The sequence below is a fragment of the Tetrao urogallus genome (assembly GCF_951394365.1).
Source record: "Tetrao urogallus genome assembly, chromosome: 2".
Taxonomy (NCBI): domain Eukaryota; kingdom Metazoa; phylum Chordata; class Aves; order Galliformes; family Phasianidae; genus Tetrao; species Tetrao urogallus.
This window is the reverse complement of record NC_136814.1, coordinates 107,457,706-107,746,063: the sequence shown is the minus strand read 5'-3', so window position 1 is coordinate 107,746,063 and position 288,358 is coordinate 107,457,706. Positions and strand designations below refer to the sequence as shown.

The 288,358-nt window shown below is 42.8% G+C and overlaps 12 protein-coding genes across 12 annotated transcripts; 2 read left to right on the top strand and 10 right to left on the bottom strand.

Annotated features, from left to right (window-relative positions):
* Positions 1-13,896: 13,896 nt before the first annotated feature.
* CDC5L (cell division cycle 5 like) lies at positions 13,897-44,501 on the bottom strand (the record flags this gene model as incomplete). Its single annotated transcript, XM_079550013.1, has 16 exons — positions 13,897-14,001; positions 15,185-15,397; positions 26,714-26,911; positions 27,957-28,202; positions 28,513-28,593; positions 29,891-30,055; positions 31,413-31,575; positions 33,998-34,146; positions 35,294-35,482; positions 36,790-36,934; positions 38,358-38,576; positions 38,820-38,919; positions 39,737-39,864; positions 40,593-40,754; positions 41,479-41,582; positions 44,457-44,501. 16 exons carry the CDS (start codon positions 44,499-44,501, stop codon positions 13,897-13,899), a joined length of 2,412 nt encoding a protein of 803 aa, XP_079406139.1.
* A 2,490-nt stretch (positions 44,502-46,991) lies between these two features.
* LOC306958825 (uncharacterized protein) lies at positions 46,992-51,369 on the bottom strand (the record flags this gene model as incomplete). Its single annotated transcript, XM_079550411.1, is given in 4 exon segments — positions 46,992-47,057; positions 47,060-49,395; positions 50,488-51,096; positions 51,324-51,369. Coding segments are annotated over 4 exon segments (3,057 nt in total).
* A 16,192-nt stretch (positions 51,370-67,561) lies between these two features.
* Positions 67,562-71,760, top strand: LOC306944268 (opsin-5-like; the record flags this gene model as incomplete). Its single annotated transcript, XM_079532751.1, has 4 exons — positions 67,562-67,634; positions 69,455-69,748; positions 70,260-70,591; positions 71,413-71,760. The coding sequence occupies 4 exons, from the start codon at positions 67,562-67,564 to the stop codon at positions 71,758-71,760; spliced, it is 1,047 nt and encodes a 348-aa protein (XP_079388877.1).
* Positions 71,761-74,807: 3,047 nt separating this feature from the next.
* On the bottom strand, positions 74,808-92,766 carry MMUT (methylmalonyl-CoA mutase; the record flags this gene model as incomplete). Its single annotated transcript, XM_079550727.1, is given in 14 exon segments — positions 74,808-74,936; positions 76,176-76,343; positions 76,431-76,578; positions 78,700-78,831; positions 82,775-82,890; positions 83,259-83,374; positions 84,409-84,520; positions 86,243-86,491; positions 87,274-87,445; positions 88,181-88,338; positions 89,034-89,401; positions 90,931-91,342; positions 92,612-92,638; positions 92,641-92,766. Coding segments are annotated over 14 exon segments (2,433 nt in total).
* Positions 92,767-93,428: 662 nt separating this feature from the next.
* Positions 93,429-99,390, top strand: CENPQ (centromere protein Q; the record flags this gene model as incomplete). The annotated part of the gene is made up of 8 exons (XM_079550150.1): positions 93,429-93,581; positions 95,745-95,805; positions 96,177-96,291; positions 97,128-97,196; positions 97,587-97,716; positions 98,411-98,530; positions 98,789-98,866; positions 99,262-99,390. The coding sequence occupies 8 exons, from the start codon at positions 93,429-93,431 to the stop codon at positions 99,388-99,390; spliced, it is 855 nt and encodes a 284-aa protein (XP_079406276.1).
* A 4,566-nt stretch (positions 99,391-103,956) lies between these two features.
* Positions 103,957-111,423, bottom strand: LOC306959024 (cytochrome P450 2K1-like; the record flags this gene model as incomplete). Its single annotated transcript, XM_079550704.1, has 9 exons — positions 103,957-104,144; positions 105,840-105,981; positions 106,189-106,373; positions 107,183-107,324; positions 107,908-108,081; positions 109,112-109,272; positions 109,659-109,808; positions 110,140-110,302; positions 111,238-111,423. The coding sequence occupies 9 exons, from the start codon at positions 111,421-111,423 to the stop codon at positions 103,957-103,959; spliced, it is 1,491 nt and encodes a 496-aa protein (XP_079406830.1).
* A 2,763-nt stretch (positions 111,424-114,186) lies between these two features.
* On the bottom strand, positions 114,187-119,264 carry LOC306959026 (cytochrome P450 2K1-like; the record flags this gene model as incomplete). The annotated part of the gene is made up of 9 exons (XM_079550706.1): positions 114,187-114,374; positions 114,656-114,797; positions 115,046-115,230; positions 115,392-115,533; positions 115,790-115,963; positions 116,617-116,777; positions 117,684-117,833; positions 118,006-118,168; positions 119,085-119,264. 9 exons carry the CDS (start codon positions 119,262-119,264, stop codon positions 114,187-114,189), a joined length of 1,485 nt encoding a protein of 494 aa, XP_079406832.1.
* Positions 119,265-131,069: 11,805 nt separating this feature from the next.
* On the bottom strand, positions 131,070-135,485 carry LOC306959025 (cytochrome P450 2K4-like; the record flags this gene model as incomplete). The annotated part of the gene is made up of 9 exons (XM_079550705.1): positions 131,070-131,257; positions 131,539-131,680; positions 131,932-132,116; positions 132,278-132,419; positions 132,832-133,005; positions 133,660-133,820; positions 133,905-134,054; positions 134,227-134,389; positions 135,306-135,485. The coding sequence occupies 9 exons, from the start codon at positions 135,483-135,485 to the stop codon at positions 131,070-131,072; spliced, it is 1,485 nt and encodes a 494-aa protein (XP_079406831.1).
* A 13,185-nt stretch (positions 135,486-148,670) lies between these two features.
* LOC306959027 (cytochrome P450 2K4-like) lies at positions 148,671-154,226 on the bottom strand (the record flags this gene model as incomplete). The annotated part of the gene is made up of 9 exons (XM_079550707.1): positions 148,671-148,858; positions 149,140-149,281; positions 149,533-149,717; positions 149,879-150,020; positions 150,752-150,925; positions 151,579-151,739; positions 152,646-152,795; positions 152,968-153,130; positions 154,047-154,226. The coding sequence occupies 9 exons, from the start codon at positions 154,224-154,226 to the stop codon at positions 148,671-148,673; spliced, it is 1,485 nt and encodes a 494-aa protein (XP_079406833.1).
* Positions 154,227-158,605: 4,379 nt separating this feature from the next.
* Positions 158,606-171,741, bottom strand: RHAG (Rh associated glycoprotein; the record flags this gene model as incomplete). Its single annotated transcript, XM_079549874.1, has 10 exons — positions 158,606-158,683; positions 162,369-162,442; positions 163,269-163,354; positions 164,321-164,442; positions 164,753-164,890; positions 165,418-165,581; positions 166,119-166,266; positions 166,418-166,568; positions 167,474-167,660; positions 171,636-171,741. 10 exons carry the CDS (start codon positions 171,739-171,741, stop codon positions 158,606-158,608), a joined length of 1,254 nt encoding a protein of 417 aa, XP_079406000.1.
* A 15,050-nt stretch (positions 171,742-186,791) lies between these two features.
* On the bottom strand, positions 186,792-210,626 carry LOC306958824 (serotriflin-like; the record flags this gene model as incomplete). The annotated part of the gene is made up of 7 exons (XM_079550410.1): positions 186,792-186,919; positions 187,723-187,811; positions 188,465-188,559; positions 189,177-189,322; positions 189,818-189,908; positions 190,718-190,942; positions 210,555-210,626. 7 exons carry the CDS (start codon positions 210,624-210,626, stop codon positions 186,792-186,794), a joined length of 846 nt encoding a protein of 281 aa, XP_079406536.1.
* Positions 210,627-229,025: 18,399 nt separating this feature from the next.
* On the bottom strand, positions 229,026-236,952 carry LOC306958455 (cysteine-rich venom protein-like; the record flags this gene model as incomplete). Its single annotated transcript, XM_079549980.1, has 8 exons — positions 229,026-229,153; positions 230,591-230,679; positions 231,486-231,580; positions 232,071-232,216; positions 234,042-234,129; positions 234,605-234,724; positions 236,485-236,535; positions 236,893-236,952. The coding sequence occupies 8 exons, from the start codon at positions 236,950-236,952 to the stop codon at positions 229,026-229,028; spliced, it is 777 nt and encodes a 258-aa protein (XP_079406106.1).
* Between the last annotated feature and the right edge of the window lie 51,406 nt (positions 236,953-288,358).

The window sequence follows — 288,358 nt, the reverse complement described above, 5'->3', positions numbered from 1 at the left end:
TTTTTTGGTAGTAGTAGGAAGCATCCTTCGAGCGAACATAAGATCATTTGATGTTACAATAAACCATTCTGCTGGCTCAAATCAAAGATGAGGCACGGAGGTGTTGTAAAAATCTTTGAGTCAACGAAAGACAGCTGGTTGAATCATTTCCCAGATTTTCATATGACTCATAAATTTGTTACATAGTGAGGAAATTCCCTGAAAGCTTTTTGGCAGGCACCATCAGTCTGACCAGTAGCTAAAGCACACATAACCTTCCAGTTATCGGGGGGCAGTGGTGGGGGAAACAAAGAAGACTGCCTTTGGATTTAAGTGTGGGGTCAATTTAATATGCATTCTTGCCAGCAAAGCCAAAATCCTTCTGCACGAGATGAGAGAAGACTTAAGGGATAGTTTCCCAGTTGCAATGCACGTGTCCAGGAGAGTCTGCCTCCTCCATATCCTATGCACATGTGTATACCCATGCATAGAAACATGCATGATTAAATTCCCAGGGATCCAGGCATTCCTTTCTAGTATAGGAAGGCATCAGGAGAACCAAGACATTAAACATCTACAGTCTTGGCATAGACTGGAGTCCCAGTGGTGTGGAGTTCAGCTCCTTTATGTAGTCCCCCAGGTCAAAATATGAATGCCCTATCCCAGGAGGTGTTTAAGGCCAGGCTGGATGGGTGGCATGATCTGGTGCCTGATTTAATGGCCAGCATCCCTGCCTGTGGCAGGGGATTGGAAATGAATGATCTGTGAGATCCCTTCCAACCCAGGCCATTCTACGACTATAAGCCACAGTAACTTCTACTTCAATGCAAATATTGGGCCAACATCTTCCTTAACATCTCATTTTGAGACTGCAGTTGTCTCTGCTACCCCAGAAAAACAGCATTTCTCACAAAACTTCCCCATCTTCAGATATCTCTGGTGCAGACATCTGCATCCAAGCTACTCATTTATAAGAGCCAGAGGAAAGGAACGGCTTGTTCCTCTCATCCCAAATAAGGGAAGATGAAGCTTCACATAAAATGGCTTTCAATCTATCTGGAATTGTACAGATAGGTTCACAACAAATTTTTTTTTTAAGTCATTACAGAATCATAGAATCCCAGCATGGCCTGGGTTGAAAAGAACCGCAGCGCTCCTCCAGCTCCAACCCCCTGCTGTGTGCAGGTCGCCAACCAGCAGCCCAGGCTGCCCAGAGCCACATCCAGCCTGGCCTTGAATGCCTGCAGGGATGGGGCATCCACAGCCTCCTTGGGCAACCTGTGCCAGTGCCTCACCACCCTCTGGCTCAAAAACTTCCTCCTCATATCCAACCCAAACCTCCCCTGTCTCACTTTAAAACCATTCCCCCTTCTCCTATCACTATCCACCCTTGCGAAGAGCCACTATCCCTGTGAAAGATATAGAATAAAACACAGCAAGGGACACGTTGAAAACTTTGTCATAGCATCATCAAGACCTCTATAGAAAGACTCCATCACGCAGCTTTTGGTTGCTCCATTGGGTCTCCAAACTGTGGCTAGTCCACTGTGGGACTTAGAGAGACTTGGGACCACTGGAGAAATGTAGGCTCCCCTCTGGGAACCATGGACTTCAGATAACTTTACCTACTTAAATTTGTAATTCCGAGGCTGTGTGAGCTGGCAAACTGCCCCCATGTTGTTTGCACACGGTTAATGGACTAATGAGGTAATTCAGCAGCCACGGATGGTCACACACAGGGCTTGCACTGCTGTGCACAACGGCGGGCACACGGGCTTTTCATGCAGTGTTGCTCCTGGCTCCCCAAATCCTGCTCTGTTTAAAAAGGCCAAAGGAAGCACAAATGACATTTTGTTTCTTCTCTGCAAAAAAACACTTGCAAACTTTGACCGGCAAGAATGGATTGCATTTCAGGGACTTGTTTATTCATCCCAAGCTCAAAAGATTTAAGAGTTTAAATAAAATGTCTGAATGAGGCTCCTTGAATGGGAGCCTCTGAAATGCTCTTTTTAAGAGACAGACGTCTGACGCCTCGGAGCAGCTTGTCAGTGGCACAGAAGGCTCTGGCTGCTTCAGTCGTGTGCAATTAAAGCAGATCAGGGCTTCGGACTGGTTGACAACACAGCAAATCATGCCCAGCACAGCCCTCCAAAGTGCTTCTCCACTCCATGGATTTGTAACTGCTTCAGCTTCAAATTGCAGTGTGAAATATTGGGCCAATCACCAGGTTTATGAATAAAAATGTTCCTAGGAATTCACAAACGTTACCAAACTGTTATTCTGACCGCTTCACAGATTCTCCTTTTTTTTTTCCCCTGCAAATACATGTATTTTTATTCTCTCTCTTTCTTTTGGTTGCTTTAATTTTCTGGAGGAAGCGAAGGCAAATAGTTTAATCATAACCATCCCCAAGGGCAATTTAGAATCATTTTCTCATTAGTGCACATAACATGCAGTATAAATAATCTTCAATCAGATGGCTGCTACAAAGGGCCATGCAGACACTGAAACGAAATGCACTGCAGTGCTATGAATATAGCTGGATGGGAATTATCTTGTCTTTTTGCATCTCACTTCTTTGCTGGTGGGTGAATGAGATTTTTCCTGTTTTTTCCTTCTCCCTCTCCCCATCTTTTTTGGGGGGGGACTGAAGACAAACTTTCTTCTGAATGTAAGCAAAATCGAATTATAAAAGTGGAAGGACTGCCAGACTATTTAAAGTCCTTGGAATTCAACCATGAGCAACTGGATACAGGGAGCATTTGAAGGGGGACAAGAAAATAAAAGCACAGGGAATACATGCCCCATAAAGATGGGTAGACTGGGAGACATCCCACATCCACACATTGAACCCACAGAAAGGGTTCAATGGGAGAACTTAAGGATGTTTTTGGAGAGTTAAGAGCTTCATAAGCTCCTCCTGTCCCGAAGTTTTTCAACCCTAGATGCAGCCCCTCCCCACTTTCATCATCCCACCTCCTTCTATGGGCCAGACTTTAAGCTGGATCATGGACAGGCGGAGGGAGAAGAGCAAGGATGGCTGGGCAGGAAATTCTTGCAGCTCGTCTCCTACCAAAGCTAACACAGCTCAGAACTACAGCCTGGGTTTTAGGTGGGTAGGTAAGCAACAATAAAATGCTCATTGGTTGGATGGCTAGGCAGGTCCACGCTCACCCCATGGCATCCATCAGCTGGGCTGGGTTGCTCAGGGACAGCTGTATCCCATAATCGAGGTCTCATGGACCATGTTGAAGACTCAAGAGCACTGCCTGTTATTTCAGCTGAGGAAAGTAAATGTTTTCCTCTTTTCAGAGGAAGGCAGTAGGATTCCCAGCTTTCTGCCTCTCCCATTTAGCTCTCTTGGTGCTCAGGGTGGAACCTGCTGTCTTTGGTGGACCCTTCCTGGCAGAACGGTGGACTCTGGGTTTTCCTACTTTCCAGCTGACCCCAGGGTAGTGGCTGGGATTGGATGGTGTTTCTGGGACATGATAGCCTTTGCATAAAAATGTATGGCTTCGTTGTGGCTTTACTGGCCTGGTTTTTTGTTTGTTTGTTTGTTTTTTGTAGGTTGGAAGAGACATGAGAGCTGCTCCCAGCATCTGCCAAGATCAAAGGCACGAAACAGGACTCCAGAGCAATGGGTTTTGCAGATCGTTTTTCAGGATCATTCAATGACGGTTTGAACCTCCCAAGTTTCACTTAATTCTTCATAAAAGAATAAAACCAAAAATTCAAACTGAAACTCAACCCAGAAATCCACGTTCAGTTCGGTTTTGGATAAAAACCAAAGGAAATCATTTAATCCCAACATGGTTTCCACCAGAAGCTCTGTATTGGTCTGGGGTGGGTTGAAATTCAGCTTTTGCTTCCCTTTGCTGAGCAGTTCTTGTAAACTATTGGATAAGAAGCAAATACAGGAAATATTTGTGTATTTTCCCTTACTGGTTTTTAAAAGTTTTTTCTATCAGTTCCATGGAACTCTAGGAAACACATCAGTCCAAACCCTCTGTAAATTGAAAGTAAGAGAAACTTGTCACTGTTTATCTTCAACACAGATACAGATATCCCAGCACTGAAAGAATGAAGGAGTATATAGCCTGCAAATTTCTCCTGTAGGTGGAGAGAAAAAGGCAACTCCAAAATATATTCTTTGTTTGGATAAAAAAAAAAAAAAAAATGTCAGATGGTGCAGAAAACTAGTTTTTTTTTCTCACTTTTCGTGGAGAAAGAAAAAGAATTGCTCTTATTGCTACAACAGGCCTGGAGGATGTCCTGTTGTGTCTTAAGGTCACTGCAAGAAAAGCTATTACATGGGATAGTTTGGATAGTGTGCTAATACTGACGAGCGGGTACCAAAAATAGATGTTTCTTATTTTAGGATGTGCAAATCCTATGAGGGACTGTCATTTTATGGTGAGTTTGCTAGACAGGCTTGTCTAGCTCATATCCTCTAGACCATGAGAACATGATGTTTCATAGGAAGGGACAAGAAACCATAATTTGTACTTACAGGATGAGCAGTACTGTGCAGAAGCATTTTGTTAGGCCAACAATCAGGGGTTGCTTAAACTCTCAAGTGTTTACACGTTGGAGCTTGTGGAAGAGTTTTTATCAGCAGGTCCGCACTGCTGTCCATCATTATTTCCCTTTGTGCACGTTGGGTGACAAACACACGAGTTGCCAGATGGTTGTTGGGGATGGTTGTTACCCCATAGGGAGCAATGGACAAGCTCACAACCTTGGAGAGATTTCATGGCAATGTCATGCTCACCGACTTCCTGGTTGTTCCTCCTTGAATTTGTCGTTAACATATTCTGCACTAATAAATCTTTTCATTGCTCAACCAGCCCAGTAGAGGCTGCCGGGGGAGTGTTTGATTGCAACAAACATTTTTTCTGTAAAAAAATGATTATTAGCCAATAAAGTTGGCAGAGTTAAACACGGGGAGTGGGTGCTCCCTCATTGGATCCTCTTGAAAAGATTTGATTTAGTTTTGCTTTTGCCATCATTTGATTAGCTCTTGTTTCAAAACCTAGACAGGCTGAGCAGTGGGCCCAGGTGAACCTCATGAGATTCAACAAATCCAAATCTTGCACCAGGGTCAAGGCAACCCCTGCTACCAATAGAAGCTGGGGGATAAAAGGACTGAGCCAAAAAAGCCCTGGGGGTGCTGGTGGATGGCAAGCTGGGTGTGAATCAGAAATGTGCCCTTGCAGCCCAGAAAGCCAGCCATGTCCTGTGCTGCACCAAAAGCAACGTGGCCAGCAGAATAACGGAGGTGATCCTGCCCCTCTGCTCTGCAATGGCGAGACCTCACCTGGAGCACTGTGCCCAGATGTGGAGTCCTCAGCACAGGAGAGGCGTGGAGCTGTTGGAGTGTGTCCAGAGAAGGGCCACAAAAATGACCCAAGGGAAGGAACACCTCTCCTGTGAGGACAGACTGAGGGAGCTGGGGCTGTGCAGATGGAGAAGGGAAGGGAAGGCTGCGAGGTGACCTGAGAGCAGCCTGTCAGCATCTAAAGGGGAGCTACAGGAAAGAAGGCAGCCTGCAGTAGGACACCCTCCCCGCACAACACGTCTGCATCTTCTGACTCTTGATCAGGGTCTGTGGTGAGAGAACAAGGGGAAATGGCTTCAAGGTCAAAGAGGGCAGATTTAGTTTGGAGATGAGGAAAAAGTCTGTTACAGTGCAGGTGATGAGGCACTGGCACAGGTTGCCCAGAGATGCAGTGGATGCCCCATCCCTGGAGACCTTCAAGGTCAGGCTGGATCAGGCCCTGGGCAACCTGATGTAGCTGTGGTGTCCCTGTGCATTGCAGGGAGTTGGACTGGACGGCCCTCAGAGCTCCCTTCCAACTCTAATGTTTTAAGTACAGTGTATAAATACATAAGCATATCTTAAAGACATGTAAAATGGGAAACATTTTAAACAAATGTTAAAAACACAGCCATGCACACATGACGTTGTTGCACTTCTCTCCTTACTTTGACTGTCTGCAAGAACATGATGTGTTTTGGCCAGGCCATTGTCAAAGCAGACAGAGATTAATTACTGTGGCCATTTGTTCTCTTACGAAAAAGACAAAAATAACTCGTGAGTCACGACAGCAGTGAATACAGTGGAGCCAAATCCTTTGTCCTGTTTGCCATTTTCTAGCCTCAGTGTAGAAGAAAAGATGTAACTTCGGGAAATCATATGATGCTATCTTCAGTACCTCTGCAGTGTTTACACAGCAAGGGCAGCCAGCGTCTGGCATTGCCTCTAATGACATGCAGACGTGTTGTGCGGGGAGGGTGTCCTACTGCAGGCTGTGGAAATGGGGTGATGCTGGATGGGGCCGAGAAGGGTTTGTGTGTATCAGTAGATATGAGTGCAGGGCAGAGATGTAACTTTAAAACACATCAGGACTCAGAAATGAAGGGAACACCATAGCTTTGCTCAAGCAGAGTCCTTTGCCAAGCACTTGGCCTTTATTAGCAGGCAGCTACTGGGTACTGACAATGTTCTTAGGTGCTACGTGTAGAGGACACCACCTTACCTGCGTGCTCAGTGCCAGGTTCTACTGAGATGGACAAAGATTGGCCATGCTGTCCCTTTGGCAAATGCATAATGCCATGGGAGCCTCCTACCCTCTTCCAGAGGTGCTACCCTAGTCCGGCGATGAGGGATGAGGATGAGCTGAGCACCTTGTTGCTGTGGTGTAAATTGGGCAGGTCCAGGTGCAGGCATTGCTGGCCAGCAGAGAGCTGTCAGGATGAGCCTATTTGAACTGAGTGTCCCTCCTCTTGGACTCTACAGATCAGGTGCTCCGCTGGTGAACTTGAGCCAGAGACGACCACAGACTGATACATCACCCAAGCGCCATCAGCTCTGGCAGCGTGGTGATGCCAGACAGAAGGCATTTGAGGTCAGCCCTGCTCATGTGACACGAGTAGAAAAGCATCAGGATGCACTTTTAAAAGCGTTGCTGGCACATGTCTCACGTGTCAGGTCATTCCTTCACACATACACATGTGTGCACTTCATTACAGCCGCGTACCTCCCTCCCTTCCCCTGCCTTGCCTGGCTCCCCTGCAGTATCCTGGGGTGGAACCCCAGGGCTTGGGGGCTGCATTTGGTCTCTGTAAGCAAACTGCTTCCAGCTGTGGGCAGTGGCAGCCGCTGCACAGCTGTTCTCAGCCTTCTGATCCCCAAATGAATGGGATGGGTGGGGAGAGGCTGATCCTTAACTCTCCCTGGTTTTGCTCACAATGGCCGTGGATATTCTGGCCACAGCAGATCAAAGGTCTCTCTCTGAAAGGTTAAAATCCTGCAAACTCAGATTCCTAAAGCAAATTTACTTTTGTGTCAAGGGCAGTTCTCAGCAGGGTCTGGGCTGCCCGCTGCTCCTAAATGCCAGCGGGACAGTGGCGCTGGACTGGTGTTCCTGAAGAAAATAGAAGCATCTCAGTACAGTTGGTGGATGCAACAGGAATACCTCAGTGTTCACAAATGGGACTTGCAGACATTGCTCACAGAGGCAATTGTGCCCCATCTCTGCAGACATCCAAGGTCAGGGGATGGGGCTCTGAGCACCTGATGGGGCTGTGGTTGTCTCTGCGCACTGCAGGGAGTTGGACTAGATAACATTCAAGGGTCTCTTCCAACTCAAATGACTCTATGAATTCAGTTACTTGGGTCCGAAAAGCTTTCTTCAGTCACAGAATCGTAGAACCATAGAATCACAAAATCAGAGGATCATAGAAGGACTTGGGTTAGAAGGGACCTTGACGATCATCTAGTTCCACCCCTTGCCACCCATCAGCTCAGGTTGCCCAAGGACCCCTAATTTCTGTACCACAGACACACCCAGAACTGGAGGCTTACTTCCCAACCACCACGACTGGCACAAGCCACAGCGTCCCCAGGAGCCCCAGGCATCTGTCTGGAGTCAAGCTCAGTGTAAATGGCCACAACCACATTCGTTCTTATGCTTGGAGACTTCCACAGGGCATGGTCCCTTTCTTGGCATCCAAGGCAGGGAGCTCCTTTGGAAAAATCCAACCCTACCCTGCTGGTAGATTGAAGGATGCTTTTTGCCTGGACTCCCGTAGCATTGCTGTTTATCATAGAAAGACAGACTAAAATCTTTGAGTTGTAGCCAGGATGAGCTAAGGACATGAAAGAAGCATGGCTTGGAGGGAGGGTATCTTTGAATGAAACAGCTGGAAAAGGGAGGTGGGGTTCCAGTTTCAGAGTTCACAGCTTCATAAATATCTGTGCTTTCCACGTATACAGTCCAATGGAAGAGCCTACCAGCCCCCGAAGCCTTGAAAATCTTTGGAAGAAGATCAGGCCAAGGAGAAGCAAATCTGTTCTGCACTAAAGATGGATTTGGTTGAGTTTGAATCAAGAACAGAAAGAGGGGGGAATAATCTAAGGAATAATTTTTCTTCTATTTATAGCCACCTCATGGTCTGCCGTGCAGATCAATTAACACAGTCAGTCAACTTGTGCTTTAAGATCCAGCTACAGTGCTGGTCCTGCCCAGGCCCTAAGATAATTCATGAACGCAAATAGATAAGAGAGAGACAGCTTTGAAATCAGTGCTTTACACAACGGCTAGATATGATCAAGATTAACAATTAGTTAAAAAAAACCCATAAGCTGAATGACTGCGGGGTGCCTTTCTGTCTGAGGTTCAGCCGGTGGATTCAGTCCCTTCAGTCATAATTAGCCCTGGAAAAGCTTTTCTTGGCTATGGAGTAGAGATGTAATCCCAGCTGGCTGGTTCAGCTTCACTCTGCCTCTGTGACTATTTGTCAGAAGAGGATCTTTTTCTTCTCCCGACAGAAAGGCTTATCCAGTGCAGATGGGAGGAGAGCGGAGGAAATCTCAGCATCACTGAAGCCAAATCTTCCCTTGACCTCACTGGGGCCAAGATCTCACCCGAGGTGCACAACGTGCCTTAAAACGCTGCTGGAATGGTAATTACACAAAATAGACCCTGCGTTTCTTTTGAGGAGGATAGAAAGGAGGGAGAGAAATAGGAGAGGAAGAAGAGAGGAGTGCGGTGTGCTCTCTGGTCTGATGCTGAGGCATTGACCTGCAGCATGTCTTTGGCAAGGGATCTGATGTACGAGCTGCACAAATAAGAAGACAGTCTGTGTCTCCTCACGTCACAATTCATAAACGCTTTCAGTGTACATCAGTGATCTTAAAAGAAGTACTTCCATCTCCTTTGAGGAGGCCAAATGCATCAGGACCACTGTTGTAACATGGAAACCTGAAAGTGACCTGATGAGGCTGACCTGATGAGGCAGACCTGTCTAATCCAATATGCAAAAGATTTTTGATTTGGGAGATTTTTCTAACCTTGAAACTAAGGCATCTCATAATAAATTGCAGAGAAGACCAAGAAAATATATATCTCATTTCCTATCGCCTGGGGAATAATCGAGAGGAGAGGGAGAGGGGCAGAGGAGATCCAGGCTGACTTCAGGTGGGGCACCATCCCTAGAGGTGTTCCAGAACCATACTGAGAGACATGGTTTAGTGGGGAAATGGTGGTGGTAGCTGGATGCTTGGACTGGGTGACCTTGGAGGTCTTTTCCAACCTTGGTGATTCTATGATCCTGCACTTCAACTCTGAGGCCCCTCTTTTTAACCCCTGCTACTCTCCATTGCCTCAAAGTCATGAAGGGCCTTATTCAACACGGGCCACGTTGAGACCAGATACAATTTTTAACGTGATCAGACAATTGCATGCACTTTAGGGGGTTACAGCAATGGGTTGGCTTACATCCACTTTAAGCACATGCTTTATGTCTTTTCCTGAGTCAGGGGCTGCTCTTGCTCCCATGGGAGTCAATGGGAGCACAAGACTTCCAGACAAGCAGAACCACGTCTTCCGTTGTTGGTAAGCAAAAAGACAAGCTGCAGCCCCAGCAAGGCAGAAAACACAAGTCTGGAACCAGTTACGGGGACACTTTGCTTTCAGATAAGTATCTGGCGATTTTTCAAAGTGCATTTCGCTGAACTAAGAGAGTGGGGAAAATGCTATTTAATACTTTGCTTTTAAAACCTGCTCGGGAGACAGGTGTTGCTTTGAACCCGCACTGTGGAAGACAACTGTACGTCGGATTCCTGAGATGGATGCGAGGCAGATGAAGTCCAGACCGCAGTAATGTCATCTTCCCCAGCAGTATCGCTGTCCCGGGACACCAAAGGCAAGCCAAAGTTCACACACGGCTTGAAGGCACCACTAGCTAGTTTGCAGCCAAAGCAAAAAGATCCATCATGGGTTTTGACACCTTCTATTTAGAAATCTGCGTTCAGGCCATGTTTGCAAAAAGCATCACGTCTCCAGTATTTACCATCAGGGGCTCAGACACTCTCATGTGCTAGAAGTGCCTAATTGTGGGTAAGTTCCTCATATCAGCTTCTTATCTCGGGGCACTGCAGCCCTCACTTCAGTCTTTTCAGCCACAGAACCAAGTGGCACAGCCTCTGGAAGAGGCAATTCTGCCCCATTTTCACAGCTGTTTGCACTTTCAATCTCAAAAGCTAGCCCAGCCTCTGGCTCTACAACAGATTACACATCCAACTTGGATCTAAGGGCTGCTCCAACACTCACATCAAGCAAACGAGGGCACAAAAGCAGCAGCAAGGGGCAAAGAGAAGATGCTACCTGGTGGCACACAAACTCTCTGCTCCATTAAGTGGGGAATTAGTGCATCTGACTGTTACTGGCTGCAGTAACTCATAATTTGGATGTCTGCCACGTTTTGGGAGCTGGCTCCAGCACTGTGGGATTTCTCACAGAGAACCTCCTGCATGTTAGAAGCCTCCCCCTTTCTCCCAGCACATCTTTTGGTTGTTATCAGCCATGCTAATTTATGCCGTCCTGTTACCTTCCTCAGGTACCCGAGTCTGATTTCATTGGAAGCCCATCACAGTCTTATCAACTCCACCAACTTCAAAGAGCTCCAGCTGCAGGACTGATCCAATATATAAACGCCAAGTCCTGTTCCAGGAAGGGAATCGTTGGCTGAAATTCAGTAGAATTCAATAGAAAATGGGCCTAAGCCCAAGACCTTATTGCTCTCTACAACACCCCATAAGGAGGTGGTGGTGAGGTGGGGGTTGGCCTCTTCTCCCACATTACTAGAGGGAATGGCCCACAGTTGTGCCAAGGGAGGTTCAGCTCGGATTTTAGGAATAATTTCTTTTCTGAAAGAGAGGTCAGTTGCTGGAATGGACTGCACAGGGAGGTGGTGGAGTCATTGCCCCTGGAGATGTTCAAGGAACATTTACATGCTGTACTGAGGGACACGGTTTTGTGGGGAAATATTGGTGGTAAGATGATGGTTTGACTGGATTACCTCGGAGGTCTTCTTCAACCTTGATGATTCTATGATTGCCTGCCGTTGGGACCATCAGTGCCTGCCAGCACCCAGCTTTGGTAGAACAAATCTCCTAAGTGCTTCAACTTCAGCTGTCACACCAGCAATCCTTGATCTCAGGTGTCCCAGCCTGGCCCTGCTCCTGCTTGCGCACCTCTATGGGTCCAACATGCACGTACACAGAACATCCCATGTGAATTTTGGCACTTCTTTCATCTGAGCTCAGCAACAGCAGCAAAGCAGTGCCAGGCACTCAGGGCTAACAGCCTCAGACATCATCCCAAGCATCTGCCTGCATTATCTTCCCATAGCACTGAAATACTTCTGGAAAAACAGGCAGATGCAGTGCCATAGTCACACCTCAGCTTGAAGTCACCTCAGCACCCCATCCTTCTCAATTTACCATTAAGAACTATCTGCTCAGGCAGAACACCAAAATACTTCTCTAGCTCTGAAGCTTTCAAAAACATTAAAAAACATCAGAGGCTCTGTTGCAGCTTTAAAAAGAAAGAAATAATTGTAGCTGTGGTATTGGTAAACCTACAAGGGTTTTCTCTTAATACTTCTAGCTACCACACAACCATGAGAACTGTCATGATACGCACTTTTCCTTTTGGGTACAACCCATACAAGCTATCCCATATGCTAAGAGATTGATGCTTAATACCTTTTTCCAGATGTGCCCTGGGTTAGCTACATATTTAACACATATGCAGTCTATAATTGCATTAAGATTTCAGACCCATGTCCAGGTGAGCAAGGCTGCCTCCATCACCTGTGCCCATCAGTGATCAACAGAGATCTGACAGGTTGCCTCTACAAACCTCTCAATCCACCTCTCAATCCTCCCTGACTGCTTGCTGATTGCTCTGGAGAGCATTTAAGCAGCTACACATCCCCAATCCTGCTGATATGTGCAGCTTGATGTTTGAATTCAGTGCTGTTAATATATAGTTTTACCTCTTTTTCCCCATGCATTTCCACGAACAATTGCTCCTAACACCCATCCTGTAAGAGTTGAATGGAAGATCAATCACTGAAGAGGTGGTGAACACCTCCAAAAACAAACAAACAAACAATAAAACAGAACATGAAAGCAACCCTCTCATAAGATGACTGGCAAATGCTAACATTAAAAGCATTGAGAATAGCTGATAAAATTATATAAATACTGACATCTAACTTCATAGATCTAACTTAATGTTCTCACTAAGCTGTACTTGGAGAAATTCTGGATATGAAAAGACTGTCGCCACAAATAGAAAGATGCATTCACTCTTTTCAACAATCCCATCCTTACTATTCAGAAGAAAAAGCAGTAAGAAAATGAAATCCTGTTGTGAGATGTGCTCAGAGGAGCCCGTTGGGTTACTCAAACCCACGCCAGGGCTGCTCTGGGCAACACAGCACGCCAACTCACCTCCTCTCCAGAAGGAACACAAAGTACCACCATGGAGCTCAAAGCACTGTGGGCTCCATACATACATACTGTGTAACTCCATACAGCCCTGCATGATAGTGTGCAAGGCTGAAGGTGAGCTACGGCACAGTAGGGGCATACCCATGCAATTCAGCCTGCTCAAGTTCTCATCTCATTCTGTACCTTTCACCAGCTCACGTTAACTCACACAACATGCCTAGGAAATGCTTGAAGATGAAGGCTGACCATGGCTTGAAAGCAAAGGCCAGTTCTAAAAGCTGGACAGAATAAATAACTGATGGTGATCAGAGAGACAAGCAACAGGATGAAGTTAGACTGACTCACATCACGAGCATTTGAATGTTCTGATGTAGAGGGGAATTTTCAGCTATATGCAGGACAGAATCAAAGAATGGCTTTGGCTGGAAGGGACCTTAAAGATTATCAAGCTCCAAACCCCCAGCTCAGGCTGCCCAAAGCCCATTCATGGCTCTGGGAACCTGCAGGGATGGGGCAACATAGCTCTGGGCAGCAGTGCCAGAACCTCACCACCCTGATAACACTGTTTTATATAGACCAAAGTCACCTTGCATGAGTCCTACCTGTTATAAGACAGTTTTTTTGAGGGGAACTAAAAAGTGGGGAAGAATAATTAACAATAATTTATTCAGTATCATGACAGAGATCTGGGCTGGGGTGGATTTTTCTTAGTCAAAAGACAGACATTTCATTTCATGATTATTTTTGACATTCCAGGTTTATTCAAAAGGCATTACTCTGCAGGCACCTACCTTACAGATCTTAAGACTGATAAAACACCAGGAATAATGTGATGATCCTAGTAAATGAAGACATGGCTAAAATCATACCACAGTGATGGTTTTCTTTTAATGAAGTGTTGGAGATTTCAATCTTTTTTTTTTTTTTTTTTTTTAAATCCTTGACAAAGCCATTCATACCTACAGCATCAGAAATAGTCCAGTAATGGAAAAAGAGTGGGTGAGATACAAACAGCAGACTACGTTTGCTTTCTGCAACTGATGGCAAAAGCTGCTGGAGAAGTATCTGCATACTTGAAAAACCTTACATCAGTGATGAAGGAACTTTGTGCTTTAATACTTCGACTGAAAAGTCTCTTTATCCAACATGAAATCAGCAAATCTCTGCTGGAGCTCCTTTTCTCTCTCCTGCTGTCGCTGCACATCTTCCTTCAGACACTGAAAGGAAAACAATCTGTCAGTCACATGTCTGCAGATCTTTAGCAAAGGTTAGATTTCAGTTCCTTCTGAGGAAGCTGAGATACAAGAATACAAAATTATTTGAAAAACTACAGCATTGAACATTCTGGTCATCTTATTTCAGCATCCTGTTTTTAACAGCAGCTGATAAGAAATGCTTCAGAAAGGGAGGTTTCACATAAGCATTTCCCTGTAAAAAACAGTTATCTACTATTCTCCTCTTCCACGAAGTTTTCAGAAACCTTTTTAGTCAACCCTCAGTACAGCCTGCAGTACTTCCAACCTTCCTGCAGTAATGCCTTCCACAGACCCCGTTCTGCTAATGCTGCAGTGTGTGAATGAGAGCTACTGCTGGTTCTGAAACTGCCAGCTACTAGCTCATTTTATATCCTTTCACTCTTGTATTTCTCTTTGAAGCTCCTCTTTCCTCCTCAAAGTCATCCTGATCACTCAGAACCAGCAAGGCAGGCTGGTATTACTCAGGGGCAATGGTCAAGATCACAAATGACAGACAGCCAGCAACTCAAGCCTGCTGAGTTGAGGAGAGCTCAAGCAAGAGCCTGAACACCGAGGACAGCTCAAAACTGAAATGGCACTACAGCTACTTAGCTGCTGAAACTGTGGGCCATGTTAACATTCAGTTCCAAGATGATGTTATGGTATCAGTTTATAGAAGTCCATTTATCTGACAACAACAACACAGTTTAAGAGAGGAATACAATCAAGCTTTAAAAAAAAAAGGATTTCACTATAAATTTGGGTACACTGACCTTTAAGGTAATAGAAAGCTTTACACAACTTGCAGATCTACTCTTAAGTTCCAGCAATAATTAAAAACAAAAAGAGCCAAATTAAGACCGACACAGAACCTCTGCTGACATGCATAGCAGAAGATTAATAAAATAAACCACACGAGGAAATAAAATAAAAGCAAAGTTAAAGAACATGCTAGTAGATTAGTACCAGCTTGTAATATGTCACAGAACCTTTGATAGTGAAATGTGCAGCAGAGGAGCCTGGTAATAGGCAAAAGTATAATTTAAGAAGACCATTAAAAACTTGGTACAAACTCAGGCTGTGAACTTCAGAGTTTGCTTTGTAAAAACATCCTTTCCACAAAATGTCTGCGTTTGATCTAAGGCATCACACTGAGGAAACTCACCTCTAGTCTCCGTGGAATAGCAGCATCCTCATGTTTCTTCAGTTCCTCAAAGGTACGCAGCTCCAGGTGTGCCTGCTCTATTTGGTCCCACAAATCATTCAGCTGTTTGATGAGGCCCATTGCTCGAGACTGATAACCACCAAGCAAAATCTTCAGCTTCTTTTCCATCTTGGCAGCCCTCTTTGCTTCAGTTGTCATATGACCTCTGTTTATCTGTCAGAATGAAATCAGGAATTGCTTTAATTACCCAGAAGTTGAAAAAAAAAAGTCAAAATCTGCTGCACAGCATGGAGTTGGAGTTCTTTGATTTCTATTAACACATCATCCACTGCACATTTTACAACAACCTAGAAGAGATTGCTAGATTAAGATCTGAGCAGTGCAAGTAGGCTTTGAAGGAGTGATTACACGTTAGGAGTATAGCCTTACAGATAGGAATTGCTGCTGTTGTCAAATAGGCAGTCAAGACATGTATATGACAGCTTGCTGTGCCACCCCTCAGTCGCACTGATGTTCTGTGCCTCAGCAAAGGAAAATCAGATGAAGAAATGTGTTTTTTTTTTTTTAAGATTATATTATTTATCTACAAAAACAGCCACATGTTTCAATCTGTGAGCGTGTGGGTATGAGACTGCAGAGGTGAAGTTGGCTTTGGCTTAAAATAAAGTGACCTCACCTATCTATCAGATCTCCCATTCAGATTTACTGCAGCACTCCAGTGTTGCAGTATTATTCCTTTCTGTGCCATATTATAAGCTTGCTAACTCCTCAGTGGCCTCTCAAGTAACACTGCTTTTTACACAGGGCTTTTCCCTCATGGATCTCAAAGTGAGAACGTAAGATTATCTTCAGCTAGCAGGCACTAAGATAGCACAATGAATCAGCTGTCTCAGGTGAGTGGCAAAAGCCAGAAGCAAAACCCCACAATTTACAGTCCAATAGCATACACAACAGATATGACAACGTGATGAGATTAAAATGCAGTATCAAAACCAGAAAGCAAATGGTATGGTGAAAGTGAAACTCTCCTTCCTGTACTGTCTGCTAACTGCAAGCTGGTGCATCCTGATTCAGAAGTCTTGGTTTCCCCAGACGAGTTCAAGCTCTCTAAAGCCACAACCCAGTGATAATTCTGAAATTCTGCCACCTGGGACACAATGCAAACATAAACAAGCATAATCATGTTAACATGTTATAAATGTTTCATTCTACGTTGTACAAAAAAGAACCTCTGCGTATTTTTCTATGTATATTCAGCTGGGCAAAACCAAAAGGGAGGCAAAGCACGAAATGGCCACCAGCAGTTTCTAAGTCTGGTAGAGAGCACCAAAGAAATCCTTAACGGATCTGCAAGTAACACAGGAATATAAACCAAACAAAGTTTGGGAGAAGTGCAGCATTTCACACCTCTGAACACAGACATAAGGTTACTTGGCTACTTTCTTCCATGCTATCTCATTTAAGGGAAAAAAAGAAAAAAAAAGCACACTTCATAAAATCAAATTATTAGGAGGACATTTTTCCCCCAGAGGGTGGTGAGGCACTGGCACAGGTTGCCCAAGGAGGCTGTGGATGCCCCATCCCTGCAGGCATTCAAGGCCAGGCTGGATGTGGCTCTGGGCAGCCTGGGCTGCTGGTTGGCGACCTGCACACAGCAGGGGTTGGGACTGGAGGAGCGCTGTGGGCCTTTGCAACCCAGGCCATGCTATGAAACCTTGTGTAAGAGACTAACTCAACAAGAGGGCTTTGGCCTCTCAAACTGTGATCAGTTAAGAGAATTTCACCAACCTGTCCACAGCCCCACATTACTGAAGCACTTACATCAGAGCCTGGGGATGGGGTAAGTCTTCATCCAGCTGCATGTTTCTTTCAAACGTCCTACTCCTTAACAATTTACTCAGTTCTTTAAAACAGTTTTAATACATGGTACAGTGATATTAAAAAAAAAAAAGAAAAAAAAAAAAGTGAATGACAATGGGAGAAAACTGTTAATGAGAGAGAGAAGGAGAAATGTGAGCTTTTGAGCTGCCTAGTTTGCTCCTGGGGAGACAGATGCAGACTGCTACACTTTTCAGATTGTTTGCAATGCAGTCTTACCGTATGCCCAAGGTGCTTTAAATATACAGAAAGGCGCCTCTTTTTCAATATTTACATAAATCTAGAGAAAATTAAATAAATAGATTAGGGATTTGTGAGGATACTCTCTGATGGAAAAGTATGAAAGCTTTAAATGTCTTCACTGGTAAATAATATGCCATTACAGCAACAACAAATACAGCTGTGTGGTAAATGAACTATTTGCCAATTACTGCTTCTTGGATGAGAAATGTGTGCTGAGAGCTCCTGACATTTAGAGATCGTGGAATAGATGGATGCACAGGCAAACAGGATTTTATTTATAACAGAGGTCTGATGTAACACAGTCCAACTGTCCCATGTTGTTCCACAGCGTTACAGATGACAGTGTGTGCTCAGTGTGACATGAAACTGCAATCAGAGTGCCACTATCACAGAATGGCCTGGGTTGCAAAGGAACACAATGCTCATCCAGCTCCAACCCCCTGCTGTGTGCAGGTCGCCAACCAGCAGCCCAGGCTGCCCAGAGCCACATCCAGCCTGGCCTTGAATGCCTGCAGGGATGGGGCATCCACAGCCTCCTTGGGCAACCTGTGCCAGTGCCTCACCACCCTCTGAGTGAAAATGCCATTATTCTCAAACAGGTAAAAAAAGACCACGTAGAAAACTTCCTCTTTTTCTTTCTCCATTAAAAAAACAAATACTAGTTCAAATCTAATGCTTGTTAAAATAACAGACCTCAACTACTTAAGAATTCTGAAGTTTTCAGGCACTGACTTAACATGGACTTAATATATCCAAGTTTATACTGGAGACAGATTCTTGCTTTTACCTACTGCACCTCCTACTGCTGTTCAGCCCTCGTTATTCTGCTCAGCTCCCTGTCTATCTCAGACTACCACAGGCCTCACTGCTGCGTTAAAAAAAAAAAATCAAGTTTTTTAAACCAGAAATAACAGCCCTTTCTTCCTTCCCTGCTTATAGAGAGCCATGTGAACACTCACCACCTCTCCTTCCCTCTCCCATCTACAAGATTTTAGGACCTACTACCAGAAGGTCAAAAGGAGGTCTCTGCTTTTGTAACAAATGCTATTTATGAAAAATTGCTGACTGCTGCATTAATGCCAATAACTGCATATAATTTTAGTTCAAGCTTCGTAAAATTTTAAGGCTCAGATACCAAGCAGAGAATTCCGAGCAGTTATGAAGAGGTGTGTTTAAACAGTAGCCTACATTATTTGCTTAAAGCTAAGAAATGGATTTCAGTAAAATCTGACGACCATTTCCCCCATGAGCCTAGCAGAAAATGTAAAGACACTGCAAAGATTTCTCCACTTAGTTATTTATTTTGTACTGCTTCTTGGCCAGCTTCAGTTCCGTTGTCTATTGTGCCAGTTTCAGCAAAATGGGAATAGCACACACAGACATGGGTAAAACAATCCACCAGCCCAGGGGAAGTGCTGGGACTTACCCCATCCCAAACCTTCCTCCATGCCTACCTACCTAGAGAATGGTGACCAGTTTCTGACACTGGACTACACAGAAGAGCACTCAGAGCAACAGCAGTAATCACAGGCTTCTAAGAGCATCATCTAGAGAAGAGAGATTGACTGAAAAGCAATGTTTTTTCATCTAACAGGAAGAATTTCACACCATCCCAGGGCCAATGATGACTGAACACCAGTGAACTCTTTATATTCATTTAGGTGATCTGCCTGAACAAGCTGGCTGGTGCCCTGAGAGCATGCTTTTATACAAGAACTCATTAACTGCTCTATGTCAAAACACTCTATCATTTAATGACCATTTATCAAAATGATTTACTACTGCTATCAGCAGGCTGTTGTCTATCCACAGACAAAACCAATAACCCATGAGTAATGCCCATGTGAACTATGTTTTCAGAAATTATGCCTTGTCTTCAAGCATAGTACCATGAGTTGGCAGGACCATGGAGTAAGACAGCATAGGCTAGATATAAAGAACAAGCAGAAACAGCTACAAGAGCACAGCTTAAAAAGAAAATCAGGGTATGTCTTCTTACTAAGCTTTTCTGAAACCTTTCACCTCTGCCTAGAAGAAGAAATTGCAGTCAGATGACAGCCAGCAATTACCACAGGCTAACAGCATTGATTATCTGTAAGCACTGAGTGGTTGCTGCTGTGTAATAAGATAACACAACAAGCACAGCATTATTAACCTCAAGAAGGATCAGTGCAGACCCCAGCTTCTCAGGCTGCTTCCTAACAGTCCTGTGAGTTCGTAGACCAAGTTTACCCAAACAACACGTAGGAAACCAATTGTTACAGACACAGGAAAGATTCCCCCATACTATGAGCAACTGGCAATAAAAATGCAATACACTTTAAAGAACTCTTTTTTTTTCTGTCCATTTCAGGTGTTTTGGCTCAACCTGGACTGAAGAGGTGAAGTAAGCAAATGGAGAAAGGCTTTCTTCTACACAAAAGAGTTAACCCAGCCCCCATGAAACATTATGACCTGAGAAGACCAGGCTGGATGTGGCTCTGGGCAGCCTGGGCTGCTGGTTGGTGACCCTGCACGCAGCAGGGGGTTGGAACTGGGTGAGCACTGTGGTCTTTTGCAACCCAGGCCTTTCTAGGACTCTAAGCTGACAGTATACTGAGCCCTTGGTTTCCCCCACCAGTTACACTTATGGCCAGCAGCTCACCATGTACCCCACTGATAGTGTCACTGCCATGAGCAGGGAGGAGGAAAGCAGATGGAGTTTTACTCAAATCCAGCTGTTCCCTGGGACTTCAGTGCTTACAGTAATGGCGTTGCTCAGGCTCTCAGCCTCGGGTAACAGTACTGTCCTTTTGCTCTTAAACTTTTTTTCCAGAGAGCAATGCAAACAGTTGATTTTATAGCAATTTTCTCATTATTGGCTTCTTACTTCTTGTGATCTTGACTAAATGTCTTCAATTTTACTTCACATTGGACTGATACATTTTCATTTCAGAATTGTCAACTTAGAATCACAGCATGGCCTGGGTTGCAAAGGCCCACAGCGCTCCTCCAGTCCCAACCCCCTGCTGTGTGCAGGTCGCCAACCAGCAGCCCAGGCTGCCCAGAGCCACATCCAGCCTGGCCTTGAATGCCTGCAGGGATGGGGCATCCACAGCCTCCTTGGGCAACCTGTGCCAGTGCCTCACCACCCTCGGGGGGAAAAACTTCCTCCTCAGATCCAACCTAAATCTCCCCTGTCTCACTTTAAAACCATTCCCCTTGTCCCATCACCATCCACCCTCACAAACAGCCATTCTTACTTCTGTTTATATGCTCCCTTACCTAAAGGATTTACCTGGTTTTTATTCCAAACTTTTAAAAAGCAAAGATGCAAAGCTCCACAGAACAAGTAGTGAACTGAAAAGATTACTTTCCAGCTATTACAAGCACACTTAAGATTTAGCAGTTTTAGGAAGTGATTTTCAGACACAAGTCTTGCCTTGCAAACAACTTCACAGAATTCCATAAAGCAGACATTAAATCCTGTTCCAGAGACAGAGGAACTGAAGGAGACATTAAGACCTAGTTTTGTTTCCCTTATCTGAGATGCTGTAGGTGCCTCTGTAATCAAAAGAGAAAAGTAGAAGCCTCCAGAGGGAAATACAACTCCTAGGCAGTCAGAGCTGCTCTCAGGAGGTGCCTTGTCTCTCCACCAAAAACAAGGGAAGCCTAAGGCAACTGCAGTTTTGTTTTAGTTAGGAGGCTACAATGAAGTGTATTGAAGCTGAACTCATGGGATTTGCTTAAAAATAGGCAGCGAATACACACACGCTAGAGAGAAAATGTGTTTCTGGCTACATCAGTTATCTTCTCAGGCAGGGTGTCTTTTCTTACTCCAGACATAAGTTATCCTTGGCTACAGAAGAACTTTTATTTATTGCAGCACAAGTTATGGACAGCAGCCTCATTACAGATCTCACAAATAATCCCAAATCCTGCAAGTGAAGATGCGATGTATCACAGGCTAAGCTGACCTAACAGCCAGCTGCTACAGAAAGGGGTCTGGTTCTTCACCTAAAAATAATTTATCTGCTGCCAGATCAAGGAACAAAACCAGATTAATGTGGAGTTGCAGAAGCATTACTACAAGGTGAGAAATCATTTACAGGGAGCTGCTGGAGACAATGCAGAGATGCTGCTGCTTTTCAGCATCAGCAGAAGCATGAGAGCCTCCTATCCACCACACAGACTGGTAAGGAGTTAGAAGTGGTTTTAGTTAACAGTGTTTTCACACAGAGGTAAAGACAATTCTTAATGCATCTGCTATCCATTTGTGTTAACCAGGAGAAAGAAGTATAAACCCTACAAAACTACAATGCTGCATGGAATTGTAATCTGATGTAATCAAGTGCAACGAGGACAAAACTACCACGATATTAATAAAAGTACCTGAAAGCAGCAAAGCCAACATTATGAACTCTTCAAATAGAAAGTAACACTGGCAAACACATCTCATGTTCTGAATTACAAAGGGAAGCAATTAGCTTCAACAGATGCCTCTACTACTTCCTTTCTCTTGATAAGGTTCCTGGCTTAACACATAACCTGGGGTAGGAACAGTTTGCTTTGTAAGTGCACTGCTTGGAAGAGAAGCAAATGCAAGGTGTTGCAGAGAACTGATAGTGACTCAGTGCCACTGTGCTTGAGAACACTCCCATCTGTGAAAGGACTAACCTGCAGGATAGCCACCCCGGAACAAATACACCACATCTGTAGAAGTAAATGCAAAGATCAGGAAATCCCACCTGGATTCAAGCAAAAGCAAACTGTACCATCGACTCACAGTGAAATCAGGGGGATTAACCTGCATGGACACAAAACACCGTGACTTCTAAATGTTCAAGTCGTACCCTCCTCCCATTTACAGTGTCTAAAATATTCAAAGGAGACACAAAAAGAATTAGTAATATGTGGAAATATGTTCCAGTATTCCAAGCTAAATCTATCATTGTATTGTGTATTACTATAGATGATGCCTGGGCAAGATATCCAAGCAAACAGAAGCTCTTCATGGTTGCTCTGCTTTGCCTCCTCGAGTCCATCAGTAACAGCACTGACCTGCTGTGTCCACATACACAAAGCTGCCACCACTAAATCACACAGGTAGCAAAACGAAGCCAATTAGAGAAAAGACACCACTTGTCCACACCATCGATCCAACCACTGAGCCATAAAGGCAGTGCTGGAGATGGCTGCCATTTTCACACAGGGTGTTAGCAGTCCCATAGGGAAGCAGCACACAGCGACTGCACAACGTGCAGCTGGCCCCAGCACCTACCACTGAGCAGTGGTGGCTTTCTCCTACTCATCTTAGTGCAACAGGAAAGGCAAGAGGCAGCCCGAGAGCTGACCAGTATCAGTTGTTGCTGGCAGATCCTATTTCAGTTTTCGTTCTCTCCTAAGAAGACAGAGAACAAGCAAATACCTTGGTGTACTGCATTTTTCTGATACTTCCCATTACAATAATTACTTCAACTGATACTGCTTTCAGATAACATTCCTTGGGAAAACCTTAAAATGAAGGCAAGTTTTATCATTTCTGAGGAAAAGGAAAGGAAAAAAAAAGCTGTGTTGATTTTCCATTTCTTTTTATTTCCATTCTATACTCGTTTGTTCATTGAACTACTATGCTTTCAATTTATTATTAACTAAAACAGGCCAGCTGGTAATCTATACTTTGAGAACTATACCTCTATATATCTCTTTTAAGACATTTCTACATAGGGCAGGCAACAGAGCTGCAATGAACCACAGTCTGCATACACGTGTGGAGCTCTTCAGCTCCAATTTAACTCTGCAAAGTTCACCTGCACTCAACAAACACCAGTGAAAGGCAACCCAGTCCTATCCCTGCACCTGCAGCCACCCTGATTAGGGTGTGGTGAAGGCATGAACAAGCTTGCTCTCACCTCACTCTGAGTGCACCAAGCAATTATATCCTTGTCTAGCAGAGCTCAAAGCTTCTGGCTAATCTGAAGATGTTAGCAAGACGTGGAGCTTGATGATCACAGCGACTGATCACAGCCAAAGCTGGCTGTGCTTTTGTTACCTGTCTCTTTCATGGAGTCCCACACCATGCTGATAAGCAAATGAAAGCTTTCCTCTTGACAGGGCCTTCAGTCTGCTAGCTGACCAGAGAACAAGTACTGACAGAATGAACAAACGCAGAAGGAGCTGAATAAATGATTTTTTTTGATCTCACCCTGCTTCACTATCCTTAATACCACTGGCAACCATTTATTCAAATACTGGGAGGATATAAACAGAGATGAACAGCATAAAGAAGCCCACACAGAAGTAATCAATGCAGACCTCAGAAATAATCTGCAGCATAAAGGCAGAGGGCCACACACTGAACAATGATGAGAAAACAAAATATTCAATAGCTACTCATTAAGCAAATACCATCCATCCTCGCAGTAAATGAGTCTGTGGAAAAAAACTAGGCTGTAATCACAAAATTAAAGACTGCCTCATAATGTATATGCATAAGGAAATTAAAGCTGCCAGAGTAAGGCTGCTTGTGCATTCCCTAACTTTGGCTGTTTGACTTCGCAGCTTTAATAATCTACTTCTAAAGCAGTTTTGGGTGTAGAATATCTAAATTTCCAAAGTATTTGTACACAAATTTGTTACAGCCCTCTGATTGCTAGTGGGATGCCAGCACAGCCCCTCCTGCCATGCAAGCTGGGTGCTGCTGTGCTTGCAAAGCTGTCAGGAAAACTCTTGCAAGACGAGAGCAGCGTTATGTGGGACGGTGGTGCTCTCTGCTGGGCAAGCAGCAGCATGGCAGGCACTCAGCACTAAGGCCAAGCTGCTCGAATCCCAGCTCCACGGAGATGACCTGCTCATGGCCCAAACGGTGGCCCAACACTCAGGGAGTCTACGTGTAGACTAAATCCTCGGTCAGCAGACATTACAAAACACACCCATTCTGCATTACACGTGAATCAGGCGGAGATTCAGCCCGACTATCCCCTAAGAGGTCATTTCCATGGTAGGAGGTGTTTGCAGCTGTTTACTTGTAGATACACTGACGTTAAACACAGGGAAACTTAAGAAAATGAACTTTCCTTTTACCATTGGAAAAAAGTAGTCTCATGCTTGCATAATTTAAAGAATCTTGTAGGTTAAAACTGTGCTCTGGAAAACAGATAATGACATACTGCAAGTCTGAGCACATGTTCTGTGCAATTTAAAACTAGCTTAAATTTTATCATAGAATCTTATCATAGAATGGCCTGGGTTGGAAGGGACCTCAAGGATCGTGAAGCTCCAAACCCCCGTCACAGGCAGGGCCACCAACCTCCCCATTTCATAGCAGCCCAGGCTGCCCAGGGCCCCATCCAACCTGGCCTTGAACACCTCCAGGGATGGACGGGGCATCACAGCCTCTCTGGGCAGCCTCTCTGTTCCAGCACCTCACTGCTCTCATAGCAAAGAACTTCCCCCTGACATTCAACTTAAATCACCCCTCCCTCAACTTCAAACCATTTCCCCTTGTCCTGCTGTTATCTGCCCTTTCAAAGAGTTGAGTTTTACCAAGCAAGCTATCTATGTTTGCATTTCACAGAATCCCAGCATGGCCTGGGTTGCAAAGGCCCACAGCGCTCCTCCAGTCCCAACCCCCTGCTGTGTGCAGGTCACCAACCAGCAGCCCAGGCTGCCCAGAGCCACATCCAGCCTGGCCTTGAATGCCTGCAGGGATGGGGCATCCACAGCCTCCTTGGGCATTTCTTATAGCTTGGGTAGGGGGCAAAGGAAATCACTGTGAAAAGGACCAAACCACTCTTCTTTAATGAGCCCAATATATCTCAGATGATTTCTTCCCCACACAGCCCTAACTGATTAAGCACGAGAGAGTGAGGGATTCTGATAATTGCTGCTGAAACAAACAAAAAAAATCCAGTATCAGAAAACGCACTGTTAGCACAGGACTGCACAAAGTCAGGGCACACACCAAATCAACACACTGCTCCAAGTGTAAGTTGCCTGTAAGCTTTTCTTTTTCTCATGCAGATCAGAGCTCTGATATGACTGGATAGCAGAGTGAAAGTGTGACTGAGTCATCCTTGCAGCTGATTTTCCAAAGCTGCTGTGTGAACCAGATAACTGCACTCACATTGCATTTTACCTATGAGCAACACATGACAGAGGCTGACAGAGCTCAGAACAGAGGATCTGAACAGGGCTGGAATGAAGATAAGAAAGTCAGATTGGCAAATGATCACAAGAAGCAGTCTATGGAGCAACTCAAACACAGAGCAGCAATCTAGGAAGGATAGAATTTGGCTCAATTCTAGGATATTTCATCAAATCTTAATGCTTATGACTGCTGTGTTTTGAATAAGTAAGTGCAAGCAAGCTGTCACTGGAGAATGCTGCACTGTACAACTCAGAAAGCAGAAGAGTGGTCTCATTTCAACTCTTGGTCCCAGTACACTCCCATGGTACTAAAACTACATGCAGACACACTGGTGAGATGCTGCTATCTGACCTGTCAATTTGTACAAGCAGAAAAGACTTGTTAAGGAACCAGAACTCAAAATTTGAGTTTAAAATACACATATGAAGAGCCTAGTTCTTCCTGATAAAAGGGAATAGAATCACAACCACTATTCTCCTTTTGGGACACTACTGGAACTAGCTGAACCTTCACCCATGTAACAGGCAATGGTAAAATATTTGACAAAGTCAAGTCAATCAGAAAACAAAACTTGAGTTGAAATGAGAACATGAGAGAGGTTTTAGGACAGAGAGAGAGCTGTAAAACATGTTTCCCTGAAATACCTCATACTGTCCACTACCACAGACAAAGCACAAAACCAGAGAGACCTGGCATCTGATCTGCTAATTGCAGAGACTCAGTAAACTGCAAAGATGCCACCCTGAAATAAAGAAGAGCTGAGACTGACTTGCTCTCCACTTGAGAATAAAGCGGGTGACATCACACAGTCACAGGGAATGGAAGGGACCTCTGGAGATCACCAAGTCCAACCTCCCTCTAAAGCAGTTCCTTACAGCAGGTTGCACAGGGAAGCATCCAGGCAGGGTTCTGACTGTCACCAGAGACTCCACAGAATCACAGAATGGCCCAGGTAGGAAGGGACCTCAAGGATTACGAATCTCCAACCCCCCTCCCACAGGCAGGGCCACCAGCCTCCCCATTTATACTAGACCAGGTTCTTCTCATGTTCAGAGAACACTGTGCCAGGGAATACTGCAGAAATACTTTTAAAGAAAAGGAAAGAAAGCAATGGAAACGCCTCAAAAACATCTCTGTAGTCACGAAGGGAATTCCCAACAACTTTTTTTAAAGGAATGCCACTGACAGACCTGAATGACGTGCAAATAAATAACACATCATGAGAATTACAATAGAAAAGCAGGTGCAGAAGTGTGCAAACAGAACAAAGTGACACTGACCTCAAGCCTCTTTTCAAGTGACTCTATCCTGTCTTTTTTGCTGGCCAAGTTAGCTCTTGTGTAGCGACTCTGTCCAGGCAGATACAACACTTGGCTGTAACATTCTTCCCACACCTGGTTATAAGCCTCACTTGAGAGCTCACCATGCCCCATTCCTTGCTTCACCACTTCCATTTCTTGTGCCAGTAGATCCTGTGCCTGTTGGAAATGATGAGAAATAAACTAATTACAAAACATAGGTAGGAGAAAAAAATTCTAGGGATTCTGAAGTTCCCAGACAAAAATTTCTTGACTACACAGCAGTCTTCAAAGGAAGTAACAGACAACTGAATTCCTCTTGCATTCAAAACAAACCAGAGAAAGCACTCAGAGAATGTTCCCAGTGGAACAATCTGACATAGGCAGGACAGTGAGATTCTTGATCTAGCTGCATTTTCCACCTTTTATTTCTCCTGCTAAGAAATTTTTGAGTATAAGTTTTCATTTAACAGCAATTTGAAGTACATGCTGTTCAGTGTTTCTCATTTTAGGCTGTTGATTCATTAGTCAGATACAGTCAAGGAGATGGGTTTGAAATCTGCACATTTATCCATATACTCACTTTGAAGTAATGAGATTTAGGTGAAGATATAACAGCTGTTGTCAGAATGCAAGTTGCAGATAGCAGGAATCAGCTTAAAACAGATGATTTGGTGGCACGTGATTTTACCTTTATTTTTATCATCACCCCTCTAAGCATCTGGTAAAAGGTTACTGGCACGAGTATACAGGTGAAGTTCTTTGAAAGAGCTAACCATAGCACTGTGTGTCTGAACACTTTGTCACTTGGCAGCAAATGCAACATCTGTAGCTGCTTCCATAAAAGAGCCAAACTGGAACCCCTGGCTCAGGACTATTTAGCTTGGAATTACAATGCAAAAGACAACAGAACACCCAGACAGCCTCCTCGTTTCACCCAGTGGCAGCCTGCTCTGCTTATTCAGCACTCTAAGCAGGTATGCTTTGAAGATCACTTGCCACAGCAGGCTCTGCTCCAGCACAGCATTGTTGGATCAAGCATGAGAAGCATAACTGGATAATTCTACTGCTCCATGTGGTAAGCAGGCTATCAATGTCATATTCAGTCTGTACTAAGAGATCACCCAACTCAGCACAGGCTTGACTCCACCTTTTACTACGAGATTACAGAACTGTGACATAAAATGACCACAGGTCAGTGGTAATTAGGCTGTGTAATTCTCACCTTCTTGAGATCCTCTTTGGAGAACTTCTCATAAGGGTTTTGTTCCAAGTAAGCCATATGTTCTGCACTGTTGGTTCCAAATCCTGGGCCTTTCCCCTTCTTACCAGCAGGCTGTTCTCCAAACGGGTGGTGTAAAAGGTCAAAATGAAGCATTGTAATCATCTCTTTCTTTATTAGCTCTTCACTTCTCTGCAAATCTGTTAGAGGTGGCTCTACATTCACGGGTCTCAATACTGTTTCATTAACCTGCATAAGAATAAACAGGTTCACAAACATTGTACGTTACATTCTATCTGAACAAGATTTCTTTTCATCAGTTAAATCAAATAGACTTGGTGCCAAAAACCCTTGCTGTACGACACAGATCGAGCAACCAGAATCCAGTCACATTTTCAGCCGTGCATATGAAAAACCTCTTGATATTTTCACTGTGAAAAGCTGAATTCAGCACACTAAAGAAAGGATTTTATTCTTTCACTGTATACTTAAATGCATTTCCTCCTTTAACAATTAAAACCTTCTTTTTTCCTTGAAAATGAATGTTATTTTCACTTACTTCTGAGGGTCTTGGTAGATTTTTCTGAACAGCTTTGTGCATTCTCTTCAGCTCCTTGGCTCTCTCTGCATCTCGGAGAGCCTACACAGACATGCTAAAGGTTACTTCAGCTACTGCAATAAAATCAAATGCTTCCTACAGATACATGTGATAGAAACACCAATTGATTACTGCAGCAAAGATTCCATAAAGAACAAAGACCTCATGTTACGAACCCAGAGCCAAGTAAGAGCTCACACTTTATGTGATGACATCATAATTAATATCCACTCATGTTAATGAGTAAGAAATTAAGAGGACAGCAATCCTAACATGCCTTTTCAAGCCATCACGTTTTCCTTCATCCCAAAAAGAGTTCTTTACCAATTTCTCAACATTCAGTTTTAATTCTACTGTAACTCTCCAGACAGGAAATCACAGAATCATAGAATCCTTAGAGTTGGAAGGGACTTTTAAAGGTCTTCCAGCCCAAATGCCCTGCAATGCACAGGGACACCACAGCTACATCAGTTTGCCCAGGGCCTGATCCAGCCTTGCCCTGAAAGTCTCCAGGGATGAGGCATCCACCACACCTCTGGGCAACCTGTGCCAGTGCCTCACCACCCACACTGCAAAAGACTTCTTCCTTATATCCAGTCTAAATTTACCCTCCTTAAGCTTGAAATCTGCCACTAAGAGAGATTTTTAAATCTGTAGCCAACACTCTCTGTCCCCCTCTATGACATACACAGTATTTTTCCCTACGTTCCACTTTCTACATATAAAGGATACACATAAAATGAAAATACTGGCTACTACAGCTATCTAATTAGCAGAACGGAGGTTTAAAGCTACTATTTCCTACAGGCTTCTATAACTCTGAAACAACAACAAGGATCTAGTCACAATTTCTCTGTCTGGATAATCCTGTAGTAATCTCCTATAAACTGACCAACTCACTGCACAGTTACCTCTTTATCTTCTACCAGTCTGCCTGAATTTGAATGCACCTCTTAGGTCTTCCAAAGAATAACTTTTAACCTTGAGTGTAACCTGACACTGAAAAAAGCACTATAATCACATGCTTAATTTTAAGCATGTACCTCTGCTGAAAAATGTTTTTAATGATATGTTTTACCCTGAGGGAACAAAAGAAGACTATCATAAAAGAAAAGGAGCACCACACAGCATTAACTGGGTAGGAAAATGATTCAGAGTGAAAACTGACTATGCCTGCATGTGTGTGTTCACTCTGATGGCAGGTAGAAAGCAAGCACGTTTTAGTCTCTTATTCCACAGAAGCTGTACAACTAAACGTGTATGAAACTATGAGAAACATACAAGGACCACACTGTATTCTAAAGAAAAGACACTCTCTGCATTACATATATATATCTACCTGCTTGCGGGCTTCTATATCAGCAGTATCTTCTACAAAGGCTTCATCTACTTCAGGTTCCTCAAGTTCTTTCTCTGCATTTTCAGGTAGAACGATCTCAAAGTCATTCTTTGGAGCAGGAAGGGCCATGAGCCCCAGGCGAAGGTGTTCACGAGACTCCCTCTCCTGTTGGAAGAGTGGTAAGATATGTTTCTGAATTCAGGCACTGATGAAGAGTATGATAGAATTCCATTCATCTGCATCAAAGGACATGAACAACACACAAGTACTACAGAAATTCAGGTTTTTTTGGCTTTGCGAGGTCTGACAGAAGAAATGTTACCAAACCAAGCTAGCCTACAAAACACTACCCAGAATGTATCCACATAAATGCTCTCTGATGCTAAAAGCAACATAGAGGGTTCTTAAAGACAGCTAACAGTCTCCAAACAAGCTGAAATATACTGAAATATACAGCATGGCATCTTCACCTTCCAGCAGTGTCAGAACAAGTGTAGAGATTCACAAAAATGCCTTTTAAGAAACTGAAAATAATGTGAAAATGCATTCCCTCTCACTCATTTGTAAGCCTAACTTTATTTTTCTTTCATTGCTGTTGATCCCAGCTTTGGGGATTGTTGTACTGAAAGAAAATGGAAACAAACACCATCAGATCTGGAAGTTCATCAAGAACCCAAAGTCCCAGCATTCCTTCTAACAGCAAAAGGCTTTACTTCAAACAGACTAAAACACAACCAAAATACGTACAAGGATATCAAATAAGCCTTGTTTTCAAGCAATGACGAAACTCCGATGTCTAGAAATTATTTTATGAGATGAACATACCAAATACTTGAGATGGATATTCTAAGCTACCCCAAAAAGAACAATCATCAATAGCTCTTGTAGGAGACATCCAAAGTTATGGTTAAGGCTGCACAATCAGCCACATAAAAAGAGTTCCCAAGGTGCCACCTGTTAATTAAAAGCTCTTTTTATACCAAGACTAATTGGCAGGGCACCTCTGGCACAGTCTGCAGGAATGGAAACATCTGTTGCCCAAGACAAGAGTCTGGATGGCATTCAGATCACTGGACATGTCCACAGTGCTACTAATGGCAAAAACTCCTCTAGCTCAATGCTGCTAATGGGACAGATCAAAAGGTCCTGTAGGTGAACTGGCAAGTGAGGATGATGAAGGATTTGAGGGCTGAGCATAACTGCAAGAAAACTGAATGCTTCTTTAAGGTACATTTCCTGCTCAGCTTCAAAGATTCAAGTAGTACTGAAACTTAACTATGTCTTCTTTGATGAATAATTCTGGAGTGCTTTCACTAGGTGCAAGCAAAGCTGCTTTAATCAGAAAAAAATCTGTTTTTTTAAATGAATTACTGATGTTATGACAGTGCAAAGATTTGAGTTTACCAGGTGATGACCACCGACAAGCAACAGAAATAACAGTTTACATAAAATAAAGTTCTGTTTAGAAGGCAACAAATTAAAAACCCTGATAGTTAACAGAGCATTTAACTTCAATTCTTACCATCTGTTTTGCATAAGATGGGTCACTGTAATCTGCCATGCCCTCTTCTGGGTTGATGTTCAATTTATCACGCAGCGGAGTTCTACCAGGAGTTGTACCAGCCACAGGTTTAGGAGTCAGCCCTCCACGAGGAGTTAAGCCTTCTTGTCCTTGGGAAGGTGTTCTGGAGGAAGTGCAAATACAATTCTGTTTTGTTTTCCCCAAAGAACACAACTTGCTGACGTCTGAGCACCGCAAGAAGTTACACGACTCAACTGATCAATTCAATCTATGCTCTGTGTGTACGGCCACGAGGCAGTGAAAACCTCAGATGCAATCAGAAGAAAAATCTATCAAGGTGTAACCAAAGGCCTGTTAAGCTGAAACCCAAACACATCATCACATTAAGAGAAGTTTCAGGAACTACATCAACCCCCTGTTGCAGCCATTGGGAAGAGATCATTCCTGTCAAATATCCTGTTGTAATTAGGATTTAAACGCTGCCTCTCATTTCCCTGCCACCTGGGGCAAGTCATTCACTCTGAGCTCCTACAGTGTAACAGCTGTCCCATCTTATAACATAACGGATTACTCTGAAAGTGCTGCTTCCCTTTCACTGCTAATTCAAGGATAACTGTATCACATAAATTAATTTTAAGCATACAAGGTTAGGAAAAATGAATTATGTCTTAAATTCCATGGGCCTTACTTGCTTCTCCTCTAGATTATTCCAATAACCTCCTACCTGAAAAATTACAGGATATACAGACGTGGCCTTGGATAGGCACAAGTTTTCTCTTGCCTACTTAGGATGAGATTTCATGTGGTGATGGTAACAGTTTAAAAACAAAAATAAAATGTGATAAGGAGCTGTTAAAGAAGCAGAAAAAACCATCTTCATGTTTTCAAATGGTGATAGGAGGATGGCTGGCTAGATGATCTTGACCATCCTTTGCAACCAAATCACAATTCTATGAAATGAATGTTTCATATTACATATATATGCTTACTTGATTATGCTAGCAGAAAAAGCTTTATGCTAACTTTCCAGAAAAAAATATTTCTAGGTAAGTGGATTCTTTTTTAGCTGTCTCAGTTCCACCCACATTATAAGATTCAATGTTATAACATAACTCTTAGAACTAGGACCTGACAAAATAAAATCTAATGGAGGGCACAACCTCTCAAGGTATTGGATTTTTACACTAACACTGAACTTTTATCAAGAAGCCAAGCTGATACAAAGCTTATTAAAGCAAAGTCATATTTACCTGGGTAAACCTGAACTTCAGAAGCTGAAAAAACAAAGCAATACCTCCATACCTCAGAAAATACAAATATTTTTAATATACAATGACCCAAACGAACATCCAGATCCCCCCAGGACATTTCTAGTCATTCTACACCTCACTTACTCCAACAGATCATTCGTGTAGATTCATTAAAAGCACAGGGCTTTTGCATACAGCTTTTAACAAAACAGAACTGCTTTTGAAAAGCTGCCATAAAGGTCCCTTTTACTTCATTCTCTACTTCTACTGGCACGACACAAGTCAAAATAGAACTTAGGTTGAAAAATTTGACAGACAAAATGTACCAAGCATATTATTTTTTAGCTCTATGGTATTTGGCTCTTGTGGGATATATATTTATTCAGGACCCACTCTCAGAGTTAAACCAACAAGCCCACACTATTTAGATTGGCAATATAAGGAATATTTAATTTTAGATTTATATGGCTTATAAAATATTTACCCCAGCTTTTCAAAAATTCCAAATGGATTTGGCTAAAGGACCTCCCACCTTCAGCTCAGAGCTAATGCTTTGGAAAAGCTAGAATCCACATATGGAATGACATGCCACCTTACTACTAATGCTCTGCTATTGCTTTTTGTATTGCTATTGTATTGTATTACAGTACAATTTATATTGCTGTAGAGTACAGAACACCTCATCCTGGACCAAACATGACTGAATTTGGAGCAGCTCTCCTATGAGGAACGGTTGAGGGAAGTGGGCTTGTTCAGCTTGGAGAAGAGAAGGCTGTGGGGTGACCTCATGGTGGCCTTCCAGTGCTTGAAGGGAGTGGATAAACAGGAGGGGGAGCGGCTGTTTGTGAGGGTAGGTGGTGATGGGACAAGGGGAATGGTTTTAAAGTGAGACAGGGGAGGTTTGGGTTGGATCTGAGGAGGAAGTTTTTCCCCCAGAGGGTGGTGAGGCACTGGCACAGGTTGCCCAAGGAGGCTGTGGATGCCCCATCCCTGCAGGCATTCAAGGCCAGGCTGGATGTGGCTCTGGGCAGCCTGGGCTGCTGGTTGGCGACCTGCACACAGCAGGGGTTGGGACTGGAGGAGCGCTGCGGGCCTTTGCAACCCAGGCCATGCTGGGATTCTATGTGTTGCACACAGTAGAAATAGCAATGAAGATAACGTGGCTGAGTTTGTCAAAAACAGAAAATGAAAAAGTTGTTCAATATATGCTTGAAACAAAAGAGAGCTGAAACACATTTCGAAGTGCTGATCTGTCTCTTCACACAGACACCCACTTCCCCACCCCATCACATAGGTGCTCAGCCAAGCACCCACTGGAAGAAGAGTTTGCTTTACCTGAATGGTGTGGAAAGCACAGTATTTGGAGTCTGAACAACCTGCCTCTGCGGGGTTACCCCTGAGAAGTCACTTTCATGCAGGGGGGTGTTAAGACCTCCTTTCAACGGCGTATCCACATTTGTGAGAGCCATAAGATTCTGTGCTTCCTGTAAACCACACAACACACAGTATGTTACTGAGACTTGGGGGGTCACACTCTACTATGTACGTTTAACAGGTTCACTAGCAGTAAGAATAACTGAAGTTATTTGAATATCCAATCAAACTGTGTAAAATGTTTAGCACTTCTATTACACCAGTACACTGGATATTAACAAACCATTACATTCTGCAGAAAGGCATTTTAATTTTGGCTTGCTACACTCCATAAATTTAAAAGATTCATCAGTCATCTTAAAGATCCTAAAGATTCCACAAGAAATATCACACTGATACCCTGAAAATTCACATCAATGAAGGCCTAAGGCCATCCAAACTGCACTTCGAAGATATTTCCCCACCACACTTCTAACTTTGCCTGTCACCATAAAGAATTAAGGCACACAAAAAATAAGCTGAGGTAAAGAAACTACTGCATATAGCAGAAAATAGTTTGATAATCCTTATCTTAAGTGTTTTTAAGCAAATAAAGTACTAGGAAAATATTCTTGAATTGTTTCCATTAATTCTGGTTTACTCAAGGGGAAAAAAAGGGAATACCAAAACTAAGTTGTAAAAAACATAAAGGAAATGGTTTAAAGGATGTGAACATCATGCCTATTTTTGATACTTGCTTACACAGAGAGAAATTACATGAGACACCAGGAAAATGGTTAATGGTTAACGGCTGTTTGTGAGGGTGGGTGGTGATGGGACAAGGGGGAATGGTTTTAAAGTGAGACAGGGGAGGTTTGGGTTGGATCTGAGGAGGAAGTTTTTCCCCCCGAGGGTGGTGAGGCACTGGCACAGGTTGCCCAAGGAGGCTGTGGATGCCCCATCCCTGCAGGCATTCAAGGCCAGGCTGGATGTGGCTCTGGGCAGCCTGGGCTGCTGGTTGGCGACCTGCACACAGCAGGGGTTGGGATTGGAGGAGCGCTGTGGGCCTTTGCAGCTCAGGCCATTCTAGGATTAATGCTAAACATGGTAACAGCTGATCAGACAGGGGAAGATCTGCATCCATGCCTTTCATTGCATCCTGCAGAGTGTGCACCAGCTCAAACCCCAATATCACATGTCTAAGGAATGCTTTGATGCCACTTGCCCTTTTATTTAGCTGACCACTGCAAAAGTGTAATCCGTGCATTTAAACTGTACCTGCAGGATCCTGTCTTGTGCTGCCGGAGTTTTGGGAGTCCTCAGAGCTATGCTGTTGTTGGTCACACTATATTCAGACAGAAGAGTGCTGGAGGCTGAGTTTGTAATTCCAGATTCCTCAGCAGTCTGGCGTGCAATCTCACTTGCCTGGCCTACTTTAACAACTTCTTCAAGCTCTATATCAGATATCTTTGAAAGGAAAACAACAAAACAAAGCATTATCTTTAGAAAAACAAAATCCGTATTGCATGTCAGGAGGTATTCCCCATTTGTTTTAATAACACCCTCACACCATTACTCCCTTCCCAGATATGCATTGCATTAGTGCTACATGCATGCTGAAACCAATTAAGAAAAAGTCATGTTTCTAAAATAGCACTGTCACAAGGTACATCCCATCCCCCTGATGCAAAAGGCTCAAATACACACCGATGAAATTTATCTCCTTCAGACATTTTCCACCAAGTCTACTTTAAAAATCAGTCCAAGTACAGTGTCCTTAGGTAAACCTATTGCTTCTGGTCTACGTATGCCTTCCAGTAAAGAGAGAATCTCAAGGCATAGTAAGATAAATATGACTGCTAGACTAATTTGACAGAAGTGGAATTGTTGATTGGCTTTGGCCTTTTAAGTGGTTTACTGAGCAATGTACTGTGTCCAGGTCTGGGGCCCCCAATAAAAAAAGGCAGGGAGCTGTTGGAGAGGGTCCAGAGGAGGGCCACAAAGATGATCAGAGGGCTGCAGCACCTCCACTACGAAGACAGGCTGAGGGAGCTGGGCTTGTTCAGCCTGGAGGAGAGAAGCTGCAGGGTGAACTCATTGCAGCCTGCAGTACCTAAAGGGAGCCTACAAACAGCAGGGGAATCAACTCTTTGGAAGAAATCATCTGAGATATATTGGGCTTATTAGAAAAGGGTGGTTTGGTCCTCTTGACAGTGATTTCCTTTGCCCCCTACCCAAGCTATAAGAAATGCCCAAGGAGGCTGTGGATGCCCCATCCCTGCAGGCATTCAAGGCCAGGCTGGATGTGGCTCTGAGCAGCCTGGGCTGCTGGTTGGTAACCCTGCACATAGCAGGGGGTTGGGACTGGAGGAGCATTGTGGGCCTTTGCAACCCAGGCCATGCTGGGATTCTATGAAATGAAAAACATATAGCTTGCTTGGTAAAACTCAACTCTTTGAAAGGGCAGATAACAGCAGGACAAGGGGAAATGGTTTGAAGTTGAGGGAGGGAAGATTTAGGTTGGATGTCAGGGGGAAGTTCTTTGCTATGAGAGCAGTGAGGTGCTGGAACAGCTGCCCAGAGAGGCTGTGATGCCCCGTCCATCCCTGGAGGTGTTGGAGGCCAGGTTGGATGGGGCCCTGGGCAGCCTGGGCTGCTGTGAAATGGGAAGGTTGGTGGCCCTGCATGGCACAGGGGGGTTGGAGCTTCGTGATCCTTGAGGTCCCTTCCAACCAGGGCCATTCCACGATTCTATGATTCAATGCACTGTTTACCTGAGGTGCAGGAAGCACTAGTTTACTTCTTTTTTTTGTAAACTCTGACACCCCGCTGGTCTGCAGAATAGCTGAAGGCAAGTCTGATTCTTTCTTTCGTTTCATGTGTTGTTTGTCCTTTTTGCGCTCTCTCCCCTCCCTTTCGCTGTTATTACAGACAAAAGAATCGTTTTAGAGCAGCTACAAAATAACACCAAAAACAAAGCTCTACTCTAACAAAATAGGCTGAAATGAAGCATGAGTCAGGAGGAATTAAATGATTTGTGTAGAAGTGATTAGATACGGTCTACAGACCCTGCAGCAGAACCTCCAAGAAAGCAGCATAATGCTTCTACATTACAAAATTAGGCAGCAGGTGGTTGGTTGTTTCAGCTACCATCACTGAAGCAAGACAAAATGTCAGTGCAAGAACTGAGCTAGCTACAAAGTGGATGGGAACAGTCCCTGTTCCTCCAGCAGCAGCCGAAGGAAGAACATTTCCTGTGGGACATGGGAACTATGTTTCCTTTAGTGCTTAATAAATATGGTATATTTTTCCAAACATCAATAGATTCAGGCTGTGAAAGTGTAATTCAGTAATCTGTGGCAGTTGGAACCTCCTAACAGATCCACTGAACTAAGAACCATACAGAAAGGATTAATTACATCACAAGCTAAGAAGCTGAACTGTATGTAGTACTAAACCTATTCTCTCAGCACAAAGCTCTTGGTAAAAGTGACAAGGAATGTAACTGAACAATTACATACATGTCATATGGCTTCTGCTGAAGACGTGCATTTAATCACTTATTTCAGTGTGTTGGGGCTTGTGTTAGGAAGGCAGGGGATGAAACAAAGCTTTCAAGGAAATTCTACTTAAGATTATTACATCAAAATACTCAGATTGCATCAAAAGTAATATTGCAACAAATAGAAGTTAGTTCTGTCAGCAGCACTAACGTTTGGACTTTGAGAAAGGACTCCAAAAACTAGGAGACAAAATAAAAAGAGCTTTAACAGAATCAAGGATTTCCATTTAAAGAGCACAGATGTGTGTAAGAACTTTGATTTTCATGGCAAAAAGGTCAACCAGATATTTTAGAAAGGCAGATGCAACCTGCACTATGTCTGTCCCGTGGAAAACACAACACCTACACACAGTATTTCAGACATTTCCTGAAACTAGCAAATTCAGTTATTTATCATTACTATTATTAAATTATTGTTTATATTTTATTCCTATTTATTTATTAATTATATTATTATATGACTTCTATTTATATGTTTATATACACACCCGTGTCGATTACATCTGTATTCATGTGCTTTTACAGATAAGCAGATAAATGCTGTTTAAGTACTTGCTTACACACTTATTTTTTATATTTTGTTTGTATCTGATAAATATATGCTCACATATAGTAAATATTATGGTAGAAATGAATTATTTTTAAGTATAAAAAATACATATATACAAGCATATAGAAATATATAGAAAAATAAACACAGGAATGTATACACACGTGGTTTTTGTTTAACTGTTTGTGTTCCAACACACTGCTCCCTCCCAAAGCACAGCACATACTTACGATCTCAATTCTCCATCCAGGTCCTGCTGACGTAGCTTTCTGAAATCTGCATCCAGAATCTGGTAGTTTTCCTCTGATGTATCATAAAAACCAGGCGCAGGCTTCTTTTCAAACGGGATTTCTGCATTGTAATCCACACCTCTTTTCTTTTTCCTTTTTTTCTGTATCTCAATCCCAGCAGCTCGAAGTTCTCGTCTTTTCTGGAGGGCAGCAAGCCGTCTAAACAGACAGTAATACTGTGTGATTTGCAGTGCCCATCTATAGGTGGCTCCTGGATCCCAAGATCTGGGACTATTTAATCAATTGCTGCATATATTTAGACAACAGGAATTAACTTGTCCTAACTAACTATCAAAATGTCCAATTCTGCAAAGCCTTAAGCCTGTGCCTGAATTTATGCATTCCATATGCTCCAGAGTCCATGAAATGAGTCCCAGTATCTGAAACTAAGCGTATACTTACCTAGCTTCTTCCAGCTGCTTCTCTCTTGCTTTTCTTTTAGCCTTTTTTCCCTGTGTATTAGCCAGACGAGCTCTAGCTTCAGACAGCATTTCAAGTTCATCTGCAATAGCACAAATACAGCTATTAATTTTGCTCTTAAACACGGCAGTAACGAGAGAGAAAAAGCGACATAAAGATTAGCAATCTTTAAAAGCTGAAGGAATCAATGCTGTCACATCATTTCTCATCGCTGAACTTTACTTTTCTCCAAGCTGCTCCAATCTGTTTTCTAAACAGTCAGATGAAACAAAGGTTTCAAGTAAAAATGCCTACCGCTAAGAAGAAACCAATGCAGAAAATCAAAATGCATTTAGAAAGATGCAAGCTGAATGCATGAATGAAATGAAGTAACTTCATTTGCAGCTAGATTCAGTAGCACTGTGTTGGTTAACTTGTTCTGTTTGCATTCAGATCCAAGAGCACCCTACTACTGAACCTCTGACTGTTCTGCATTGGTGCATTCATGGCATTCTACCAATGGGCAATTCTTAGCTCCTAACACTGTAAAGTGCCAGGAAAATAAAAGTTGTGTTGTGCTGTGTTTCAGTGCGAGTGTAACTAGGATGTAAGGAAAAAGATGAATATACAGAAGAATGATGTCCCCCAACAGAGCATTTGTCAAAGAAATAAAATGCCAGTCAAGGTGACTAAAAGAAATGAGAAAGTCAGAAAACTACAAAGAAAGAGAAAATGAAAAAAGTTTAACCAACTGATCAGGCACATAATTCAGATAAAACCAAAAAGAGAGAAAAAATTGATTCCTCTGAAGGAATTAAAAATAAGACAGAAAAACAGTTCCAGAGTATGGAATTTCTGTAAAAAGGAAAAGCAAAGAAACCAGACAGCTGTCCGAAACAGCAAACAAATTCCTATCTTACCTTCATCCATATCAATAGGATCTGGCCTGGCTGGTTTGGTTTCTGGATTTGGATCAATTTCACCAGGTTTAAGTTTCCGAGGATCATCAGCAGTTTCTTCCTCGTTGTCTCTCTGAGCAGCTTTGTCCCTAAAAATACATTGCATGCATGTTACAATGGGCTCTGTACTCCTGCAGGTGCATAACCAGCCCTTTCTCAAAACTCTCCACAAATGGATCAAACTAGAAAGCTTGTATCATACATTACACTTCTCATATAATTCATAACTGCAGAAAAGATTTATGAACACGGTAAATTCAGATAACATTAAATTAGATGAGAAGGAAAAAAACAACATATTGTAATACAAGAATGAAATATTATATAAAATATAACACTGACAAAGCTGACAGCAGAGAACTCAATCATCAGAATTAAAAAAGCTCACAAGGGAAAACAATTTTTCCTTCTCATGGTCCAAAGAAACCCTCTGTAGCACATAGAAGTGATGGCTGCACATTCAGCCATTACAACAGCATGGGTTTTCTGCTGTTTGTTTTCCTTCTCTCTCTTACATACTCACTCATGCTTATCAGAAGGACAAACAACACCCACGTAAACCTGAAACTGAAGCTCAGAAAGTGGGTCAGCCTTGACAATACTGTATTCAAGCCCATTCTCCTGAATTCCACGTGCTTCCTCCTTTGTGTTAAGCACATCAACAATAAAGAAATGATTCTTAGAGACTTGCTAGTGGAAGGACTCAGTCTACTAGCAACCACCATTCTTTAGCATAAATGGAGAAGAGAATGATGCATCAATACAACAAATTGTGCAGATTTTCCTGCTGCGCATCTCTAGTAAAGCAGGAACTCACAGAAGAAACTCATAGTGCTCCAAACACTGTGCGGCTGTTCTCCCAATGATCGGGGCGATGGTTCTCCACTGGGTTGGCATTAGCTTGGCCAGGTGCAACAGCTTCTCTTCTTCTTCTCGTGACCACTCTGTCTTTTTGATGCTTGGATCTAACCATTCGTACCTGTTGGAAAGTGAAAAACCATTCAGTGGGACAGTCCCGAGTTATCCATCAATTTGTCTTGAACTAATTCACTGCAGTGTTTCCTCAAATCATCACAATGAGATTTCATAGAATCATAGAATGGCCTGGGTTGAAAACCTTGCTATGTGCAGGGTCAGGAACCAGCAGCCCAGGCTGCCCAGAGCCACATCCAGCCTGGCCTTGAATGCCTGCAGGGATGGGGCATCCACAGCCTCCTTGGGCAACCTGTGCCAAAGCCTCACCACCCTCGGGGGGAAAAACTTCCTCCTCAGATCCAACCTAAACCTCCCCTGTCTCACTTTAAAACCATTCCCCCTTGTCCCATCACCACCCACCCTCACAAACAGCCGTTCCCCCTCCTGTTTATCCGCTCCCTTCAAGTACTGGAAGGCCACAATGAGATCACCCCACAGCCTTCTCTTCTCCAAGCTGAACAAACCCAGTTTCCTCAACCCTTCCTCATAGGAGAGCTGCTCCAGCTCTCTAATCATCTTAGTGGCCCTCCTCTGTACCCACTCCAGGAGTTTCACGTCTTCCTTGTGCTATTACTTTCAATCAATAGGAACGTGTGTTACTCACAAGAGAAGTAATCAAACAATCTCCAAACTACAGTTTCTCTGCAGACAGAAATTCATCTGCAGTTACTTCTAAATTGCCACTAATTACGAATCCAATTTTCCCAGTTGTGGAGTACCCCACTTACCATCTGGCTTTGCACTGCTTTGCTGATTTCCGATGCAGTAAGGAAGCAATACGAGACCACTGGTTTTTGCCATATTTCATCACAGCTGCTTTCAGAATTTCATCCTTAGAACGAAAAGAACGCATGTTATTATGAAGAATGACAACTGGCAAAATGGCAAGTTTGAGCTCAAGAAGACAACGCAATGGGTTTGATCTAATGGGCTGCCCAATTGGAACAGCATAGCATCACTCCTTCTGCACATTTTACTTTCCAGGTACATGAGGATTTGCATTCCAGAGACCACTAAAATCAATAAGAAGACAAGGTATGAAAAAGGTGAGGGATGGTTACCGTGGTCTACTTCATAAGCCTTCTGGAATGACTGGTTTCAATGCTCTCTTATGCAGTTTTTAAAGGCTCTGTACATCTTCCTTGAGTAACAGAGGTGAAGAGGTAGAGAGGTGCTTTTGGCAGTTTGGTAATGATAAAATAAAATTACACGCCTCTGGGTGGCTTCTTTTAAATAATACCACAACAACACCTTTTTTTGGCATGGGTTAATTTAATTGAACATGGTGTTACAAAAACAAGGAACTTTGTCTACCTTAAAATATATCACCTCAGTGTTTAGAATGCTATATGCTGAAGAGCAGATCCCAAAGCCCACAGACTTAGAGGGGAAAAAAACAGAATAGGAGCCAGGCTGCCCACATGCAACAAATTGTGCACTGATATCTGAAAGCTGCATGTCTTATCTTATCTTATTAACTGTCTTTCAATCCACCCATCAGCCCCTCTCTCTCCTTTTCCCTCAAATAAGCAGGTTCACAATTTCTGATAACCTCACAGGTCAGAAAGCGATACTTAAGTGCACCAAAGCTATTTGCACAGCCTTCTACATCACAGATGTTCCTCTTCTAAATCCTAATAAGCGCTTGTAGCTGTGCTCAGAATCTGTTCAGCTGCACGGTGCAGATGCTACTCGTCAGGGACAGATCCTCTGTCTAGCACAAACAGCTCTCAGAGCACAGAAGCACACAGCAGCTTTAAGCCCAGATGATGATGAGCTCTGGTTTGAGCTCCTGCAGGAAATAATTCATAAATTATTTCTATTTATAGAACAGCATTACCAAACATCTCTAAATCCTGCCTTGGCTTCTGAATTTTTCCCTTGTGTTACATGGCAATGCAAAAGCCATACTGATTACAATAGTGGTGGGTGCTTTTGCAAACAACCAGCCATCTTCCTAAGGACCTGATACCACCCTGTTCCACTTGGAGCATTTTTAATGCTGCACATAGAACCACAATGTTAATTAAATAGCACTAAAAATGCTATTTCATCTCTGGAGTGAAACAAAGACCTATATGACCTACTGCTGTTTCTTCTAACATTTCTAGATGACCACAAAAAGAGAGTAAGCACCCTCTGCAGACCTCCTATTTAGAAACAATTAACAAGCTGCCAAGTGCTTAAAAGCCCATAAAGTACATAATATATTTATATTTCACTGATTCTTCTCGTTGCTTTCTGGAATCACATACAGATTTGATCTTTGCAGTGTATGTTGTAGAATTCTGGATTATACAGTGTCAAGTACCTCCTTTTCCTCTGAACATCTAATAACAAATTTTCACATCCTTGAAATGTGCTATTGCTCTCTTTCTCACAACCACGTGCAGTTCTGAAAGCATGTGGTGGCAAAAACGAGAGCAAGGGAGTTGTGTTTTGTTTGTTTTATTTTTCTGAAAGATGTAGATACTTACAGATAAAATACTCTGGGCTGCAGGTGATGAGCTCACCTCATAGCCATCCTCATTGTGTTACAGAATCATAACATGACTGAAGTTGGAAAAGATCTCAAAGATCATGAGGAAGTTTTTCCCCCAGAGGGTGGTGAGGCACTGGCACAGGTTGCCCAAGGAGGCTGTGGGTGCCCCATCCCTGCAGGCATTCAAGGCCAGGCTGGATGTGGCTCTGGGCAGCCTGGGCTGCTGGTTGGCGACCTGCACACAGCAGGGGGTTGGGACTGGAGGAGCGCTGGGGGCCTTTGCAACCCAGGCCATTCTGTGAGTCTGTGATCATCTAATACAACAGTCAGCCCACCTCCACCGTACCCAGTAACTACGTCCCTCAGTGCCACATAGAATCGTATCACCTATCATATCACGTCTACACATTTTTTTAAAACTTCCAGGCAGAGTGACCCCACCACCTCCTGGGCAGCCCATTCCAATGCCTCACCACTCCTTCAGAGAAGAAATTTATCTTAATATCAAGCCTGAACTTCGTCTGGCACTACTTAGAGCTATTACCCCTGATCCTCTCACTGTCTCCTAGAAGAAGAGGCCAGGCCTCACCCTGCTACACAGCCTTTCAAACAGCTGTAGAGAGTGACAAGGTCACAGAATCAGAGAATGGCCTGGGTTGAAAAGGACCACAATGTTCATCTAGTTCCAACCCACTGCTATGTACAGTGCAACCAACCACCAGACCAGGCTGCCCAGAGTCCCATCCAGCCTGGCTTTTGAATGTCTCCCCTGAGCCCTCATTTACACACCAGTAAGGGCTTTTAGGTCACATTTCCACTCCCTCCAGCCACCTTCGGGGGGCAACAACTCTGCCTACACACTATTAGGCCCGCTCCAGCCTGAGAAAAGGACATCTGCGGATGCAATACAACCCATACACGTCCCCCAGCCGCTGCTGAAGAGAAGGGTCTGGAGAACAAGATACGTGAGGAGTGGCTGAGGCAACCGGGTATGTTCCATAGCAAAGAAGGAGCTGAAGAGCAGCACTGAGCTCTACTGACAGCGACAGAGTTGGGCCAGGTACGCTAGCAGCAGTCTGTGCCCCGAGCTGCCTACTGCGCATGCGCACCACCACCCCTCCGCCCACGCCTGCGCACCGCTGCAAAGCAGCCACCCCCCCCCCCCTACACACACACACACCACACACAAACCGCCGGGGCCCAACCGAACGAACCGAGTCCTACCTCGGTGTTCCGCCACACACCGCCTTTAATCATAATCCGCGGCATCTTGGCGGCGAAGGGGATCGATTTCCTGCGGAGAAAAAGCGGCGATGGGAAAGGAACGCCGCTCGCTACGGCGGGGCCGGCCCACCCTCGCGCAAGCGCCGCTGACGCTGTGCGCAGGCGCACAGGCGTGAGGGCGCGAGGGGGAGGGAGCGCGGTGCGTGCGCATGCGTACTGCGCGATGGAACAGAAGTGGGGCGCTCTGCGCATGCGCCGCAGCCTCCTGAGGAGACGTGCCTGAAGGGGCGGGTTGAGCGCGGGCTGATCATCGCCCCGTCAGCTATTTATGCTATTTATGTGCGTCTTCAGTGCTGACTGCTGGCTCCGTGGGTCGAACGTGCCGCCGTAGCACCCTAGCTTCCTGGGGAAACGAGCCCGAGATTGGGCGCTATCACGATCAACCTTCTGTTTTTTCCAGTGTACGATTGCCTATTCACAGCAAAATAATAAATGCTTTGATTACAAAATCCATCGTGATTTTGGACAGGCTCCGGACCCTGAGCATACAGCCATTGCAGCCGTTCCCCCCCTAAATCAAACGCAGGCACAGAACAAAGCAAACTACGTTTTTATTTTAAAAATGAGCACACTTTCGCCTCCAAACGTCTCTGAGGTGGAAGACAGAATCATTTCTGCCCCAAACGTTAATTATTAGCAGCAACCACCTGCAATAACGATGCTTGACAACCTTAAGTTCCACCTGCAAATATCTTCTTGCCCCCATCTGCAACTAAACAGAACTTCTGCTCTTTACAAACTCTTTAAAAATTTGGATCCTCCATGTATGTACAACATACTTACAAAATGCTGCTTTCCTCCAGATTTAGCTTTCCTAGCCTTACACATGTGTGGGCTTCCAATTCTCTCCAGTGCTTCTGTTTCTTCTTCACATCTGTTCTTGCGATGCTTTCTTCACCTGAGCAGAATCAAGATTAAAAAACCTCCAAATCTGCACAACAGTGTCCTTATTGCTTCCCAGGAACACCTCCATTTATCCCTATTAGGATATTGTTTCTCACAACAGTGTCGGCTGGTTGGCTCAGTCACATTAAGATCTTCATTGTCCTCCCATTTCCAAAGAGTGCCCTCCAGCTTATCGTCAGAACATCAATCCATGCGATTCCATCCACCTCTGAAAAACTCTTTTCCTGCACTACCAGAAAGACACTGCAAAATATTATCTGTGCTTATAAAGAAAATCTTAAGTTTGAGAACAATAATAAAAGCAATGGCAATTTCACATTTAAATTCTCTAAATTAAGCTACAGGCTTATTCTGCTGTTTCGTGGGATGAACTGTAACATTAGGAAAAATGACCACCACTCCTTTGCAGTTGTCTTTTCGCACACAAGAGGGTAATAGTGCTTTCATAAATACCACTGAACATACATTCACTGCTGTCCAGAGTTTCAAGCACAACATCACTGTTAAACATGCAAATATTTGAAGTTTGAATCTTTATCATGCAATACAACTGCAGTTTGACACAAGTGGTCCCTTAGATGTATTCTAGATGCACAGCAAACCTTTTTAACAACCTAAGTTTTACCGTTCAAAGACTGGACCAGACAATCTTACAGGTCTCATCCAACCTTAAGGATTCTATGATGGTGTTTTGAATTTACATTGTCAGCAAATACTTACATCAGCAGAAAGGATCTTCAAACAGAATGACATAGTGTATTTTAAGAAACAAAGAGTACAGTAATTACTAGTCTGAGAAAAGACAAGGCATTTCATACTAGAGTAACATTAGACATCTCCTCGAAGTTTGTGAAGGATAACTTAAGGATTTTCAGTATCATAAAATATTTCATTAAGAGAAACATTACTATTCCTGAGAAACTACTGAAAGAATTATCAGGAGCAACTACAGACATGATGAACTACCTAAAAAACATTTTACATTTATACACATACAGAAAATACTTCCGTAGCACACTTAACCAGTAATGACATTACTATTTTGTGAGATACAAACTTGTTCTCTTGTTAAGTATTACAGGAGAGCCTGGCAGCAAGGAACACAACTTGGAGCAGGTGGGAGTAAGCTTCAAATCATTCTAATAATTCTTAACTGAAAAACGATTACTATATGATACAGTGTGAACTTTTATCCCTCCTTTTAAGCATTCCTGCAGTTAGATTTGTTTTTAAACATGAAAGGAAGTGGCATAAAACTGTTTATGCTGATGAACACAGGCCAATTCCTAACTCTGACCTTACAGAATAACTTTTCAGCTATGCAGGTATGAAGAGGCGTTCGAACGTCTTGAGCTCAGTCTTCACTAGAAATAAGTTCACAGCAGAACCTGGAGCAAAGCAGAATTCTGAATTGCACTCCTGACCACAACACTGGCTTTGTCCACTAACAGCCACATTTCTAGGTACAGCAAGGAAATGTACAGAAATAAATAAACCTGGGACATGCAAAGCTCTCTAGAACTGAGCATTAGCTTGCAAACCCCAAGCTTACACTCTAAAATTATATTGTTACTTATGATTTTCTAAAAGCTTCTTACTGCACATCACATTACACTTGCTGCACTTTTGGTTTTTTTCTTTTTATGCATTTTTACGTGCTTTTGGAAAGCACATTTATCTACTGTAGAAAAATCACACTTTCTGCAGTGAAACTTCACATGAACCAGCAAGTGGCGCTTCAGGTGGCTGGACGTGCGGAAAGCAACACCACACTGCCCACACTTGAATGGCTTCTCCCCCGTGTGAATTCTCAGGTGCTGCTTGAAGTTTCCATTGTGAACTGTGATATAGCCACACTCTTCACACGTGTACGTTTTGACAGGTAGTGGCTTTTGTTCACTGAGAGAGCCAGTAAACGAGCTTTCATTCGCAGCGTGCGAAGCCAGATGCTGTTTTAAGGACAGCCATTTGTTTGTTGAATAGTCACACTTCCTGCACTTGAGATGCTCCGTATTGCAATGCAGGACTTGGTGCCGTTTCAAGTGACTGGAGGTACGAAACTCCTTCTGGCAAACGCTGCAGCTGTAAGGTTTCTCACCTGTGTGAGTCCTTATGTGTAGTTTGAGGTTGCTTAAGATGTAAGTAGAGTACTCACACTCTGCACACTGATAGAATCGCGGCTCACTCTGCGCTAGCAAATCATCTTTGTCTGCCTTGGTATCTGTCTGTTCTCCATACATTTCTGAAGCAAGCATCGAACAGACTCCACCGAAACTCTGTGAGGAGCCAAAATCACTTTCTGGACACGTGCCTACCTGCATTTCATGATGCAATCCAAGATTCTCCAGATGGCTGTCTGCATAGAAGTAATGGCTGAATTCATATTGATCACTGACATGAAGCAGCCTGTGTCTCTGCAAACGGTTTGAAGTTTTAAAAGTCTTGTTGCATTCCTGACACACAAACTGTCCTTTATCAGCATGTATTTTAAGGTGCTGCTTAAAGTTGCTATGAAGAGCAGTAGCATAATCACAGTGTTTACACTTGTACAGTTTGAACACAGACAAACTGGAAGGCCACACATCCTTGGACTTACAATATGCAGCATTGTTTTTACTGTCTTCAATTTGCGAATGAGAGGTTTCAGGACTGAAGAGAGGGTCTTCTTTGTAAACTACAGTGTTCACTTTGTACGAATCCTGAACTTCTGATCTACTCCCAAAAATAGGTGAAATGTTCTTGAAGTGGCTGTTTTTGGTAAATGCCCTTGCAGGGCACATTTTCTTATTGTCCTGCACATCACCTGCCTGCACAAAGTCTATTTTTGAAGCCAGAGTTTTACACACTCCCCCAGTGAGACTATCATCTTCATTAGAAAGAGGTCCAGGAACACAGCCCTTGGAATCACTCTCAATTCTGCATCCTTTGCTTTTAAGATACTCATTGCTCTGATTCATATAACCATTAGCACTCACCTTGAGCTGTTCATGGCATTTCTTATGAAAATTGAGATGACCTCTAGTATAAAAAAGTACGTCACATTCATCACAAGTGTAATTCTTGGAAGGTCTCCGAGTTCTCTTTTTTCCACTTCCAAAGCTGACTTTGCACGGTTCCTCACTCACATGCAATCTTCTGTGTCTCTTTAACCCACGGATGCTTGTAAATGCTGACTGGCAGAACTCACAGGAATATGGTTTTGGCCCTGTGTGCATGTAGCTGTGCCTAACCATGCTGGCAAAATACAGTGAAAAAAAGGTGCAGAACCTGCACTTGTACAGCTTATACCCAGCATGCCAGTACATGTGATTTAACATGTAAGATAAGGTAGGACAAGAGTAATCACACTGAGGACACTGGTAAGGTGGTCTCTCTTTATGTGCCTTCATGTGATGAATAAAAATCCTAGGATTTGATGAATCAAAAAAGCAGAGTTTGCAGGAAAAAATAACTGGAACGCCCAGAGATGTAAAATCTCTTTCAATTTTGATGAAGTATTTCTCATATTTACTTTCTTTTTTCTTTCTTTCCAACTTCCTTTCTTCAGTTCTTTGCCTAACTCTTCTAGCACTCATTTTATTTTTTCTTTCCTTTTGCAACTTATTCATCTTATGAAGCTTAAGGTGGTTCTTCAGGTTGACAGAAAAGAAGAAGGTTTTTTTACAGAAGCTGCATTTATGTGTTTTTCTATTTTTATGAGCTGAATAAATGTGCCTCTTCAGAAGCGCAGAGCTTTTATATGCAGAACTACAAAATTTGCAATTAAAATTGATTTTATCACGCTTATTTGTAGAACAAGAAGCTTTAGGAAGAGGTTTGATGCTCATGCTATTACTTAGCCATGCTAAATCTTCCTGCTGGCCTTGAATTTCATTTGGCCTTTCACAAGGAGAAATGATACGTTGCTGCCGACATCTTTTCTTAAAAACAGGCGTTAATGACTTATAAATATGTTCTTCAGGAGTAGCTGATACTGCAGAAACAGAAGCGTTTATCTCCAGTTGCCCTGCAACTTCTTGCAATTCTTCTTTAGTAGAGCATCTATGAATAAACTGATCGAAACTCAGTTCTGGTTCTTCTTTCAAACCATGCTGCAAAACACAACTCAGAGTTTCATCCTCAGATTTGCTTCCCTTCTTTGTTTTGCTGTTAGCTTCATTATTTCCATTCCTCAAAGAATCAGCATCTACAGAGATAAAAGAAGAAAAAAGATTTTTTTTTTGCATGACATTTCCTAGAACAACCAAAGTTCACAATTAATTGGTACTAATAATGTGAAACAGCCTAATACACACTTCCTTGCTCTTTATTCCCCTAAGAAAATGTTGTCTAATCTCCACTTCTTTCCTAACGTCTCTCTCCACACTTCTCCCTCAATAACATTTACCACTGTTTTAAGAGAAGTTCTACTTGGAGCCTCTTTCTTTCCACTGTGCTTTTTCTCTCAAAGCTCTGAATTGAACAGAACAACAGCATGTTTTCATGGAATAGGTTTACACCAGAATTCCTATCAAAGCATTGAAGCGTGCTGCAGTGCCATTCCTGAGGAGACATTCTGCTACCTGCTTTGTCTAAAGGGCAAGTACTCTTCCCTGTGCTTGCTGTAGTATCTAAGAAAAAAAAGAAAAAAGAAAAGCAAAAACCCCATCTGTTCCCCAAGTTTTTGTTTACAAATCTTCTCCCCTCTTTCACAAGTTGCAGAAAAATGAAGTGGTGCCAACTCCTTTAGGTTTCAAGAATTACCACATCAGTCTGTGAAAGCATTATGCATACTCCAGAAAATATCTGCTTGAATGCCTGCAGACATTCAAGGCCAGGCTGGATGTGGCTCTGGGCAGCCTGGGCTGCTGGTTGGTGACCCTGCACACAACAGGAGGTTGAAATCAGATGAGCATTGTGCTCCTTTGCAACCCAGGCCATTCTGTGATTCGGGTGCACAGGAATTAATCTACGTTGGAATGATTAATCTATCATAAACTATTTTGTATTCTTCCTACGCATTTTCCCACCTATTTCAAACTTGAAATTTACTTCAACTCTTGGACAACTCTTATTAACAAGTTACCTTCCACTTCAAGGGCTGTCCCCATCTCCTCGTGTACTTGAGGTTGCTTCTCTTGGCTTTCATCACAAAGAACGCCCAGAACACAGGCAAGTTCTTCATCTCTGCATGCTTCTGGTAACACCAGCTGGCCATAGCTGTCGGTGGTCTCATCTCTACCTTCACTGTCAGCAGCAGAGAGGAGAGGAATCTTTGGAATGGCATCATTATCATTACACACTTTCCTGCCATTCACTTCACTTATCTTTGCTGGCTCAGTTTGACATGGCGACGTCAGCAAAGCAGCGCTGTGACTTTCTGCATCCTTGCTTATCCCAGTGCTCATAGATAACTCTGAACTGTTACACACGCTCTCAGGGATTCGTTTTTCTTCAGAGCACTCCACAATGCCGTTCTGATTTATGGTCCCATTCAGTTCCTCCCAAATATTTAAACCCTTACTACCACCTGATGGCCTCAGGCAGCCTTCCGACACGCAGCAACTCCCAGCAGCCTCCTGCTGCTCCTCCCTCAGCTCTGGAACCATCGCCACCTGCTCCTGGGCCTGCAGGAACTCCTCATCGCTCAACACAAACACGGTGACCGGGAGAAGGATTTCGAAGAGCTCCGGCTCTGAAGACAGAAAAGAACGCCGCGTTGACGTTACTCCCCAAACTCTCTCAGTAACCCAATCCCTTCAAACGAAAGAACACGTAGTGCAGCCCCCAGGCACGGCGCTCCCTCAGCCCAAGACGCGGCCACTCCTCCTCCTCCCTCCCCCCCCCATCCCGCAACGGCGCCCACAGAACGGCCGCCGCAGCGCGACTCGAGCCCTGCCGGCTCCTCAGTGGAGCACCTACCGCTAAACTCCTCCTCCAGCTTCGCCTGCTCCACCGACACCGCCATCCTCGGCCCGAGCGCAGCTAACCCCGCAACGCCAGCCAGCAACGGCCGCCTCTCCTCCGCACCGCCACCGCGCCTGCGCGCGGAACAACTTCCGGGGGGAAAGGTCACGACTGCCGCCTTTTGATTGGACGAAGCGGAGGGCGTTTGGATCCCGACGTTGCGCCGCGCCGCTGTGAGGCGCTGAGGCCGGCTGGGTGTGCGCCCAGCAGCGGGGCGGCGGTTGGAGCCCCGCCTTCAGGCCTGGCGGCCATCTTTTTGTTGTCGTCGGTAACGTACCCGTCCGCTGAGACTGGGTCTAAAAGCTTCTTCATAATAATAATAATATCGTAATAATAAGCATACTCGTCCCTGGAGGGGACGGAATTAGCGACGGGATGAGGGGAAATGGTTTTGGATTGGAGAGGGGCAGGTTGAGACTGGGTGTTGGAAAGAGGTTCTGTGCTGTGAGACACTGCAACGGCATGCCCTGTGAGGCTGTGGATGCCCCATCCCTGGCAGCACTCAAGGCCGGGCTGCATGGGACTGCGAGCAGCCCGGTCTAGAGGGAGGTGTCCCTGCTTACGGCAAGGGGTTGGAACTGGGTGATCTTAAAGGTCCGTTCCAACACAGACCACTCTTATTCTATGATTGAAGGTAACTGCGTCCCAGCCCAAGGCAGTGCAGGTGTTAGCAGTTGTTGTACAGAGTGACAGGAGATTTTCTTCCTGCTTTGTTTGGCTGCTGGGAGAAAAGGCAGCAAGGGAAAGTAAATTGAGCTAAAAAGTGGATTGGTGATACCACTAAGATGACCAGAGGGCTGGAGCAGCTCTGCTATGAGGAAAGGTTGAAGGAACTGAGCTTGTTTAGCTTGGAGAAGAGAAGGCTGTGGGGAGGCCTCATTGTGGCCTTCCAGTGCTTGAAGGGAGCGGATAAACAGGAAGGGGTACAACTGTTTAGGAGAGTGGACAGTGATAGGACAAGGGGGAGACAGGGAGAGGTTTAGGTCGGATATTAGGAGGAGGTTTTTCCCCCAGAGGGTGGTGAGGCACTGGCACAGGTTGCCCAAGGAGGCTGTGGATGCCCCATCCCTGCAGGCATTCAAGGCCAGGCTGGATGTGGCTTTGGGCAGCCTGGGCTGCTGGTTGCTGACCTGCACACAGCAGGGGGTTGGAGCTGGAGGAGCGCTGTGGGCCTTTGCAACCCAGGCCATTCTGTGATTCTGTTATTCTGTATTTGCTCTGAAGTGATTGCTGTCAGTTGTTCTGATGAGCCTTCAGGTGCTGCCAATCAACTCTCAGTACCTTATAATAAGGTAATTAAGTAACAAATTTCTTATGTAAGGCTGGAGAGAAGAGTGTAACAGGAATGTTCCTCATGCCAAAACCATCTGAGCATCCACAAGAGGGCTCTATAGCCCTCTCTGTGGGGCCATATGCTCTCTGTGGCTGCACTCAGGCTCAGATAAAGGCTCTGCAGTGAAAGAATCAGAAATACATGAGAACTCGCAAACAGCCCTGTCCCTGTTCAGCTAGTTCAGAGCATCCCTTGTGGAAAAGGAGGCAGATAAGATCTGCTTTTTAGATAGAAATTTAGGAAGCATACTTCACATCAGTTGTAATGATCACTGCTATTGATATCCTGCACATTTGTTGTTCCCTTTCAAAGGTATCTTTCAAAATATACAAAACTCAGATTTGAAAGAGAGACTAAAATGCAGGAAATCCATTGTAACCACTCTGTCTTTTTGATGCTTGCATCTAACCATTTGTACCTGTTGAATAGTGAGAAACCACTAAGAGGGACAGTTCCAAGTTATCCACTGATTTGTCTTGAACTAATTCACTGCAGTGTTTCCTCAGATCATCGCAATGAGATTTCATAGAATCATGGAACCATAGCATGGCCTGGGTTGCAGAGGCCCACAGCGCTCCTCCAGCTCCAACCCCCTGCTGTGTGCAGGTCACCAACCAGCAGCCCAGGCTGCCCAGAGCCACATCCAGCCTGGCCTTGAATGCCTGCAGGGATGGGGCATCCATAACCTCCAAAAGTATGCTACATATGGTTTATTTATGGAAAAAAGATTGTTTACAGACATTAGAATTGAAAACTGAGTTGAAGATATGATAATCAGAGCTTGACTTTTAAGCCACCTCACCCAAAAGGGAAAATGTTTTTGCTTCTGACTGGGTGTTAATTGTTCAGCTGGTTCTTGACATGTTTTTTTGCATGTTGCAATTAAAGCTCTTCCAAACAGTTCCAGGGCACAGCTCAGGAGTCACCTCGCTCTGGAATTGTTCTCAGTGGGCACTTTATACTTAGTCACCTCTTTTTTCAAGGTGAAAAAGGTTAGTTTAAGTGGTATAGACTAAATCCATTCCATTGTTACATTACTGCATGGCCAAAGCAGGCTCCCAGGTCTGTTTTATTGGTAACATCAACCTACCCTTCCCATAGGTTTATTCACAGAGCCATAGAATTACAGAATCACCAAGATTGGAGAAGACCTCCAAGGTCATCCAGTCCAACCATCCACCTTACCACCAATATTTCCCCTCTAAACCATGTCCTTTGCCACCACATCTACATAGCTCTTGAACACCTCCAGGGATGATGACTCCACCACCTCCCCAGGCAGCCTGATCTTCTGCTCTCTGATTGAAGCTGGGCTCTTCCAGGTGCTATTTTATCCTACAGTTATGCTTATCCAGTAACTCTGTTAGTAAATTAAATGGTGCCAGGGCTTTTTTTGCTAACTGGAGGCCTTTTGGCATGATCTGAGCTGGTCGTGTCCATATGGTGAAGTTCTCTTACCTTCCAAAATGGAGTGACCAGTCCTCAGCTGTCCATCCAGCCATCCTTCTCTGCCAGGCCACGCCAACACATTTAGCTGTACCAGACACCAGCCCAGGCAGCAGAACTCAGTCCATTTATCATGTGAATAGCAAGGTGCTGGCCAGGCTTGGATCCAAGCAAAGTAAAAACCTCCTAAGCAATTCCTTGGTATCCACCAGGAGTGATTTCCTAGTACAGAGAGTAGAACGGGGATACAAAAAGAGTGATCAGAGAAGAGTCATTTCCTTAGTGAATCAGATGAATATCTCAACCACCAGTGAAGTCATCCAGAATCACAACTGCTACAGAATAAATTAAAACCAGGCCAGTCAGAACAGCATCCACCTTCTTTTCTCCTCTTTTGCCCATGGTTAGAATAATGTATTAATTACCTCACCTATCTACCCTTCTGTAAGTCTTCATATAAACCTCGGGCTTATGGATAAAAAATAAATATTCACCCTTGGTGTGTGATACAGCTGACCTTTACATGTCTGCATTAAAAGACAGCCAAACTTACCTCCATAATTTCCCAAGGAGCTCCTATCTGCAAACGTAACCCACTTGTCATTAAAAGCCAAAGCCTTCTGAGTTTGCAGCCTTTCCCCAGCTAAACATGTCAGGTCCCTCACAGCCTATTCTTTCTTCCTGTTTTTCTTCTGGTTTAGGTTATACTTACAATAATGGAAAAGTGCAGGAAGGACTTTCGATGTGATTCATAAATTCTCTCCAGTATTGCTCTCCCTCCGGATGTCGCAGAGTACCATGTCTGTCTTCAAGCAAACCTCATAAATGGAAGGACAAAATATCTCTTTGCTTTGTGTGAGTGACAGTCACACAGCATGTCAGAAGTTACTGAGGCTTTCACCAACTGGTGTGGACTTCTTAATTGAGTAGAATGATTGCTGGAATGACTTGTCAGTCAAAAGACATTATGTTTGCAAAGGATATGTTGTAATTATGCACAGAACCCACAAGTACTGCTTTAAAAAATGCATTTCATGTAGTGCTGAACTGAAGGAGCTTCTCAAGGGAAGGTGCTAAGAAGAAACTTCTTTGGCTCTGAATTATCCCAAGGCACCACCTTGTGTCGCATCCCCTGAGACCATGGCAGAATGCCATAGGAAGACTTGATTCTTCCCCAGGCAGACAAAAACCACTTGTTTTTGTTTTTGTTTTTTTTCCACGGGGTCATTTGCTGTGCCTGCATTTTAGCACGTCTTCCAGCAGCAGCACAGTTCACGCTGACACGCTTCTCCTGCAATCACTGTTGTTCAGTCAGAAGCAAAACAAAATGCCCATCCATTAAGCAGGCTTCTCATCAGAGGTGTTACAAAGGAGAGATCTCATTTCAGAGACAGAGAAATGAAAGCACCAAGGACTTTCCTACCTAAACAGAGAAACTGGAATACAGTCCTAAGCTCAGTGGGAGTACAAAAGGGAGTTCATGCTGTGTACTGACCCAGATGATCCTGCAGCCCATGCTATCTCCTTCCAACACTTCTCTTGCCTGATACTGCAGTACTGCTCTTCAGAACCAATGCCATTTTGTAGTGCAAAAGAGCAAAATTCTGCTTACTGCCTCTCATTCAAATAGAAATGACTCCTTCAAAGTTTAAGTATAGTTTTTAGGCAACACTGAGAGAAAAATTCATTTTCAGCCTACCTGAAAATCGAAACTGGGCTCACTTTTCAGCTGCTTACCTTCATGCCTTAGCTGTAGTTCTTTAGAGAATCGCTGAGCACAAAAGTCCTGTTCCTAGCCCAGAAAGAGCTGCATTTCTCTAATGGATGGTGCAAGTCTGTACATCTCAGAGGAGTCTGTTCAGTTCACAAAGTGCTTTGAGGTTTACAGCTGTTATTGAAATGGCCATTGTTATTCTTGTTTTCATTAGCTGCTGACCATCAGGAGGATTTTGAAGACAAGTCCCAAGTAAGAAGCTGGATTCCTGAGCAGAACTTTACACGAGGACTCCATTATATGTGTTGGGTGATTTTTTAGAATCTTTATGTTAATGTGTCTGGATTCATCCACCAAACTTCTGATGGAATGGAATCAGACTGATGCAACAAAGACTGGCACTTGTGGGACCAGCTTACAGCATTCACAGAATCACAGAATGGTTGGTGTTGGAAGAGACCTCTGGAGACCATCTTATCCAATCTCCTGGTTAAGTTAAAGATAACGTTTGCTTCATCTTTGCAGGGAAAGCTTGAGTTTACTTGAGCCTGAAACTGAGCATTTCTGTTTCATGGCAAATGCAAAGTTTCACACTATATTTTTGTTCTCAATATGAAAAAGTCCTCACATGAATAAAAACCTTCCTACCCACATAGAAAATGTTGCTTTTAAAATGTCTACAATATATGTGTTCACATGGATGAGAAAATTCACTACAAAATGAAAACGTTACTTCGAAGTTCATTTTTCTCCTTTTTCTCTTTGTATTAATTCACTATCTTCTGACATACCAGTTCTGTTGGCCCAGGATGTTGTTTATCTTACCATACAGAGGTGATACCCTGCCAAGATATGCTCAAGGATGATCAATGGAATGGATAGTTTCCAATAGTGTGGGTGGAATTCAGCTGCAGTTTCAGGGTATCCTCTTTAAATAGTATCTGCATGGGAGCTGCTCATTAAATTGCTGTTCTGGAGAGGGATTTTCTGCACCTAAAAGAGCCTTACATGTAGTCCAAGTTACACAAAGCAGATACTTACACTTAGCTGAATTGTTTCCCACTTTCTTATGACTACTTCTCCAGTAACTATAGGGGAGCCCAGACTATTTGTGTATATTTAGGTTTGAAGTGGATACCAAATTTCACTCCACTATTTGCCCGTGGGATGAGAACCTTCTGAGAGCAAGATAGTGGCAAGAACTTAAAGCCTCTTGGCCATTTAATATTATTACCTTTTGAGTACACCCGAGGCCATTTTGGGCTCATCATCCAGAACCTGAAACCCTGAGCAAGGTACATCGAATGCTATTTTGTCAATGAGGAAACCTGACGTACTTTTTTAAGCCATTACGGAAAGCAAAGCCCTGTAGTTCATTCAAGGCAACCCACAATCAACTGAGATTAATCAAGGATGAGAACTACTTGGGCCTGTCTCCACTAAGATCTTATGTTGACTTAGCCATCTGATTTAGAGATGAAAACACATTTTGGAAGCTCATCACTGAGGATGTTTGGAGTGAAATCCTTCAGACCACATGCGAGTGTCTAAATCTGAGAAAATTAACCCAGGCTCCCTTTATTGTCAATTGGAAGAAAAAGACATTTAGAGTGTGAGTCATCTGACCTATTTTAGATGTCCATTTTGGAGTGATGAGTTGCAGATGAAATGCCGATTCTCTTCGTTAAGTACCAAATGAGCTGAGGGCAATTAGCTTAGATATGGATGTCCAATGGGATGAGATGTACTCCTCCCACCCCCAGTTCAGAGGTTTTGCTTTGCCTTATCAGCAGAAAATAGCTTTATCACCTGGTCCAAGACTAATCTGCATGGAGATTAGAACAGCCACTGGAACTGGCGATCCATCTCCACTTGGGAGTGATTCACAGCTTCCTGAGGTCATTGGGAATCTTTCCATTGGCTTCAGTGAGCTTTGTAAACCCACTTTTGTTTAGGCATACATTAATTTAGCAGATGAGTGCCACGATTTAAGATAACGTCATTCTTCTGGTTTTTATTGTTCATGTTTTGCCACTCTCAAAGCAGAGCTGGCAAAGCAAAGTGGGTTACAGGCTAATACAGGGGCTCAGTCAACCATAAAGGCTGGGTAAATGTAGCCTGTTAATATATGGTAGCAAGATAATGCCTTCCTTTAGTGCACAAGTCTTCTCTTATTTGGTGGATCTAGTTCACAGTCTTCGTTATCATAGCCATCAATATTTAATCCCTTTGTCCATCTAGTCCAAAGATACCACTGGGCTGTGGTTTACAAAGAGCAGCTTCCCCATCCAATCTGAGCGTTATCCACTTTGTCAGAGAGCCAACAGATTGTTCAGTTGCCTCCTCAGAGAGGAGTAAATTAGGGTGCCTAATTTAAACTGATTAGTTGGGATCTTGTGATCTGAAAAGGTCAGGTCACCTCCAGCTGAATGGAGATGGGGCAATGTTTCACTTGGATGGTGCCTGACTTTGTTTTACTGGGATGGAGTCATGGAATCATGGAATCACAGACTGGCCTGGGTTGCAAAGGCCCACAGCGCTCCTCCAGTCCCAACCCCTGCTGTGTGCAGGTCGCCAACCAGCAGCCCAGGCTGCCCAGAGCCACATCCAGCCTGGCCTTGAATGCCTGCAGGGATGGGGCATCCACAGCCTCCTTGGGCAACCTGTGCCACTGCCTCACCACCCTCGGGGGGAAAAACTTCCTCCTCAGATCCAACCCAAACCTCCCCTGTCTCACTTTAAAACCATTCCCCCTTATCCGATCACTATCCACCCTCATAAACAAAGTCAAATTCCTCCTGATTTCTCCCCATCTCATTTTGTCTCCCCACCTTGTCTGCATGTTCTTCTCTGCCAGACAGGCAGAGGTATTGCTTAGATAAAGAACTGATAAGAAGAACCATATGCTTGAACTGAGCTGAAACATCATTAACCAACAGTAAGTAACATAAAAGAACGTTGTAGATTTTGGGGCAAGTGAAAACTGTGGAGAGTAAATGTGAGGGTTTAAGTATTAGTTTTATTTTTGTGGCATTGTGGGTTCTTTTGCAATACTTTTACTCACCCCACTGCTCCAATCTTCCTTTTCAGTTTCTGGGAACAATTGCTCTCTTGTGCTTGGAGAAGGCCTGGGAGAACATGCTGTTGCCCACTGGCAGAGCCTTGCAGGTACACACAATTTTCTGTGGCAACAAAGCAGCAACTTTTTTTCCTCCCGTTGTTCAGGTCACTGCAATGACTTTCTCACTCATACTGGGATCATTCATGTACGGATGACATCATCAGTCCTGATCATGTTTCTATAGGAAGAAATGGGTCATTGAACACCTTTGGGAAAATAATGACAAGGTCACACAGCGAAAATATTTGTCATTTTAAATAGCTAGCAGGATTCAGGGCTGCTGTGCATCGTGAGGAGTTTCAGATTCTGGAAGTAGGGGAAACAAAGAGAATATACTCAAGTTTAAAAGCGTAACTCAGTATATGAGATGCTTACATTTCAGTTCGTTTTTTGTTACAGCTTTTTTCTTTTGCATAGAATAAGTACCTCAGGACAGGATCCAGTTCGAACATGGTTTGAATAAGACAAGTATCTGTACCTAAAGGGAGCCTATTAACAGGAAGGGGGTCAACCCTTTGAAAGGGGAGATGACAGCAGGACAAGGGGAAATGGTTTGGAGTTGAGGGAGGGCAGATGGAGGTTGGATGTCAGGGGGAAGTTCTTTACTATGAGAAGTGCTGGAACAGCTGCCCAGAGAGGCTGTGATGCTCCGTCCATCCCTGGAGGTGTTCAAGGCCAGGTTGGATGGGGCCCTGGGCAGCCTGGGCTGCTGTGAAATGGGGAGGTTGGTGGCCCTGCATGGCACAGGGGGGTTGGAGCTTCGTGATCCTTGAGGTCCCTTCCAACCCAGGCCATTCTATGATTCTGTGACTCACTGTCACATCAGCACTTGCAAACAGCATCTGACCTTATTCAGATTAGATGCATTCTCCATCCAGAGCTCCTCTCTTTCAGCACTGAGTCTAGTCAAGGTCTGGGAGATGAGTTTGGACACAATCTAAAACTAAGTGGTTATATTTAGCTGAAATAAATTCTGCTTCTGATGTTATCAAATCCAATTAAGGACACATGATGGACAGAGATTCTAATGTGTTTAGTAGGAGGCCAATAAATAAACCTTGTTTCTAATGTTAGGGGTTACAAGTACGTGTGATAGACAGATGGATATTTAAATGTATTCCATTACAAATTAAAAAACAAAGGCAAAAACAAATTAATATTACCCTGTCAACCCCACACACTAAAGTAACCACAGGTCAGGATCACAGAAACAATGAGTAAAGAAAGCATCTTAATCATGGCTCGTTACTTACCTCATGGATTGTGTGTTATATTGTTATGGTCAGGGTTTTTTAAATAAATGATGGCCTAGAATTTTCCCTTCTGAAAGAATACAGAAATGCTCTCCTAATAAGGGAACAGGGTCTACAAACAAACAAACCAACAAGTTTGCAATGCAGACTGAATAGAAAATGCTTCTGGGGAGGGACGTTCCATGTATGTGCTAGTGACTTGATGGGTGCAGACAAGAACAAGGCTTTGTTGACATCCATAGCCTAATTTGGGGCATGAGGAACAGAAGAATTTAATCAGTTGCCAAACAGCCAAGAGGAAGGCTGTGGCAAGGCAAGGAACTGAACCCAGTGCTCCCCAGGGCCCTCACCACAGGGCTGGTTTGGTTCTTTTTCCCAGGCTAGGTTCATCTCTGATTTTTCAGTGTAATTGAGTGCAGAAAGTACTCACAGTTGGTGCTGTTGTTTTTAAGCATGGTCTACTACAGAATAATCTGAACCAGCCTCTGAAGAGTGAGGTAATATTTTTTCCAGCATATAGAACATGACTTAAAAAGCAGAGAAATATGGATCGTGCCCATCTAGAAGTGCAGCAGCAATGCCTAGCTTTGCTGAGACCTTTCCTGTCCTGTTTTTCACTACAAAGTGGTCCTTGAAACATAATCAGATGGGCAACTCTGTTAGCAAAGCATAACTGAGCTGTGGCTTCTTTCCCCCACAGAAATGTAGTCTGAAGGCTGAAAAAGAGACCCGAAGATGAGTTTGTACATTTGATAAGGAGACCCAAAGAAACGGAGGGTCTAGAGGTGAAGTTTGGGTGCTGTCCCTTGAACTCTCTCAGCCAAGCGATGTGTTTCACAAGAAGACAAGAGCTTGGGAAGTCCCCTTAGCAGTGGGATGCATCAGCAGGCAACTGCGCTGGTGGCTGCCCTTAACAGGGTCATTTTGAACGATGCTCTTGGTGCCGCCACAGCTTGTTGTAGAAGTTTTGTCTTCCCCATTCCACCTAATCAGAATTTGTTATCATCATTTGTCTCTGTTGTGCCTTTGTTTCTCAATCTTTCTGTCCTCTTTCTCTGTTAAACATGTTTCAGACTGAACAAGGATCCTGTTCTTTTCCATCCAAAGAAGCATCTCCACGATTTTCCACTTACAGTTTTCACTACAGCTTTTACGGGACTCAGTCTCAGCTATCTTCCTCTCTCAATAATAACTAGTAATCACAGCATTTCTGAATTCCCAGTGTGAGTCCATTTAGAAATTAGGAGCAGTAAAATTAGCCAAACCCTAATATGAAAAAAAAAATTGGCCTCCTCCTTATAACCATTGTTGTTGCATTACAATGGTGCTGAGAGGCACAAGCCAATAGTGGCACTGCACTGCTTCCGCACCCTGAGCAGAAATAGTAGGAAGTCAGTGAGACCTTGACTAATGCACAGTCCCAGGGGGTAAATCAGAAGCAGAGAGAAGAAGGAAATAACTTGATGAGTGCCACACCATAGGCAATGGCAGGGCTGGAGCAGGACCTTCAAACTCGTCTGTAGTGCCATGTAGTTGAGTTCCTGATTGCACCCTTGAACCCTGGGTACACAGCCATCTGTCACATCCCAGCGTCACAACCCTGGGCTGCTGCATTCCTGTCTTTGTGAAGAAACAAGCAGGTGACACAGAGGCAGGTATGCCTTGGAACTTGAGTCCTGCAGACAGCATTTGTAAAAATTTTGGGGGTACGACTGTTTGTGAGGGTGGATGGTGATGGGACAAGGGGAATGGTTTTAAACTGAAACAGAGGAGGTTTAGGTTGGATATGAGGAGGAAGTTTTTCCCCCCGAGGGTGGTGAGGCACTGGCACAGGTTGCCCAAGGAGGCTGTGGATGCCCCATCCCTGCAGGCATTCAAGGCCAGGCTGGATGTGGCTCTGGGCAGCCTGGGCTGCTGGTTGGTGACCTGCACACAGCAGGGGGTTGGGACTGGAGGAGCGCTGTGGGCCTTTGCAACCCAGGTTAGTCTGTGATTCTATGGTTCTATGAACCAAGCAGTGCCCAGAGGCAGCACAGGGTCAACATTAGTTTGCACTGTTTGGGTAAATTTTATCAGTATGCACTTAAGCTCATTTTTTGAAGGTAGTCAAAATTACTTTGATCTCTTATTGCCCAATATGGCAACCTTTCCTTTGACTGCCTTTACATAAATACAACTGGCTCCCCTCAAAACAAATCCCTCTTTTCTCTCCTTCAGTGCAGCACGCAGCGCAAGAGCAGAATGCAATAAATGGACTCTACAAGGGGAAGCACTGGGTGGATTTTGTTCTCCTCATACCTATGTTGATAAGCGTCCTCTAGTGTTTGCCCTTCCATGTGATGCTCTGACCTCTCCATTTGTGGACATCAGCACCAGAGCCTGTTCTGTCCTGTGTCAGTTCTCCAGATGCTGTTCCTGCTATCACAAATAGGGAAGAAAGAAAAGAAGGACCAGTTTCAGCTGTTCTTTTGGAGGGATGCATGGTTCAGAACTTCCCCACAAAGTGGAGAGAAATTAGTTCTGTCGTTAAAAGGAAGAAAGAATGCACCAAAATTGTGCTTGACCGTATGATAAGGAGGCAAAGACTGGAATATTCCTGTCTTCAGGTGTTCTCAGAAGTCTGTTCTGAAAAATGTATAACTTCTTTCCAGGGTCTGATGGCACAAAGCAACTGAGAATAAATGAAGAACAGGACCAAAATGCAAAGGAAAATTGATGGAACCACCTCAGCGGAGCTCACTGCTGAAAGCTGTTCTCAACGAACTGTTGAAAGACTTCTGAGGCTGAAAGCAAGAGTCCCCTCATGACTATTTGTGCAATACCCAGCATAACAGGACATGAACACGAATTTGAAACTGAAAATTAGAGGCTTAGGGGTGTTCACACCACTATTAAACTGAGGTCTGAAGATAGCCAGCACATTAAATCCAAGCAGGTTTGCATTACATCGAATTCCACGCTACAGGCAGCGCTATTCAGGCTTCTCTTTTCCTGACAGTTTTCATTTTATGTGAGCACCTTTGGCGCCATTTCCTTCCCACTTGCAGTGTATTAGTGTCTGTCTTATCACACCTTGCACAGAAACAACTGCAATAAGCTTCACCCTGGCATGTTGAATTAACCTTTTCATCTCTCATTGCCATCTTTCCCTTCTCACCTCCTGTGGTGTTTCTGCCTTGCCTTGTTTTTACAGTGCCTCTGAAATTCGTGCCTTTCGTTTCAGATCTGGGAATTGTTCAGACTTTATTCTTATATCTGTCTAATTTAAAGTCTGCTTTCTTAAATTGAAAGGAAGTTTCACTGAATAATTCTAAAATGTGAGCCTCCAGAATTGGGCCTGTCAAGATGGTAACGTTTGACTGTGCTTCAGCTGTAAACAGATAATTCAGATGGATGTGAAGTGCAGGAAGATCATACACTGTGTACAGCTTGCCATTGTTGGACGACACGTGAATAATGCTCTGGGTTTGGGATCAGTCAACTCTTCTGTTTTTAATCATTGATTTTCTTTCACCCATTTCATAACTGAATTGTTGATGTAATCCTACCCCATGTGATGCAAGGCTCAGGGTTTCACAATAAATGAAATGCCATCTAAACCAGCATGAAATATCCACACAGTGTAATCTAAGGTGTCCACAGAAGTTGGAAGAGGATGCAGCCAGTGGGGCCTCAGGGGAGTAATTAATTCTCAGCAAAAAGTTCTAATTCTGCCTCTGCTTTCTTTTTGCTTGCCTGTAGAAAATTTGTATTTCATTTCAGCAGCGAGGATGGATCATGCAATGAGTGGGAAAGCAGGTCTGGCTTGGTTCAGGGATCCCTGAGCTGAGCCCTCCCCTCTGTTTTCATCAGGAAGAGCCAGAACGGAACGCTAGGTGAGCTGGCCCTGTAATACAGGCAAGGAAACATTCCCAAGCATTTTCTTTATCAGAATTATAAGCAGCATTTGAGCAGCGACCGTCCTTAAAACAAACAGTAACGTCTCGTCTGACGGCTGTACCTGGAGATTCCACCGTTTCTCAGTTAAATGCTTCGCCCAGGATGAGAGCAGAACCCAAACACAACCAGGGGCACAATCTGCCCGCGTTCCCAGAATCAAATTCATGCTGTCTTCGGAACTGGTGTTCTTACTGCTTATTGGGAATGATCCTGGGCCTGTTTGAGCTGCTTTGTTCCTTGCAAAGGCTTTGGGCCTTGCTAGTTCAGCCAGCCTAAAACCTCAAACTGTGAATTTAACAGACAAATCCCAGCACCTCCATAGTGGTCTGGCATTGTTTAATTTACAGATGTTATGATTTTGTGTGCACTACACTGAGTTAATTGACTGCTCACGCTGCAAGGCATATCAGACATCATATCTGTCTCTTTTTAGCTTTTCTGATAAAAGAACTTCATTTTATATCACTTTCTTAGCCTTAGTCTTAACCAATACTTTCTTACACTCTCGAGGCTCAAGAAGCATTGCAGCAAACAGCCACATTCAGCTGCTGACCTGTGGCTGGTAGGCACTGCAATGGCTGCACAGGGAGGTGGTGCAGTCTCCATCCCTGGCAGTGTTCTAGAGTCTGGATGAGGAGCTGCGAGGTCTGGTTTAGTGCTTGTGGTAGCAGTGGTGATGGGAGGACAGTTGGACTAGATGATCTTGCAGGTCGTTTCCATCCTTGTGATTCTGTGAGTCTGTGTTTGATGGAGAACACCAACACTGAGCCCCACGGACAGGTGCTTGATGTCTTGAGTTAGGTGCTGTCATTCATTGTAAGACCCTATGAAACTTTGAAGGAGACCACAGGAAAAGTTGCCTAGAGAGGAGTTCCACCCAGATAGGAACCCACGTTCCTCCTGTGTTTTCCTTTCCTCTGCCCATACGTTTTGCCTTTCCATCTTTACTGCCACTCAGTTTCAACAGGAAGCTCACAAATGTTATGTCTTCTGTGATGAGATCTTTCAGACCAGCAATTTTGATCACTGCATTTGTTTCAGGAGCTCTGGAGAAGAGCTGGTGGACTGTCCCATCTCTTTGCATTTATGTATGCCATGAATGCTTTCAGATTCCATTGTGCTTCTGCTCACTATGGACCAAGGTGGGATGTGGTGGGGGGGTTTTTCAGAAGCACTTGAGCTGCCTTCATAAAAGCCAGCCCTAGAGGAGAAGTGGTTTATCATGGAAGAATGGTGGAGGATGGGAACCGTTGGGCTGCAGCATTTGATGGAAAAACATTCCCTCTCCTCTCTCCTCCACTACAACTCACCTACATCTATGTACCAGCAGCAGAACTGTTGAGGTAGAACATTGCTATGGGTCAACGAAACTACCTAAATCTTAGTAGTGCTCAGTTCCCTTTAAAAATAAGATTTCCTTCTGTTGCAGTGGAATTAGTGCTGAATTTTGTACCTAAATTCTCTAGTCAGTGCTGGGGAGACAGTCAGTAATTCTGTTCACTGCAAAATACAGTCAAAGGTTTTGGAGTAAGGGCTCCCTTCAGAGCCATAGCAGTCAGATAAGGTTTGTTTCCTCTCCCTTCAAACTTGCAGTTTAGATGCAGAGCAATCCAGCTTCAAATGGAGAGGAAAGCACCTCCGGTAGATGAAACACTCTCGTATTTGAGTCTCTAAATCTGAAGGTGTGAATTGCTTCCTCCATTGGATCATAGAATCCTAGAATGCCATGTGTTGCAAAGGCCCACAGCGCTCCTCCAGTCCCAACCCCTGCTGTGTGCAGGTCGCCAACCAGCAGCCCAGGCTGCCCAGAGCCACATCCAGCCTGGCCTTGAATGCCTGCAGGGATGGGGCATCCACAGCCTCCTTGGGCAACCTGTGCCAGTGCCTCACCGCCCTCTGGGGGAAAAACTTCCTCCTCGTATCCAACCTAAACCTCCCGTCTCAGTTGAGAGGGCAGTGGCTCAGCATTGAGGACTCAGAAGGCTGTGAGAGCTACAAAGTCCCGTGCTGGATGTGTTGGGTGCACCTGCTTGCTGAATTAAAGTCCCCAAAGCTTTCAGGGCAGGGGTCCCTTGTGTGTGAATCCCAGACAGCTTCAGGAGGGGACGAGCACAGACACGTGCAGCAAACCTGTGCAACAGCATTTCTGTGCATGGCCAGTTTTGCTTTCTGGTGAAACTTGGGACTTTTGGAGTCCCTGAGAATCCCAAGGATTTTGGAAGTTTCAGGTTGCTTGGGGATCCAGACAACACCTGGTGTCTGGACAGAGTGAAATAGGCCAAGCAGAGCACGATGCTAATGCAGCTTAGCACATCCATGAATGGAATTAAATAATTGAGAATAGATCAGTTCTTTACTGCAGTGGCTGTGTGCTGCCCAGGCTGAAAGTCATGTTAATGACATTGCAACTACAGATCTGTATAGTGAACACACCAAAATCCAGGCCTGCATTGTACACTGATAGACATGCCTTATTTGGAGCCTGGAGCAAAACTCAGCAGCGTTTATAAAGACGGTGAGAGTATTACAATAACTTTGGGCTCAGGTATTATAAGAGGAATGTAGATTTGGATGGGAGGTTTTGCTCTGGCTGCTTCCCCACTAACAACAGAAGAGTGTCACTGGGATGATGCAGCTCTCAGTTCCGCTGCTCTGCAGCTGTGCTTACTGCACAGAGCATCCTGCAGGTTTGCCCACTGCAGTATCACAGAATGGCCTGGGTTGGAAGGGACCTCAAGGATCATGAACCTCCAACCCCCCCACCGCAGGCAGAGCCACCAACCTCCACATTTAATACCAGACCAGCCCTGTAAGCACTCTGCACATCCTGCCTTTAGTGGTGCGGCTATGAGCCTTCAGAACCCCACAGCAAACAGCTTTCCTCTCATCGTTCCAGAGGCCCCCCATCCCAGCTTCATGTTTCCCCTACACATCCGTAAGACTGGAAAGCAAAACCCCTCATCTGCCTTTCTCTGCTCCATCCTTCAGCCTGGATTTATTTCCCACGGCTGCTGATGGATGAATGACAATTGTTTTTGCTCAGCAATTGCACTTGGAAGGGATGTGCATTGTGAAGCTGCTTGACAAGCCAAGCGGTGGGAGAGGAGGGGTGGGAGGGGAGATGTCTGCCAGGCGGGAGGGCGTGCAGTGCCAGTGGCTGCACTGAGCTTTCGCTGTGTCCACAGGGGGTGAGCCTTCCTCTCACCCCAGCCTTCTCCTCTGCCACACGAGAGGAGGAAAGAGGAGAAAGCAGAGGGTCCCCTGGCCCCGGCAGCACCCAGCTGCCTGGCTCGCATCTGCGGCAGGCGAGCCACGAGGAAGAGCCCCTTTGTCACCACGACCACTTCACTTTTAATTTAAAACCTTCACCTGCTTCCATAAGGGATGATGGAGGAGCAGTACATTTCCAAACTGCACCCGGTAGTGGACTATGGAGCTGGGGTCTTTCTTCTGATCGTAGGTGAGTTCTTGCACAGCCTGTTTGCTCGAAGCCTGAGCGGAACGCGGCTGCCCCATCCTTTGCTTTCATGACTTGCCAGCACAGGTTTGCCTCTGTGGCATCACAAGTATTGAAAGTAAGCTGTCTGCCTTTTACTGTGGGATCCCAGCCCTGCACACTGAGGGAGGGGGCAGCCTGTCCTGCAGGGCTGAGCAGGGAGGGCAGCGTGGTGTGACCCTGGGAGGGTTTCCTTGTGGGTGAAGAGCAGCTGCGTTGCACGGACCAGATGTTTTGTTTGTGTACAGCTGTTTATTTGCAGAGGAGCTGGACTGGGTTAGGCACGCAGTCCCAGAAAGACCAGCATATATTCTTTTTGTGTCAAAAGGAAGGATTTTGGCAGCAGCACTGACATTAGGATTTCATATCTCATACCTCTCCATGCACTGCTGTGCACCTGTCCCCTCAGTCATGCTGACAGCAAAGAGTAGAATTCATCATGAGAAAAATCAATATCTGCACAACACTGAAAAGAACCCAAGCCGAGATATCAGCTGCTTTCTCACAGAGAAGCAAATACAGAGCTCAAGTAATGGGATGGGGTAGCAAGAAGGGAACTCCTTTGGCTCCTGCTGCTGCCGTTGTGATACTGCTCTTGTGCCACTCTGCTATCATCTCACAGCACTCCTATAGGGATCCATAGGCATCGCTTCCAGCACGGTATCAGAGTCCTCTGTGCAGCTCAGGAACATCCCATGTACTGAGCAGTGAGCTACCAGAGCCTGACATGGCACTGCATTGTCCAGAGCTTCACCAACACATGTCCTGTTGAAATCTTTCCCTTGACGTCTGTGCCCATGTGTGCATTTATGCCAGTGCATGTAGTTCGGTTTTGTTGTGTGTCCCCTGATTTGTTTGCCTGTGAGCACTTGATGAATGGGTTGTGTGTGAGCAAATGCAGCCTTCCTGTTTCCACTGCTGTGAGAGAACATGACAGAATGTTTTCATCATGGGATCATAGAATGGTTTGTGTTGGAAGGGACCTTTGAGATCACCCAGTTCCAACCCCTGCTGTAGGCAGAGACACCTCCCATGGCCCAGGCTGCTCACAGCCCCATCCAGCCTGGCCTTGAGTGCTTCCAGACAGGGGGCATCCACAGCCTCACTGGGCAACCTGTGCCAGTGTCTCACCACCCTCACTTTTCCTGTACCCTTTTTTCACTTCTGACTTCAGAGGACACCTTCTCAGAAAAGCCTTTGATCAAAACATTGCTCCAGTGCAGTGTTCACATGTAAGAGAAGAGAAAATGAGTTGTTTAGCTGCATGTCCTTTTGACACTGTTGTCAAAAGCCCTATGGCATCGCTGAATAATGTATGTCCAACAGGTCCTTTTGCAAAGCAGGCTCTGCTCTCCAGTTTGCCTCTGGCAAAACAATTTCTTCTCATAGAAAGTAAACAGGGATATTACCAGAGAACAGTGGAGGTGGATAGGCCCATTCTACTTGATGTTATGTTTTGCAAGATAATCTACGAGAACAAGTGTGGGCTACTTACACGAGATTGGATCCAGGGGCGAATAAGTGGAATGTAGTGCATGGAACAGGGAGAGGAGTAGTGTGGATGTCTGGTGATGGGAAAGGGCAAAGTACAGCCTGTGATTCATATGACAGAATTTCTCCTCTTCACTCTAGCAAGTCCTTAGCAGAACCACGGCCTGACTGACATCTGTCTTCTTCTACCCTTCAGCCCCAGGCTAACAACAGGCATCACATCCTCTGTGCAGTTGCATTCATAGGTGTGCTAAGTCTGTGTATTATTGTCTGTGCTGATTCCTCTCTTTCAGCCATCCTGACAATCCTTGGAAATTCTGCTGTCCTTGCTACAGCAGTGAAACGCTCTTCCCTCCTGAAGTCACCGGAGCTGCTTACAGTCAACCTGGCAGTAGCAGATATTGGGATGGCAGTCAGCATGTACCCGCTGGCCATTGCATCTGCCTGGAACCACGCCTGGCTGGGAGGAGATGCGTCCTGCGTATACTATGCCCTGATGGGTTTCCTTTTTGGTGTCTGCAGCATGATGACGCTGTGTGCCATGGCTGTGATTCGTTTCCTTGTTACCAATTCATCCAAATCTAACAGTAAGTCATTGCGTCTGCCTCGTAACGATGCATTCGGGCCATTATGTTCAGAGAGGGACTCTGCTGAACACGGGCTGCAGTATCAGATCAGTAACTGTCTCAACTTTAACTGCAGTACCAAACCTCCACCATTCCTACCACACCTCACCTAGAGGGATCTGGCTGAATTCCTTATTAAGCAGTGTGGCTTTTCATTTCTCAGTAATACTGATGAAACAACTTTGTTGTTGGGAATGGAGATCCCAAATATTTGTTGCACCACATTGTCTTATCTTATTTCTCTGCAAGCAGAGGTACTGAAACGAGTTATGTGCTGGTGTTACTGGTCTGGGATTGCAGTTCACTTGATCCAGCATCACTTCACAAGCTTTAGGTTGGCACTGAGGGTTGCACTCATGGCTCACCCAACCCATGCATATTTGCAGCCACCATCCGTATGTTGAAGAACTTGTTGCAAAAACTGTGTGGTTGAGGTGAGATCCACATAGATTTGCTGTCCTCTTTCTTGCAGGTAACAAAATCTCTAAGAATACTGTTCACATCCTGATTACTTTCATCTGGCTCTACTCCTTGCTCTGGGCCATTCTGCCCTTGGTAGGCTGGGGCTACTACGGCCCCGAGCCATTTGGCATCTCTTGTACAATAGCCTGGAGCAAGTTCCACAGCTCCTCCAATGGCTTTTCATTCATCCTGAGCATGTTCCTCCTGTGCACTGTCCTGCCTGCTCTGACCATCATCGCCTGTTACTTGGGAATTGCCTGGAAGGTTCATAAAGCATACCAAGAAATCCAGAATATCAACAGGATTCCTCAAGCAGCTAAACTGGAGAAGAAGCTGACGTTGGTGAGTCATCCCAGTGAGGGGGAGGGTCTGCAGCAGCCAGGAGCTTGCAGGGAACTGCTCCTGCTCATGTGTGGTGTGCTTATGACCCTTTGTTGCGTTTGTCTAGCGTTGGTGAAAGGTGGAGATGTGGTTACAGTGCCACCCATACTCTGACCCCATCAGGGGACTCCTGGAAACTGTCATTTCAGGAGCGTGGTCAGGATTATACGCCACAGGTACCGTGCGAGCTGTTTGTAGTCAGATACACCTGTGATTTTTTTTGGATGTAGAGATTTCCAGTCGTGCTGGAGTAACTGATGAATACATTCACAGGGTAGTTGGAGTGGAAGTCCTGCCTGCCTAAGCGTTTTAAATGGACTGAGTGGCTGTTCCAGGTGAGAGCTATAGACAGTCCCTATAGAAACAGGTGTTTTTTTAAAGATAATGTTATTTTTCACATAAGCACCATGCCACATTTCCTGCAGAAGAGCTTAGACTCAAGCTTTCTGGAGGCCACTCTGTTGATAAGCCGAGCTTTCTGGCTGGGCTGTTTCTCCCATGGTGTATTGCAGTCAGAGTCAGGAGGGGGATGAGAACAGGATGATCACAGGATCACAGGATTGTAGGTAGCTGGAAGGGACCTCCAGAGATCATCGAGTCCAACCCCTGACAGCCCCTTCATAGGAATCACAGTGCGTATGTGCTCGGTGGGAGCAGCAACGTGTGCACTGCCCAGATCACTTATTGCACAAGTAGCAAGCTCACTGCTTCAGGTATTTCACCTGAGCCCATGCCCACGTGCCCTGTGCAGGAAGAGGACTGAAGCCGTGTTTCCCTTTCAGATGGCCGTGCTGATCTCAGTTGGTTTCCTGAGCGCGTGGACGCCGTACGCAGCAGCCAGCTTCTGGTCCATGTTGAACTCCGGCGACTCCCTGCAGCCCATCGTCACGCTGCTGCCGTGTCTGTTTGCCAAGTCTTCAACCGCCTACAACCCTTTTATTTACTACGTCTTCAGCAAAACTTTCCGTCATGAAATCAAACAGCTGCAGTGCTGCTGGGGTTGGCGGGTCCATTTCTTCAGCGCTGATAACTCTGCGGACAATTCCGTCTCGATGATGTGGAGTGGGAGAGATAACGTACGTCTCTCCTCCAATGCAAAGGTGGAGAGGCAGGGAGCTGCAATGCACTGACGTGCAGCAATGCTTGCAGCACATGCGTCAAGATTCTGACTCACTCGTGGGTCCAAACAAGCAGGAGTGCAGCATGCGGAGTTGTCACTGAATATCTTATGTCGAATACTAAAATTGTAAGTATATATTTTTCAAACTGCTCCCAATTACTGTTTTTAAAATGCACAACAACAGCAACGCTATTTTTTTCACGAATTTCCACCTTAGAGGAAATAGATTTATGTACTAAACAAGACCATCATCACCTTTGGTCGCACGAACATTCAGGGAAACAGCTATAATTATTATTATTTTTTTTTTCTTGCTTGTAACTTTTTAATGCAACCCATCTGGGGACCCTTGGCTCTGTCAGTAACAGCCATCAGAGTGAAGAGAAGCCTGAACACAAAGCACTGCCAAATAAGTACATCTGAGAAAGCAGCTTTCCTGAATCACAGAATGGTTTGGGTTGGAAGGGACCTTGGAGCCTATCCAGTTTCAACCCCATGGGCAGGGATACGTCCCACAGACCAGGCTGCCCAAAGCCCCATCCAGCCTGGCTTTACAGACAGAAAAACATACAGGCAGCAAGAAATACCCACTGCCAGGAAAAGGTGATGAAGTGGTTGTTATCTACACATCTGAAAGAGACCAACAAATACACCCTTAGAGGTGCTGTTCCTGAAATCACAAAGCACAAAAAGGAGTCAAGCAGCCTTGATCTGAGGAGGTTAGGTAGCAGCCTTCTGTATGTCACAGACAGCAGGATGAGATCTGAAGGACCATCTTGGCAAAGGGAATTGTGCTCTTAGGTTGTTGCTGGCTGATGTCTCTTCTACCATTTGTTTCCTGGAGGAGATATGTTATGGATGGGAATGGCATGGCAAAAGATGTTGCCAGGATTACCTGCCTGGCAGGAACTGATCCCTAGCTTGAAGGAGTCAGTTCACCTGAATATTTTGTCTCCTTAAAGGGCCTAAAAGTACAAATAGTGCATGCTGGGCAAGAGAACCATTCCTTCCCTAGACTCATGATTTCATTTTTCAACCTTAATACGACAGGAGAGAACTGATATATGTTAGCAAGTCCCAATCCAGAGCTTTAAAGAGCCCTCCTTCAAGCACATAAAGATTCCAGTTGAAGGTGGGAATTTAATTTGCTGAACTCGAAAGGAACAAGAAGCAGATTTTGAAGATGATTTGAGTTTTAAAAAGCAAGGAGTCAATACTGCAAACATAGGTAATGGTTGATATTACCTATGTGATAGGTTGATATCACCCGACCTGTGAGCAGAGAAATAGGAAGAAAAGAATAAAAATAGTGTCATCATAACAAAGGATTTCTTTCAGTTCCTTCTAGAGGGGAGGCAAAAAAGGTGAGTTGAGGACGAATTTACCTAAGGAAAGCCTAGCTGTTAAATAAACAGCTATAGCAAGAACAGTACTGGACAAAGGTACAGCATTAAGTGAGAATGACCACTGAGAGGAACTTCACAACTGGTGTCCCTCAGGGGTCGGTCTTGGGGCCAGTGGTCTTCAACATCTTCACCAATAACAGACAATGTCACTGAGTGCACCCTCAGCAAGTTTGCAGATGACACCAAGCTGAGACACTGGAGGGAAGGGAAGCCATCCAGAGGGACAGGCTGGAGGAGGGGGCCATGTGAACCTGATGAGGTTCAATAAGGCCAAGTGCAGGGGGCTGCACTTGGTTTGAGGCAATCCCAGGTGTTTATACAGACTGGGAGAAGAACCCTCTGAGAGCAGCCCTGGAGAGGACTGAGGGTCCTGGTGGATGAGGAGCTGGCCGTGAGGCAGCAGTGTGTGCCTGCAGCCCAAAGGCCAGCTGTGTTCTGGGCTGCATTAAAAAGGGGCGGCCAGCAGGGACAGGGAGGTGATCGTCCCCCTCTGCTCAGCTCTTGTGAGGCCCCATCTGCAGCACTGCATCCAGGCCTGGGGCTCCCAGCACAGGAAGGACGTGGAGCTCTGGGAGCGGGTCCAGAGGAGGCACTGAGATGTCAGAGGGCTGGAGCAGCTCTGCTGTGAGGAAAGGTTGAGGGAACTGGGCTTGTTTAGCCTGGAGTAGAGAAGGCTGCAGGGAGACCTCATTGTGGCCTTCCAGTGCTTGAAGGGAGGGGGACACTTGAAACAGGAGGGGAATGGCTGTTTGTGAGGGTGGGTGGTGATGGGACAAGGGGAATGGTTTTAAACTGAAACAGAGGAGGTTTAGGTTGGATATGAGGAGGAAGTTTTTCCCCCAGAGGGTGGTGAGGCACTGGCACAGGTTGCCCAAGGAGGCTGTGGATGCCCCATCCCTGCAGGCATTCAAGGCCAGGCTGGATGTGGCTCTGGGCAGCCTGGGCTGCTGGTTGCTGACCTGCACACAGCAGGGGTTGGAATGAGACAATCATTGTGGTCCTTTTCAACCCAGTCTGTTCTTTGATTCTATGATTTATTTGAGAAAAAGTGAAGCATAGGAGCAATGATGTAGGCAAAAGGTGCACAGCTGCTCCTACATTGATTACTGCCAGACACAACATTACTGTCTTATTAAAAAAACCATGAACTTAGAAAAACTATGTTTATCTACTTACTTATTTCTAAAGTGAGCTGAGTCTGATTAACATTAACACCAAAGTGCTGCTTAAGTCAATCACATCTCTGCTGAACTTTAGTAATTTTGCCTGAAGACTCCCATGCCTGCCAAATGCATGATTCCAAAATTCAAATGGTTATCTGGATGCAAAAGAGGTCAACCAAAGAGCTTGAGCTGATATTTTATTTATCAGTGTATCTAAAAAAGGAAAAAAAAAAAAACACCAAACCAACAGCAAACCCACCTCCTTCCCTTGATTCCTTGAATTAATAGTTTCAGAGATAAATTTTTTTTTGTGGGTAAATACATAAATAATCCTCAAGCAGAACAAGCAGAGAATTTACAACTTTCTTAGAAAGCACAAAGCACCAGGTCGTGGGGAACCAAAGGAACGTGGCTGGCCGTCCTTCGCTGATGATTACATTCCCAAAGTGATTAACGTAAGGCTGGGTGAATAGTGCTGCATTTCAGCATTACATGGACTGCTGCCTCTTCTCCAGGCATTTCTCAATATCATCCAATACCTGGACAGCTGCTTTAGGAATACGAGTCCCTGGGCCAAACACTTTGGTAACACCAACTTTAAGCAGGAAATCATAATCCTGTCCAGAAAGAAATGTGAGATCTTTAGTTAACAGTGCAACAGAAAATCGACCTTCACAGTGACTGTATGTGCCGGGCCTGAGAAAATATGCATCAACTCCCCAAGAGGCAACAGAGCATCAAGGGAAATGACAAAAATATACAGTAACTGGAGGAATAAAGAAATACTAAAAAGCATCTACAACAAGGGTCTTATTTGTTTATCATCAGGCTAATATCAGAAGTCAAATGGATGCGACCCTGAATAACCTAAATTTGATCTACCTTCGAATTTTGAAAATGCTGCTTTGAACAAAGGCTTGGAATAGGTGACTGGCTGCTCATGGTCCCTGCAATCTAAGTAACTCTGATGTTATAGTCAGCCTGAAATTCTGAAGTGATTGGAGAAGCAGTTATCTAGCCTCTCTCACTTCTACACAGTATATTCTACATGTCTTTCAGCTACAGGCTAGTGATATCCTAATGGACAGAACATAATTTGTCTCTTAGAAAAATCCTAGGAGATTGGTACATTTTAAAAGTCTGTCCATCCTGAACTATGTACCTGACTGGTTAGAGAAGGAAAATGTCAGGGAAAAGGAAGTTAAAATAAATTTGTATGCAAAATCAGTCTGAATCTAGATTCTCTCTCTAGAATCTGTCTCTCTCTAGACAGAAGACAAACCTAGGGATGTTACTGCCGGGCAAATTCTAGATGAGCTAAAGAAAACTGTAGGAAAAAGACACAGATCTGACTGCGAGGGAATCCAGCAAGCTTAGGAGGAATAGTTAATGAGAGGGACTAAGCCTGATGACAGAGAACAACAGGAGAAGCTAACTAGAGAATGAGATGTGCAGCCTGCAGCAGCACTATCAGCCATAACTCTTAGTCACTGTGCCTCTTCAGAACCATTACTGAAAGTAATAAGTTCCTTTCAGATGGGAGCTAACCTTTACCAGCATTATGCAAGGTACTGGTAATTGAAACTAACAGAACATGAAAAACACTTCCCCGAGGCTAGTCTCCTCACAGCAGAACTTAATATTCCATCCAACAAACAACGTAAGTTAAACCAGGACATGATGCACAGAAAGCTCTATCAACAAGACGTGACAGCACCGTGTGACCTTCCTGCAGATCTGTGCTGAACCTGGTGATGGCACCCAGCAGCCTTCAGTGCTGCATGTCACCTCTGACATTCAGAGCACCTAAGAAACAGCTCAAACTAGCACAGGTGGAGATGATGCTGGTGCATTACCTGGGGTGGGATGACACCTCCGCATATGACAAGAATGTCTGGGCGGTCGAGGGCATCGAGTTCTTTGATGAGTTCAGGCACGAGAGTTTTATGACCTGCTGCCAGTGTGCTCACACCAACACAGTGCACATCTGCATCAACAGCCTGCTGGGCCACCTCGCGAGGAGTCTGTATGGAAAGAGGATTACACACAGCTAACTGCCCCGGCCTGGCTGCTGAAGGACGTGGGATTGAACACTGCTCAGTCAGTCATACCTGGAAGAGGGGACCTATGTCCACATCAAAGCCAATGTCTGCAAATCCTGTAGCAATAACTTTAGCTCCTCTGTCGTGGCCATCTTGGCCCATCTTTGCAACCAGTATCCGGGGCCTGCGCCCCTCGCGATCCATGAACTTGGTAACTCTGATGGAAAGCATGAATGACATCACTGTCAGTCACTGAGATTCACCAGAAGCATTTCCACAAATCTGAAATAAAAGCACTAGCTGCAATTGCAGCATAATTTCTGTACTTCAAATAAAAGGATCTTCCAAGTCATCATTCGCTTATGTAGTTGGCACAGCTATTGTTATGTGATTACTAATCCATTCCTTGTATTTACTATTCGGAACAATAAAATATTCTTTTTTGAAGAAAACCACTACTTTTCTGCTTTGCAATGGTAAAAATACTGCTTTCTATGAGGGTTTAATGAGCTGAATAACCATCAACTTAAACACAACTCTTAGATTTTAAGAATAATTATGAGCATTTAGTTCAAAAGGTTGAAGCATGGCACAAGAAGTGCTGTGCAGTAGTACATCACTATGCAGGAGCACAGAAAAAGATTAGTACAGCTTCCATTCTGTGTGTGTCCAGTGCCTCCCTTCTGCTTAGTGACAGTTCAGATGTCTGTTGAATTACAAGTGACTGTGTAACCACAGCCTCCGAGATTCATCTGTCACCTTACCTCTCATTATCCATGTACTGCCAGTATCTATCCTGGAGCAGGAAGCAAAGACAACTGTTTCTCAGAAACATTGCTAAAAGGAGTTTTTTAATATTGCTTATAGTGTTCTCAGTACTCTTTTAAATGATGGAGCTGTATGGACTTGGTGCATCTCGAAACCAAATGCTGACTTGACTGGGTTAGTCACTGTAGGAATCCATGGGTTTAGTTTGGGGGAAAAGAATGACTCGAGACAAAGCATTTATCAGCACAGAATTAAACAGCCTCAGTAGATTGTGCTAGGAGCAGAAAATGCATCATGTGAGAGCAGTAAATAAAGCACTCGCACAGTTTAGAAGTGAATTCTATCACAGGAGCTGAGAGAAGAAGAAGACTAACCAATCTTCTACTTGAGGATCTGGAGGAGTTGGGCCTGCCTTCTGTGTTCCTAAGTTCCAACCAGTAAGTATCTGCATTAATTTGTGAAGTCTTACAATTTTTCTCTCTGTTCTGTTTTCTATTCCATATTTTTATTTTCTTATTACCCACAAGCTCAATCCTAACAGAAACAGTTTTTTGGTGCTCCAAGACTACCTAAGGCAGTACACCCCAAGACTTGAGTTAAGAGAGGGGCAGGTGTGAAATTTCACTTTTGAAGGCCTGTGCAAAAGTGGCTTGTAGCAAAGTTACTTTCAATACCATGTACACTAGCTGGTTCACATGAACTTTGACATAATGGCAGATGCAAAAAAGAAACTACTTCTTGATTCTCAAGGAATAGGTTCAGCTTCATGTAAAGGCTTAATGATAAATACTTACATTCAAAAGAAACATTTGAAATAAGAGAAGACTGTGTGATCTGCCAGCACAATGACCTTTCAATTAGGCTAAACATCAGCACTGTGAAGCCATCCAAAAATTCCCTTTCAAGAGATCCCATAACTCTTTAATGTATAATACCCAACAGAGCAGGGACACATCAGCCCATATTACATCACTGCCCACTGTAACAATTCAGCCTCTTCACTCAGGAGAACAGCAGCAAAGGCAGAAGCTGCCAAAAGGCACAAATACTCACTGCTTTCACACATATTGCCATCTTCTGATGTTTTCTCCCTAGTGACATGACAAAGTAACAACCATAGACAGGAAGTTTTAGGTTGATATCCAGGCAGATTTTAGCCTTACAATTTTAGGAACAGTAAAGAACGAAGCTGCAGGGACAATTTTTGGGCAGCTCAAAACCAGGTTTTACTAATAGGAATAATTGGAAATATTTGTAGACATTACTGTCACACAGTCTTCAGACAAAGCAAACCAGTGTGTGGGGATTTCAGACAGTGTTTCTCAGCTTTTTAACCCTACGACTACCACATCTGTTTCAACAAAATCCTCAGAGCAGAAAACCATGTCAGTGTTAGTTCAATTAACTGATGACTTCTGTCCTATGGCAGTTATTTTTTCTTACCCTGCTTACTGGCTTACAGGTATGGGAATGCCCACGCAGGTGGTTTGTTATGGGGCTTTTTTAAGGCACAGTAGCACGGAAACCTAATGTGAGCCCTGTGCTTGGCTTCCTGCAAAGCCCTTCTCACCTGTTGATAGCATGAAGGATTTCATCGCTCTCCCCAAACTCCTGTCGGTAAGCTCCGCTCACCATTCGGTCACTGGCTTTGTGCTCCCCAAACACCTTCTTCATTGCATCTGTTATTTCTCCAACGGTGCACCTAAGATGCAGAAACAAAGTATTGATGCTATCAGGAGGCTTACATGGAAACAGAATACAGAAATAACTGGCAGCAGCCCAACTGTTTGCCTTGCTGCAGGAGCAAAAAAATCAATTACACTCGCTTCCCCTGTGGCCCTGCAACTCTGGATGTCTGACTTGCATCTCACTACTGGAACATGCAAGAGTATTTTTAAGAAAATACTGTTCTGCTGATGTGAGAAGTGACTTTACATATGACAAGGCAGCTGGGACTGTTACATGGCAAAATACTGAGGAAATTAAATCAAGTTTTCTCACCTGGGAATTTTTTAATGCTCAGCTTGCAGGATTCTGCATTTGGACTCATATACTAAAAGTCAAAATATATATATCAAGAAAATAAAAAAAAGAAATAGTACACACACAAAAGCAGACTGCAACCTAACTCGTTTACTGGAATTTGTTTCTCTTGACTTTGCTGTTTATATTTTAGTACTTCTTATCTGCTTCTAGCATAGCTATTTTATTGACCGAGATTTCCATGCGAGTAACAAGCTTTGTTTGCTACTTGAGACACTGTGTGTGCTAGAAATAATACACGTTTTACTGCTATAGCACAATTGCCAGAAGCAAACCAGGCTGTGCTGCCTTCTCATACAAACAAATGAAACAACAGCTTGTATTACAAAGCATTTAAAATCTTGTGCTTAATGGATTCCACCCTTCCGTGTAAAATCTCACATGCAGAACTGTCCCAGAAAGACAACGCTGTGTTCTAATAACAATTGAGCCTACAACCAAATGCTGAGGAAAGGAGTCTACTTAGAAGGGGAAAACAGCTGTGGAGGAACAGCAGTTCACTTAGCTGCATCACAACAAACTGCTTCCTTGTGGTATGAAATGAACTGGGAGCTGGCACCATATGCCAGCATGCCACCGAGCTCCTGATGAAATATATCATCAGTAATGATCAGTCAGACAAAATATGTTATCACCTATAAGCTGCTCTTAGGTGAGATGAGGTACTCGAAAGGTTTTAATACAAATGACTCAAAGGACATTTGGTGCAACTTCTTGTCCATATACCTTCACAAGAGGATGACCAATGAACTGCAGGCAGGTTTCCTTTTGCTGTTTGCATTTCAGATCGGTTCTGTGTGATGCCCACCTTACACAGTCTGCCACACAGCCAGTAGAACAGATGGATTTTCGCTGTATTAACTGGATCCCCTGTACATCTCAGAGAGGTATTTTACTTCCCGTGGCTGCCCAGCTATTTTGCTACTCTGTCACTGGCTCACATGCAGCATACTCAGCAAACTTAACAGTAGTTATAATCTAAAGCTACATTAATGTGAAATGGCAGAAACAGCAAAAATCCTATCTTGAGCATGTAAGCAAGATCTCTAATGCATATCCCTGAAGGTGGTCTCTTATTTTGAGGTATCTGTCTTCAGGTTCCCCGCTTTGCCTCGAAAATAGCAGCAAGCTGGACATGCAGATTTTTACTCATGTTACAGACAAAGGCTTCATCTTTTTGTCATTTCCCCTCCCCCTTTACCTTCTGGAGTTATATTTTGAAAGTTCTCTGCTCTTACCCACAGAATCACAGAATCACAAGGTTGGAAACGACCTGCAAGATCATCTAGTCCAACCACCCTCCCATTCCTATCAGTGCCACAAGCTACTAAACCATCTCTCGTAGCTCATTTTCTTCTTTAGCATAAGAAGGAGTCAAGTCTGGACTCCAGAAGATTATACACAAAAAAAGCAACCAATGTCAAGTAATAGATGATTTATATTATCTATAAGTTTATGGATGAACTGGACTTAGCCTGGAACTCTCTTTGAATTTATTTTATTAGTAATGCCACAGAGAGCATTAGTTACAAAGCAACCTGTCCATGACTGCATCAGAACCTGCTGACATCTCTGTGTAAATCTTCATTTCACAGCATCTGTGGGGTCTCAGAAAGCTTAGCAAGTACTACCTGTGTTACACTGGCTTTTGTTTTTCAGAATATCAAAATAATCTTGTTAATGTTACTGTTGTCTGATATTAATAAAAGAAGTAGAAAAACAGACTGCATAAGCATTAGATTAAGAGACTTCTTCAAGGCTGAACAGCAAGTCTGCAGCAGACTGATAAATAGGATCTGGAAATAGTGACTCCCTCTCACAATGCCAGACATCACAGCCTGCATCACAGCCTTGACATGGATACAGATCCTCCATAAACACTGGCAACTTACTCCTGTGAAAACTGCCTAAAGGCTTACTGTGGCAGAACACACTGCTTTCTCTAGAAAATAACAAATCTTTTTCCTTCTCTTCTTTTGCAAAAGAAACATGTATGTATAGTTTATTTGGTTTTAAACCGAAGAGCAGCGCGTGCAAGCATACCTGTGTTGTGCTCTTCTGTTCCTTCTATGCAGAAAAACAAATGAAAGTTTCAAGAGATGAAGAAACAGACTACACTGAGTGTGTTCTCTTGAAAATCTCTTTGCATGTTGCCCTATATAGAAGAACTCCTTGCTCACAGTACATACAGTGCTCTTTCAGATACTCTTTATAGAGTCACAGAATGGTTTAGGTTGGAAGGGACCTTTAAGATCACCAAGTTCCAACCACTCTGCTACAGGCAGGGACACCTCTCTCTAGCCCAGGTTGCTCAAAACTCCACGATCAGATGCCATAACGAAGTCATTCTGTGGTCACATCCCATACTTAGCCTACGTGGCTTCAGGGCAGAGATAAATTTTGTTTCACATCTGCAGCTTACAAAGCATTAATGCTTTGACAGATAATAAAAACAAGGTCACTAAGGAAAGAAACTAGCGGGTAATTTGTCAATTTTGGTACAGAAGACATGAATTCCTGGTAAATCCAACATTATCCTCCAGTGACCTCCACAGTTCAAAGTCAGGTATAGGTAGACATGCTGCTGTACAGAAATGTATTCAAAGAGTGGCTGTTAGTGTTCAAAAAAAAGAGAATGAAGAAACTTGAGAACAAGCAAGAAGGCATTCCAAACATGAGTGATTTTGGCTTGTTCATTTCTGAGGCATTTAGTTAATTAAGGAACAGACAGATATGTTGTATTCTACAGACTGATGTTTACTTTGAAGCAGAAAATAGTCTTAACAGCACCTTAGGTGAAAAAAAAAAAACCAAAGAAACCCACCCATCTTCCATTGGGTTCTAAAGGAAGCCTCACTGCTCCATTCAAGAGGATCTTTTACAGCGCTGTCTGCCTAAGGAAACATCCTCCTTCAACGATAAAAACATTTTCACACCAAGCTCTGGTGCAGGAAAAGATGAAGCAACAGACCGTGTTAGGATTGTGCACATCCCTTTTCACATCTCAGTCGCTTCTCAAGCTCCCTGACCTATGAAATGGCAGGGTGGCAGAAAAAGGCAGTTCTATCTCAAAACTGCTAAGATTCTGAGCCTGAAACAACACAACTCTTGTGTACAACATCATTTCAGATGAGATACTTCATATTCCCCTTGTTCTTCAGTAGAAATTCAAGCATAGCTTCAAGAGACTGTAAAATGCAACAGTCTTACAATATCATATGCACAAGTCTGTGTTTGCTGCCATCTCCAAAATAAAATCCGAAAGACCTCAAGACCAACCTCACTGACACCATACCCCAAAATAGTTGAAAGATGAATTACAGAATCACAGAGTGGTTTGGGTTGGAAAGGACCTCAAGGATCACGAAGCTCCAACCCCCCCGTGCCATGCAGGGCCACCAACCTCCACCTTTCAGAGCAGCCCAGGCTGCCCAGGGCCCCATCCAACCTGGCCTTGAACACCTCCAGGGATGGATGGGGCATCACAGCCTCTCTGGGCAGCTGTTCCAGCACCTCACCACTCTCATAGCAAAAAACTTCCCCCTGAAAATGAACAACCAGTTTTTAAATAGCAGCTGGATTTTCACCCTTATCTCTAATACCTTGAACGTGCTGCTTCCACTGCAAGAGCCAGGATATTGCCTTCACCTGTGGCTGCACACTGTGTTAGAGCATCAAGGCATCGCTGAGCTGCTGCGGGGTCTCTGCTGGCCTTCACCTGAAGTGCAGAAGAAAAATATTCAGCCTTAGTAAGAAATGTTATGTGCTTTGAGTGCAAAACATGGCATAGCTGTTGTCTGTCTCAGTTTTGAAATCCATATCCTCATGAGACTGTCTGAAAGGCAATGATCAACACCAAATGAACAAAAGTTAAACAAAAATGGTTTTGTTGCTACTTCGTTTCCTGGGGGGTTTCCATCACTCTACTGAAATTAATGAACAGAAATCCAACTTCTCCACTGACAACTAGAGTGGATCCAAACAGATTTAAGGGTCATGCTTTAGGGAAGCCACATTTTCTGTAATGTTTACCTAAGTTCTATTTGCAATTGTAACAGCCTTCATTTTTAAGAAGGTATTTCCCACCTTATTAATCTTCTCAATCTGCTTGTTACGGACTGAAGAATTATCAATAGCCAGAACTTCAACTGCCTCCTCTTTTTCTAGCTGATATTTGTTTACTCCAACAATTACTTCAGAACCTATTTCCAGTGGAAACACAAAAAAATTTAGGATATATGTGCAAATTAGTGTGAAAAGACACAATGTTTATACAACAAGAACATTTTAAGCAATAAAACACAGTGCTTTCCTTTATAACATTTCAAATACTTTAAGAAATACAGGAAGGATTTAAGTCTATTTCCCACACTTTACTGTAAGAGATGATTATATGCATGAACATTCAGCACACTTAACACTGGGCAGAAAACAATTTGAAACAGAATATTTGTCTTTCAGGCTCATTTAGTAGTGACTCACTAAGACACGTTTGCTATTTTCTCTTTTTGAGTTTCCATAACTGATTCTTAAAGGACTCAACAAAAGTGTTTGTCCTCTACACTGCTTTTCTGATTTTAGCAAACAAATAAGTGAAAGCCAGCTTTGTGTATTAAAATTATTGTGTTCAAAACCTGCATTTTAGTTTTCAGCCAGTATGGACTTAGCAAGCATTTTATCTGCAGTGCTTCACAGCGTTACTCCTCTTTTCAAAGTAGGATGAAGTAATCCATCTTGGGAGAAGAAACAGGATTGTACTGATCACTCTTGACTGGTCAAGAACCTGCTTCAAATTTATACTCAAAAAAAGGTTCATCGAACTTCTTTCCTGTTCAAGTTATCCCTGCAGACCAGAAAAACTGAACAGAGGTAATAAACATACATGTACACACTCACACACATTTCCTGCACACATACATATGTGTATAAGTGTACACAGTTGCACATACACACACCTCCACAGACACTCACTGTCTGTGTTTATGTATCTATACACAAATAAAGAACTGCATCATCTCCTAATATGAAGTGACTGTTAAAATGAAATGATTTTTCTGGTCTTCAGGACAAATAAACGGCTCTCAAGGAAACGGAGCCTCTTGGCCAGATGCATTCAACACTGCCACCTGCTGGCTGTCACAGTTTTACACTCAGGAGCAGCAGTTTAAACGTACTACCTCAAAAAGAAAGCAGGAAAAAAACAAAAGTTCCCTTCTTTTGCCTTCTTGCTCCCTACCAGAGTCAATCCTGGCTTGCCTTCGGGCTGCACACTCTTCAATACGAAGTTTGGGAATTCCCTCAGCGACAGCTTTGGCCATTCCACCCATTTCTTCAATCTCCTCAATGAGCTGGGAAATGCAGAAGATGGAAAAAAAGAGGATTAGTAAGGTTCACAAAACAAGCTTTGCAGTTGCACAACCAAAACTCCATGAATTCAGTAACAGTGCAAGGCACATTCAACCACAAACAGTTGTTGTTTCCCCTTCACGAAGGACTAAAATTGGAGACCTTGATTCTGCACTGACTTTTGCCTGTCAGGTTAATGAACTAAAAAAAGCCAGGGCCATTTGCCAGATCCTGAAGACAAGTGCTGCGACATGGTCCAACTCTCATACAAAAGCCCATTCAACTCTAAACTACTGTGTTCAAACTACCTACAAAGAGTGGTCATCAGACCGTGCTTGGTACTGTCTGGAAGCATCTTAATTAACACAGTCCTAAAAGACACCTGCCAGTGCACCCCACTACAGACAGCAATCTGCTTGGTGCCAGCCCAGTGTTTGATCCTGTATTAGTTCATTAATTGATGTTAGGATTTGGCACTTTTGCTTAAAGGCAGAATCACTGTTTACCTGTAGGCTAAACACAGAATGGCTTGGGTTGGGAGGAACCTTAAAGCCCATCTAGTCCAAACCTCTCTGCTGTGGAAACCCAGGGTCCCACCCAACCTGGCCTTGAATGCTTCCAGGGTTGGAGCACCCACACTTCCCTGGGCAACCTCTGCCACTGCCTCGTTGGCTTCTGAGCAAAAAATTACCTCCTGACATCTCATCTAAATCTCCCCTCTTTTAGTTTAAACCCATTCCACCTTGTCCTATCGCTATCTGCCCATGTAAGCTGCCAATGTAAGCCCAATAAGCTGCTCTCTCTCCTGCTTATGAGCTCCCTACAAGTACTGAATGAGGTTTCCCCCAGTCTTCTCCAGGCTGAACACACCAAGCTTTCCCAACCTTTCTTCATAAGGATGCTCTAGCCCTCTGAGCATCTTTGTGGCCCTTCTCTGGATCCAATCCAACAGCTCCACATAAAGGTGGACAGTTTTATTCAGGACTGCCACCAGTCAGGCTACTCTTGGGCTATGCCTTTGACATGCAACTAATAACTGACAAATGAAATATATTATTTGAAAAAAATAAAAAAGATTCTGAATCAATAGAACAACAACAGCAAAAATTCTGCATTGGCCAAACAATTTTCTGCCTCCTTACACGGCTATAAAATTTGGCTTCCAATAACCTCTAGTTTCTAAATATGAAGCAGAGTAACACACACACAAGTAGACATCAATCAAAAAACATAGTGAGTTCTAAAAAGATCAAGTCCAACTCCTGGTTCCACATAGGATCATCCAAAAAATCAGCCCACGTCTGAGAGTGTTGTCCAAACACTTCTGGAACTCCAGCAGGCTTGGTTCCCTGGAGATCCTGTTCTGCATGTACCTAAGTAGGATGGTTTGATCATTTCTTCTTCAGACTCCCCATTTTTTTTCTTTAAACATACACAGAAAACACAGATTCTCTAAAATTAGGAGACTTCAGAGTGCAAAATATTTTCATTATCTGTCCTACAATGAAATATTTCCTTTCTGAAGGTAGTCTGCTGAAATGCTGATGCATCTCTCTCAACACTGTATATACACTTTTATAAAGTTCATCTACAAAAGAAAAACCACTGAAGATTAAGGGTTAAATAATTCCTCCCTAAGAAATTACCAAGATATGAACAGTCATCTCTCAAAAATTCTATAGCTGCAATTTTCCTACAAAACATAAAACGGCGTGCAAACCAACCTTCAAAGCAGCCTCATAGACATCATTGGTGAGGCACTCCATCAGGTAGGATCCCCCCCAGGGGTCTGCCACTTTTGGAATCCCTGACTCCTCCTGTATTATGATCTGTGTATTGCGAGCAATGCGAGCACTCTTCACTGTAGGCAAACCCAAAGCTTCATCAAATGAATTTGTATGCAGTGACTGGGTGCCTCCAAACACTGCAGCCATTGCTTCAATTGTAGTGCGAATAACATTGTTAAAGGGATCCTGGAAAGAAAAGGAAGGTTCTAAAGGTCAAAGCTTCTGGCACAGGGCTGAGGTATATTGATTTCACAAACACTGCTGCACATAAATGATTGCAAAATTCCCAACAGAAGAACTGTAATCGTACCAAAAGCTGAAAAAATGGGAGACATCCAATGAAATGGATGTATCGCTCAACACTATTTCAGGCAAAGAGATTAATCAATAAAGCAAGCCAGAATTATTGATGTACAATGAAATCGGTCACAATAATAAAGCAAAGCTCAATGGATATCGAGTTGTGTTACAAATAATTAATTCAAAGTAGAGACGGTGGAATCCCTCCACCCCAGAATACCAAAGTCTCAGAGCACATTTGGAGAACAGGTCACGAGTCAAGATCCATTTTGGAGCCACATATGTTCAGTAATTTCTCTAATGATAGTATTACACAAAGGTTGGAGCCACTGTTGAAATTTGCTTGTAGCAAATTCACAGATACATCAGTGGATGCAACAGATAATCTGGAGTAGTATGCACAAAAAGCAAGTCAATACCACAAAATGCAATTTTAGCATTTAGGTTAAGATTTTTCTCGGCTTTCTTCAGACATTTCAACAGCTGCATTGAGTGCAGAAACCTTCAGAGTAAAAGAAGAACTATCATGATCCTCACAGAGGGGTAACTGGGTAACCTGTGCCCTAAGCCAGTGAAGAATCACTCAATGCAGATGCCTGTAACAGCCCTCTTTAAGATATACACCACGAGAACATATTTTAATTAGGAAATAGAGTACAATTCCTAACCTGCTCAGTGAGTGACCAGCCTGAAGTCTGACAGTGAGCTCTAAGCAGCAGAGATTTGGGATTCTTGGAATTGAACTTTTTCTCTATCAAGTGAGCCCATAGCTTCCTCCCTGCTCGAAGCTTAGCTATTTCCATATAGAAGTTCATGCCAATTCCCCAGAAGAAGGAGAGCCTGTAATAAGAGTACAAAAACAGGATAAAACATTAAACCAATCTAAAAACTCAATTTCAGTAAAGGACAAGACCTACAGCAAGGCCCCCGATTAATTTAATTTTACAGATTCACGTGAAGTGATAGGAATATTCCTGGACACTGCTGCCATTTGCTACAGAAGACACACATCTATGCCAATAAGCAGTCTTTGAAACAAGGTAACTGCAGGCAAACTGCCAGTGGTTATGGCTTCTGGAACTGCTAAGATGTGCCCTGGGTCTGATGAGGGGGAGCCCTGGGGGAAGAAGAGCTCCAGCACATCACTAACACAGACACTGGCACTGCAATGCTGGGGAAAGATGCTGGACACACTGTATGTGTGTGGTTATTGCTCACAAACTACTTAGGAGCAGAAGTCACTCTGCAGTCCTAAAGCTATAACTCCATTAGAACCTCTTTCAACAACTGCTTAGAGACCCTCTCACTGATTCACAAACCAACTATTACAACAAGCCTGGGCAATGCTTGGGCTTGTAAATTAGTTTTATTCGGTCCATTAAAACAGATGTAGTCTGGACCAGCTAAATATTCTTTTTGTTTTGGTTTGGTTTTTTTGTTACAAAGTTTCAAAGGTAGTAAAATATATTTGCAGCAAGAGCCTTGCAAATATTACTTGCACGTGTAGAAATCCTGAAAAAGGTTAAAATTCAACTGTAGGAACTTTACCCAAAATGAGTTTTGTATTTAGCTCACCTTGGTGCAAACTCATCAATGGTAAGGCCGGCTTTCAGTCCAGTTCTGCAGTATTCCAAGCCATCTGCTATAGTATAAGCCAATTCCAGAATGGTATCAGCTCCTGCCTCTTGCATATGGTATCCACTGATTGAGATGGAATTAAATTTTGGCATATACTGCAAAAATAAAAAAACGTGTATTACAGCAGAAGGGAGGAGAAAACCTGAGAGTTGTGCTGACAACACTCACAAATAATCCACTATTTGTAGATTGCAAATACAACATGCTAACTGTTCTTTTCAGATGTTTATTTCGCATACATTCCCATGCTTTTACTACTTCTCAATATTTGTTGTGCTTTATTTATTATTTCTCATCGTCACTCTCTTCCTCAAAGTGTCCCAACTCTCCTATGAAAATGCAACTCAAAAAACAACTGGTAGCACTGAACTTCCAGGCATAAATCAAGGATTCACCCTTTTCCTTATCTGCTTTCTATGCTTTATTTCACTGAAGAAGGCCTTTAGGTTTTCTACCTCCTTGCTCCTGCTAACAGCTGAATAATGCTTCTTAACTATGTGGCTTCTCCCCCTGCACAACAAAAAGCCTCTCTACTCCTTGTATCCAAGTTTCCTGCTGTCTTTTCAGGCTTGTCTGATTTGGATTTGAATTTACTTAATCCTAACATTTATAAATGTTTGCAAATGATTTGAGACCTTAATTTGTCTTGATCTGTCTTCCCATCTTCTTCCACAACCTCATCTTTGTTCACTATGACAGGTCTTTCTGTTCTCTGCTTCGTTCTGCAAAGCCCCTCATAAATAGTCAACCAAGTACAAAAATGAAGTAAACACACTTAAACAATGAATACCTTTGAGGTGTACTGGAAGATGTCAGCAATAATCCTCATTGATGGCTCTGGAGGGAAGATGTACGTGTTTCGGACCATGAACTCCTTCAGTATGTCGTTCTGGATTGTCCCTGTCAGCTTGGCCTGAGGCACTCCCTGTTCTTCCCCAGTTACAATGAACGTTGCCAGCACAGGGATGACTGCCCCATTCATTGTCATAGAAACTGACATTTTCTCTAAAGGAATTCCATCAAAAAGGATTTTGGTGTCTTCTACCGTATCGATGGCAACTCCAGCCATTCCAACATCACCTCGAACTCGTGGGTTATCTGAATCATAGCCACGATGGGTGGCTAAATCAAAAGCAACAGACAATCCCTGTTGGCCAGCTAAGTGAAGAAAAGAAAAAAAAAAAAAGGAAAAAAAAAGATTCAGAAGTGTTAAACAGCTGCATTAGAACTGGATCTCAACTCTTTGAAAGGATAGGTAACAGCAGGAGAAGCGGAAATGGTTTGAAGTTGAAGGAGGGCAGACTGAGGTTGGATGTCAGGGGAAGTTGTGTGCTGTGAGAGTGGTGAGGTGCTGGAACAGCTGCCCAGAGAGGCTGTGATGCCCCGTCCATCCCTGGAGGTGTTCAAGGCCAGGTTGGATGGGGCCCTGAGCAGCCTGGTCTGGTATTAAATGTGAAGGCTGGTGGCCCTGCATGGCACAGGGGGGTTGGAGCTTCGTGATCCTTGAGGTCTCTTCCAACCCGGGCCATTCTCTGATTGATCTAATTTTATTCAGTTTATTTTCCACCACTCAGGTTTGTACAGTAAACCCATTTTTTGTTGCTTCCTGCTCAGATTTCTCCCAAGTCATCTAATAAATGGTGATTTTCAACTTGAAAAGCTTAGCTGACCAAATGTATTACTGAGCCACAAATTATAAATGTGTATACACAGGTAGTATCAGGGTTTGCAAACAGAAATACTGCTTAGCTGGAAACACAGTGTGATAAATCACACCACATTAACTTCTCTTTACTACAAATAAAACATATGAATACAGACCATTGCCGTGGCTCAAATGACATATGCAGTGAGAGAAAATTGTCCATACAGAGCAGGGAACCAGACAGTTAGAGCTCCTTGTTGCTGAGATGTGGAACCAGTACCTGAAACTCTACAAATCCCAGACATCCATCAGCACTGCAGCTCCTGAAGAAACTACACTTCATTCCTTTGCCAATCAGCTTCTTTATCATCAGCAGAACTCTTAGCTGTCAGATATCAGCCTCTATTGCTCACTTAAAAACTAGTGTTAGCCCTGAAGTACAGTGACAACTTTCAGCTGTAAGAGAGAGCAGACTCAGAGACTTTTACAAGTGAAAATACCTAATAGTGCTGCAAAGCAAAACCCTCTGCAGAAATACTGGGGAAACTGCTCTCAAGTAATGAAAACACCAATCTTTTATGAAGCTGGCCTTACTAGTGCAGCACAAATGCCACAACACGTATGTATTTATGTGAGTTTAAAACTGACAATACGAGATGGGAACCCAAGATGCCAGAACGAACTGATCTCAGAAACCTAACTGACCAAGCTCAGATTTTTTTTGTCTCTACAAGCTACTACATGCTCACAAAATAAGAGTGAACGTTCCATGAACTCTCTACTCTTTGGACCCTGGGATGCTGCCAAATTTTGTCAGCGTCAAGTCAAAGTAGCAACAGATAGCATTTAACTTGTTCATCTTTCCATCTCAATAGTAAAATGAAGTAAAGAGAGTTTCAGAAACGATCCAGTACCATTGGGAAGAACCCGTCAGAAATGAAAACTCACAGGGCTTCATAATCACATTTGCCATACAATTCTTCATGTGAATGTTTCCTATTGTTTAGCTCGGTGATGTCTCCTCCCAGCACAGCTGTCTTACCTTTAATGTTGTCCTTGTAGAACCTGTTGCTCTCCTCCACAGTGCTGAAGCCAGCATACTGGCGGATGGTCCACGGCCTGTATGTGTACATGGTTGGGTAGGGTCCGCGAGTGAAAGGTTTCACCCCTGGCAGCTCCTCAGGAAAGTCTTCTGTGTCCCTTTTAGAGTACAAGGGCTTGATGTCGATCCCCTCTGGGGTATGCCAAATTAAATCCTTTGGATTCTTGCCTTTCAGCTGCTTTTCAGCAAGGGCAGCCCATTCAGGGTGCAGTGGCTGACGGTGCAGTGAGCGCCATGTGAGCCTGCAGGCTGGAAGCTGTGTTGGGCAGAAGCAACGGCAGGACTGCAGGCACAGAAGAGCATCCTTGGCTCTCAGCATGTTTGACCCAATGGGTGGCCAGTATGGTGTGAGCTGAAGGGATTAAAACCACATATTTCACCTTATCATATAAATCTGACATGGGAGAAGTGTGCATGACAGCTCAAGCAATTTGCTAAAGCCAAAACAATTACTCAGGAATAAACAAAAGCATATTATTTACTTCTTGATTTGACAGACATCCTTTTCCCTTCCCATTCAATCAGACAGCGCAAAATAGAGTTGAGGAAAAATCCTACATTTTCTTCTAGCAAGGGAAGACATTCCTGCAACTCATCTACAGCCACACATGAAATACGTAATTTATTTTGGCCCCTAAACAACACCATCATTAACCAGCCAGTGAAAGTCATAGCATCACAGAATCATTAAGGTTGGAAAATCCTCACTAATTATCGAGTCCAACCCATCACTACCACGCCCATGAAACCATGTCCCTATCTGACACATCTACACGGTTCCTGAACACCTCAAGGGACAGTAACTCCACCACTTCCCTGTGCAGCCTCTTTCAATGTATTACCACTCTTCTGGAGAATAAATATTTCCTAATATCCAACCTGAATCTCCCCTAGTGCAACTTGAGGCCATTAGCTCTTGTTCTTATAGCTGCCACCTGGGAGCAGAGGCTGACACCCACCTCACCACAACCTCCCCTCAGTGAGTTGTAGAAAGCAATAAGGTCTCCCTTGAATCTCCCCTTCTCCAGACTGAACAATCCCAGATCCCTCAGCCACTCCCCATAACACCTATGCTCCACATCCCTCACAGATCTGTTGCCCTACTTTGAACACGCTCCAGGGCCTCCATGTTTTTCTTGCAATGCGTGGCCCACAACTGAACACAGTACTAGAGCTTTCAGCATTCATTTGACCAAATAGGAATCAACTCTTTCAAAGGGTTGATAACTGCAGGACAAGGGGAAATGGTTTGAAGTTGAGGGAGGGAAGATTGAGGTTGAATGTCAGGGGGAAGTTCTGTGCTATGAGAGTGGTGAGGTGTTGGAACAGCTGCCCAGAGAGGCTGTGATGCCCCGTCCATCCCTGGAGGTGTTCAAGGCCAGGTTGGATGGGGCCCTGGGCAGCCTGGGCTGCTATGAAATGTGAAGGCTGGTGGCCCTGCATGGCACAGGGGGTTTGGGGCTTCGTGATCCTTGAGGTCCCTTCCAACCCAAACCATTCTGTGAAACCCCATTTCCTCACATACACCTACCCAGGCAGCAGACACCACAAAGTTCCGTTTGGTCCCACAGCCCGCCCTATACACACCCCTTCAGCGGCCAATAGGAGTGAGGACGCCGATTTGAGGCGTCCCTGAGGGCTCCCAGCCCTATTCGGCGGGGAGAATGGGAGAACTGGAAGGATCGGGACAGACCCCAAAGCCACCCCGGCCCCTACAGCCCCGCTACCTGCTGTCAGCCCCCTCACGGCACCCGCACCTCTCGCAGCACTGCGCATGCGCGTCGAGAGGCAGTGTGCATGCGCGTATTCCCGCCCTGTGCCCGCCCTTCTACGCGGGGGGCGGTGCCTGCCAATGCGCATGCGCCGGTTTGCGCGCGGGGTACGGTTTGCTAACGGCTCTATGGGCTGACGCGAATCGGTGGCGGTGGGAACGCTCAGCAGGCGGCGGGGTGGTGAGTCTTTGGGCAGGGTGGTGAGTCTTTGGGCAGGGTGAGGCGCTGGAGGGGTTGGTGGATGTTTGTGCTGTATTATCCGGCATGGGCTCGGGAAAGCGGGGAGGGGGTCTTTGCAGTTACAGGCTATAGTTCCCATCATGCTTTGCTCTCGGCGAGTGTATGCAGCCGCTCCCGCGGGCCCCGGTGCATGTTGGGAGTTGTAGTCTGCGTGCCGGTTCAGACGTGGCCATTCGCTGCTGTGTGGAAGCGGGAGGGCTGGTCTGCTTTCAGGGACAGAGGGGCAGCGGGCGCAGGCTGGAGCAGAGGAAGCTCCATGTGAGCGTGGGGGAAAACCTCCGTACTGTGAGGGTGACAGACACTGGGACATGCTCTGCCTGTTGGTTTTTACAGCCCTGTGCTCGTTGATGCATGGTTTGAGCTACGTGGAATTGAATTAGTGGGTATTTCGTGTTGTTTCCTCCTGTTCTGTATGGCTTGCAGACCATGAAACGGCGCCGTGCATCTTCTGGTAAAAGGGGAGAGGCTGCTGATGGGGGAACAGCAAAAAGACCCACTAAGTCGCACAACCTGCAAGGACCTACTAGCCAGAAAAAGGGAACAGGGGGCAGAGGAAATAAACATCATCAGAAAAAAAAGGTGAGTCATTATTTTTGAGTAAAGCAAGCTAGAAAAGTAACGAAAGAAAGAAAGAAAGAAGAGTTCTGTCTGCTTTTCTGGTGTAATTGATAATGAATCCCTCATTAAAGTTACTCCTTGTGAGAAAATGCCCTTACAGACATTGACCAAGGCCATGGGGTCCAACCTTTTGGCTAGACAGCTAGGAATTGTCTTTGGCTACATATAAAATACATAGGTTGCTCACAAAGCAATGTCTCATTTTTATTTCCATGGAAACTATAATAGATACAATGAGCACAGTGCCACCATTTGATAGAGCAAATTCTTAGCTACAAAATGCTGTTTTTGAACATAGCCACCACCATTAGCTATGCATTTTCACTAGTCGTGAGCAGGAGCCTTCATGCTACCCTCCTGAAATTCTGCACCAGAGGAGGTGACCACTTTCGTTCTCTCCACTGCTGATATGCACCACCAACCCCTCACTATGCTCACATCCACTGGTTGGTCTCCATAAATCACAGAATCACAGAATGGCCAGGGTTGGAAGAGACCTCAAGGATCACGAAGCTCCAACCCCCCACCACGTGCAGGGCCACCAACGTCCCCATTTCATAGCAGCCCAGGCTGCCCAGGGCCCCATCCAACCTGGCCTTGAACACCTCCAGGGATGGACGGGGCATCACAGCCTCTCTGGGCAGCTGTTCCAGCACCTCACCACTCTCATAGCACAGAACTTCCTCCTGACATTCAACCTCAATCTTCCCTCCCTCAACTTCAAACCATTTCCCCTTGTCCTGCTGTTATCTTCCCTTTGAAAGAGTTGATTCCCCTCCCTTCGGACTCCTTAGGTACTGAAGATGCTGCAGTGAGGTCTTTTTTTTTCTCCACAGCCTTTTCTTCTCCAGGCTGAACGAGCCCAGCTCCCTCAGCCTGTCTTCATAGGGAAGATGCTCCAGTCCCCTGATCATCTTTGTGGACCCTCTCTAACAGCTCTCTGTCTTTCTTGTTTTGTGGGCTCCAGACCTGGACACAGTACTGCAGATAAATGTTCAGCAAGTGTTGATGAGTGTCCATGGTGGCCGTTTTTTCTGCATGGAGGAGTTCAGTGACACACCGTTGCTTCATCTCCACTTCCATGTCAGATGCCATTCTGTCAGACTGTCTATAATGCCTGTATGTGATGGGATATTGATGGGAAGGTTCAATCTCTACTGCCATCCCAGCAACGTCTGCCTCTGATATTATGGGCCAACATAATAAAACAGAGGCATTACTTTCAGAGCAGCCCTTCTATGTTCCATAGTTGATGTGTTTAAGCAACAATTATTTTATTTCCTTTTTTTATATATATTTGTATTTTTTTATTCAAGCCTAAAACGAAAGAGAGCAACAAAATCATAAAACCAGAGGGATGTGTGACCTGTTTTTGTGACATTAACACATCAGGCAGGTTTGATGACAATGGCTGCCATTCCTAGTGAGCTCTCAAGATGTTTGTTAAAGGTTTTCAGTGAAATTTTATTCTTCCTGTGCTTCATCCTTGAGAACAGTTGTTGACAAATGTACGTACTGCTAAAAAGTGATGACATGAATAAGGCATGACTATCTGTTGGGGGATATCTCTTCCTGGAACGACAGGGCTTAAAAAAAGTCTGACAAAGAGACATAATCTGTTTTTTGAGTTGAGTGTCTGATTGCAATCCCATACAACCCATTATATTATCTGCAGATTTTCAATCTATGTTAATTAAAGTGTAGTTGCAAATACACAAAAAAAAATTGATGATCTTTTTCATCAATCTTGAAACCTGTTCTCAAGTTCCTGTTTCAGAACGGGAAGCACGGCTACGTATCTTTCTCTGTTCACAGGACTGAGTTTAGCCAATGTATGAAAATGCATAAAATTGTTTGCCATCACTTGAGTTAGTGCAGCCCTAATTAGACAAAAATATTGTGTGTTTCATGAGCCATCCTTCAAACAGGAGCAACTGGGAAGAGCGAGTTGCTTTCCTTAACCTGCCTGAGATGAATTAAAGTGTTATGGTTCAGAAAGCTTTTTTTGTAGTCAGGCACTGATGTGCTTTCACATGGTATAGCAGGTTTCTGATAGAAAATAAGTGATTGCACATTAAAGGATGTTTCAAAATGACAGCGTTTGTGGTAAATATTTCTTTTCAGCATGTCACTCAGGCAGTCGGAAGGAAAGATGAGGAACATGAGGATTCTTCTTCCTCTGCAGGTCAGATTGTGTTCTTTCCTTATTTTTTGTCTCATATGGTGCTGATAGTAACTACTCTGTTCAAGTCATAGATGTTTAAGGTATGTCAGTAAAATAAGTTGGAGGTTGTTTTTTTCTGAACAGTAACTGAATATTTGCAGTACAGTCTTAGTCTAGGAAGTAACCTGTTTCTATTTTGTGCTTGTTAAAGAACTTGTCACTTGCAACAAGTAAGCACTGCATAATGTGGATGGATTTGATGTAATATTTTTGTGGCATGGAAAAATATGAACCATTACATCTTTGTCTGCTAGGTGATTGAGGTGAGTCGTGAGGCTGTTGACCAAGATTTGGGAAACCATTTCTCTTCCTTTTTACCTTTGTGTTGTCAGGAGAAAAAGGTCGTTCAAAAAAGGTGAAGCTATCCAGTGCTAAGCTAGGATCGTGGCAACCGCTCTCAGAGAGCAGCAGGAAGTTTCTGGAAGGTGTGGTGGACTCAGGAATACTGTAAGTGCTGCATATCCTGGTGATTCTTTTCTGCTTCACAAGGAATAGACTGAAAAATCATAATACTGCCTAGGTCAGGAAAGCTTTGGAGCTCTTCTGGTGATGTAGTCGGCTGGATACATTTTACCTGGTATAGAATCATTTAATTTTGAAAAGACCTATTATGATCAAGGTCAGCCAAAGGTCACCTAATTCTATCACTTAAGCCACTAAGCCATGTCCCTAAACACCCCATCCACACATCTCTTAAATACCTCCAAGGCTGGGTGTTCAACCACCTCCCTGGGCAGCATGTTCCAAGGTCTAGCTGCCCTATCCATCGTGCTCCATCCTCCTCCCAGAAAGTTGAAGAAAGCAATGAGGTCTCCCTTCAGCCTTCTCTTTTCTGAGCTGAACAACTCTTTTTCCCTCAGTCTCTCTTTATATGTCTTACTTCCCCATTCCTTCACCTGCCTCACTGCTATTCTCTTCACATGCTCAATCAAGGCAACTCAGTATTTTGCTTGTAGAAAGGGGTCCAAAACTAGATGTGGTACTTCAGATATGGTCTCACCTGTGCTGAGTACAGAGGGGCAGTCCTTAGTACAGTTGGACACTGTTTCTGGTGAGAACTAGGGACACCATTGGCCTTTTTGACCATCTGGGCTCACTGTTTGTATTCATGTGGCTGTTGACCAAAACCCCTCTTGTGTCCTTTTCTGTCAGAAAGTGTATGATGTAATACTTTGCCTGAAGCTGGGAATTTTCATCTAGAGAAGTTCTGACTGTTTTCACTTGTCTTGATGCATTCTTCATGTTTTCAGGCTTTCTGATAAAATTTTTGCCTTTCTTTCCAGATCTATTTTGTGCCAACAAAGTAAGGGAAAAGATGATGTTCAGAAACACCTCAATTTGCTGAAAGAAAGGTAAGAAATTATAATTTTGGGTCTGGTCATCTGATTTCCTACTGTACATGCAGTATGATGGCAGTCAAGATGATCTGCTCCATGACTTTCCCTGGCCCTGAGATCAGACTGACAGGCCTGTAGTTCTCCAGATCCTCTTTTGTGCCCTTCCTGTAGGCAAGCATCATGTTTGCTAATCCACAGTTAATGAATTTTAGAATTCCACTTTGGAAAATAATTTAAGACAGCTTTTCCTCCCATCTTGATCCTTCTGCTTCACTGGCAGCAATTGTGCTAAACTGTTTTATTTCTCCACAGGGAAGTTAATAGTTAGTTTTCTTTTTATTTTGAAAAGAAAAAAGACAAAACTCCTAACAAGTCATTCTTTTTTTCTTCTTCTTATAAATGAAGGGTGCTGAGAGTCTTCAAGACCTTAAAGGTACCCTCAGGGAAGCTGAGCAACCTGAGCAATGTCCTGAGGTTTCAAGTGGCACAGAAACAAATGCTTGAGATGAATGAAACAGCTTTGGTACAATTGCAGGTATGAAATGTGCAGAAGGGAACGAAACAAGTTTTAAGCTCTTGCTATTCATAGAATGGCCTGGGTTGCAAAGGCCCACAGCGCTCCTCCAGTCCCAACCCCTGCTGTGTGCAGGTCGCCAACCAGCAGCCCAGGCTGCCCAGAGCCACATCCAGCCTGGCCTTGAATGCCTGCAGGGATGGGGCATCCACAGCCTCCTTGGGCAACCTGTGCCAGTGCCTCACCACCCTCTGGGGGAAAAACTTCCTCCTCAGATCCAACCCAAACCTCCCTTGTCTCACTTTAAAACCATTCCCCTTGTCCTATCACTATTCCTTAGTGTGCTGCAACGTTATGGTAGGACTGCTGGCTGTGCCTGTGCTGCTCTGAAGGTGCAGTCTGCTGTTTGTCATTGTCACCCACCTTTGCTGCAGAACAGAGTGTCTTTTAGTTCGTGGGTTTTTTTCAGTATCTTGACTGATGTTTTGGAGAAGAGACAGGAAACCCTCAGTGACTTGCAAAGTACTAATGAAGATATTAAAGAATCTTTAAGTGCAGTTGCTGTTCTGGTTTTCTTTTTTTTTGGTGTTGTTTTTTTTTTTTTCCTGTTCTTTAGAACAGCATGTGTAGGGATTTTTATACTTTTTCTTAAATACAGAAGTCTTACCATCTCTAAAGTCGATGTTGTTCTGGTTTTGCTTATATTTCATCTTAGGAAGAAATAAATGAAGCTGAGAAATCAGCAGAACACACAGAAGAAACTATACTGAGACTGCAGCACAACATCCAGGTGCTCAAGGGCCAGTTGGAGGAAGAGGAAAGAAAGGCCAGGAAGGTACTGACAGTAGGTCTTGCTGCATTACAGGAGAAGCTGTTTTAAGAGCCAGCAGAGCCAAGCTGTTTTGCAGAGAAGGTTGTGTATGAAGGCCTCATCTGCCTTTAGAAATGTACCTTTTCAGTTTTTCAACTTCAGTTACAAAATTAAACAAACAAACAAACAAACAAAACAACTTGGGTAATGACAGTTTATTTTTCTACTTGTGTGTTTGATATTTGTTTGTTCTTATTTGTCTTGTTTATTTTTCCCTTCTAGCTGTTCCGGGAAGGTGACAATAAAGAACTTCACCTTCCAGAACTCCCCAAATGCAGTTTACAGGCATCCACTTTGCAGGTGAGCATGGAGTATATTTTCAGAGGCAATTTGATTATTTGTTTATCACTTAACCAGTGCCAGAAAGGCCAGTCTAGCAGAAAGATTTTTCTTTTTCTTTCTTTTTTATTCAGAACATAGAGCTGTGTTTTAAAAACAGAATAAAGCCCTTGAAAACATGCCACTTAAAGGAACACCTGTCATGTCTTTGGAACCCTACGGTCCTAGGGAGCCTGTAATCATTTCTGGTGCATATCTATGGATGGAAGGAAGCCTATCTCATTCTGTGCCTTTGAATCTCTATTATTTTTAGCTGTATCTAAATACAGCTAGGCTGCATGAAAGTGTGATGGATTGAAATTCCTTTTGGACTCAACGTAATCAGTTTTTTATTGCCTGCTATTCTTTCTTTTCAGGAAGAGATTTTGATGGTAGAAAATCAGAAGGGTCTTTTAGAGGATATGAACACCATTCAGCAGTCAGCTGACATGAGGAATATGTTGACCTTCATTGAAAAGATCTATGAGAAGGTGGACTTTGTTTGAGAAACTTAAACACTTGGACTCTTCTCTGAAACAAGATTTATGCCAGCGCACTCTGTGGTACAGTGGGACATCGTACTGGGTCATGGAAATGGCACTTCTGTTCTTAATGGCTTTACTGTTGTGCTGCTGAATATAATCCAAGCTGTAAGTTTGTATCTGCATTTTATTTCCTTGGACCTGTTATGGCTTCTTCTCATGCTGAAATCTGTTGTCCCATGTGAAGGGTCGGAGGAAGGTGGCACCTGTGTATCCTTAAGTAATTTCATACACTAAAGTTACCTGTTGTATTTGGACTTTTTGTGCTTTGTGAATTGTTGAAAGCAGTGCCTCTTAAACTAACACTTATTTTGGGATTAAGTCCATCTTTAAACCTGAAATGTAGTACAGATATGTTTATCTCATACTCTGTTACAAGTCTCCTTATCCACTTTTTATTTAAAAGTAACCTAAAATCGTCTCCATGGCAGGAGATTAAAATTCCTGTTGAATTGGTAGAAATTACTCGTTTATATTTACATTTTCATATTCAGTGCTTCTAAAAACACACTTCTATGTTGTTTATGCTCATGATTGGAGAAAGTGGGTGAGAAAACTATAGAGCAAATTTTTTAAGTTGCAAGTTGTGCTCACCTCATTTCATTCATTGCCAGTTATTGTCCAGCTTTATAGAAAGAAAATGAAGTCAAACATCCATTTTCACGTGTCCTTTCATCTCCTGTATTTTTTTTCCAGGGTAGAGTTTCTATTGTAAGTGGTTGAGTTATTAAATAGTGCTTTCTCTAGCCAAACTGTCAGCTGGAACACAGTGCTCTTTACATTGACTTACCACACAGATGCTTGTTCTGTTGCTTACTAGCTACTGAAACTCTTAATAAAACATGAGACAATCGTCTCATAATTTCTTCTCCTACATTTAGAAGGAAAACTAGATTATAAATGTTTCTAAATACTTTGGATAACTCTGCTTACTGACATAACTGTACAGTGTTTATAAGATGCTGCAAATTTTAATGAGGGAAGTCTCTCCTTTATTTCCCTGATGCAGGAGAGGGGTCTCACAGTAATAATAAAACTTGTAAAAGCTTTGCAAATCTATCCTTTCCTGTCCTGTTTCCTGCAACCAAGCAGAATATCCCAAGTTGCTTCTGTAGCACCTGGAAGTAACTGAAACTTCAGTTTCACAAATATTAGCTTCAGGTGGGTGAGCTACAAGCCTCAGATTTGTTGAGATACTGCAACAATATAAATCCATATTCCGTATCAGCTCTACCTTGTGCTCATCCAACCTGGCCTTGAACACCTCCAGGGATGGACGGTGCATCACAGCCTCTCTGGGCAGCTGTTCCAGCACCTCACCACTCTCACAGCACACAACTTCCCCCTGACATCCAACCTCCATCTGCCCTCCCTCAACTCCAAACCATTTCCTCTTGTCCTGCAGTTATCAACCCTTTGAAAGAGTTGATTCCTATTTGGTCAAATGAATGCTGAAAGGTATTTTCTTAACTAAACACCAAGGTGTAGAGTTGAGCAGTCTGAGCTTCAGCAATTTGCTTTGTTAACGTACCTCTTCTCTGACATGGGGGGCAGGTTGCCTCTGTGTCTCGGTCAGTGCCATTGTTTTTCCATCCCTCAGTCTGCTGGCGACAGCTGTGTGAGTTGACTAGTGATGGCTGTTGGGATATACCAGTCTTCCCATCTGCCATGGGTTTCTGCATCTAGCAGGTTTCTGCTAGTATATGCTTTTGTTTGGGGGAAAATTCTCTTTGCAGTATCAATTCCGTAAACTTTTTGTTTTGCTTTGTCAACAGATGAGTCAGGAAAAGCAAAAAGCACGCAGAGATATCTTTCTCTTATTCTTGGTAAGGGGAAAATTCCCCTATGCACTTCTTGGTGATGGCTCAGCAAGCAGCAATGTTCTTTGCAATAGCACGAGGCCAAAGGGTCCTGATGTGTCTGGGTGGCCATGAGTACTGCTCAGCTCCCACTCTGCTGGGGGAGAGCAAAGTGTGAAGTGGGATTGACCAGGGTTTACGTTTTGCTCTCAGCCTACTCCCACTTCCTCTTACCATCACTAGGAGGTGGGAGGCCTCTGTCAGCTGGAATTTGTAGTCGGTGTACATGCAATATTTGAGTGAGAAAGTGCATTGCAAAAGCAGCAGATATTTGCTAGGGTTGTGTGCTGCGTTTACCAAGGTTTTATAGCTACAGAAAAGTCAGGAATGATCTTGGATTTCTGGACTAAGGTCAACTTGGATTAAGATTTTTCCTGAGCAGTAATGTTGTACCCCAAGTAAACAACTTAATTTCTTCTCTATCTGTGGTAGACATGCAGGATGCATCTATATTAATGAAAAAAATGTACAGGGCTGTAGTGTTGCAAATCTTCCATCACTGCAGAAGATGAGTAGCTGCTCTACAGATGCAAATGTCATCATGTGGTGGAAGAAGATTTTGTGTTTCTTCTCAAGGTGAGATTTTTCTCAGACAGCTGTACCCAAAGTGTCCAATAGATGAAGTACTGTCATAATTACAACTGTGGCCCTTTTGATGGCTAGCAGTCACTGATTTATGTTATGTGAAAGTGTGCTCTCAGGAAAAACACAGTGTAATTGTATAATCTCCTCCTTCAAGCACTGAGATCGCGCCTTCAGTTATCTCATTATGCCTTCAGACGCTTCATTTGTAAGATATTCAAGATTGGGGTATGGATAGGCTGTAAGATTTGTAAGATATTTGTAAGATTGGGGTATGGATAGGCTGGATAGCTGGGCTGAGGCTAGTGGGATGGAGATCAACAAGACCAAGGGCCAGGTCCTGAACTTTGGTCACATCCACCTTAGGCAACTCTACAGGTTTGGGGCAGAGTGGCTGGAAGACTGTGTGGAAGAAACTGACCTGGGTTGTTAACTGATACTCAGCTGAACGTGAGCCAGCAGTGTGCCCAGGTGGCCAAGAAGGCCAACTGGCATCCTGGCTTGTATCAGAAATAGTGCAATCAGCAAGAGCAGGAGGTGATTGTCCTTCTGTACTCAGTCTGGTGAGGATGCACCTCAAGTGCTGTGTTCAGTTTTTAGCTCTTCACTAGAAGAAAACATGGAGGCCCTGGACTGTGTTCAGAGAAGGCCAACAAAGCTGCGAGGGATCTGGAGAACAAGTCTTATGAGGAGTCACTGAGAGCTACAGAGAAGTCATCTGAGCAGCCAGGGATTAAGTTAGGAAAGCTACAACCCAGGCAGAATTAAACTTAGCCAGGGTCATGAAGGTAAACAAGAAGTAGTGCCAACCTCATGAAGTTTCACAGGGCTAAGTGCAAGGTCCTGCATCAGGGCAATCCCAAGCAAAGACTGAGGTTGGGCAGAGAATGGCTGGAAAGCAGCCTTGAGGAGAAGGATTTGGGAGTGTCAGTTAATGCAAGATTCACATGAGCTAGCAATGTGCACTCACAGCCTGGAAGGCCAAACGTAGCCCTGGAAGCACTCAAGGCCAGGCTAGATGGGACTGTAAGCAACCTGGTCTAGAGGGAGGTGTCCCTGCCTACAGCAGGGGGTTGGAAGTGGGTGATCTCAAAGGTCCTGTCCAACTCAAACCATTCTATGATTGTTTAATCTATAGAAGCGGAGGCTCGGGGGAGATCTTATCACAGTCCCTAGAACCTTGAAAGGAGGTTGTGGCAACATGGGGTTTGGCCTCTGTTTCCATACAATCAGTGGTAGGATGAGAAGGAATAGCCTCAAGTTGCTCCAGGGGAGATTCAGGTTTGACGTTAGGAAAAACCTTCAGAAGAGTGGTCTGGTGCTGGAATCGGCTGCCCAGGTGTGTGGTGAGGTCACTGTCCCTGGAGGTGTTCAAGAAACGTTTGGATGTTGCACTAAGAGACATGGTTTAGCGGGGAAATGGTGACCTGTAGATGGTTGGACTGGATGATGTTGGAGGCCTTTTCTGACACTGATGGTTCTGTGATTTCTTGTTACACTGAATTTCTTATATTACAGAGGTGTTTTATTTAAAGGCGAATATGTGGTAGAAAGGCACACATCTAATTTGCTTGGACTACGCTGAGGAAACAAGATAATATCTTTCATTTTCTAAAGCTGTTCTCACTGGCTTTTGATACCTGTTCTATTGTCAAATCCTTTTTCAAACTTTGCCTTCTGTGGAACCTGCCCTGTATTTTCATACATGTCAGTTAATGTTTACAATTCAGAGGCAGAAGAAGAAATAAAGTTTCTGTATTATTTAGCCCAGATTAGGCAATCAGTTAGGTTGATCCTTGAGTCACTGATAATTCTGGTCCACAACAAGTGCCCTTTCACAGTGAGTGGACTTTTTTTATTGTTCAGTAGCTTGTGGTAGTAAAGGTAACAAGAGAACAATTGGACTAGGTGATCTCGTAGATGCTTTCCAACCTTGTGATTCTATGATTCTAAATAAAAAATAAAATAACATTTTGGTTTAGATGTGCTGAAGACTTTCATTACGATGCAGTGTTGCGAATATTTTTTGCCAAAGGAAGCCATGAAAAAGTCAAGACATTTTCACACCGAATTGATGCTGATTTGAGCCCTAAGAGCGTGCTACAGCACAGATTTTATAGGGTTTGGGGACAACGTTAAATGAAACAGCAGGGCTGAGGTCCAGGTCTGAGGAGGAAACTCCAGGAGGAGGCTGGAAGGTGAACCTCTGCAGGAGGCTGGTGAAGAAGAGGAAGAGCTCCATTTTGGCAAGAGTCTCACCGGCACAGATCCTCCGTCCTGCAAAGACATGCAGAATGTGTGGGAACAGAATCAGCTGGAGCTGATATTCAGTGGTTGGAAGATATCAAACATCTCTCAGCACCTTTTATTCTGAGGAAGAACAGTGACTTGAAATGCCGTGTCCCAAATATGAACAAAAGACAAAGCAACACTCAGAAGTACATGGGAGCATGAGAGAGATGCTTGGATATTTGGTCTTAAAGGAGTAATTATAAAGCCACTCAGTCATTATTTTCTTTTCCTAAAGAGGGTTGGTTGTATGCTTGTATTTGGGGATACCTGGAAATACAATCTAAATTTCTGAACTCCAGTTTTCAACAAAATATGTGTTCTTCTTCTCCAGTAAGGATTTATTTTTGGTTCCTGAACCACCTGTGACTGGTTTTGTCCAGATTTTGGCAAGCTTAGCCTAATCACAGGCAATTTTTTATGTTATATTTTGACAGGAAAGACCTCAGAAAACTCAGAAATGTTGGCTATGCCAGGACAGAGCTGCGAGAGGGTGGAGATAGTCTGTGGAACACTTAACATAAGCCCCCTTTTAGAACTGTTGTGAATGTAATTTTTTTTCAATCCTGGTCAAATTCAGCAGCTTCTGAACTTCTTAATAATAGTTCAAGGCCAGAACTAACAACGGCCTGAACTAAGATTTGATTTTAACTCCCCTGTTTGACAAGGAAGAAAATGAGACACTATGGCATGGCTGTGCTATGAACCAAGCCTTCCAGGGAATGCCCAGATCTCACGTTTCCTGGATGTGATTTCAGTGGGGATGTTTAGACTTGAATCTGATAAGGAAGGTTACTGAATTGAGAACATCAGACATTCTTTCACAAAAAAAAAATGGGTTTTACCTTATGTTGGGTGTTGAGTATGATGAGAAAAAGCATATTCAAATGTGACACAAAATATATACAAGGCCTATAAAAAGTGCAGAGTGTTGTGGAAATGCTGGCCAGAAATCGATTATAGGAACTTAACTGAACAATGACAGAGCCTGAAAAACAGTAGAAATGTCAGTAAAGGAGCATCACTGTGAGAGTAGGAATATCCTGTGCTCTGGAAAAGGATGCGGGTATGTAAAATGAGGAGATCATCACTCTTTGTAGGAGACTCAATGGCAGCCACTTTACATCCTTTGTTATTAAAAGGAGTTTAGGTATTAACATAACGTGACCCTTGTTTGTTGTCACAGGTTAAGGAGACCTGATCAGCTGGGACTAATGAGGACTCTTGAAAAGGGACATTAAAAAGTTAAACTTGGTGCCCCAGGATCCACATTTCCTTCATGCTTTGTATATATAGGATATATATGACCAGAAATGCAGCTGTATATGGGAAGAGCTAGAGCCAAAGATTCACATGTTGTAGAGCAGATTGTGTTTGTAATGCAGAAATGTGTTATCTAAACATTCAGGAAATTTGCTGAAAACCTCCTTCACATTTAAGAATGCACTACCAGTTCTGTTTTATAACGATTAAATACTGTGAAACTAAGAACCAGAGGCTGAAAAAATTAGCAGACGTTTGTGAGCACTACCCATTATCAGAAATACATCCTGAGAAAGTTGTGAAATATAAGTTGGGCAATGATCCCATGAAAAGGGCAGTATGGGGGCTTTGATAATGAAGAACCACTGGTATGAGCTGCCTAAGACTGGTACAACAGCAGTAAATAAAATGAGAAGGTACCTGCTGAAAATGGCATGAAAGCATCTTTCTTCACTAATTTTCCCTTGGAATCAAGAAAGTGTTCAGGATAGAACATGTCTGGTTTCTCCCACTGGGATTTGTCTCGCAGGACAGAGGTCAGCAAAGGGATGATGTAGGTTCCCTGCAAAATGAGACAGTGGAGGTATTCTGCAGTCAAATATTTCAGTGGAGGTAATGGCAATAAGATTTTACCATCAAGAAATCAGCCTGGACAACGAAATTATTCTGACTGCCATTGTGTGGCTTCACAAAAGCATTCATGTACGTCACATTACTCAAGGTTGAGATTGGAGAAACGCTAAAAGAAACAATCCCATAAGCATCTCACCTTGGGAATGAAATAGTCTCTGAGAGTGACATCTTCAGCAGTCTCATGAGGCAAATCCAATGGCAGGATATTAGCAAACCGCTGAACTTCGTGGATAACAGCATCTGTATATGGCATTTGAGTTCGATGCTCAATGCGAGGGGGGTTTGACCCGATCACTTGATCTATCTCTTCTTGGACCTTTCCTAAAGAGAGAAATCAATGCAAGAAAGAGATAATGGTTCACCCCTCAGACATACTGGATTGCACTGATGCAAAACTATGGAAGATCTGGAGTGAAAACCACACACTCTGCCAAAATCTTTTAATAATGGGTGGTGAGCAGAACTACAGTGTCTGATAATTTCTTTGCCAATAAGGATAATTGAAGAAGACTCTTCATAGTTAATATTTTCCTTGTCAACTAAATATATGTGTAAAAGTGCGTATAAGTTCTGTTTTCTTATATATCCTTGCATTAAAATATTAACAACGGAACTAGTAAAATTACTTCTTTTGTAATTTCATATTCTCTGCTGGGTTCTGTGTTGTTTTCTGGAAGGTGGGAGGCAGCAGCTTCAGATCAGCTTGGCAGAGGTAGCAAAATGTCCCTCTCTGCAGATGTTGGGCAAAGAGCAGTTCCCTGAATGCTTGCAGGCATTTAAAGTGCAAGTCTCCTCCACTGATTATCCACGGGGTGTTTCTGAAAGAAATCTGGAACAGCTTCATTGCCCAACACAGGATAGCTCTGTGTGTTGTTTTTTTCTTTTTTCTTTTTTTCTAATCATCAAGATTTTACTGAGAAAAGAACTTAGTCCATACGAAAATTGTCAGTAATCTATAGTGTAGACTGGCTAATGTGTCCTTCACTGGGTCTGAACCACAGGCTGTAGTCATACCTAGATAATAATTAACTGAAAAGTTCATCTTTTTTTAACAGATTCATTAACCATCAAAGGTCCTATTCAGTTCTTAAAGTGCTGAATTCAAGAGCATCTGTCATAAAGCCACTTACTCTGAATTTCAGGGTACTTTAGCATCAGCAGAAAGCTCCAGTTTAGTGTGGTGGAAATGGTCTCAACACCAGCAGTGAACAAGTTGCTCACCAAGCTTAGCAGGTTGCCATTATGGAAATACCCATTGGTTGTGGATTTCTCCTGAAAGAAGTGAATGAGGTAGAAGGGTGAAAACTTAAAGCTTTCCATGGAAAATGCGATACAGACAGCTAAATACTCTATTTAATATAAAGGACAAAGAGCTTTGGGCTTATACCCAGGTAACAGTGTTGACAGAGGTTTTGTTTTGTGTAACCGCTGCCATTAATGAGGCCAGCTTCAAAGAGAGTTGGTTTATCTCTGTAGAAGGTAACTAAGATGCATCGCAGCCATCAAATAAGGATCCCAGTAGAGCCCTTTTGCTCTGTAATGCATTACGTTTTTGGAAGAGTCAAAAGGACTAGAACAGGGCATGTGGAAAGGTGTAGCCTTGGCAAATGTACCCAACTAGTCTGGAGAAAAGCTTAAAGAAAGAAATTTTTGCTGATTGAAAGGGGTCAGAACTGCAACAGAATGAAATATTCATTCATTCAGAATGAAATACCCATTCATACCCACTGATTCTTCAACCGTGTTGGCTGAAGCTAAATTGCCAAAGAAAGCAAGCTATGGTTATTAGCACTCAAAGGAAATTGTGAAGGACTTCACAAAGGCATGAAAGTTTGAAGAAAAAAGATTCAGTTACCTCCTGCTGTTTAACAAGGAATGCATCAATGAAACTTCTTTGATCATTTTTGTCCAGAGTTTTGAGATTTTCTAGAAAAGTAACTTTTACATAAGCATGGAATTCGTCTCTGTTTTTGAGAAGAGTCTTGTTGGCCCTCAGGAGGAATCCAAGGTATGGGAAGATGTTGTACATCTACAAGAGTGAAAGATGTTAGCATTTAGCTGCCAAAAGTCTAAGTACATTTTACAGGAACAAATGAATAATATCATGTCCCCTTTTCAGATACAAAGAACGGAGACTTTACGTTAATATTTTGTTGTTTAGATCACAACAGGACAAATTCATGGTAGAAAATCCCCCAAGGACTGATAAATACAGGAAACAGTAAAAATTCGAGGAGTACTACAGTTATTTCCCATGCATCTCAATCTGTGTCACACACAAACATACATGGAGCATAATCACAAAATGAAAGGAAGAAATTGGTGTGAAAAACTGTATCTTGCCACTGTTGCAATGGTATAAACGGTGGTATGTTAAACCCTTTCCCTCTGCAGAATGGAAGTTGAATTGTGCAGATGTGTATGGTGATATCTGTACCACTGGCTGCAAATGGTTTATCACTCATTGAGACATTTCCACATACAAGTAGCATGGAACAATATGTTCTGTATCAGGGCTTCTTATACAGGTAGCCCATACCCTCCATAACTTCTCCCTTTCCCATGTTCTGAGAGTGTACTGCATGGGCAGCTCACTGTACATGTGTGAGCCATATTTTGGGGAAAGTTATCTCACAGAAAATTAAACTGACTACCATATATTCCTTTATAATTGTATTTTATGTTTTGCTTTATTTTATGTTTTATTTTATTTTATTTCATTTTATTTTTTATTTTATTTTATTTCTCCCATTCACTTCACGTCAATGCTCTGCAAACAGGAAATATCACAAGGGAAAAAGGAAGGAAGAAGGGAGAAAGCAATCTGATTTTTTCAGTCCAGATTTAACACTCATCCAACTACAATTTAAGTTGTTACGAGACTGAGGGTTTGGCTGATGGATGCATGATGACCTGATCACCTTGTAAGCTTTGTTTTGTCCCCAAATGACTGTAAATTCATTCTCTCTCAATATCTCAGTCTTTTTTGTTTAATACCCTCAATGGACCACCAGTATAATTTCACTATAGAATAGCAACATGAAAATGTTTAATATTACCGTAACCAAAGGTTTCCCTGCAAGCCTCATGCTTTCATTGGTCAGATGTTGAAGCCTTATAAATCTGGAGTCCTTGTAGTCAAATCGTTTTCCAAGTAATATTGATACGATAATGTTAGCAACTGCTGCGTTGATTATTTTACTAGCATCAAAGGGTTTTCCTACACAATGAACAAAAGAACACATTACATTGTGGGAAGACACTATGTAAGTTAAACACTGATTATTACTATTTATTTATTTTTATTATTAGTGACGAGCACTTATTGTCAGATAACCATACCAAATGAACAGAGGAGCCAAATTAATCAAATTGATTTAGCTCAAAGTAAACAGCTGAAGAACTTGAGAAGGTTATTGTCAAACCACAGGGTACCTGGGCTGGATGGGGCTGTGAGCAACCTGGTCTGATGGGAGGTGTCCCCTCCTACAGCAGGGAGGTTGGAACTAGATGAGCTTAAAAGTCCCTTCCAACCGAAACCATTCTATGATTCTATGATAATTTGAACAAAACCATAGAGATCTGACGAACGTCTCATCTACCCACCTTCTTGTGACCCGATGATGTCTATCAGATAGCCATACTCCTCCACAATGCGGTCCTCAATGGCTCTTTTTCCCATCCCGAAGTCTCGTAAGGTTGTGAGAGTAAATCTTCGCATCACTTTCCAGTTTTCACCGTGAGCAAAAACAATCCCTGACGCACAGAGGAGATTCCAAGGCAGTGGCAGATTTAGAGTAAATAGTTTGCAGAGAAATGACATAGGCAGCAATAACAGTGAGTTTGGAAACAGGTTAAATTCTGTCTGACTGAGGTAATAAAAGTTTCCCTGAATTTGTTCAGACTTCAACAAAAGACAGAAAAACAAAATTTGATTCAATATTCGAATAGATCCACTGAAGTCAATGAGGTTATGACTCCCTATTTCCCACGCCTTATATTTTCTCTCATTCTAAGTGATGTGACATCCTCTGCTTTTTAAGTAGGAAACAGAGTTTTTTGATTAGGAAAAAGAAAGCCAACTTACCATTTCCTCTGGTCAGATCTTCAAAGATGGGGATTTTAGGTCGCTCTGCAAACGCATCTGCCTGGTTTATGAGAGCTTCCTTCACTGTCTCATACCCAGAGATCACTACTATTTTCCTTTGCCCCATCTGAACGCTGAAGACAGGACCATATTTTTTTGACAGCTGACAGAAGAAGATAACAGTGACTTACAACTTTTGCAACCTACAGACAAATTCACCATTTTTTCAGTGCTGCTTATTGACCTGCCTTGTCCATAAGTTATGAAAATGTTTTCCTAAGCCATTTTGCCTAAGCTGGTACCTTTTTAGCTTGGTTTATTTTTACTTAACACAATGTTCTTGGTTCTCCTGACAATATGAGGTGGTCTGCATGACTGATCTTCCTTTCTAGAGTGTTTGTACAGGGAATCTGAAGGTAAGCATTTAGCACTGGCAGTCAAAGCCATCAGCAGCCAATAAGCAAGTGCCAGCACCTATACAGAATGACATAGCAGCAGTGACATGTGTGTGAATTAAGGGCAGTGCCTTGGGTGGGGGTACTGTCATACCAGACTCTTGTAGCTGCAGCAGAATTTGATCTTTGCAGAGGGTTTTTCTCACTAACAGCCTTCTGCCATTTGCAATGTTGACACTGAGGGTGAACATATGGTTCCCAGTTGTGTTTATGCACAGAATATGTGTGAATTCTAAGCCTTGAGCTGAGCTCAAGTTGGGGGATGAGCTGTCTGATAGAATAGACACAGCAATTACAGCAAAGATATAGTGGTTCCATTGACCTGAAAGGAGATGGAGCCTGCTTTTGCCAAGCCAGTTAAATTGCATGGGATATCTGCAAATTATTTTCCAAAACTGCATCTCAGTGTTCTTTCAAATCTGTGGTTGTGACATTCATGCAGACATGTAGGTACAAATATTTCATTTAAAATCATCACTGAGGAGAAGAGAAATTCTCTGGCATCTCTGACTATGCACTTATGTGTGATTATGTGAACGATAGGATCATAGAATATCCTGAAGAATAGAATAGGATATCCTGGGAGCGATCCACAGGGATCGTTTGATCCAGCATTGAGTCCAGCGTAAAAGATAATGGCTACCTGTAGATAAGTCCTGTAGGGTCTCTTCAAATCAAACAAATGAAGGTTTCCAATGATGGGTAAGGCCCTTGGTCCTGGGGGAAACTTCTTTCTCTGGTGGTTACTCCAGACACCTCCAATTTTCATAATGAACAAAAAAGTCAGGATGAACACTAAAGCCATGGTCGTGCAGTTGCTCCAGTCCATCTCTATTCAGCAGAGTGTTACTACAAAAGAGACAAGAGAAAATGCAAAGTCTGGATTTCTGTCTTCTTGGAAAAAAAGAAAGAAAAAAAAAAGAAACACTAGTCCATAAACCTCTATTCCAGTTAGGGGTATTGCACTTTGTGACTAGCTTGTTCTCTTTCCCTGTGCCTGTTAATGAGTACCAGTATGGTACAGATTCAGTTAAATATTTACCAAGCCTGTGTGATCGGGTGACCATCCATCATTGCCCAATAATGATAGCCCAGATGTCATGAATCTGCTGTTTGATATCAAAGTCATGAATTCTGCATGTCATTCAGCTTACTGATAGTTAGATTTTCACCCTTGTTACTGGCACAGCGTTGTTACCCTAAGTGCTGAAATCAGAATGCCAACACCCAAGTGATTAATACACAGAGATATTTTTGCTAAGTGCTTAGGCACTTTTGTAACTTTGCTCTCATTGGCTTGATTGGAAATTTCAAATCACACAATCATGGAATCATTGACAGTGACAGGGACCACTGGAAGTCATCTGATCCAATCCCCTCCCTCATGCAGGAGCACCTGGAACTACTTGCCCAGTGATCTACAGAAGGCTCTTGAACATCTCCAAAGAGGAGAGTCCACAGGCTTTTTGGGAAACCTGTGCAGTTAACAACATTTTATTTATGCGTATTGTATTTAAAATATAGAGCTTTATCTTTGAGGTAGGCAATTAAACATCCATGGTTACCAGTGTGGAATAAGCAGACTCTTTAAATCTTAATTAGCATAACTCTAGTAGAGACCTGGAATGTTTGAAATGAGCTGCACTCTAGAGCTATCATTTTGTTGAGTGTAAGGGAGCCTAGCAAGGAAACTTCAGATATTCTTGCTTCTAAGCCTCATTGTCTGTGTCTTCATACATAAATCAATAATGATAGGAGCCAGAGCTTCTAAGCCATACCTTTGATGGTAAGATCATTCAAACAAGAAGCACTAAGCACTATGATTCTATGATGCACTGAAGTGCTCTAAATCTCACTTAGCAATAAATTCTAGTTGATGATAGAAAAGCAGCACTGTTGAGCTAGGAATGCCTATACTATGTTTAAACTACAAGAGTGAGAACTCTCAGGACAAGAGGAGAAAGGGAAATGGTTTCAAACTGAAAGAGGGTAGATTTAGACTAGATATTAGGACAAAATTCTTTACTGTGGGGGTGGTGAGACACTGGAACAGGTTGCCCAAGGAGGCTGTGGATGTCCCCTCCCTTGATGTCCTCAAAGCCAGGCAGGATGGGGCTCTGGGCAGCCTGGTCTGCTGGTTGGCGACCTGCACACAGCAGGGGTTGGAACTGGATGATCTTTGAAGTCCTTTTCAACCCAGGCCATTCTATGATTCTATGATGTGATTCTATAACAGCACATAGCTGGCTCATGTGGAGCTTGGTGCCCATCAGGACCCTCAGGACCTTTTCTACCAAGATGCTTTTCAGCATAGAGGGAGTGATTCATGGTCTTGTTCTTCCCCAGGTGCAGGACTTTGCCCTTTTCTTTGCTGACCTTCTTGAGATACTTGTCAGCCTGTTTCTCCAGCCATTTGATATCCCCCTGGATGACAGCCAGATCCTCGGGTGTATCAGTCACTCCTCTTAATTTTGTGCCATCAGCAATTTTTCTGAGGTTACATTCTGCTCCTTCATCTATATCATGAATGAAGTTGTTCAAGAAGCCTGGACACAGTGTTGATCCTCTATGTCCTACTGGCCCCAAACGAGACTTGGCACCACTGCCCACCACCCTACACGGCTGTTTTTTCAGCCATTTGAAACCTACCTCATTATCTCCCCAACCAGCCCATTCTTTATCAGCTTCACGATGGACAACTTATGGCAAATGATGTTGAAAGCTTTGCTTAAGTTCAAGAAGACAAGATAGTTCTCAAATACCCTTTTGACTCAAAAGCTACAGCAGGGCTCTTTAATAAACAAGTTGGAAGGGACAAATTGGTGCCATGGAAGCACTGGCTTGCCCAGTTCCTACTGGAAGTACTGCCCTGATTTGTTCTCAACACAGAGTTTCCATTTCAGGTGCAAAACTGCTCAGTTTTGAAGAGAACATTGGCGACAGTCTGATTTGACATGGAGAATTTATTGTTTTCCTGTGTTTTTCTAATTTGTATTAGCACATATATTATTCCATAGAAAATTAAAATAATTTCAATTTCTGGATGGCATGCAATCCTCTATGAGTCCTCTGTGTGACTGCACCAAAGTTCTGCAGTAGTGAACATCTTGCACTCATCTCACGCTGAACTGTTCAGTGACATTTCTATGTGTGTCTTTGCATTCACTCAGGGCAGTGGTGTGGGGACAAAATGTGCAATGGGCCATTTTCACTGGGCAGCTGAGTGCAGCTGTGCTGGAGGAGGAAGGTGAAAGTCCCCGTGTGCGTACGTGACATGTGTGCAACACCCATGAGCTCTGGCCACAGAGTCAGCACAGTCTGGTCCCAGGCTCTTTTCTTGAGGGGAACATGCAGAATGGACTCATTTGTCCTCACAGGGACCATCAATGTGCTCATTCAATGAGTGGCAGAAGGTCAGGACTGCGAACTTTTGGAACGGTGGGTGACACACCTCTTGCTACGAGTCAAGGTGTGCCTGGGCAAGAAATCACCTACTAGCTTCAGAAGTACCAGACTTGCCTGGTGGGAATAGAGGTGAACTGAGATATTTCATCTGAGTGTCCCAGGAAAAGAAGGCAGCTGATAAAAGTGCCTAGGAACGTGACACTGCACAGACCTCATGAGTGACTGGGGCAACGACAAACCTAGTGGTGGCAGAGAGATCCAGGTCTGAGGGGGAAACTCCAGGAGGTGGCTGGAAGGTGAACCTCTGCAGAAGGCTGGTGAAGAAAAGGAAGAGCTCCATTTTGGCAAGAGTCTCACCAGCACAGGTCCTTCGCCCTGCAAAGAAATGCAGAATGGTCTGTAAGAGTCAGTGGGAGCTGTGCTCCTTTCCTTTCCTTTCCTTTTGTTTTGTTTTCCAGTTGTGAGGGGCTTTATGTCATAGGGGAGTGAATTCAGAGTCTGAGTCCATGGGTAAAGCTGGGCTATTCAAGTTAGCAGATGTAGGTGGAGAGAGAAGGAGAGGTAACACCTGGGAAAAGTGTGGAATATCAGCTTCTGTGAGAAAGAGAGAATTGCAGATGCCCAGTTCAGAGCCCAAAGAGCAGAATAGAACATACCTGCTGAAAAAGGCATGAAAGCATCCCTCTTTACAAACTTCCCCTCCGAGTTGAGGAAATGCTCAGGGTAGAAGGAGCACGGTTTCTCCCACTGGGTTTTGTCTTGCAGGACAGAGTTGAGCAAGGGGATGACATAGGTTCCCTGCAAACCAAGGTAGAGCAGTTATTGCGCTAACAGTGGTGTTGCTGGGAGCGGTGGTGAATGCTGGAGCTGAAGAAATATAACATATTAACATATTATCATGTTATCACATGAACAGGGCAGCTGCTGCTGAAGTAGCTGTGAGCACCTCGCAGTGAGTGAGCATCCCTGGATGCAAGGCAGTCTGGAAAGAAAGAGGTGTCCCATTGGGGAGAGAGGGAAGGAAAGAAGTGCTGCTGGTGTCTTACCTTGGGAATGAAATGGCCTTTGATAGTGACATCCATGGTAGTCTCATGAGGCAAGTTCAATGGCAGGATATTAGCAAACCTCTGAATTTCATGCACAACAGCATCTGTGTATGGCATTTTAGTTCGGTGCTCGGTTCTTGGGAGGTTTGATCCGATCACTTGATCTATCTCTTCCTGGACTTTTTCTGAAAAGAGCACATGGATCATACATGCGTTGTTCAACTCTCTCTTTCCTCTGCTGGGAATACTGGGATAAGGAGAACTGGCTTTTTATTCAGCCCTGCTTTGGTTCAGGGCAAGGTGACCTGATGAGAAGAAAGCCACTGAGCGCCCAGTTTCCACTTACTCTGAATTTCAGGATATTTCATCATGAGCAGAAGGCCCCAGCGCAAAGTGGTGGCTGTGGTATCCATGCCAGCTACAAACAGATTTCTCACGACCTCAGTTAAGTTTACATCATCAAAAAATTTATTGTCCTTTCCATTCTCCTGGAAAAATAACACAATAATTCAATCAGCCGGTTAAATAGTCAAGAAGCACTGTTTTAATTTTGGAAAAGACAGTAAGGTTGATTTCAGTGTTAACAAGAATACTTTGAAGTACAGGGAACACTCGCTGGGTTTATCCAAGTGAGGAAGACAAGCTTTCTCTCCCCTGGGCCATGGAGCAGAGCATATCAAAGAATGTATGCATCCATTGAAAGAGAAGCAAGGTGATGTGAGGAGGCTGCTGGCATTCCGTTACCTCTTGTTGTCTGACAAGAAAAGCATCGATGAAGCTCCTCTGGTCATTTCTGTCCAGGACTTTGAGATACTTTGTGAAAGTGTCCTTGATAAATTGGTTGACTTCTTTTACATTCTCAAGTAAATTTTTTTTGCCCTTCAGGAAGAATCCAAGGATGGGGAAGGTATTGTACAGCTGTAAGATGCACAGAGGCAGAGGAAGAAAAAGCAGGTACTAAGTAGATGTACCACTATTCAACAGTGCTTCTCAACCAAACCCCATACAGAAAATATTATATAGCCTTATAATCTTGTCACAAAGCACTCTTTACGCATCTCTTCCCCACCCAACTAAGTAAAATTGATAAAATTTACTGTCTCTAATATATAAATCACACTAGCTGATGGCCCAGAAATCCCATGTTTATGTGTATGTCTTGGACATAATTTCCTACCACTCCACTCTTAGATTTCTCATCCCTCCCTCTGCAGCTTGCTTGGAGTTGGGTGTCTCAAGAGATGTTTACAATTGAAGAGACAGTTGCAGACATTTCCACAGTTTTGACACTGTTCTTTGTCTGGGAGATAGGAAATGAAGGGCAACTTCTATCACCTGGGGACACTTTCCTTTTTTGTGTAGCATGCTCTTCAGTTGTTTTTGATGAAGTGAAGCTACACTAGCCCAGACTAAGAGAAACCCGTATGTAGTACCAAAGGTCTGTTTCCTGCCACTTCAGGATGCGTTTGTCACATACAGAGAGATGAATGTCAGTGATCGGGGGTACGTGCACTGTTCTCACTCTGTGTTGTGCACGATTTTGAAGAGAAACATTCAACCAGATCAATTACCGACACTGATGGACTTCCAAAAAGCTTCGTACTTTCATTCATCAGTGACATAAGTCTTTTGAATGTGGGGTCTTCGTAGTCAAACCGCTTTCCAAGCAAAATGGACACAATGACATTAGCAACAGCAGAATTCATCAGCTCAGTCGTCTCAAGGGGCTTCCCTAGCAAAGGAAAAGATGATGCAAACAACACAATCAATGGTTATTGCCATCAATTAAAATGCAACAACAGCAGGTAGAGCCTCAGTGAAGTCAGGGAAATGATAGGCACAGAGTTGGCTTGTAAGAAAGATGGAGGGAGATTTTGTAAAAGGGAATGTAGTGATAGGACAAGAAGTAGTGTTTTAGCATGGAAACAGGGTAGTGGACATAAAGAAGGGATTCTTCACAATGAGGATGATGAGGCAGTGGAGCAGGACGCCTGGAGAAGTAGTGGGTGCCATCACTGGAGGAACTCGAGACCAGGCTGGATGGAGGTTCTGAGCAACCTGATCTAGTGGAAGGTTTTCCTACATTTCCCAGGCAATCTGGACTAGATCGTCTGTAGAGGTTCCTTCCAACCCAGGCCACTCTGTCAGTCTGTGATTCCATTCTAAGTGCTGCTGCTGGTAACTAACCTAGTGACAAATAGTCCTGGATGATGCTGGAGAAATGTATAAAGGAATCTTCTGTCTTCTACTGGAAGGCGCTTTCCAGACATAAGCCTCGACGGGCAATCAATTTTCCAGTCTAGATATGCGCAACCCTGCAATTGCCTTCTACTTTGCTCCTGAGTCCAAGTCTGTCCTTTATGGAGGAGCTGCACATGGCATAATAAGGCCTTTTCCTCAACTGGACTGTTTTGAATTGAACTCTGTGTTTGCCTTCCAGTGCTTCAATAAAAGTTTTCATTTACACACCAGGCAATTGCCAGGTAGAGGTACAAGGAGACAGACACAACTCATGTGTACTCATCACAGCATTGATATTGGAGAATGATGTACCTCTTCTTCCTTCTTCCTTTGGTATTCCTGAAAACGCTTTCAGAGAAAAGTCAGGTACATGCTATCAAATTAAGAATCTCCCTACCTTTCTGTGACTCAATTACGTCTGCCAGGTATCCGTACTCTTCTACAATATGATCTTCTATGGCCTTCTTTCCCATCCCAAAGTCTCGTAAGGTTGTAAGAGTAAATCTGCGCATCACTTTCCAGTTTTCTCCACGAGCAAATACAACTCCTGAAATGGAAAATTAAAACACATACACAGCAATTCAAGCAAAGGGTCTTCATGCACTCTGTGATGGTTTCACACTGATGGACTGCTGAGGTTCATCAGGTTCATCATCTTCTCTTTCACCTGCGCCTCTTGAAAAGGACGGGGACAGAAAATGTGAGAACGGCCCACTCACCTTTTCCTTTTGCTGTTTCTTCTATGATTGGTATTTTAGGCCTGCCAGCAAATGCATCTGCATGATTCACCAAAGCTTCCTTCACTGTGTCATATCCTGACAGCACCACCACTTTCCTCAGTCCCATCTGAACTGTGAAGACTGGGCCATACGTTTCAGAAAACTAGTAGAATGAAAAGAAAGAGGAAGAGGATGATGTTCGGCAAAGCAAAAAGCACTTGTTATTCAGCAGGTTCAATGTTCTTCTTCCCACATGGCACTGGCTTTGCATTTGCTGTCCCAAATGTTGGGAATTCATGCTGCAAGTGTTGGAGCTTCTGTGATTTAAAAGATTCACAATAGGGTCTGTAATCCTTAATTGAGTATTTGAATAAAAGATTTTCAGTGGGCCTAATAATGTCCACTACACTGATTCTGTCACTCATTGGAAATGCATAGCTAACCAAAATGAGATTGATTTCCAAGCTGGTAATACATCAAGGCACGGGAACTGCCAGAAACCCTTATGTTTGCTGTTCTTGGCTTTGAGGAATAGCTCAGCGAGGGATGCCCAGATCCTAAAATATCTGACTGCTATACACTATTATTCCAAGAGCCCTGAGTTTCCTGCTACGAGGTACAAAAGAATAAGCAGGGAGGTTTTTTTCCTAGTTTGCTCTGGGAAACCAGAAAGTTTTCCCATCAAGAGAGAGCATCAAAAATTTGTTTGCCAGTTTCCCGATGACTGAGTCCAGCAAACAGCTTTCAAAAAGCTCTGGTCCCTTCCCTAACTGTTTCAGCAGTCCCTGGTGAAGTTTCTGTAATTATGAGAGACCCAGGACCCCTCTCTTGTTGTTACCCTTGCCTGAAGAGTGCTAACATTTCCTCTGTTCCACAGAATTAGCTCAGTTCCCTCGATAATGTGGTTGCAAGCCAATTGCGCTGCACTACACAGTACCACATAGTAGGGAGAGAAGCCACTGCAAAGAATAATACAGTTGTGTTTGCAATTTCCATACCTTGAGATCTCTGTATGCCTTTCAAGAAGTCAGTGACGGACTTGGAGTGAGAGCTCTAAGGAAAGGAACAACAGAAGTTACCTGTAGCATTGTCTGGCCAAGTTTCTTTAGGTCCATCATGTGCAGATTTCCAATGATGGGTAAAGGCTGCGGTCCTGGGGGGAATTTTGCTTGGCTCCTCCAGAAATGTTGTGTTTTCAAACTCAGCAGGAGAATTAGGATGAACAGTAAGCCCACAGGAACAAGGCTGGCCCAATCCATTGCCTTTCAGCAAAAGCTGAACTGAAGAGATGATAATTCAAGCAAGCTCCTACCTGAAGCTCTTTCAAGCAATAATGGCACTTCTGCACCAAGAGGTGTAGAAGTTGAGGGATGAGCTCCACTTCTCAGAAATGTTGGAAGTGACAACTCTCCTCAATTTTACCCTCATAAAATACCTACTGGGCAGTACCAAAACACACTAATTTTATGCTCTCCTAGTTATTGTTTAGCGAGTTATCTGTCAATTAGTGTTTTACACTGGTAGAGATATCTGGTGGCATAAATGTAGCAAGGACAACTCAAATTCTGTCTTGAACTTTGAAATTGAAATCAGTAGAACATACTGGAGACAGTAAAGAAGTGTGTGTGCCAAAGAGATGCAAGGGTCATTTGTTTCATTTAAATGCTCTGTTCTTTAAAACAATCTTCTTTATTACTCCCAAACTTTCCTCAGGCAACTTAACCCAAGGATCTCTACTTCTTACCATCATAAAATTATATTCACAACTTTTGATACATCCACTGGTTCTTGTTCTCCCTCCAATTTTCCTTCTTTGTCTCCACTCTGCCTTTGTCCAGTTTGATGTCGATAGCCAAGGAAGAGATAAGACTGCCAAGTGAGGGACAAAACCTGCAGGACCTAGAATAGACAGAAATCTCTTAGTCTCAACATCCAGTTTTGGTGTGTGTTCTGTAGCTCAGTGAGTGGTGCATCCACTGCAGAAAAGCAAAGGTACTTGGGTTTCTAAGCTCAAGAGAGCCACAGCAAACTTTCTTTTAGAGATAGGAGGAGGAAGAAATTCAGACTTGAGCTGTGTTACTTACTTTTGTCATCTGGCAGTTTCAAGAAGAATAACAGAGAGAAGAGCCTGTAGGATTATCTCTGGGTTGAAAGCCATGCGTGGGGGATATTGTTACTGAAGAAAGATGGCTGAAGCACAGTCAGTGGCTCACTGTCCTGTTGTAGATCAGAGGCATGTGTTGTCCTTCAGGGTTCAGTACTGGGACTGTTGTTCCTCCATATCTTCATCAATGACGTCAACAGTGAGATAGAGCGTACTTTCAGCAGTTTGTGGATGATACCAAGCTGTGTGGTGCAGTCAGCACCCACAGAGGATGGGGTGCCATCCAGAGAGATCTAGATAGGCTGAGCAGTGGGCTCAGGTGAACCTCATGAGGTTCAACTGTACCAGGTGCAAGGATTACACCTGGGCCCCATCAACCTCCAGTACTGTACAAGCTTTGGGATCATAGAATCATAGAATCATAGAATCACCAAGGTTGGAAAAGACCTAAGAGATCATCCAGTCCAACCGTTCACCTATGCCCAATAGCTCCCACTAAACCATGTCCCTCAACACAACATCCAGCCTTTCCTTGAACACCCCCAGGCTCGGAGACTCCACCACCTGCCTGGGCATCCATTCCAGTGCCTGACCACCCTTTCTGAAAAGTAATACTTCCTAATGTCCAGCCTGAATCTCCCCTGCCGTAGCTTGAAGCCATTCCCTCTGGTCCTATCACTAATGACACAAGAGAAGAGGCCGACCCCCAGCTCACTACAACCTCCCTTCAGGAAGTTATAGAGAGCAATGAGGTCTCCCCTGAGCCTCCTTTTCTCCAGGCTGAACATTCCCAGCTCCTTCAGCCACTCCTCGGGCCTCAATATCTTTCTTGCAATGAGGGGCCCAAAACTGAACACAGTACTCGAGGTGGGATGAATAGATAGAGAACAGCCCTGCTGAAAGTGACCGGTGGGCGTTGGCAGTTAGAAGCTGGATATGAGCCAGCAATGTGCCCTTGCAGCCCAGAAAGCCAGCTGCATCCTGGGCTGCATCCAAACGAGCATGGCCAGCAGGGCAAGGAGCTGATCTGCAGTGAAACACTTGTACGTGTTGCCCAGCGGTGTCGTGCATTCCCTGTACTTGGAGACACCCCAGGTCAGGCTGCACGGCACTCTGAGCACCTGAAGGAGCTGTGTGTGTCCTTGTTGACGGCAGGGGAGTGGGACCAGATGGCCTTTCAGAATCCCCTCCCATTCCAATGTTGCTGTGATTACTTATACCTGGCTGGGAGCATGGAAGAGGATCTAGAGCAAGATCTAGGTTCATCTCTCACTGTTTGGCCCCGAGTCTGCTGCTGGCATTTGGAGTAAAGGCCAGGTCATTTTGTTTTCTTGGATGACGCCCCAGAAAATGTTTAAAGCCTATGTCCAACTGTGTGCTAATTGGTGTGTTTCTTCTGTACCTCCGCAAAGCAGGTAAAAAGGTACTGTGAGCCTCATTCCATCCACACACAGATAAGATTTAATTATTAACAATTGATAATACTGACTCCTAGGCTATGAAAAGAAATGGTGATGCGGAGTTTTTTTTACTTACAGATGGTCAAGGGTTACGTCTGTGCAGAATTTCAGAACACGTACTGATCTGTTGATTTCACAACTTCCCATTGTATCCCAAGCATTCTATGACTAAAAGACAGATTGCTTGGTTTGTACTGGAGATTAATTCATTATAGAAACACCAAGGTTGGAAAAGACCTTCAAGATCATCCAGTCCAACCACCAAAAAAAAAAAAAAAAGAAAAAAACCAAAAACTTCCTTGGCAGTTAACAACATTTTATTTACATGTACTGTGTCTAAGATCTAGAGCTTTATCTTTGAGGTAGGCAATTAAACATCCTTGGTTACCCGTGTGGAATAAGCAGACTCTTTCGATTTTAATGAGCATAATTCTAATATAGGCTGTACAATCCAAAAACACACAATTAGCAAAGCGGCATGGTTAGGCTGGTATTGTACAGGTTGTATAACTGGAAAGATTATCGCAGTGGAACGAGACAACCGAAAATAACAGCAATGCTCACCCTTGCCCTAAGCATGCAGTAAAAACTCCAAAGGGAGCAACCTCCAGAAAAAGATCCTTCCCCTCTGGCAGTCAGTCCTTAAATGGGGTCTAGGAGAGGTGTAGCCAGGCTCCACCCCTTCCAGTCACCCAGGTGAATTGCCTGGTGTTACTGGAGGCATGTAGTCATGCAGTGCAGGTCCATCCTGTGCTCCACCAGTCCCATCACCGGGTGTTGTGCGCGATCTCACAGCAACACTGGAATGCTTCGATTGCATTTGGATCCTTCCAGCCATCCTAGAGGCTCAAAGACTCACAGAGAGTAATACAGATGTTTCAGAGGCACCAGGATGGGAAAGTACCTCCAGGGCAAGACACAGGCTGTATTTCTATCCTGGGTCAGCGCTTTGGCTTGTACTGGGGCCATCTGTACCACGCCTTCTGGCCAGATGTCTGCAGCTGCGCAACTATGTCAGGCACCAAAAGGGGTGTCCTGATCTGCCGTGGGGACATGATGGGGGTCCCTTTAGCAATGAAGAATGGAGTGTTGACAACAATATCAGCAGGCCACGTACCAATTACTAGAGAGACTACCGAGCCTCCCACCGCCAGCAATCTCCCCCAAGTTGCAAGCAGGCCGCACCACTTGGGTCCTACCTGCAGCTTCCAAGGCCGTTTTATTCTATGCGTACCTGGTTCTAAATTCTCAGGGTCAGGGAGCAGAAGATTATTTTCACTGCCAATCTGGGGTGTTGCCTGATTATCAGTGCCCGTAATTTGGATCCTAAGTGGGGAGGCCCACCTTGTCTGCAGCATTTTCAGGGTACTGGGTCTGCCGTCTCTAGGTCTTTCATTCAGGTCCCACAGGGTTTCATACAGTCTTTTGGTCCATGCCTGCAGGGCCTGGGAGTCTCTCTTCAGGTCAGCCTTTAGAATACCACTTAACATTCAATAAGGCCTGCCCCCGTTGGGTTATATGGCCGGTGGAATCACCATTCAATCTTGTTTTCTTCTGCCCAGCGCTGTATCGTTGCACCGATAAAATGAGTCCCTTGGTCGCTCTCGATGACTTGAGGTGTCCCGTAGGCAGACATCAGTTTAATGAGTGCCTTGATGGTACATGCCTGGTTTGCTCTCAGTGCTGGATAGGCCTGCAGTAGCCCACTTGTGGTCAGGGCATATCTCACTCCCTCAGACTGAGAGAGGGGCCCAGTGTAACCAACCTGCTATTGCTGGGAAGGATTCTGTCTTCACCAGGTTCACCAGGGGGAGGTCATGCTTCACCAATCTGGTAGCCTTCTATGATGTTGTCTCTGGCCGGATGGATAGGGGGAGAGCAGTGGATGTAGTCTACCTTGATTTCAGCAAGGCATTTGATACTGTCCCCCACGACATCCTTATAACAAAGCTGAGGAATTGTGGGATAGACGAGTGGACAGTGAGGTGGGTTGAGAACTGGCTGACTGGCAGAGTGCAGAGGGTCGTCGTTGGCGGTGCGGAGTCTGGTTGGAGGCCAGTTGGATACAAAGTTGGGAGGATTGGCTGACACGCCTGAAGGCCGTGCTGCCATTCAGCGAGACCTGGACAGGCTGGAGAGCTGGGCAGAAAAAAACCGGATGAGGTTTAACAAAAGCAAGTGTAGAGTCTTGCATCTGGGGAGGAATAATGGCATGCACCGGTACAGGTTGGGGGATGAGCTGCTGGAGGGGAGCTCTGCGGAGAGGGACCTGGGTGTCCTGGTGGATGACAGGTTGCCATGAGCCAGCAGTGTGCCCTTGTGGCCAAGAGGGCCAATGGCATCCTGGGGTGCATTAAAAAGAGCGTGTCCAGCAGGTCGAGGGAGGTGATCCTCCCCCTCTGCTCTGCCCTGGTAAGGCCTCATCTGGAGTACTGCGTCCAGTTCTGGGCTCCCCAGTACAAAAAAGAAAAGGATCTCTTGGAAAGAATCCAGCGGAGGGCCACAAAGATGGTGAAGGGCCTGGAGCATCTCTTCTATGGAGAAAGGCTGAGTGATCTGGGTCTGTTCAGCCTTGACAAAAGAAGACTGAGAGGGGACCTGATCCAGGTCTGTAAGTATCTACGGTGTGGGGGGCAGAATGGCGAGGCTGGACTCTTTTCAGTGGTGAGTGGAGACAGGACAAGGGGAAACGGCCGGAAACTGCAGCATAGGAAGTTCCGCACCAATGTGCGCAAGAACTTCTTTACAGTGAGGTGACGGAGCACTGGAACAGGCTGCCCAGGGAGGTGGTGGAGTCTCCTTCTCTGGAGATGTTCAAGACCTGCCTGGATGCCGACCTGTGTGACCTGGTGTAGGGAACCTGCTTTGGCAGGGCGTTGGACTCAATGATCTCTGGAGGTCCCTTCCAACCCCTACAATTCTGTGATGCTGTGATTCTGTGAAAAAAAGAAGGGCTGTTGTCATAGGGGACTTCCTTCTGAGGGCCCAATATGCTGCTGAGATCTGTCCCACAGGGAGGTAGGTGTGTTGCCTGCCTGGTGCCTGGACGAGAGATGTTGCCAGCAACATCCCTCACCTGGTTAAGCCCTCTGATTATTATCCATTACTGGTTTTCCACATTGGAAATGAAGAGGTAGGCAAAAGAAGTTCTCGGTGATCAAAAGGGACTTCAGGGCTCTGGGAAGTCTTCTGAAGTCTTCCAGGTAGCAGATGGACCAACCCGAGGTGAAGCCTGACTGGACCTGGTGCTCACTAATGCAGAGGAGAGCATTAGAGAGGTTAAGATTGGAGACAGCCTGGGCTGTAGTGACCCAGTGTAGTGAGTTGGTGATCCTGAAGAATGCGGGCCTGGCAAAAAGCAGAGCTAGGACCCTGTGCTTTAGGAGAGCAAACTTCCAGCTGCTCGAGGAACTGCTGAGTGGGATCCCCTGGGAAACTGTCCTCAAGGGCATGGGCACAGAACAAAGCTGTCAGCTCTTTAAGGACACCCTTCTGAGGCTGCAACGGCTCTCCATCCCCCAGCAGAAGAAGTCGAGCAGGGGAGGCAGGCGTTCGTCATGGCTGTGCAAGGATCTGCAGCTTAAACTGAGAGAAAAGAGGGAATTGTAGAGAAAGTGGAAGCAGGGTTGTGTATCCTGGGAGGAATACAGGGCTGTTGTCTGTGTGTGTAGAGATAGGATTAGGAAAGCCAAGGTGCAGTGGAGCTGAACTTGGCGAGGGATGTGAAAGATAACAAGAAGGGGTTCTACAGGTACATAGACAGGAGGAGACAGGCCAAGGAGAGCGTTCCCCCTCTGATGAAAGGTAACGTGAAGCTGGCTTCCTCAGACATAGACGAAGTTGAGGTACTCTATGAGGCACGTACGAGGTAAAGCAGAGATTCGGGAGCATGGCTTCACCTAGGGCAGATCGTGCCTGACCAGTCTGGTGGCTTTCTACGATGGATTGATGGCTTCGGTGGATGGGGGAAAGGCGGTGATGTCATCTAGCTGGACTTCTGCAAGGCCTTTGACACGGTCCCTCACCACATCCTTCTCTCTAGATTGGAGAGGTGTGGATTTGAAGGATGGACTGTGTGATGGGTTAGGAATTGGCTGGCTGGACGCAGCCAAAGGGTTGTGACTAATGGTTCTGTATCAGGGTGGAGGCCGGAGACAGGCAGTCCCTCTGGGGTCAGTGTTGGGACCGGTGCCCTTCAGCATCTTCATCAGTGACAGACAATGGCATCGAGTGCAACCTCAGCAAATTTGCAGATGACACCAAGCTGAGCGGTGCAGTCGATACACTGGAAGAAAGGGAAGCCATCCAGAGGGACCTGGACACGTGCTTCCCATGCAAAGACTGTGGCAACCCAGACAGAGGGTCTGCTTAATAATGTGGCGGTTCAGGTCTCTGGCTGCCGGGAGTGCCTCAGCCTGCTGCTCCGGGGGAGGATGTGAAGGATGCCACTTGTGCGCGGTGTGAGCAGCTGGACGAGCTGCTCAACCTGGTGGTGGAGCTTAGGGAGGAGGTAGGTAGACTGCGGACCACCAGAGAGTGAGAGCGAGAGATCGACTGGTGGAGTGACTCTCTGCGAGAAAGGCGCTGAGATTTCACTACCCAGACTGAAGGAACAATGGACCCTCTCTCTCATTGTAGTCAAACAGGGAGAGACAGCTTGAGAGAAGATGAGGAACGGCAGCTGGTCTCATCCCGGAGTTGCAGGCAACCCCCAATTTCCCGACCTACCTCGGTTCCCCTGGTGCTTCTCTGTAATAGGTATGAAGCCCTGAAACCAGAGGGAGTGGTGACTGATGATAACGTGGGAGCACTGCCGCCAAGCTTGCCTAAGGTGAGGCGGTCAGCTCCACGTTTAAAGACTGCCTCCTCCAAGAAAGAAAGGAGAGTGGTAGTTGTAGGTGACTCTCTTCTGAGAGGAACAGAGGGTCCAATATGTTGGTCTGACCCTACCCGTAGGGAGGTGTGCTGCCTTCCTGCGGCCCGGGTCAGGGATGTATCTAGAAAACTCCCCAGCCTTATCCGCCCCTCTGATTATTACCCTCTATTGATAGTTCAGGCCGGCAGTGATGAGATCCCTGTTAGAAGCCTGAGTATTGTAAAAAATGATTTTAGGAGACTGGGGAAGTTAGTTGATGGAGCGGGCATACAAGTAGTGTTTGCCAGTATTCCCTTGGTGGCAGGGACGAGCGCTGAGATGACCAGGAAAAGCCATCTTATAAATGCATGGCTGAGAGGCTGGTGCAAGCGCAAAAATTTTGGATTCTTTGATCATGGGGCGGTCTACTGGGCACCTGGCCCGAGGTCTGCTGATGGAATTGCCTGTCTCCAAAAGGGAGACGGATACTTGCCCAGGAGCTGGCGGGACTTGTAGAGAGAACTTTAAACTAGATAGGAAGGGGGAAGGGGATAAAGCCAGGCCTGCTAGAGAGCAGCCTGGGGAAGAGGTATTGGGATTAGGTGAGAGGCGAGGGGCTCAGCTGAGGTGCGTCTACACTAATGCACGCAGCATGGGCAACAAACAAGAAGAGTTGGAAGCCATTGTGCAGCAGGCAAACTATGACCTAGTTGCCATAACGGAAACGTGGTGGGATTGCTCCCACGATTGGAGCGCTGCAATGGATGGCTAACAAACTCTTCAGGAAAGATAGGCAAGGAAGGCGGGGTGGCGGTGTGGCTCTCTACGTTAGGGAATGCTTTTACGCTACTGAGATTCTGACTGGGGACGATAACATTGAATCCCTATGGGTAAAGATCAGAGGAAGGGCTGACAAGACAGGCACCCTAGTGGGCGTCTGTTATAGACCTCCAGATCAGGATGAAGAGACAGACGAGGTATTCTATAAGCAGCTGGCACAAGCTGCACAGTCGCCTGCCCTTGTCCTCATGGGGGACTTTAACTTCCCTGACATATGCTGGGAGTACAGCACAGCACAGAGGAAGCAGTCTGGGAGGTTTCTGGAATGCGTAGAGGACAACTTCCTGCTACAGCTGGTCAGAGAGCCCACGAGAGGAACCGCCCCACTAGACCTGCTGTTCACAAACAGGGAAGGTTTGGTGGGAGATGTGGAGGTTGGAGGCTGTCTTGGACAGAGTGACCATGAAATGATAGACTTTTCTATTCATGGTGGAGCCTGGAAGGGGAATAGTAAAATTGCTACCTTGGACTTCAGGAGGGCGGACTTTGAATTGTTCAAGGGTCTAATAGGGGGAGTCCCCTGGCATTCAGTCTTAGCGAGTAAAGGGGTCCAAGAGAGCTGGTTGCTCTTCAAGAAGGAAGTCTTAAGGGCGCAGGAGCAGGCAGTCCCCCTGAGCTGCAAAATGAGCCGGCGGGGAAGAAGACCGGCGTGGATGAATAGGGAGCTATTCTTGAGGCTCCAGGAGAAAAAGAGAATCTACCGCCTGTGGAAAGAGGGACAGGCCACTCAGAACGAATACAAGGGAGTCGTTAGGATGTGTAGAGGTGAAATCAGAAAGGCAAAAGCCCAGCTTGAATTTAACCTAGCCGCTGGGGTGAAAAGGAATAAGAAACTCTTTTATAAATACATTAACAGTAAGAGGAGGACAAAGGAGAATATCCACTCTTTGCTGGATGAGGCTGGGAATGTGACCACTGAGGATAAGGAAAAGGCAGAGGTTCTGAATGCCTTCTTTACGTCTGTCTTTAAAAGTCAGACCAGTTATCCTCAGGATACTCCTCTCTCTGACCTGGTAATCTCGGCCGGGGAGCACACTAACCCCCCTGTGATTCTGAAAGAAACAGTCAGAGACCTACTGCTCCAACTGGACTGTCACAAGTCGATGGGGCCAGATGAGATCCACCCGAGAGTGCTGAGGGAACTGGCGGAGGTGATAGCTGAGCCGCTTTCCATCATCTGTCAGCGCTCCTTGTTGACTGGTGAGGTCCCAGAAGACTGGAGGCTTGCCAATGTGACTCCCATTTACAAGAAAGGTCGTAAGGAGGATCCAGGGAACTGCAGGCCTGTTAGTTTGACCTCGGTGCCAGGGAAGGTTATGGAGCAGATTGTCTTGAGGGAGATCATGCAGCATGTGCGGGGTGACCGGAGGATCAGGCCTAGCCAGCATGGGTTCATGAAGGGCAGGTCCTGCTTGACCAACCTGATCTCCTTCTATGATCTAGTGACCCATCTGGTGGATGAGGGAAAGGCTGTTGATGTGCTCTACCTAGACTTCAGCAAAGCCTTTGACACTGTCTCCCACAGTATTCTCCTGCAGAAGCTGGCAGCCCGAGGCTTGGATGGGTGCACTCTCGGCTGGGTGAGGAGCTGGCTGGAGGGCCGGGCTCAGAGAGTGGTGGTGAATGGAGTCAAATCCAGCTGGCAACCGGTCGTGAGTGGTGTTCCGCAGGGGTCGGTGCTGGGGCTTGTCCTCTTCAATATCTTGATTGATGACCTCGATGAGGGCATCGAGTGCACCCTCAGTAAATTCGCAGATGACACCAAATTGGCTGGAAGTGTGGATCTGCCTGGGGGTAGCGAGGCCCTACAGAGGGACCTGGACAGGCTAGAGAGCTGGGCTGAAGCCAATGGGATGAGTTTCAACAAGGCCAAATGCCCGGTCCTGCACTTCGGCTACAACAACCCCAGGCGACGCTACAGGCTTGGGGCGGTGTGGCTGCAGGACTGCGTAGAGGAAACGGACCTGGGGGTATTGATTGATGCTCGGCTGAACATGAGCTGACAGTGTGCCCAGGTGGCCAAGAAGGCCAATGGCATCCTGGCTTGCATCAAAAACAGCATTGCAAGCAGGAGCAGAGAGGTGATTGTTCCCCTATATTCAGCACTAGTGAGGCCGCACCTCGAGTACTGTGTCCAGTTTTGGGCCCCTCACTGCAAGAAAGATATTGAGGCCCTGGAACGTATTCAAAGGAGGGCAACAAAGCTGGTGAGCGGTCTGGAACACAGGCCATATGAGGAGAGGCTGAAGGAGCTGGGAATGTTCAGCCTGGAGAAAAGGAGGCTCAGGGGAGACCTCATTGCTCTCTATAACTTCCTGAAGGGAGGTTGTAGTGAGCTGGGGGTCGGCCTCTTCTCTCGTGTCATTAGTGATAGGACCAGAGGGAATGGCTTCAAGCTACGGCAGGGGAGATTCAGGCTGGACATGAGGAAGTATTACTTTTCAGAAAGGGTGGTCAGGCACTGGAATGGATGCACAGGGAGGTGGTGGAGTCACCGAGCCTGGGGGTGTTCAAGGAAAGGCTGGATGTTGTGTTGAGGGACATGGTTTAGTGGGAGCTATTGGGAATAGGTGAACGGTTGGACTGGATGATCTCTTAGGTCTTTTCCAACCTTGGTGATTCTATGATTCTATGATTCTATGACACACTGGAGAAGAGCGCCCATGAAAACCTAATGAGGTTTCACTAAGGCCAAGTGCAGGGTGCTGCACTGGAGTCGGGGCAACCCCAGGTATATAAAAACTGGGGGAAGAACTCCTTGAGAGCAGCCCTGCGGAGCAGGACTTGGGGGTCCTGATGGACGAGGAGCTGGACATGAGCCAGCTGTGATTCTGTAGGAGCCAGATGTGATTCTATAACAGCACTTCACTGGCTCATGTGGAGTTTGGTGTCCACCAGGACCCTCAGGACCTTTTCTGTCAAGCTGCTTTTCAGCTGGATGATTCCCAGCATTGAGGGAGCAATGAGAACCATAGAATCAGAATCACAGAACCGAAAGGTTGGAAATGACCTGCAAGATCTCCTGGTCCAACTGGTGCCATGGAAGCACTGGCTTGCCCAGTTCCTACTGGAAGTACTGCCCTGATTTGTTCTCAACACAGAGTTTCCATTTCAGGTGCAAAACTGCTCAGTTTTGAAGAGAACATTGGCGACAGTCTGATTTGACATGGAGAATTTATTGTTTTCCTGTGTTTTTCTAATTTGTATTAGCACATATATTATTCCATAGAAAATTAAAATAATTTCAATTTCTGGATGGCATGCAATCCTCTATGAGTCCTCTGTGTGACTGCACCAAAGTTCTGCAGTAGTGAACATCTTACACTCATCTCACGCTGAACTGTTCAGTGACATTTCTATGTGTGTCTTTGCATTCACTCAGGGCAGTGGTGTGGGGACAAAATGTGCAACGGGCCATTTTCACTGGGCAGCTGAGTGCAGCTGTGCTGGAGGAGGAAGGTGAAAGTCCCCGTGTGCGTACGTGACATGTGTGCAACACCCCATGAGCTCTGGCCACAGAGTCAGCACAGTCTGGTCCCAGGCTCTTTTCTTGAGGGGAACATGCAGAATGGACTCATTTGTCCTCACAGGGACCATCAATGTGCTCATTCAATGAGTGGCAGAAGGTCAGGACTGCGAACTTTTGGAACGGTGGGTGACACACCTCTTGCTACGAGTCAAGGTGTGCCTGGGCAAGAAATCACCTACTAGCTTCAGAAGTACCAGACTTGCCTGGTGGGAATAGAGGTGAACTGAGATATTTCATCTGAGTGTCCCAGGAAAAGAAGGCAGCTGATAAAAGTGCCTAGGAACGTGACACTGCACAGACCTCATGAGTGACTGGGGCAACGACAAACCTAGTGGTGGCAGAGAGATCCAGGTCTGAGGGGGAAACTCCAGGAGGTGGCTGGAAGGTGAACCTCTGCAGAAGGCTGGTGAAGAAAAGGAAGAGCTCCATTTTGGCAAGAGTCTCACCAGCACAGGTCCTTCGCCCTGCAAAGAAATGCAGAATGGTCTGTAAGAGTCAGTGGGAGCTGTGCTCCTTTCCTTTCCTTTCCTTTTGTTTTGTTTTCCAGTTGTGAGGGGCTTTATGTCATAGGGGAGTGAATTCAGAGTCTGAGTCCATGGGTAAAGCTGGGCTATTCAAGTTAGCAGATGTAGGTGGAGAGAGAAGGAGAGGTAACACCTGGGAAAAGTGTGGAATATCAGCTTCTGTGAGAAAGAGAGAATTGCAGATGCCCAGTTCAGAGCCCAAAGAGCAGAATAGAACATACCTGCTGAAAAAGGCATGAAAGCATCCTTCTTTACAAACTTCCCCTCCGAGTTGAGGAAATGCTCAGGGTAGAAGGAGCACGGTTTCTCCCACTGGGTTTTGTCTTGCAGGACAGAGTTGAGCAAGGGGATGACATAGGTTCCCTGCAAACCAAGGTAGAGCAGTTATTGCGCTAACAGTGGTGTTGCTGGGAGCGGTGGTGAATGCTGGAGCTGAAGAAATATAACATATTAACATATTATCATGTTATCACATGAACAGGGCAGCTGCTGCTGCTGAAGTAGCTGTGAGCACCTCGCAGTGAGTGAGCATCCCTGGATGCAAGGCAGTCTGGAAAGAAAGAGGTGTCCCATTGGGGAGAGAGGGAAGGAAAGAAGTGCTGCTGGTGTCTTACCTTGGGAATGAAATGGCCTTTGATAGTGACATCCATGGTAGTCTCATGAGGCAAGTTCAATGGCAGGATATTAGCAAACCTCTGAATTTCATGCACAACAGCATCTGTGTATGGCATTTTAGTTCGGTGCTCGGTTCTTGGGAGGTTTGATCCGATCACTTGATCTATCTCTTCCTGGACTTTTTCTGAAAAGAGCACATGGATCATACATGCGTTGTTCAACTCTCTCTTTCCTCTGCTGGGAATACTGGGATAAGGAGAACTGGCTTTTTATTCAGCCCTGCTTTGGTTCAGGGCAAGGTGACCTGATGAGAAGAAAGCCACTGAGCGCCCAGTTTCCACTTACTCTGAATTTCAGGATATTTCATCATGAGCAGAAGGCCCCAGCGCAAAGTGGTGGCTGTGGTATCCATGCCAGCTGTAAACAGATTTCTCACGACCTCAGTTAAGTTTACATCATCAAAAAATTTATTGTCTTTTCCATTCTCCTGGAAAAATAACACAATAATTCAATCAGCCGGTTAAATATTCAAGAAGCACTGTTTTAATTTTGGGAAACAGGGGAAAAAGTTCATAGACAAATGTCAGGGAGGAATTAAAAGTGTGAAGGAAGAGGAAGTTTTGAGGCAATGCCTTCAGTAGTCTGTATTAAACTGAGTCTTGAAATATTGAGTGCTTGGAGTCACTCTGCTGCCCAGAGGAACACACAGTCAAGTCAGCAAGGTTGATTTCAGCGTTAACAAGAATACTTTGAAGTACAGGGAACACTCGCTGGGTTTATCCAAGTGAGGAAGTCAAGCTTTCTCTCCCCTGGGCCATGGAGCAGAGCATATCAAAGAATTTATGCATTCATTGGAAGAGAAGCAAGGTGATGTGAGGAGGCTGCTGGCATTCCGTTACCTCTTGTTGTCTCACAAGAAAAGCATCGATGAAGCTCCTCTGGTCATTTCTGTCCAGGACTTTGAGATACTTTGTGAAAGTGTCCTTGATAAAATTGTTGACTTCTTTTACATTCTCAGTAAATTTCTTTTGGGCCTTCAGGAAGAATCCAAGGATGGGGAAGGTATTGTACAGCTGTAAGATGCACAGGGGCAGAGGAAGAAAAAGCAGGTACTAAGTAGATGTACCACTATTCAACAGTGCTTCTCAACCAAACCCCATACAGAAAATATTATATAGCCTTATAATCTTGTCACAACGCACTCTTCACCCATCTCTTCCCCACCCAACTAAGTAAAATTGATAAAATTTACTCTCTCTAATGTATAAATCACACTAGCTGATGGCCTAGAAATCCCATCTTTATGTGTATGTCTTGGACATAATTTCCTACCTCTCCACTCTTAGATTTCTCATCCCTCCCTCTCCAGCTTGCTTGGAGTTGGGTGTCTCCAGAGCTGTTTACAATTGAAGAGACAGTTGCAGACATTTCCACAGTTTTGACACTGTTCTTTGTCTGGGAGATAGGAAATGAAGGGCAACTTCTATCACCTGGGGACACTTTCCTTTTTTTGTGTAGCATGCTCTTCAGTTGTTTTTGATGAAGTGAAGCTACACTAGCCCAGACTAAGAGAAACCCGTATGTAGTACCAAAGGTCTGTTTCCTGCCACTTCAGGATGCGTTTGTCACATACAGAGAGATGAATGTCAGTGATTGGGGGTAGATGCACTATTATCACTCTGCATTGTACATGATTTTGAAGAGAAACATTCAAGCAGATCAATTACCGACACTGATGGACTTCCAAAAAGCTTCATATTTTCATTCATCAGTGACACAAGTCTTTTGAATGTGGGGTCTTCGTAGTCAAACCGCTTTCCAAGCAATACGGACACAATGACATTAGCAACAGCAGAATTCATCAGCTCAGTCATCTCAAGGGGCTTCCCTAGCAAAGGAAATGATGATGCAAACAACACAATGCTTTCAGAGAAAAGTCAGGTACATGTTATCAAATTAAGAATCTTCCTACCTTTCTGTGACTCAATTACGTCTGCCAGGTATCCGTACTCTTCTACAACATGATCTTCTATGGCCTTCTTTCCCATCCCAAAGTCTCGTAAGGTTGTAAGAGTAAATCTGCGCATCACTTTCCAGTTTTCTCCACGAGAAAATACAACTCCTGAAATGGAAAATTAAAACACATACACAACAGTTTCAGCAAAGAGTCTTCATGCACTCTGTGATGGTTTCACACTGATGGACTGCTGAGGTTCATCAGGTTCATCATCTTCTCTTTCACCTGCGCCTCTTGAAAAGGACGGGGACAGAAAATGTGAGAACGGCCCACTCACCTTTTCCTTTTCCTGTTTCTTCTATGACTGGTATTTTAGGCCTGCCAGCAAATGCATCTGCATGATTCACCAAAGCTTCCTTCACTGTGTCATATCCTGACAGCACCACCACTTTCCTCAGTCCCATCTGAACTGTGAAGACTAGGCCATACGTTTCAGAAAACTAGTAGAATGAAAAGAAAGAGGAAGAGGATGATGTTTGGCAAAGCAAAAAGCACTTGTTATTCAGCAGGTTCAATGTTCTTCTTCCCACATGGCACTGACTCTGCATTTGCTGTCCCAAATGTTGGGAATTCATGCTGCAAGTGTTGGAGCTTCTGTGATTTAAAAGATTCACAATAGGCTCTGTAATCCTTAATTGAGTATTTGAATAAAAGATTTTCAGTGGGCCTAATAATGTCCACTACACTGATTCTGTCACTCATTGGAAATGCATAGCTAACCAAAATGAGATTGATTTCCAAGCTGGTAATACATCAAGGCACGGGAACTGCCAGAAACCCTTATGTTTGCTGTTCATGGCTTTGAGGGATAGCTCAGTGAGGGATGCCCAGATCCTAAAATATCTGACTGCTATACACTATTATTCCAAGAGCCCTGAGTTTCCTGCTACGAGGTACAAAAGAATAAGCAGGGAGGTTTTTTTCCTAGTTTGCTCTGGGAAACCAGAAAGTTTTCCCATCAAGAGAGAGCATCAAAAATTTGTTTGCCAGTTTCCCGATGACTGAGTCCAGCAAACAGCTTTCAAAAAGCTCTGGTCCCTTCCCTAACTGTTTCAGCAGTCCCTGGTGAAGTTTCTGTAATTATGAGAGATCCAGGACCCCTCTCTTGTTGTTATTCTTGCCTGAAGAGTGCTAACATTTCCTCTGTTCCACAGAATTAGCTCAGTTCCCTCAATAACGTGGTTGCAAGCCAATTGCTCTGCACTACACAGTATCACACAGTAGGGAGAGAAGCCACTGCAAAGAATAATACAGTTGTGTTTGCAATTTGCATGCCTTGAGATCTCTGTATGCCTTTCAAGAAGTCAGTGACGGACTTGGAGTGAGAGCTCTAAGGAAAGGAACAACAGAAGTTACCTGTAGCATTGTCTGGCCAAGTTTCTTTAGGTCCATCATGTGCAGATTTCCAATGATGGGTAAAGGCTGCGGTCCTGGGGGGAATTTTGCTTGGCTCCTCCAGAAATGTTGTGTTTTCAAACTCAGCAGGAGAATTAGGATGAACAGTAAGCCCACAGGAACAAGGCTGGCCCAATCCATTGCCTTTCAGCAAAAGCTGAACTGAAGAGATGATAATTCAAGCAAGCTCCTACCTGAAGCTCTTTCAAGCAATAATGGCACTTCTGCACCAAGAGGTGTAGAAGTTGAGGGATGAGCTCCACTTCTCAGAAATGTTGGAAGTGACAACTCTCCTCAATTTTACCCTCATAAAATACCTACCAGGCAGTACCAAAATACACTAATTTTATGCTCTCCTAGTTACTGTTTAATGACTTATGTGTCAGTATTTCACACTGGTAGAGATGTCTGGGGGCATAAATGTAGCAAGGACAACTCAAATTCTGTCTTGAACTTTGAGACTGAAACCAGTAGACCATACAGGAGGCACTGGAAACTATAGAAGCGTGTCTGCAAAAGAGATGCAAGGGTCATTTGTTTCATTTAAATGCTCTGTTCTTAGGCATTGCTGTCTCATCATCTTATTTATAAGTTCCAAACTTTCCTCAGGCAACTTAACCCAAGAATCTCTACTTCTTACCATCATAAAATTATATTCACAACTTTTGATACATCCACTGGTTCTTGTTCTCACTCCAATTTTGCCTCTTTGTTCCCAGTCTCATTCCACTTCCTTCACCCCTCTTCTTACCTATTTCTGTCCTTCCTCAGGTAGGTTAGACACCAAAATCCTTCTTGTCATGCTGAAGTCAGTGAGCTCAGTTCTTGGAGGCCTTTACTCTGACACTATCTGATCTGCCTTTGTCCAGTTTGATGTCGATAGCCAAGGAAGAGATAAGACTGCCAAGTGAGGGACAAAACCTGCAGGACCTTGAATAGACAGAAATCTCTTAGTCTCAAGATCCAGTTTTGGTGTGTGTTCTGTAGCTCAGTGAGTGGTGCATCCACTGCAGAAAAGCAAAGGTACTTGGGTTTCTAAGCTCAAGAGAGCCACAGCAAACTTTCTTTTAGAGATAGGAGGAGGAAGAAATTCAGACTTGAGCTGTGTTACTTACTTTTGTCATCTGGCAGTTTCAAGAAGAATAACAGAGAGAAGAGCCTGTAGGATTATCTCTGGGTTGAAAGCCATGCGTGGGGGATATGGTTATTACTGAAGAAAGATGGCTGAAGCACAGTCAGTGGCTCACTGTCCTGTTGTAGATCAGAGGCATGTGTTGTCCTTCAGGGTTCAGTACTGGGACTGTTGTTCCTCCATATCTTCATCAATGACGTCAACAGTGAGATAGAGCGTACTTTCAGCAGTTTGTGGATGATACCAAGCTGTGTGGTGCAGTCAGCACCCACAGAGGATGGGGTGCCATCCAGAGAGATCTAGATAGGCTGAGCAGTGGGCCCAGGTGAACCTCGTGAGGTTCAACTGTACCAGGTGCAAGGATTACACCTGGGCCCCATCAACCTCCAGTACCGTACAAGCTTTGGGATGAATAGATAGAGAACAGCCCTGCTGAAAGTGACCGGTGGGCGTTGGCAGTTAGAAGCTGGATATGAGCCAGCAATGTGCCCTTGCAGCCCAGAAAGCCAGCTGCATCCTGGGCTGCACCCAAACGAGCATAGCCAGCAGGGCAAGGAGCTGATCTGCAGTGAAACACTTGTACGTGTTGCCCAGCGGTGTCGTGCATTCCCTGTACTTGGAGACACCCCAGGTCAGGCTGCACGGCACTCTGAGCACCTGAAGGAGCTGTGTGTGTCCTTGTTGACGGCAGGGGAGTGGGACCAGATGGCCTTTCAGAATCCCCTCCCATTCCAATGTTGCTGTGATTACTTATACCTGGCTGGGAGCATGGAAGAGGATCTAGAGCAAGATCTAGGTTCATCTCTCACTGTTTGGCCCCGAGTCTGCTGCTGGCATTTGGAGTAAAGGCCAGGTCATTTTGTTTTCTTGGATGACGCCCCAGAAAATGTTTAAAGCCTATGTCCAACTGTGTGCTAATTGGTGTGTTTCTTCTGTACCTCCGCAAAGCAGGTAAAAAGGTACTGTGAGCCTCATTCCATCCACACACAGATAAGATTTAATTATTAACAATTGATAATACTGACTCCTAGGCTATGAAAAGAAATGGTGATGCGGAGTTTTTTTTACTTACAGATGGTCAAGGGTTACGTCTGTGCAGAATTTCAGAACACGTACTGATCTGTTGATTTCACAACTTCCCATTGTATCCCAAGCATTCTATGACTAAAAGACAGATTGCTTGGTTTGTACTGGAGTTTAATTCATTATAGAAACACCAAGGTTGGAAAAGACCTTCAAGATCATCCAGTCCAACCACCAAAAAAAAAAAAAAAGAAAAAAACCAAAAACTTCCTTGGCAGTTAACAACATTTTATTTACATGTACTGTGTCTAAGATCTAGAGCTTTATCTTTGAGGTAGGCAATTAAACATCCTTGGTTACCCGTGTGGAATAAGCAGACTCTTTCGATTTTAATGAGCATAATTCTAATATAGGCTGTACAATCCAAAAACACACAATTAGCAAAGCGGCATGGTTAGGCTGGTATTGTACAGGTTGTATAACTGGAAAGATTATCGCAGTGGAACGAGACAACCGAAAATAACAGCAATGCTCACCCTTGCCCTAAGCATGCAGTAAAAACTCCAAAGGGAGCAACCTCCAGAAAAAGATCCTTCCCCTCTGGCAGTCAGTCCTTAAATGGGGTCTAGGAGAGGTGTAGCCAGGCTCCACCCCTTCCAGTCACCCAGGTGAATTGCCTGGTGTTACTGGAGGCATGTAGTCATGCAGTGCAGGTCCATCCTGTGCTCCACCAGTCCCATCACCGGGTGTTGTGCGCGATCTCACAGCAACACTGGAATGCTTCGATTGCATTTGGATCCTTCCAGCCATCCTAGAGGCTCAAAGACTGACAGAGAGTAATACAGATGTTTCAGAGGCACCAGGATGGGAAAGTACCTCCAGGGCAAGACACAGGCTGTATTTCTATCCTGGGTCAGCGCTTTGGCTTGTACTGGGGCCATCTGTACCACGCCTTCTGGCCAGATGTCTGCAGCTGCGCAACTATGTCAGGCACCAAAGGGGGTGTCCTGATCTGCCGTGGGGACATGATGGGGGTCCCTTTAGCAATGAAGAATGGAGTGTTGACAACAATATCAGCAGGCCACGTACCAATTACTAGAGAGACTACCGAGCCTCCCACCGCCAGCAATCTCCCCCAAGTTGCAAGCAGGCCGCACCACTTGGGTCCTACCTGCAGCTTCCAAGGCCGTTTTATTCTATGCGTACCTGGTTCTAAATTCTCAGGGTCAGGGAGCAGAAGATTATTTTCACTGCCAATCTGGGGTGTTGCCTGATTATCAGTGCCCGTAATTTGGATCCTAAGTGGGGAGGCCCACCTTGTCTGCAGCATTTTCAGGGTACTGGGTCTGCTGTCTCTAGGTCTTTCATTCAGGTCCCACAGGGTTTCATACAGTCTTTTGGTCCATGCCTGCAGGGCCTGGGAGTCTCTCTTCAGGTCAGCCTTTAGAATACCACTTAACGTTCAATAAGGCCTGCTCCCGTTGGGTTATATGGCCGGTGGAATCACCATTCAATCTTGTTTTCTTCTGCCCAGCGCTGTATCGTTGCACCGATAAAATGAGTCCCTTGGTCGCTCTCGATGACTTGAGGTGTCCCGTAGGCAGACATCAGTTTAATGAGTGCCTTGATGGTACATGCCTGGTTTGCTCTCAATGCTGGATAGGCCTGCAGTAGCCCACCTGTGGTCAGGGCATAACTCACTCCCTCAGACTGAGAGAGGGGCCCAGTGTAACCAACCTGCTATTGCTGGGAAGGATTCTGTCTTCTAGCAAGATGGGCTGTTGTTTCAGGCAACGAGCTCGGTCTCATCTTGGAGCAAGTGTCACAGTCTCGACATGCTTGGATGATGTCAGACAGTTGTATGGGCAGTCCCCATGCTTTAGCAGCTGCCCACATTGGAAACTGCAGCATAGGAAGTCCCATACAAATGTGCGCAAGAACTTTACAGTGAGGTGACGGAGCACTGGAACCGGCTGCCCAGGGAGGTGGTGGAGTCTCCTTCTCTGGAGATGTTCAAGACCTGCCTGGATGCCGACCTGTGTGATTTGGTGTAGGGAACCTGCTTTGGCAGGGGGGTTGGACTCGATGAGCTCTGGAGGTCCCTTCCAACCCCTACAATTCTGTGATTCTGTGATTCTGTCTTCTAGCAAGATGGGCTGTTGTTTCAGGCAACGATCTTGGTCTCATTTTGGAGCAAGTGTCGCAGTCTTGACATGCTTGGATGATGTCAGACAGTTGTATGGGCAGTCCCCATGCTTTAGCAGCTGCCCACATTGTCTTTCGTCCCGCATGCCGTAGCTTCGGATGTAACCAACGGGTGATGTTCTCAGATGGTGAATTCTCAATCCATCAAACTTGGGCCAGTGTGTCCACTTTGTCATTTCCCAGTTATTGTAGGGGTTGGTGACCAGAAACATGGTAGACATGTACAGTCCTGTGTTTAACTGCATTCCATATGTCTAACCACATGTCTTTACCCCAGATCGGTTGGGCGTGGATAGTCCATTCCTGGGTGGCCCACTGTGCAATCCAAAGAGTGAGCCCCCGGTACACAGCCCAACTATCTGTGCAGATATTCAGGATTCCATCATCGGGCTCCTTGGTTATAACCATCCACATGGCTCGCAGTCCTGCCCATTGGCTGCTCTGGCCATCTCCCTCGTCAAACCAGAGTGTTTCAGTGGAGGGATGGTACACTATTGCTCTCCACTGGCTCGGGTTGCCCTTGCTGGACCCATCTGTGTACCAGGCATCTTCAGGGACAGGATATTTCCCCTCCTGAACGGGACTCTTCTCTGGTGGAGCAACCAGTATTTCTTTTGCTGCATCACTGTGATACGTCACTGGGCCTAGGATTTTCTGAACTTCTTTTAGTGGTGATGAAGACAGACTACTCCTCTGGCTGAGATAGGCGACCCATCGTGCCACTGTTGGCTCCTCAGCTACCCCTGTCTTAGGAATGTGGGTCTGATGTTTTACCAACCCTGAATCGGCAAGGAGGTCATAACTATGATTTCAGCTGTTTGGGTTATCGGCTCTACCCTCTGTAATGCGGAGTAGGAAACCAATAACTGATTTTTCAGTCATACTGTATCTTTCTTCTGCTAAATGCCAGACCTGAGACCAGAATCCAATTCTGGCGTCTAAACAGAACTCTGAGATTGCTCCAGGCCACAGCCAAAGCCATCCTGAGTGACATGAATGTCCAACTCGGCTGGGAGGGTAGGATCAAATATACCCAATGCCTGGGCTTGTTTAACTGCCAGTTTTGCATGTTGAAAAGCAAAGTCCAGTTCCTTTCTCCCCAGTCCCACAGTTGCCCCTTTTGTGTAAGTCTGTATAGCAGCTGCCTAAATGAGGTATAAAGGTGTGCCAATATCCCAATATACCTGAAAGCTCCTGCAGCTGCTTTGGTGTTGTAGGGACTGGGAAAGCCGGAACCTTATCTATTAGAGCACTGGGTAGTACTTTGGTCCTTCCTGACCAAACTACCCTCAGGACCTTGCAGGCCTGGACCTTGCACCTTCTGAGGATTTGTAGCCCATCCTTTCTTACAGATAGGTAGTTAATGAATCTGCTGTCTGTCCTACCGCCTCCAGTGAGTCGGATGTCAACAGGAGATCTTCAGTATAACGATACAAGTTAACATTACTGGGTTTTCTCCAATTGCCAGGTCACGGGCCACTAGAATATGGCGAATGCATGTACTTCTGTGGCAGAACCTGAAAGGTCCACTGCCTGCCTCCCCGTGTAAACGCAAACTGATCTTGCGATTCTTCAGCAACTGGAATACTGAAGAACACATTTGCTAACTCTGGGACACAATGGTAGGATTTTATCTCCCTGCATAGGGAGGGTTTGGTTCCTCTATCCAGGGAACTAGAAGATAACAGAGCAGCCCGGCAGCTCTTGTGAGAGTGGCTGACGTGAAGTGAGCATTGCCAGGGCAATGGCTCTGCATCCATGCCCCCTGCCTTGAAAAAGCCTATGGGAGATGGAAAGGAGGAGTCGGGCTGTGAGCATCACGTGGGCTGTTTTAACCAAGAGAAACCGTAAGCCACCTATTTGCACGACTACACAGGGAGGTGGGGTGTTATCTCGCTGTGAAGAAAGTGAGTGGAGACTCAGACAGAAAGCATGAATGTCCATGCCACAGTTCAAGTCTCAGGCTGCAGAGGATGCCTGGCCCTGTCACTGCTACAGGAGGGCAACCTGTGTGAGGTGTGAGCAGGTGGGTGATCTGCTCAGCATGGTGGAAGAGCTAAAAGAGGCAGTAGAAAAGCTGAGGAGCATCTGGGACTGTGGGAAGGGGATCGATTGGTGGAGTCACACTCTGCCCTCCCTACAGGAAGGGTGTGGAGGAGATGCTCTTCAAGCAGTGGTGGAAGAAACAACCTCAAAGAGAGCGAGGGATGCAAACAAGTCCCTGTTCGAGGCATCAAGCCGACTGCCCCTCAACCTGTCCCACCTTCCCAGGTGCCCCTACATAACAGCTATGAGGCTCTGCAGCTGGAGGGGCTGGGGGATGTGGATGTCAGTGAAAGTCTATCCGTGCAGGAGAGGTTGCCCAAGGCTAGTCAGTCTGCTCCCCATTTTGCTACAGCATCAGTCAGGAAAAAAAGAAGGGCTGTTGTCATAGGAGACTTCCTTCTGAGGGCCCAATATGCTGCTGAGATCTGTCCCACAGGGAGGTAGGTGTGTTGCCTGCCTGGTGCCTGGACGAGAGATGTTGCCAGCAACATCCCTCGCCTGGTTAAGCCCTCTGATTATTATCCATTACTGGTTTTCCACATTGGAAATGAAGAGGTAGGCAAAAGAAGTTCTCGGTGATCAAAAGGGACTTCAGGGCTCTGGGAAGTCTTCTGAAGTCTTCCAGGTATCAGATGGACCAACCCGAGGTGAAGCCTGACTGGACCTGGTGCTCACTAATGCAGAGGAGAGCATTAGAGAGGTTAAGACTGGAGGCAGCCTGGGCTGTAGTGACCCAGTGTAGTGAGTTGGTGATCCTGAAGAATGCGGACCTGGCAAAAAGCAGAGCTAGGACCCTGTGCTTTAGGAGAGCAAACTTCCAGCTGCTCGAGGAACTGCTGAGTGGGATCCCCTGGGAAACTGTCCTCAAGGGCATGGGCACAGAACAAAGCTGTCAGCTCTTTAAGGACACCCTTCTGAGGCTGCAACGGCTCTCCATCCCCCAGCAGAAGAAGTCGAGCAGGGGAGGCAGGCGTTCGTCATGGCTGTGCAAGGATCTGCAGCTTAAACTGAGAGAAAAGAGGGAATTGTAGAGAAAGTGGAAGCAGGGTTGTGTATCCTGGGAGGAATACAGGGCTGTTGTCTGTGTGTGTAGAGATAGGATTAGGAAAGCCAAGGTGCAGTGGAGCTGAACTTGGCGAGGGATGTGAAAGATAACAAGAAGGGGTTCTACAGGTACATAGACAGGAGGAGACAGGCCAAGGAGAGCGTTCCCCCTCTGATGAAAGGTAACGTGAAGCTGGCTTCCTCAGACATAGACGAAGTTGAGGTACTCTATGAGGCACGTACGAGGTAAAGCAGAGATTCGGGAGCATGGCTTCACCTAGGGCAGATCGTGCCTGACCAGTCTGGTGGCTTTCTACGATGGATTGATGGCTTCGGTGGATGGGGGAAAGGCGGTGATGTCATCTAGCTGGACTTCTGCAAGGCCTTTGACACGGTCCCTCACCACATCCTTCTCTCTAGATTGGAGAGGTGTGGATTTGAAGGATGGACTGTGTGATGGGTTAGGAATTGGCTGGCTGGACGCAGCCAAAGGGTTGTGACTAATGGTTCTGTATCAGGGTGGAGGCCGGAGACAGGCAGTCCCTCTGGGGTCAGTGTTGGGACCGGTGCCCTTCAGCATCTTCATCAGTGACAGACAATGGCATCGAGTGCAACCTCAGCAAATTTGCAGATGACACCAAGCTGAGCGGTGCAGTCGATACACTGGAAGAAAGGGAAGCCATCCAGAGGGACCTGGACACGTGCTTCCCATGCAAAGACTGTGGCAACCCAGACAGAGGGTCTGCTTAATAATGTGGCGGTTCAGGTCTCTGGCTGCCGGGAGTGCCTCAGCCTGCTGCTCCGGGGGAGGATGTGAAGGATGCCACTTGTGCGCGGTGTGAGCAGCTGGACGAGCTGCTCAACCTGGTGGTGGAGCTTAGGGAGGAGGTAGGTAGACTGCGGACCACCAGAGAGTGAGAGCGAGAGATCGACTGGTGGAGTGACTCTCTGCAAGAAAGGCGCTGAGATTTCACTACCCAGACTGAAGGAACAATGGACCCTCTCTCTCATTGTAGTCAAACAGGGAGAGACAGCTTGAGAGAAGATGAGGAATGGCAGCTGGTCTCATCCCGGAGTTGCAGGCAACCCCCAATTTCCCGACCTACCTCGGTTCCCCTGGTGCTTCTCTGTAATAGGTATGAAGCCCTGAAACCAGAGGGAGTGGTGACTGATGATAACGTGGGAGCACTGCCACCAAGCTTGCCTAAGGTGAGGCGGTCAGCTCCACGTTTAAAGACTGCCTCCTCCAAGAAAGAAAGGAGAGTGGTAGTTGTAGGTGACTCTCTTCTGAGGAACAGAGGGTCCAATATGTTGGTCTGACCCTACCCGTAGGGAGGTGTGCTGCCTTCCTGCGGCCCGGGTCAGGGATGTATCTAGAAAACTCCCCAGCCTTATTCGCCCCTCTGATTATTACCCTCTATTGATAGTTCAGGCCGGCAGTGATGAGATCCCTGTTAGAAGCCTGAGTATTGTAAAAAATGATTTTAGGAGACTGGGGAAGTTAGTTGATGGAGCGGGCATACAAGTAGTGTTTGCCAGTATTCCCTTGGTGGCAGGGACGAGCGCTGAGATGACCAGGAAAAGCCATCTTATAAATGCATGGCTGAGAGGCTGGTGCAAGCGCAAAAATTTTGGATTCTTTGATCATGGGGCGGTCTACTGGGCACCTGGCCCGAGGTCTGCTGATGGAATTGCCTGTCTCCAAAAGGGAGACGGATACTTGCCCAGGAGCTGGCGGGACTTGTAGAGAGAACTTTAAACTAGATAGGAAGGGGGAAGGGGATAAAGCCAGGCCTGCTAGAGAGCAGCCTGGGGAAGAGGTATTGGGATTAGGTGAGAGGCGAGGGGCTCAGCTGAGGTGCGTCTACACTAATGCACGCAGCATGGGCAACAAACAAGAAGAGTTGGAAGCCATTGTGCAGCAGGCAAACTATGACCTAGTTGCCATAACGGAAACGTGGTGGGATTGCTCCCACGATTGGAGCGCTGCAATGGATGGCTAACAAACTCTTCAGGAAAGATAGGCAAGAAGGCGGTGGTGGCGGTGTGGCTCTCTACGTTAGGGAATGCTTTTACGCTACTGAGATTCTGACTGGGGACGATAACATTGAATCCCTATGGGTAAAGATCAGAGGAAGGGCTGACAAGACAGGCACCCTAGTGGGCGTCTGTTATAGACCTCCAGATCAGGATGAAGAGACAGACGAGGTATTCTATAAGCAGCTGGCACAAGCTGCACAGTCGCCTGCCCTTGTCCTCATGGGGGACTTTAACTTCCCTGACATATGCTGGGAGTACAGCACAGCACAGAGGAAGCAGTCTGGGAGGTTTCTGGAATGCGTAGAGGACAACTTCCTGCTACAGCTGGTCAGAGAGCCCACGAGAGGAACCGCCCCACTAGACCTGCTGTTCACAAACAGGGAAGGTTTGGTGGGAGATGTGGAGGTTGGAGGCTGTCTTGGACAGAGTGACCATGAAATGATAGACTTTTCTATTCATGGTGGAGCCTGGAAGGGGAATAGTAAAATTGCTACCTTGGACTTCAGGAGGGCGGACTTTGAATTGTTCAAGGGTCTAATAGGGGGAGTTCCCTGGCATTCAGTCTTAGCGAGTAAAGGGGTCCAAGAGAGCTGGTTGCTCTTCAAGAAGGAAGTCTTAAGGGCGCAGGAGCAGGCAGTCCCCCTGAGCTGCAAAATGAGCCGGCGGGGAAGAAGACCGGCGTGGATGAATAGGGAGCTATTCTTGAGGCTCCAGGAGAAAAAGAGAATCTACCGCCTGTGGAAAGAGGGACAGGCCACTCAGAACGAATACAAGGGAGTCGTTAGGATGTGTAGAGGTGAAATCAGAAAGGCAAAAGCCCAGCTTGAATTTAACCTAGCCGCTGGGGTGAAAAGGAATAAGAAACTCTTTTATAAATACATTAACAGTAAGAGGAGGACAAAGGAGAATATCCACTCTTTGCTGGATGAGGCTGGGAATGTGACCATTGAGGATAAGGAAAAGGCAGAGGTTCTGAATGCCTTCTTTACGTCTGTCTTTAAAAGTCAGACCAGTTATCCTCAGGATACTCCTCTCTCTGACCTGGTAATCTCGGCCGGGGAGCACACTAACCCCCCTGTGATTCTGAAAGAAACAGTCAGAGACCTACTGCTCCAACTGGACTGTCACAAGTCGATGGGGCCAGATGAGATCCACCCGAGAGTGCTGAGGGAACTGGCGGAGGTGATAGCTGAGCCGCTTTCCATCATCTGTCAGCGCTCCTTGTTGACTGGTGAGGTCCCAGAAGACTGGAGGCTTGCCAATGTGACTCCCATTTACAAGAAAGGTCGTAAGGAGGATCCAGGGAACTGCAGGCCTGTTAGTTTGACCTCGGTGCCAGGGAAGGTTATGGAGCAGATTGTCTTGAGGGAGATCATGCAGCATGTGCGGGGTGACCGGAGGATCAGGCCTAGCCAGCATGGGTTCATGAAGGGCAGGTCCTGCTTGACCAACCTGATCTCCTTCTATGATCTAGTGACCCATCTGGTGGATGAGGGAAAGGCTGTTGATGTGCTCTACCTAGACTTCAGCAAAGCCTTTGACACTGTCTCCCACAGTATTCTCCTGCAGAAGCTGGCAGCCCGAGGCTTGGATGGGTGCACTCTCGGCTGGGTGAGGAGCTGGCTGGAGGGCCGGGCACAGAGAGTGGTGGTGAATGGAGTCAAATCCAGCTGGCAACCGGTCGTGAGTGGTGTTCCGCAGGGGTCGGTGCTGGGGCCTGTCCTCTTCAATATCTTGATTGATGACCTCGATGAGGGCATCGAGTGCACCCTCAGTAAATTCGCAGATGACACCAAATTGGCTGGAAGTGTGGATCTGCCTGGGGGTAGCGAGGCCCTACAGAGGGACCTGGACAGGCTAGAGAGCTGGGCTGAAGCCAATGGGATGAGTTTCAACAAGGCCAAATGCCCGGTCCTGCACTTTGGCTACAACAACCCCAGGCGACGCTACAGGCTTGGGGCGGTGTGGCTGCAGGACTGCGTAGAGGAAATGGACCTGTGGGTATTGATTGATGCTCGGCTGAACATGAGCCGACAGTGTGCCCAGGTGGCCAAGAAGGCCAATGGCATCCTGGCTTGCATCAGAAACAGCGTTGCAAGCAGGAGCAGAGAGGTGATTGTTCCCCTATATTCAGCACTAGTGAGGCCGCACCTCGAGTACTGTGTCCAGTTTTGGGCCCCTCACTGCAAGAAAGATATTGAGGCCCTGGAATGTGTTCAAAGGAGGGCAACAAAGCTGGTGAGCGGTCTGGAACACAGGCCATATGAGGAGAGGCTGAAGGAGCTGGGAATGTTCAGCCTGGAGAAAAGGAGGCTCAGGGGAGACCTCATTGCTCTCTATAACTTCCTGAAGGGAGGTTGTAGTGAGCTGGGGGTCGGCCTCTTCTCTCGTGTCATTAGTGATAGGACCAGAGGGAATGGCTTCAAGCTACGGCAGGGGAGATTCAGGCTGGACATGAGGAAGTATTACTTTTCAGAAAGGGTGGTCAGGCACTGGAATGGATGCACAGGGAGGTGGTGGAGTCACCGAGCCTGGGGGTGTTCAAGGAAAGGCTGGATGTTGTGTTGAGGGACATGGTTTAGTGGGAGCTATTGGGAATAGGTGAACGGTTGGACTGGATGATCTCTTAGGTCTTTTCCAACCTTGGTGATTCTATGATTCTATGATTCTATGACACACTGGAGAAGAGCGCCCATGAAAACCTAATGAGGTTTCACTAAGGCCAAGTGCAGGGTGCTGCACTGGAGTCGGGGCAACCCCAGGTATATAAAAACTGGGGGAAGAACTCCTTGAGAGCAGCCCTGCGGAGCAGGACTTGGGGGTCCTGATGGACGAGGAGCTGGACATGAGCCAGCTGTGATTCTGTAGGAGCCAGATGTGATTCTATAACAGCACTTCACTGGCTCATGTGGAGTTTGGTGTCCACCAGGACCCTCAGGACCTTTTCTGTCAAGCTGCTTTTCAGCTGGATGATTCCCAGCATTGAGGGAGCAATGAGAACCATAGAATCAGAATCACAGAACCGAAAGGTTGGAAATGACCTGCAAGATCTCCTGGTCCAACTGGTGCCATGGAAGCACTGGCTTGCCCAGTTCCTACTGGAAGTACTGCCCTGATTTGTTCTCAACACAGAGTTTCCATTTCAGGTGCAAAACTGCTCAGTTTTGAAGAGAACATTGGCGACAGTCTGATTTGACATGGAGAATTTATTGTTTTCCTGTGTTTTTCTAATTTGTATTAGCACATATATTATTCCATAGAAAATTAAAATAATTTCAATTTCTGGATGGCATGCAATCCTCTATGAGTCCTCTGTGTGACTGCACCAAAGTTCTGCAGTAGTGAACATCTTGCACTCATCTCACGCTGAACTGTTCAGTGACATTTCTATGTGTGTCTTTGCATTCACTCAGGGCAGTGGTGTGGGGACAAAATGTGCAACGGGCCATTTTCACTGGGCAGCTGAGTGCAGCTGTGCTGGAGGAGGAAGGTGAAAGTCCCCGTGTGCGTACGTGACATGTGTGCAACACCCCATGAGCTCTGGCCACAGAGTCAGCACAGTCTGGTCCCAGGCTCTTTTCTTGAGGGGAACATGCAGAATGGACTCATTTGTCCTCACAGGGACCATCAATGTGCTCATTCAATGAGTGGCAGAAGGTCAGGACTGCGAACTTTTGGAACGGTGGGTGACACACCTCTTGCTACGAGTCAAGGTGTGCCTGGGCAAGAAATCACCTACTAGCTTCAGAAGTACCAGACTTGCCTGGTGGGAATAGAGGTGAACTGAGATATTTCATCTGAGTGTCCCAGGAAAAGAAGGCAGCTGATAAAAGTGCCTAGGAACGTGACACTGCACAGACCTCATGAGTGACTGGGGCAACGACAAACCTAGTGGTGGCAGAGAGATCCAGGTCTGAGGGGGAAACTCCAGGAGGTGGCTGGAAGGTGAACCTCTGCAGAAGGCTGGTGAAGAAAAGGAAGAGCTCCATTTTGGCAAGAGTCTCACCAGCACAGGTCCTTCGCCCTGCAAAGAAATGCAGAATGGTCTGTAAGAGTCAGTGGGAGCTGTGCTCCTTTCCTTTCCTTTCCTTTTGTTTTGTTTTCCAGTTGTGAGGGGCTTTATGTCATAGGGGAGTGAATTCAGAGTCTGAGTCCATGGGTAAAGCTGGGCTATTCAAGTTAGCAGATGTAGGTGGAGAGAGAAGGAGAGGTAACACCTGGGAAAAGTGTGGAATATCAGCTTCTGTGAGAAAGAGAGAATTGCAGATGCCCAGTTCAGAGCCCAAAGAGCAGAATAGAACATACCTGCTGAAAAAGGCATGAAAGCATCCTTCTTTACAAACTTCCCCTCCGAGTTGAGGAAATGCTCAGGGTAGAAGGAGCACGGTTTCTCCCACTGGGTTTTGTCTTGCAGGACAGAGTTGAGCAAGGGGATGACATAGGTTCCCTGCAAACCAAGGTAGAGCAGTTATTGCGCTAACAGTGGTGTTGCTGGGAGCGGTGGTGAATGCTGGAGCTGAAGAAATATAACATATTAACATATTATCATGTTATCACATGAACAGGGCAGCTGCTGCTGCTGAAGTAGCTGTGAGCACCTCGCAGTGAGTGAGCATCCCTGGATGCAAGGCAGTCTGGAAAGAAAGAGGTGTCCCATTGGGGAGAGAGGGAAGGAAAGAAGTGCTGCTGGTGTCTTACCTTGGGAATGAAATGGCCTTTGATAGTGACATCCATGGTAGTCTCATGAGGCAAGTTCAATGGCAGGATATTAGCAAACCTCTGAATTTCATGCACAACAGCATCTGTGTATGGCATTTTAGTTCGGTGCTCGGTTCTTGGGAGGTTTGATCCGATCACTTGATCTATCTCTTCCTGGACTTTTTCTGAAAAGAGCACGTGGATCATACATGCATTGTTCAACTCTCTCTTTCCTCTGCTGGGAATACTGGGATAAGGAGAACTGGCTTTTTATTCAGCCCTGCTTTGGTTCAGGGCAAGGTGACCTGATGAGAAGAAAGCCACTGAGCGCCCAGTTTCCACTTACTCTGAATTTCAGGATATTTCATCATGAGCAGAAGGCCCCAGCGCAAAGTGGTGGCTGTGGTATCCATGCCAGCTATAAACAGATTTCTCACGACCTCAGTTAAGTTTACATCATCAAAAAATTTATTGTCCTTTCCATTCTCCTGGAAAAATAACACAATAATTTAATCATCTGGTTAAATATTCAAGAAGCACTGTTTTAATTTTGGGAAACAGGGGAAAAAGTTCATAGACAAATGTCAGGGAGGAATTAAAAGTGTGAAAGAAGAGGAAGTTTTGAGACAATGCCTTCAGTAGTCTGTATTAAACTGAGTCTTGAAATACTGAGTGCTTGGAGTGACTCTGCTGCCCAGAGGAACACACAGTCAAGTCAGCAAGGTTGATTTCAGCGTTAACAAGAATACTCTGAAGTACAGGGAACACTCGCTGGGTTTATCCAAGTGAGGAAGTCAAGCTTTCTCTCCCCTGGGCCATGGAGCAGAGCATATCAAAGAACGCATGCATCCATTGAATGAACAATCAAGGAACATACAGATGGTATACTACATCCAGGAGTTTGTCTGATGTAATTAAGATAATAGAGTAAGGAAACGAAAACACACACCCAATCCTGGGCTTGCAGAAAAAACTCCAGTGGAGTGTGTCTCCAGAAGAGACCCTCCCCCTGGCAGTGAGTACTTAAATGGGTCTAGGAGGGGTAGAGCCAGGCTCCACCCCTTCCTGCAGCACAGGTGAATTGCCTTCACCTGTGCTCCCATGGCTGACTTGGTGCTTGCCTCAGGTGACCAATCAGAGGTTCAGGCTGTGATTCAGCAGCCCCATACAATTGAAAGAGAAGCAAGGTGATATGAGGAGGCTGCTGGCATTCTGTTACCTCTTGTTGTCTCACAAGAAAAACATCGATGAAGCTCCTCTGGTCATTTCTGTCCAGGACTTTGAGATACTTTGTGAAAGTGTCCTTGATAAAATTGTTGACTTCGTTTACATTCTCAATAAAATTTTTTTGGGCCTTCAGGAAGAATCCAAGGATGGGGAAGGTATTGTACAGCTGTAAGATGCACAGGGGCAGAGGAAGAAAAAGCAGGTACTAAGTAGATGTACCACTATTCAACAGTGCTTCTCAACAAAACCCCATACAGAAAATATTATATAGCCTTATAATCTTGTCACAACGCACTCTTCACCCATCTCTTCCCCACCCAACTAAGTAAAATTGATAAAATTTACTCTCTCTAATGTATAAATCACACTAGCTGATGGCCCAGAAATCCCATGTTTATGTGTATGTCTTGGACATAATTTCCTACCTCTCCACTCTTAGATTTCTCATCCCTCCCTCTCCAGCTTGCTTGGAGTTGGGTGTCTCCAGAGCTGTTTACAATTGAAGAGACAGTTGCAGACATTTCCACAGTTTTGACACTGTTCTTTGTCTGGGAGATAGGAAATGAAGGGCAACTTCTATCACCTGGGGACACTTTCCTTTTTTGTGTAGCATGCTCTTCAGTTGTTTTTGATGAAGTGAAGCTACACTAGCCCAGACTAAGAGAAACCCGTATGTAGTACCAAAGGTCTGTTTCCTGCCACTTCAGGATGCGTTTGTCACATACAGAGAGATGAATGTCAGTGATCGGGGGTACGTGCACTGTTCTCACTCTGTGTTGTGCACGATTTTGAAGAGAAACATTCAACCAGATCAATTACCGACACTGATGGACTTCCAAAAAGCTTCATATTTTCATTTATCAGTGACACAAGTCTTTTGAATGTGGGGTCTTCGTAGTCAAACCGCTTTCCAAGCAAAACGGACACAGTGACATTAGCAACAGCAGAATTCATCAGCTCAGTCATCTCAAGGGGCTTCCCTAGCAAAGGAAAAGATGATGCAAACAACACAATCAATGGTTATTGCCATCAATTAAAATGCAACAACAGCAGGTAGAGCCTCAGTGAAGTCAGGGAAATGATAGGCACAGAGTTGGCTTGTAAGAAAGATGGAGGGAGATTTTGTAAAAGGGAATGTAGTGATAGGACAAGAAGTAGTGTTTTAGCATGGAAACAGGGTAGTGGACATAAAGAAGGGATTCTTCACAATGAGGATGATGAGGCAGTGGAGCAGGACGCCTGGAGAAGTAGTGGGTGCCATCACTGGAGGAACTCGAGACCAGGCTGGATGGAGGTTCTGAGCAACCTGATCTAGTGGAAGGTTTTCCTACATTTCCCAGGCAATCTGGACTAGATCGTCTGTAGAGGTTCCTTCCAACCCAGGCCACTCTGTCAGTCTGTGATTCCATTCTAAGTGCTGCTGCTGGTAACTAACCTAGTGACAAATAGCCCTGGATGATGCGGGAGAAATGTATAAAGGAATCTTCTGTCTTCTACTGGAAGGCGCTTTCCAGACATAAGCCTCGACGGGCAATCAATTTTCCAGTCTAGATATGCGCAACCCTGCAATTGCCTTCTACTTTGCTCCTGAGTCCAAGTCTGTCCTTTATGGAGGAGCTGCACATGGCATAATAAGGCCTTTTCCTCAACTGGACTGTTTTGAATTGAACTCTGTGTTTGCCTTCCAGTGCTTCAATAAAAGTTTTCATTTACACACCAGGCAATTGCCAGGTAGAGGTACAAGGAGACAGACACAACTCATGTGTACTCATCACAGCATTGATATTGGAGAATGATGTACCTCTTCTTCCTTCATCCTTTGGTATTCCTGAAAACGCTTTCAGAGAAAAGTCAGGTACATGCTATCAAATTAAGAATCTTCCTACCTTTCTGTGACTCAATTACGTCTGCCAGGTATCCGTACTCTTCTACAATATGATCTTCTATGGCCTTCTTTCCCATCCCAAAGTCTCGTAAGGTTGTAAGAGTAAATCTGCGCATCACTTTCCAGTTTTCTCCACGAGAAAATACAACTCCTGAAATGGAAAATTAAAACACATACACAACAGTTTCAGCAAAGAGTCTTCATGCACTCTGTGATGGTTTCACACTGATGGACTGCTGAGGTTCATCAGGTTCATCATCTTCTCTTTCACCTGCGCCTCTTGAAAAGGACGGGGACAGAAAATGTGAGAACGGCCCACTCACCTTTTCCTTTTGCCGTTTCTTCTACGATTGGTATTTTAGGCCTGCCAGCAAATGCATCTGCATGATTCACCAAAGCTTCCTTCACTGTGTCATATCCTGACAGCACCACCACTTTCCTCAGTCCCATCTGAACTGTGAAGACTGGGCCATACGTTTCAGAAAACTAGTAGAATGAAAAGAAAGAGGAAGAGGATGATGTTTGGCAAAGCAAAAAGCACTTGTTATTCAGCAGGTTCAATGTTCTTCTTCCCACATGGCACTGACTCTGCATTTGCTGTCCCAAATGTTGGGAATTCATGCTGCAAGTGTTGGAGCTTCTGTGATTTAAAAGATTCACAATAGGCTCTGTAATCCTTAATTGAGTATTTGAATAAAAGATTTTCAGTGGGCCTAATAATGTCCACTACACTGATTCTGTCACTCATTGGAAATGCATAGCTAACCAAAATGAGATTGATTTCCAAGCTGGTAATACATCAAGGCACGGGAACTGCCAGAAACCCTTATGTTTGCTGTTCATGGCTTTGAGGGATAGCTCAGTGAGGGATGCCCAGATCCTAAAATATCTGACTGCTATACACTATTATTCCAAGAGCCTTGAGTTTCCTGCTACGAGGTACAAAAGAATAAGCAGGGAGGTTTTTTTCCTAGTTTGCTCTGGGAAACCAGAAAGTTTTCCCATCAAGAGAGAGCATCAAAAATTTGTTTGCCAGTTTCCCGATGACTGAGTCCAGCAAACAGCTTTCAAAAAGCTCTGGTCCCTTCCCTAACTGTTTCAGCAGTCCCTGGTGAAGTTTCTGTAATTATGAGAGATCCAGGACTCCTCTCTTGTTGTTACCTTTGCCTGAAGAGTGCTAACATTTCCTCTGTTCCACAGAATTAGCTCAGTTCCCTCAATAACGTGGTTGCAAGCCAATTGCTCTGCACTACGCAGTATCACATAGTAGGGAGAGAAGCCACTGCAAAGAATAATACTGTTGTGTTTGTAATTTCCATGCCTTGAGATCTCTGTATGCCTTTCAAGAAGTCAGTGACGGACTTGGAGTGAGAGCTCTAAGGAAAAGAACAACAGAAGTTACCTGTAGCATTGTCTGGCCAAGTTTCTTTAGGTCCATCATGTGCAGATTTCCAATGATGGGTAAAGGCTGCGGTCCTGGGGGGAATTTTGCTTGGCTCCTCCAGAAATGTTGTGTTTTCAAACTCAGCAGGAGAATTAGGATGAACAGTAAGCCCACAGGAACAAGGCTGGCCCAATCCATTGCCTTTCAGCAAAAGCTGAACTGAAGAGATGATAATTCAAGCAAGCTCCTACCTGAAGCTCTTTCAAGCAATAATGGCACTTCTGCACCAAGAGGTGTAGAAGTTGAGGGATGAGCTCCACTTCTCAGAAATGTTGGAAGTGGCAACTCTCCTCAATTTTAAGCTCATAAAATACCTACTGGGCAGTACCAAAACACACTAATTTTATGCTCTCCTAGTTATTGTTTAGCGAGTTATCTGTCAATTAGTGTTTTACACTGGTAGAGATATCTAGTGGCATAAATGTAGCAAGAGCAACTCAAATTCTGCCTTGAACTTTGAAATTGAAATCAGTAGAACAAACTGGAGACAGTAAAGAAGTGTGTGTGCCAAAGAGATGCAAGGGTCATTTGTTTCATTTAAATGTTCCGTTCTTTAAAACAATCTTCTTTATTACTCCCAAACTTTCCTCAGGCAACTTAACCCAAGGATCTCTTCTTCTTATCATCATAAAATTATATTCACAACTTTTGATACATCCACTGGTTCTTGTTCTCACTCCAATTTTCCTTCTTTGGGGGTTGGACTCGATGATCTCTGGAGGTCCCTTCCAACCCCTACAATTCTGTGATTCTGTGATTCTGTGTGATTCTTTGTCTCCACTCCGCCTTTGTCCAGTTTGATGTCGATAGCCAAGGAAGGGATAAGACTGCCAAGTGAGGGACAAAACCTGCAGGACCTAGAATAGACAGAAATCTCTTAGTCTCAACATCCAGTTTTGGTGTGTGTTCTGTAGCTCAGTGAGTGGTGCATCCACTGCAGAAAAGCAAAGGTACTTGGGTTTCTAAGCTCAAGAGAGCCACAGCAAACTTTCTTTTAGAGGTAGGAGGAGGAAGAAATTCAGACTTGAGCTGTTACTTACTTTTGTCATCTGGCAGTTTCAAGAAGAATAACAGAGAGAAGAGCCTGTAGGATTATCTCTGGGTTGAAAGCCATGCCTGGGGGATATGGTTATTACTGAAGAAAGATGGCTGAAGCACAGTCAGTGGCTCACAGTCCTGTTGTAGGTCAGTGGCATGTGTTGTCCTTCAGTGTTCAGTACTGGGACTGTTGTTCCTCCATATCTTCATCAATGACATCAACAGTGAGATAGAGCGTACTTTCAGCAGTTTGTGGATGATACCAAGCTGTGTGGTGCAGTCAGCACCCACAGAGGATGGGGTGCCATCCAGAGAGATCTAGATAGGCTGAGCAGTGGGCCCAGGTGAACCTCGTGAGGTTCAACTGTACCAGGTGCAAGGATTACACCTGGGCCCCATCAACCTCCAGTACCGTACAAGCTTTGGGATGAATAGATAGAGAACAGCCCTGCTGAAAGTGACCGGTGGGCGTTGGCAGTTAGAAGCTGGATATGAGCCAGCAATGTGCCCTTGCAGCCCAGAAAGCCAGCTGCATCCTGGGCTGCACCCAAACGAGCATAGCCAGCAGGGCAAGGAGCTGATCTGCAGTGAAACACTTGTACGTGTTGCCCAGCGGTGTCGTGCATTCCCTGTACTTGGAGACACCCCAGGTCAGGCTGCACGGCACTCTGAGCACCTGAAGGAGCTGTGTGTGTCCTTGTTGACGGCAGGGGAGTGGGACCAGATGGCCTTTCAGAATCCCCTCCCATTCCAATGTTGCTGTGATTACTTATACCTGGCTGGGAGCATGGAAGAGGATCTAGAGCAAGATCTAGGTTCATCTCTCACTGTTTGGCCCCGAGTCTGCTGCTGGCATTTGGAGTAAAGGCCAGGTCATTTTGTTTTCTTGGATGACGCCCCAGAAAATGTTTAAAGCCTATGTCCAACTGTGTGCTAATTGGTGTGTTTCTTCTGTACCTCCGCAAAGCAGGTAAAAAGGTACTGTGAGCCTCATTCCATCCACACACAGATAAGATTTAATTATTAACAATTGATAATTAGGCCTGTAACCAGCGGTGTTCCTCAGGGGTCTGTGCTGGGTCCGGTCTTGTTCAACATCTTCATCAATGACCTTGATGAGGGGATAATGGCCACCCTCAGCAAGTTTGCTGATGATATGAAGTTGGGAGGATTGGCTGACACGCCTGAAGGCTGTGTTGCCATTCAGCAAGACCTGGATAGGCTGGAGAGCTGGGCAGAAAAAAACCGGATGAGGTTTAACAAAAGCAAGTGTAGAGTCTTGCATCTGGGGAGGAATAATGGCATGCACCGGTACAGGTTGGGGGATGACCTGCTGGAGGGGAGCTCTGCGGAAAGGGACCTGGGTGTCCTGGTGGATGACAGGTTGGCCATGAGCCAGCAGTGTGCCCTTGTAGCCAAAAAGGCCAATGGCATCCTGGGGTGCATTAAAAAGAGCGTGTCCAGCAGGTCGAGGGAGGTGATCCTCCCCTTCTACTCTGCCCTGGTGAGGCCTCATCTGGAGTACTGTGTCCAGTTCTGGGCTCCCCAGTACAAAAAAGACAAGGATCTCTTGGAAAGAGTCCAGCGGAGGGCCACGAAGATGGTGAAGGGCCTGGAGCATCTCTCCTATGAGGAAAGGCTGAGTGAACTGGGTCTGTTCAGCCTTGGGAAGAGAAGACTGTGAGTGGACCTGATCCAGGTCTATAAATATCTAAGGTGTGGGGGGCAGAATGGCGAGGCCAGGCTGTTCTCAGTGGTGAGTGGAGACAGGACAAGGGGAAACGGCTGGAAACTGCAGCATAGGAAGTTCCGCACAAACATGCGCAAGAACTTCTTTACAGTGAGGGTGACGGAGCACTGGAACCGGCTGCCCAGGGAGGTGATGGAGTCTCCTTCTCTGGAGATGTTCAAGACCTGCCTGGATGCCTACCTGTGCTACCTGGTGTAGGGAACCTGCTTTGGCAGGGCGTTGGACTCAATGATCTCTGGAGGTCCCTTCCAACCCCTACAATTCTGTGATTCTGTGATTCTGTGATTCTGTGATAATACTGACTCTTAGGTTATGAAAAGAAATGGTGATTCTGAGGTTTTTTTACTTACAGATGGTCAAGGGTTATGTCTGTGCAGAATTTCAGTACATGTACAGCATTTCCCTGCATACAGAAGATTTGCCAGGCTATTGGAAGGATGCTGTGGGACTGGATTTGTCTCCAGAAATGCACTAGGAGAAGTAAATAAACCCCCAAATTCCACTGTCCTTGCCTGCTCAGCCCTTCTGGTTCCTTCCAGTAAGACTCTGGCTTCTGCAGTGCCAGCAGGTGGTGAGTGAGCTGAGTAGTGTGGGTTCATTACAGATAAGGGTGATGGGCTATGAATAGCTTTTCCCTGCAGGATACATCCCCCCACTCATAACTGTGACATCAAGTTCAACACAGGTGACCTTTATCAATATTGTTGATGTTATGCTTTGCTTTCTCCATGCTAATGAAAGTTTGTTGGTTCTTCTTCCATCACCTTGATGTTTTCAGGGTGTAGGGGAACACTCATCCTAGTTATCACCTCACTGCATCAAAATATATATTTAATAACATTATAAACCATCTTACACAGTTTCCTAGGCTGACCTAGGCTCCCAGGGCTCTTCTTTGTCAAAAAGAAACAAGGACTTTCCAGAAAACAAGAGCTGGGTTACATGGGATAAATTTCCATGTAGAAGGGCCCATCTCTCTGTTCCAGTTTTTGAGGGAGCCTGAAGAGGTAACCCCCCACCTGACAACAGAGGTCAGGAAACAGCAGGTGAGTGCTCAGTTTGCTATAGTAAGATTGAGAGAACTGGACAACAGAAGCACAAAGTTTATTTTTTTTTCCATTTGTTTCAATGAGCAAAACGTAACTCCTGAGGGGACCATTCTGGGGGATTTCCTCATAGTAAATAGTTATTCCTCATGGAGGCATTTCTTTGCAGTCAGCTCTCAGTGCAATTAACTCATGGTTTCATGTGAATAAATGAGCTCCTGAATCCTCGGATAGGAATTTAGCTGTACCTAGTATCTTTATAGTTTTCTGAGGAAAAAATACGCAAGCAGAATAGGAATAATATCTGTGCTGTTTTGTATTACAGTCTCCCCCTTCAATCTGATAACTAAGCCCTTGTCAGCATGGGTTCATTGGGGGAAAGTCCTGACTTGGAAATTTCCTTCTATGATAAGTTCACCTGCTTGGTTGATGGAGGGAAAGTTGGAGACAGAATCTTTATAGATTTTAGCAATCCTCATTCCAAAAGAACAAACGTTGGGAAAATCAAATTGGTTCTCCTGAGCCTGACATAATGACAATTTATGCTAAAATCAAACTTTAAAAAAAATATTACAGAATTACAGCTACCTACAGCTCCTTCTGGAAGATATTTGTTGTTCTGGGGAGCTGGTTTTTAGTACTAGAAACAGAAAAGAGCATCATAAGGACTTATATATGTTTTCCTACATGATAGCTTCAAATCTGCTGTGCTCATCATAGTTGTTGGAATTAATTTCATGCAGCTTCTCCTCTTCTGGAACCTGTCATGGAAATCAAAGAACAGTTCATTTGATGAGATAAAGATATCAGGAGACTGAAGCATACTGAGAAGGTAATTCTGTTTGTACATATTATGTGTCTATTTATTAATTGTGAGGAATTTACTGACACTGAAGGACCTTCAAGTGAGCAGACTAATTACTACTGCCGGTCAGCACAGGCTGTGAGTTAGTTCTTCATCCTCGATTTAAAACTTTCATTCTCCTGTTTGTTTGTATCACTTTTATATGACAGGGCTATTCAGATTATTCAGACCTTGCTGAAAACCAGCGCTTATTGCTTTTCCAATGTCAAATAGCTTGCAGAACTGCCATTAACAATTTTTTCTATTTTCTTTTTTTTTCCTCTTTCCTGAGTGTCACAACTGATCACAGAATCACAGTCACAGGATAAAGAATCATGGAATGGCTTGGGTTGGAACAGACCTCAAAAATCATCCAGTTTCATCCCTCTGCTGTGGGCAGGGTTGCCACCACTAAATCAGGCACTGTCTCAGACTGCCCAGGGCCCCATCCAGCTGGCCCTGAGCACCTCCAGGGATGGGGCATCCACTGATGTTTTGTTTCATAACTTCCCATTGAACTGCAAGCATTCTATGACTAAAAGACAAATCGTTTGGTTTGTACTGGAGTTTAATTCATTCAAAAATTAATAACAACTCCTTGTCAGTTAACAACATTTTATTTACGTGTACTGTATATAAGATATAGATTTATCTTTATCTTTGAGGTAGGCAATTAAACATTCATGGTTACCAGTGTGGAATAAGCACTCTTTAAATCTTAATTGGCATAACTCTAGTAGAGACCTGGAATGATTGAAATGAGCTGCACTCTAGAGCTATCATTTTGTTGAGTGCAAGGGAGCCTAGCAAGGAAACTTCAGATATTCTTGCTTCTAAGCCTCATTGTCTGTGTCTTCATACATAAATCAATAATGATAGGAGCCAGAGCTTTAAGCCATAACTTTGATGGTAAGATCATTCAAACAAGAAGCACTAAGCACTATGATTCTATGATGCACTGAAGTGCTCTAAATCTCACTTAGCAATAAATTCTAGTTGATGATAGAAAAGCAGCACTGTTGAGCTAGGAATGCCTATACTATGTTTAAACTACAAGAAAAGTGAGAACTCTCAGGACAAGAGGAGAAAGGGAAATGGTTTCAAACTGAAAGAGGGTAGATTTAGACTAGATATTAGGACAAAATTCTTTACTGTGGGGGTGGTGAGACACTGGAACAGGTTGCCCAAGGAGGCTGTGGATGTCCCCTCCCTTGATGTCCTCAAAGCCAGGCTGGATGGGGCTGCGAACAACCTGGATTAGAGGGAGGTGTCCCTGCCTATAGCAGGGCGTTGAAACTGGGTGATCTTAAAGGTCTCTTCCAACCCAAACTGTTACATGATTCTATGATTCTCAGAATATAAATACAATAGAATCACAGAATCTCCAAGGTTGGAAAAGACGCGCAGTATCACTCAGTCCAACCATCCACCCATCACCAACAGTTCTCACTAAACCCTGTCCCTCATCACAACGTCCAAACGTTCCTTGAACACCTCCAGAGTCCGTGACTCCACACCTCCCTGGGCAGCCCATTCCAGTACCTGACCACTCTTTTGGAGCAGTGCTATTTCCTAATGTCCGGCCTGAATCTCCCCTGGCGCAGCTTGGAGCCATTCCCTCAAGTTCTATCACTGCTACACGAGAGAAGAGGCCGACCCCCAGCTCACCACAACCTCCCTTCAGGTAGTTATAGAGAGCAGGGAGGTCTCCCCTGAGCCTCCTCTTCTTGAGGCTAAACAATCCCAACTCCTTCAGCCACTCCTCATCAGCCCTGTGCTCCAGACCCCTCACCAGCTTTTAGCCCTTCTTTGAACCCGCTCCAGGGTCTCAATATCTTTCTTGCAGTGAGGGGCCCAAAACTGGACACAGTACTCGAGGTGCAGCCTCACCAGAGCTGAGTACACAGGAACAATCACTGCCCTGTTCCTGATGCAAGCCAAGATGCCATTGGCCTTCTTGGCCACCTGGGCACACTCCTGGCTCATGTTTTGCTGGCATCAATCAATACCCCCAGGTCCATCTATCAGCAGGAGCGCTGATAGATGATGGAAATCAGCTCAGCTATCACCTCCACCAGTTCCCTCAGCTCTGTTGGGTGAATCTCATCCGGCCCCATGGACTTGTGGCAGTCCAGTTGGACTAGTAGGTCTCTGACTGTGTCCTCCTGAATGGTGGGAGGTTTTGTCTGCTCCCCAGCCAAGACTACCAGGTCAGAGAGTGGAGTACCCTGAGGATAACTGGTGTGACCTTTAAAAACAGATGTAAAGAAAGCATTCAGAACCTCTGCCTTTTCCTTATCCTCAGCGGTCACATTCCTAGCCTCATCCAGTAAAGATTGGAGATTTCTTTGTGGAAGGGAGAGATGCCAATTCAGAGGGACCTCAACAGAGTTGAAAGATGGGCCTGGGTGAATGTAATGCAGTTAAACACAGCAAAGTGAAAGGTTTTCCACTTGGGCCAGAGGAATCCCAGGCATTTATACAGACTGGAAGGAGTGGTCCTTGAGAGCAACCCTGCAGTACAAGGATTTGGGGGTCCTGATGGGTGAAAAACTGAACATGAGCCAGCAGTGTGCTCTTGAAGCTCGAAAAGCAAATGGTATCCTGGGCTCCATCACAAGAGGAGTAGCATGCAGGGACAGGGAGGTGATTGTCCCTCTCTACTCTGCTCATGTGAGGTCCCATCTGCAGTAATGTGTCCAGGTCTGGAGCCCACAAAACAAGAAAAACAGAGCTGTTGGAGAGGGTCCAGAGGAGGCTACAAAGATGATCAGGGGACTGGAGCACCTCCACTAAAAGATGATCAGGGGACTGGAGCACCTCCACTAAAAGACAGGCTGAGGGAGCTGGGCTTGTTCAGCCTGGAGAAAAGAAGGCTGCGGGGTGACCTCAGTGCAGCCTTCAGCACCTAAAGAGAGCCTACAGACAGGAGGGGAATCAACTCTTTGAAAGGATAGATAACAGCAGGACAAGGGGAAATGGTTTAAAGTTGAGGGAGGGCAGATTGAGGTTGGATGTCAGGGGGAAGTTCTTTGCTATGAGAGTGGTGAGGTGCTGGAACAGCTGCTCAGAGAGGCTGTGATGCCCCGTCCATCCCTGGAGGTGTTCAAGGCCAGGTTGGATGGGGCCCTGGGCAGCCTGGGCTGCTATGAAAGGTGGAGGTTGGTGGCCCTGCCTGTGGCAGGCAGTTGGAGCTTCATGAGATCCCTTCCAATCCAGGCCATTCTATGATTCTGTGATTCTGTGAGATTCTTCTTGGTCCTCCTCTTACTATTGATATATTTGTAAAAGAGTTTCTGGTTCCTTTTTACTCCAGCAACCAGGTTGAGTTCAAGCTGGGCTTTTGCCTTTCCAATTTTCTCTCTGCAGATGTAAAGAACTCCACTGAGGCCTCAATTTCTTGGCTCTATTTCTGCTTTTCATTCAAAGCATGACTAGTTGGCTGGTCAAAAATAAATCCAGGTGTTTGCCTTGATAAATTCACAGCCTAAGGCTGGGCAACGCGTTTGGAAGTTGACTGATGTCCAAACCTCCATGTGTTGTATCTCTTCTAACATGATGAAAATATAGTTCCTTTGTTTTAACAGTGGTTTGTATCTTACCTCCCAATAAGCGGAGTCATCAAAGCAGTTCTGGTCAGATACTTGTCCCCAGATGGGCAGCTTTAGAATAGCACCTGCAGATAAAAAGACCTCAGAAGTTGAAAAAAACTATATCCAAAAATACATTCTTCAGATATGTCCTGGAATAGAAATATAGAATGATAGAATTGCCAAGGTTGGAAAAGATCTCTAAGGTCATCCAGTCCAATCATCCACCTATCACTAACATTTCCTCACTAAATCACGTCCTTTAGTACAACTCTGGGACTAAGGAAGGCACCACTATCAAGCTTTTGGGAGGAAATATGTTATAGTGATTTAGTTAACAATACTAAATTAAAAGAAATCACTAAAATGTCTCAGCCCGCTCTTCTCCATCTACAAAGCAGAAAAGATGGGAAATATGGTTGAGATCCCAATGGATATGGGCCAGACACAGCTCTCCTGTAAATCCTGTGTTGTATCTACCAGTTCACTACGGATGTCTCAGTCACCCTACTATAGAATGAGACATCTATATAGGACTAACAGAATGACATGAAAACATGGGACACCCAATGGGTCGTGAGCTAATCTCAAACTAGTTTCTGTTCAGCATTTTAAGTTTCTGAATCTAGAGCAGAACTTCCACTGGAGCAACAATAGTGCTTTTTGTATACAAAGCAGTACCTTAAGATATCTATCTGCTGTTTGAAGACTGGTTGAGAAACTGCCTTTCCCATATTCATGATTCTGCTAGCATGCTATCATGATTTACTCTTTTCTGTCTTTCCATTTCCTAGTTTTCTTGTGAAATTATTGATAGATTGAAATTCTCCACGAGCACATCTCTAACATCCTATATATTTCAACTGCTGTGTGCAGTTACAAACTGTGTACGTGAACTGTACGTGAACTGACCTGTCAATGCTCCACCAAGCAGTGCAATTCCAATTGTGCTGCCCAAGGCAGCAGCCTGTTTGCCAGCGGTAAGTTGGACACCTCCCCTGAAACAGACAGAAAAACAAGTCAACACTGAAAACTATGAAAAGTACAGAGTGAGGTTTGGTTTCACAACTTTATGTTTGCTCTCTGCTGGACAGAACGACTTGTTGGAAAATAACCTTTCATTGCCATGGCCACTGCAGAAGCCATATGGGACAGCCTGTATTTTGTTTTTGTTTTGGATTATAGTTTAACACAAGTTCTTTGAAAAGGTTACTGACATGTTCTCAATCTTCATAAAATGTTTCCCTTTATCAAAAAGACTACCATTCCATCTTCTTGTGATCTTCTTAAGAGAATGGAAATGGACCATTTTGTTGATTGGTGTTTTTCTTGTAAGTCTTTCTGTTGCCTGAGGTGTGATTGTAGAAGTAGGAGAATGACTTTTCTACTTCTGAAGGGTGATTTATTTATTTTTTTGACAACTGTTTAAATTTTTATCTGATCTTTGAATGTGGAACAAGCTTTGCACATAAACCATGTTAATGACAGGATACCAAGAACAGTCCCATTTAAATCAGAATCATAGAATCATAGAATCATAGAATCATAGAATCATAGAATTGCTTAGGTTGGAAAAGACCTTAAAGATCATCAAGTCCAACCACAACCCAACCATACTACCCTAACTAACAACCCTCTTCTAAATCACGTCCTTGAGCACCACATCCAAATAGTTTTTAAACACATCCAGGGGTAGTGACTCAACCACCTCCCCGGGCAGCTTATTCCAGTGCTCAGTGTTTCAGAACACTGATCTGAAATCTAATCAAAGGTGAATTTCAAAGAATCACAGAATTGTAGGGGTTGGAAGGGACTTCTGGGAGTTATCTAGTTCAACCCCTGTGAAAACAGTTCCCTGCAGTAGGTTTTCTGAAAATAAATCATAATTAGATCCAAGGAGAGTGAAAAATTAAAATAGATCTTCAGTAAAGGAAACTTCTTTCTCTTTTCTGAATATTACTTACTTAGTTTCATGTTGTACTGCAGTTACTATGATGCCAGCAATGCCTCCCAGTATTCCAGGTAAGCCGTGTAAATTATGGACTCCACATGTGTCTTGAATTTTCAGCTTTGATGCCAAAACAGGCTGAAATGAGGGGAAATGTAGTTCAAAATCAAGTGAGTACCTCTAATGCCACAGGTGTCCAAGTTCCCATCATAAATATAGCACTACAGAACACAGAATGTCAGTGATGTTCCCAATGTTTTCAGCCACTGAAGTTATCTCATAAGAATATATTTTAATCACATGCATTTCAAAATAATAATTTGAAAATAATAGAGAATTTACTTTATGCAGTTTATCAGCCAGTTTCTTTCTGTTGAAGAAAGCAAGCTCCAGTGAAGTTGGTGAAGCAGTATGTGAGTGAGAGCAGAGGCAGGTCCTGGATACTTACAGTCAGGAAGTGGAACCCCAGGACAGAGATGATCCCAGCAATGCTCCCAATGCACAAGGCAACAAAAGGGTGTATTGTCAGGTCAGCACAGGTACCCACTGCTACTCCTCCTGCCAGGGTGGCATTTTGAATGAGAACCTGCACAGTGTGCAACCATGAAGCTGTTAGACATGGAACTGAGGTTTGTTTTGGGGCTGAATGACTTGTAAGGGATTTTTACAATGAAAAACAATTGGGAATTTAAAACAGTTCCCTGTTATGAGTTGAGGGTGCTGGTTCAAAGCAGTTCTAAGCCAGTCAACCTCTTTTGGGTATTGCAAAATGAAAACTCAGGCAAGATCATCTTTTGAATAAGACCCAAATGTCCTTCTAAATGAACCAATGTCAGCAGGTTCCGCAGATAACAGAGTGGAACCATCCTGATAGTACCTAAGAGCATTCTTCTCTTCAGATGCAGCAATCCCATTGGGGAACCAAATCACATGCATAAAGCATTGTGGGTTGACTCAGAGTGCAATATGACATTGCAGCTTTCTGAAGCATAACAACCCTGGTTGTGTCTGCAGTGCAGGGGCTTCAGCTAGCTCATGGACACTGGGAACCAATCTATCACCTGTATTATAAGGGATTTCTTGATTTAGCAGAGGTAGTGGTAGGACTCTTACCATACTGAATTTGCCTCTTTGATCCAGCAGGCTGGAGAGGGCAAATGTTGTAACAGCACATGCTGCCACGGCGTAGTAAGTGTTGATAATTATTTTAATCTTGTCACCTTCATCTGCAATTGCAGAGTTAAAACTGGGCCAAAAAAGCCAAAGGAACAGGGTACCTGGATGGGCAAAAGTCAAAACAAAATGAAAACAATTTGTTCAGAAGAGGTGTTTCACTGTGAAAGATCCAATACTACAGCACTAAGTACAAGAAATGAGGAAGATGGTCAAGGGAAATGTAAAATAACTGAAAATGCTGGAAGAAATAGCAGTCAATGCAGAAGCTTTTGACTCTGGAAGTTGGGACTTTGATGCATTCTGGCAAACCTTACTTTAACATATTGCAACCCCTCGCTGTGCCCCACACAGTTAGAGCTCACTATCACTGTGAAAATGCCAGAGCAGGATGCATTAGTGAGGGAGTTCACATGTAAATCTTTGGTCATTTATTGATAGAACTGATAGCTTTCAATTATAAATTGATCTATGACTAGATCTGGTGGGCAGATGGATGAAAACCCAATTCAACACCCGTGTGGTTTCTAACATTCAGTAGTGGGGAAGCATAATAATAGGTGATCATAAAAACATGGATAAAAGAGGAGTAGAAGACTCTTAATCTCTCAGTATTACTTTGCTGTGCTACTTTTACTTACCAATCATGGCAAATATGTCTGAGTGATAGGTAGATTCCTCATTTTCATGCTTGTTTTTCAAGCCAGGACGATACAAAATGAGCGTTACAGCCAAACCAAAATAAGCTCCAAAGGCATGGATGGTCATTGAGGCTCCAATATCTGTAGCCTGTATCAGGGACCCGAAATAGTAGCACAACATTTACACAACAAAGAAATGAGGATTTGATTTCCTGCATGACTGGAAACATTACACAGTGAAAACGTGTTACAACAGGAAATTGTGAGAACAGGAAACAATTATTTGTAAATAGTTGTACCTTAAATATTTCCGTAACTAGATATTCATTGACTGCAAAGACTGTGATCTCCAGAAACGTCAGGAGAAGCATTTGAACAGGGTTGGTTTTCCCCAGGACTGCTCCAAATGAAATCAAAGCAGTTGCTGTGCTGAAGTCTGCATTTATCATGCTGAAGATGAGAAAACAAATGCAAGCAAACCAACGAGAAATGAGAGAGAAAATCAGCTTAATGGGAGCTGAAATAAAGATGTATTTAAACTTGTTATGTCATTAAATGACAGAGCAATAAATCTTCAAACAAAGTCACAAAGAATCTTCTTTTGTGGATAAAAATTACATCAGAATTTCCTAGTTGGGTTGTGTGGGCATCTTATAGAAGGCTGAGGAGAAAATGTGGGGAAATTGCCTCCTACTCAGCTGTCTGAGATCACAGTCAAAATTTGGAAGAGGTGTGTGTTGAAGATGTCTATCCCTAACCATTTGGGATGAGGTTTCTTTCAAAATCTTCTGCAAGTTTTCTTAGATAGCAGAACTGCATACATGGAAACACTCTGAGACCCTGCTAGAAGCAAGATGGATCAATGGAGGAGAGATTACAAGCACCTAGAAGCATTACTTGTGAAGTCCCTTCTTCTGAGGTTGGGCTCCAAACCCTGTGTTTGCACCAATTATTCCTTCCTAAGCAGGAGAAAACCTCATGTGTGGATTGACAGATTGCTCAAGCCTTTCCTTTGTGACCCCGTGTGCCATGGAAGAACAGATCCCTCTGCGCCTGCTGGGTGCAGGAGGGAGCCACACTACTGCTGAGAATTCTCCTGTTCGCACAGCTCCAGAGATTCCATTCAGTCTCTCCACATGACTTATGTTCCACATGTAACTTGTCAGCTCAGAGTTCATCCTGCATTCCCTTGACCCAGTGCAGCAGGTTCTGCTATTTGGGTGAAAGATAAAAAGACTGATAGCAGTGTTCCATCGGAAATTCATGAGTTTGGAAAACTAATCTCACAGATTTTGTATCTTTATTCTGATATTTTAAGGGATAGAAGTTTCATTTCTGGAAAATTTCATACGTACCTTTCGATGGTAACATGAATTTTCCCTCTTTCACCCCTGTGCAAAAATCCTTGCATTAGAGTGCCCCACTGAAGACCAAAGGCAGCAATGAGCATGTTGATACCAACACTGGTGAATCCATATTTCTTCAGAAAGGTCATCAGGAAACCAAATCCAATAAATATCATCACATGGACGTCCTTAAAGTCTGAAAGAAGATGTCTGACAGTGACTTGAGAGAAGAATATATAGGGATAAAGGAAGATTTAGCTGAAAACTGAAAGGATTCTACACTTATGTTATCAGTGTGTTCCATCCTTTCTGACCTGCCTTTTAGCTGAGTTTTTGGAAAAAAAATTGGTTGTTTTTATAATTTATCATTATGCAAGGAACACTAGATCTCTATGTGAACAACATTAATATGCCCATAGGTTTCATCTGGACCTGGAGCCACGTGGAACTTCACAGCTTCATGTCCTTGCAGAAAATTTTTCTTTCCTTTGAAATAAAGGTTGTTGCATCCATCACATCCTGGCCAACTTCAAAAATGTGCAAGAGATTGTTTTGAGAGTCTACTAGTTGGCACTGGGCAAAAGTATGATTGTGATTCTTAACAAAGTGTTGTAGAACAGATTGAGTTCTTCAACTGCCTACTTTGAATTTAACAATTTATATATGGCCCTAAATGTCTTAATGTTGCTAAGTAGCATAAACTTAGCCCTACTTCAAATATAATTTTTCTTTCAAACAGCATAGAATCATAGAATCATAGAATCACAAGGTTGGAAACGACCCACAAGATCATCTAGTCCAACCGTCTCCTCATCACCATTGCCACCACTAGCACTAAACCATATTGTTGTTGATCCATCTAAGCAATATTGTTGTTGATCCATCTAGTTCTTCTTTGAACTTAGTTTTAATATAAACTAAATTTATCACCATAGAATCATAGAACCATAGGATGGCCTGGGTTGCAAAGGCCCACAGCGCTCCTCCAGTCCCAACCCCCTGCTGTGTGCAGGTCGCCAACCAGCAGCCCAGGCTGCCCAGAGCCACATCCAGCCTGGCCTTGAATGCCTGCAGGGATGGGGCATCCACAGCCTCCTTGGGCAACCTGTGCCAGTGCCTCACCACAACATGGATATTTTATATTTCAAAAAAGGTTAGTCTGAAGAATTTTATGCAATTTAGTGAACACTACATCCACAAGATTTGAACCCAGTAATTGTTTTCTCTATTTTTTTTTTGTTGTTGTTGTTGGTAAGAAGACCAGCAGAGAAAAGCTCATTCTGTCCATTTCTATTTTGCTGATTCTTACATGTAAACACACAGGGACTTTAGACATTGACCCGATTATTACAATATTTGATTGAAGTTACATTCCACATTTAGGTGCTTTTGACATTCCTATTGTTTTGCTATATGTGTTTCTGTGTTTAGCCAAAAGAGGGCCCAGAAGTACAATAAGCTCCTGGAGAGTCTTAATAAACCCTGTTATATTTGTATTTCAGTCCTGAAATGGAAGCATGCCACTAGTAACATTCTTTACAGTTGTCTACAAACATCTATCATTATTGTAGAAATGTGGTGGTTCTCAAACACCCCCAACCCTTCAGCTTCTTTTTTAGGCCAAACATTTTCAAATTTATTTCCTGACTTCAATAATTTGAAATTATTTTTGAGGCTCCTGCAGTCCTTTGGGAACTCCCCATTTTTCTCCTTGTTACTGTTCCCAGAACTACTTTTCAAGCTCTTGTGTTGTACCTAATGCTCATTTTAAGAGATATGGAAACAGCTCTTCTGTTTGGGTTTCCACACTTTTGATACTCTTGAATATTTTGTACTGCAGTGTTCAGTGAAAGTTAATAGCTGCCTTCGAGCTCAAATGATTTCGTTGCTTCAAAGTGCCTTGCAATGAATGGAAAAATATGGTAAGAGCAGTACAAACAATGCTAATACAATCTTTCTAATTTTACCAGCAGCAATTTTTTTAGTTTCCTTTTGAGTGCAGGGATGCAAACACAGCTTAACTTGCCTGTATCCTCATGTCAGAGAAAATTGGTAGGGAATGTTTAGGAGAAGAACCTTATTAAAGTAAGGCGGTGGTGCTTCTCTGTATGAACCTCTGTAAAACTTTTTTCTTCTGTTTTTGAAATGATTTTCTATGAGGAACCATTAAGGTCTGTGGGATAGGATGAGGGGAAATGGCTTCAGATTTAAAGAGAGTAGATTTGGATTGGATATAAAGAAGAAGTCTTTCAGTGAAAGTGGTGAAGAATTGGCACAGGGTGCCTAGAGATGTGGTATTCATCTTATGCAGGATTCATGTATTTAGCATCTCACTCAACCTTATCTACTGTAGGAGATGTCTAAGTAACCTGACATTACACATGAGCAAAAGAACAGGTTTCAAAGACACCTTGATGGAGGAACTTAATTTTTGCTCTACCCTTCTATGGGGTTTCTTTGTGCTCAGCTCTCACTTGAAGTGTACTATAAGGAATCTTATCCCAGTCCCAAATATGACATGTAATCGATTTCACAAGCTGAGTGAAGACTTGCAACTGATCTAGCTCATTCCTTGTGCTCAAGCTACCTTTTGCACCTTCTGCTAAAGAACAGTAGGTCTAGAATGATTTGAAATGATGAAGAAAGCAAAGGACTTTGAAATAATCTGTTTCAGTAACTAGTTGTGTTTAACAGAGTGTGGTTCTTCCATTCTGTGAGGCAGGAAGAGAAAAATACTCCAGCAGATCCTGAACAAAGAAACTGCCTGTGATTCTGCCAAGGCTGCCAAAGACCAACATACTAATTTCCTTACAAGGTCAATGCATGATAGTGAGTCTTAATGCAAATACACTTAAACAGCTATGTGTATACTTAAACTGCAGCTTTGTTCTGCTGAAAGCAGTTACCTTACAAACTTGAAGGGAAGGAATACAGAATATTTTTAGCAAGATGAATCATGGGTCTATGGCAATACCTTAAATGCCAGCACTGAAGAAATTCCATAGGAGTACCTGTGAAATCATCTCAAACCCATGTCTTCCCATTTTAGTGGCATAAAACCTAAAGTTGACCATCCAAGTAACTCTGCCTGTAATAACTTCCTCCAGAAACAGAATGAAAAGCTTTGTTTGGAGAAAAATTTCAGCTAAGCCCCCCTTATCTTAGTGCAAAACTGCAATTGTCGTCAATGATTATTTTCACCATTCTAATGAATGAGTCCAAAACCACCAAAAATCTTGGATTTATGGTGCTGAGATATTTAAGGCATACAGTCAGGACTTGCCCTGCAGTTTTGAGAGTGCAAGATGTAACTGGAAGATGTAACTAAACCTGGTGAAGTTACCAACTCAGGGCTCCTTGGGATAACATGGAAGGAAGTTTGAAGCTATCAGTATGGGAACTCAGGGAAAGTCTTGACTCAGGATATATCCCAAATCACCTACACAACTCTGCCATTAACTGCCTGCCAGGTGCTTCTGCAAACTGCCGGTATGCACTTTGCAGATAGGGATGTTTGAGAAGAAGAGGGTCTACAAGTGAAAATACAGGTGTTAGGACATTCTTCTTCTTTCCTTCCAGTTGTTTACCGAGGATTAGATTTACATACTGCCAGGTCAGCATCATAAAGTCCAACATCAAGTCGGTGGTGTTCTCTTCATTTACGTCTGTGCTAGTAAACTGAGCAGCCCAGAGCTGTCCTCTGGCCAAAGGGCACGTGGCATGGCTTGACTTGTATCTGTACGTGCTCTTCCCTCCCAAAGCACCTTTCCCACCTGTGTTGCCTATCACAAACAACCTCTGTTTTTTGCTATACCTAGGAGGAGGTCAAAGTGCTGCTCTACCTGAGCCAGAATCTTGCTAGCGGTTCTGTAGTGTGAACAACTTGGTACAGCACACAGATTACAGCACAGTCATACACTGTCTGAGATGCTAAATTACTGTGCAGTCGTAGCTGTAGCCTGGCTCACGGTGGGCCAGGGATCATTTCCAGCATGTGCACAACCTGAATTTGTCTTTGAAGTCTACTGATTTCACCCTTCAGAAGATTCTTTGCCCCAAGGTCTGCTTTTCTTTTCAAGCTACTGTTATTTGATCCCCTAAGTCATTCAGAAGCGTTGGTTAGGATTAGTTGAAAGCAATTCTAACTTCCGCGAATCTCGGCAGTACTTACACGGATACGAAGTGATGCCCCCAGTGCCATACTCCACAAATAGCCCAAACAAAACGATGAAGACCGCTTCCAGAAGAAGAGCGATGATCGAGAACTTGAACCTCATGTTGGTGTCAAGGGCTGAAGGCACTGCGGGAGAGCTGGAGGCTGCAAGGACCTGATAAAGGACGCTTGCCTTCAACTGAGCTGCCTAGTTCTGTGGGTCTGGGTGATACAGCCAAAAAAAAAAAAGAGAGACAGGCAAACCAACTGTCACACCCACTATGGGAAGGAAACGGTACGGGCCAATATTGCCACCTCTATTTCCCAGGCTACTTCTGTGTATGAAATACTGGTTTAAATATTTCTCAGTTTGCAATGCAAAACAACTCCTTTAGCCACAGATACGTTCTGTGTATTCTTACTTTTAACTAAGAAAGTAGCCAAGAAGGAAATCTCATGTAGTCTGATTTGTTGCATGTATTGCAAAACAGAGCTACAGTCAGCTGTGTTTCCTGCAGTCCATCTACCTCTCCAGGCTGTAGCTTTCATCTGAACAGTTCAAACTTTTCTCATCTTATGGGAAACATGAATGATCTCCTACTTCTTCGTAACAGGATAAGTTGGGAAAAGAGAACTGTGTTTCTATTTCGTGGTGAATGAAGTGTACTTGGTGAGGACACGAGTTCTCATTGTGATCTGCTGCTCTAAAATAAAACAATTCTCCAAAAGAAAGGCAAAAAGAATCTTCCTAGCTGTCAAAACATCAAGCTGTGTTTTTTCAACTTAAATTATTGCTTTCTGAATTTCCTTTGGCACAGACGAGTAGAAATAATTCAGACACCAGATTTCTTAAATGGTTTTAAAAAGCTCAGCTTATCAACTTTCTCATGAATAAAAGAGCTAATTAAATTTCATTAAGATTATGAGAGTGTGGTCACTTATTCTTGAGATTCCCACTGATTGTCAAACTTTGTATTGAACCTTAAATATTTTCTGTTTGGGGGGAAAATGTTTTACTGATGTGATACTGACTACTGGCTCTGATCATTCCATATTTAGGCCAAAATTGCATGGTAGGAGACTTTATTTCAGGAAAACATCTCCCAGAATAGAGGATAATTTACATTCTTTGCAGCCTGCAGCTCAACAAACCAAGTGACTGACCCCAGTTAGGCTTTAGGAATGGTGCCCTGCTCATTCTACTACCTGGACTACATTTTCTTGACAGAGCCGTGGTAATCTTAATATAAAATTCCAGGCACTATTCAGCTTTCTAAGTAAAAATGCCACTGTTTGGACAAAATTTAAGATTATCTCAGGCCTTTGTTCTGTAAGATGAGCCTGCAGCTTTGGAAATAAAGAAGAATGTAGCAGTCTATCATGGAATCAAACTTCTCTGTGGCAAAGCTGCAGTGAGCGTATGCACATTTTTCCTTCGTAGTGACTGTATATCATTTGAACAGCTCAAAGAAAGGAAGCAGAGCTTTGTTAAAGAGATACTGATCATTCTTGCTGTGCCACAGGATAAGACAGCCAGCACTGCATGACTGTAAAGAGCTCTGAGCCCCTTCATTTGCACAGGAAGTAATTAAACAAGAACAAAATCACGAATAATGTGTGTTTTTGTTTCTTTTTTAAACCACAGTTCAACCATGAATATCTCTTATTTTTCACTGCATTGTGTTCTTCCAAGTGAATATATATGTGTGCAATTCTTATGTTAAGTTCTTTCAGGGATGCAGAGAATCCTAGTTGAAATATTGTTTGGAAAAGTACCTTTCAATAGGTATTAAACATTTTATGTGGATCAAATTCATTTAAGCAGGATTTTTTGAGATTTTTGCTCTATATCTACAATTTAATGTAGGTACATAAACACACAGGCTATAAATACTGTAAAACTATTAATGCATGCCAAAGTTAATCAAGTTTCACTGCCTTAGTGGTTAATAGGAAATTATGTGCATCTCAAGAAAATGGTAAACCTCATCACTTTTTATCAGCTCTTAGGAAATGATGCATAATGCTTTATAGGTATACATTTCTCTTCACTGTTTACAATGAGAGACTGTATCAAGTAGTTCAGGCTTAGGCATCGAACTCCTAGAAAGTTGACTCAGGATAGATAAGCCTGGGCTTTTCAGGTAAGAATTATAATGACTTGAAAAATATATTCTTGTTTGCTCAATTGTAGTCCATTGCAACCTGTGCAGTGGATGGAGCAGGGATCTGTTATTTGAGAGTGCAAACAAAAGCTGTGCTCTAGCTCACGTGTGTCAGAAAACTGATGTAGCAGTGTACCTGGAATATAAAATATTTACAAATTTATTTTGCAAACTTCATGTTGACATCTTCATAGAATGTATATAGCTTTCCCCATGACCTTCTTCTTTTGCTTTTGGCTATGTGTGAGAAGAAAGGGAAATTCAATGGCTTTCCCAGTGAGGTGAGCTGATGTCCAGCCAACACATATATATGGCACTCACAAGTCAATTACATACGATTAGGGACATGAAGATAGAGCGTTCCAATAGTCACATACTCCAATATCTGTGTTTCATTGATTGTGTTCAGTAAATGGATCCTGATCTTGCAGCCTTACATCAAAGTGGAAACTTTGTCTGTAGGAGGAAGTAGTGCTGATGACAGTGCTGATGGCTGTCTCTGTCATTCCCATCTTTGTCTTTGGTTGCCTTGTTTCTGATATAAACTTGATGGCTGACGGGAAGCAGCCACCTACAAAACCTCATTTCAAAGTCCAGAACTCATTACATAACCATCTCACTGCTGCAGAGTGTAATCAAATTGTACATGTCCTGGAGCAGATAGTCTTCAGCATCTAAAAAATTCCCTTGTATCCCCCTGTTAGCTTCAGCTCAATCATGACTACTTAAATAGAATGGAAGAATTGAGGGTGCTCCATGATGAGCATTATGGCACATTTGGATCTGTCAACTAACTGGTGTGTGTGTTGCACCATGTATTCTTAAAATAGATTTTGGGTTTCACATCCTACTTTTATGCCCTATGTAAAGATATGGTATTGGTAAGATATCACAGCCTTTATATAAATATGTGAAAAGACTTTGTCTTCCAAACAATTCAAAACAAGAGATAAGGGAGTAGTCTGAGTGATATCATTACGTAAAGAATGAGAAACATTCCAAAAGAATACCCTCAGACATCATCAACAGTGGCATTCATCTGAACAGATATAAACCATAGATTTCTGTGTCTGATCTAACCAATAGTGCTTCTCTTTCAGAAATATAGAGAATAGAAATAGGAACTTCCAAGAGAATTGATTTCACCTGAAAAGAAAATATTTCAGACAGGCTAAATAGATAATTTGGGCCCTATTGATCATGTTTGATGGCTAATTAGGCATTACTCAGATTTGGGACATTTCCTAGAAGAGATCCAACATAGTCTGCTGAACAGTCTGGCATCATTTACAACCCTGAGTTCATTCTACTAGTCTGCTGAACAGCCTGGTATCATTTACAACCCTGAGTTCATTCCACTAGTCTGCTGAACAGCCTGGTATCATTTACAACCCTGAGTTCATTCCACTAGTCTGCTGAACAGCCTGGTATCATTTACAACCCTGAGTTCATTCCACTAGTCTGCTGAACAGCCTGGTATCATTTACAACCCTGAGTTCATTCCACTAGTCTGCTGAACAGCCTGGTATCATTTACAACCCTGAGTTCATTCCACTAGTCTGCTAAACAGCCTGGCATCACTTACAACCCTGAGTTCATTCCACTGAAGTCTGAACTACAAATATTCCTCTTCTGATTGGATGGATTTACAGACTGTGTCTTGAGAGCATGCCAGCCTTCCAAATAGCTGAATAAGGCTCTTCAAGAATATTAACGTTTATCCCATTTCTGTGGTGTCACAGTAGAGTTACTTCATTAAACGTTAACTTTTGCAATGTTTTGAATCAGCACGGTGGAATGTAATAGAACATCCTGAGTTGGAAGGGACCCAACCAGGATCAATGAGTCATTCTTGACACACGTTCCATCTCAAGCCAAAAGCTCACCTCCACAAGTGAGCTTTGTCCCCAAACACGAATGTAGCTTCATTCACTTCAAAGGGGAAAGTGGCATCGAAGGTTTTTTTCTGATTTCTTAGATAACAACAGTATCTTTGCCTTCACTGGATCCATATCACTGTCATTGACTCCACTGTTTTAGGTTCTGCTTTTACTACAGAAGCACTGTGAAGAAGGACTAAAATAATAAGCAGAAGCTATTGGTTGAGGAGTATCCTACTGCTACAGGAAAGCTGTCCACAAGAGATATAAGTGTTCCTGCTCCCTTACAAATGGGCCTGTTTGAGTTGCTCCTGTGATAAGAAAGGGATGAATGCAGGAAGGTGGATGATTTACATGCTCTTTAAAGCTTTATTATTATTATTATTCACAAGGAGCAATGAGAAACAGAAAAAAACTTTAAGTTTGAGATACTTTGTTGATTGAGATTTAGGTTGTGGATGCCCCATCCCTGCAGGCATTCAAGGCCAGGCTGGATGTGGCTCTGGACAGCCTGGTCTGCTGGTTGGAGACCTGCACATAGCAGGTAGTTGGAACTGGATGAGCGCTGTGGGCCTTTTCAAACCAGGCCATCCTATGATTCTATGATTCTATGATTCTATGATTCTATGATGTTCATAAAAGGTGTTCATGAGAAATCACACATCTGAGAGTCAGAGAGACAAGAAAGTTATGGATTCTTCTGAATTCCCTTTTATCTGACAATCACATTTTGTGCAAAACAGTCTTCAGAACAGCCTCTGGCAACTCCTTCAATGTTCCTCAATCAGTTGAGGTGAAACGTAAATGGATTTTCAGCTCTGGAGAAAAGTCCTGATCAGCTTTGAAACTACACAATTTCTGTAATGCTGATTTCCTTCACCATATTCACCCTTTCATGAAAGTAATACAAATTTTCTCCATCAATTCCTTTCTTCACTGACAAATGTCTCAGCGAAGACAGCATTTTCTAGACATGTGCAAGATGCTTTTCTATGTTTATGCTCAAACATGGTGCATTGCTTTAACTGTTGATAAGATCAGCTTAGGTCCATCAGTTTGTATGTGAGTGTTTTCCTGTGAGGAATAATAGCAAATAACACTGCTATTGAAAGTTAATGAGCCTATAGATGTTATGAATTCAGGTAATTTAAACTTAACAGTACATGCATTTGTCCGTTTGCCTTCATTACAATCTCTGCCTTGTGGCTGAAGAAATTTGGATTCCCAATCAGATTTTTTTTTACCTGTTTTCTGTGTTTTTAAGTTTCAAGGCTTCTATTCCACCATCAGGTCTGATTTGCATTTTGACGTTTGCTGAAAACAACTCATTTCACCTTTATAAATGCTCCTTTCCATTTACATTTGGTCCTTTATAGTTACAGTTCATCTCAGTACAATGCTGTGCTACTCCTGCAAAGGTCCCATATGCTCCATATGCAAAGGTCCCATATGCCCCAGTTTTTGCTAGAGGGAAAGGCTATATCACTGGGGTGATGGCTTACAAGCAAATTTACTTGCTTTCTGTTTCAGCAAAAGGGCCTTTCCCATCTCTGCCCCTTCATTGTGCCCTCCCACTGAGAAGGTTAAGTACTTCTTTCTCCACTAAATCTTGTGCAGCACACAAATGGTAAAGCAATCTCAAGTGAACTCCGTAAGGCAAAGCTCATAGCAGTAATAGCAATGCATGCATGTTTCCAGTGCAGGTAGAACAATCTGTAGATAAAAAATTCCTACAAGAAACTCACATACTGCTTACTTTTTTCCTGTGTACAACTAACTTCTCCTTCAGCTGCCTGAATATCAGGCAAATAGACTTCTTTGTTTGCAGCTTGAATGCTGACCAAATGCAAGACATGATTTGTGACATATATAATTAATTTGTCTGTTTTTTAGTTTCCAGGAAGTAGGTACTAAATCATTGAATATCCAGAAGTAGTCCTGTGCTATTGAACTGACAGGATGAATTTATTATTTCCTTTCAATGGGCCAAGCAATATTTCAGTGAACAGCAGCAGCCTAGCTTACTACTTAAAATACAACAGCCCATCTGGGCCAAGCAGGCACTGGACGTACTCCAGTGAACTGAGAACACATTGCATATGGGTACAGCAGAAAACAATTGCAGTGGAAAAGTCCAGTCTCTGAAGTGTTCACACACTTCAGACAAGGTTTTCATGCCACAGCTCATTAGATGCTGCAGTCTTACGGATCTTACTTAACCTACTTTACAGATGCATCTGAAATAAATGCTTACCAGCACTAAGTAAATCTTACCAGGATGGATGCTGGTTTGTTAACAGATCTGCTTAGCTAGATCTGCAATGACTGTTCATCACTATGAGACTACAAGAATAAACCCAGGAGGCAAGGCTAAAAGTGAAACTGATACAGTATGGCCTGAAGTGAACTGTGGCTCCCACGGGCAATTCTCTGTGTTTTTATCTGGATGATCTCCCCTTTCCTCATACTTCCCTTCAATGCCTTCACATTTTACCGATTCCTCTCATTTTACTTTTCCATCCTCATTCTTTACCCATTTATTTTTCTTCTCTTGTCTTCTCTCCCCTTTTCTCATTTCTTTTTATGAGCTGATTTTCTTAGGAACACCCAGAACAATGGCTGCTTCCATGGCAAGATATTTATTGCGATTGCATTTTCTACCTCTTCCATCACCCAGCAGCAGCCTGTTTAGGAACACAGGGAGCTTTTAGGTCACTGAGGTGTCTTCCTGAGACTGTGGGGAGCTTATCACAATATCCCCTCCAAAAATGTTTTGATTTCTATTAAGTTAAATTGTATACCCTTCATTCAGCTTGGGAGACTGCTGCATATCTTTCCAGTTTTAATGCTTAGGAAGAGATTTCTGCCCTAATTTTAATCATACAGTGTACATAACTATTTCTGGTGACAAAAACACCTGGTGACTCAACCAGTGCTTGCATTTTCTATGCCTTTTTGATATTTGTAGGCAGCAATCATATTCCCTTTCAGTTTTTGCTTTTCTAATTAGGTTGGCTCCTCGATTTTCTCTGATATTTTGCAGACTGTCTGTTTTCCTGAATATTTTATCTCTTCTTACAGTCTCAATTTCAGTTTAGTCAATGGAAAGTAATTAAAATTGTAACTAGGATTTCAAATCAATTTTCACCAGTATCTTGTGAGATAGAATTTGATCTTCTGTTTTCTGGAAATGCATGAAGAATCCTAAGGTAATATTTCATTACATCACTATGAGGGTTAGCAGTCATCTCACAGTTAATATATCCAAGTTTTCCACTAGAGAGTTTCTTCAAGCTGACAGCCTCCACAGTGTTACAGTATCACAGAATCACAGGATGGCCTGTGTTGGAAGAGACCTCAAGGAATCTCAGTGGCAGAGGGAGGCACAGATAATCACAGAAAATTGAGTATACGTTGAGCATCTACTGACTCCTTAATGGCTTGGAGTTTCTCCTGCATTTGTCATCCTGAAATTTCTGGACTATTCTCTCTTCTCTTCATTGACCACAAAAAAAAAAACAAAAAACCCTCCATATTCAGTTGGTTAGAACATCCAATAATCCGAGGTTCTGGCCCTGGTTTATTCCAGGACCCTTTCCAAAGAAGACTCAAGACGTTGGCACAGGGACTCCTGCTTGCTACTCTCCACCTCCAGTGCCTTAATTGCAAATCTATCCTCAACTTACTGAGAGGAGAATGGTAAGAGATGTCTCAGCATCAATCTGTGTCTAGAGGTCTTCATTAGGATACCTGGTCAGGTCACTCTTGTGTTTTCTATGCCAGCTACTATTCTTAAAATAGTAAGACTTATTCACAGAGAATGAAAGTGAGAAGTTTGGGTGTATGTTTTATAAATAAAACGCGTTCCATCTTTTTTATCAAAACATATAGTTCAGACCCACACATTTTATTGTCTCCAATGGGCTTTGGAAAAATCTTTTCAGGCACTACAACTCTGAGAACATCCTGAAGATATCCACACCATCCTATGCCTGTTATTTATAGCTAAATGCAAATATGTAATGAAATTAAAGAGATATCTTAATCATGGTCTGCTTTTATTTCTCTTGGGAATGGGAATAGTTGAATAAACAATGCACTAAACATTACCAGTTCTGCCTGCAAACAAATCTCTCCATATAGCTGCCTGAGGAATAAAAAAGATTGAGGGACTCAGTTTCCTCCCCTGGGTAAGTAAAGTAGTAAATAAAATTCATTAACCTGTAACAATAGTTCTCCAGACAGTCACCAAGCCACAGAATTGCAGGAAAAGCCATCAAATAACCACAGTCTGAACAATGGTGTCTGATTCAGACAAAAAAGAAAAAAAAGCCCCAAAGCAGCTGGGAGGAGACTCAGATCTGAATCTGATCTGGAAAAATCTACCAGTAAAATGCATCCAGATTTACCAGACTTCCAGACATGGGGTGTTTCCCTCATTTCCTGCTATTATCTCGAATAGCTAAATTTTGCCCTGAACCAAGAAGAAATCTGCACCTTACCTTTCCAGAAGAACTGAACCTGTGCACAATAGCTGCTCCCAGATCATTAGCACCTTATCAAATGAAGTTGACTTGCTCTGTCATACACATTTACCGCAATCAATTAGTAGACTCTTAACACCTATTGAGTGCATTTATGGCTACAGTCTTGTATCATCAGACTCTTGTCTTACTGGTCAAAGTGGTGATACAGATCTTGACTTAGAGCTGGTCTACCTGTAGGTAAGAAGTCTATTCACACCGCAGTGGAGAAGCTTGCCAAATCCCTCCTAGCTGGATATGTAGCTCCTAGGGGCAAAAGAGTTCATTTGATAACATAATTTTCCAAGATTGAAAAAGGATCTCTGAAGGATGCATTTTGCGATGTGCTGATGTGCAGTAGAACTTCTGCCAGCAGAGAAATGCTGGAAGGTGACAATCCTTTATACCTCTGAGTTGACAAAAATACTCTCATAAATCATTTCAAATGTTTGAACAGGTTACTCTTCACTGGTAGAGTACCAGTGAAGAAGAACTGGCTGGAAGGCCCAGCCCAGAAAGTGGTGAATGGAGTTACATCCAGCTGGTGACTGGTCATGAATGGTGTTCCCCCGGGGTCAGTGCTTGGGCTTGTCCTGTTTAATAGCTTTACTGACGACCTAGATGAATGAATTGAGTGCACCCTCAGTGAGCTTGCAGATGGCAGCAAGTTGGCTGGAAGTGTCAATCTGCCCGGGGGTAGGAGAGCACTATAGAGGGATCTGGACAGGCTGATTGCTGGGCTGGATGAAGTTCAACAAGACAAAGTGCTGAGTCTTGCACTTTGACCACAGCAACCCCAGGCAGTGCTACAGGCTTGGGCAGAGTGGCTTTGAAGCTGTGTAGGGAAAAAGATCTAGGGTTGGTTGGTCTGTTGATCTGTTGGTTCACACCCGGCTGAACATGAGCCAGCAGGCTGCCCAGGTGGCCAAAAAGCGTCCTGGCTTGTATCAGAAAATGGAGCCTACACAGATTCTGACATTTGGTGCATTGGATTGCTCATCACTAAATGCAGGGAATAGTTAATGGGAGCAATTTCATTAATATATGCAAGACAATCTCCACATCCATTTAGCTTGACTTCTGAAAACTGCTTTTTCTGGAAGACTTCCCTTTGATGACAGAGTCAAAGCACCTTCATTAGTCGTAGGAAGAGATGGCTGCACTGTGCTGACCCAAAGCATCCCGCTGAGCCCAGTGGCCATCACTCCTACCCCCTTGTGCCCTGTGTCTCCTTGACTTGTGATGTAATTCTACTGGAAGTCTGGCTATGGAATGCAATATTATAATCACCAGATCTTAGTGCTTCTCAGGCTCTTACTGTGCATTAATTAATGTTTCTCACCCCTGGCTGTGTCAGTTTATCTCTGCGTTGCAGTCAGTGAGATCGAAGCAGAGAGGTTAAAAGTCTTGCCTGCAGTCGAAAGGGCTGTCTGGTATCTTTTTAATGAGGAAGTCCCATCTCCTGTTTTTTGCAGTTTAACTGTGACCCTTACATTTGGAGGAACCCGTCCTTGGCAGCCTGGTTGAGAAGAGCCAGGAGCAGCCCAGGGGTGGGAACCATCCTCATCCTGTCCTGGCCTTGGTGGCTTTGTGCTGCAAGGGCTCGAGGTTCTCATTGCCATTTTCTGTCCTGGATATTCCGACCACATGGATTCCTAGTGGCTTGCCAAGGAAGCATGTATGTATGCACATGTGTGCATGTCCTGATAGAGACTTAACCCGAACATTGCAATGAAGGCCCCAGTTGGGATAGAAACTCAGAGGAAATAATAAGTGGATCTGCTTGGAGTACGCAGTCAGTAGGGAAATTGTACACCCATGGGAAATATATCCATACATCTTGTGTTCCAGAGGTGTCTGGAGTGTTCAGGTAGCATCTGGATGAGGTGCTATGGGATATGGTTTAGTAGCTTAGTGGGTAGTAGTGGTGATAGGAGGATGGTTGGATACTCAATACTAGTTGGATACTAGTTGGATAGAGGATACAAGATGATCTTGTAGGTCCTTTCCAACCTTGTGATTCTGTGATTCTATGATCATCATATGTGAATATACAATAGAACATTTTAGAATGCTGCCCTATGTTGGCAACAGGTGAATGCACTAGTGGGCAGGTAGTAGTTTCTTGAGCAAATTCTCCTTTTTTAACCCTTTGCAGCTCTATTTGTAGTCCGTAAGATTCGGTGTATTCATTTACATATTATCATCAGGTCACCTGATGATTTATTCCCATCAAGTGACCCATCTTGCAACACCAGAAACATGTGTTTTTGATGGGACTGAAGGAATGATGCTGCTCTGGGGAATGTAGAGAGTTACCAAGCTGGAGTGGTGCACATTTCACCTGTGAATGTCTATCTAAAAGTTAATCATTCAGTGGAAACGTGTAATTCATGCTTTTTCTGAACAGTGGAAGGACAGTCTCGGTGATCTGTTTTTACCCAATGATGTCAGCAAATTTCTGGATAGCATTTTGAAATGAAAGACCCCCCCAGTCTTTCCAAACCTTGTTTTCCATCCAGTAGAAAGTCTTACCTTTAGCTGCTCAAACTTGCTGCTATTATAGGTTTGATACATTAAGGCCATGAATGAGGTAAAGTTCGTGGCATGGTTATTCTCTCTATCTGACTGATAGAAAGAGAAAAATATTGAAAACTTAGGCCCAGAGCTCTCAGCAAAGACTTTGGACATTGGAAGTGAAAGATCTTTCATTTTCCTTAGCTCTGAAGTTGATTCTCAAGAAAGTAGATAACATGATGGCTGCAGGTGACTTATTGTAAATATCAAAAGTGTTCCTTCTTTACAAGCCATGAGACCATTAAATGTTACTTAGTTTTTGTTCAAAACTGCCTAATGTCTTTGCCACGTAAGTGAGCTACTTAGGAGCTTTTACCCCATTCTCCACAGATAAGACTTGTACCATAGTAGCTGCTCTTATCATCTCTCAGCATATGTGCTTCTTGTGAGGACGTCTGGAGCCAAACAGAAACAGTAAGAAGCTCTTGGTATTATTAGTTTCTCTGCTGAACTACATCTCAAAAGTATCAGAGTCCTGACAGTATAATTTCAGTAGATACTGAGAAACCTACACTAGTACCAAAAAGGATAAAACATTCATGGCATTACTATCAAAATAAGTTTGTGAATATAGTCTGAGAAGGGAGAAAAGCAGTATTACTAGAGCTCAGTTGTCACCTTGTTTTTATTTCACTGAGAATCAGTCATAGAATCATGGACTCACCTGTCTATGGGAAACTGATTATTCACTATTCAGAAACATCTCAGCCTTCCTAGGGACATGAACAGCTAAGTGCCAGCCAGTGTCCCACACTCTCCTTTCAGTCTTGAGAAACAGGATAATCCAGGTAGCATTCCATCTCACCTGCTATTTTCCTCTTCTGTATCAGTAGGGAACCGAAATCTTTTGAAATTAGCTATGAGAAGAAGGATAATGCCCATATGTCATTCAGTAGCCCTGTAGGCTGCATGATGCCCACGTGCCATTCAGCCCTGTAGGCTGTGTGTTGCCCCAGCTCAGCACTTTGTGGTGCAGGTGAGCTCTGCTGCCTTGCTCCAATGGCATATTCAGAGCACAAAAACTCCCTTTGAGGAGAGAGCTCTCACAGAATTCTCTCGTCATTAAATGTTTGTTGAGTTGGAGAGAGAGGGATGGAAGAAATGATCAAGGCTGCTGGAACTAGCACTGATATATTGGAAATCAAAACATTGCCTTAATTTCATAGAACAAATGGCTTTGACAGGAAAGTCATTTGGCCAACAGAGATGCGATGAAACAGTGAAGGGGAATTAACCACTACCAAACTGATTTTATATGAAGTGATTATTTATTCATCAAGAGCTAACTAATAAACGCTGCACAGATTACTATTAAGAACAATTGGAGCAGGCTCAGAACTTCTGTTTCTAGTAAAAGATCTCCCTACAGGTAGCAATGTGAAAACCCGATCGGGGTGAATGTCTGGGCATAGTTCACCCTCTTGTGCTCTGAACCAGAATTGCAGTCCTATCGAATGAATGATTTTTGCTGGTCTAAAATGGCGAGCGGATGTGGTAAGAGATGTCAGTCCTGCTCGGGGCTGGCGTACATGACTCAGTACCTGAGGACACTGCGGGGCATCCTGCACAGAGCTGGGATGTTTTGTTTGCTCTGCAGAGGCTTGAGAGTGGAGCCTCTTTCTTCGGAGAAGTGCTGTTTGCAGCTGTTTGCACATCTTATGATTTCTGTCAAAGTTTATAAACTCTGTGTCTACCTTTTCATTAACGTTAGAAAAATAATTCAGAGGGGGGGATATGTATTGGATATGAGGACAAATTCACTTTTCGTTTCACATTCATGTTGCTGGTGTAATTTAACCCAAGTGCTCAAAGGTTAAGGGGCAGAGCAGGAAAATAAACCTGAAAAATCATAGAATCATAGAATCACTCAGGTTGGAAAAGACCTCAAAGATCACCAAGTCCAACCACAACCTAAACATCCTACCCTAACTCTAACAACCCTCCTCTAAATCATGGCCCTGAGCACCACATCCAAACAGATTTTAAACACATCCAGGGATGGTGACTCAACCACCTCCCTGGGCAGCCCATGGCAGTGCTTAGCAGCCCTTTCTGTAAAGACGTTTTCCCTGATATCCAACCTAAACTTGGCACAACTTGAGGCCATTTCCCCTTGTTCTGTCACCAGTGAGAAGAGACCAATCCAGCTCTCGCTGCAATCACCTTTCAGGTATTGGGAGAGAGCAATAAGGTCTCCCCTCAGCCTCCTTTTCCCCAGACCAAACAGCCCCAGTTCTTTCAGTCTCTCCTTGTAGGGCATATTCTCCAAGCCCTTCCCCAGCCTTGCTGCCCTTCTTTGGACCTGCTCCAGCACCTCCGTCTCCTTTCTGTACTGAGGTGCCAAAAATGGACCACAGTACTTGAGGTGAGGCCTCACCAGTGCTGACTACAGGGCAATATGACTTCCTTAGTCCTTCTCAGCACACCATTCCTGATCCAAGCCAGGATGCCATTGGCCTTCTTGGCCACCTGGGGACACAGCTGGCTCATATTCAGCCAACTGTCCATCAGTACACCAAGGTCCCTTTCCATCAGGCAGCTTTCCAGCCAAAAAATGGATGAAGATAAGGCAGTTTATTTGGCTATCATTAAAACAACCCATGAACAGACTGTCCAGGGAGCTGTGGGTTCCCAGTCCAAGGCCGGGCTGGATGGGACTCTGGGATCTACTGCCTGATCTGATAGTTTGCAAACCTGCCCATGGGACTGGATGGTCTTTGAGGTCCCTTCCACCTGAATCATTCTATGATTCTATGATCTCTTTGAACTGCACCCACTACAGGAATGTCAGCAAGAGAGTCATATTGTTCTGACATTGGTGTCAAATGCTCAGCAACTCTGCACACACAGAAACAATGCAAAGAGTAAAGACCTAACAGGTAATAATAATATCACCAGCATCTTATGCAAGTAAATGTAAGATTAGAAGCAATACAAGAATGATCATGGCCCTAAGACCAAGTACAGCAGATCCAGCTAAACTCCCCCTTAGGTGATACTTGATGGTCTGCGTGCAAATATGGGAAGGAGAAGGCACATCCAAGGCCTTTAGCTGAATTTACTGGAAGAGGTCCAATGAGGGGCCCAACTCTGAATGCAGAACTCAATGTTTAGCCTTACCAGTGCCAAGTATAGGGGATGATCACGTCCCTGCTCTTGCTGGCTTTGCTATTTCTCATACAATCCAGGATGCCTTTGGCCTTTTTGGCCACCTGGCACAGTGCTGGTTCTTGTTCAGCCAAGCGATGACCAACACCCCCATGTCCATCTCCTTCACTCAGCTTTCCAGCCACTCTGTCCCAAGCCTTTATAACTGCTAGAGATTGTTGTGACCAAATACAGCACCCGGCCCTTTGTCTTCTTGTACTTCAACCCACCAGCCTAAGCCCATTGATCCAACCCATACAGAACCCTCCGTAGGGCCTTCCTACCCTAGATGTGATTCTGTGTGTCAGAAGATTTGTATTTAGGTCACAATCACTGTACACCTCTTATCTTTTCTGTACAAAACAGTGCATGACTTCTGGCTCTGCTTTTCTTTTCCAGTTTCATCCTCACTTGCATGAAGTATCACAGATCCTTGAAGTATCCATGAGAAACTTTCCAAATAAAAAAAAAAATACAAACAACTTTTCTTGTTTGTGAACATACATTTATTTAGCCAGGAATATATTCCATTTATAATTGAAGAAAAGGTAACAGAAGAAAGTTAAGTGGAATTTAACATGTATTTTCATGTTTTAAAAGTGCATTTCCCATTAAAATAATATGAATCAGTGGAACTTCCACCAAAAAACAGAAAACCACATTAATAGCTTAATCATGATTTTTATAAAGCCTAACATAACATCAGAGTCTATCTGAGCCACCAGATTAATTTGGAACTGAAACAATTATGTGATTTCATAAACAAGTTACATTCAGGTCAATCTGAGCTGAAACACTGAGCATGAATGTTTTTTTCTTCCCAGTTCTACTCTTTCCTCGTACATAAGTTCCAAAGCAGCTGCAATGACATCCTCCAGGCCTTTATACAATCTGAGTGGTGCACTTACAGGTGGCAGGACACTTCGTTTTCACCATTGAATGCTTACAGCCAAACAAGCTTTTCATATTTCTGCAGTTTGGAAATGCATCTCGATGTCTGCAAGGATTGGCTGAAACAGAACAGACAAAGGCCACGAAATGTATTAATTGAAGAAAAAATAACAGTCCTACTGTGATACTTCTGAATTTTACAAAGTGCTTTTTTTTTTTTTCTTTTTTTTTTTTTTTTTTCATTTGTTTTCTTGTCTAAGCAGTCTTTGTACATTTGTTGGGGAAATATTGGCAGGCGGTTGGACTAGATGATCATGGAGCTCTTTTCTGACCTTGGTATTCTATAGTTCCGTGCTCAGCTGTTAAAATTGCTTGAGTATATAAGCATATAAGTATATAAGAATACTTAATAAGAACTGAGTATATAAGAATAAAATTGCTCATAGAAGGGGAAGCAGACAGAAAAACAGTTGAGTTGCTCCACATGGAATTCTACAACAGCCAGGGGCAGGTGGAGATCTTTATGTCCATAGGGACACACGTGAAAGCTGACAATTCAGACGTGCCCTTGGATGTAGAAGCACATCCTGACACTGTGACCGGAGCTTCCCTGCAGAGGGCAGCAGAAGACTGTCAATCTAATCGTGCACATCTTTGCAGCAACGCCGTGCACCGAATACGGTGGGTGAGGGGGTTGGAAGGGTTCTCTGGAGATCATCTGCTCACGCCCTGTCAGTAGTTACTTAACCACTGTTATGTTAGGTGGAAGTAAATTAAGGGGCGGTTCTGTGACATCTTTCCTGCCAAAGGTTGCGTGAAGGTAATAAAAGGTTAGGTATGGAGAGACACATTATAAGGGAGTGAAGTCATTGCATGAGGCAGCACAACAGTTTGTTTTAAGGAGGAAAGTACGTGCACTTACTGCAAAGCCCTCTCTCACAGTGGCCGGGACAGTCTGCACATCTGGGTCCTTTCTTGTAAGGTGCAGCCACTTGCATGATGTTATTCCCTCTGAAATGTTAAAGAAACGAACACCAGGAGATCAAAGTGCAGCTCTGAGCCACTGACAGCTTACTTTTTTTCATCACAATGAAAGACAACAACAAGTTTTGGGTAAAATGATTATTCTGTTTGAGTTTGGGCTATTTGTAGAATACCTGATTTTTGTTTTTAAACGGGAGGCATTTAGGGAAAGAAAACTACTTGGCTTTTTGCCTTTGTATAGCATTACCAGTTTAAAAAATTACGTGCTTCCTTGTTCTGCTTTTCTAATGGCTTTCCAGCACATAAGGAAATTATCTTGGCAGCAACCTTCTGACATGCAGGTGTTAGAGATTCGCTCTTCTGTGAATATTCGTTTGCTGTTGGCTTTCGCTTGTGTCTATCTTCTTTGTGTTCAGAGTTACAGGATGGCTCGTGTTTGATGCCTGACCCTTACACAGACCTTTCTGTCTTCATTCATATGCTAATATTTCCCTACTTCCAGTTTCAACATGGATAACACTAAACATGAAGTTAAAGCAACAATTCACATTAGCGTTTTTCAAAATTCCAAATGGCCAAAACAAACTGGAGGCAGCTGATCCTACACATGCTCAACAGACTGCAGGACTTTCTAAAACCATGTCTAGAACATCTCAAGAGAACCAAAAAGCAGTACGTACGGAGGACAGTAGTGGCAAACATAGAAGTAGTTGTACTGGTTCCTTGGGCAGTAGGCAACTGCACACCCAACCTGGTAGCTGTTGTACCACACTAGCTGTAGAATAAAAAACAGTGAAGTCATGTCAGAAATTGTATTTCAAATGTATTTCACACTACGTTTTAAATCAAAAGATAGATTTATTCATTTATTTATTCATTTTCACTCTCTGTTTGTTATGTTTGCAAGTTAGCTGTCAGGAGGAACAAATAGGAAAATGAATTAGTGATGTCTTCTGGTTTCCAAATGTTTTGGACACAATTTTGGGAGAATAATAGAAATTTCAACTTGAATGGCTTCATCATAGCTCTTTTCCTTTGACATTTCATTGTCCATTTGTATATATTTTAATGTTTTTTCCATTATTTACTAATAAAAAATATTGCATCGTTATCATTTATTTATTTATTTGTGTGGCTGTGTTATCATTTATGTTTTCTACAGGTCGCCTCTCTTCCGGGCAGCTCTCTTAGATATTGGTTCCATTGTCTCAGATGTAAATGAGAAAAGATTTTTTCAGTCATCTTTGGACGAGAACATAAAAGATAACAGTTTGATGGCACTGATTTTGTTTTTTTTTTTTTTCTTTTCTTGATAATAAACACCCCTCAGCAACCCTAACTGTACACGTGTGATTCTAGTGTATCACTGCAGTTCACTTCATTTCCCCATACCTGAGCGTAGTTCTTGATGTTGGCGCTCTTCGTAGTCGCTCCAAAACCGTACTTGAAATTGGCGGCCTGACTGTGCCAGACTTTGATTGCTTCAGCCCATGTTTTTGGTTGAGATGACAGCAAGATATTCTCACCACAGGTGATACCTGAAGTAGAAGTATGTCTATTTTATTACACAGGAGTGAAGAAAGTCGTAGGGTGGGAGGCATGACAGAGGGAATGGCGATTTTTTATGGCATTACCACTCTACAACCCCTGGAGTACACTTGATCCTGGCAAGGCGTGTTATTCTGATATCAGTGACCTTTCAGTCACGGATGGTTATTTGACTACAAAATGTGACACAAAAATATGTGTACTTAGTCAGACCAACACTTCTCTATCCTACTGACTTGTCTCCAGCAGGAACTGAGAGAGAATAGTTAAAGAAAGGTACAAGAACAGGGTCAGTTCATAGCTTGCCCTCTCTCTCGGGCTCCAACAGTTTGTCTTTTGGGTCTTTCTCTGACATTTTCGTGTTTAAAAATCCTCGAAAGATAAAAAGCAGATTAACGTTTATCCTTATTTCTAGTTCACATGCAGATATGCTTTCTGCAAGTCATCATTAACCCATAAGTTTAGTCCCCATGTTCTTCCCATACCATCAATAACTCTGTTCTGCACTGGGCTGATTTGCATTTCACATGTGTTTGCCCATTTCAGAGCATTTTTGGCAGCTTTCTCGTTCCACATCTGAAAGACACAAAGGAAGGAGCATTCAGGTCACAGAAAATTTGTGCAGTCCTTGAAGGAGAAGAAAAAAAGTTGTGTCTGAGTTGTTGCTGGTTATGTTTAGCAAACATAAGGCAAAAAGAATCTGTGACTCCCTGTGCTAGCCAGGTTAATACAGGTTTGACAGCAATAAATCGATGCGGTTGGGGCAAACCTGTGTTCATACCATCTCCAAACAAATGACCCTAAGCATAGGGACTTTTGCCAGGTGACTTGAGTTTTGTTAACTGCACAAATCACAGAATCATCACAGTTGGAAAAGGCCTCTAAGATGACCCAATCCAACCATTAACCCACTCCCACCATGTCCACTAACCATGTCAGTAAGTGCCACATCCACCCTTTTCTTGAATCCCTCCAGGGACAGTGACTCCACCACTGCCCTGGGCAGCCTTTGCCACAATGCATTACCACTCTTTCTGAGAAGAAATTTTTCCTAATATCCAACCTGAACCTCCCCTGACACAATTGAAGCCCATTACTTCTTATCCTATTAAATCAAGACTTGCTGGCTAAGAGAGAGTTTTCAGATAGCACCCGTGGCCTGTTCTGAGACCTTTGCAATGACTTTACAAGTGCTTACAGCATCTTAGTTTGCAAGCTTAGAGCATGAGTTCTGTAAAAACCAAGGGATATAATTTTGATTTTTTTTCATCTCAATTCCAGAGTAACTTTCCTGTCCTCTCTATTCACTGAGTGTGGAGTGTTTAGAAGGATACAACATTCTGCTAATCATCTTGAAAGCAGCTTATTAGCTATCCATCACTTACCATCTTCAGCATGTTCCTAGCTGTTGGAACTACAGATCTTCGTATTTCATTGTGTTCCTCAAGGATCATCTGCTTGTTTTTGAGAGCAACAAGATCTTGTTGAACCACTTTTTTGTTTTTTATCCGATTACCATTGTATTTCGGTGGGTTTTGGTAACGGGGTTTCCCTCGTGGGTATCCAATGTTAAAAGGGAAGTTCAGGTTCACTCGGTTGCCAGGAAGCACCTGGAAAACAATAGCAATGATGGTTCTAGTTCTCTGATTTTTTATAAACAAGACTGATTGAGAACTTGGAAATTCTTAGCTTTCCTTTATCGATTCTTCTATTCTTCTATGTGCTTTTTTTTTTTTTTTCCTCTCTCGTCCTTCGTTTAAACTGCACTTTTCATAAGAAGACATGACCCTAAATGAATATAGAAGATAGTAATTCTAACTTCAGATGTCTCCACATCAAATGTGGAGAACGCTTGGCTCTGGAACCAAATGTCATGACTTACTTTAGCCTCTTGTATGCACTAAAAAAGTCCCTGGCTCTTATCACTTTCAAGCTTTGGAAGTATGTGAAGGTGAATCAGATTTTAGGGTATTTTGCAGACCATCTTCTGAAATACTTGCGATCATTTGAAATACCCTGGGAGTCTCAGATTTTCTTCCAAAAGGTACAGCTCTCTGTAAAGCCTGTAATGCATCTTTTGAATGTCTCAGATACCCTAGAAAGTGTCAAACCAGTAGTTCCACTGGAAGAGACCTACAACAATCATCTAGTCCAACTTCAGGGTTAACCAGAAATTGAAGGATAACATTGAGGATGTTATTCAAATGCCTCTGGAACACTGACACAGGGCATGGGGCATCAACCACCTCATTAGGAAACCTACTCCAGGACTGTTAACCCTCACAGTAAAGAAATGGATCCTAATGAAAGATGTGAACATCTTTCCTGGAAGACCTATTTCCTTTTCTTTTTTTTTTTTTTTCTCCTTATTAAGTGGATCTTGATAAATAGCTCACATCCAAATGTCTATGCAGTGGATATCTACACCTTAAAATATTAACTCTCTTGGAGAAACAACTGCATTTCTGACACTGAGATTAATTATTTTAAAATATTATCAGTTCATCTATTTCGTTTGGAATAAGTAGTTTTAGAATTATTCTTGCAAAAAGGAGAATATTTAGATAGACAGAAGAAACATTTTAATACAAAAACCTCAGGAAAACAAGAATTCATCTTTATTGTGGAAACAGAGATCTTTATATGTTATAATATGTGCTAACAATAATTTCAACTCTGTATTGTAAAGTTCTAGAGATCACTCAACCACATCAGCTATCTACACAATGTGTTTAGATAACTATTTTGCTTAGGTCATAGAATCACAGAATAAAAGAATCACAAGGTTAGAAAGGACCAAGGGTCATCGAGTTCAATTGTCCTCCCATCACCATTGCTACCACTAGCACTAAACCAGATCTCACAGCTCCTCATCAAGATGCCTCTTGAACACTGCCAGGGATGGTGACTCCACCACCTCCCTGTGCAGCCATTGCAGTGCCTGACCACTCTCTGAGAGAAAAAGCACTGCATGGGGTTGTTGTGCCCAAAGTGCAGGACCCGGCACTTGGCCTTGTTGAACCTCATCCCATTCACCTCAGCCCAGCGGTCCAGCTTATCCAGATCCCTCTGAAGGGCCTCCCTACCCTCAGGCAGATCCACACCACCTCCCAACTTGGTGTCATCTGCAAACTTGCTGAGGGTGCACTCAATGCCCTCATCTAGGTCATCAATAACGATATTAAACAAGATGGGATCCAGTACCAACCCCTGGGGGACACCACTTGTAAGGGGTCACCAGCTGGACTCCACTCCATTAACCACTACCCACTGGGCATGGCTCTCTAGCCAGCTCCTTACCCAAAGAAGGGTAGATCTGTCCAGGCTAGAGCAGTCAGTTTCCCCAGGAGAATACGGTGAGAGACCGTGTCAAAGGCTTTGCTGAAGTCTAGGTAGACTACATCAACTGCCTTTCCCTCATCTGGGAATGACTGGAGTCACATCAGCAAGCCTCCAATCCTCTGGGACCTCTCCAGACAATGCTGATTGATGGCTGAGAGCGGCTCGGCAATCAGCCCTGCCAGCTCCCTCAGCACCCTAGGATGGAGCCTGTCTGGTTCCATGGACTTGTAACAGCCCAAATGGAGAAGTAGCTCTCTAACTGTCTCCACCTGAATCACCAGGGGTGTATTCTGCATAGCATCCCAGACTTCCAGATCAGGGCACAAAGCGCCCTGAGGATAACTGATCTGCCTATTAAAGGCAGATGTAAAGAAGGCGTTGAGGGCCTCAGCCTTCTCCTTGTCCTCAATGGTCACATTCCCCACTGCATCAAGTAAAGATGGAAATTCTCCTTGGTTCTTCTCTTACTGTTAATATATTTGTAAAATATATAACTTGTTCTCTTTTACTGCAGTGGCCAATCTGAGTTCATTTCTGAGTTCACCAATTCTGAGCTTTTGCCTTTCTAATTTCCTCCCTGCATATCTTACTTACTTCTTTGTAGTCTCCCCAAGTAGCCTGTCCCTTTTTGTGGAGGACTCTTTTTCTCCCAAAGTCTCAACAAGAATTCCTGGTTCATCCACTCTGGTTTTCTCCCCCTGCAGCTCTCCTTAGGGCATTCAGGGACACCCTGTTCTGGTGCCTTTAAGATTTCCATCTCAGCATGCAGGCTTTCTGGAACCCTGGACCCTTCAGGACACACGGGACCCCTAAAACAAGTGTCCTGAGCAGGTCAAAGTCCACCCTTTGGAAGTTCAAGATAGCAGTTTTGCTAGTCACCCTTCTGACATCTCCAACAGTAGATGACTCTATAATTCTGTCTTGGCCATTCTGCCCTAGACAGTCCCCAACCTTCACATCTCCCACCAGTCCTTCACTGTTAGTCAAGAGCAGGTCCACCAGGGCACCACTCCTGGTAGGCTCTCCTACCAGCTGCATAAGGAAGCTATCTTCTACACACTCTAGAAACCTCTTGGATTGCTTCCTCTGCACTGTATTATGTTTCCAACATATATCAGGGAAGTTGAAGTCTATAGGCAGTCTGTAACAGACTCCCATCAAGATGTCACCCTTACAGGCCTTCCCCTGATCCTTATCCATAGGCACTCAACTTTATCGTTCCCAACCCCAAGCTCTTCATCAAAATGCATAGCATCAAAATGCTATTTAATATAAAGAGCCACACCACCACCCTTCCTTCCTTGTTTATCCCTTCTGAAGAGCTTGTAGCCATCCATCACAGCACTCCAGTCATGGGAGTGGTCCCACCACGTTTCATAATAGCAGCTAGCTCATGGTTAGTCTGCCGACTTTAGCTGGCTTCAAAAAGCCCCCCCCAAAGAGCTTTCTGTCAGCCTTATTTTGCTTTAGATCCCTTCCCCAGTACAGGCTTACCCTTCCTGGAACCGGTCCGTTCAATAGGACAGGTCCTACCTGTCCATCAGTTTGGTGTATCAAAGCAGCCAGGCAAATGATTGCAGTGAGAGGACCCATTTCTATGGAGGAAAAGCAGGCAAAGAAACAACAAAAATCTGTTAATCTCTATTGCACAAAGTTTGTGGTGTTCTGTGGAATGTAAGCAGGATGAGAAAACATTGCAGTGTGAAGCATGGCACATCGGAGATTATTTTAGTCATTACCAAATACGGTTGCATATGCTGAGTCTGCACAAATGAGTATATGATGATGCATGGACACCACTGTCTCTTACAGAGAGATGACTTCACCTTGTATTGAGACAGAGACCACCAGTACCAGAAAGCTGTGAGTTTCTTTTCAGAGAGAGATCAAACTCCTCTTGATTTCTTTACTCAGTATATCCCAAATCTGCATTATTTCTTTATTCTTTGCCTCCTCATATATAAAAAAATAAAATTCATTAATGTGTACAGCAGGGTCATGGCAATGTTTTGCTCAAGAAAGCTTCATCCGTACTGAAAGGTGGTATTCTGGAGTGGAGCTTTGTTTCAGTGCATAAAGAGGTGCTTCTGCTTCTGTTCTGTTCCCTGTTTCTTTGTGAAGTCTGCATCATAATCATGCAATAAAATGGAGGTGTTCATTCCCATCTGAACAAATGCATTAACAAAATATTCAGATAATGCACTTGGTTATTAGTTGAAAATACTCTTTATAAAAGGAAATAGCACAGTACATACATAGCCTCTAGATCAGTCAAATTCGTGGAATATTTATTCTACATGTTAGAAGGAAAGCAAATATTAAATGTTTTATCCTATAGATGAGGGAGAATAAATTATCTCTTTCTAAAGACTGAAGATGTGGCAAGATCCTGAATGAGAGTGACTTTGAGCTTAACAAGTTGTCCTAAAACAGACCGAAGCAAAGAAGGAAAAGAGAAGCAATGGAACTGGTTGAACATTATAAAACTTAGAGCAGGACTCAGAAAAAATCCACAATGTGAGCATTACAGGTCATTGGTAGAGATCTAGCAAATCCTAGCTGCCAAGAAAACTATTGGTACAGCTGTTAAAACCATGAATATAGGGTGACAATATAAAAAATCCACCATTCAATCTGTGCTGGGTGATAACTATAATAAATGTGTTGATGTTAGGTGAGCAGAAGAAGTGAAGAAAGGCTGCAGAGGGCTTTTAGTTCTGGTAAGACCTGAAAGATGTGTCCACATTTCAAAGAATTAATTGCAGGTTAATGGGTCCTGGAAAAACACTTAATTCTCCTTTCAGTTAGTTAGGAACTAGAATGACAACTTGGAAGAGACAGCATTTACAATGTTATTAATAGCCTGTTTATTGTTTAATATCTGAAACTGTCTGAATTTGTGATGTGGTTTCCCTCTCATTTATGCTGGGTGTATAGTATTGAAGGCAGTGGATTTACTTGCTATTTAGTCCTCCATGGTGAGTCTGATCTACACATGCAGTGTCAGAAATTTCTTTTTATTATAGGAAAAATAATGAAGAATAATGACAGCTGTACAAAAAGCATGTTAGTTTTCTTCCCAGATGCTTTGATAAAACTCTTGCTTTTATACAAGGCACATCAAATTTCATCTTCAAGAGCAGCACTCAGGTCTCTAATGAGGCACAAACAGGTCCATTTTTAATCCTTGTTTGCAGTTCAATCTCTAAGCAAAATTCGGCCCTGGACAGTCAGTCTGGGAAAGACTGACTGGAAGACTGGAATACATGAAGTCATTCTTTGTGTGTGAGACCACTTCATGTTCACATTTTATGACTAATCCACATCAGTTTAAAACATAGGAAAGACATTCCACTGGCACTGGACCTCACTCAATCACAGCACATAAATGTACCTTGTGATTTTTACATCTATCTGAGAGATCTTACTGCTAATATTCACAGGAAATGTATGAACAAACATAAGGTGTGGGTCACTATATCAGAAAATGGCAATCAAGCCACTGTTAGAACAAGAGAACCTTTTATGAATTTTGCTCGACTATACAGAGCTTCATTCTACCTGTGGGGAAACTATGCCAAAAAAGAAAAGGGACAACACAATTACCTTTTCATTTACATGTGACATCACAGGTAGAAGAGGTCTGAGTTCAGACTAATAGCTGCACAGACTGTTGGGTTACTCTGCTGTATTTTTTGCTGCGTGTATCCACTCCCAAATGGATAACAATAAAAATGGCACCCCAGCAGTGCCATGTAGATATGAGTTTGAATCCAACGGGCTCCATAGTTACATTGTGATGGCCCTGTGATTAGGCTAAGAAACCTTATGAGGTTGATTCAGCCTATGAAAATACCCAGAGAACAAGGTCTAGTAACTGAACATTCCTGATGGTAGATAGGTTGCAGAGAGATTGATCATGTATTTCAGTACTGTACTCTGTCACATGATACAAATCAGTAACGCAACCTATCACACTACAGACTTCATGCCGTTCAGGTATTTGCGTTCTCAGGCTTGCATAGGATAAAAGTCAGTTGCATGAAGTAGAGACAGGGCTCTCACTCATGTTAATGAAGAGTAAATCCTAAACCTGAGGGATATTTTTGTCTGCTGAGTTGTTGTCTGACTCTTCCTCCAGTTACACAAAGGAAGAGGATCTTTCTGTAACTCCAACAACAGGAAACACAAAACATGTCTAGATTCAGAATTAAAGCAGATTAAAATACTGCTGCACTTCTTCAATTGTCAGATGTCAACCAAATCATAGAATCACAGAACGGCCTGGGTTGCAAAGGCCCACAGCGCTCCTCCAGTCCCAACCCCTGCTGTGTGCAGGTCGCCAACCAGCAGCCCAGGCTGCCCAGAGCCACATCCAGCCTGGCCTTGAATGCCTGCAGGGATGGGGCATCCACAGCCTCCTTGGGCAACCTGTGCCAGTGCCTCACCACCCTCTGGGGGAAAAACTTCCTCCTCATATCCAACCTAAACCTCCCCTGTCTCAGCATAAGACCATTCCCTCTTTTCCTATCAACCTCATAAAGATTCCTTGGAATAAATTTATTTGGCATTTTTTTCAAAGTTAGAAGATGACCATTCCCACATATTGTTACCCTCCTGTGTCAATAGTATTCAATCAGGTAAATCATATAAAGTTTACAAAAAGACAGATCACAGCAACATGCTTTTAGGTAGCTCTGTTTGAAACCTCTCTTCATTTAATGCAGCTTTGATCAAATTAACTTTGATCAAATTGTAAATAAATACAAATGTATTCTGTAACAAAATTTTCATTCTGCATTAAGAAGACACAATCAGCTTACTGTGTACTAGAATATATAAAAGATATTTTAAAATGGCGTATACCTGAAAGTTTGGGCAAGTACTTGACATCTCGAGATGGCAACATTTTGAAGGCACACCAAAGAAGCACAGAATTGAAGGGACTCAAGAGATCACTGAGTCCAACCCCTCTGCTAAAGCAGTTCCCTACATTAGATTGCACAGGTCAGCGTCCAGATGAGTCTTGAGTATCTCCATAGAAGGAGATTCTACCACCTCTCTGGGCTGCCTGTGCCAGTGCTTTGCCATTCTGACAATCAAGAAGTTCTGCCTTGAAGAAATATCAGATGTACTGGTATTTCCCCATACTCCAGAGAAATAAATTTTAAATAGCAGTCATTAAATAGAAATGTATTTCTTGTTATTGACCACAGTTCAGTGCAAAATGGGTTAATTTATCTGAAGAGCACCTTTTGAACTAAAAGACCATGATTTAGACTTCACTTCAGAGATTTCTCACCCAGACAGGTGGAAGCTGTGCTTTCAAAGCAGAAAATATAATTCATTTTTTTAAAACTCTGCCTCTGTGATAAATACAAGGAGACATTTTCTTTTAATTACCAGGTCTGGTAAAACTTAGCTATTAACTACACTAGCCTTCGTAACACAATGCCCAACTAATGCTGACCACGTAACTGTGGATAACAATTTCTAATACTGAAATTGAATTCTTTGTACATTACCTTTTTCTGGAGATACTTCTGTTGCTTGGGAAGAGTGGTGGAAGTTAGAGGCTCTCCTCACGCTAGGGTTGTATATATATACCCATTCCCTTTCTTTGTCAATATTTATTACAGATAAATGACATCACCTTTGGGGCTGCACATTTTAGAAGAAATAACTTTTCTTAAGGAACAGGCGACTGCAAATAAACCAATCCAACTGCATTGTTCTTCTTTCTGTCTTTTTATTTTTATTTTTCTCATCTCCGGGGCAGGAAAAGAGAAGATAAAGGGCCTGTTCTTTTGCAACACAAAAACCCCTGTAGACTGATAAACAGACTGATGTGTTCACAAAACCAAAGCTCAACTTTAGGGATGCTGCTTTGCAATTCTCTGTTCTGATGCTGGCAAAAGGATGCCATAAATATTTTGAGGTAGAGACATAAGTCACATAAGACAATCACTTAGAGGCTATGCACAGAAAGATCAACACACTGGGAAAAGGTGATATTTTCGTTAGGTAGCTTCTGAACGTTAGTTTAATATATAAAATATATATAGCTTTAGTTCACCAAGGCCAACGGGCTGTGGCACAAGGAATTACTTATAGGCACCATAAAGACTGTGATTCCACGTATTGCTGAGAGTAACCTACTTGCAAAACAGGTGTGTACCTCTTCCCCCTTGCTTTGAAGAGATGTTTGGATGCATAGCTTGTGCTTGATTTTCGTTTTCCTTCAGGGTAGCATTACTTAAATCACCCTTTGTATCATCTTTTTTTTCCACTGGCTTTAATGAAGTATTATCACTGTGTCAACTTTGACAGCTCCTCAATTCTCATCTCTGCTCTGTTGAAATGCAACTTGCCTTGCTTCCTTCTATGGTGCCTGCTGGCTTTTAGAAGTCATAAAGCATCTCCTCATTCTGCACATGTAGTTCCCTTCCTCATCCTTGCCTTTACTTCAGTGCCTCCTCACTGAGCAACATTCTGGTTGATGCTCAGCTGAGTTTACTGTTCATAGTACAACTGAATTCTGTTTCCTTATTTCCTATTTTCTACAGAACTTCTGAAGTTGTTGATATTGCCAGCATTTTAATATTGGATTATAGCTCCTTTGCAACACAGTTGCTTTTGTTCTTTTTTTTGTATAATGGGAAGTCATTAGCTCTCCTACATCCTTCAGTGTTCTCATAGAAGGGCAAGGGTGTTTTATCTCTGTGAAAGCTTTTCTTGTGGTAACTTTGATGAGATTACAGTTACTGTAAGAAGCCCAGTAAACTACCCAGTAAACTACTAAGATTGCATCTCTCTATTGACTGTAAGGAGAGGCAGAATCTAGCAGTTCCACCTACTCAGTGTCTTGGGTGATTGTTTTGCCTTTTTCCCTTCTACCATATAGAAAATATTTATCTAAGCCTGACTGAAAGATTTAAAGTGAAAACACACATTTCCCTCTGAATCACTCCATCCAGTACACCCAGTAATTTTCATTAAATTGCTACAGTCACCTGAGCTTTATTTGTGTTGTTAAAATTAAATAATATTTTGCAACTATTTCTTTAAAATGCACCACACCTGTTTAAATAATCAAATTCATTTATCTTACAAAGAATATCTTTCAGATATGTTACAAATCATAGTCAATGGGTAAAAGAATTGGGAAGAAAACAGAGATTAATAAAACTGACATCCTGGTCAAAGGTACTGAGAGCAATTCAGCATACCAACTCTCTCTTACTTAAGTGGACTACCTGAAAGGGTGGAGTAATTTAATTAAAAAAAAATGAAGAAAATAAAAAAGGATTGATTTCACAGTTTTCTACAAATGTACTCTTCACTGGGTAAGGAGCTGGCTGGAAGGCTGGGCCCAGAGGATGGTGGTGAATGGAGTTACATGCAGTTGGCAACTGGTCATGAGTGGTGTTCCACAGGAGTGAGAACTGGGGTCTGTCCTGCTTAATATCTTTAGTGAGGTGGGGGTCTGCCTCCGCTCCCACATAGCAGCAATAGGATGAGAAGTGATGGCCTCAAGTTGTGCCAGGGGAGGGTCAGTTGGATATTAGGAGGAATTTCTTCTCCAAAGGAGTGCTAATGCATTGGCACAGGCTGTGCAGGGAGGTGGTGGAGTCATCATCCCTGGACGTGTTCATGAAACAGGTAGATGTGGCACTGAGAGACATGGATAGTGGGCATGGTGGGGATGGGTTGATGGTTGGACTGGATGGTCTTAGAGGTCTTCACAACTTTAATGATTCCGTGATTTTATGTATGTATTTTAAAAGTAGATAGATCTATGGAAAAATCTATGGAAAGTTATTTTAAAATATAAACAAATTCATCTGGAGAGATTTGACTGTGGAAATTCTTCCAGCCCTTAAGTAAATATGAACTATGAGAATCTGATCTGAGGACAAGGGAAGGCAAAATTCCAGTTTCTTCATATTTTCAGTCCCCCTGAATTTAATGGCAGCAGAATCTTTGAAGGTCATTGGATTACAGATTTGGAGATGCTGAGCATGGACAACTTGCATGTTGAAAATTCTGACAACAGCACAATTCTAATATGCATAAAAACAATAATGTTGCAACGATCTGGAGGAGTTGTGTATTCAGTTAGCATTGAGAGCAGGTGCAACAACTCTACCCTTCCTATAGGAACACTTGCTATTATGCCTTAGGAGAGCAAAGACATTCTCCATGGCTTTTTTTTACCATTTTCAGTCCAAGTAGATGTACCAGTTAGATCAGTGCCCACTACGGTACAACTGCTGTCTTTCATGGCTGAAATGTGCTTTCCCTTTAAAAACAAAACATTTCAGGCACTATTGACTATAGGTGATTTTTCAGGTCCACTGCCAGAAGCAGACCCGCAGCATGACTTCTCATCACAGCTCACCTTCAGCTTACGTAGCTAATGACTTCAGCTGTAGATATCTTTGTCTGAAACAGGCTATACAAACAACTAGCATTTCACATGAATGCATTTTTTGTTTGCTACAGGCATTTGCTTGGAAAAGGTGTTTCTTTAACATGTCAGTACTGATGGTAATATGGGGCCTTTTGCCATGAATTCTTTAAAAATGTTCTAGCCTTAATCATAGAATCATGGAATGGCTTGAGTTGGAAGAAACTCAAGATCATCTAGTCCCAACCTCCCTCCCATGGGTAGTCTTGCCAACCATTAGACCAAACTGCCCAGGAATCCATGAAACCTGGTCTTGAATGTCTCCAGGGATGGGGTACCCACCCTTTTCTGGGCAGCTCATTCCATTGCCTCACCACCATCCGAGTGAAGAATTTTTCCTAACATCTAACCTCAACCTCCCCACTTTCAGTTTAAATCCATTCCCTCTTGTCCTATCACTACCTACCTGTGTAAAAAGTCAATCCTCCATTTTACTCATAACCATTTTGATCTTCTCCTACACTTGATGCATTGCATAGCAGGAGGATTGGTCTTTGCATAACATTGTCCAATTGACAAAAACTGTTTAACTTATGAAGACTGAAAAGCATGCTAAAATGTGGAAGAAAACAAGGAAATCTGATTCACAAATAGTGAGTCCTACATGGTCTGTTGCATTGGACTGGTCACAATAAGCACACTGGAAATGTTCAGAGCAATGAAAAAATTTATTAAAGATGCCTCATCTGAAGTGACAGTACACCACGATGAGGAGTCATTTGGAAATGCTACTGCTGATTAATGACAATATTAATTGTAATAATGATTGAATTAACTGCATCTGGCCATGGACAAACTTGTTTGTGCAGCAGCTTTTCACCTTGTTTGTAACAGCAGAGAGGTTTTAACACCATGAAGAGGGAAGGTGCTTGATAAAGGCTGGATTGAACTCATGTTACCACGGGATGCATTACACACCCTGGCAAGTTGAGAGGGCTTTCTGCACACCTTGCTGAAACGGGGCCATTCCACAGTCTGACGAGCAGAAATCATAGGCATAGATGGAAAAGAGGGAAGTGGGAGTATTTAACTGCATGAAAAAGGCCCTGATAAAAAGAAAAAAAATAAGCACTGTAATGGAAGCTATAGAGTTCTGGTTTCTACATCCTGTAATACCTTTGCCTTTTACAGAGATAGAAAATGTACACACAGTCCAGGAAGCAGAGTCTGGAACATTGACTTTTTGAATGCTATAATGAACTGTAGAAGAATAATTGGTAAAGAAATTGCTTCTTGGCTAAAACCAATACATTTCTTTTGCAAGTTTGTGATATTGGTAAGTACCCAGTTATTCACACTAATGTCGAAGATATCTAAATACACGTGCTTACGTTAGTGCTTTTCTGTGGTCAAGGTGGGGAAAAGCAAATACAGACAATTCTTAATAAGTTAATGAGTAGATTCTTTTGAAAGAAGTCATAGAAAATAATTGTGTCTAACTAAAAGAGGGCAAGTATAATGTGGGAGTCTGCATCTGAGCTAGTTAACCCATCAGAGTGAAGGACCTCTTCAAGGCTTAGGCAGACCTAAATCTAAATGCAGTAGAATGAAACGTCCATGAAGATGTCCAAGGCACATTGCAGTGCTAAAAATGTTACACAGGACACAAGAAAGACCAGTTCCCTTCCAAAGGGCATTTGGAGCTTGGCAGGGTACTCAGGGGCACCACAACATTTTCTGGACTCCCAACTGGATTAAATGCCTTTTATGAATTTTAAGGGTTTCCTGGGAGAGCCTCATTTCATACTAAGATATGTAATTTTTGGCAAGCTTATTACATATCAGACTGTGGTCTTCACTAACCTGTATTCAGATGAAATTGCAGGTGAAAGGCAGATGAGATCAGTACCACTCAAAGTACTCATTTTCAAATGACCACAGTAACCTTTATTTTTTGGCATTTAATACCACCACTACAACCAAACATACCAATACTAGCCTTTTAATAACCAGAACTCAGCTTACCAAAATCTGTACTGTAGTTGTCTTCATCTATACTCAGTTCTCTTTGTCACTATAGAAAAGTAGTCAGTTCTAAGATGGGATGTGCATTGCTCTAAATGCCTCACCTTAAAGCAGGACACATAATTCAAGAATTAAAAACATATTTTAGTTAACTAACAATTAAAGGTATTTGGAGCAATTAGTTTGCATTACAGATATTTCAGTCCTGGAGAAGTGAATCTGATCTCCTGCTCTTCTGCAAAGGAGTGTTAAGAACTGGAGCTGTCTGTTATCTATGGATCAAACATCCCAAAATGAATCTGTACAGAGAATAAGTCACATAAAAACGTGCCCTCAGCAGCCAGAAGCTCTTTCAGAAGCACTATAAACAAATATTCATAGACTCTGTTTTTGGATGACTGATGTCTCATGAACTCTGTATCAGCAAGTTCAACTTGACCAGAAAAATCATTTTCAAAGATTTGGGCCTGATGGCCTTGCTTCACCTACCATTCCAAAATCAAGTGCATTTATTGACTATAGAGAATTTAAGGTGTCATCTTTGTACCATTTTCTGACTTTTGCAGTGTTTTTATTGGTTTAAAAACTGAAATGAATACCTTTCCATTTGGTTTCCCATACTGAGATTCTACCCCTTCATCCAGGTCACTCATGAAGGTGTGGAAAAGACTGAACCCAGCACTGACCCCTGGGGAACATCACTAGCTACAGCCTCCAACCAGATTATGCCACTGATCACAGCCCTCTGAGCAATGCCAGTCAGCCAGTTCTCAATGCACATCACTGCCCACTCATCTGTCTGAAATTCCTAAGCTTACCTATGAGAGTGCTGTTGGAGGCAACACTGAACACCGCTGAAGTCAAGGTACACAGCACCCACCGTTCTCCCTCCCCATCTACCCAATCTGTTACGACATGGAAGACAGCCAGGTCTTTGACTCTCACAAGATATGTGCCAGATGTACTATGGTCACCGAGCCATCTAATATGGTGTGAGACGCTTCTATCTGGGCATCTTCCCCACTTCCAGCAGTAAATGGGAAGAGGGAGAAGAGGGAAGAGACAGAGTGTGCAAGCCGACACAAATCCCTGTGACGTGAGGAATCAGGGCACACATCCAGGAGGGATACGTGCTTCAGCATATTCAAGCAGAGCAGGGATCCATCCAAGTTTCCTACACAGTGGGTGAAGTAATTTATTTGCACAGGGGAAGGAGATGGAAATCTAACTGTGCTGTGCACTTATCTGCATCTCTTCCTCTAAATATGCAGAATTAAGCACATTAGTCCCAGGTCACTGGGGTGATTCAGTGTGAATTACATTTTTTTTCTAATTTATTAGAGAAAATGGGAAAGGAAAGGTTATCAACAGTTATCAATAATTAAGTTCTCCCACCATGACTCTGTTTCATCTGCAGGAAAAAGCACCAAAATGTAGCAATTATTTTAAGCATCTTTCCAAGAAGAAACAAAGAAGACTTTTCCAGTCTCTGGGCCTTAATTTTAAAACTGTCTGTCATAAGCAGACTCTTCAATAAATAGGAAGGCTGCTCCAAAAGTATTGCCTCCTATTTTATTTATGTTAGCCCACATCATCAGAGGTGGATGTTGGTGGGATGGCAGTAGAGGTTGAACCTTCCCACCAGTATCCCCTTCCATGTTGTTGCCATGTGACAGATGGCAGCTGAGGAGCAGTCTGACAGAATGGCATCTGATGTGGAAATGGAAGAAAAAGGGTAGAACTGAATTCCACAACGAGGAGTGAATCACTGCACAACAGCAGTGATAGCAGCAGTGGTGGTCATCTCCACTGGTGCAGACTGTTGTGAGTGCAGCATGCAGGCTGTTGTTCACAGCTGGTGACAGTGCACAGATAATGGTGGTGACTACCTTGAAAAATAGTGTTTTGTAGCTGAGAATTTGCTCTATCCAACAGTGTTACCGTGCTCTTTGTGTTCATGGTTAGAACTTAGTTTTCAGGGAAATTAATAGGCATCATTACTTTTGAAGTGACTTGTTTGTTTCTGTGCTTCATTTAGGTTTTACAGAGTTAGGCACTGCTTTTAGCAGGTTGAGATGCTGCATGATTGCAGATCCTGAAGTCCTTTTTCAATAATTCTTGACATTCAGATTTCTCTTTGAGAATACTTTATTACACCACAAGTCTGGGCAGCTGTGGTGAGAGCTTTAAAAAATATTCACTGCAGCCTATGGGCCACCCAGCACTCTGGCTTGGATTATTATTATTATTACATTGCAGGTTGCAATTTTTTTTGTGATCATGTATTCATCTTGGTCTAGTTCTTTCTTCCTCATGAAAGGAGAATAAATAAATCCCTCTGTTCTTGTTGCTCAGTCTGTTTGCTTCTATTTTTCTTCTGAAAGTTATCAATTCCACTTGAGTAGCTGGGAAAGGTCTCCATACCATGTGTGGCCAAATGTACCCTCACCAAAGGTCCCACTGCTGGAGGGGTAATGTTGATTAAAATGGAGAAATGAAGTTAGTAGCATTATCACAGGTGTAAATTTCCAGTAGAAAAGAACTGCATGCTTCAAGTACCTGAAGGAAATAAGTCAACTTCTTGTTTACTGCATTTATACAATATTTTAAGATATCAAGCAGATTACTTAGCCTGGTGTAAGGTTAAGCTTGCACATCTCTCTTCTAAAAATTTGCACTAGGAATTTCCACAAAGTGCAGTACAGGTTTTACATTCTGAGTAATTTCTGCACTAATATTTACAGAGCAATATATGAGAAACCTCTTTGGAATGTCAATATGACAACTTATGACTTATAATAGTGAGAAGAATGAAATAACTAACTTATAGGTCTTATTAATAAGACGGTGGCTAATGCACCCCAGAATAAAACGTGTTTTTTTTTTTTTTTAAATCCATTCTAAAACTTTAGGTTGTTTCCTGCCATGTTGTGTTCTGGCTTGTAATCATCCAGTTGCATTTATCATAGCATCATAGAATCATAGAATCATAGAATCACAGAATCACAGAATCATAGAATCATAGAATGGCCTGGGTTGCAAAGGCCCACAACGCCCATCCAGTTCCAACCCCTGCTGTGTGCAGGTCGCCAACCAGCAGCCCAGGCTGCCCAGAGCCACATCCAGCCTGGCCTTGAATGCCTCCATAGAGGGGGGTTTAATGTCCTTTGTTATTCTTCTGCTTTATCTTCTATCATCCCAGACAGCATTTCCAATTTATTAGGCTCTTTTTAAATTCCAATCCCATCCTCTACACAGTGTGGAACATAAACCAGCTTGGTGCCAGTGAAATTTTTAATAATTGGACTTCCTATTCAACTGTGCAAGTAAACAGTGAAAACAGTGATTGCCTCCTGCAACAGGGGAGCCCTCAGGGCCCTTACCTGGTACGAATTCTTCACATCAGTGTGAGATGCGAATTGAAACATTCCAAATTCCAGCTAAGTGTGTCTTCTCTTCACAGGCATTTAATCCAAAGTGCATTTTCTTTGTTCATATATGACAACATATAGGACAATGTCAGAAGTCTTATAAAGATGAAATGTGTCTTGTCTGTCACTTTCAGTTTACTCATCTTGCCAATTATCCATCTGTTAGCTGACAGCTGATACACCCCTCTTGGACTGGAAACATGAGATGTACCTGCTACAAACTAATTAAGATGTTTATTGATTAGTGAAGATAACTTGAGGTAATAAGCAAAGCAACAAGTAATCAAAATCAGTAATCCTACTAACCAATAAAATGTACTACAATTAACCAGTCATCAAGCTAGTAATATTAATTGGCTGTTACATAACTATGCAAGTGATTATTCACAGCTGTGGAACTGTTAATTATGGATCCTAAATCTAATGAGTCAGTTGGAGCAACTGTTAAATTACAGTCCTTTCGATATTGAGATGCAAGGACAAGGGGGAATGGTTTTAAAGTGAGACAGGGGAGGTTTAGGTTGGATATGAGGAGGAAGTTTTTCCCCCAGAGGGTGGTGAGGCACTGGCACAGGTTGCCCAAGGAGGCTGTGGATGCCCCATCCCTGCAGGCATTCAAGGCCAGGCTAAATGTGGCTCTGGGCAGCCTGGGCTGCTGGTTGGCGACCTGCACAGAGCAGGGGTTGGAACTGGAGGAGCATTGTGTTTTTTTTTCAACCCAGGCTAGTCTATGATTCTATGATTCTATGCAATGCTATTCCCACTGCACCAAGGCTTCCAGGTGTTGGCCTGGTACAGAATGCAGTGAGCTGCCCAAAGGGCTTCTCTGCTGTCCTTGTGGACTCAGGTCCACTGTTTAGTGTGACCTAGGTCTGTAGATGTCTATTCTCTTACTGCTATAAGATTTATCTACAGCCCCTCTTTGATTTTATTTTTATTTTCCATTCTTCTAAGTTCGGGACAATCTTTCTGTTGTTTTGTATTTTTCCCCCTCAGGCTACTCTCAAAAACCAGTTCTTTCCAACTACAAGTTTTCACTGACTCTAGTTTTTTACTGTTCCATTTCTGACCTAATTCTGGTCCTAAATGTCTTTCCTGATAAGGTAGGTATGAGTGCCATTACAACTCCTAACATCTCTAGCTTTGTCCAGTTCTTACTGGTTGTACTTTACCATATACAGTCACTGAACATAATTATTTTGCTTTAGCATTGTTTCTTCTGCATAACTCAAGTTGAACACGAGCAGGATTTTATCTTGTGTGTAGGTTTGCTGCATACCACAGCAGCAGGGTAACTGTTTTTTTACTCTTCTACTCTGTGCACTTGTGGTTCTCTTTTAAGGACTTAGCTACTGTGAGGCCTCACCATCTGACAGGTCCTCTTGATGTCTGGCTGGAACTTCAACATGTGGAATGTGTTTTGTTCTCAAGAAAGCTTTTATGGCCTTATATACTTTCCCCCAAAAAATTTTGATCTGGGATTTTCCTTTATATTGAAACAGACTGACATAGTCCAAATTTACGATGATTCAAATGCTCCTTCTTTTCCCTTCTTAGGTTGGAGTTCTATATTCGTTCTTCCCAAAAGTTCTAAATCACCTTTGCAGTGGGGTGATTATCTCCATGAGTTTGGTCATTCATGCTTCAAAAATTTCTTTGATTAGTGCCGTGAGTATTGGTGGTGATTTTCTTCAAACTTAAGTACCCCTTTGCCATCTCACTGCCATCTTTAATTTGTCCCAACTTCTGTTGAAAGAAGGACAGCCTACAAGGAAATTTACTGCATTTCTCCTAGGTCATTGATAAAGAGGTTGGAGGTCCCAAGATGGATGCCTGGAGGACACCACTTGTCACTGGCCTCCACCTGGACGTAGAACCACAACACTGTGGCTGCAACCATCCAAACAATTCCTTATCCACTGAGTGGTGCACCCTTCAAACCTGTACCTTTACAATTTAGAAACAAGAATGTTATGTGGGACTGCATCTAAGGCCTTGCAGCAATCCAAGCAGATTATATCAGTTGCCCTTCCTCTGTCTACTGATGAAGTCACTCACCTTATAAGGCCACCATATTGGTGCAGTATGGCTTTGTTCAGCCATGCTAGTTTCCTGCCTACTTTGCTTTATTTCTTATACTAGGGGATGGAAAGTTCTTGGGCTTTCAGGAGAGAGTTATGTTTGTCTTGCTTGTCCTTTGCTTTTCAAAGAGCAAATGCTTTGGATCAGTGAAGTACCACTCCCATGGACTTAGAAAGTGTTTACCAGGAAACATTCTGTTTGTCATAGCAATTTTTCTTTTACATTCTCCATTGTACAACTAGAGCACTTGTTTCTCTAGAACACTTTTAGTGCCAAAAATTAAATTGCAAACTCTCTTCAGCTTATCAAATAAACAGTTAATGTATATTTACCTTAAAATCACGTCACCATCTGAAAGCCTAATTTTAAGAGTAAACTATGGCCGCTTTTCTCAAATTCTCTTCCGAAATCTTTCTTTATCTTTTAACCCTTACTTCTGTCAAAGGTGAAAACTGTTCAAGCAGGAGATACATAACTTTAAATCATCAAATAATTATTTATTGCTTGGTATGACTTTTATTGCATGCAGTGGAGGCTAGGATTCAGCAAGCTTTTGGACTACCAGTAGTCCTATGACCCTGCAGAGTGTGCTGGTGGAGCAGATATGGGGGAGGTGAGCTGGTATATGGGGCTTCTTGGAGTGAATCCTCAGTGGTTTTGAGATGTCAATTTCCAGCACTTCTGTGAACACCGATGGCTCTTATGACTCACCAAAAAGGTTCAGTGATTCCCTGCTAGTTTTTGGACTGCCCTTTTTTTTTTTTTTTTTTTTTTCTGTCCAATTTATTTCTATGATGCATTTCCATGTAGGTGTGTTTCCTTCTTGAATACTTGAGCCGCTGCTCAATTGCTGTATCTCAACTCTCTCTCAGTTTATACTTTGCTGTCTTTCTGAAGACTTTCCCTCTGCTTTCTCCCAGAAGTGGCAGATGTATGCACTTGGGCCATCTCAGAGTGATGCCAAGGATCTCAGAAAGGCCGGCAGCTGTATGCTGAAACATGTCTGGGTAAAGCTGGCAGCTGGGATTGCAGAGCTAGAGGACTGTATTCATTCTGAGTATAAAATTCAAAGCTCAAACTGTTTTCATGTAGATTTGTATTCATACTTCTCTGTTGCAAGTCTGCTGAGCTTGCTGGCTCAGTTATATCCATCGGTGATAAGCTTAACAGGTGAATGATGCTTTACGCACTGTTTTTCTCTTCCTACCACCTTCACATTTGCAATGGGTGTAGCTGATCAGTTAGCTGGTCAGTTATTAGACAAAATCTCCCATGAAGTGAAAGAGGAGGCTAATTTGGTAAAGCTGGATATCCAGAAGGGTTAGGTGAGCTGTTTGATGCAGTATCTGCCCTGTGGTCTCCTAAACGTTGTTTTAATGTCTTTTGTCTTTCCCCTGGTCTGTTCAGTGGAGCATTCATTTCCTAGACATGGTCATGGGCAACCTGCTTGTGAACCTGAGCAAAATTAGCTCCAGAGGTCCCTTCCACCCTCAACCATTCAGTGATTTTGTGAAACCAGAGGGGTTATTTGCACCGTCTGTATCTAACACACACTGAGTCATCCTAGATTTCTTCTACGGAGAGAGGCTGCTCACCAGTGCATCATGGAGCATCGTATACAGAGCTCCTTCCTTGATAGAGCACCCTGCCCAAAAGTGTAACCAGCTGTTCCAGCTGGCTCTGTGGTGGACTCCCCTAGAAAGACTTAGTGGACTGCTTTCACTCTAAGCAGAGATTTTGCATGGATCATTCATAGTACCATGGGTGGAATGTTACCTCCAGGTAATAAAGTGAAACCCAGAATTCACTTCTTAGGTTGGAGCAGAGGCCATCAAATGCAGTGCTGAGTGTTCCCATTGCAAAAGCAGATTCAGGTGCTAATTTTCCCAAGAGCATAGTACGATGTTGTCCTCTAATGGAGAGCAGCCATACCTTGAAGAGCAGGATTGCTGAAATGCTCTCTGCACACACAGTCCTGTTCCCTGAGCCCATATGGATGGCCATCCTGGGAACAAGCCAAGTAGGTGTCATTACAGAAGTAACCCCACTTCTTTGCAAGCCCAAACATAGAATCACCAAGGCTGGAAAAGACCTCCAAGATCATCCAGCCCAACTGTCCACTTACCATCGATATTTCCCCTGAACCACGTCCCTCAGTACAACATCTAAATGTTTCTTGAACACCTCCAGGAATGGTGACTCTGCCACCTCCATGGGCAGCACATTTCAGTGCCCGACTGCTCTTTTGGAGAAAAAAATTTTTGTAATATCCAACCTGAAGTGCCCTGTATTTTTTTCTTGTTTATGATTCTTTTCCTTTTTCCCTTAAGGCCGATAAACAAATGGTGAGGAATGAAGAGTAGTTTACACTTCACTTTCAAAATACTTGCTTAGATCAAGAACAGAACTGGAAGGAACTTTTCAAAGTCCATATGCAAAATGCACAAACCAGAGGTATTTGCCTGAGATGGTTTTGTGTATATTGAATTTATCCTGTGAAGAAGTGGCTCTGAGAACCAGCTGAATATAACAACCTGCTCCACCTGCCCAGCCTGACACTAAGAAACAATGGAACGACTTTAAACACATTGCCATGCATTAAATAACAAACAACATGGCACCAGGCATCCATTCATTACCACATGATCAACTGTATGATCTTTTCTATGTCACTCTTTATCTACACAATCTTATATAAATATGAGGATATGATGTTTAAGATTGTTACTGCAAAGGTGAAATTAAAAAAAGAATTGGGGGAGATGTCAGAATGGAAGTCTCTGCCTGAGGTGAGGCTCAGTGCCAGAAGAAAAAGTGCTATCACAATGTATTTGTGTTTGTTTTTTTTAATAACTGATAGAACACTGCTTTCATTTATTGAAGTTGAGTGAGTATCACTAGTATTACACTGTGTTTGCTGATAATACACAGTTATCTTATTCTATACAAACAGTAGCTGTTTTATAGCTGGGTTGTAATCATCATGAAAACCCTTGACTCATTTCTTCTGAATTTTCTTACCTGTTATTTTAAACATCTAACATTTTAAACATTCTAAAAGTTGCACTGAACGTATACTGCCTGCAGTTTGTTGCTTATACTCATCTACTATTTATAATACCATCATACCAATTATTTGATAGAATGCATAGATTCACTTCAAGGGAAAGGTATCTTCCTTCCTGTCCTGCTGCTCCCATCTGAAAGGCTTGCACTGTCCTCGCCATGGGGAAAGCCCTGTTTTGAAACAGTTTTAAACTGGAAAAGGGTAGATTTAGATTAGATGTTAGGAAGAAAGTCTTTACTGGGAGAGTGGTGAGACACTGGAACAGGTTGCCCAGTGAAGCTGTGGATGCCTCCTCCATGGAAGTACTCAAGATCAGATTGGATGGGGCTGTGAGCAGCCCGGGATAGTGGGGATTATAGGAGTAGATTAGAAATGGAATATCTTAAGGGTCCCTTCCAACCCAAACCATTCTAGGATTCTAGGATTCTGTGATTCTGTGATTTTGTGATTCAGATCCCTGAAGGTAAAAACAAACTTTTTTTTTTCTCTCCAAGCAGAGCACATATACATTAGCCTAATATCTTTTGAAGCCAGAAACTCTTGAAATCAGTCATTGTGCTCTTGCATGGAGAGAAAAAGGTGCTAGAGATTATCACAAGCATAACCCTCTTTTCTTGAACTTCACAGATAGGAAACAAGTTCCTGGTTCACTCCACGTTGTTCTGTACTTTTCTAAACTCTGCTCATGGCCATACCTCTCCCTCTGGATGCAGAGAGCTCCATTACTGAAGAAGCTGTTTACAGTAAGGATGGTGAGGCACTGACACAGGTTGCCCAGAGAGGTGGTGGTGCCCCATCCCTGCAGGCAACCAAGGTCAGGCTAGAAAGGACTCTGAGCACCTGATCAAGTCATAGGTTTATTGCAGGGGAGTGGGTACAGATGGCTTTTCAAAGTCTTTCCCAATTCAATTGATTTTCTCATTCTCTGACTCTACGATTACATGTTTGTATAGGATATTCAAAGGGAGGTGCTGTTTCTTTTACAGAGTTGAAGCCATTCTGGATACAGTAGCAGTGTATTTATTAACTATTTTGTGCTCTATGATATCACACATTGGAGTATTTTGCTCTTCTATGGTAATGATGACTAAGACTGAGGGAAGGACCATCAAGATGCATATCTCCTTGGCATGTCTAACCCAGACTTTTGACTACAGGTTTGGCAGCACAGGTAGTTGATAGGATTGGGCACCGATCCTGACAAATATTTAAGTACACACGTAATTTTAAGGCGAGGTGGCTTTATGTTCAAGCCAAGGAATTCAGCACCTTGGAGAACCAAACTTTGCACATGCGTCTGTTAGCATTAAATGTATGATTCTGACAGAAAGGTCAGAACAGAAAGATGAGAAAGTTGATGTGGCAGAGGGATTTTCTGTTCTTATATCATTCTTGTTGAATGTGAGGAATTCACAGACCATCTCTCATCCCCAAACTGCCAGTAGGTGACATCCTTCTACCAATAAGGTCTGAAAGTTGAGTGTGATTATATACAGACATACAGTGCAGAGGTGCAGGAGAGACCTCCTTGACTGCAACAATCGTTTCTGTGGTGTGTTGGCAAGAAAGGGTGCTCTTCTGATGGTGCCTAACTCTCCTATGCCTACAGAGAAAGTTGTGTTATCTAACACAGGGCTCCACTTCCCACAGTCCCCTCTAAATCCAGGGCATACCCTCTATATTCAGGGCAAAGAGTGTTACTTTGGGTGCCTGCTAAATCAGTTTAAACCCCAAATATACCATGACAAAGTCTATCCCAATCTATCTTTTATTAAAGAAGGAAAATAGTGAAATATAAACCAAGTTTTTATTTAAGAATAAAATAACCTCTGACTAGATGCACTTTTTAGTAAACTCTCTTCTTTCCACATAAAAATAACTACTGATGTTACTGAGAAGTGGTCCGAGCCCTAGGATTTCTTTTGATTTATCAGCAAACTGCATTGTTTTGGAGCTGAGTAATGTGGTAATATTTAGTGACACAGACATTTCAACTTCTGACGTTCAGTTTTCCACCAGAGGGCACTCCTCTATTTTTAATGAAGGCAACTTTCTGAACAACGCGGACAGGTTTGCACAGTTTGGTATGAATTGTGTGATTCTAGCTGCAATGCAGCAAGCAGAAAAATGCAGGAAGAGCTGCACCTTATTGCACACCTGTCACTGCAACACATTATCTGCTACAACCCAGCTGGCTGTGCACAGAAGCCTCCAGCACATGTGCTGAATTTGTGGAGGTAAAATAAATAGTAGGATCATGCACCATGGATGTGGCTGGGATATGACAGAGCTTAGCCTGGGATTGGAGGGATCTGTGTCTATTTGAGCAGGGAGAAAGGAAAGGAAGCCACGTTTCTATGGGAAATGCCATCAGGACTGCCTACTGGTTCTGTCTTAGTGTATGGAAAGACAGGTTTTTATGAAAATCATATCATTTGGGAAGTTGATGCAGTTTGGATTCAGCTTGGGTGCTTGAGAATTAATAGCAACACGAAACAAGAAGCAAGCAGCTACACTGAAATTTGCAGACAATGGAGAACCCGTTTGTTTAGCTGGACTTCATCCCTGTAAGGAAGTTTTAGCACTTAGAGGCCTCTTTCTTTGACTCTTTTAAATGTTTTTTACTTACTCTTAGAAAGCTACTACTGTATTTAAGGTAATGTACTTGGATACACAATCTAGGTATTTTGGTTTTTGGTAGCCAAAGAGAATGCAGTTTTTAGGGCTTCTACCTAGGGATGTAGAAGGAATGTGAGAATGGCTTCAGGCTCAGGGAGGGTAGATTTAGGTTGGATATAAGGAAGAAGTCTTTTACAAAGGAAATATGTTGGCAAAAAGCAAAGGTTTATTTTATTTAAAATCTGTGCATACAAAACTAATGATTCCTGACAGGTGCTATCAAGAAGTTACTTCCTAAGGTTTAATTAAATAGAATTTCATTCTACAGTTACTAAAATAGTTGGCAAAGGTAGTTTAAGAAGGAAATAAACCAAAATATATACAAGCAGAGCAGCAGAAATTGAAAGTATGACACAATAGCTGGCTTACATGCTCTGCAGGTGACCCACCATATTTTCTCTCCTGTGGTTACTGTTAGGGGGTGTCTGAGGCTAGATGACCAGCAAAGGCAAATGACTACTGCCTTCATGTTGTTATCAGATAGATCAAGCCAGTGTTCTGGCTCTCTGTAGCATAACAGAGGTGGAGACAAGGTGAAAGGGTCAAGATTTAGAGCCACATCTGGAAAAAAGGTCTAAAACTAAGAATAGAAACAGTATTTACTCTTTGCACTTTAAATGTAATCAGTTATTGACCTGTAGTGCGTGGGAGTTCTCTAAAACATGAGAGGAATGTGGCAGGCAACAACAGATGCGTAAGGAAGAGGTAGTTGGACTCCATATATCTGTAGGGCTTTTTAGGCATGATTCAACATGCTATGTTTCATCTATGAATAGCAGCACAAAATTACACCTCTCCACTCATCCTTCAACTTCTTACCTAACTCATAGTCCTGGTATGGACACATCACCCATTCCTGCCCTAGACCTCAATGCAGTGCTGTTGGCAGACGTTGTTTCTCAGTTGCAAAGTCACACAACATCTGTCCGTGTGAATGAGCAACACTACACGTACTAATTTCGTGGAATCTCCAGGCATGCTGTGCAACAGCTATTTTGTCTTTCAAGCACACATGTTGCATCCCTAGCATTGACTTCATGCACTCGTACACCTACCAAGCTGACTCACGTAACACACCTGCCGGGAGCAATGGCATGCAACATTTGCTCTACGCCAGTTGTCTTTCATGTGAGAGATGTAATAACTTGTATGACAAAGAACTAAATTGTTCAAAATGAAGACTCCTAGTAACTGGTTTTAGCTGTATAAAATTAGTCCTCTGACCTGGTTGTCTGGTGGACTGAGGCATATTCAGTGCATGATTCATTTCACCTGTCGTCAACAGGTTGCCCAAGGAGGCTGTGGATGCCCCATCCCTGCAGGCATTCAAGGCCAGGCTAAATGTGGCTCTGGGCAGCCTGGGCTGCTGGTTGGCGACCTGCACACAGAAGGGGGTTGGAACTGATGAGCGTTGTGGGCCTTTGCAACCCAGGCCATTCTATGATTCTGTGATAATAGAACAGGTAGAGAAATTATATTCTGGACATCTTCTCTTGCTCTTCATTGAAGAAAGACAGAATGTAAGTGGTACTGCTTAAACTAAATCTTATTTTGGTAAGTCAAAGAGAAGCAAATCCCATCTATAACGCCTTCACTTTTAACTTCCAGCACTGAATTGTACTGTGTTGCATTGCCCCTAGGGATTAGCTTTTGGATTCTCCCTTTTTTTGTGTTCAAAATGAATTTTCACTATGAATCGAAAACATCAAATGAATCGAAAAATGAATCGAAAATATCAAAAACGATTACTGAGGCAGAGGATTATTTGGGAAGTTATATCATTTATCATAACTTGGAGGCCATGTAAATAGACTTACGTCTTCGGTATGGGAATTACTGTTATTCAGTAGTGACCATCCAGGCATGATTATTACCTGTTGATTAAAGACAAATAACTATACAGGTGGGCTTATCTTTAGAGCAAGTTCAGTTAAGAATTCTCCCGAGTAATAAGCTGTTGTTCATGAGTTATGAACAGTTTGTCCAGAAAACCCCAAACACACTTAATTATCATGCACTGAAAATTTGTCATCTAATCCGAAATTCATTGACCATTTCCAGATCACCAGCTTCTCCTAACTGTGTTCCATGCAATTTACATGAAATATATTTCTATGTTGCTCCAAGCAATTAAGACTGAACATGAATCTTCAAGGTGGCTTAAGCTGGATGTATGCCTGGATGACAGTCATACATATGCAACTGTGTCTCGTGGTAGCTTATAGGCTTAGTGGTGTACACAGGGTGAGGGTAACAATCCAGACTTGTGCACTACTGGGTTGTGCTTAGTTTTGTTGCCACATGAACTGGTGTTCAAATCATCTTTTGGATTTCAGAATCACTCCCTGGATCATTTCCAGATGGATTATTCTATGGTTCATCATACTGTAGTCTTTGTATACCTGGGTCATGTGTGTTCTACAGAGCATGTTTGTTCTCGGGGGAATTTCAGAACAGGGAATTGAAAACTGATGAAGCGAGTTAGTGATTTGCCTTCTAACTGAGAAGTTCTTGGGCATTTACCAGAATTAATAGGAATCTCTGGAGTCTAGCACTCTTGTCCCTCATCCAAAGAAAGTCCAGGTTTTTCAAAATATGAGAAAGATTTTTTTTCATTGTCTGAAAGTGGGCTTATAACTACAGCTAAGGTAGGAGGCAAGTTACCCATGCAGGTAGTCTTAAGGATTTACTGTGAGATCTCGTGGAATAAGGTTTGGCTTGCAGATTAAAATACGTAAATATAAATGTCTATATGGGTGTGATCTGAGTATTTAAGCTCCTAACCTAACCAATGAAGTGTTCATCAGTGCTGTCATTTAAGACTCCTGAGCTTGTAGGTGTGCAGAATAAATAGAGCCAGCTGTGAATCCAATTGCTCACTCAGAAACATCTAGTGCTGATTTGCACAGACTGGAGTGCTCTGCTGGCCTTGTGTTTTCCTGTACATCCTATACAGCACCCATATTATTCTCCAAACTTAGTAATTGCTTGTCTTTCTCTCAGTAAAAGACCCTCAGTATGACTAAACTGGCTGCAGATGCTTAAAGTAATTCAAGACAGATCCCACTCCCCATATTGATGTTCCTGATGTTTTAATGTGTGAGCTCATTTGCTGTGGTTGGTGTAGATGTTGCGTTGTGCCTCTTGGCTTACAGGTATCTTCCATGCCCAGCATGTGCCCAGTCTTGCTTTGTGTTAACTGGTAATGGCCTGCCTGGCAATGCTATGGCTCATTAGGTGATGTGTTAACATAAATGGCTGTATTATTTGTTTTCGGTTCCTTAAATGCAGCAAAAAGGTAACACACCTATTTTGCAGCACCTCCTGGCAGGATAAGTGTCCTGCTAACACCCTCTGACAACAAGACAGGTCCAATCCTACAGTTCACAACGTGAACAAAAGCAGCTGGGGCTCCAGAGAGATGCTTTATGCAGAAGATGAGATCAGGCTCAGACATCGAGCTGCTCGGGGCAATGCATTATTAAATGCTATCTACTGATATGCTACTTTCATAGGAGCCGATTAATGACATCCTACTTTATTATTCTCTGTCTTTTATCTTCACCTTGTTTCACAGATGTAACTGGCAGTACACAGCAATAACCAAAGAGCCGTGGCACTCATTAGGTTGTGGCTGCTCCTTACAAGTGCCATCAGGCATGCAATTCTGATTCACAGTTTCATTAACGATGCTGGTTAACATGTGTGTTGCCGTTCAAGCAACACAGACAGCACGGTCTTGTCAGTCCTGAAGTATCTTCCCACTCATCATTTTCTTTGACACAGTCCTCTGATAAACTGAGAGATAAATACAAAACAGGCTCTGCAATACGTTCCTCCGGCAGTAAAATCTTAGCAGCAACAGCACAGAAGGATTTCATCTAATGGGTGCTTCCTTTGGCCCCTTTTCTGTTTTGTTAGAGAGTTGAAGCTGCAGGTTTTAAGGTGTATTTAAACTACAAACAAATTCCTGCTTAGCCATTCCCCACTCCTTGGGACATTTTCTGCCCTCCTGTGAAAGTGGGTGCTCAGTGATAGAGGATACAGGCAAGTCATATACATCCCATTGCTTAAGGCCCTGTTTTGTATTAGCTTCGTGGTTATGATTAGAGGAGAAGAGTGATCCTCTCTAACAGAAAACTAACAAAGAAAATAAAAGAAATAGTTCTCTGTTAGGAATTACATTATTTTCTGTGCTATTAGCAGGGGTTAATCACAGAGTCATAGAAGCATTTGAGTTGGAAGGCACCCCTAAAGCCATCTGGTCCCACCCCCTGCAATGCAGAGGTCCATCAGGAGCTCAGACATGGGGATGCTTTCACTGAAGACAGTTAAGATCATCTTAGTTGCTGTCTCTAGAAACCAGATGTAGATTTAATGGGAAGGAATAAGAAGGGGTGGATAAGAGACATGCAGCTCTTTATTAGTCCTGACCAGTATTGTGGTCATGAGAAGAGTCTGCTGTATAACTGCATTACTGTACGGTCCCCATGAGGCTGTGTCTGATCCTGGGGGCAGCCTAGAGCTCTTGCACAGACTATGAAAGTTATTTAGATCAGTGGTAAACAGCAGAACAGCTCTATAGAAGCTAATGGTATTGCTTGAGTTGTAAACTGTATAAAATACTTTCCAAAATCACCCCAAAACAAAAATTAGAGCTGCATGGTCTTGAATCATTAAAATAATCGGAGCAGGGATGCAATTTGAAGATAGCTTCTGCTATGTTTTTAGTATTATTTTCATTACAAATCCAAAGCATAGCACTGTCTGAGCTACTATGAGGGAAATGAACCCTACCCAAGTCATACCAGGGCAGAGCAATGTAAACTGGGCAAGGGTACAAATCTCTGCATAAATCTCACAATACCTACCAAAGTCAGTCAGCCTCCTAGGAAGGAGCTAATTAAAACCTGTGTTTCATGCATTTTTTCTGGACATAAGCCTTCTACAATTTTTTCCCCCATATCAAATATGGAGCTGGGAAATGAAACCTTTAAAAGTTCATGTCTGCCTGATTTCAGCAACTGAGAATGAAGGATTACACTTTTGCTGCTCTTTCACTTACACATTTATGCTCTTTAATGTATTTTGCTAGGAGGCACTTAGCTTCTTCTGCTGTTCTTCAGGCACCATCTGTTGGCTGAGAAGGAGCTGCAGCTTTTGGTTTGCTTCTAGCCCGTGCAGTTCTTCTGAAATTTTCCAAGACCAGAAAGACCAGAAGAGAGGAGAGAGAAAAAAATCTCTTGAATGTATTCCTTTTCCAAAAATCATGGTGTGTAGCAAAACTTGTGGGTCTGTAAAATATGACTTATGAATTTTGATCTTGGAAGGAAAATGTATACAAACTGAAAGGAGCGGTCCTTGAGAGCATCCCTGCAGAGAAGGGCCTGGGGGTCCTGGTGGATGAAAAGCTTTAAATGAGCCAGCAGTGTGCACTTGTAGCTCGCAAAGCAAATGGTAACCTGGGCTCCAGCAGAAGAGGGGTGGCCAGCAGGGTCAGGGAGGTGATTGTCCCCCTCTATTCTGCTCTTGTGAGGCCCCATCTGCAGCACTGTGTCCAGAGCCCCCAGTACAAGAAAAACAGAGCCACTGGAGAGGGTCCAGAGGAGAGCCACAGAGATAATCAGGGGACTGCAGCACTTCCTCTACAAAGACAGGCTGAGGGAGCTGGGCTTGTTCAGCATGGAGAAAAGAAGGCTCCGGGGTGACCTCAGTGCAGCCTGCAGTACCTAAAGGGAGCCTGAAGACAGGAGGGGAGTCAGCTCTTGGAAAGGGGAGATGGCAGCAGGACAAGGGGAAATGGTTTAGAGTTGAGGGAGGGCAGATGGAGTTTGGATGTCAGGGGGAAGTTCTGTGCTATGAGAGTGGTGAGGTGCTGGAACAGCTGCCCAGAGAGGCTGTGATGCCCCGTCCATCCCTGGAGGTGTTCAAGGCCAGGTTGGATGGGGCCCAGGGCAACCTGGTAGTATTTAGTGGGAAGGTTGGTGACCCTGCATGTGGGAGGGGGGTTGGAGCTTCATGATCCTTGAGGTCCCTTCCAACCCTGGCCACTCTGTGATTCTGTGAAATGCAGAGGCCCTCATCAGTGAGAATAATTGTTGCCTGTCAGAACGTAACATGGTTGACAATAAAAGGTCTTCACAACAAGCCATAGACATTGGAAGGTCAAAAGGATGCATTCAGTAAAAGAAGAACAAAAAAGCCTAGGTACAAGAACCCAGCCATGCCAGTATGCACTGGAGTTGGCAACACCTGGATACCCACTGCTGTTCCTCCAATGTCTGATCTTTATCCATTTGTCCAGTAAAAAAATAGGAGGAAATACGTATCTTTTTCATTATTTGTTTTGTTACCTTGTGTTTTCTACAGAGTAAGAGCATGTACGTGAGCAATTACTATGGAATACTCAATGTTCCAAGACTGTTGCAATAGGTTTCCCCCTTATTTGCTCAGCTCTTTATTCATAGTGAGAAGTATTTGCATTTGTGCAGATTAGGTGTCATGAGAAACGGCTCTAGAAAAAAAAGAGCCTGAATGAAGAATGAGATTCTGTAATGTTTTCATCCATCTACCAGATCTGATATATCTAAACATTTCCATTTAAGTCTTTAAAGAATATTTGCTTTCTGTCAGATTACTTTAAACTTCCCTTTAAAGAGTCTCAGTGGTACTTCACTCTCCGTTCATGTCATCATTTGCTATAGATCATGAAACTGATTTTTAGAATATGAGCCCTTTGAATATGATGCTCTGATCCTTATGCAGTTGGTGTACTGAACCTCACACCAACTAAAGGGACAGTGGGAGGAGAGGAGGCTCTGAGGAGAGCTCACAGCAGCTTCCCAGTACCAAAAGGGGCCTAGAGGAAAGATGGGACACTTTTTCAGGACATGCAGTAATAGGATGAGGGGTAACAGATTTAAACTAAAAGTAAGTAGATGTAAATTAGATATTAGATATTACTCAGAGGTTGGATGTGAGCACAGTGAGAGTGTTTCAGCAGTGGTGACAGCAACAATGGGCCATCTCAGCTGGTACAGGCTTTTATGAGTGTTGTTTGCAAGATCTTCTTTATTGCTGGTGAAAACCCACAGCTAATGGTGGTGGTTCTGTTGAAAAACAGTGTTTTGTACCTGAGAAATTGTTCTATCAAGTAGTGCTATTATGCTCTTTATATCTGTTGTAGCTTCCACATAATTAAAAGAATGCATTACCTTCAGAGTGACCTATGTGTGTACAAAATACAGTGCTACCTATCTTGGAAATTCAGCAATGCAGCTAACTGAGGCAGAGCTCAATGGGGACAAGTGTCTAATTTGCACACCCTTACATGAAATCTTTGACTACATTTTATTTAATGATAACACCCCAAAAATAAAAATTTGTCTCTGAACTGAGACAGACCTCGTGTGGAAACAAAATTCCCTTGTGTAGGTTTGAGGTTGTTAGCAAGAGCCCCCTGAATGAAGTGTGGCACATAGGTGGATGGAACTGGAGGAACACAAGCAGACTAGGAAAACACAGTGAATTATTGCAGTGTGACTACATACAAGTGGGCCATTTCTATACACTTCTATTTACTTACTTGTTTTACTGTCGTGCTGAAGACTGTGGGATTAAACAGACACCTTGTAAAACTGTGAGCAGAAATGCCCTAGCCCAGAGAAAGGCCAGGGAGTCCTTGTACTGCCATGCTTTCTGCTTTCTCTGTGCTGGACCTCAGGCACTAACATCACTCGTGGTCCTTCCCTGTGGGAAGTGTTTAATCCCTGTTTGTGTCCATGGGAACAGCAGTGTTACATTTCCAGCCAACTTAGCTGTTGCATGGCTTCCTCTTTGTTTAGGTGGGAGGGAGGTAGTATGTGAAAGATCAGGAAGCGGTTGTCTGATGCATGGTAAAAGATGCTGAATGAATTTTACTAACCAAGGACTGAGTGACAAAGGCTGTGAGGCTGGGATTCCCCTAAGAAGGGAATCAGAGCAGAAGAAACCACTCCAGCACTGCAAAATGAGATTGCAAAAGACCACTGTTGTTAAGGTTCAGCTTCCTCTGATTTCCAAAGGGCTCTGAATGGGTAGATATCCCAGATTAAATCTGAAATCCCACCTATGCGCTCTGCATGAGTTCATATCATAGTTTAGCCACCCCTCTTCCATAAACCTCATTTCTGTCTCTTTGCAGCCTTAGCTGTCCCGAAAATACTCGATGTTGAGTCTTATGGTGAATTGTACTGAGGACTTGATTGTGATGGTGTGCTCCCCAAACCCAGCCTAACCTTTATTTCCCATACCCCTGCTCCAGCAATAACCACCAGTGGTGATCATATTAGCTGCATCTGGCTCAAAGTGGATTTGGGGGAAACATGACAACACAGTAGCCAAAAGCTTATTTATAGTTATGTGCCCACCTCGCCACAGCACCAGTCAATGTCCAACTCAAACCAGTTTTGGATGAAAGCCCATCTCATGCCAAATTTACAAGCAACAAACTTCTGTAGTTGATCTGTAAATATGACTATGGATCAGTCCTCTAACCCCATAAATAGTGAGTAGTCCCAAGAGCCCTTTGAGCTCTCCTCTATGACAGCAGATTGCACAACAGGATCTCCTCTCATATATGGATGTCTCTTGAGATTACATTTTCTTCAGAGATTCCTTATGTCTTGAGTTGAAGAGGTTCCTTGATGCTACAGAACCTCCATAAGTGACTAAAGCTTGCTGAACTTAGTAAGCTTTGCTAAGATTATACCTTAAATTAATTGTACATATACAATCCTTTGGATTTAAACCGTTGACCAAATCTGGGACTAGGAGTAGACTGGGCAGAACCTAGGCTTCTCACCTCTCTGTTTGAGTGGGTGTACACTCTGCACATGGAGACTCAACGAGTTGGAAAGAGTCCAGCAGTGGGCCACAAAGATGGTGAAGGGCCTGGAGCATCTCTCCTATGAAGAAAGGCTGAGTGATCTGGGTCTGTTCAGCCTTGAGAAAAGAAGGCTGAGAGGGGACCTGATCCAGGTCTATAAATATCTAACGTGTGGGGGGCAGAATGGCAAGGCCGGACTCTTTTCAGTGGTGAGTGGAGACAGGACAAGGGGAAACGGACGGAAACTGCAGCACAGGAAGTTCTGCACAAATGTGTGCAAGAACTTCTTTACAGTGAGGTGACGGAGCACTGGAACAGGCTGCCCAGGGAGGTGGTGGAGTCTCCTTCTCTGGAGATGTTCAAGACCTGCCTGGATGCCGACCTGTGTGACCTGCTGTAGGGAACCTGCTTTGGCAGGGGGTTGGACTCGATGATCTCTGGAGGTCCCTTCCAACCCCTACAATTCTGTGATGCTGTGATTCTGTGAGTTTCCTGGACAAATGTGTTTAGCTCTGTACAGTAAATAACCAAGTGTAGCTTGCCATCTTGAATCTTGTTAAGTCGCTGCCTTGTTTATGACTAAGTTGTGTTACATCACTATTTTATATCAATAAATATACTGCTGGTTGAAGGGTATGAGCATAATGAGTATAATCACGATGCTGACCCAACTTAAAATTTTGTTGATAAGGTTTTTTAACTGTAGACAAGCTCCTGAATTCTTAACCTCTCTAAACAGCTGGTACAACATGAATAGTAAAAGCTATGAAAAAAATATTTTCATATTTCAATAAACAGATTTATTTTTTTTATATAGACTGCAGCTACTAAATGACAAACTTAGTATATGATAGGCAGAGTGATAAATGCATTGACATCAGTGGGCAGTCCCTGCCACTTGTATCTGAAAGAAGTATGAGGTTTGAGAATTTTATCCTTATCATATTACAGCCAATAGTGGTTTGTGGAGAGGCTGAGAAACGTTTAAGGATCCTCACAAAAGGCCCTGGGAGCAGCATATATTTGGGACATTTCAATAGCTGTCTGCCATGCCTTGAGAAGTCTGTAATTCTTGCCTATGTCGAAATACAGGAGTTGTGGGAAGATTAAAACAAATCAGACCTTGATTCCTCTTAAATTGATCCAGGCCACTCCTTGTTTGGTCTTTGTTTGCAATTTGCATCTAATTTGGAGAAAATCACCTCTGTCTTAGGTAGTGAATAAGGAGCTTGGGAGCCAGAGAGAGGGATGTGGGTGCCAGAGCTGGATCTCAGGGAGCAATGCACCACATTCTGCAGCTCTTCTGGGGCTGGCTGAGGTCACAGGAGATTTTGATAGGAGCCTGAGTACACACCCACTGCTTTCTTTTATGGTTGTAAAATGATAAAATGCTAATTTACAGATGTGTGAAACTATCATTAGGTTGTTTCTGTTTCCTTCAAAGTTTTTCTTTATTGCCTCTTCAGCATGCTGATGCCTCAGAGCAGATGGACACACAAGCACAGTCAGGAAATCTGCCTGAAAATGGCAAAGAAAGAGTTGGAGAAACATTCATTATTAAGTTGTTTGGCATTCATCGAAAAGCTTATCTCTGGCTAATTGTTACACAATTAAAAGGAAATTAATTAAGATTATCTCCTCATAGGTGTAAAAGGCGCCTGTCTACTCAGATAATTAAGCTTTTAAGTACAACAGTCCCCATTTTTTTAAGGACTCTTAAATTCCACTGCAATATTTTACGACATCTTTATTGTTGCAGAGCAGAATAAAAATCAGGCCAGTGCAGAACATGACTGTGGACAGTCTGGCACTAGATATAACATGGGGTGTAGGAGATGATGATTCAGCCTCAGAAGAAATCTGTTTGATAAAATCAATATTATATATGATGGGGTAAAAGGCAAGCAAACACTACAGAGGGACAAATCAGCACTGAGAAGCATTGGGCTGGGAATTGGCAATGGTACTGGGAAGTATTGGCACTGGGATGGGGAAAAAAAAAAAAACAGAGGAATTTATTAGTCTTGTGTAAACTGATCATTCCAACTAATTTTTCTTGGTTTACAGAAGCATGTGAAAGAATTTTAAGCCAAATGTATACATTCCTACCAAACGGCAGGCAAAAATGCACGAGAAATCAACACTTTCGCCTAATGTAGCGACCAAAATCAGAAGTTTGAGAATTAAAAATACAACTTCATTATGGTATTACATTCCCAATCTTTGTAAACTCACTGTAGCTTCCCTTTCTAATTAGCTAAACCAATTAGGTTTAACTGAGGATCAGAAGGTTTTATCTACCATGCAATTTCAGCTATTTGTGAATGCATTTCAGAAAGTCAAGCTGTCCTTCCATTTAGTGCATTAGATTTTCTTCAAGATCGTATTTGAATGCTATGGTACGTGCCCTATTTTTGCCAATACATTTCATGTGTGCTTGCTTAGTATGATGTTGGTAGCCATTGCAGAGCCTACATGTCTTGGTTAATAACATGCTTAGTGTGAAAAAGAGGGGAAAGTTGATATACTTAGAATAGTGTGCAGGATGTTAAATTTCATTTGCATATTTTGAAACATTAATGTTTGTGAATGGTGTTATTCAATGACAATGTTCTTCTTGCATTGAGCATGTTTTTGCATTTGTGATATATGCCAAACAGTGCTTTGTTGAAAGCTGTCAGGCGAATTAAAAACATAGAACTCCCTCATCATACCTCAAGAAAGCATGGAAAGAAATGCCTTGAAGAGATTACACTGTCAGAATTCTCTCTTAATGTTTTAGAATTTATGGGATTTGCTATTTTGCTGTACCTACATATATAAAATATAAAGTCCTTATATCAAGCCCACTGAGCTGTAAATTTTCTAACTCTTTTAGAACCTTTGCAGTCTGTTCTTGGAAATAACTAGTTGGAAATAATTAAAAAGGTGCAGGCAAAATGAAGTGTAAATTAAAATATATTCACATAAATATAGCCTTGTAAATAGGAAGTGTGGGATTAGGCTCATCATGTTGTTTATAACACCTGATGCCTTTTGAAAGATGTAACTGATCTTACCAGTCCTTGGAGTGCATTGTAGTTGTATTATGAACAGTATCATCCTATCTCCTGCTGGTTTATGGAAGCTTAACTCCTTGTTGAAGGCATTATTTAAAAATTAGTGATCCTTCTTGCAGATATGTTGTTCAGGTGAATCTACATTTTCTTTCATCTTTTTCACAGAGGACCGCTGCTATATTAATACATGCACAATACAGTTTTCTTGAATTTGGGGAAGAAACATTTCATTGTGCAGCCTGGGGAAATCCCAGGTGAGGGACAATCCTCAGTTCCATGCAGGATTTTTCAACCCCACCCCACTTAAAACGATTTTGACATTTCTGCATCCACACCCAACTTAACAATTCTCAGAAGGCTACCCATGTTTTCAGGATATCCAGTAATAGCATACTGAATGATGCTTATTCAAAATGTGAATTTTCAGAATGGCCCATCCAGAGGAGTGCCACATTAATAACCAAAGGCGTGGAACATCTCCCTACACGGACAGGCTGAGAGAGCATGGGTGGCTCAGCCTGGAGAAGAGAAGGCTCCAAGATGACTCATGTGCTTATGTTGAATGGGAACGTGTGTAATCAGCTCTGGACATGGCTGTTGTCAGTTTGTGAAGACACCCAGCTGCCTCAGGTCTCGCTCCCAGCTTCTTATACAGGAGCACGATGGATGTGCACATTCAACAGCATGTGCTGTGTCTTACCTTCATCTTCAGCTACCTGGCTCACAAAAGCCTTTGTGGTTTTGACAGGCATGCTACGGAAGTCAAGACAGCATCCACTAGCTAGAGTTCCTTCTTGAAGAAGAAGGTTTGATTGTTTTGGCACGATCAGCCTGAGACAAAGCCATGCTGGTATTTTACACTCTACAGATTACAAAATGGCTGGTAAAATATTTACTCTACTATCTTCTTGAATATCTAAAATATATTTATCGACTTTTTGGTCCCTGGGTCATCACATGCGGAATTTGTGAGGGCTGATTTTTGCCTTACTGCCCTACTTTTGTTTCCTATTGTGAGCAGTTGAGAAATTGTATATTGTTCTATGGATCATGATGGAAGGAAATAGATTTCTACACACTTTACAGAGTGTAAATCGCCTTTTGTTGGAGTGGGGTGTAGCTGGTCTACCCATTCCCATGATTGCTACCCTGGATTAGCTAATGCATTGTCAGCATTCTTACGTGGATCCCTGCTGACGATCTGAGTGTGCAGGTAGTCATGTACAGTGCTCACATACATATCCCAGCATGGCTTAATTTCCTGGTAGAGGGATGCCCAGACAAGAAGAAGGGCAGAAGTGATGGAGATGAATGAGAAAAAAACAATGCACACACACAAAAAGGCTGAACAACAAAACAATGAGCCCTTTGAATTGTGAAACCAGGTTTTTAAGTGTAAGCTCACCATTCAGTGCTAGCAGGAATTAACTGAAATTAATGAGTATTTAAATTAATGGATACTGAAATTGGCACTGCAGCGTGTGAATCAGGAATGTGTGCTGAAATTATTATTCTGAAGTCTTTGAGAATTGAAATCTGAATTATGAAAGCAGCCTCCTTACTAACAGAGCACTGAAAGGAGAAACCACTGTAGGGTAAAACTAAAATAACATGTTGACCTCTTGCTAGCTGCACAGCAGAACATTTGCTTCTCAGAGGTAACAAAAGTGAGTACTGCATGTTATTTGTGCTGATGACTGTTCTCTCTGAAAGAGATCCTGAAGGAAAGCTGTTTGCCTGACTGCTGTTTTTGCTGAAGAAATCTCCCTTCTCACCTGATCTGTTTCTGCTGCTGTTGTTAAGGAGTCAGACTCCTCAAAATGACATGTTGATCAAGTCAAAAAGTTGGTGGAAGTGATGTTTTTCATGATAATAAGAAAGAATAAAAATTAAAGTGGATCGATGAGGAAGGAATGAACACTGACGACTGAAATGCTAAAAGCAGTCATTCAAATAAAAAAAAAAAAAAGAAATTGGAACCATAACTGTGTTTTCAAAAGCAAGATTTCCAAACACAAAATCCATTCTCCTTGGAAATTTATTTTTTTGTGAATTAAATCATTTTCTCAGGCTATTTTTTTTTTTTTTTTAGAAGAGAGCAGATTTAGTTGTCTGCATTTATGCTAAGTGTAATCATACCATAAGGAAGATCATTTATTTAGATGAATGACACTTTTTTTTTTTTTTTTAACAAATATATGCAACTGAGTATTTTATGTAGGTCAGCAAAAACACAGATTATAACACAGAACAGTACTATAATGCTAGTGGAAATCCTCTGCTCTCCTAATTTTTATTTTTATTTTTGAGAATTACATTTTCTCAGGTAATCCCATTTATCTTCTTGTCCAATTAACAGTACCAGAGTTTACAAAGTCTGTCAGGTTAAGATTAGTCACATTACTACACCAAGAACATATGAAACATATGGAACTTTCTGGAACAGGCATTTAATTAGTTAGACATTTAACTCCTTAGACAACAGTTTGGGAAAAGAAAGGTGTGAGAAGCTGATCGTTGTGTCCGATACCCAAATGCCAAATTTCACTTAACACCTCCACTACACTTCCACAGCATTATGTGAATAAAATACAAGCACGACCTTCAGATCTTCCTTATGAGTATCACTGGCCAGAATTCAGTCTTTCTGCATGCATGGAAAGGTAGGGTAGACTCTGTTTTTGTGAAAGAAATTACTTAAGGAGACGGATGTCTGCGAAGGGAAGAGTTGGTCATATTATTTCATTTTGGCATCTGCAGGAGGCAAGGCAGTTTGTCTTGATAAAGCTGTGGTCACATCCATATCTCTTTGCCATTTCTGGACAGTTGTAGTAAACATCACGAAACTTGCAAGGATTGGCTGAAAATGCATTTGTATACAAAATTAATCATAAATTGGAAATGAGAAACTAGAATACTTCCTTTCAGAATACTTCTTTTCATTGTCATTTTTGTACCCTTCAGTTATTCCTCTTTGTTGCTATTTTTTCCACAACCAAATCCCAAATTTTTGACCAGTATATTTATAGCATCCCTGTTTCCCAGAAAGTTTGTCACTGAAATTTCAAAGCGTTTTGGAACTTTATTGTGGAATCATAGAATTATTTGAGCAGGAAGGGACCTCTGAAGGCCATCTAGTCCATCTGTCCCGCAGTGCACAGGATCCCCACAGCTACATCAGGTAGCCCGGGGCCTGATGCAGCCTCACCTTGAAAGTCTCCAGGGTCAGGGCATCAATGACAACACTAGATAGCCTGTTCCAGTGCCTCACCACCCTCACTTTAAAGGAATTTTTGCTTATATCCAACCAAAATCTATCCTCTTTTAGCTTGAAAACATTTCCCCTTTTTCTATCACAACAGACTCTGCTGTAGAGCCTGTCTTCTTCTTTCTTGCTTTGTACGACAGCTCCTGATGAGAATTAGGCCTATTACACAACAGAAGCTAGGCTGAGTTGTCTTATATTAATGACTCAGACCATCTGCTTTTGTTTTCTCATGTAGTTCTTAAAACTCAAATTTGCTCAAAAAAAAAAAAACAAAAAAAAACCTGGTATCTCTTCAAACATGTTGCTATTGGTACCTGATCTGCCACCACTGCTTTAAAGAGGAGGAAACAAAAAGAACCCCCTCCTTCTCTGGTTTCATTGATTCAAAGGTAAGAACATTTTCCTTTAACTATGGAAAAACAGGTAGACAACAGCAGGAAATGTGGAGCTCAGATTTCTGTGCTACCGTTGGTATAAATGCATCTCTGACCTCATTGCAGTCAATGAGCCCTCATTCACTAGGACTTCTACATGAGAGTTTCTGTATGGAGACCCAGGCATTGTCATCTTTAATGGAGGTATGTGGATTGTATGAATATCTTCATCTATTCTTATGAGTCCAAGAAACTGGGTATCTCTGTATCCCATAACACTAAGTAATGTCTTGCATTAGTCCACCCCTCTCACAGACTCCTTTTTTGGTTTCACAGCACAGGTTGTTCTACTTTGGCAAAGCACCTGACGTGGTGAATCATAGAATGGTTTGGGTTTGAAGAGACTTATAAGATCACCTAATTCCACCCCCCTGCTACAGACAGGGACACCTCCCTCTAGAAGTTTGGGACTACAATTGTTCTTCCATAAAACAACTGATAAATAATAATCACACAGCAATCTACACAGCATGACAGTCATAACCTCTCTTTTGGGCTGGTATTCAATCATATCACTTTAAAACTTCTCATTGGGATCAACTAACATATTTTTTACAATTTTACCTTGGCCACAATTAAAGCACTTGAAACTTACTGCATAATCCGTTGTCACAAGAATCAGGGCAGTCACCACAGGGTTGTCCTTCTTTGTAGGGTGTTTCAATTGAACCCATTATATTCCCTCTGAAACATAAACATTGCCAATATAAACAATAAACTCACTGTAACATATCTGAGATTAACATATAATTATATAGATAAATATATATTTTAATGTATGATCAATCAATTGTAACTATAGATCAAACAATGTTTGTATATGAAAACATGAATGTGAAAATTAATTTTTGGCAAAGTTCATGAAATCTTACACTCTTTTAAAGCCCCCACTGGTGTTCTTGGTGTCATTGATAGTATATATATTTACATTCCTTCGTGAACTAAGATTTCAAGTAGAATGAGCAAATTATTTCTTTGTGATTTATTATCTTAAGAATTAGGGATAAGGGGCAAATTAAATTCAATCATAAAATTGTTCTCTGCATTACATGTTTTATGTTTTCATAGAATCATAGAATGGCCTGGGTTGCAAAGGCCCACAGCGCTCCTCCAGTCCCAACCCCCTGCTGTGTGCAGGTCACCAACCAGCAGCCCAGGCTGCCCAGAGCCACATCCAGCCTGGCCTTGAATGCCTGCAGGGATGGGGCATCCACAGCCTCCTTGGGCAACCTGTGCCAGTGCCTCACCACCCTCTGGGGGAAAAACTTCCTCCTCATATCCAACCTAAACCTCCCCTGTCTCACTTTAAAACCATTCCCCCTTGTCCTATCATTATCCAACTATACAAGCTATATTTTTGTGCATATTCCTAATACACTCCTTAGACCTGTTCCTCAGCTGTGAGTGTTGCACTGTGTTGCAGATTTCACCATCTCCTGAATTATTTTGATGGTGTAACAAGAAGTTCCAGTAGCAGAATCAGTACGTACGCAGGGCAGTAATGGCACACATAAAAGTACTTGAATGTCCTTTCAGGACAATAGGCGACTGCACATCCAACTTTGTAAGAATTGTACCAAACTACCTGCAGATATAAGAAGAAAAACAACAAGAGAATGAAAAACAAATACATTTGGAAGTCATTAAAGTAAATTATGCATTAAGGAAACAGTTGCAACTGTTAAGTCAATTTATTTATTAAAATTTATTAAAATATTAGTCCCATCTTTCTGGAAAAACATGCTCTCCTGCTCTCCTCCTTGAATCAAAGTTCATCTGGAATAATGATAATTTATAATCATTATAATAATAATTTATCACACATGTTTTTACAACTTCTAAATTAAATTGTCTTAATAAAGTAAATTTTCATTTAAGTAAAAGTGTTAAGGAAGATAATTGAACCGAGGTATAAAACTTTGTACTCTGTTACTGTAGGAATGTTCATGTTCATTGGTATAACTCTCATATCTCCAATGTACTTACTGCTTTTAGGGATAATGAGAGCACAAATGTTTCTTGGCTGACAGGAATATTTACTTCTTTAGAATGGAATACAAAGAAGCTGCTTCTACCTGAGTGTAATGGCCAATCACAGCATTTGCTGTTGTTGCTCCAGTTCCATATTTGAAATCTTTCTCCTCATTGTACCAAGCTTGAATGGAATCTGACCACGAGGAAGGGGCAGTTGACATGTAGAGATTTTCGCCACATGGTTCACCTGAAAAGAGAAAAGTACTGAGAAATGCAGAAAACACAGATGTGTAAGAGCCAGTCGAAGTTGCTGTAATTTTCCTGGCATCTCTCATCCCTATTGAGACAGCAGGAATTTTTTTCTGGTTCCACGACACCAACTTTAATCAATGCTGATGCTGTCACTTGACCAGTTTGCAGCACGGCCAACCTGTTTGGCTGGGTAGTTCAGTTGGTGACAGACTTCTGTGTACCTGTAGATACACCTGATATACATGTATGGTATACATGTACCACGGATTGATGACTGATTTTGATATTTGGAAGGTGGATGGCAACCTGAGTCATGATTCAAGTCACAGCCCCATAAAACTAGGACAATCCCAACAATTCCAAACGTATTTCTGGCACACAGAAAGTTGTTGGCAGTGTCAAGTGATTTCACCTATTGGTTTTTTTTTCAAGTCTGGTGCCCCGATCAACTTTTCTGCATGCGCAACAGCTCTCATCTGAGGCTCACCTCAGTGAGAACCAATGGATTCTATTTTTTTTTGGAAGAAAGCATGGTAACTGCAAGTCAGTCCACACTGTATAGAGTATAGACAGAAATCAGCAGCAAACATCTCACTGGGCACTAATCATAGCTATTGCTAGCATAGTGCAGTTGTAACACCAATATCCAGTGAATCAAGTATTTGTATAAACATCACAGATATTTATAAGTAAAAGTAGATTGTCAGAGAATTTAAAAGTTATGGCTCTTGTATCAGTCAGCAGCACAACTGTCGGGTTTTGGACCTTCAACCTTTGCTCCTTGCAACTCTCATAGTTAAATCCAGATCACAGCAGTAAAAAGGATCAACATTTTCTTATTTTTTGTATATGTTTTGAGTATATTTTCTCACTACTTTTTTTTCATCCATTGAAGAAAACTGGTACAATCAAGATAGGAATGGCACTGAATTTTTCTCACTTACTGGACAGATTGACATCCAGAAATTTCCTTTGTCCTGTGTGCCAATAAAAACATCCTCCATACAATGACATCTCAAATACTTAGTATTTTAAAGATGAATTACAACAAAATCAAAGCTGAAAGCCTCATAAATAGTTCAGTGCTTTCAATCATCTGAAATGGTTGGTACAGAAAATAGTATTTGAGGAATGGAATTAGTGAGAAAAGTAAGAGAAATAATTTTGCACGTTTCCTTTCTTTTCAAAAGTAGGGAATTTCACATAAATTTGAAAATTGAATTAATTAGTGATAAGTAATCATATAATTTATAACATATAACATATAATTTCTTTTAACACAATCCTTCTTATGAGCATCTTGGGTAAGATCCCTTGCTTCAAACTTTGTTTTTGGAGCTAATCATCTGGAAAACAAACTAACAGCTTCACTCAGATCCAATCTATATTATACACAAAAACTAGGACAAATGAGACATATCTTAATAGAATTTCCATCTTATATTTACTTATATTTAATATACAGAAGAATACATTGATCAGTTTGGCTTAGATCTTTACTTAGCAGATGTTTGAAGTTAAGAAAGTGAGTCCTTATTTCATAAAATTATATTAAAAAAAAGTTATATAAAATTACATAAAATAATAATATCAGTGCACAATTATATGAATGTATAAATATTCAAACTATTATAAAATTATAAAATGCATTTAGCAAAGTAGATAGTCTCATTGCTGAAGGTATGAATCCACAGCTCTGAAAATACATACATGGAATATTTTGACTTCATTTTTAGATCAATTGGTTTGGCTCATCTCATGCCCCAAACCTGCTCACTTTAATGACAAAAGTGGCATTACTCAGATGGCATTCAACTTACCAATTTCCCTCTGGTTTGGAGGGCTGTGACTTAAAGAACATCGATTTGCCCAGTTCTGAGCATTAGCTGCAGCCTGAGGACTCCATTCCTACAGGAAAGTAGAAACAATGAAAGAAGAGACTATTAATCATTCCATTCAGACATTAATCACATACTGAGTCCTCATGGATGAACCAAACTTGGAAACTGTACACAACCCCTTCCTGACGAGGGGTTTTTGATCGAAATTACTGTGAACTCAGGAAATGACTAGAAACTGTGAAGACTGTCTTAAGAGTGTATCAGAAAGGAATGAACAATGTTGTGGCTCCTTTTTTTCCTTTTATTTTTCCTCAAAGAAGAAGAAAAAAAAAAAGCTTGTTGTTTATGCACAGCAACATTTTCCAGAATCATTTTTCCATCTGCACAACTTTATGTCCTTACAGTGGTGGCTGTGCCAGGTCCTCAGGAGGAGTTTGGAGGGCGGACATGTGGCTAAATAAAGCCAACTGAACCATCATACAGTTCTGATCCCTCAGAGGGTCCACTGCTCATTGCAGATAGATTTACAGCGCAAAGCTTACCATTCTCAACATGTTACTGGCAGGTGGGCTGACTCTTCTCCTGAGGGCATTGTGTTTGTCAACAATCAACTTTTGTTGATCAGTTCTGTTGGTTGACAGAGCAAGGGAAGCTTCAGGCATCTAAATTGAAAGACAAAAGTATTTATTTATTTACTTATCTATTTATGATGTGAACGTCACTAATACTGAATACCATCCAGGAAATATTGAAGTACCCAAAGAGTGATGTCAGTGAAGGAGATGATCCTTGTAATGGAGTAGATAACGTGACATGTTTTGCCTCCTGCTTAGTGGTAACAAAAATATCACTGGCTCCTGGAAGCTATCTGCCAGCCCTCCATGGATGGTTGGAATATCCTGGAAGACTTCTTGTGCTGCTGAACTCTTAAATTTTTCACAAAATCATAGAATGGCCTGAGTTGCAAAGGCCCACAGCGCTCCTCCAGTCCCAACCCCCTGCTGTGTGCAGGTCACCAACCAGCAGCCCAGGCTGCCCAGAGCCACATCCAGCCTGGCCTTGAATGCCTGCAGGGATGGGGCATCCACAACTTCCACAGGCAAATTTAGGCACCAAAATCAAATCTAATTCATCGATATTCTAATTGCCATTATGATATTTTGGAAAAACCAGATGTGAAAACCAGGCAAATGCATGAATGCAACTATGACGTGTTCTTCCTCTTCAGCATTTTAATTGAGCCTATTCGTGTTTTGTTCTGCTGAATGAACTTGTTGATCACTACCCACCTCTATCCAGAGACCCCACTGCATTACAAATATTTTGTCGTTATTTTTCATGTCAGATTTATTTTTCATGTCAGATATTTTCTCTCACTCCTGCTGTAATTGGTGGCATTTTTAAAACTTCCTAATGCCTTTTCTGATTAAGAAAGAACTACAAAGAACTCAATTTTCTCATTCCAGTCATTCTCAGTTGTCTTCTGAGGGCATCACAGAGAGAAGAAATTTAGAAGTCTCATCGTATTTTCAGGCCATTGTTCTCTATTATGTCTTATCATGTATTTGCTTTTACTGCTATTTCTGTCATATTGCACGTCATCTCAGCTCTGATTAACTTGGTGAGATGATTAGAAAACAGAACCCGTGTACGAGGATGCAAATCCAAAATGCATTTATTAATAATGACATTTTTAGCAGTATAAAAGCAGTGCTAAAAACCTTAAGATCTTAATTTTATGTATATATTTTCATAGATCATTATGATCCAATCACATTGATTACAATTTTTTCTGTTTTTTAATAGATCTTCTAGACACAGCACCGAGCTGCTGGAGTTCAAGAAGCTTCTGAACAACGCTCTCAGTCTATAGCAGGGAGTTGGAACTAGATAACCTTAAAGCTCCCTTCCAAATTAAACCATTCTGTGATTCCATAATTCTGTGTTATATGGTCTGACATTTAGGTAGTCTTCTGTGGTAGCAGGAGCTGGACTCGGTGACACTTACAGGTCCCTCTCAGCTATGGACGTTCTATGATTCTATGACTTAAAATACATATTCTATTTATATTTTTAATTATATGTCACTGAACACCATTCAGCCACTATTTTGCCAGTATTTTGATTATTCTTTTGCGTGATCTCAGTGGGAGCGATTGTGAGTCATGCACACCACTTGCACTCCTTGTGTACTCAGATAAGCTTTAGTGCTTTTATAGCTTTAGAGAAGAAAGATTTGTAGAAAAAAGTAGTAGTTTTAGTCAAGATGCTATAGAAGGGAAAAACGTAGTCAAGCCTTTAGGCATATCAGTATATTGGAAACAAAAAAAGCAACTTCAGACCAAATCTGTGTTGAGAAGAACCACAAGAAGGATGCTGAGCATATTAGTTTGTTTAGCTGCTGGGGGGAAATCAGTGGTACCTGTTGAGAGGATGAGGCTGTGAGTAAAGGTAGAGGAACATAGCTGAGGTCCTGTGGGATGAGAAAGGTAGATCATTAGGGGGCTGTTGTCTTTAAAAAGGTGAAGATTTGATGGGAAGAGTGTCGGATTTGTGGAAAGTGAGTGGGAGATACTGGAACGTGCCGTTCCCACTAATCCAACTCTGAGGTAAACTGAGCCTATAGATGGTCTCCTGTGACAGTGTGCAGGCAGTCTGCTGCTTGGAACGTCTGTCAGATTTCAAGGATAAATGCTTTTCACATCCCAGATATCTTAGCAGATTTTTTTCTGAATAAAATCATTGTGTACAGGAAGAAACACATATTCAGTCCTACCAAGACTCCCTCAGGCCCCATCCCAATTTCCTCTATACAAAGTGCAGCTCCTACCTCTCCAGCAGACGGGCACAGCACAGCTGCAAGACACAGGAGTATTGCTGGCAGAATCATCTCTGAAAAAAGAAGAACATTTTTCCCCTTTGTGATAATTCCCCTTTCACTATTCTGAATACATGAGGTCGTTCCTTAGTGCATTCTCTTTTTTTTTTTTTTGGCAGCAAGGCAATGATTTCTCTGTTTCCTCCTTCTCTCCCCCTCCTATTTTTAGCAATAACTAAATAAAATTCACTGCAATGTTGCATTTCAAAATTTCTCTGAGTCATCTTCTTTGTGTCTCATTCTTCCTGGCCTGATCCTGGTTGAATAATTTCACCTGAATTCAGGATATTCATGCTTCCTTCCTGTAGGAAGAGTTCTGCACATTGAATCGTGGAGCACAAGGATGGAAGCTGCTTTCTAGCTTGTTTCTTTGCCTATGTTAACCTGAAACTTTGTCTTCTCCTTGTTGCCTGCTTAGACTGGACTGCATTGCTTGAAAGGGGCATTGAACACTCACCTGTGTGCAGGTCTCTACATTCAGAGCTGGAGTCAAAGCCTTTCTGAAATGACTAGCACCCCAAAGACTGGGACAGAACTGTCTTCCTGAGGAAGAGTTGTTCAGAAAGCTTTTATTCTTTAAAATTATTTATTATACATAATTTTTAATCTATGGACAGTGTGGGCTCACAACAGAAATGGGAACCTTCTCCAGTAATGATGCAATCACTTTGGATTGACCAAGAATATTTACTTAGAAAGTTGAAGCCTTCATACCGTCCCATTACAGTGATCCAAAGTGTAATTAAGGTTACTTAAAATTTTTGTCTTCTGATTGCAATCAATAATAAGTAATTGCTACATTTAGTCTGTTCCTGCTTAGCTACCTTGGGCAAAGCAACTGACTAGAGAGGAATCTATTTATTTTGGCAGTTTTCCCAACCTCTAACTACAAGGGAATTTAAGGGCATGTTGTTGCAGAGATGCCTTACTAGCTTAACTTCTTGGTCTTGAGGACTGCTGGTCTTAATTTATCCCTACCGAAAGGCCAGTTGATACTTTTATAGTCAGTCAAACCTCTGAGGCAACCACTCTGTACGAAATGCAAGGTGCTCCTGCTCATGGAGAGCATGTGGGTAAGAAAACACTGCTCTTTTCCAAATAGAATGACAAGATTTGCTTACCTTGCTCTGAAGGAGAAAAATCTAGCTGATCTGAGCAAGAACCAGATTGGGAAATATTCTGAAAATTAACTGCTTAAATCACTGATTTCCTATTTTCTGTATTGGTTTACGACACTGTTTCATTCTGACATAATCTATGACTCCTTGAAGTGCATTACAATACTCTTGTATCACTTATTTCTCTGAACCCTAACAAAACTTAGCAGTATATCTGACCTATGTGCTGAACAACAGCAAGATTATAGTCCCAAAAACCTAAAAAATGATTCTTTTCACTTCATTCCTAACTAAAAGTAAGTGGAGATGGGTTTTTTTTTTCATGTACTTAAGTTACAAGTAAAAATACATTTTTTAGCAAAAAAAAAGTGCTGATAAGCAGATAGAAAACAACCTTTTTGCACTTACGACATACAAATACAAATTCTTTGTTCCATTAAAAGGCAACCACTAATTTAAATTGTGAGCCTATTTTGCAAACAAATTGAAGAAGCTAGTTTAAATGCATAGCCAAAATATTCATTCACTGAAATATTTTCAATGAATTTAATTGCAATTAAACATAATTGTTCATTTAAAACATGATACAATTTAAAAAATGCAATTGGAATGCTTTTTAAGAACCAGTGGATGTATTGCTCCAAGATACGAGCATACTTTTGGCAATCCCACTGATTTCAACCAAATGCTTACAGTTTGAGAGATGTAAATTTAATTGCTCTGCATTAATTTCTAGGCACTGGTCCTAAAATCAGTCTCTCCACCCCCCTCCCCTGCTCCCCTCAGTCAAACATAAATCAGGACATGTGCCAAGTCTTACTGACTTTCCTGAAACTCCATCTGTGTGCAGAGAGCTGACACTGAAAGAAACTGGTGTGGATATGTTTTTCCCATCACTTCTCTTAGTGCTCACTTCTAATATCTATATACCTATATGCATACAATTTCCTAAACTATTCATTTAGCTGAATTGCCATTACAAAATAATGAAAAATAATAAATGCCCATTCATTGTTATTATTGTTAGGAAAGACCTGAAATGGACTAATGTGAGTTGTCATTTCAGTTGAAGGGCATTGCTGCACAAGGTCTTACCGGTGACTGGTCAATGGATGTGAGGTAATGGCTTAAAGTTGAAGTGTGGGGAGTTCAGATTGGCTTTAGTAAAATGTACTTCATTCAGAGGGTGCCAGAAAAAAAGGCCCTGGGATGGTGATCACAGCCCTAAAGCCACTGATGTCCATTAAGCATTTAAACAGCACTCTGAGAGACATAGAATAAGAATTAGCCTGCCCAGCGTGAAGTCAGGAGTTGGACTTTGTGATTGCTGCAGGTGCCCTGCAAAACAGGATATTCTGCGCTTGTATGACTGTCTGACACTTTGTACAGTGCTAATTCATACAAAGGGGCATTTTCCCCACTGTAAAAATAAGCAATGATTGTTCCATCTACTGCGTTTGTTCATCCATTTTGTCTCCTTTGTTTTTCATTTTGAATTAGAGCACTGGCTACCGAATCCTCACTTTTCACTAAATAATATCCTTTTCTGTGGCTGTCCTGAACTGTTGAAGAGATCAGAATCTTTCTGATGATTATATTGCTTGCATTGTAATGTATTATTAGAATTGCAGTAATTTAAGCAAACAAATTATAAATCTTACCTTTCGCTTCCAAGAAGATTGGAAGTCTCGTCTGTCCTTCTGCGGGTGGAAGTGGCTGGAGCTCTTCACTGGAGCATGATTTATAGCTGTTCTGTTTCCTGATAGGACCAGGTGACTCAGTGTCACAGGTATTAAAAATTCAAATGGTGACCAGATGGAACGGCACACTTATCATGTGCACAGTCTTCCAAGAAGGAGTTTGGCTGTTTGTATTTTATTTCCTCCTACTTCTTGTGCTGGATGAGATGAAATTCTCTGAAATGAGTTTTGTGTGCATTGTTCCTTGCATGTGAAATTTGAAGTCAATAGGAACGCCAGGTACAAAAGATTGCTGCTAATGATTGAAACCTGCAGTTGTAGTAATGCTTGATCTTAATCTCTGGTAATGCAAATAAATTCAGCTGGCTGCTGAGATGTCTTCAGATTGACATTGTTGTTACCAAGAAGAAATCTGGCCCATTGATTTTTCTATGGGAATAAAGATATCGTGGGCCAAGTTCCTGTTCATGCTATGGCTTCTTCATATCAATCCCATAGGCGTAAAAAATCAAAGAGAGAAGGATACTTCTGTAAATTATGCTTTCACTCAGTACTGGATAAAGATTAACAGATTACTCTGTGCACTAATATTAAAGCACACATTGTAGTCTGATTCGGCATTTCCTTGTACATTAGGTAAGATGAGAACAGGCAAAAATACCACTGGATCAGAAGAGTATTTGTGTGCATATTGACTGTTTTTATTCTCAATCCCTGCGAAGAGATTACGGGCCACTGAACCTGCAATTGCAGGTACTTATACAAAACGTTGCTATTTTTCTGTTTAAACCACGTTTTCCACATAATCACAAAACTTCTACACCAGTCACTTGTGAAGTATGCCTTAAAAAACTCTTTTGCTTTACATTATATGGGGTCACAGTACATTTTTGAGACCAGAAAATTGGTAATGCTGTGATTTGATGCCTAGCAATTACACAGGAAGGAACACGCTGTCAACAAGTTCGTGGTTGAAAACAAATTGAAGGGAGCAGTCAATATGATGGACAATAAGGCTGTCATTCAGAGGGACCTCAACAAACTAGAGAAGTGATCTCACAGAGATTATTTGAAAGTAAACAATTGGGAGGGGCCAATTTTCTAAGGACCAACACTAACAAAAAGCTACTGAGGTTTTCTCATGAGTGACAAGTTCCATATGAGTCAATAGTATGCACTTGTGACACTGAGGGTTAAGCATGTTTTGTACAGCCTTGGCTACTACACAGCAAGAGTACCGAGAACATTGATTAAACCCAACTTTTGAGCACTTATGCATCCAGGTTTGGACTTAAGTATGAGAAAGACACTGGCAAATGGAAGTCTACAAATAGGCCATTATATTGGCAAAGATAGGTCCAGGCTCTTTGATGGCATGGGCAAGAAGTAAAGATCTCTGACTTGACATAAAGAAAAATGATTTTTAAAGTGAGGCTTGTTAAGCTTTGAAGCAGGTTGCCTAGAGATATGGTAAATTTTGTAGACCTGGAGATATTCAGAACTTGGATGAAGTGCTGATTAAACTAATCTAAGCTTCAAGTTAATGATGTCTTCAATACTAGTGTAGAATAGCAATTCAGGGGTTCTGTATAACCAAAAAATATTCTATGATTGTGTAATTTCATCTTATTTATACTGGAAGGGTGCCAGTATAAACTTGTTTTAGTTACTGTCAAACATGATCATTTAATTAATTGTAGTGGAAACTCCTATTTTATGACAAAACAAATGTTACTAGCACAATCATTTGAAAAGAATAAGGATGGGATGGGATGGGATGGGATGGGATGGGATGGGATGGGATGGGATGGGATGGGATGGGATGGGATGGGGTGGGACAGGACTGGACAGGATAGGATAGGAGAGAATGGGATGGAAGAGTTCAAAAGGACCTTCAGCAATCTTTTAGTCCATCTGCCTGACTACTTCAGGATAAACCAAAAGTTAAAATACTGCTTTTGAAGGCATTGTCAAATGTGTCTTGGACACTGACAGACATGGGGCATCAATCACCTCTGTAGGAAACCTGTCTAAAAATTATTCAGAACAGCTTCCTCACCTATTGCAACATTTCTCTGAATAGAAATTCTACCATGATGTTTCATATATTCCTATACGTTATTAGCTTGACAGTTAAAAACACGCATGCATAATTATAGGCTTAGAAATTATCTCTCTTGTTCTATAGCTCAATCTCGTAATAGAGACATTGATATAATAATTTATTTTTGTAAAATAATTCTAATTTCTATTTCCATTCCTTGCATTTCCAAACCTTATATCTGATCTGTTTTCAGCTGATTTTTTCTTTCTCAGAGCACTCGGTTCTTGGTGGAGGCCTTCTCATCTCCAGACTGAACAGTTCCAGATCTTTCATCCTTTCATCATGTGGGAAACACTTGAGACCCTTAAAAATCTTTGTGGGCCTTCACTGAACATTTTCCAATATATCCACATTTTCTTGTACTGGTCAGCTCAGATCTGCACTCAGCACTCAGTTCTGAGCCGAGGGGAAAGATCACCTCTCTTGACCAGCTGGCAGCTCTCAGCTTATTACAGCCCAGGATGCTATTGGTCAACTTTGCCACAAGGGCATATTGTTAGCTCATGTCCAGCTTGTTGTCCACCAAAGCCTCTTGGTCTTTCATCTTTGCTTTCCTGACACACGATCCCCAGTAGATACTCATGTATGAGGTTATATTTCCACTTGGCATTTTCCTTTGTTTAAATCCACGAGGTTCCTGTTGTTTAATTTCTCCAGCCTTTTGATGTCCTTCTGACCGACAGCACAACCAGCTACAGCATGAGCCACTCCTCTCAAATTTATACCATGTGCAAATCTGGATTAATTCCCATCACCCAGATTAATGAGGATATTTTACAGTGTTAACACTAGTTTTGGCCCTTGGGATGAATCCACTGGCTTTTCTTTGTGAGCTCTCCCTGGTTTATTTTTTCAGGATGGTCCATATTCCCCCCTACTCTCATATGCCTGGCTCAGAGAGCATGGGGAAAAAAAAGAGTAGGATAAGGATTGCATCTGTATTACTGCAGTTCCTGCAGTGACCTTTATAGCCTTATCTCATGGAGCATGGAATGTGGGATGATGATAAATCATGTCTTTCTATAAGCTCCTCATATTCACTATATACGGAAAACTTAAGGTCTACCAGACTCTTAACCGACTGCCTCATTCTGCTAGAGCTAACAAAGTGATCTCAACAAGTCTTTTTTCCCAATCTTTTTTTTTAACTTCTTAGTTGAACTATTGGACTTTCATTATTGTACTAGATAATGTTGCCAGTAGCTTTTTAATTTTAATACTTCAGTCTGTAACATTCTTCTATCGTATTGCTTCTTTGTGCTGATATGTTTTTGGTATTTATGTTATGTGCAGTTCACAAAACTGAAATGCCTTGTTATCCCTAATCAGAAAATTCGATACTGGGTTTACTGTTACAAAAAGATCCTAGGAAAGAGATGTGAATTCTTGAATGTTTAATAAAAGTTGATCTACTAACCTCTTGCCTCATTCCCCTGAAAATATCCTCTTTTTTTTTTTTTTTTTTTTATGCCTGGCTGCATGTTTTCATTAAATTTGGGGAAATTATCTTCTCTGATGTCATTGAAATTAGTCAGGCGCAACTCTCTTGGTGGCATATAGAGAAAAATGGACACATCCAAGATGTAAATCATTTCATCCTGTGTTACTTAGCCAAAATAGATTATACCCACAAAAACATAAAAATGCCTGTTGTACTTCATTTTCTCTAGATAAAGCCTAGAGCAACTAACTCAGCTGTAGACTTCTATATTGAAAATGCCTAAAGGTTGATGAAATTAATCGCATCCACTGCAAAAGCAAACTGCTTATGTACTTAGAAAACATGATTATCTAAACCTCACTTCTCTAGTAAATCACATGAAGTCTCTGGCACTTAAAAGGGGCCTGCATGACTGGCACCTCTAATATAAATACAATTTCTTAGGTTACTTAAAGCTTTCATGTCAAATTCATCTTATCAGTTAACGGCTACTTATTTCTTTTATTTGTATTTAAATCTGGAGAGCCCCTCTCTGTCTCGTGACATTTCTCCTTTGGACTTCAACTTCCTCAGCCTCTAGTGCTGACTTTCACCCTACAGTTGGTAAATTATCAGCGTCTTCTATCTTGTTGCGGGAAAGTCATCAGTAAACCTTTGTAGAACTATCCCTGGATCTTCTATGCAATTTCTTTGTTCTGATGACTACAATATATTTCACTGCAGTAAGGTAGGTCTAGTCTACAGATATTATCTTACAGATTGTCTTTATTATCTCTATTTATTTGTCTGTGTCCCTTTTTTGTCTTGTCTGATTGCTATATACTCCCTGTAGGAAGAAGATCATTCATTTGCTCTCATTTTTACAGAATCTTCTAAAATGCTTTCTCAGTTGAGAACAGAAACCCAGAAGTGATCACACTGTGAACTAAAAGCACTAATAAACTACATAAAGAATCATACTTCATATTCCTCTCATCTGCTCTGTGAAGAGAGGATGAGAAAACTGGGGCTGTTCTGCCTGGAGAGGAGCCTCACAGAGATCTTGTCCAGCGGAGGGCCATGAAGATGGTGAAGGGCCTGGAGCATCTCTCCTATGAGGAAAGGCTGAGTGAACTGGGTCTGTTCAGCCTTGAGAAGAGAAGACTGAGAGGGGACCTGATCCAGGTCTATAAATATCTAAGGTGTGGGGGGCAGAATGGCGAGGCTGGACTCTTTTCAGTGGTGAGTGGAGACAGGACAAGGGGAAACGGCCGGAAACTGCAGCATAGGAAGTTCCGCACAAACATGCGCAAGAACTTCTTTACAGTGAGGTGACGGAGCACTGGAACAGGCTGCCCAGGGAGGTGGTGGAGTCTCCTTCTCTGGAGATGTTCAAGACCTGCCTGGATGCCGACCTGTGTGACCTGGTGTAGGGAACCTGCTTTGGCAGGGGGGTTGGACTCGATGATCTCTGGAGGTCCCTTCCAATCCCTACAATTCTGTGATTCTGTGATTCTGTGATCTTATTAATGTCTATAAATACCTAATGAGAGGGTGCAAAGAGGATGAAGCTGCTCTCCATCGCTGTTCTGTGATGCACAGTGCCAGAACCAGAGACAATGGACACAAACATCAGGAAGAACTTCTGTGATGTGTGGATGACAGAGCCTTGGCTTAGGAGCCAAAGATGTTGGGGTTTCCTCTTTGGAGATCTTCAAAAGCTTCCTGGCCATGATGCTGTTCACCCTGCTTTGGGTGGCTCTGCTGGAGCAAGGGTTGGACTAGATGGACTCAGATGTCCCTTCCAGCTTCTGCTATGCTGTGATTCTGTGTCTTTAGATGCCCAGATGATGCATATCTAGCACAGAAGATATGTCTAGAGTACCTCAATAGTCAACATAAAATCTGTTCCTTTTGCCATATTAGACACCTACCTTACCTAACTCAAGTTCCACCAGTATAGTTCTGTTCCTGTTGGCTACAGAGGGAGCCTGGGCTGGTCTAGATGAAGTATAACAAAATTTCTTAGTAATTTAGTAATTTCTTAGTGATTTTCCTGAAGCAATGTTTTGTGGCAAATCTGTGAACTGGATCTCTATTTCCTGTGCTTACACATTTCTGCTTGCACAATATATGATAGGAGATTACAACTGATGAAATCTTCAGCTCTTAATTCAGAGTGTCTGCAGGCTGGGTTGGCATTTTGGAGCACTGCACGCACAAAATATGTGGACCTCATACCTGTTGGGACAAACTGAGAGCAGTTACAATGAACGTAGAAACCAGGGAAAGATATGTATCTGTATCATGTTCCCAATGTTATTGCAGCTTTCTCTTCTGTGGAGAATTGCATTTTCCCAAATGAGTATTTTTTTTTCACTAGGACAGTGGGCATAAATATTGAAAGAGAGTGTAGTCACCAAATGTGGACTGAAGTTATCATCTTAGGACATGAAGGTCACATATTTCAGCTATATCACAGGGATGGCAATTTGGCTGGAGGACACAGAGGAGGCACCACGGCTCTGAGAGGAGATTGTAGGAATAAACACAAAATCCTCCAAACCCAACTCTGACACCAGAATATTACTGTGTGTAGAAGACAGTCTCCAGGTGTCTTGCTGTTCCTGGTATTGTGCCACTTCATGGCTCGAGAAAGAATTAGCTGAGGACTCAGTGAAGGAAAAAAAAATCATTGTTACCATACATCAGGATTAATCTCATCTAATTTTATGAATAGTAATATAGAATAATATAGAATGGTTTATGTTGGAAGGAACATTTAAGATCATTTAGTTCCAATCCTCCTGTATAGACAGGGATACCTTCCACTGGACCAGATTGCGCAAAGCCTTCTTTTAGGTTTATCAACCTAAAAATTAGTTTCAATCTTTAAAGATGTATGTGATTTCACTTTCCTTCTACTTAGAGAACAAACTTGGCTGACCTAGAATCCTAGAAAGAATCATAGAATCATACACTGCTTCCTAAGACATGACAGAATATTTCTTGCTGATGAGGAGAAGAGAATTTTCTTTCTTTTCTTTCTTTTCTTGCCAGCAGTGTGAGGGCAGCATGATAGAAATCAGCTAGCTGTCAGTGTGAAAGTACCACGTCCTTTCCCCCCTCAAAAGAAGAGGAGAAAATATGATAGAAGAAGACTCATGGGTTGAGGTAAGGACAGAATGATCACTCACCAATTACTGTCACCAGCAAAACAGATTAATTACAGGTGTATGAATGTAGTTATTACCTATTGCTAATAACAGAGTGGAATAATGAGGACTAAAAGCACACAAAAACCACCATTCCTACTGTCCACCTTCTACCTTCTCCAGCTGATTGATGCAGAAGGACAGGTAAGTGGGGAACAGGGAATGGGGTCAGTCCATAGTGCTTTGACTGTGCTGCTCCTCCACACTCTGCCTCTGCTCCACGTAAGCTCCTATGGATGCTGTTCTTCCCCAGTACTGATCCCGTGTGGCTTCCCACAGGCTGCAGCTCTCCAAGGACTGTCCCAGTAAGTCAATTGCTGGACTCTTCTCAGAGTCACCGCCTCTGCATCCCCCCAACTACCAAAACCTTGCCTTATAAGCTGAATGCACAAGGATGAAGAACTCACAACCTCTCTGGACAATTTGTTCCAGTTCTTCACCATTCTCATAGAAAATATTTCTTCCAATCCTTAACCATGAATGGTTAGAGTTGTCTCTCTTTTTTTTTTTTTTTTTTTTTTTTGCCCAACATAAAATGAGAGCCCAAGTGCCCATCTGGAGTTTCATGCCTATTACGCAAATGGAGCAGTCAATAAATGTATTTCTTTTAAAGACCAAAGAGAGTTCCTGGCAGCTTTCCCAGTGGTATATTAGACACAATCAGTCACATTCACTTCTAAAATGATCTCAATTATTTGAGGATATCATTTTTTTATTACCCTGAACAAAAGTGTGCTCTTTTCTACGTATCATCTGCATTTATCTCAGGGAGGTAATTCAGATCATATGCCTGATACGCATTTTGCATCCATGATTGAGCTTACAAAGTATATTAATACTCCTGGAAGAAACATGACACCTTTCTTCCTCACTTCCCCAGGCCTCAGTTTTAACAGTAAACTGTTGGCACTACAGTGCCATTAAGCACAAACTTTAGAAAACAGCAGCCTGAAGGCTCCACGTGGTATCTCTAGGAACAGCCAAGTTGCAAAATAAATCACTAAGACACAGTGATTCCAATCAGGAGAAGATTCTGGTTCTTTTATGTGTCAATAAGTCTTTGTCCTTCGTCATCCCTAATTTCTGTATGGAGAAAACAAGCTCTTCTATATCTCTTCATAGAATACCAAAGTCAGTAACTCTAAGCAAGCGTAACTTAGAAGAAAGTTAAACAGCTCTTTTATTTGGTAACTTCAGAGCTCTGCCATACCAAATGCATTTGGCAGCAGTACAGTTATTTAGAAAGGTTATATTTCTATTAGACGTTTACTGAGAAAAATGTAACTTAAAATTAAATTTCCAGATTATAAAACGAAGTTAAGGGAAGGGAACATCTGGTATATCTACTTTGGATTTTGAAATGATGATGGAAAATGAGCATTCTTTGGATTTTTATGTTTTAAAAATATTTCTTACTCTTCACTGAACATTAGATCCTTCAGTGAAGTTAAATGCCCAAAGAATTGTTCAAAAAATCCAGTACCTTCCAGGAGTGCTGCATGTCTAGACCAGTGGAACTCTCATTTCCTTCCCCTCCTGCCAATTACAGGTCTTCTGCATTCACTCAAAGCAAGTTGATTGGAACCGTCAGTCATTATTTCATTGGCTTTGGTGGTAAACATATTTTCTCATTAAGGGATCTGAGACAAGAGTATCTCACGGTCAAACTTGAATCCAAACATCCTATGTGTTCTTTATTACGTTCTTCAGGAGTGTATTGAAGAAAGAGATGGCTCCACGAGACAACAGATCCTCTGTGGACCTTTTTGATATCTCTGTCAGGCTACATCTCCTTGCTATTGGCAATGCAGTTATACTCCATGGCCTTTTATAGCAAAGAACTCCAAATCTTTTTTGCCTATGTCTCACAAATACGCTCTGTCTTAATACTGTGTACAGGCAGAGTTCAAGAGCATATTTAGACTAGTCATAGACTTTATAATTTCTATGAGTAGTGTCCTTCAAGTTTTATTGAGAAGTCTCAAAATCCTTGGGAATAATTTATTTTCCTCTTGTGGATTAAAAATACAATACCATCAAGTACCTGGGCATGATTCCAAATGGCTTCTAGAGTAGTTCTCCCTCTCATCACACTAAATCCCATGCATAATAGAGGTAATAAAAGCTGTGCCTTGTTTTTTTTTTTTTTTCCCGAGGTATTCAGTGGTAAAGGGCGTGCACAATGCAAACCTGAAGAAGTGCCGTGGCAAAGCTAAGTCATGTGATGACAGGCTAAAAGAGTAGAGACGATGTTACTGAATTGTGCATTGCATTTCTTTTTAAGAAGTGTTTGCAGTATGCACAGCATTACAACTGTGACCAACTCTTATACTGATGTTATATAGTTACACCCTCTTTGAATTAAAACCAGTCTTATTAGGACAGATGCTGAACAGGTCTGAAGAAAATATAAAGACTATTTAGACTGCATGCACCAAGGCATTTATGTACGAGAAATTGAATTCATTTAAGCATGCATAGATGCATCCACATCTGTGGAGGACTCCTCTTATTTATAGAATTTGAAAATTAATATGTATCTTTAGGATGTGCTTAATTGCATCCTGAAGCTGACACCTAACTGAAAACATACTGTGTCCTGAAAGTGCCTGTACCTCTTACAATAATTGGATGGCCATACTGAAGTCTCATTCACTACCTATTTTTTAACTTACATTTTTATTCAACCGATTAATAAAAAATAGTAACAGCCTTGCTGTCATGATGAAAGAAATTTAACAGGTGAAGGAAGGGAATAATATATTCAAATTTGGTGCACTCCAATGGAGTAGTCTTTCCTATTATTTAATCTCTTTACACAGAATTTCTATAGCTATTGTCTGGCTTATGAGCAGTTTGCTCTTGTTTCTAATTCTGGGAAAAGTCACAGTTGTGCAAACAGTCTGAGGAAAAGCAGAATCCAACTGGAGTCAGGACGAGGGGAGAGAATTCCTAATGCCAGTGTGTGGAAGTGAAACCAAATTCTTTGGCATTAGATGAAGGATGAATTTGTGCAGTTTAAAAGAGGTGTTTTTGGTTCTCATTGGTAAGGATAGGAGGGGATCTGAAAAAAAAAAAAGTGAAAAAGATCAGTATTGTCAGCAGGACAGGATTTTAGAAATTTCAGTGATAAAATTATTTCCAGATGTATTTGATAAGCACCCATGGATGTTTCCACCCAAATCATTTCAGAAAAAGGGTAGCAAAGTTACGTATATAAAATGACAGAAGGAAACAGGAGGACACAATTGCTTGCCAAATGCAGAAAGTTTGTGGTTCAATCACCACTGGAACTTAATTTCTATATCATAAAACCAGTTTTTCCCTTTCTCTTCTCTGGGCAACAACAACAAGAAAAAAAGATTAAAAAAAAAAAATTAACAGAATAAGAAGAGATATCTGCATAGTCCAGATTTTATTCATATGCTCTACATCCACCAGTGATGGTCTGAGAATCCTCTTCAGAATATCCTCATTGAGAAATACAAAGAAAGATGAGCAAGCCTGGATTACATGGCTGAAGAATAAAATTTCTCTGTCCATGGAGACATTGACATTGCCTGGTGTGGAGCTATCTGTCTTGGACTGTACTCTGTACTACACAAATGTAACTATATTGTTCTGTGACTCAGATGATTTTTGTAGTTCTGTGCTGTGCGACGATGACTTTCAAGGCTGATCTACACATAGGAAGTGAGGAGTGCAGACACAGAGGAAAGGATTTTATTGCAAAACATGGACATCTGCAGCGTATCTGAAACATGTGCATGGTGCTGACAGATATTACAGGTCAGTTGTGAGAGGCTTTCCTTCTGGAATGAACTGTAGGCGGGACATCCTGTAGTACTTAAAATAGCCCTAAATGTCTAGACATAAATTAATGGATTGCATTGTTTCAGACACTCTGAGTTATCTTGCCTTATTTCAACTGGGTTTCAAAACTCTTGGAATTCCCTAGATGTTGTCTGTCATATCTGCATGGCTTCAAAATTACATTACTAAAATTACTAAAGTTTAGGCAGAAGAATATAGTCCACTGTCTTATTCTGTCACTCTCCTACATATGTTGAATTTACTTACCTCAACTTCAGTGTCTGGCACTATCTTGAGATGCTGTAAGATAGACTGCCTTAAATTCAGTTATTGGTTCACAAATGTTGAGCTTTTTTACATCTGGCAGCCCTGAATGACTCTCTCAGATATATCAGGTCAACCTACTCGCCAAGAACAATTAAACTCACAGAAAGAAATGGAGAGTCACTTGCTAAACATTAAGCATTTAGTCCAGTTGACACAGTAGAACTCAAGACACACTCAATAAAGATAACAAGTCAGTCACTTTTATCCAATTTATCTTTGAAATCTGTTTTTTCAATCTTATAAAAAGAGGAACAACTTGTTTGTATACCTCCAGGTTAAGCCTAATCTTGAGGTTAAGCCTGCAGTAGGATTCAAGTTCACAGACATAATTACATGTATTCACACTTAATCTAAATGTCCTGACTCTTGTGTTTATTGGCAGTAGAATTCAGTTGGCCATCAAGTAGCCTAGTTTATCTAGAATAATCCTCAGAATCACAAGAAAACCAAAGTTAGTCTTGTAATTTGTGTACTACAATCAGAGCTTCTTAGAACCAACAAAACTTATCAAGAACTGATCTTTGACTGGACCAGCTGAGTTGCTTCCGTCAGTTTCCTTGTATGCTGCATTGTGTTGGCAGGCAGAAGGTAACAGCTTTCTGTCATGGTTCAAGACTCAAAGACTCCAGACATTTCACCTGGAGAATCAATATGTTGGATAAACACTGTGACTTCACAGCAGAGTGTCTTAGACTAACATGGTAAGGTTGCAACATACCAATGACATGATGTTAGCCATGCCAAAGCTATGAAAATGCATTGCCAGCTGCCACGTAAAGGCTTGAATAAGGAGTGTTACCATGGGATAATTTACAATTCACGTTCAGCAAGTCAGACTGGGTCATTCATCATCTTCTCATCTACAGAACTCTAAGACACCATCCAAAGGAGGGCTATGAAGATGGGGAAGCATCTAAAAACAAGATTTATGAGGAGTGGCCAAGGCTCCTTTGTTCTGTTGGGCCTGGAGAAGAGGAATTTGATGTGAGGCTGTAGGGGAGCAGAGGGGCAGCACTGAGCAATGCTCTCTGGTTACAACAACAGGGCCCAAGGGCATGGCATGGAGCAGTGTCAGGGGAGGGTTAGTGGTAGGTTCTGCCCCAGAGGGAGGTGGGCATGGCACAGCTCCCAGGGCAGAGGGCACAGCCTGAGCTGTTGGAGCTCGGGGAGCGCTGGGACACCACTGTGACACAGGGTTTGGTTTTGAGGGGTGGTGTGTGGAGCCAGGGGTTGGACTAGGGAATCCATATGGGTCCTTTCCAACTTCGGATGTTCTATGATTCTGTGATCTAGCCTTCTTCCTTTATAGATGCCTTGGCAGTAAGTAGCATTAAAGGAAAAAAGTGGAGATCTCCTCTGGTAAACAGTTCCAGAGATGAATTCTGGGTACAGAACAGAGATGCTGCTAACATTTCAGCTAGAGATAAAGCAATATCCCTTTGAGTTGAGAACTTACGCAGTTGATTTTAATGAAACCATTAGCTATGCCTTCTTTGTCTGTCAGAGCTCAGGCTTATATAGGAGCACTCTCCTTTTTCCCCTGCTTGGATCTGAGCAGCAGCCAGGGATGGCTGTTTCTCTGTGCGTGCATCGTGTGTGTGTGTGTATCTGTGATACCAATGCCATATTTGAAGTCTTTCACCTCACGCTTGTGTGACAGCTGACCAAGTACCAAGAGTGTCTGTCACAGACAGATTTTCGCTGCAGTTCGCAGCTAACATAACAGAGGGAGAGGGGAGGGGAAAGATGGTTCACAAAATGTATGAGGAAACATGTTGGGAAGATGCAGGGATCTCTGTGCAGACAGAGTGTCTTTTGTATCTCGGGCAAAATGACTCCTTGGCTCCAAGCCACAGCCAAGCAAATAGCAGAGCAGACTCATTATGTCCTAGTGCTGCTACCAGGCTGTACATCTGGGAATTAAATGATAGACAAAGGTAGGTTCTCTCTATTATTCCTTGTAATCCCAAGAGGATGCCATTGTCTCACTGCTCAATAGCTCTTTTATATTCCACAGATCTGCAAAGCCCCAACTCACCTTCCTCAAAGGAAGTTAAATTGTATTAAAAAGGTTTCCTTATATTAGTTCTCACTCAGTTGTTGAAAGAACCAGGGCCTATTATTGATCAGGATTATAGAAAGCAGGTGGCATTCTCTTTTTTTACATAACTTTATTTAGATTTGAATGGTGAGATTACTTTTTAAAAAGTTTTCACGTATGATGCCTATTATAAACTAATCCTATATATCCTAAATATCCTATATAGTGATTAAAGAGAAAAAGATGTCAATGCAGAAAGATTCATCTCAGCTGAGTATCTTAGGAGAGGATATCTTGCATTCTGGAAAAAGAGGCTGTATGTTGTTTTAAGGTTCAGTTTGGAATAAATGGCTCTGCTAAGAAGTAGCTTATGTGTCAATATGACAGATCTACATAAGATTTGATACATCAGGGGAGCATGTTTGGTGCTGCACCATCTTCAGATGTGTAATTTTTTGGATATCCAGCCAAATCCCGGGAGTTATTCACTTCCACAGCACCTAGAATTCTTGAAGACATCTCACAAAGGACACTGCTAGGAATCCAAATGGAGCCTGGAAAGATGAGTCTGGAGAAAGCACTGATAATTTAGTTTATAGACTTATAAGCTGTGAGCCTGTTCTGACTGCATTGAAATTGTTCATTGGGGATGGCCTCTGACCCATGCTGATTCTTGAACCATGCCTGGATTTTGTTTGAATGAGAGTTAGACAGTAGTTATTGTAGCACATGTTAAAAGGCATTGACAAACTGTTCCCAGTGCCTAAGCCCTGGCACTATTTACTGTGTAGACATATTTTAAGTCTTCCTAAGCTCTGAAAGTAATCCTTTTGAGTTAATGAAATAATAGTGCCTGAAAATGTCAGCATTGTCCATGGATTACAGAGTTACAGAGGTGCAGAATAGGTGAGGCTAGAAGGGACCTCTGGATGTCATTGGGTGTAACCTCTTCAAGCAGGGACACCTAGGTGCCAGGTCAACATCCACGTGGCTTTTGAGTATCTCCAAGGAAGATCAGTGATGTCTATAATTGTAAAACAGAGTGCTGAGTGCATCAGCAATCTGTCGAGCTATTCGTTTTGGCTATATCTGATTTCCACTGGCTGCAATGGAAACCTATGTACCTGACCCAATAATAGACGCTTCTGTATGCATGCTTGAAGACAAGGAGGCTGAATGTCACTTTTTAGTGCCTTCAACATGATTTTAAAAGTTGGCAAGATTGATTTGCTTAGACATGTGAAGAGTTTTCTAAATGATTCTTTTTCTTCTGTAAATTACTTTTGAAAAATAAAAGTTTTAACAGAATATTGGAATGTTTGCTAATTATATGAAAATCTTCAAGGACGATAACGAAAGTCGTCATCGTCGTCCCCCCTTCCCCCTGAGAAAAAAGCAGCAACTTCCAAAACCCAAAGGCAATGCAGTTCTTTTAAAATCACTGCTTTTTCACACCTAGTGGTACTCAGACTGCTGCTGATTGTAATATACACAAAGTAATATCCCTCTCTTATTTTGCTATAAATCAGCACTAATTTGGGGGCCATATGTTGGCCATAAGTACCTAATCTGGACAACCATAATGGTCTATAACTTACATCACATATAGACCATCTGCATCTATTGTAGAAGTCCTTCTTAAATTGAACATATTTCTTGCCATTCATAGCAGAAAGCTGAGTCTAGTAGGTCTGTTCGTAGAATCATACTAGAATTGGAAGGGAGCTTTAAAGATCATCTAGTCCACCTTCCAAACATATTGTTCATAGAACCACAGCATCATAGAACCATAGAGTGTTCTGGGTTGAAAAGGACCTCAAAGATCATAGAATCATAGAATCATAGAATCACCAAGGTTGGAAAAGACCTTCAAGATCATCCAGATCATCAAGTCCAATCACGACCTAACCATATTAACCAATTCTAACAGCCCACCACTAAATCATGCCCCTGAGCAAATGACCCTGACCTAGGCAGATGTCTTTACTACACTTCTCATTTACTTGTGTGGTTATACATATTACATACATTCTTTTTGCCAAGAGGCAGCTTTTGTTTAGAAAACTGCACTCTGTTCTATCAGGATGAATGCTATCCAAGCAGATAGTGCACACGAAGCCCTCTATGTAAATAAGCATATGCCTGTGCATGTGCATATTTATAAACACATCTATAAATATATATTTGATGATTGATGTGTATCTTACATTATAAACTTGATTAGGATACATTGGAATAGTATGTATAGGGCATATAACATCCGCACTGAAGCAGTTGACAAATACTTGACTTTCTTTTTAAGATACTGAAGACAAAGGAACTTATGAAGCAAAACCAGAAGGCTCCCAGCTATTTGAGCTTTAATTTGCATAAAACACAGTTCACCAAAAATAAACAAGCCAAGACTCAGAAGATTTATAAAAATAGAGTATGACCCTAAGCATCTGGGTTCATGATCGTCATGTTCTCATTAGTATAAAACATTAAGATACTCACACAGAAAATTAACGTGTAACTAGAACACCGGGTACTGACTGAAGGCTGTTGCTGATTCATCCTGCAAATGGTGCAACCAGAAGAATGACACAGATGTGTGCGTAATATGTCTGATTTCAATGTCAAACATAAGAGCAAGTATTTTCAGGCCCGGAATGAAGAACGCCTGGTCTGCTGGTTGGTGACCCTGCACACAGCAGGGGGTTGAAACTAGATGATCATTGTGGTCCTTTTCAACCTAGGCCATTCTATGATTCTGTGATTATATGATATACACCTACATGCATGTATGCAGGTGTGCTTGAGTTTTCACCTCAAATCCCTTAGCACTGATTTTGTGTCTCAACTGTATTTTGCTTGTTGCTGCATGCATTAAAAGAAAGATATTTGAAAATTGGAGTAAGCTCAGTGGAAGACTAAAAAGATGACTGGGAACTGGAATGCATGACATAAGTAGAGACACTGCATTTGTTCAGCCTGGAGAAGAGAAGGCCACTGAGGAGGATCTAATTAATATTTCAGCAGTGGATGTAGAAAAAACAGATCCAGATTCTTCTCAGATGTGTACAGCAAAAACATGTAAGGGAATTGGAATGGGTTGTAAATCAAGGTGAGATAATGAGGTGAGGCCAAGATAAAGCCACTTTTTACAGTTCTTACACTGTGAGGATATGCAAGCAAAGCAAGAACTTATCAGTATTAACACTGGAGAATCATGGAATCATTGAATCTTCAAGGTTGGACAAGATCTCAAAGATCATCCAGTCCAACCCACCATCCATATTTCCCCATTAAAACATGTCCCTCAGTACCATGTCTCCACGTTTCATTAATAACTCCAGGGACAGTGGCTTCACCACCTCCCTGGGCAGCCCATTCCAGCACCTAAAGAAGACATCACTTTCACACGGTGATGAGAGAAGCAAAGATCATCAGAAATATATTAGCCTTTTTTCCTGAGGAAACCACATGTGAGGATTATAGAGATTTCAGGGACTCACATGGAGGACTTAGGTCCTCCTGATGGTTTGTGTCCCCATTTTTCTGCCTTGCTTACTGCTAGTCTGCAGTTGGATGGGGCCCTGGGCAGCCTGATCTAGTATAAAATATGGAGATTGGTGTCCCTGTATGTGGCAGTTGGGTTGGAGCCTGATGATCCTTAAGGTCCCTTCCAACCCAAGCCATTTTATGATCTATGATTCTATGATAACTTATCCAGCAGTGTCCATTAGTGGTGCAAATATAGGTTATGACAGAAAGTGCAGGTATACATTGCTGAAAATTCCCACCTTACTGTTAACTTTTCTAAGCTGTCTCCACTTCAATCCTATGTAAATGTATGTCCTAAATCTTCTCATTGCCAAATCAGTAGGATAAATTAATGAAAAACCTATTCTGCCAGTTGTTAAAGTGTGAGACTGAGAAGTAGGGAAGCTGATACTCTGGGGACTGCTCGAACTTTAATGTTAAGTATTTCCTTGCTGAGTCACTTGACATTGGCTATAGAGAATGAGCATGAATTTCTGAAATGGCAGCCCCCCCAGATTTTTTCCTTTTTGCATCAGAAACAATTTTGAGTGTGCAGAGTACAACAGGTTGCTATTGTGAATCTGCTGTGGTGCTTCCAGGTGTTCATAATATTGTTTACATTATTAAATGCAGCGAGGAAAAGGTATCAAAGCTAAGGGACTGTGCTCTGCTGACGTCAATTAAACAGCATCTTCAGTTTGCAATATTATGACAAAAAAACTTCTACACACGGAACCAAATTATCCAGCTTGGCTGCTAATGAAACTGAAGAAACTCAAAAAAACTCAAGGAAGTTTGCTTCAATGTCAGGCTTTTTATTATTATTATTATTTCTGCTGTACTTCAAATCCTTGAACCTTTGTCTGAGTGAAATTTAAGAATGTTCTTCCATATTCTTCCATAAGAATATTTTCCCATCTGATAAGAAAACTCCTTAATGTGATTCTTTAGAATTAAAATGGGGGTCGTATGTAAAAAGAAAATGTTTGAGATGTTGCATCTCACTCCTTTTTTATTTTTTTATTTTTTTTCCCCTGCTTTTCATATTATATTTACACCATTGGAAGATATCATGAATTAGTTCATAGAGGGTAGAACTCATCGGAACTCATTTTATCTTCTCACCTAAAGGATCTACTCTAAGGGTTTGTATAGGTATCCTATGTAGTATACAGAGGAAGACAGGGACCAGGTAGGAGAGTATTCATCACATTGCTGTGACAGGTTTGTCTCTGAAAACTGGGCTAACGTTCTCTGAAAGCTCTTCATTTTATTCAGTGGTAATGGACACACTAGGTCAGATCCCATCCTTATGGTTCAGAGGTTTACAGTTAGGCAAGATAAATCAAAGGACATTTATTTGTTTGTTTGTTTGTTTGTTTGTGGGTTTCAGGCACATCGAGAAGAAATATTGCAGGTTCTGGGAATTGCATTGGTGATGCATTCAAGGCCAGGCTGGATGTAACTCTGGGCAGCCTGGTCTCGTGGTTGGTGACCCTGCAAACAGCAGGGGGTTGGAACCAGGTGAATGTTGTGGTCCTTTTCAACCCAGGCCATTCTGTGATTCTATGATGAAAAGAACCTGCAAAAACTGTATTTTTCTTGAGTTTTCTCAGACTGTGCTAAGTCAAGGAACAATGAGATAACAAGGTTTTGAATATGCAGCAATTTCAATTGGAAACTTAGTTGGCAAGCAAGGACACTCAAGAAGGGTAATATTCTTAGCTAATAGTTAACAAGATAATTGAAAATGAAGGGTAGCTGGAAGAGAGATAAATTGTAGATAAATTATAATACAAACCTACAACAGTTATAGACTACAGTAGGCAGAATATAATATTATTATTTTTAATGCAGAATATACGTAGTTTGAAAATGTGATCATGTAGCAGATATCTTTTATTCCACCATAAGGATTCATCTTTCCCATGTCAATCACATAATTATTTTGAAAATTATGTATATAGGAACTAAGATAGTATTTTTAAACCTGTGGGCGATGACAAGAATATCTCTGCTTGCACTGTGACCAAGTATCAAGAGTCATTGCAAAAACTGGCTTTAAGGAAAGAACATAGTATGGATTACTCTGTAGTTAGCATTAGGCATGTCATTTAAGACTCAGAGGCTGTGTCTTTCCTGAAACCCAGGGTGCATTTGTAGCACGGGCAGAAGTCCCTGAGATTGTTTTCCTTTGTTTAGTTTGGGTTACAGTCATGGTTTTGACATGGAGGAGCATATCCTAGTGTAGGATGAGTTCCCTCAGAAACACGTAAGTTTGCACAACTGGCTGCCCTTCCCTGAAGCCTGTGTTGATACACCTTAACTCTACCAATCCCACAGTAGGCTACGTTAAAATTTGTCCAAGCTTTCCACCTTTTTTGGTTGTTTACAGCACAACTGTTGTTGTTTTCTCATATGACTTATTTCTGCAACTTTGATGAATATTCTTCTGTTCTACTTTTATTTTGTCTGGCTACATAGAGATGCTTAATTTATATCCTCATTATGTGGATCATATCAGCATTTTCACTCAGAGACAGGTAAGATATACCCAACAGAGATGCCTTAGGTATTCCCATTAACTACTCTCTATCATTAAAGGAAAGAAAAAGGTATTTCTCTAGTGTGATTTGTCCTATCTAATATCCAAACTTTTCTTTGATAACTCCTATATCTCTGCAGTGACCTTGATGAGACTACAAAGACTGTTCACCTACCTGCAGTCCAGTAGGATGTGTGTTTCACATTCATTTTAGGTGTTCTATCTCTGGTAGTGGTTCAGGCCAGCTAAGTCATCACCTTCTGGACGAATGGCATCCTGACCCCAATCTGTCCTGATAATGCTCTCATTAATGAGGGAACTGAGTGGGTGTCACTGAACACAGTAGCTCTTGGTTGCCTTTCTGGATGGTTCATGGAAAAGCACAGTGTCAGAGAATACATGTTGAAGGAAAAAAGCAAGGAATGGCTGTGGTATCCATGCCTTTTCTCCCTGATTTTTAAAAGGATATTTTTCCTGACTTTTGATTTAAACAGAGTCATATTCACAGATTCTCATGCACTGACCCAGAACTTCACCAGACCACACAATGGCTGCACTCTTTTGTTCATCAGCTCTTTGAGACCAGTAAGGATAGTCCCATAACAATGGCACCAACAATGGATATAAAAGGAGTTGGTCCTTCTGCAGCTTCCAGGATTAGGACAATAGGATTCATTTGCATATATTTGATAGACTGACAAAGAGATTCTGACGCCTCATCTGGTAAACCTCATTCTCCCTTTGCAGACAACAGATTAAAACAGTTGCTTAAGGAGAGCCAATTCATTAACTTAATAGGTGACTTAATAGCTGATATTTACCTACTGTTCTTCATGACCTTCAGCTTTCGCTGCAGACAGAACTCTCAGGTGAAGACATCAGCCCTGTGGACACAGGTCCTTGTCTATAGATAGTCTATAGATATCTAGTCTATATCTAGTCTATAGATAGGCATCTAGAGCCATTCGAGATGCCATGAGGCATCCAAGACATCTATAGTATTGCCGAAGAAGAGAGATCTAAAGATGATCCACAATCTTCTGGAGCAGCAGCTGGATTAGGACAACTCTTACTGGTTAAAACAACTTTATATGCATATCTTTAATCCTGACCCAGTTCTCCCTTGGTAACAACATCAACTCTGTCGCTTTGCTCAGAAGCACACATCTCTGAGAACACTACATCTCTGTCCTTTATATACAGAAGATTGACAAGAAGCTCTCATCAATTAAAGAATGCTTGAAAAAGAAAACCCTATCTTTTGTATTGTCTTACAGAATTAGGATTACGAAATAAAGCGTAGCTATCTGAGTTTTAGTATTCTTTGCAGCTTCCTCATTTCATTTCACACATTGAGGAAGGAAGGGATAAGGTGAACAAAGAATTCAAAGGATAAAATAAGCTACTGAAGGGGGATTATCTGCTTTGGTGGCTTTCCATAAAACTGGATGTACAAACTGAGATTTTTAATACCATTTAGTGAGAGCTGTGCGTCTGAACTCCTAGGACTCCTTGAATTTCTCAGCCCAGCGAGATCAAGTGGTCCACTTCTCCACAGATCAAATTCTTAAAACTGCTTGTGCCTCTCATGGACACCACATTTCTCTGACTCTAAAAGCTGGGCACATAATCGGATTTGTCCCTAGAGAATTAGATCTTTAAATATATGTATCTAATCTTTCTTTCAAAGAAAACTTGTTCTCGCTTGTTTGGTGTATCAAATGTCTGGTGAGATACACCGATAAACTCTTACCTTGAGCTGTTTGAATAGCTGGTTAATAAACACTGAGCTAAAGCCATGTGCCACTGTTACTTGTTAAGCCGGTTGATGATTTCAGTTCAGTACAACTTGGAGAGCTGCTTGCTGAATAAAGAAAACTTCCATACTTGCACAAATTTCCAGCATCACTGGCTAATTAAGGCTTTGTCTACACTGGCAGCTGGGGACTTAAGGCAATCTTGTGCCCATATGCACTAACCATTTACATTGTAAATCTTTTGGCTAGGTCTTAAGTGACAATCTTGCCTGATGCTGAAAAAAATGTTGGCATGAGGCTGATCTGACCCCTTAACGCCATGTGCTTTGAAATTATCTGGGCACACAATCTGCAAGCTCTAGAAGTCAATCAGCTGCAATCCCACAATTCACTGGTTTTAACTTCCTGCAGTTCCTACAAATCCTGTATATTTTCTTTCTGCCACTCGTGAGTACAGAGAATCTCAGAATAAGCCAAACAATTCAGAATGAATTAGTAAAAGAGTGCAATTTTGTATGGCAAAAGGGAGCATGTGATTCATTGTAGCCCTCAGGCAGGTAATATTATGCACCATACATGCTTCACCTCTTTTGAGGGGCAGGGATGTGAAGAGATCCTTTGTGCAACATCATGAAGACCATGGTTGGGGATATTAATGATAGAGACATCATATTTAGCAGGATAAACTAAAATTCAGTGTGGACATGATATACTTCTTTTATGCACAGATTTTTTGAGCTTTTCTTTCTGACAAGTTCTTGCTTTCATGGCAGAAGCACTTAGGAGCACATTGAGCCTTTGACTAATTCACATATTCAGTACATTCCAAACCAAAATTAATATTAATACCACACAAAGTTAGGAATGCTAGATTTTTTCTGATAGCTCAAACAGCAACCTGTTTTTATTGGTTCCAAAAAAGGGCATTTGTTTTGCCACTTCTGTCATGTTGCTCAAGGGATAACAATCATTTCAGTCCTTATGCCCTATACTTGTTCTCAGGTTATTATTTTTTTCTCCATATTTTCTGCATTGCTCATTACCGTCAGGACATTTTGGTCTTCTGGTTAAAAGGGTGAATGACAACTTATAATATCCACCTTCTTGGTCTCTTTCACCTCTACAACTTATTACATAGTTATAGAATCAGAGAATTGCTCAGGTTGGAAAAAACCTTAAAGATCATCGAGTCCAAACACAACATGTAGAACCAAACTGCCCACATCCTGACTAAATTAGAACTAGAACTTAGATTTTTGCAGAGACTTGCTTTTACAAGGTAAAAACCAAGGTTACTGGAATAAATCTGTGTAAATCTTACTGCCTGTGAAATGCTTATGTTTTATTGGATGAAGGACAGAAAACATCTTGGTAACAAAGCTCAGAGTCTCTAAATCTTTCCCCACTAGAATATTTCCCTCTGTACTCAGCTCTGGTGAGGCCGCACCTTGAGTGCTGTATTCGGTGTTGGGACCCTCAGTACAAGAAAGACAATGATGCTTGGAGCATGTCCAGAGAAGGGCAATGAAGCTGTGAGGGGTCTGGAGCACAAGTCTCGTGCAAAGTGTATGAGGGAACTGGAATTATTTAGTCTGAAGGAGATCAGGGGAGAACCTATTGCCCTCTTCAGCTCCCTGAAGGGTGGAGGTGGGGGTCAGCCTCTTCTCCCATGTTAGTAACAATTGGATGAGAGGAAATGGACTCAAGTCATGCCAGGTTGGATATTAGGAAAAATTTTTTCCCAAAAGAGTGGTCAGACACTGGAATGGCCTGTGGTGGAATCACCATCCCTGAGGTGTTCAAGAAACACTTAGTGTACTAAGGAACATGGTTTAGTGAGGAAATATTGGTAGTAGGTGAATGGTTGGATTGGATGATCTTGGAGATCTTCTCCAACTTTGGTGATTCTATGATTCTACGACTGCCTTAGGTTGAATTCTGTCTCCTCTGCTTCAGATCCCCTGAATCTTACATTCTTTCACTTCCTTCAAGAGAGGAATTGAAAATCCTGCTTAGCCATGATTAAACACACCCTGTGAGAAGGTTTGCAGTCTTTCTAATGAAGATACGACCTTGGATTCTCATCTCTGATTTCCTGTCATAACTTGGCGATGAAGCACACTGATCTCCAAGTGGTTTAATACAGTTTACCTCTACTCCCTTTGCTCACATTGATGGTGGTAGATATTTACATTAAGAGAATGACATTTACATGAAGTGAACATAGGATAACCATATTGAATCATCCCCCCAGTGCAGAGGTTTCCTTCTGCCAAAGGATTTCTTTATAATATGATACACTAAAAATGATCGGCCACATAATTTCATTTACATGACTTGATGTTCTGGAAATGTAGTTTTTGTAGTACCTGGTGACAAGGATGAAATGTAAAGATGATTCAGTCAAAACTGTTGCAACATTTTCTTGTATCTAGGCACAACAAAGTTGAGCTTGAAAGGTTTCTGGTGTTAAAACATTTGAGAACCACTGCTCCAGAAACATAAGCAACATCTTTAACACATGTATTATCTTCAGCATGTTGCTAGCTGTTGGAATTATTCACCATAGTAGGTCAATGTGTTTGCCACTGACCTCATCTTGTGACTCTTTCAAGTCAGAACAGAAGGCAGCATAAAAACTGCATCAGAATCCTAAAATGCAATTGCAGATTTAAGGAAAACTGTTTATTTAAATAAATATTTATTGGTATTTTCAGAACAATATTTATAATATTAGTTTAGGAGAGAAGGACGTTTTCCAGGAATACCAAGAATTTTCCAGAGTCATGAGAAATGCTTCTGGTGGCCACATCAGGCTTTCTCAAAGGGCTTTTAAAAAAAAATGGCCACTGCCCAGATGAATATAATTGGTAGACTCATCTCTGGAAAACAAAACCAAAACCAAAACAAAAACACAATTACAAATTCCCTGAATCATCTGGAGTGCTTCCATCTTGCAAAAGACATAATTGAAGGATCAAAGGGTGTGACTTCAATGAATGACTAAAGTGTATGCAAATATAGGAAGAGATCATCTCAATCTTGACAGTAAATGTTGACTGTGTATGATAATTCTAAAATACTCCAGCCAAAGGTATCACCTGACTTACCAGAGTTGAACACAAATTCTGGATTTCACTCCTGTAAGTTAAAAAACATAATGCATGGTTCTGTTTGAGAAATGTTTTGGCCCAACTCCACATGAATCCCACATTATGGAATGCTTTTGTGACAGTTTCCATCATCTCCTGATTCTGAAGCTTTTCAGGTAATAGATACCTGTCTCTGTAGTTATGTTTGCATATTATGTAGGTAAGAATATGATCTCATGCACAGCAGTGCAATGCAATGCCTATTGCATAAACTGTTAGCATATGCCATGTCTGGATTTCAGGCTGATCAGTTGCCTCTCTAGGCAATGCCAGGGTATAATTCAGGAGTTACTTTGGAACAAGAAGCATCTTCAACACGTAGTGTGGGATCCAGCCATACAGTCTGGAGTGTCAGAGTGTAGTTGGGCCCAATAACTTGTCACCAAGGTTAGGAGACAGGCCTGAACTTTTAAAACATATATCAGAATCATAAAATCATTGAATCCTTGGAATTGGAAAGGACATTTAAACATCATCAACTCCCCTGCAATGAACAGGGACATCCACATCTAGTTCAGGTTGTCCAGGGCTTGTTCCAGCCTCACCTCTAAAGGCAAAAATATATCTACGTAGTCTCAGTTTTAGCTCTTAAGGACTGTTTGCTATAGCCTATATAGGTACAATAAGCTGCTTCACCTCACAGAACAGTAAAATTTGGGAAAGGAAACTCAACTAGATATTTCCTGTTGTCTTCACTGGAAATAAAGTAGTCAGTGGTAACCCACGGTTTTGGACATTCTACCCAACAACATCCCTGCTTCCTCTTCACTGCAATGTATCATTGCGGCAACTCACCTGTAGGCAGAGTACACCGGAGACTTGGCAATCATTTCTCATGGAAATAGCCTAGATCCTGCTGCCACCTTTTTTTTCAGAGGCATTCATGCTCAGCATTTCACATTGACATTAATTGGTGGAGGACTAATTTCCTGCTGACTTCATGCCCCTAAGAATATATTGTATCCTTTTCCTCACTAACATCTTCCTTCAATCCGTATCTATCATAGAATCATTTTCCACCAAGGTTGGAGAAGACCTACAAGATCATGCAGTCCAACCATCATTGCTGGGAGAGGATATATAAGAGATAATTAGCAGTTTTCAGGCTTTGTGAATAGATACTGATGGGTTTATAAACCACTAGCTGAATATTACTACTGCAAAATAACACCTATTATAAGCTCCAGATGATCCCTACCATTTACTTAGGCACTGCCAGTCTTTCAAAATCAGATTTACACCTCTTATCAACATTCACAATCAGCTCAGCCTAGTTTAATGCAGAATAGCTCCCAGCAACTCCCAAGGGAGTGTCATATTTAAATAATCCTAATGTTTAATGTATATTTTAATGGACAAATAGAAATGGATTAAAAGTAGCTTTACCTTTATCTTTTATAGGATTAAATATCAATAAAGTATTAAGTTGTCCCCGACAAACAAATTCTACATAGAGTGCCGATATGAAGTTTGCAGAGCAAACAGCAGTAATTCAGTTCTTGATGTTGGGGCCTTTCTATGCTAGTCCTTTCCCAACATTATGACAGATTTGTATAGCTCTGGCCCACATGAAAGTATAGGAAAACAATTTTAGCTCTGAATGTCTCTCTGCCAGCTGGGGAACACAGCAGCTATTTTTATTTTCTCCGTAATACTGTATGCTTGTTGTGGGATGAGCAGGGTTTGGCCATGTTGACTGCTTACCAGCTGAGGACACTCTGTATGGCTGTTCCCAGCTTTGGTAGCATTCTCCAGAGTTAGATCCCAACAGCGCTTTCAGACAACACGTTACATACTGGGTCTATGAAATATTTAATGCAGATTTGCAAATGACAGCGGACATAAGTTCAGATAGTCATGGACCATCTGGAGAGCAGGTTAGAAAAGAAGAACTAAGAAAAGAAGGAGTAAGCTGAGAACGACTGGCCTAGAATGAGTAGAAACAGGAATCTATTAGGTTTTCCGAATGAAAAGGCATCTGATGGTGGATGGTTGGACTGGATGATCTTGTAGGTCTTTTCCAACCTTGGTGATTCTATGATTCTATGATGGTTGTGGATTGAAGGAAGATGTTAGTGAGGAAAAAAATACAATATTTTTAGGGATATGAAGTCAGCTGGAAAAAATTTAGGAGCTATATGTGTCAGTTCCAGATAAAACAGACAGAGGACATGCTCTCTGCAAGGAAGATAATGATGGCAAAGTCCTTTATAAGTGTATTAATAGCATGTATTTTTTAATGAAAAGACAGTCGTTCTTATGATTAGCATTTATTTATGTGTACATATTTAGGGCTTTGGTGAACTATTTGTGTTGATATAAACAAAAAAAAAGGGCAGCACATTGAGCATCTTGCCAAGCAACAATCGTATGGCAGGAGTCTGTTTACACAGTCAAGAATGATATCAGGTCCCTGAAGAGGTAGAGCATCACAGGATGTTTTTTCACTGATTTTACTTTTGGTGCAGATCAGTAAGGTGTGAATACAAAGTTACTGACAATAGACTCCATGATCACATATTTTGGAAACAGTAGAAGTAATTCAGAGACCTAACAGTGGGGACGGCTTGATGCATGGGCTGGATGATATCAGAGGTCTTTTCCAGCCTCAATAATTCTATGATTCTATGTATACTTAGTGTAAACAAGGTCAGCTTGTTACATTTGTTGAATCTTAAGGACTCAGCATTTATGTTTCGTGTTTTAATTGCATGGTATACTGTTTTAATCTTGAATTTTAAGAAGAGGAATCAATAAAGCAAATATTTGCATTCATGAAGAACTGCTATTTAATATTCAGAGTTTAACTATAAAGGTTTACAACATAAAGCTCATATGACATATGCATTTAAAACATCAATATTAAAAGATGGTATTCTACTTTCCTCTTCAGCTAAGAGATAATACACAATGTGTAATAAGGTATAATAACCAAAGCACATGGTCAACTTGCCTATATTTCACAAGGAAAAGTACCTAAAGAAAATCTCTGCTTGCTTCAATTAGTTCCCTAGAAGGAAGTGGAAAAAAATTTAGTTTAGTTGCTCAGTTGCAGTGATAAAAATATTTTTCCACTTGATCATTATAGTTTTTAAATGAAGAGTGACTAAAATGCTGCAGGCTTTAAGTGGCACTCAAATAATCAGATCTAGTGGTATTGAAGAGGTCTATTTTTCTTAAGACAAATTCATCATCCATAGAGTTTACAATCAGCATAAACTTAATAGAAATCTCTTTTCACAGAGAGTGAGTCACTCAAAAATGGTTTTTTGAATGAGACAACTTATTTTCTAATCTATTTTCTTACTTGGCTTGCTGAAGGATTTCTCACTTTGAGGGCAAATTATGTATGGAAATTAGAGAAACTAGGATGTGGCATAGGGTAAACCTTACTTCCTTAGGAACCATGTTGGCACAAGTTTGTCATGTCAGTTAGTTCCCCTGGAAACAGTCCCTTTCATAACCTCACAGTGCTTTTTGCATCCAGTTCTCCTGGAAGTGATTAATAATCTCATATTTGTATTTCTTCCCAATGGACAGGAAGGTGAAACAAGAGCTGCACTGTCTCATCCTCTCATCCTTTGCCATCCAAAATGAATCTGCAGACTAATTAATGGGTCCTTCCTCCTTCAGAAGGACAAAACAGTGGATCTTCTAATTCTTCAGACTATTATCTTATGTAATATGATATAAAATTTTGCTGCAAAATAGATGGACTTGTCTTTTCCAACATGGCATATATTACTATACACTTTGTTCCATAGTCAATATACACGATTTCCCATTGTTTAACTACCTCCTTTCTTAGAGGTAACAGATGACACAAGTATTTATCAGTCACATCATCTCCAACAATATTTCAGAAAACTACTGACTGCTCCCTGTATTAAAATATTACTGCAGTGATTCATTGTGGATTTCCTGTAGCTGGCAATGAATTATGATTATACAATATGTGACCTTTTCAAGGCTTATAAATTTTACAGGTGCTTTTACAGAAGCCAGTTTCAACACCATGTCAAAATATTTACTTACTTATGACGGATTTGGACTTATATTAAGCTAGAGGTTCCTGCCTCATTCATCCAAAGTAATTGAAAGCATAACTGAAAGCAATTTCTACCCACTGCCTGCATGAAGGAGCATTTGTTGAATTTGCCTTTACTCTGTAAAAAATTATCAGATTCATTATTGGCAGTATCACACTGAGCTTCATTAACCAACAGTTCTGGAATCCTGCACAGCTGCCTGATCAGAATGTGTTTAATTATACCGTCAACCTACTGTGCTAATTATTATAAATGCATTATAACAGTAAACATGAAACGTATTAATTGCAGCTTTATTGCTGAATAAAGCAATGGCTGAGCTAGCCTTTTCTTGTTTGCGTTTGGCTTGGAGATTGTGTGGTTGAAAAGGTGAACACTATTAATGACTGATGGTAGTTGTTTCTCACCATTGAACTATCTCTGAAAACTGAGATGTGAAATGTTGCGTTGGGTGATGTGTTACCACAACTTTATATTTCAACAGTCTCACAGCTAAACAATAGTTGGAAGTACTGAAGCTGTGAATGGCAAATTAACACGTCTATGCATAAGGGATTACATGCAGATGTTCTCTAGGCTTCCAAATTGCATTGCAGCCAATGGAGCTCAGTCACTACGAAGAAATCCACAGCTGTCCAGTGGACGAAATGTCTGCATAACTGAAAGGCTATCATCAGCTTTCTCTTATTAGATGTGCAAATTTCCATTTCAGTTTTCTATCTGGTCAATAATTTTCATATATTTTTAGAAATTTAAGACCCATGAACAATTTGGTGTCAGTAAGCAAAGTGATGGTAGGGAATGGTTCTGAATTCTGGTACTTGATGTGTTGGGATGAGCCCTGGTCTGCTGTTGGCATGAACTCTTCTGAAGAGTTCCTGGGTGTGATTTGAGAACTAACATGGATCAAAGACCATTCCCAAATCACATTTAGTTGTGACTGCCTTGGTTTTGGAAGTTAAAAAATTTAATAGTATGTCATAGCTTGACATCATGGTTGTACCCATGGGCACAGTGTTAAGTACGGCTGTAACCAGTGAACTCCCTCATTTCTATCAAGATCAGTAGGTTGGAAAGGGAGTCCAAGTGTTGTTAAGGGGACTAGCAACCATTAGAGACAGATATACAGCTGCAAACTGAGTAAATGTCATGATTGCATGGAAACTAAAAATACACTAGTTGAAGTAAGCATGATTCATTTTTACTGACCTGAAAAACATACTCGGAAAATATGAGATGCAAACTCACTCTGTCCATTAGATTATTGTTTAATGGTGAGGTGCCATTGGCTTTTTTTGAAGGTAAAACTAGAGACATTTCATGGATACTCTTTCCTTGTTCTATCACACCTACAGATGGCAAGGGCAGGCCAAGAGACCCCTCGTTATTGGAAGACTGTATTTAATCTGACTCTCTTTAGGAATGCCTAGAAATTCTGCTCCTCCTACATTGCAAACATTACACTGTTTTCCATAGGTGTGGTTGAGTTTGTCAAGGGATCCTCATAAAATGGAGGTGAATAACTTTAAAAAACCATCACCTGAAAACCTGGTTTCTCCATTGAAACTTTAGTTTCTTAGTGCAATCTGGCTCTGAAAAGAAACATTTTTCTATGAATCTATTTAGCCTTAAAAACTTTCCCTTTTTTTTTTTTCCCCTTTAAACCTTTCATTCACTGTTGTGCCAGCTGCTCCCCTTCCATTCCCACATATAAGGAGTCTCACAGAAGTTCCTTGGTAGATTTTCCAAAGCGGAATCAAAAGAAACATACATAGAAATTGTTAAGTCTGACAAGAGTTGGACTCAATGATCCCATGGGTCCTTGCAAGTCAGGATATTCCATGATTCTATGATATATTCAGACTCGAAATGTCTCAGTATGTCCATACTCAAACCTGTCGATTCCCGTTTTGACAGATTTTTAGAAGTGTGATTGAAAATAAAACATAGCCTGAAACTGAATTTTTCACTGTATTAAGAAAATTCAGAAACAGTTTTTGACTGCAACCTATTTTGACAGTTTTCTTAATGACCTGTAATGGGATTTATATATGAGATAGATTGATGGGTTTTTATGGGACATTTGGTTTAATTAGAAAAAAAAAAAGCAAATAAAAAAGGAGATATTAATATTAATTCAAGTGTTACTTTACTTTTACCTTTTAATTAGAAGCAAAAAGGTAGCTAAGAAAGAATGTTTCCTTTGGAACAAAAATTCAACATCTTTTGTTGTTGTTGTTGTTTATTTGAGTATTGACTTAATAAGTACAAAGGATGATTTTGTCTTACTTTTGAGAGAGGGGAAATCATGAATGGGACTTAGACCTTTGATAGCTTAAATAATTACCCCTTAACTTCTGAACATGACAGTGTATGTGCAGAGGACAAGTAGTCATTGTAACTGGCTGCCTTCTAGATGAATAGAAATCATTGTGCAATGTCTATTCTGCTATGGACTCTAGTCTCCCTTAATAATAAATCCATCTTCTCCAACTGATAAAGTGTAAAACTGAGTATATTAAGTCTTTGGATAAAATGCAGGTAAATGATAGTGTATTATATTTCTTATTAAAATAATTACAGTAGAAGAAGATCTGATTCTTTCACAGACATCAAGGAGTAGTAGAATCTTGATGGTCAGTTATTAGTTTGCAAATTAAGAATCAATTTTAAAGAATCAACTTAAATAAAATTATGCTTATAAAATAGAAATGTTTTTTTAATTATCTCCTTTCACAATAACGTTCACAGAAAATCTATCAAGAAAAACAAACCGTAAAGATATTTTTTTAATACCCACCAGAAAAATCATTTTCCTTCTCAAAATGTTAACTAAGTCTGATAAAAAGACAATCAGTGAAAAGTTAGTCTAATTTATGTTGCTTGCAAAACATACTATATTGTCCTAATTTACAGTGTAAGACCCATATTTTTTTGGACACCACTTTTTCTAACCTTTTCTCTGAAGAATGGCAATAATTCTCACAAACTCACTCATTCATTAGGAAAAATTTTGTCTTGGAAAGAGTGGTGATGCATTGGCAAAGGCTGCCCAGGGAGGTGGTGGAATTACCATCCGTGGAGGTGTTCAAGACACAGTTACATCTGGTACTGAGGGATGTGTTTTAGTGGAGAAATATTGGTGGTAGGTGGATGATTGGAATGGATAATCTTGGAGATCTTTTCCAAACTTGAAGATTCTATGATTCTATGATTCTACTCTATTGAAACATACCTTAGACACCAAATTTGCATCTAAATGGCATAGTTAAGTCCCAGTCTGGCTTTATTTATTTATTTTTATTTACTTATTGAGATTATCAACAATATATCAGTGATGACATGTCGTTTCAATGATGATTCCTTTTTGTACAGACACAAAAATGCACTAATCTGTGTCAACGAGCTGTTTCCATTTTTTAACTTGCTTTTGCAGCTCGGAAGGCCAATGGTATCCTGGGCTCCATCAGAAGAAGGGTGACCATCAGGGACAGGGAGGTGATTGTCCCTCTCTGCTCTGCTCTTGTGATGCCCCATTTGCAGGACTGTGTCCAGGTCTGTGCCCCCCATCCACAGGCTGTGAATGCTCTGTTCCTGGAGGTGTTCAAGGCCAGGTTGGATGAGGCCCTGGGCAACCTGATCTAGCTCCAGATCTGGAGGTTGGTAGCCCTCCCTGTGGCAAGGGATTTGGAACTTGATGATCCTAGGAGGCCCTTCCAATCCAAGCCATTCCATCATTCTATGATATTGATTTTTAAGTGTATATTTATCTTAATGCAAGCAAGGAAGTCAATTCATGGGATATAAATCTCAGTTTCCCTGTGATGAGTTTCATCATAAGCTGCTGGTTTCAAAAATGACACATGAAGATTAAAGAGATTTAGCTTGTTGCAAGAATATCCTCATAACTCACTTCAGGTATCAACGAAACATTCACTAAGGCCTAAGCCCGTGACACCATGCCCCTCTTCCTTAAGGTGTTTGCAAGGAGCTCCTCACAATTTCTTTGAGTTTTCCACCTTGTTGCATCACTATTTTGTTTCAAAACCCGCTGTTCATAATCCCTTTGAAGAGGACATTTCTTCACACTGCTTGAATGGGCCATAATCCTTCACTGATGTCCTTGAATGCTGTCATCACGTAATCCTGACAGTCATTACTTACACAGAAACAAGACTACCAGTGGAGTTTGAAGTACATGAAACTGTAAGATCTATAGAGAAAGAAGCTTAGATTTAGACTCTGAACATCTTCAACATTTTACATATTTAATCCTTTGGCCCAAGGGCCTGATGAGGAGTAAGTATTAGGATAGCCAATGTTGAAATATTCAGTTGCTGGTCAGTCTAATTATCAGATATGGAAGTGATTCAGAGACAAAAATAATTGGAGATTAGTCTATACATGCTTAGTGATGACTTAAAATCATTGGAAGAATGATGATGTTGGATAACTATATACTTTATTGTAATTATTTTGTATTTGGCTGTTAAGCATGCCAATTTTGCTGCCTGTTCTTGAGTGGATGTCTTCAAAATAAAACAGAAATCTAAACACAGGAAAGGGGCAAAGCTTAGCATCCTGGTTGCCTGTGCTTGCTGCTAGTTTTGCAACTCAATTTATATAAACTTGCTGCCAGTTTTAGTTTTTCTAGCGTTCAGAAAATGTGATTGTGGGCTGGCCTCAATATCACTAGAAAATAAACATTTATTGGGGTGTAACTGAGTTTTATTCTTTGTATTCCTCTGTCCAGCTGCAGAAAATACTCTTAAAAGATTGAAAGTAAAGGTTTCTTGCTGAACAGAAATGGGAAATATAGCTTGATGTTGAGATTTTGGATCTCCTAAGTCTGCATAGCAGTAAAGCTTCACTGTTACCTGTCCTTAAACCAGCTGCATTTTCTTCCAAACTCAGATCAAAATGAGCAAAGAGTCCCCACACTATGATCTGGGTTTTGTTACAATCAGCAGTGTCAGACAGCTGTAGAAATGGTTTGAAGGTAATTCCTTTACAGCTCAATACCTAATTAGAAGGATGGAAAGACAAGACTTGAAGCAGTATTGGTCTCTGACACGTAGGCTATATCCTGCACCCCACTGTGCATGCACATATACAAATACAGATGTTGATGAGCACTTGCATTCACTTGAAATAGAATGTTTGCAACTGTTCGTAATTTCTGTAAGTCTGTCACAGCATCTTAAATCTTTTCCTATGCCTTGTAGCAGGGCTGATTTGAGATATCTTAGGCAAGATTCAATTTCTATGCCTGTGACAGAAGAACTGTGAAAGCTTTATGGAGATAAATGTGATGATGAGTAGCAAAAAGTATCAGTGGGGTTCTGGAGGATGAAGAAGTGGTTTTGATGGAAGCTCCAGGAAGGTGAAGGGAGGGTTCAGGAGGAGACCAGTCAGTTTGAAGAGTTGTGAATAATTTCAGGAAGTCATTCTAGGGAGAAAACTCCCCTGTTCATTAACCTTCATTAACCTCCTTTTGACTGCTGATCAGACTGTGTGGTTGTGCTGTGGGTATAGCATCCTCTTCCACTGCCACCCAGAAAGCACTTCCTATCTCACACATTTCCTTATGACCGTAACAGACTTCCTGGGACTCTTGGGCTCCTATCTCACCAGTGAAAAGTAGTAGGAGGAGATCAGCTTATTCCTGCCCCAGGTTAATGGGATGGGATCCAGGAACTGCACTGAGATTGGGTCAGCCCTGTGGAGCTGTGTTTGAAGCACATGGAAGACAACAGCTTTGCCGAAAGTGACTCCCCCTCCTCCTGCACCACCATCACCACCACAAAACAGACTTCTTGCGGTAGCAAGAGCATTGAGGTTCCTCGTGCCAAGCTATGGCTGGATGGCTTGGCTACTCAGGCTGGATGAGGCTCTGGGCAGTCTGGTCTGGTGGTTGGTGACCCTGCACATAGCAGGGGGGTTAAAACTAGATGATCTTTGAAGTCCTTTTCAACCCAGGACATCCTATGATCTATGATTCTATGAAGGGGGAGGGAGGTTGGCAGTTCCAAAGGTTCAATAATACTCAAATAAACTCAAATAATTAGGCTCTGTAGCCCCTAGTATACAAAAGTTAGGACAACTATTTGGTTGTTCTAACATACTTGTTCTTCTAGATAAATCCTTTATCTAGGTAAATGCCACCTCTCAAGTATTCTATTAGAATCAAATGTCAAAGCCATAGAAATGTTTCTTCAGCCACTTGCTCTACTGCAATGCAACAGAAAAAGAAGGAGGCATTTGGCTTAGAATTCACACTAGATTTTGTTTGCTTGTTTGTTTTCTGTAATCTCTTCCTTGAAACAATGTAGGAGGCTAAGAACTTGCTCAGATCTGATGAACCTGAAAATCTATTTCTGTTTGGCTGTTATTCACTAGGATTTGTTCAATTGCATAATAAGAGAAAAGGACTTTATGAAGTTGCACTGCATTCAAGGTCACTGTCTGTAATTGACAGCAAACATTGCTCCAGGCTCCTGGTCTGACCTGCTGAACTACAGAATGAGCTAAGCTCTGTAACTATCCTTTCAGGTAAGTCTTGCCAACAGTAAAAATCTGGGCAAAGAACGTTAGAGAGAATTTTTCAATTGTACCTCGAGGTGTAAGATGAGGAAAATCCAGAACAAGTGAAAAAAGAATGCAAGGAAGGCCAGAAGGTCACCCCTGTAGCTTAACCGGTGCATTTGTGTTGCTAGAGGAATCTGAAATCAAAGTTACCATCAAAAGAAGACAACATTTTGAACTATTCCATATTTGATTATTTCAGATGGAGGAAGCTGAGCTCCTGGGCCCAGGAATTCACATATCAAAACATTCACATGTCCAGTTTTATGTCACGCAATGAAACAGAGCAGAACTATCTGACATTGAGAGCTAAAGCTGCAGAAGTAGAATTGAAAAGTAGTGTTTAAATAACACAAACAAAGGCAGGAGATCCAGTACGGACCACCTTATTCATTATTGTGCATTTCGTACTAAAGGTTTCCATTTCTTTTTTGAATCAAGTTCATAGAATCATAGAATCCTTAGAGTTGGAAGGGAACTTTAAAGGCCATCTGTCCCACTGTCTGCAATGAACAGGGGCGCTCACAGCTCCATCAGTGCTCAGAGTCCATCCAGCCTGACCTTGAAGGTCTCCAGGGATGAGGCACCAACCACATATCTGGGCAGCCCATTCCAGTGCCTCACCACCCTCTCTGTAAAAGACTTTCCCTTATATCAACCTAAATCTACCCTTTTAGTTTGGAACCATTTCCTCTAATCCTAACAATGCTTAAGGAATTCTGGGTTAAGTGCAATTGTGTATAACGAAACAATGTATATCATGTGTACACACGTACACACGTGTTGTCTTATGCCATACCATTGTGCTTAATCCCCCATTGTCTTAGCCACGCTGTAAAAATAAATTGACATAAAATGAAATATATGCTGGAAAGTAGGAAGTTCCTCCTGACTGACATGGGCTTGTGATGCCAGGACTTGTTCTATATTCATCTTACAAAACCCCGATTATATTTCTCTCACACTGGCAAGACAATAACTAAGCTTCAACTGCTTTTGGCATTTACTAAATTTTTGTCATACCTCCCTAATATGCCTTAAGGGTACTTGTTGATACCAAGAAATGAAACAAAGCTTATGCTTTTGGTTGCCAAATCACTTCAGCCAGCTGGAAACAGTAAACTGGAGCCAGAAAATATTATTAGTGTTGTTTGAATTTGGAATATACAAGAGTGGCTTTGTCTTCGCAGTGTAAATGTTTCTTCTTATCGTGGAAAAGCCTAACACAAGAAAAGACTTATCTCATTAAGGTGGACTGTGTTGCAGCTCTAAGAAGTTGGCTGAAATACGGTTCCATAACCCAGGCAAGTTCCATAACCCAGTGAAGGTAAATAAATGGTCCGTGTTCCTTTACGAGAAGTTACTAAAAGACCTCATCAGCTGAGGAAAGAATAACAATGAGTAATAGTCGTAAAATGGAGGCAGTCAAATCACAGTAGAACAGCGCATGTGTATTCAACAGAGAAGGTGATTAGATATGGGACTGAACTATGAGACTTGTAATAATCTGATGCTTTTAAATCAAGGCTGGATATCATTCTGGAAGATCTGTTTTGATGGAATTGGAGGGGTTTTAGTACAGTACATTCATTTGCTTCTGTACAGGTTGTTATTGGCGCATTGTGCAAAAGATCATGTCCCCTGCCTACAGCAGGGGGTTGGAACTAGATGCTCTTAAGGGTCCCTTCCAACCCAAACCATTCTATGACTCTATGAATCTACATTAGGGGTATTTTCTGTATGAAATACGACAGATTCTAATGTACTCTTTCAAACATCAACATCATCAACTTCATCGTTGTTTTTTTAACCCCCAAGAACAGAAATGACAAAGTCTTCAAAAGACAGTCACTGCACTAGACAAGGTGTGTGTGGTAGTGGGAGCTGCCTGGATCGTAAGCACTGGAATAGGCTCCCCAGGGAGGTGGTTTAGTCACCATCCCTGAATGTGTTTAACAACCGTTTGGATGTGGTGCTCAGAGATGTGATTCAGTGGTGGATTGTTAGAGTTCGGGTAGTATGGTTAGGTTGTGGTTGGGCTTGATGATCTTTAAGGTCTTTTCCAACCTGAGCAATTCTGTGATTCTAGGATTTAACAGATGTAGCCTGGGATTTCATGCAGTCTGTTGAGTATGATGAGGCTGTTCTTATATCCCTGCGGTCGGTGCCACCGCACACTCTCCCCCTTGCTCTTTACTGAATACCCCCAGATCAGATGACAGAGATGATTCATAGAATCATAGATTGGCCTGGGTTGCAAAGGCCCACAATGGTCATCCAGTTCCAACCCCCTGCTGTGTGCAGGGTCGCCAACCAGCAGAGCAGGCTGCCCAGAGCCACATCCAGCCTGGCCTTGAATGCCTCCAGGGATGGGGCATCCACAACCTCCAGCTATCCTTGCTTCAGTATCTATTTCAACTCCTTCACAGGCAGCAGCAGCAAAATAATTCTCCAAAGGCAGCAAGGACTTCTGCTAAAGGCTGCAGAGCAATGATTTTTGAGAGATGCCTCAGTTTGCTCAAACATGAACAGGAAAATTCCTATGCCCTCTCTGTAGGAAATGCCAACCTTCCAATTTGAACTTTGCGATTTTATCCTCTGTTCAGCCCAGAGAGACTGAAAAGAAGTATCAGCTGGCTAGAACAAAGCCGAAGAGAAAAGATGGGAGCTGTATGGAAATGAGGGTTGTATTTTTGCATACCCCCACCTCGTAGCGAGTGAGAGCAGACCTGGAGCTTTTCCTTCCTACACGTGCAGCTGAAGGGATGTCTGTGGATGTGTGGGGTGGGCTGTTGGAGGGGAGTGCTGGACCACATAGCTGTGTGCCTTGCAGGGCAGCTCTCCCAGCCTGCCCAGACGCCCTCATCCCACCGGCTGCCATCCGAGCCAGCAGCCAGATGGTCGGAGAGTCTGGAAACGGGCGGACCGACGCTTCCCAGGCAATCTGCATACGTGCAGCCGTTCTGAGAGCTGATGCGGAGCTGCGAGTCCTCCAGCTTGTGCAAACCTGATGGAGCCTGGCCAGTGCCACCACTAAAAGGCACTGCTGCTACAGACCAGATTGTCCCTCGCTGTCAGCAGCTGTCAGAGTACTTATCCAGGGAGGCTATTTTGCTTCGGGATCGCAGGCGTATCAATATTGCTGAAAGATTTATTTATTAATTCATTTAGTTTAGTATATTATATTATTTTATATGTGTCTTTCTGACCCTCTTTTCTGATGCGGGATAAGTTTGTTCTTTTGCAAAATTCGCTCTTCCATCCTGAGCAATTCTGTGATCCTATGATCCTAAACTCTGCTGTTACCTTTTCACAAATGCTCCGCTCTCGAGACCACTGATTTTTCCAGAGATGAAAAGCACCATCTTGTGGCGTCAGGGAGACTTTACAGGTACCGAGAGAAATTATGGCTCCTTTCCAGCTCATGAAGTCACAGAGTCTGGGGGTGCCAGCTCCTCACTTCGGTGTTTGTCTCTACAGCTCTTCACCAAAGATGTCTCTGGCCAGGTTGGAACGAAGTCCTGGCAACCTGGTGTAGTGGCTGCCAACCCTGCCCACAGCAGAGGGTTGGAGCTGGGTGATAGTTGGGGTCCTTTCCAACCCAACCCATTCTATGATTCTATGTTTTGTGTACGAAAAACAAGCTTGCAGACTGCAGAGAGCAAACTTTGCTTATCACAGCTTCTGCATCTCATCTGTATTTTGGGCATAGCTTTAAGCTTTGGTCTGCACCTTTCACCCAGCTGGCAGCCTAGACAACCAAACTCCCTTACTTCTTCTCCAACACACAAACTAGTTCACCTATTTTACTGGAGACTAATTTTCCAAAAGCATACATTCTTCAGTCTGGAATTCTCTCTGCACTATTCCATAGGATGTCCTACCTCTCTAAGATATAATGAGGGCCTAAAATACTAAAAGTTGGGTGGATGGGGATGTGAATGGGGATGTGGAAGATAATCCCCTTGGTTACAAGACTAACAGGTTGGATGTCTGACATCTAAAGATTTAACACAAGCCTGCATATTACAGCTGATGCACTGCAAGAAATCCAAGGAAGCCCAAACACAGCACTTAAGTCATGTATACAGACTGAGGAGACCATGCAATCAGTGACTGGAACTGATGTTTTGCTTTAAGTATAGGTAATTAATCCTTTCAAAATAGCCATATTGGCAATATAGAGGAGCACACTGCTCTGTTAGCATCCAGTGAATGGAAAGGAGGAGGACACGAACCACAGCCCAGGCACTGAACGCTTGATTTTATGCTGGTTGCTCTGTCATGATTGAAGGCATTTGTGTTAAAATTTCTCTTTCCCTACAAGAAAGGACCCTCGTTCACATAACCAATCTGCTTCCTTGCCCTCACCCCTTTCCCTACATATTCTTATCGATTTTTCTATGCATTTTCCTTACCATCTCCTATCAGCAACCTAACTTCTAGCCGATAGGAAACACCTATGGCCAGATTCAGAAGTGGCGTTCTCTAATAAACTTGAAATTGAGATCATTAATAAACTCACAAATTCTCATGAGACATTTCTTCACCTTCTGTCCTCTGATGTAACTTCAAGCATTGACACTGTGTGGGATAAAATATAATTCCAGATTTGCCTTCATCATTATCAGCCTCAATAGAGATTCATGGATTTAGCACCTAAGCTGATAACACAGGACAATTGGGAATTAGCCTGATTTTTATGGCATGGATTTGATTTGTTCTGAACCTTGTAGTCCCATTGATTCACAGCACTTCTGAAGGGAAAATTGTTTCTTTTATGTATCCTAAGTCCAGCCACCAAACTAAGAGCAATTGGTAACACCCATGATGTTCCCTCCAGCCTCAATAACCTGTGAACTTTGATTCCTGGTGATTGACTGCACCAGCAGCAGATGATGCCTTCATACAGATACTGCAGTAATAAAATCAGTAGCAACAAGTGAAAAATATTCAGGATACAACCAGCCTTTACATTTTATATAAAACAGGGAAAAGATATCTCGCTTTCCTGCTGAATGCAAAAGAAATACTAAGACTTGTTCATTTTCAAATCATAGCTATGCATGCATGATATATTGTTTTATTTGTTCTAATCAACAGCAAAGCCTTCAGTTTTTTTCCTGTAATACTCCATATCTGGCAGATAGGCTTTTGTTCAATTAGAATAGATTTTTTAAGCTAAGCAATACTCCAAAACTCATGACAAAACCCAGCAAGGTGTCCTTTAGAGTATACTGGTTTTCACACATTCCATTGATATAAGGCTGGCTAAACGGCCTCTTTTAAGTTTCCTGTAACTCTCATGGAGTGAAAAAGCATCTCTTGGAGAATAAACAACAACATGAGTAACTATAGTTAATGACTGTGGTCTCTGAGCTCAGCTGGAAGTGTGAACTGGGGGCTCACACTGAGCAGAAATGTGTGCGAAGCAGCAGCTCCTGCCTTCTGCTGAGTTACAGAATTTGCTTGAGCCAAGGAATAAAAGGAGCACGAAGGCGTACGGGTGGGGTGATTACAGAAGAGGAGGGGAACGGACACAAGGAAGCATTTTGGGGGCAGAAGTGAAAAGATGGTCAAAGTCAGGGAAGTCACCAGCGTTCCTGATGTAAGATACGTAGGTTGCTCCAAAAATAATATTGCTAATTTATTTCCATGGAAACTGCAGCACATACAAAGAGCACAATAACACTCTTCAATAGAGCAAATTCTCAGCTACAAAACACTCTTTTTCAATGCAGTGAGCACTTTCACCTGCGATGAACAAGAGCCTGCGTGCCACATTAGTAAACATCTGCACCAGTGGAGATGACTACTGTCATTTTCACTACTGCTGAAACACACCACCCACCCCTCACTGTGCTCACATCCACTGGTTGGTCTCCATAAACGTTCAGTAAGCACTGATAAATGTCAGCGGGTGAATTTTTTTCTGTATGAAGGAATTCAGTTCCACACCTTTGCTTTATCTGCACTTCCATGTCAGACGCCATTCTGTCTGTCTGCCCCTCCGCTGCCATCTGCCATACAGCAACAACATGGAATGGGATATTGGTGGGAAAGTTCAACCTCTACTGATGCCCCAGCAACCTCCACCTCTGACACTGTGGGACAACAGGAAGCATCAGTTTCATGTATTCTTGTCTTTTTTTTTCTGGAAAAGGTTGACCACTTTTGGACTAAGCAATTTACAGCTGTGCAGGAAAGCAGAGCCCAAGCCTACTGATACACATGAAGGTTGACTGCAAGAAGCAAATACATTATGGAAGAGAACAACCTGTTCTAAATCTGTGTTTCCATTTAAGCTGGTGAAATTTATAGCAGTTAAGCACATTCTTAATTTTAAAAGTATGTACATACTTAGAAGCATACATGAATTAAAGATTTTGCTATTTTTTTTCTCTGAATCCAAGTTTTTGTTGATTTATTGATACTGCTCGTACAGACATTCAAAGCAAAGATTAACCCAGCAGAGAGAATAGGGAGAAAGAAAATCAGAAAATAAAATGAAGATCATCAGCTCATGCCAACTTTGCTGATGTGATTTTCTTGACTCCTTAAATAAAGTGAGATACATCATTTTTCTTATCTACAGACAAGGCATCTTTGCCTTATTATTAATTTTTTTTCCTACTATTTTCACATTTCTTTGAAACTTGTAGAAGTGCTGATACAGAGCAATCTGATTCCTTACACCTCTGAAAGCACAAGTTGTGCTGAAAAGACAGGTTAGTGTTGCTTTGCCAGTAGTTCATATCTCATGCACGGGAGAAAATGCAGATATAAGATAAAATGAAATGTCTTGAGAGACCCTGAACCTAATCTGCTCTTTTGGGGCGTACAAACAGTAGAACAGAGTTTCCTCTTTGGGCATTTCTCCAAATGACACACCATCTTTAGGGGAGTTCAAGCCAAAGGAACCACAAATTCATAGAATGGCTTGGGTTGGAAAGGACCTTAAAGGGGCCAGGGAAATACTGGAAGACAGGAAGAACAGATATTGGAGTGTTCTAGTCCCAGGCCACAGATGAACGTCAGAAGACGAGGGATCTTTCTATGAGAAATGTCACTTTCAAAACTGTGTGGATGCTCTCTGAGGGTTAAGTTATAGAGAGAAAAAAAAAAAAAAGACATGCAGAACTGCCTACCCGGGCATACTGGATATATAAAAGATCTTTTGCCTTCTCAAGGAACACAATTCAGAATTGCAAGAGAGAAAAGAGCCTTTCACCATTTCTCCCATCATCACTGCCCAGTACCGTGAATACTTTTATGTCACACCATAAAGTTGTCACTGAAATGATAGAAGTCCTCTTTACCCTACTACTGTCCAATTTGGTCAGGAGCTGTGTCTAACCTGGTGAAGATCACGCATAACCTATATAGTATTTCTTTATCTAAAAATCATAAACAAGTAATCACAGGTTCCCTTAAGTTTTGCTGTCTTAGGAAGTATGTTGGGAAGAGTGATTTGATCCCTAGACATGTCATCTCTTTCCATTGACTACAGAGGGATTCCACATGTTTAACAGTCTGGGAAAACTCACTGCACTACACTGTACAGTATATTAATAAAGCAAGATGAACAGGACTGTGGCACAGTGCAGCTGTGGGTTAGCACTGGCCAGGGACCTTTTCCAACAGATGGTTGGCATGCAGCCACCACTTTTTTGAGAATAAAATAGTATCATCATATGCACACTGCTGGCTGCCCATGGGCTCTGGAGACAAAGAATGGGACCGGACGTGGTCCAGTTTAAGATTACAGTTACAACATCAGTGTCTAATTCTTCTTTGGAATGCAGAGTATGTGGATGCAACAATGTTGAGCTTTACAGTCGGATTAAATGACTGGGGATTTTCTTCCTCTAAAGGATTGCTTGAAAGCCTGTGGTCTTACAGATAGATTTACTTATTGGTCAACTGCACATTTTATATGCGGCTTCATTGAGAAAAAAACAGCAAATACTTAATCATAAAAGCACGCAACATAAGATGCCAACTCTTGGATGATTTAGGCTCTTCTACAGCTGTCGGGTTCTATCTGCAGCAATCTAGGTGCTAAATTCCCACTGAGTAGCTGATACCTGTACACTGTGGGGGAGGAATCTGGGCAGAAAAGCCCCACTTTTAAGAAGGAACCACCACAGAAGTTGAGTGCAATTTTATTGGGAAGGAGCTATCTGACTTGGCTTCATTACAGATTCACACATTCAATCACACCAACATCACTTTTCAAATACCATCTCTTACAAATGGATGTTGTTAACTTTTCCCGACAGTAAAGGCACAGCATGTGATTTTCATCCATCAGAGGAAGCTTAATAAATCAACCAGTACATTACAGCTTCACGCCAAGTTAGCACCTTCATCATGGAATGAAATTAGCAAAGCAAATACACTGGCTAATTGTGAAATATGCTAATTACCATCTCAACCCGTGAAATAAGGCATGAGTGATGTGTGACGAGCTTTGTACAGAGTCGTGAACACTTGGAAATGCGACACTTAAATAAAGTCTAAAACTGCTTATGCAGAGAGAAAGGAGAACAGACAGGGCTGGGGAACAGGGATGGTGGAAAAATATTTTCATAAGAAGTTGGAAACCTTTTCACTTCTGCTACTCTCATGGGATAAAAGGCTGGGAGTAGGGAAGCGCGCTGGTAGCAGCCAACCAAGTATTTTTTATCTATTTCACACCAATCTAAATCTATTCGGGGTCATTACAGAAGTTTGGGATGAATTCACACGTTGGCACTGTTTGATTTGCAGTCAACAGAGCTATGGTTTTCCTTCAGTAGAGAATTTGTCTTTTTCTTAGATTAATTCAGACTCTTCTGCTCACAAACTAGGCACTGACAGTTGGTCTTTGTAAATGTCTTCATTACTGAGAATGATTAGATGATGTATGGGAACATATCCCAGCCTAGGCTTTTCTCTTCCATTCAACTCGATTATTATGTACCCTTACATATTTCTGTTTTCACAAAAATGTCCTACTTACATTACTGTATCAATCTTCTAAATTACATAGCATTTTCTCTATTTAAACTCTCCCCTACACCTCCTAAAAACAAACAGAAAGCCATCATTGTGCATCCTGGGGAAAGAAGACACTGGGAAATGGATAAAGAGCTGCTATAGCTCAGTAAAGATGGAAAGCAGCACAGATGCAGGGAATGATGCCTCTTTTTATACAGTTGCCCGTTTAGTGGCATACCTTTTATCTCTTTAGCTCTTTCCAAGGAGTCTAATAAGGTCTACTCACATGCAGACTTAGATAGGAAGTGCAGTGGGAACTAAGCCTTTGAAGCCTTTGAAACACGGTGCTAATGGCTGAGAAGCATCTGTCTTTGATTTGTGAAAAATAGAATTAAGTCTAACAGTTAATTCCATTAAAAAAAAAATAACGAAGAAACAAATAAACAAACATACAAAGATTCCACATCCTTAAAAAAATTTCTGAGAAATGCTGCCTAGTCTAATCCCAGTCCACCATTACCATGTCAAGAATACAACAGTTTCTCAAATTCCTGTAAAACAAGCGATGGAACAAAATGTTTCCCAAATTCCAGAACTGCTCAGAGAAATTCAAGACTGAAGCTGAAAAGTATTTTAATATCTCACTAGGTTGGAACTCACTACAGCAAAAATAGAACACTTCTGTTGTTTATTACTGGCTGTAGTTGACCAGGTGTTCGCAAAATGGAAATTGGATTTACCATTAATTTTTCTATCTTTTGCCATTTATTATTATTATTGTTGTTATTTGGACAAAGATGGAGACCTTATCTATCTCAAGCACATTTCAGAAAAAATGATTAACTCCTGATCCACTCCAGTGAACACTTAGTAACTAAAACATGGTCTCCCCTAGCTCTTTATTCTGACATCCTTCCTCATGCTGCCCCAGGTGATTTTGTGGCCCAGTGTTGAGCTGGATCATGGAATTAGTGCAGCTGGAAACTAAGAATGTTTCCAATGATATTGAATTTAATTTGTTCCATGCATGGATGTGTTTTACAGAAGCTCTACCTAGCTCAGCACTGTTTCCAACAGTGCCTGAGTGCGTGTACTTTGGGAGGAAAAGAGTAGGCAAATGATGAAGAATTGTCTCCATAATGCTTTCCTGGTCTCTAGGCGGTTTGTAGGTCAGGGACCATCCGTATCTGACATATTGTGTTTGTATCCTGGAATGAAGCTAGTGCATTTTCTCCTCCATACTGCACAGAACTAGTTAGTGAGTACCTAAGATGAGTGGATAGAAACTTGAAAAGAGTTGTCATGTAGATTTTTATTAAGTTTTTTTGCAGGATCAAAGAACCAAGTGTCTAGTCATTGCTTTTTGTAATTACCAGCTATTAAAAACATAACCTCAGTAAAAGTAGATGAGTCTTTTTCTAAATCTGACATAACTTCATCTACTTACAGCTCTGTCTAAATTAATTTTTTAAAATTATCTGCATTTTAAAATTAAACCTGAGTACTTGAGGTAAAGCACTGTTTTATGGTTGGTTTGTTCTGGCTCTGCTGAGCCAAATATCGATGCCCCTGTTGGTGCACTTTCCAGCCAGCCAAAGAGCTCTTTTCAAACCAGATGGAGAGACAGCATACTGGCAGAGTTCAGCTGCTGCTTTATTCCTTGAATTTTCTAACTTTTTTAAAAAAAAGATCTCCTCTTGAAGGATTACATAGCTGAGCTGGTTTATTCAAAGTTCTTAACAACCCCAACAAGGGAGATGAGACAAACGCAATCTCTAGGGTGGGCCATTTCACCACTGATAGGTCTGCAGGGAAGAAGGGTTTGGAGTGTTTGGATGGGATTGCCAAGAGGTCTTATCTACTCCTTGTCACCATGGAACTATTTGGTGTTGACACTGGTGATTGCCTCCATCTCACATCTTGCACTGTGTGGGGATCCCCTGTCCAGGCATCCCAAACAACAGCACTGAGCTCATGACAGAAGGTGTGCTTCACCTTTATATGGAAAGCAGGTCAGATGTTTCTTTTATCATTTTCCAGAGATAAGGAAAGTTTGGACTCCGGTAAATTGTGGGAATAGATTTTATTGACCCCGTTTTCTTTTCACTTCTCATTCGTTATGCTTGCGTCAGGCTGATAAGTTTGCCAGGAGAATCAGGCATGAGATTTTAGCACTCCGAATATTAGGTGTATCTGGCAGCATGGGGGAGTGAGATGATATAAAGGAACAGTGTGTTTAGTGGAACTTACGTGTTCCTCAGCGAATTTCCCTTGACACTTTCCAGAAATACAGTGAGACAGCTGTCATCATATAATATATTAGTATAAAACTGTGTAAAAAGGGACAATATGCTTGGGCACTGATTAAAGAGAAAAGGGGAAAAACAACAACAACAAAACCAACCAAAAAAACAGCAACAGCAACAAAAGGACCAAGCGACCACGTTCTTTGTTAGTGAAAAGGAATTGTGAGAAAGTTTGGAAATGTGCCTCCGCTCAACTTTGGGAATTAGTTTTGAATTAGTTGGAAGTATTTTCATTCTGGCTGTGAACCAGCCCAAAGACCACCTGCTGTGAAATAAGGGAACACAGACCAGCGGTTATTATAGCAATAGCCATAAGTTGATTGCTTATTGGTACTAAACTTAAATCTTAGTAATTTTGAATTACTGAGTTAGTTTAGATTTATGGAGATGCAGGATCATTTAGAACTGCACTCATTCCAGAAGGGTATATTATCTAAACCAATTTTCTTATAGTGATGCAATTGCAATGCCATAGTTACGGTTGTACCAGCATTCCCATTACAAACTCTTGCATTCAGGGTTCTATAATTTGACTATAAAAATGCACTCCTTGCTGAAACTTGGCATATAAGGTCTGAAACGAACAATTTTTATTTTTACTTTTCAAAAATTCAAGAAAGAGATATTTAGTCCTTCTTCAGTCATTTCTAGTGTTCCAATTCTGCAAGCGACAAAAAATAACAAAGCAGAAGTTGACTGTAAGATGTCCTTCGTTGTTTATTTACTGTAATTTAATTTAGCCCTTTCCTGCAAAAGACAACATATTGTTGATACGTTGCAAACAAAGCATGCACATCCCTGACAACCCTTGTGGGAAGAATTGCAGTTCTGCACAGCTTTTCTAAAGAACGTGGAGAAGATTTCAGGTGTTCATAAATCAGCTAAGAACAGCTGTTAAGGATAACAGCTCGACTGATGACAGAATTGAGTGCACCCTCAGCAGGTTTGCTGACAACACCAAGCTGAGTGGTGCGGTTGACACAGTGGAAGGAAGGGATGCCATGCAGAGGGACCTCAAGAGGCTGGAAAGGTGGGCCTGGGTGAACCTGATGAGGTTCAACAAGGCAAAGTGCAGAGTTTGGCACTGGGGCCAGAGGAATCCCAGGCATCCATACAGACTGGAAGGAGCGGTGCTTGAGAGCAGCCCTGCGGAGAAGGACCTGGGGGTCCTGAAGGATGAAAAGCTTAACATGAGCCAGCAGTGTGCTCTTGTAGCTCAGAAAGCAAATGGTATCCTGGGCTCCAGCAGAAGAGGGGAAGCCAGCAGGGACAGGGAGGTGATTGTCCCCCCTCTGCTCTGCTATCGTGAGGCCCCATCTGCAGCACTGTGTCCAGGTCTGAGGGCGCAAGTACAAGAAAGACAGGGAGCTGTTGGAGAGGGTCCAGAGAAGAGTCACAAAGATGATCAGGGGGCTGCAGCACCTCCACTATAAAGACAGGCTGAGGGAGCTGGGCTTGTTCAGCCTGGAGAAAAGAAGGCTGCGGGGTGACCTCAGTGCAGCCTGCAGTACCTAAAGGGAGCCTACAGACAGGAGGGGAATCAACTCTTTGAAAAGGTAGATAACAGCAGGACAAGGGGAAATGGTTTAAAGTTGAGGGAGGGCAGATTGAGGTTGGATGTCAGGGGGAAGTTGTGTGCTGTGAGAGTGGTGAGGTGCTGGAACAGCTGCCCAGAGAGGCTGTGATGCCCCGTCCATCCCTGGAGGTGTTGAAGGCCAGGTTGGATGGGGCCCTGGGCAGCCTGGGCTGCTATGAAATGTGGAGGTTGGTGGCCCTGCATGTGGCAGGGGGGTTGGAGCTTCATGATCCTTGAGGTCCCTTCCAACCCTGGCCATTCAGTATTCTGTGATTCTGTGACAAGTTTTGAAGAATCACTAGACACTGTTGGCAACCCTGCACATAGCAGGGGGTTGAAACTAAATGATCACTGAGGTCCTTTTCAACCCAGGCCATTCTGTGATTCTATGATTCTATGATTCTAAAATGGAGGGCTCCGATTTCAGAAAGTGCAGTGGTTCATATGATGGCATGTCATTTATCAAAACATGCTCTCTTATTTGTGTTTTCTCTTCTGAAAATTTCCTTCTGCAACATTACCAGCTTCTTTCCACCATGCAATACCCACAATTCTCACTGAGCTTTGATATTAATTAATATTTACCTAAATTATTTTCAACGTTGATTTGATTTATTAATTTCAGTTCTCACTGGCTTATTAGCACTTTCCCTTAAATCAGTAATGCTTATGTATTAGCTCAACCTGCTTATTACAAATGTGCTTCTCTATCCACTAGAAGGCACACCTTACATTCAAATTAAAATCTTTGCAACCTGTGTGGTGTTATTCAGAACCACGTCTAAAAGCACATAGTTTCCATCTGATCTTAGAATAATGCAGATAAGGGCTGACATTTCAGCCAACAGAAAATATCCCAGTTTTTGGCTTTAGCATTAAATGAAACTAGCAGTGATTATTTTGCCTCTGGCTGCTAATTATTACCGTACGGTACTTCAGAAATACTTAAAGCCACAGAGTGTGTAAACCTACAGCGGAGTTTGCAGAGTCGTACAGCTGGATGAAGTGCCTGCAAAGCCTCCTTTTAATCTCATGGTGCATTTAGCTGAAACTGGGATTCTGTAAAATCACCTCTCTTTATGCTGTTCCTCAAACAGGGAGACTGACTTGTATTTTTGTTTATTTCTCCTGTGGTTAATAAGCCATTGAAATGGAAGAGCCGAGTTAATCTCAGAAAGGATGCCAGGTATTACTCTTGCTTGA